Source organism: Cyrtonyx montezumae, unplaced genomic scaffold (genome assembly GCF_038088225.1).
Source record: "Cyrtonyx montezumae isolate F1298 unplaced genomic scaffold, pur_monq_1.0 scaffold_10, whole genome shotgun sequence".
NCBI lineage: Eukaryota > Metazoa > Chordata > Aves > Galliformes > Odontophoridae > Cyrtonyx > Cyrtonyx montezumae.
Window position 1 is genome coordinate 21,380,471 of NW_027071826.1, and position 286,971 is coordinate 21,667,441.

Consider the following 286,971-nt stretch of genomic DNA (forward strand, 5'->3'; position numbering starts at 1 on the left):
TAAAGACACCTTTTTGAAAAGGAGACCAAACAACTTACTCAAGTTAAGAAACATATATTTGCACCATTCTTATCTACAAAACCTGTTGACTTTTCACAATAGGAAATCAGAATGACTGGAAGAGAACTGATCCTTGAAAAATGCACACAGTTGACTGTTGAATTTTTCTTTGAAATAACTTAAGAAATAACTTAGCTGTTTATTTCAGAATTTTTATGGGAGTGATAATGAAGATGACAATTCCCACCACCTTTCTCTTTACTTTTTGAAGAGCAATGCCTTTTTGTTCCATTTTCATGCTGAAGGACAGTCACTAGTGATTCTGAGGCTGATGTAGCCAAATCTCTAAGTACCTAAAATGAAGCTCATTAAACCCAATAAATCTGAATACAGCTAACTCAACAGTATGACCTTTACCATATCCTTTCTTCATTATATGCCAGGATCTTGCCTCATTATCACTGTTATTAATTTCACTAATATTATGCTCTGTCAATAATTTTCACTACCTATTGAGACGTGATCCAATATTTTGCTTAGTCTTCCTCTTGCTCCTAATGAATTTACAGAATGATTTCTAGTTCTCTTTGATGATCCTGCTGCTTGCAAACTTATTTTATGCTTGGCCTTCCTGATTAAGTTCCTGCATGCCTCTGCTCTTCTATACTCATCTTTTTTGCACTTTACCTACTCTTTATTTTCTGCACCCTTCCTTGACCAGTGTGAAGAGATGGGGAAACTATGATTTAACCAGGCTAGTTTAAGATTATTGTTTCCTGCTGCCCCTCCTGGATGAACTGGGTGGCTCAGATTTACAATGCTGAGCTGTACAACCTTGTTCTCCTATGTTGTTCCAGTGTATGGAGAAGGTAAAGGGCAGACTGCAAGTTAGTATTTAGATTAGGAGATGGCAGAGGTACAGAAATGAAGGAGACCTCTTTTTTTCTACTGCTGTGTTGATTATCTAAGCAACTACTCAGAATGCTACTTAAGACTGTAACTGTAAAAGCTCTAATGAGATTCACCTATAAGCAGCATAGGCTTGTAGTTGGCAGTCTGAGATGCTAGCTTACTTCTCCAGCCTGTGTGAAGATGGTTGGTTTGAACTACAATCCCCTGACCAACAGTGCTTGAGCAGTGTGAGTCAAGGAGGGATTGGAGACTGTGATGTTGTGCAAGCAGACCCTGCACTGTAAGGCACCCAGGGAAATCACTGGGGACCCATCACCTCTCACTATGCTTCCAGCAAACCCTCCTGCATGCCTGTTCCTCCTGCATCCAACTTCAATGGAGCTGGGAGCAGAGCACACAGGCTGAAGGCAATGGCCAAAGCTGTCGTCTGGCTGTGTCTTCTCCAGCATCCCATCTCTGCTGTATTTGCCCCTTTAGATCCCACCTTCTGTCTTTACAATTGGCCCTCCTCTCCTCATCCTGGGGGTCTACACAGACAGCCCCCCCTCCACACGTTGCTCATTAACACCCCTCCAAACAGACAGACACAGACACCACCAGCAGCTCCTTTCCCCTCCAATCCCCTCCCCTTCCCTTCCATAATCTATCTACATATTAAAATGAGTTTGTCCCTGATTTACATGCGTAAGAAGGGATGTAATAATGAGGACGTAGATTAGAAGATTTAGCACAATCGTTTGTGTAGATTGTGTCCCATCAAAGGGCAGCTCTGACGAGCCGAGATTAAGGAGCAAACAGCTGCCGCTGGAATTCAGTCCATTTGTTTGTTTGCTGTTTTCTCTCTTGACTCCAGCAAACAGTCTCATTAACATGCAAGTGATTTGCCCCTTAAGCCTTTTCCTGTTTATTATTGGGGGAGTTGCTGACGAGGGCTTTGTAGAGTCCCTGGCCCAGTTCTGAGAGATAGACGTGCAAATCAAGATTAAAATGAGAAGTAATTAAAAACAAAGAAGGGGGCATGACACCTTAGTTCCATATTCTCTTTGAGAGGTTTCAAAGTTAGGGCATCAGAAGACACCTAGGGTGACAGCAAAAGGTGCGCTGCCCACCAGACAGCATGTCCTGGCGGGTCCCTCTCAGCCACAGTGCCAGGTTCTCCCTTTCTCCTGCTCTCCTCTGCTCCCCCTCTGCCTCCCCCCTCCTCAAAATGTCTGGCTGTCTACTAAACTCATTTGCAGCATTTGCTTTAACAGCCTTGTTTGGCAGCGCCTTCCATATGGCCCCTGCTCGCTCCCTACAATGGTCTCAAGATGCCAGGCCTATGTCCCAGACCACGGGTGGATGGAGCTCCTGAGCTCTTACCTCAGACAGACTGCACATGCATGGCCCCCAGCCTGAGGCTTACACACGCTCTGCTCTGTTGGTGTCAGTGTCCCTATCCAGCATTATGTCCCACTCTTTCTGGCAGGTGAGGGACTCAGCCACAGGGAGACCATGCAACAATCTTGCTCATGGGCATGACTGATGAGGTGACTCCTCCTGAGAGTCACACCTCACAAACAGGAGTGGCTCAGTCACTAGAGTGGCAGGGAACAAAGTGGGGTTTGCATTTCAGTGGCATATAACTCAGCTGGGCAGATATGGTCCAGGCTTGGGTGGGTCCAGGCTGACACCATCAGGGCCTTCAGCTGGTGCAACTGACATGCTGCAGCACTGACTGCTGCTCCCCATGCTGCTCTGCCCTTTTGAGTTTGGGGCTTTAGCTGCCAGGCTATGGATGGAGACTATCTGAAGGTGGCTTTCCTTTGCAGGGAAAGCAGTGGTGTCATTCCATGCTGCCCATCAACTTCCTGAGTCCAGCGTTCTGTATCTGCAGCCAGCCAGTGATACTGACTATGAGGAATGGCACAAAGGATGTCCTGGGCTGAGAAACTGCCACATAAATCCCCTGAAAATCAAGTAGCCCTTTCTCTTCATTTATCAGAGTGCCTACTGTATCCCCTGTAAGACAAGTAAAAATATAAAGAAGCCTAGAAACTTGCTCTGGGAGGCAGTAATTGTTATGAAGTGTGTGTGTACACAGACAAGCGTGGACAGATGTGGTTCACTCTGCCAGCTGCAACAGGAAGCTGTGCTGGTGCATCTCTACACCCAGCCCCAGGTCTATTGAAGGGGCTGCTCACTGGGTGAGCATGCACCAAACGGCTGTGGGATTCGAGGCCCTCTAACATCCTTTGTTGATTGATGGTGACAAGTTGCTGTGTGCTTCTGATGGTGCCTGTGACCAGCAGGAGTTGAGGACAGTTGGCCCCTACCAGAGGTGCTGGCCACTGTTTTCCACGAGGTTCCCCAATTATCAATGAAGTTATTTTCATGTATGAATGGGAATAGACTGCAGCAGTGCAGATACATGATTGCAGATTGCATTGTAATGAGGAGGCATCAGAGAATCAAGATGCCCATTAAAAGTGCTTTATTGCCTAAGTCCAGCAATAATGTCGCCTCTCCAAGCACAGCCTTTTGACCCATAACATCTCAGCCATGTTGCAATTGATTTTCAGTGGATCATTGAAAGCTGCTCCAACAGTCTCAATGTAATGGATTTGTAGTGCCTGCTTATGTTTGCTTTTGTTTCTGTTTTGTATTTATTTGTTTGTTTGATTGATTTTATTTCTAGAAAGATAGAGTTTGGGTTGATCATGGGATTTTGCTTCTGTGACTGGGACCCTTAACGCTCGTCATCATCACAGCCACTTTTCCATCAAACAGAGTAAAATCAAAGCAGCTACTCTCCTGTGGATGGAGATCAGATCCAGAGAACTTCACACTCACAGACTGAAAGAGTTATGTGTGATTAAGATGAGGGCTGATAACATAAATGCTTAGTCAACCTTGATGCAAGAGCTCTAGCTCTAAATGGAAATGAGCTGCTGAAATCAATGTGTGCCTTCAGCTTGCCTGTAAATAAACAGAGTTGTGTGAGAGCTCTACTTGTCTACAGCTTGGGTGATGCCATTGCAGAGCATGCCCCTGACCAGCTTCTCCTCAGAGGTGTCCTGATGGGTCCCAAAGAGCAGAGCCAGTGAAGGAAGAGACTGGCGGTGATGGAGAGGGGAGTCTGCAAGAAAACACTTGTAGAAAGTGGAAAGGTTGATGAAAGCGAGGGTTCTGTGGTAGTTGCTGATTCCCAGCACAGAGCAGTCCCACCAAGAGGGCAGGGGAAGGATCTATCCCGAAGGACAGTGCATGCTCTGGGAAGTGGCTTAGCCCAGGGGACAGAAGGGACGGGAGGTCCCCCCAGCATTTCATCAGCTTCAGCATCGCGTGTGCAGAGGGTGTCCCTGCCCAAGCCTCCTGCTGTGGTAATAAGCACTCAACTGAGAACAGGACAGGCAGAGAAAAAAAAACAAGAGGGCCTCATGGCCCTGGCTGCGGCCTGTGCCACCATGTGAGCTGGGAGGTGGGGGCACCTCTAATCCCCCGAGCTGGGCCAGCTGCCAGGTCGCGGCTCCTTCCCCAGCAGGGCAGCGCGCAGGCCCTCGCCCCATACCTCCCATCACTCCATGGCAGCCTCTGCAGGGTGAGGACTCTCACAGACCCATCCTCAGGGCTTGTGCTGCAGTCAGAAATAAGATTCAGTGCACACCTTTTCCAGAGGGCTTTTGGGAACTGCACAGACACCCAGCAGAACCAAGGGGCAGCTTGCAATCTCTGACTTCACCTTCTGGTCACTGGTTGTTACTCACACCTATTTTTTTCAGATCTGTGCTAAACTGTTGCTTTTCCATTCTATCAGAAATAAATCATCTCTCTGGACACAAGACAGTGATTTTTAATCAAAGCCCCTCAGAACAGGCAGCTCTTCTCTTCAGAGCCAGGAGATCTGACTCACTCTCCACCACATCCTTCTTCTGCTGAATATGATTATTGTTGCATTACCATTGCTATTATGTCACAAATTGACGTCTTGTGTTCCTGTTTGTTATCTGGGGATTCTGCTCTAATCTTGGAGATCACTAATGCAGCACAAATCCAGCACACTGGGTGATAATCTGGCCCCACAGAAAAAAAAAAAAAATAGACTTTCTAGGCGTAATCAAAACCTTTCACTTTAATATCACACACAATATTTTCATTGTGAAATTGCACTTCCCTCAGCCCTTCTCTCCCATGGCTCAGGGACTCCACGAGCTGTCTGCAGCTAAACAAGGCTACTCTCAGTGTGTGAGTGCCCAGGTCTAGCAGGCAGAACGCAGGACCTGGCCCAGCAGAGCACAGTTTGTGTCCTACACACTGCTAACATCTGAAAGTTGGCAGGAGCCCTGCTTCCCTCCAGCCCCGCAGGAAACTTATCCTGCCGCCAAACGCAGCTCCAGAGGAGTTTTTGTTGTGTTAATTCCACAGAAAAATAAATGCAATGTGACTCATTTTTTATCGGTAGTAACTAATACCTGTTGAAACTCCGTTTTCCATTTACGAAAATCTCCACGCCACAAGTAGGTGTGCTCAGAAACAGAGTACGCCTGGCTCCATGAGCGTGGAGTGCGTTTTATTCCCTCTTCTTGGAGAGGAATGAACAACAGGAGTGTGGGAAGCAAACGGATCAGCAACCAGACCGAGAAAACAGAGGGGTAACTTGGGCTGACCCAGCCATGGTTCCTCCTCACTGGCCATGCACACAAAGGACACAAGCGTTAAACGAGAACGGAAAAGGTCGCAAATAAATACAACAATCCCCGTGGGGTCCGCTGCCGCAGCACCCGCAGGCTGCCCTACTGCTGAGCCCTCTGGGCCGCCCCCAGCCCCTCTCAGCCCCACAGCGGCACGCAGGGCTGGGCGCCCGGGTGTCGGTGGCTCGGCGTCCGGGGATGCACTGCTGATCCTAACCAAGTTTGCCAGCCATGCTTTTCTCATGGCTCCCGCACAATGCCCCGTTTTCTGCCCACCTGCTGATGATGCTTAATTAGGCGAGGAGTTGATTAATTTGAGGTAATTGACAGCTAATTACAGGCCTGAGGGCTCATTAACTTGACGTCCTGTCTCCATGAATTGGCTGGAGGGGGTCAGGTGATGTGCAGCCCCCCCCCTGCCCCCACAACTCAGTTTGCCCTGACGCCACGTGGCCTAGGGCTGCTGAACTCACCTGGGCGGCCACAGCCAAGCCCAGGGCACTGCAGGGCAAGAGCAGGGCTGCCCTCTGGCAGCCACAAGCACCTATGAATGGCAAATACCCCTGGAGGGAACAGGGTGTGAGCAGGGCAGGAAGATGTCCATGCCAATAAAAGCATGGTCTGGTCTTGTGGCCCCTCGTCTCCAGGGGGTCAGAAGCTGCAGAGGAATGCTGACAGGGCTGGGATGTTCCTGGAAACGTTGAGGAGGCTTTTTATGAACTACAAATATATGTGTACATAAATATATATATCTATATATAACATACAGCCACTGCTTATTTTTGCTGGTCAAGATGTGGCTGAAGAGACAGACTCGAATGACTGAAGTTAGTGACAGCTTCCAGCTTCTTGTTGCTGTGGCAGTGATCATCACCATCAGACACTATCTTGTCTTTTGAAGGCCTTGCTCCTGACATGGAACATCCTGGGTATTGCAGTCATCGAGCTTGGTTCAGGATTCAATAGTAAGATAGTGGAGAAAGTGGCAGAGAGGCTGAATTAATAGTAAGCGATGCCAGTGAGCAGTGACTATAAGAAATAGTGACAGCTGGGCTGACCTAGTAGCCACAAGCTTCATAGTTAGGAACTACGCACTGCTGAAGGTGTGGATAACCGAGATGGAAAGAATTGGATCTCTTGGTAAAATTGCATGTGTTTCTATATCAGTGCCCATATGGAAATGTGGCGAAGAGTTAAAAAATAAAAATAAAAAATCATCATAAACTACAATCTTACCTGATTTACGCAGGGCTCTTCATCCGAAGGAAGCTGCATCACCACCTCAACTTTCCAGACGTTTTCCCATTGCCTGTTGGCATCATCATTCTTTCTTACCTTAGCTCTACAGCTGCATGTGTCTCCTATGAATGTGCTCATTCTTGGTGTGATCAGAAGGCATGAAAAATTGTTGGAGGTCTTATTTGCATATCGCTGACAATGGGTTTTAGAAGCCTGACTAAACAACTTGCTTCAATATCCCGCTATTGCATTCTGCAGCTAACTTATACACTGCCCTTTATCTCTTTGAAATGTACTGGGTTTTAATTTTCTAAGCTTTCTTGTTTAAATTTCAGGCAGTTGGGTAAACCTGACTGGTCTCTATGGCAATCATTATTTAATACCCTTCTTCCATTTGTTGTTGCTTCTTTCTAACCTGCCTATGCCTGGACTCAGTGATGATTCATTATATAGAAGCCAAATACGGCCCTATGTGACGAATAAATTTTGCTCACCAGCTGAGACCCTCTCCCGTGTCTGTCTCTTTCAGGAGAAGGTGTCCATAATTTAAGTTGTATGTGAGAGTAGAACATCCCAACAACGTTTATTATAGCATTTATCACTTAGAACCTGTGAGAGGAGTTATGTGGAGTAGCCCAGTCAGGTAGTTCCATCCTTTTCTCTCTAGATCCATTGTTGAAATTGGCCATTTCTCATCTTGACTATTACAAGGCTGTTGCCTTCTAGAGTAAATACAAAGACTATGTGTGGGTGCAACGATACTAAGCATTAGGTACAGTACAGGGCTAGATAGTAGTGGATTTCCTTCACATTTTATGTATTGATACCAATTCCATCAGTAGATTATCAAAGTCTCATAAACAGTGCTATGACTCACTGAACTGTTAAGACCTCTCTCCTTCTCTAGGAAGTTTGATCCACCAAGCACCATATGAATGCTGAACGTCTTTCTGAAGCAGGGACGCATCACTGAACCCATGACTCTCTTCCAAGGCTTTAGAACATCTTTGTTTCTGATAGCAAGTGTTTGATTGCTTTCTCAAGTCACCACTAGAATCCAGAAGTGCCATACAACTGAGTCAAGAGCTTGTTCTAACTGTAAGGCTATTGCTGAGTCTAGGCTTTGGGCTGGAAATGACCTTCAAGATCACCTAGTCCAACCATCCACCTACCACCATTTCTCCACTAAACCACGTCCAGTAGTACAACATCTAAATGTTTCTTGAACCCATATAAGACATAGCTCCCAGTTAGCAGCAAACCAACCTTTATTTTAAGGACACATGAGTTAGTGGGATCAAATTTCTACACTTCCAACCCAAATGCAGTACACCATTCACACTTGCTGATGTGTATGCCTAATGTGCCTGAGAAGCCTGCGAGTTAGCAGAAACTTGTACATAGGTGTACAGATTTTTTTTATAGAGTTCCAAACATATTTAATCTTGTGGAGCTTTTAAGTAACTATTTTCTATCAATATCCTGGTTTCAGAAGAGGAGCTGCTAATCGATCGCTGTGCTCAGGAGTAAGAGGGTTACTGTAATTATCTTGTTTGCAAGAAAAATAAGAACGTTTATCTCATTTTAAGATTAGCAGGTGAAATTACAATTGTGAAATTTATCATTATGCCAAATGTACTTTTATTTTGCTGATGAATAAATGTTGAATGTCCAGTGTTTGTGCTAGTATTTTCCCCATTACTTCTGTAGGGATTTCATACACATTTTCCCATAAAATGCTGGAATTTCTCACAAGAACAAAACATTCTTATATGTTCTGCATTTTAACATTGCAAAAGAAGAACCAAAAGCTTTCAGCTTCCATTCTGTGACAAATAAAGACTTGAACACTCGCACTAAGACTACTTAAACTCATGTGAAGTAGTGCATTCATTGCAAACCTGCTTGAATTAAACTAAAGGGTTCAAATGGAGAACACATATCTGATTGATGGTGCTGCAAGACAGTAAGTATGAACCACAAGGATCAAAAACAAAGAAACCTCTCTTTTAAGACAGGCAGTCCACCAGGAGAACTGATCTCATGGAATGTCCAAGAGAGGTTGTTTACCTTGGAAAGAATAAGCCACAAAGTAAGTTTCTTCTTCCTAGGATCCATCTCCTTAGCTTTGTGCTAAGTGTGAGACTGGCATAGGGATATCAAATGATCTGCTAACAGAGGTTGGGTGTAAGCAGCAAGAGTGGACTTGTCTAATGAGTATGTGCAGCACACGAAAGAGTTTATCTCTGGAGAAGTGAACTTGTGAGGAGATAGCTGGTTGAGAGCATCTAACCACCCCTTCTCACTAATAAAGGCCTTTTGAAGTTGCATAGGTGATCGACATTATTGAATATCAGATACCCACCCCTTCAAAGCATAGATTGTTTACTTTGGTAGAATTCCAAGCTTGGATTTATAACCAATTTAGCTCTTAGAATTTATAGAGGTTGATTATTTTGGCATTTATTTCATGGCTGATCTCCAGTCCAATGCTGAGACTAAATACATTTACTGATCCGATATATAGCTTTTTTTTTTTTGTAGACATTCTTCAATAGCACTTTAAGCTTATATATACATGAATATGTATGTAGCTTATTTGAATTATATTCTTATGTAATTTTGAAAACTTTTATGAACGTTATAAAAAATCATGTAAAAATATCCTTCTGATATATCTTCAGTAGGCAGTAACATTTGCCCAGACTAGATATTAGAAGGCAAAAAGCCTGACCAGATTCACTTAAGAAGTTAATGATTTCCACGAATTTGTTTCACTGACAGCACATTTGGCTCAAATATATAGTACTCTGCCTATACAGTCAGCATTCAGGACTGGGGCTTCTGATGAAGAGACATCTATTTACCTGCTTTAAAGAAAATGAGAAACACACTGTTTGTTCATCACAAACGATAGTTTTGAGTAAGTCATAAAAACTAGGAAGTTGCCTGGAAATTAGAGAAAAGGGATTGTTCCCTTGATTATTAAAAAAGGAAAATAGGCAAATTTAGAGTTCTCAAAAGTATTTACAGCTACTAAAATAATAGGAAGAAAAAAAATCTCAGTAGCCACCCAAGGATTCGTAAAACTGTTTTGAGTACCATTTATAAACAGCAAATTGTGCTGAAGAAACCCAATTGCTTTTCTTAATAGAATTATAAAATTAGTGGATGAAGGGTACATGATGGATTTGATACATTTGGATTTTAGTAAAGATTTGATACATAAATCCTACTCAAATTTAATTCAAATTGGCTTGGCTATGTTGCCACATGGAATGAAAATTTGGCTGTAGACCCAAAAACAGAGGATAATGATGCATAAAAGGTATTGTGTTGGAGAGAGAGGTCTTAGGAATGACAGACATCAGCACTGGGTTCCATCCTGTTTAACAGCTTCTGACCTTCTGTCTGACAATCAGGAAATCTAGTGGAGAAAATACAATGTAGAGGAACTAAGAGAAAATAAAATGAGATCTCAGTAAAAGTTCAATACTATTTAAAATTATTATCCAAACCAAGGTATCCAGTCATAGAGTGTCCCTAGAAAACACCAGATGAGAATCACAGTGGCAGAAACCAAAGAGACAGGCACTTACAGTGAAGAGCAGTTTAAAAAAAAATAGCCTGCATGTTTGAGTAACAGGGCTGCAATTCATCCCCATATAGAGAGACCATAAGGTCTTTGCAGGATCTGTGAAGTCCAGATATGGTCAGCAAGATCCTGGGCAGGTCTTGGTGGAGTATTCCACTCCAGTGATGACAAAATCAACACAGATGGGTAGGGGAAAAGCACCACGTTTACAATTTACTGATATGCTGAGTGATCCCTTGTGTAGCTAGAAGGGGAGGCTTCTGTTCACATGCTGGAGGCAATGCCCTTCCTGGTCTGTCAGCAAGCATTTGGACGGAGCAACTGCAGACTGTGGCACTTGGCACCCTCTTTGCATGAGCGTAAAAAGAAGGCTCAGGAAGATACAAACAAGCATTCCTACATCAATGAACATGTTACAGTTGCCATTAGGATTACTAATACTCATCTCTCTCCTAAACACATGTGTACAATGTATAGACAATAGCACTGTGAGAAAGATTAATTTTTGTGTTCTGTTTTAAAATTCTCAGTCTTTAATATAATATTAAAGTGACTTTTCAGAAAGTTTCATCATCTGAATAGTTCTTACAGGTCTTTAAAAAAAAGATTAATCTGACTAGGATCACAGCGAAATTCATTATTATTTAAATTACCAATGTAATTCAGTTGTTTAGGTGCCTGCATTTTTAATTTATTTATATTTTTAAAACATACCAATTTAATGAAACAACAAGGCAGATAGCAAGCAGCAGGAAGGCCACTGGACTGGGGCTAAGACTTCACAGGGTTTGGATTGTGTATGCTGGATGACCTCTACCAGTCTCTTTACATCCTGATGCCGCCTTTCCTCCTTCCAGTTTTCTATTGCTCATAAGTTCTTGAGGACAGAAACCCTCATCTAATATGTTTATATAATTCACAGCATAATTACAATTTTGATACTTGCTGATGTCACTGTACATTAAAAGATTACAATAACATGATTCAAAACTCCAACTAGAAAAAGACACATCCTCCAAACACTACTGCAGCCCACAGGTCACCTACTGTGCCATGAGTAAATGGCACATTAATGACAGAAGGTTTTAGTGAAGAAATCATTGCATCATTTTCCTCTACCTGCACTCTGTACATTTATCATCTGTCTTCACAATATTCTTGAGTGCTGCTTCTCTGCAAGAAGGGTGCTCTCCACCAGAATGTCTTTCCTGGGAGAATAAAAAATCAACAGTTTTTAAATTCAATTGATCTTTGTATGTATATAGAAGTCAGAAATGTTGCATGATATTATTTGTACAGCATCATGACAGGCCATGAGAAAGGTGCTGTAACAGCCAGGTTACTCAAACCTACCTAACAAAGAAACCAAGGAAAAGCAGGAAAAACAGCAGCATGTTCCTGCAGAATTTTCTCCTGTTGTCTGCCAGTGAAGCCTGACATAGAAAATGTCACAAAACCTTATTCACAGAGGTCACTCTACTCCTGACTTACAGAGCACAGAAATGGAGGCTACTGTGATGGTCTCCAGTTATCTGCCATTGATGTGGGGCTCCTCCTTGGACTGTGACTGAAGCATGTGGAAAATGAGGAAATGATCTGCACTTGGTGGCCATCTGAGTGGTTCAAAGTAACTCTAGCTGTTCCTTCTCAGAACTCTATTACAGATCCATTCTGGTGAGATACATGAAGGCAGTGGGGATGCAGGTTTCACTCAGCATCCACTGGAGAACCTTAGATCAGATGGAGTAATTACATTAAAATTTTCTCCACCTTTTCTATTTGTGAACCAACATAAAAGCTTCCAGCTCACTGGGATAAGGCAGGAGCCATAATGGTTTCCAGTTTCCTCTCTGGGCTCTAGTAAGAGGATTACATATCTCCTTCTTAGAGAATAAATCCCTTTGCAGAGAAGATACTGTTCCAAGTCTTCTTTGGAGATCAGTCGGGACATCAAGACTCCTAAGACTGAAGCCATTATGGCAGCCAGTCAAAAGGGAAAGGTTTCCACAGCTATGCAGGATTAGGACACAGCAACCACGCTGCCACAGACTGCTGGGAGCACAGCCATTGGAGACAGAAAATAAAGAGGTACAAGCAAACAAAAGAGCTCAAGCTTCATCCCAGATGACAGCAGACTTTTGGTGAAGCCTTGGAAAGACATTGCTGATCTTCTCACTGGAGCAGCTTCACCATGAAGGACAAATAACCCAAGGAAGTAAAGCAGGAATCTCTAGTAGCTTCTTTAAATTTGACAAAATATGTCTGAAAGTAGTCAAAGACAGATCCATGCTTGGAGCACATTGCTCTTCTGAAGAACTGCAGGGCAAAAAAAGAAGGAAGGACAATTATCCCCAATGAGTGCTTTTTGGGAGCAATAGCCAAGCACGTATTCAAGGGATTTATTCTTATCTTTTTGGAATGTGAAGAACCATCCAGATTCCTCCTGCATAAAAAGATGCTGATGTCCCCTCTTTCCCCCACTGGAAATGCAGCATGGTTAAAGAGAGCTATGGGTTATTCAAAACATGTTGAATGCTTCTACTTTTCCATGAATTCATCTTTAACCATCCCTTTTACCACTCTTCCCACAATTGATTTCTCTCCATGCTGCTCACTTTCCTTAGTCGAAGGCTGAACATAATTTTGGCAAGAGTTCAGAACTGGGTCATACAAATTCTGACTGGAGCCCCAGCAATTGCTCTCAAAATAAAAAGATACAGAGCAATTAAGAGAAAGTTGTAAAATGACCTTATTTAACAGGAAGGACGTTGTTTTCCAATGAGAGGAGTCAATGCTGTCATTTCTCCAGCATAAGGAGATGAAATTCCTTAAAACTCCACTGGCCTGCACGAGACAGAAGGGTTCAGCATCTGCTTTGAGAATCACCCACTAAACAGAGAAGAAAATGCTTCTTCCAGCCACATATCAACTTCCCAGAGAATTATCAGTGTTCTTCGAATAAAAATGGCTGAGAGAGGACAAAAATTTTGTTAAAACAGATAAAGCAAATCTAAAGTTTCAGGACAGTATCACATCTGCTTCACTGTACCTAGCTCAAAGACATTGATTTATTAAAGATCTTCAGGAGGACCATAATATCCAATTCAGGCTTAAGCACTAATACATTCCTACAACTTTCAAAACATCAACCAGCAATTATTTTGAGCGGGTTACTACGGTCCTTTACAAAAACACCTGTGTATTATTAAAAAGAAATTTGTATGACAAGTCAATAACTCTACTCTGTTCCACTGACCCTCATGCTCACTGTTCTTCCCTTCTGCTGAGAGACTGCACTTGTGATGACGCTACAAACCTTCCCACTTCCGCAGGGTAAAGAAGACACCTTGCACTTGTATACAAGTGAGTGTTGGTGGGAAAGGGATGTCTGGACTTACTGCTGCAGCAGCTTTACTCTCTGTCATTCTTTGTTCACCACTGTAATGACACTTTTGCCCTTTTGGATGGCTGATGGATGTCATAAGTAAAGCTGCTTCCCCTTGTATGCAGTTTGCCTTGCCTGCTCAAAGATGCTTGGGTTTTGGAAGCACCAGGTGCAGCTACTGGGACTTCTGGTTGGAGAAACATTTGCCTCCTGAGCCCGTTAATTAGCACAGTAACGGTAGCTGTGCTCCATTAGCCAACCCATGTGGTCGAGTCCCCTCCCCGTCCACCAACCTTGCCCTTAATGAGAGCTGGAAGGGGGACACTCACAAAACACTGCTCGAGAATAATATTCGGCTTTGTCCACGCCGGTAACAAGAGCTGACAGGATCACTACGTCCATTTCTCTTCTAATTAGCACACTTCCAGTTCGGCCTGAGCCAGCAGCCAGAGAAAAGCGATCGGACAACCGTACCGAATCACAAACACAAAGAGGCCCATTCCCCATAATTAGGTGAGACAATCCCTCAGTCTTTTCTCGGCTGGAGCTTGCCGGTAAGACTCTCGCTGTTTTGGTAAGTCCCAGCAACACAAGTTACACGTCTCCCCAGGACACTAATAAGCCCCTAATTGTCTTCCGCTTCACACGGCTTGTACCATAGGTCCGACTTGGGGGAATTCTAACAAGCGGCAGTCAGCGCTCCCTGCACCACAGACTGCATTGGGAGCTGCCTTGCAGGCACCGAGACGAGAAGGGGGACGTGGAGAAACGGGGAGGAAAGCAGCCACAGCACAGAGCCAGTGGCCATTCATTACTGGGGACTAAGGCTTTCTCCACCGTCACTCCAGCTCTCTATCGCAATTACCCACCTGTGCCCCTCCTGCTCCTGAACTACTACCTCCCCAGTGTCTGACTGAGATCCACCTTGCCACAAGAACAGCACCTGGCACGTGCTTCCCTCTGATGGGGCTGTACCGTGTCTCTACCTTGCAGTACAGATACAGGTCTACATACATATCATTGTCTTGGATCCCCAGAACGGAACACACACAAGTTTTCACAGGACAAGTTTCTAAAGATGGGCCCCAAATGATCTAGAATATGAACACTTCCAGAAGTTGTGAGGTGGGTAGGAGACCAGAGTTCAAACTCCCTGATCAAAACGAGGTAAAGGGAGGACACACACTCCCTCTTAACTTTTAACCCTACCCCTTCCTGAGAAACCAGCTTAAATATACTTCAGCAAAGCATTTTTTCCCTCAATCCAATGACAATTTTTGACAAAAAGCCCACATTGAGCAAAATACTTCAACTGATTTTAAGTAAAGATGCTCAGATTCTGCAGATCCCTTTTCCTTCAGGGGTTACACACTGATCACTCTTGCCAATCAGCATCTTACTAGAAGTGATTTGCCCCTCAGATTTATTGTGTTATGACTTTGACGAACTAAGCAGGGAAGAGAAACCCCAGTGGGCAGGAAGGCAGGGTAGATAAACAAATTCACATAGTGTCCAAGAGAATGTCAGGTAAAGGTGATTATCCTTCAAGGCAATTTAGGATAATCAATATACATATGTATAAATAAAACAGTGAAAATTAGCAGTAACTAATGAAAGTTATTTTAATACAGAGTGAGGAAAAGAAAATGAGGGTCACAGAATCAGGCAGCCTCAGCATCCATGCCCACTTGGGTCACTGTTGGATTTCTTGTTCCTTAACTTATGAGCTTCCTTCCTGAATTTTTGTACGTAACCTGCTTCATTTTGGGCTACTGTGGTAACTAGGAGATGTCAAACGGCAGACCTCTAATGCTTTAGAACTGGCTTTAAGATTCAGAGATTACAAGGGAAGCTGTTACAAGTGCCTGGAACTTTTTGGGAGGAGAAATCCTCCTTCATGCATCCACTTGCCTAAAAAACACAAAATTTAATTACCCTATATTATTGGACCTACTCATCAGTTGTCAGTCATAGAGACATCCTTTCAAGCGATACAGAATCGAGTCAAGTATTTTGCACCCTTCCAAGATCTGATCAATAAATAAGGTGCAAGGTCATTCTTACTACCCATTTTTCCTATTAGTAATTAAGTAACTGCTTTCAAGCTCACCCCTCTTCCTCTTTTCTGTTCCATACTGAGGTGTCTGTAGCAGAGACAGGCAGGGAGAGTTCTGGCTTCACTGGTCACTGATCGGTATTATAGGAATCAGCAGGCAGGCCAGAGGTCAACCACATAAGCCCAACAAGAAAACGCCTGTTCTGTGCATGCATCAGCTAGCAGAAGTCAGTCATCCTGCTCAAAGGAACACAGCAGAAAAGGTCAAGTCTAGGAACCTGCAGTGCCAGGGGATGACAGAGTCAAAATGTGAAGAGGTTCCTCCATGCTGAAAATCTAGCACAACCTAAACATGGCAATATTACACATTCTGTGCAGAATACAGATTACACAATTTCAGAAACTTATCAGTACGTACTTCTCTGACTACTTAAGCTTTTGAATATCTTCACACAGACTAGAAATGATTCACTTCACGTTTTGCATTTCACGTCCTCCTGAAAGAAATTAAAAGCACTGATTTAAGAGTAGATTTGCAGAGATAACAGTTCTAGAACCTCTGATTCCAAGAATCACAGCATAACATGAAACCAAGAGGATCCATCCTTCTTTCACCTTTCATTGCTTTCTCTCCTTTTTCTTGCCCTTTTAAAATATCAAGGTTCACCATTCATCAGTGTATATTTCTGCTCCTTGATAGGAATTTCACATTAACAACCAGAGGTCAGTGTTTTGCTGCTTCTATCTATGCTTTTCAGTGTGCAGCTACCCTTGAAAATGTAAGTGTATGGGACATGGGATGCTAATACATATCTCCTGGAACATAAATTTAAAACCTTTTTAAAAGTACGAGAATTCCTCACTTCCAGCACTGTGAGATGCTAGAAGAGTCAGTGTGAGGTCAACAGGTGTCTCTGTGGAGTTCTGGTTACAGAAGTGCTGAAATACTACACAATGCATATCCTCTACCTTAAGTGAAGCATCAGGGGAATGGCAGGTAACAAAACTGGCAACAATCCTTACAAAGGGTTTCTGTTCAAACTACACCAACTTTTAGCATCAGACTGTGTAAGCTGGGGAATGTCTGAGAAAGAACAGAAAAATGCAAGAATACATCACATATAACAGGGAAAAGTAAACAGATGTAGCAGAGGACACTTTTTCCACACAAGTATTATGCACTGTACAAGATGTTAACAAGCACATGAAGATGACTTTGTGATATAATTTTGAGTTTTATTAAAGCCTTCTTCTGGCTCTCGAAGAAACCAAGCTGTCATGAAATAATAGCCTACATCTTCCTGTAAATCAGTGAGAGATAGGATAGGAAATGAGCAGCAAGAATAAATAGTCATTTTTTGTAAAATAAGGAGGTTGGCAGCTTGTCCCACAGACATTTACAGGGCCTACATTAGTTGCTATCTTCATCAACAATCCAGTGGATAATGACATTTGTTAAAAAGTGTCAGTACAAGGTTAGGGTTATGAAATAGGCATACAAAACTAAGGTGCAGGGATTACTGTAGTATGATTTGCCTACCGTATGCAGCTAGCTCTCTTAGAGATACAACACACTTTTCCTTTCAGAGTGCCCTTGGTGCCTGGGATTCATCCTGAGAAGAACTCCAAAAAAATGTCAGAATATGTGGATGCCTCAGTTAAAATTATACCTATGGAATTCTGAGTGACTGCTGACTTTACTAACAGAGTAAAGTTGACACAGTCAGTGGATTTTCTGTATTCATAATTTACAAGCTGTCCTTTTCTTTTGATTATGAATGACTACAAACTCTTATTCGTTTCAAAGTATTACCAACAATGTTCATGCAATGCTACTGAAATTGCAGCAGGCCAAGTGACCAAGCTTTCAGACCGCAGCAAAGAGCTGCATTTTGCCTTTTTTTTTTTTTTTACATACCACAAAGGTTGATGACAGAATTACCTAGAATCACTTCCTCATCATTAAGTGTTTAGCACAACTGTCATCATGGCTGGGAAAAAAAGCACCGTTTACCTAAGACAAGCTACTGTGGGTGAAGATGAAGTGGATGAGATCAGATTTGCAGTCTCTGTGCACGCAGCTAAGTGATGACCCTTAGCCCATATCGATGGGGGAGAAAACAGCAGAGAAACAAAATGCAAGGTTGTAATTACTACTTACACACCTCCACAGCATGCCTCCACTCTGAACACTCTGCAGTTTTTATTAAGGCATCGCTGAAAGGATGTAACAGAAGACAGAAATAAACATGGAACAAAAATGCAACAGAAAAAAAATCACGAATAGAAGAGACAAGTTAAAAACCAAACCAAAAAACACCTGTTTCTGGCAATAAAAGAACTGAAAGGCTCAAAATCAAGTTTACATGTAAGCACATTTTAAACTAACAATAACATTAAAACAAAACCTTTTTCGTATACAGCTGAATGGTGGAATTCACTCTTATAGGGCATTTTAGAGGCCAGAAGTCAATTTTACTTACCTGTTATTTCTAAGCAACTGAGAAACTGCAGGCTGTAGAATTGTTCCAAATCTGTCAATTTCACAATGGCAAAACAGTAGGCTTAATGGAATATCACCCTCTTCTACGTAAAGTGCAATTGGACTTTTATTAAAACAATAGAACAAGAATTTACTCAGTTGGATTGAACAGTGAAGCATTAGATACTCCAAATATGAAGTGAACGCCCTTTATAACTATGCATTTAATAAACAATGGCACTCAAAAGTAACTAAAACCATAGGTTTTATTACCAAGAAACTGACAACAACGTTTAACATACCAATACATGAAAATACTTTATAGAGAACTGCACAAGCTCAAATAGCATTACTGAATTTTGATCTTACTACACTCTTCATACACATCATTTATCAAAATGTTTTTGTTTTAAAATATAGAAATTTACCAGCAATTCAAAGTTACCCATATGTTACTATAAAGATAGATGGGAAAGACATCACTGAAGAGGAAAAAAAACCCAACAGTGTTTAAAGAGGACATGAAAACTTCTAGTACCGTTTGGATATTACCAACTATTTACTTACTGATGGGAATTGAAGTAGTCACAGGTGGAAAACTGAAGTGGTGATGAGGAAAATGTGTCGTCTTATCAACTTAACAGCAAAGAGCCTAAGGAAGAGCACTGCCCAGGTGACTAAGCCAACAGCTTTTGCATCCCAGAGGACTCTTCTGGAAACTCAAGCTCCTGTTTGAGTTCTGCATTTGTTGTTGTTTTTTTTTTAATCAGATCACAGAGCATGGATTACAATTCTTCAGCTATCATGAAATACATATAAATATTACCAATAAAAATACAGAGCATTGACTGATCTCTACAGATGACAAAGTACAAAGCCAATAAATACCATTTCTAAGGCACGTATTATTTGCTACCCTACAGACAATAAGTACTGTGTGGTAAAGGTTTTTTGTTTGTTTTTAAAAGACACGTATGTTACCAGGAAATACTAAAAAGCTTGAAATTCCTTACCGGATATACTAGAAAAACATATACGCCCATGCCAGGCTTTGATATCTTCTCTTACACTCCTCCCCTTTTCAGTTCAACAAACCTGTATAAAATGCACAAATCTGTATTTCCCATTATGCCGTGCATGTATATATACTATATATAGTATACAAACTTACAACTACATTTAAAATGTATAATATCTAAAGCCACATTAACATTACATTAACTGCTTGTACCAGCAGTTTTTGTCTCTGAAACATCGCTCATAGCTCATTTAGATGTCTTATCTCTAATGTTCTCAAGGGATGAGGTCCTGCTAAACACAGCCCTACATAAACCAAAAAAGGGAAGTAAATCCCTTAAGTTTAAAACCACGCTCTCAAAATACCTAAATATTCAGAATCTGTGTATGGCCTTCCCAGGATGTGGGAGTTAACTAAATTTAAGCAGTTAAGTGGAGCTGTCCAAAACAAGCCTAGTTTTCACTGATGACAACCACGACCACAGACTGCAAACTAAAAGGCCACAGTCACCTCAACAAAAAACTCAGAAGTCTATTTGATTAAAAATCTCCTTTATCACACACGTAACTGAAAATAGTCTCTCTCTGCAAAGACAGATATTTGCAATGCTCTAAGGACAATCTATTAATGATGAGGCACAAGTACTATTTCCAAGACATTTCTCCTCTCACATGTGATTATCAGTCTGGGAAATGACAGACTTTGAAATGCAGATGCTAGAAGCAGCATTTCTAAATGGGGAAAAAAAATATTTATCTAATGTTTCAATACTATGTTTTACCTTAGACAAATCACAGTTACTAAATCTTCTAAGACTACTTCCTAGAGAAATTGGATAAAAAGAACAACTTCTTCTTGTAAACAAAATCCAAACATGCTCCTTAGCTTCTTAGGGCTGAACATGAAGAAGTGCATTAACAGAAAGAAAACGTATAAAACTGTAAGATGAATAAAGTTCAGAACTGTGTGCTAAGAAACTGGGTCACAGAAAATTCTCTCTTCAGAATTTCATTTTTGTAGGTGAAGGAAGCTTTGAGATCCCAGTTTTCCAAGTAATGAAAATACCAAGAATACTTTGTTAAGTGTGAACACTCCTTTTAAGCAGAGTACCCTGACAACAGGGCCCACGAGCCTGCCCATTCCTGGAATACTGAAGGCATTACTACTTTTCAACCTTATAACTCTACTGTGTTTCTAGCTCTGTAAGAAGCAAACTGAGAATTGCAGAGCGGGCTGACAAAGTTGGTTCTTTGTGTATAGGCTGAACTTGCTTTAACAACAGTTTCCTTCATGGTATAGTAACACTTCCTACTCCCTACAGTCTGTCAGTCTAGATTTCACTAGAAAACTGTAGCACTAAGTTCTTAGTACACACAATACTTGACACAAGCCATGGAAAGTGACCAATAGACGGAAGATCCTTCGTAGTACTGAGCATGTTTATCTGAAGGCAGTGAACAACTGGAATCTAATGCAGACTGCACTCAACTTCTACACTAAACGTAAACACTCCTGCAGAACCAATGCTATCAATCACAGTCCACACCCCAAACTGCTCTCCAGTCATTCAGCACAGAATTTGCATGCAGGAAATCAGTGCATGTACAAGAGACACAAGAGGGTCAATGCAACAGGATGCATTTGGCCAGCCTCATGAAGAGCTGCTGTGTACCTCATGCTGCTGCTGCCACTTGAGAACAATCCAGCAAGGTCGCCACGGGGGCACACTTTGAATAGCTGATTAAAAAAAAACAAAAAACCTATCAGGTGACTTCGTTTTTGCATGTCAGGGTCAAATCCTTCCATTTGAGTATCTTAAGGCAGGATGAAGCCTGAATTCCAATGCACCTAACCACAGTCCTTGTAACCTATGTACACAATATATCTCTCCTGCAAAGAAATGAGCTGTGGAAGTAAAAGAGGTGCTTGCTTCTGAAGGTCTGCAGCAAGAGCTTTGCACTTCTCCTTAGAAGTTTTGGGGTTCATCTGGATCCACAGTACATAATATGATCCAGTCAGAATACTTTACTGTCCCAGCTTCAGGTACTGCAGTTACTTCTTGGGTTTCTCTAAGATGTTCAGGAATTTCCCTCGAGTCATTTCTCTAGCTGAAATCACAAGGGAGGAAAAAAAAGATTAATACTGAAAGAAAGCCAAGAAACTCAAACAGTTGTGTATTTTTACAGTTTTTAAATAGAGGGAAAGAAATTCATTTAATTTGTGCTTCTACTAAGAGTAAACACTTTTTTTTTTATTTAAGTGAAAGGTAAATAAATCTGCATTACAGCCCAATTTCCTGACAATCTAGAAATGCAGGCAAGGCCTGGAACTCTCTAAACTCAGCAGTAATTCCCAAAGGCTTTCTTGTTACATAGAACCTCAGTTTTCTATTTCTACTTGCAGATTCCACTTCTCTGTCCTTGTAACCATCCACCTCCGAATGGTATAAGCCACATCTCCATCACTGTCTCAAAGCAATTGTTCCTGGATGTTATAATCCCATCAGAGATTATGGAACTCTCTCCATTTCAGGATTATTGGTCCCTGGATGCTACGACCAACAGAAATCAGACAGTATTCTCTCTCAGCAGTGTCAGTCCCTGGTTACAGTAATATAATGGGGTTTATACTCCCTCAACAGAGTTCATCTACGGACGGCGTAATAAAGCAAAGTTTATAGAGCTCTGGTCTTCTTGCTCTCTCTGCATTGTCATTCCTTTGATGTTTAATACTGCAAGGCAAGGCTTATACATCTCTCTCTCTCGGCACCATCAATCTCTGGTAGCTGTATTACACAGGGTTTACAAAGCCACTTTCCTGCATGAAACATTTCTGACTTGTAAACACATAAGCTCACAAACAGGCAAAGTAGCCCACATACCATCTTTGTCTCACAATACAATGCAATGCATTAAGGACAGCACAAATACTGACTGAGTCCTGGAGAGTGAGGATTTTCCCCACTGGAGTTTCCTGTCATTTCTTTTACATAAAGGTGTGAGCTTCGTGCTGGACTGACAGCCATCAAAACATGGAGGTTTTTATCCACAGGATTGATGAAAGCTTGCATGTCTCCCCACACCTACCCTACAGAGACTCTGAAAGGCAGAGATGGGAATTAATTTCCCATTTACTCCACTCAATTCCTGACCTCTTCTGAGGGGAACAGCAGCAATGACAATTAGCATTAAAAAACAACAACAACAACAAAAAAACAGAGGTGAGTTTCTTGCAGGTGTTGACCTTTTATTCAATATTACGGGTTATCTGAACAGAAGTGAAATATACTAAGTGTTTGTTTAGCCTAAAACACTAATACCATCAGGTAAAGACATTTTGTTACTCTAAGCTCTAAAGGTTAAAAATTGTGCCTTTAAGCCTACTCTTTAAATTATTACATTCTAACTAAGATAGTCTATGTCTTTCAGTGCTGCCAAAGAGACACATGAGTAGAAGGTGCTGAGAATGGCAGGAAACTGTTATTTTGTTGGGAATCAAGTTGTCTAGCACAAAGAATGTGATTAAATAAAAATGCGAGTTTCTGAACATTTCAGGTAGGAATAGGCTTTCCACTAACAGTTCTGTGGCACCTCCCTGCCTTGCACCATCAACAGTGCATGGTTTTGAAACACTTCTCACAGAGAAAGCACAAAACTGAACTACCGCTGATAAAGCAGAAAGTTTTCCTGAGTCCCATATAGGAGATATATGAATGTATGACAATTCTGCTCCCCCAAAGAGGCTGCACCCTATAAATCAGGCAGAGAGCATAGACTCCTTCTGTGCGCTGAGCAAAATTACTGTGGGTTGGGGGTTGCTCCAGAGCACGTGCCCTCCTGTTCACTTGTCATCTGAGATGTTAACATTTCTGATTAATTCACAGACCTCTCATTTTATTCTTCATTCCTTTATCCTTGCTATCCTGTTCTGCCGCAGCTTAAAGATTCTTACCGACCTGCTACAATAATCACCGCCCGCCTCCCCCCCCAACCTGGTGAAATTGTTTAGTGATGCCAACCGCGCTTTTAATTTGCAAGACATCAGACACAGAGGTAATTTATACCAACATCTGTTCATTTCTGACTTCTGAAACAAACTCGCACATGCTGCTACAAAATCCCATTAGGAGCAGGAGACAGCCTTCTGCTATTCTGTATTCCTCTTCTCCTCACATACTCAGGCTTGCAGCAGGGCTTTATTTTTAAAGATATGATGCCAAACAGAAAAAAAAAAAAAAAAAAAGGACCTTACATCTTTGTATATGTATGAAAACAGGCAGGAAATAACATCCTCATACCACAAACAAATCCCAGCCAAACTAAGGGCAAGTTTCCACAAACGCTGACAATCTTGTTTTCCCTGCTTCAGCTGCTTCTCTTGTCTGCCCAGGGATCACAGTTCAATGTATCCCTCATAAACACAGGCCAAATACATATTACACGGTGCTGCGTTCAAACGTCTTGGCTATTCCTTCCCCTTTGTTCCTCTCGGATCTGCACTGGAGTATGCCTTCCCTCAGCTTGGGTTTTGCACAGAAAAGCTTCAAATATTAAACTGACTCCACTGCTCAGCATTGCTTCTGATGAATGAATTCTTAGAAGCAGGAATATCATTTTCCAATTGGGCCTTTTGGAGCTTGCCAGAAAAAGAAAGAGCTTGTGAAAGAAGAAGCCATCACCCACATTCTAAATACACAGTCTGAGACAGCAAAACCCATCTTAAGCAACTATGCAAGGGACCAGAAGAAGCACGTTGTATGGCAGATAGAGGTGGACTTTTTAATTACAAGGTTGGACAGAACTGCAGTGAAAACCTCAGGGATTTATCGTGAAAACGGTCGCTTAAACTACAGACTTGTAGTGGAAAAGGGGCTTGAGCACAGGTTTCATTGCACCAGCAGACAGCCACTACAGAGGCTGTGCAGCATGAAGCAGAATCATGAATCTCCATGTCAAGAGAATTTACAGCCTTGCCTTAGCTGTGCATCTACTACAATAGAAAATCAACAATGGATATGATAGCAATAGCTTGGATACAAATTAATCTCACATAGAAGGGAGGAAGAGGAGGGCACTGAGGACCACAGAAAAAAACACTAGGATGTTATCAACACTGGTTACAATGGAAGTTGAGTGCTTGAATGACTCTCAGAAAGATAACTATTGTAAAATGTTTTCAAGCTGTTACAATTAATAGAGAATGCTACGCCCTATGAGTCAAGTTTGCTGCTGAGGAGAAGCAGATCTCAGGAACAGGTATTGGACAGTAAAGTCCGAGGCTGAAAGGAGAAGGAGAGATTTCTACTTGATAGGGGAACAGAATAAGGTTTAATATAATCTCTTCTTTAGAACTCCAATCCTTCAATCCCGCATTTAGCCTTGTTGCCTGGGGCTCCTTTTCTACTACAACTGTCCCCAAGCTGCTTCTTTGCAGTAAATTTTGTGGTTGCTGGTTGAAAAGATTCAGTAGTACAGATTGATTTCCTACAAGTGAGGAGATGAGGGATTACCAAAAGCAGTCTTGGTTAACAAGATTGGGTGCAGATCTCCTGCGAGAGCAGCCCACTCTGCCAGTGCTTTGCATCCTTTCACTATGACATATGGGTTTCATTACACAAAGATTTTCCTGATTTTAACTTGGAGGCGATTATATTGGAAACTCAGAGTTATCTTTACATCTGTAGCAATTTAAAGGTTAAGTAACTTTTAATCAAATGACAAGGACTCAGTGGTGTTTTTTTCCTACATTGAAAATGAAAACTGCTGTTCCATATATTCCTTCATGACAATTTAATTAGAAAAAAAACCACTGCACTGGAGACTGGGGTCCAGTCTGATTGCTCCCCATAAAAAGCCTTCTCATACATACAACAGCACAGGACAAACTGTGTCATAAGGTTTGGAGAGCCAAGAAATAATGGAAGGATTTACTGCTATAAGGTCAGCAACAGAAATAGTGACTTACATAAGAAACTCTCATCCAGGAGAATCCCTAAGCAACACACACATATATACACGTTCTTAAGATAGCATATATCTAAATACAGAAGTGTGGACTTGGTGACAAAATCTAAGCACAAGATGTGTGACAAACTTTATTTATGATACATTTATTATCATAATCTTACTTCCCACTGCTTCTGGGCATATCTCAAAACAAAGCCTGCGAGCATTTCCAAATCACACTCATTCTAAAACACGCAACTTGGGCAATTTTGACAGTGCTTCTCCTCCAACCTGAAAATGTATCCATGTTGATATCTCAGTGCCTTGACTACTGAAAAACTGGAAATACAATTAATGTCATGTGAACAGAACATGTTTTTAGCTCTTGATCACACTTTGAATGCTACATTCTTGACTACTCTATTTGGGGGCACTGTCATCATTTGTTAGATTTTCTGTTAAAATATTCCTCCTGTTCAGTCCCTTACAGCTGTACCTACAACAGCTAAGGGACTTGACTTTCAACATGGATTCCTCCAAAGTACCAGTCATGCATTTTCAAACTGCTGCGTCTTAGCACCACAGAGACAACAAAACTAAGAAGGTTTGTTTGTGAAGAGCTATCAGTGCAAACAACCAGTTCAGGGAAAAAGAACACAAATTGCAAAAAGACAGCAGAACACAACACTATACCCTTGTGGCAGAAAGGTTAACCTAAAGCTTCAGCAATTACTTCTTTTGTCCTTTGACAAAACGTTAGGAAAGGAGGACAATTATTTTTCCTAGTTGGCAGGATAGACAAAAAGGCACATAGAAAGATTCTGCCCAGGAGTTAGTGTGGGATTCTTGCTTGTGGGGCTTGTGAAAGCCAACATCAAAGCCAAACCTCTTGGCTACTTTCAACCTTTATTTCTCTTCCAAATGTAATAGAAGTCAGACACTAAGGTATAATGCAAAAGGGCATTCTAAAAACACAAAAAAAAATTAAAATCGACATTAGTATTAAACTAAGATAATCTTAGCATATATAGACTTTGTTAAGAGAATATTACTAGTCAGCTAACGGTCTGCACTTTCTCTGATGGCAGAGTTTATCCACACAGATCTCTATCCATACAGCTCCAAGTCTCAAGGCTCAATGCTCACATATACAGGAAAACCAGACTCCCAAAAATCTACCACCACCTAGATGCCTGCTGGCATTCATAAAAAGATATCCAATTACTTTGCCAACTTCATACTTCCTTAATGTAATTGCCAAATGAAATACTATTTGATGACTGCAGGCATCAAATCAGTGAATCCTGCACCAAACCCCATTTCACAAAGGTGGAATGGCCATCTTTGGTAGCAATGCTTATCACCTCCAATGAAGGTAGAACTGGCCCTTGCAGTTCTGCAAACCTGTGCTTCAGAAACCATTACATTTACACCGAATACCAGTGTAATAATCTAGAGCACCTGAAATATATTTTTCAGGAAAGATGTCAGAGAAGCAACATGAACTTCCAGGTGGAACAAGTTTGTGTTACCACGGCATCTCTCAGTAATCAGTATCAAAGCATTTGCAAAGTTTACCAAGGTTCATAATATTTCTGAGATATACGGTGATTTAATTCCCATCTCACAGATGGGGTCACAGTCTCAGCAGAAGCAAGGCACAGATGTACACAAAAGGTGTCAGCGACAGTACAAGAACTTGGGCCCTGAAAGATGAGTTCTGTCAAGACTTGCTACAGTATTTTGAAATACAAACATCATCCCTGGTACAAAGCATTACTTCCTTCCCTGGGTGAATGAATAAGATGGCAGAACCTACCCTCACTTCAGCTCCAGCTCGACCTGGTGTAGGGAACCTGCTTTGGCAGGGGGGTTGGACTCGATGATGTCTTGAGGTCCCTTCCAACCCCTATGGATTCTGTGATTCCAGCACAGTCTAGCATAACTTGTATGGAAATACCAAGGAAGGAGGGTTTGTACAAAGCCTGCTGTGAACAAAAATAGTTAGCACAGACTGCTTTTCCCAGTATGTAATAAAAACTGTCATCTCTGAAAGAGGTAAACAGCAGAGATTTGTAAAGTCCCAATCTGCTGAAACTGTTCAGTGAATATTTCCTACAGCACAGGTGTAGGAAATTTGGCTCATCTTTTGAAACCTTTTGGCTCATCTGGGCTGCATTGAGAGAAGAGGAATTGTCTTGGTTTGCATGTACATAGGTGGTTCTGGAAGTAATGCCTATTTTATTACCATGGAAACTACAACAGATACAAAGAGCACAATAATGTATTAAATACAGCAAATTCTCAGCTACAAAACTATTTTTCAGTTACCACCACTGTAAGCTGTGCATTCTTTCAAGTTATGAACATGAGCCTACACACAGCACCCTTTGAAGTCTGTACCAGCAGAGGCAACCCACTGGTGAAACACATCACCCACCACCTCACTGTGATCATGTGCCTTGTGTGGTCTCTGTAAACGTTACACCAATGCTGATGAATGGCAGTGGGTGCTGTTTTTACCCCCTGTGAGGAAGAATGCAGTGACACACGTTTGCTTCATACACACTCCTGCCATTCCATCAGACTGCCACTCTGCTGATACCCGTTGCACAGCAACAAAATGGAACAGGATTTTGGCAGAAAGGCTCAACCTCTACTGCTGTACCGCCAACATCTGCCTCTGACATCATGGGCCAACATAACAAAACAGAAGGAATTACTTCCAGAGCAGCAATCATAAAATATACAATATAGTTACTATGTAAGTAACATAACATTCTAATATACATATATTTATAGAAAACATTAAAAAAGTAACAAAATCATAATACTAGTGAGATACTTGCCTTTGCTTTTGTGAAAACAATGCATCAGCCTGGTTTGATGGCAGCAGCTGAAATTTTTTAGTGAGGTTTCAAAGGGTTCATTGGAAACTTGATAAAATTTTATTTTTTCCCTGTACTTCATCCTTGATAAATATTCACAAAATGTACGTATTGCCAAAAAGTGGTGACATGAATAAGACATGAAGTGAGGGATATTTCTCTCTGCTGAGATAGGTCTTATCAAAGTCTGGTAAAGAGACATGAACAAATTCTGGAGTTGAACACCTCAGTGTAACTCTACAAATTCCACTTGAAAATTAGCAGGTCATTTATTTTAACTGACTGAAAATGGAGTTGCAAATTATTTATTTTTTATTTGCAATATTGAAGAAGCCTGTTCTCAAATTTCTGTATCAAAACAGAAAAGTCTGCTACATACTTTTGCTGTTGATAGGACTGTGTTGAGGCAATGTACCAAAAGGCATACAATAATTTGCCCTCACTTGAGTTAGCACTGCACCGCACCTTCCCCATGCCCTGGTTTCAGCCCAGGCAGTGCCCATCATGCACTGGTGAGCATCTGTTGTGAGCAATGAGTGTGCACCTGAGGCTGGGCTGGGACATATGCAGCCCATGAGCTGAATGTGGACAGGCTGGAGCATTATGAACTGGACACCCAATGCTTTCCTGAATCACAAAATCCTGATGAGACCTCTGTCCATTTCATTGCTCTCCACCCACAGTCATGGCCTACACCTGGTGTGGGTGAAAGACTGCTGAGCTCCTTCAGGATTATCCTCTTGGGCAATAAGAAATTTATGGCAAACAGATTGAGATTTCCTCGAATACAATTTTATTGCTTACTGGTCCCAACAATAGCATACCTGAAAAAAAAAAATCCTTCTCTACAAAGTAATTGCCTTGTTTCCCTAATGAGACTTCCCCACCTTGCAGGGCAGCACCATTCTGTTTGCACTCAGTTGCAAACAATGATGTACAGAGAGCTTTGAATGCCAAAAACCACAGTGTTCATTCACATACCAATGGGCAAAGCCAGGCAATGAAAATATTTGAAGCAATGGGCAGTGACATCCCTGCTAATGTCCAAGGAGCTACTAAACTTACATTCCAGGTCACAAACATTGGGATGTGAAGATATTTTGTCCAAAGCAACCCACATATTAAGCAACGCTCCTACAGCACCTCCCACTTGCAGGAACTGACTGCAGTCAAAATCCTGTGAGGCCAAAGACCTGATCCCTTTGACCCCCAAAGCAGGGAAAGAGTTACATCTTCCCTCTGCGAAGCCAATAAAAACCTCTCTTGATTATAATTTAGATAAGAGCCACTGGATTGAATAATAATGTCTGAAACTCCCCTGGCTGTTTCACCTTGAGACGTCCATCACTGGGTTAAACATGATGCTAATTGCATTTGGATTGATTAATTTCTCTCACTCCTGTCTATTCGAATAATGCTTAACAAAATAATCACAGCACCCAGAGCCAAATCTTCTCCGTCAAAGGAATGAAGCCATCAGAACCAGCAGAGATGAAAGAAATGAAGATGACCCGTAATTACTGCTACGGTGATATCATTACCATATTATAGAAAATGAGAGTACGTGGGGGGAGAGGGGGCTGCGATTATTATTTATTTTTTAATGAAACCTCACATCCCAAGAATACAGATCTGACACAGTGGAGCATACGGAAATACAGAACTAAAAATATTATTGTGCATTAAATTGCAAAAAAAACAGCAAGCATTGTGGCTCTAGATGCATCAAGTGTCTTGTACTGTGGGTGTTTGTTCACTGTACTTTTCATTGCAATAATACTGTGCATATGAATAATGTGAACATTTAAGAGGCCTCTCTTCCCAAAAGGATGCTCAAGAATCTGCAACACAACTCACCCGTAACCCCTGTCCTTTAATAACACTGCAAGACATCTTTGAAGGCTGGTATTCAATTTTTTATACCACCACACCTAATTCTCTCTCTTAAAAGCCGATTCCTTTCTGAAAGCAGTTACAAACTCTGTCAACAGGCACTGTAGGTTATTTTCAACTATTCATTATGCTGGTTCTGTTCAGATACCAAATGCATCAAGTCTGAAAGAATTTAAGCTAGAAATCAAGACCAAAATAAAATAAGTAATATCCAAAAGGAAGGCCTTCCATTCCCTTTATTCTCCAAGATACACTCCCAGAGCCCCTCTCATTTGAGAAACAAATAGCTTGGCAATTGTATAAGATCTTCCGACACCTGTGCACAGCAATTCTGATTGTGGTTTATACAGTTCACTTCTCTTCATGCTGGTTATGTCTGCCCCCTAGTCTCAGACCGAAGACACAAAACCCCCACACAAGTAGCAGCTTTAGCTATTTATTCTGGAATAAAGCCAAAGTCAAATACACACACACAAAAAAATTCACATGCCAAAAGTGTCAAGACCTAAGACCAGGCACTGACTCATGAAGCTAATTACATGCTGAAAAAATGAAGTATTATATAACTTGAATTTATTCCTTTAAGCCTTATGTTCTAGTTAAAGACAGTATGAAAACTAATTGTACACAGAAGTAAAAGATACTGTCAAGAGTTCCTGAAGGAGACTTTACTAGCTACTACTTGAGCAGATTCAGCTCATGGAAGTTTTGACCATCAAGTCCCACAGATGTTAGGAGCAAACACTGGGATAGAAAAAGGGCATGTTATAACAGAAAGCACACTAATCAAAAGCTTTTTACCTGCTTGTATCAAAAAAGAAAATCTCTTCATGCCTTTCCCACCCTTGCAGAAGACCAAGAATGCCTGAGATTCAGGCAATCTCAAGAAGGAATCTTCATTAGCTAGTAACATGGAGAAATTAGATCAAATCAGTTTGCTCAGTAACTTTTGAGCATAAAACAAATGAAGAAATGAGGTGGAGAGGTTTGCATTGAATAGATGCATGCAGCTAGGCATGAGATGTTTTTAAAGGTGAATTGAGTACTTCTCAGAAGGCATGCAGGCTGAAGCAACATTTAAATTCCCATAAAACAGAGCACCATGATGCAGCTTCCCTTGCCTACAAAGGCAGCTGGTATTTAATGGCTGGGAGCAAAGCAGGTGAATCTTGAAAGTCACCATTTTTTCAAGTCTTATCAGTGACCAGGGCACGCAGGCCATGGAAATCTAAGCCCAGGAGCCAATAGAAACAAAGGGATTAAGAGTTATTAGGAGTAGAGAGAGAATTACATATTTACAGAACAGTTACTGAAAAATAATCGTGTAATGATTATGTAAGTCTCTATACTCCCTTTGGCTAATAATGCTGAGATACAAGCTGTAGGGTTATGCAAGTCAGGACAAATAAATCCACTCAGAAAATGACTAGGCATGCCTTACAGAGAGGCCCACAATCCTGTTTCAAGATGAGTACAGCTTCTTTTACTTCCAAAGGAAGAAATGGAACTGTCCGCAGATCATCCACATAACCAAGCACTGAAGCAAAACTGAACTGTTAAATTTAACTTCTGTCAACAATCCTCACAAGAGGTGTCTGAGAAAAGAAGCTTGTACCAGGATATTCTGTATTTCAGAGATGTCTTTACTTTAGGAAAAAAATTTAAGTGCTTTCTAATCCCAAGATTCCTTATTGAAACATTTTTCCATGTAGATGAGTGCTCCCCTTGATGTAACAATGAATTACCAACATTGAAGGCCTCCACAAGAAGATTCATGCCTTACGTCTGAGCAGTACTATTTGATTTACATAGTAAGTAAATTAATCTTAATTTTCTAATTGGTAAAACACAATGGAAGACTTCTGCAATTTCTAGAAATCCAAGTTAAAAGTCTATGTGAACAAATACAACTAAAATATTGCAATCTCTGTGTTTCACAGAAAAAAAAAATAACCTCAGTAAAGCAGAATTATGGAAAAGCAGCAATAGACTGTTGTAGGCTCTTGTAGCAGAAGAAAAGCTCTACAATTGCCTCTGTCATTTAATTCTTTTCTCCACATGAATCAAAGACATTTATTTTAATTACTTCTCTTATCCCTGTCTTCCTCTTTCAAAGTATTATTCACTGCTTGCTTCAGCCCAGCCACTTTTCAGTTATTCTACTGACTCAGCTCATGCTCTCTACTGGCCATAAGCCTCTTCCCCCTGGCAACAACAACCTGAGCTTGGGAATATTTGAAAGTCCAGAACAGGGTACAGGAAATTCAAAACCATCTTTACCAACTCCATGCTAGTCACAAGACATCTCAGGAAGTGAGCTGATTTAGAAATGTTATGCTTCTCACATCATTCAAATGCTACTAGACTAAAGCTCAAATCAATAGAGGAAAAAAAAGGCATGCATTTGGAAGAGTTAAAAAACACATGAAAAGCATTGTCATTCAGAGAAACCAACACTATGCTCAATTTGACTTAATAACTAAATTGCAATACTACTCAGGGCTGTTGGGAACAGAGAGATACAGATAAGCGGGCTCCGCTACAATTTCTGCGTTTTAGCTGTCAAGATGCTATAAGGTAACAAAGTGACACGCAGATGTAAAAACTACACCCAAAATCAAATCCTCACAGACCCATAAACAACTGGGAACACTCCACATGAAAATCCTCACTCCTAGTTCCCATGTTTTTTGTTTGTTTTTAAAAAAACCTTGAATTGGATTTGAATAAAAGATACAGAGGTATCATTCTCCTGATACATTTCAAATACAGGAGCCAGAGGAAACTTCAGTTTTCACTTTTCAGTTGAAAACATCTATTGAAAGCAGCAGAGTTAGATTTGGTACTCCTTGGCTTCCACTAACCCCTTCATGTTTATTCACAATTGATGCATGCCAGCATTCTGAGGCCACGTCTACCATTACTCTTACAAAAGCTGAATAACAGTGCCACAACAAACTAGTGTTTCTCAACCATTACTCAAAAGCAAATCCGAAGGTATTGCAGCAAAGTAACTGTGAAACCATCTAGAAGAAAGCTCAGAAAAGTAAAACAGAAGAAAGGTGGTGATGGCCACAAAGAGTCTCCATAATCTTACTGACTAGTGAGATCACTCTGATGACTGAGGGAAACTTTGAAAGCTGGGAGAACCCAGAAGGCTCCGTGACCCAGAGACAATGGGACTAGAAGACATATTTGAAGGCAGAAAAAGTTAAGTAAAAAAACGGAACTCACTTCAGCTCCCCAATGTTTTGGGCATACCAGAGCACAGAGGACACCACTAGATGTACTGCAAATTCAGTCCAACCTGGCTAGGGCTGTAAAAACAGATGCATATGCAACCTTAAATTTCTTTCCATAGCATTACCTACCTGCTACATTCTTGTTTGATACTGTTTCCTAACACTGAATCCCCAACACAGCCGCTGCTTTGCTTCAGGGAGGTCTGAGCACCAGTCAGAAATCCCAGAAAGATTGAAAGAATGGTTTCTTTTATCCAAGTTTTAAATACATATTAGCAGACAAATTGTAAGCATTGTTTAATTTTAAACATGCTTTTTCTTTTCAAGTCCACCAGGTACTTGTCATTAAAATGCTGGAGTAACCCAAAGAACTATTGGTTGAAAAGCAAACAGCACCTTGGCCTGCTACCCAGAAACATCCATCACCCAGCCCGTTTCTGTTGGGATTTGTGCTGACTGACGTCTTCTGCAAGTTAACAATTAGTTTTTAGCATAAAAGTCCTGCGTCATCATCATCATCTCCCCAGGAGAGAGAAACAGGCTGAATGATTTTTAGATTATATGCTCTGATAAGACACAGGCTCCTGACTCCCTGTGCACCAGTGCCATGCAGGCCACCTGCTCTATTGAGCTGCCACTGGGGACATCCTCAAAAAGGTTTAATAATAAAGTTCTCTCTAGAGATGCAACTCAAAGCATGCTCTGAATATACATACTGTATCACTGACTGAAATCTTGTAAATAAAATCCTATCAACAGATAAGATCTAAGATCAGTCTCTAGAAAAGTGTAATATGGTGTATTGTGAAAATTTTCCTATTAAACACAGATCTGTCATGTTGCAGTCACACAAAAAAAAAAGTAACAACTGATAGAGTAGGGCAGATCAGTGATCCTCCCAGTCAGATATCTTGTCTGACTGCACCCACGTTCAGAAGCATCACAGGAAAAAGGGAACACCATTATGAAAACAAACAGAATAATGGGCTCTGAAAGATTTCTCCTCTTCTCAAGTGCTTGTTTTGTATTCTGAGGCAGTTAATGTTTCATAGTTCATTTTATAGTTTATTCAGATATAACTAGATGTTATCCATTTAATTGCTCGATTGTTTTTCAATAGCTGTTCAGTACTTGATCCAAAAAGAGTCTCTGTATGGCAGATAGTTCCACATCAAATTACTCATTGTGCAAAAAAAAAAACAAAAACCCAACATTTCTCTTCACTTCTTTTCATATGACTGGTTTCCATTATTTTTTTCTGAATTCTACGCTTCTTATTCATTTCAGAGCTGGGAATCAATATGAATTTTCAATTTACCTTCTCAATTGCAGAGATGTAAACTGGTAACTTAAAAAAAATAGAGGTCCCTTTTTTTTTCCCCCTTCAACAGTCTCACAAGGAAACCTCTTGATTTCTAAGCAGCTCTCTAGGAATGGCATACTTCACACTCTCTTGAAATCGTTCCTGCTAAAATGCTGCCTGAAATGACCCAGAGTTATGTGAAGTTCTAGGAGCTAGAATAAGAATTTCTTCCTCCCTTGGAACAAATTATGAAGCCTTATTCAGAAACAAGAGATTGCAAACAGTTACTAATGTCCAGCAGAAGAGGTAGGAAAGAGCACAGAAATTTGAAGTGTCTCAAGCATGAAGCCACCTACCCAGCTCTACCATGCTGGGGACTGTGCTTACACTTGGCTGCTCCAGGCCATTCCAGGAGCTCAGGAGGCCTGACAGGTACATGCAAAACAAGTGTAAACATCACCACAACATTTACCAGCTGTACATAAACTCCAATTCCATCCTGTAACTAGCTCTCTGCCAAGTTTAGATAGATCTGCATGAAGATTCTGTTGAACAGCAAGTTCCTAGTTCAGAAGCATCAAGTCTTAATTAAGAATATCAGAAAAAATTGGCATACTATTTCTATCAGTTAAAGAGCTATCAAGTTATGCTGGCCCTCATACAGGTCACTGTGTCATCATCTATCCAACCCAACTTATGCTAACTATTCTGGAACTACTCTTTACAAATCTACCAGTGTGAGAAGCCTTTAGGGATAAAAGAAAAAGTAAAAAGCAAACAAAATTCCACACTAGTGTAGCCTGACAAAATCTTATGAATGCATATGAAGATCAACTATTAACTTTCTTCGAATTCCCTCACCAGAAGTAACAGCAAATTACAACTTCTTGAAAAAATAAAAATTTGCTGTTTACATAAGAGACAAAGAACTTGACAATACTGTGGTCAAGCAGCCTGTAACTTACACAGAAAACAGAGGTCCAGAGAACAAGTTTTACAATGCTGCCTCCCTTCCTTCCTTCATAATAGAAGCAAGGCTGCAACTAATTGTTGCCACACTTGGACTTCAAGTACTACTTCTGTTTCTGATTTAGTTCTGAATTTAGTTCCAGCTAGCTACATGTATGTACACCTTGAATTACTACTATAATGCCTGAAATACTACTGTAAGCACTTTTGATCAAGTTATTACCCTGCTACAGAGCATACAAACACTAGATAAGCAATTTCTGTCCTAAGGAACTTCGGAGAGATGCAGCATAAGTGCAGGCTGTATACATAAATGAGACTACACTGAACAGTACCTTATATCCAAGGGATCATCTTGCCAGTCATCAGGACTTCTATAAATATTGTACAACTCATGCAAGAAAAATAAATTAGCTCACTGGATGTTTACAAAGTATCCCTCTGAAGAATGCAGGGAAACCAATTTTTTAGAAAATAGCAGTAGTTCATAGTAATCTGCATTCTTGACTGATCAGAATTGGCTATTGTATTCCCATTACTGAACAGAGTATGTCCAATAAGGCACAGAAAACCCATGAAGAGGAAGAGCAGTTGGATAAAATAAAGATGTTTGAAGAAAACTGTCTAAAGAGCCTGATGATAATCAAAATGATCTCATCTTTGAGAGTAGAACAAGACTTATCAAGATTGGAGTAAAGAATCCTGGAAGAAGATATAAACTTCGGTAAGATTTCAGTGGATAGACAGGAAAGGTTTTATTTCATAAGTTGAACACAAATAACATTTCATAATATTGAACAGAAAATTGGAAGATTTAGATTATAACATGGATGTTTGGGCTTATTAAAGTGCCATTATACCTGGGACATGGGGCTAAATAAGGGACAGAACATCAGTGCTGTTCACAGTCACTAAGAAAGAGGTACCAATTTTTTCTCTAGAAAGGTAGCAATGTTAGCCATTAGCTCCTAGTGTCTAGATACTCTGAAATGGGTTTATATATTGTTCCATATCATGACTGTAAACAATATCAGGTGCACAAAGCTGTCTCATACAGTTGATGGTCATTCATAACTCCACATGATAATCACGTAGTATACAAACTATCATTTCTTGCAAGTTAATTGTCTGCTTAGGAATAGCCAAGCAGTTTATTTTGCATACATGTACAGTAACAATTGTACAGAAGTGAACTGAAACTGCAGTGATCCATATGCAAGAAACTAACCAACCCACATCATCAGCCTCAATTTATTCCTTGCTGAGATAGATGTCGCCATTGGCTTGAAAAAAACTGTATCCCCCCTGGAAATCCAGCAGCAGTTCTGAGCTAGTGTGTACTGTGAGAACATACAATAGGATGAGTGCTCACACTACCTTTGGTGCCAAGCTTATTGAAAGATCACTGCTTTTTCACACACAAGATAACAAACCAAGATAAATGCCAGACAAACAGATGGACGCACAATGTAAGTACGGAAAGAGAAGACTACTAAAAAGGCTTGTCCAAGTGCTAAACGTCTAAAGGAATACTTTGGAATCCTGAAAACAGACTTTGTTGCAGGGTACAGCATGCCAGCATTAAATTCCTTTCTCGTTAATCCATGGTTGCATTGGCTTTTGTTTTACCCACTAGGCAGGGGGCACTCAAAATCCTCATTAGGATGTGATCTGTAGCTATGCACCAGGGAACAGGGAAGAGTACATTCTGCAGGCTTTAAGATTTTTTAGTTAAGACACTGCTTTGAAAGAAGAGAGAGTAGCAGGTACATTTTCATTGCCATCTGCTGGATACAAAGGACAACACTAATGAACGTTAGAAAGCACTGTCTTTCACTTATCATCAACACATACTAACAGTTCTCTCCTCTCCATATACTACCTAAACAGATCAAAATTGAAGTTGTCCCAGTGAGCAGATTTTAACCCCACTGACCGTGTCCAGTGCACCCAAAAAAGCAAGCAAGCTTGAAAATATTTGAGTGAGTATACCTGTTACTACTGCTAAGAATCCAGGAGGATCTCACAGTGAACATGATTTTCTACTAGAATTCAAGAGAATTGGATATCTGGACTACAAAATGTTTCCACATCAGGCCTATGTTATCTCCCATTTTAGAATGCTTAATGTTACTTTTTGAAGAAAGCAGTTTAACAAAAAAGACAAAGCTTTTCCTCCCTCTTCCCTACAGGGTATTCATCCCATTTAAAATTATTAGGAATTACACAGATAAAGTAGCAGAAAAAAACCTGTTTGCGAGAATAAAATGAAACAGAACACTGAAGAGACAAATAATTTCTGTTGCAAGTCCAACACAGAAAATATCCTAGAATTTGAGGCTAGATATTTAGGTATTCACTAATACAGAATGAATTAAAGGTTGGCTTTATCTCTAAGATAAGCCAGCTTTCTGAATTCCATGAATTATCTATGCTCTGGTTGTTCAAACTGCAAAGCTTCATGAAATGTCTCAAAAGTTTGCAGAAACCACTGATGTTACAGGTATGCATAACTCTTCATAATAGACATCCTGACCTTTCCTCTTGTGATAAAATTCCTGGGGACTGATGATATGATCCTCTTGGTCTACTGAGTCTTTAGGTCAATCTACTGAATTACCTGTACACAGCAAAGGAACAGACATGAAAGCGGGTCAGGCATAAAACTGATATAATTGGTATAATAGATGCAACAACAGACCGTACTCCCATGTCCTCAAATACAAAAATCATAATTGCTGATGTGAAAAAAAACAATGGTTAATAAACAGATATTCTGCTCTTCAGTGCTCCATATGGCAGCCTGATGGATTAAACACCAGCAGAGTGTTGATCACCCTAAAAGCTCATATTGAGATGATCTGGGAAATCTATCTAAATTTACGAATTCTGGTTAATTTAATTAAAATGCTGCATCACTAAGTGCCTTAATATGTAGAAAGCCATAAGCTTACGAGGTTTCTGGCCTGCTTACAAAAGAAGCTACAGAACAAACCAGTCAGAATCCCCTTTTAAACTAGGGATGTACAGAGGAAGACTCCTGAACTAGAAAAAAATCAAAGTTTACACGCAATGAGAAGAGAGCAGAAAAAAATCCAAAATAGGCAAATACAGGGACAGGGGATAGAGGAAGACTAAGGATGCTTGTAGCATGACAGTAAAAAGCAGTCCAGGCACCAAGCACTTCTTTGAAAGGGATAAGCTATAGTTAAAGTAGGGATAAGAACGGTAAAGGAGTTATAAACAGACTGCATATTGATGAGTATGGAGAGAGGAGGGAGATTCAGGAGTAGAACTGCAAAATTCTTAAAATACATTATCTCATTCTACTGAATACTGCAGAAAGATGAAAAAGCAAAGGCTGTGAGAAACAGATGGATAAAGGCCTTTCTGGCCTACACCTCTTCCTCATACAGTTTAAAACATGACTAGATTCAAAACTATCTACAAGGTTCTTGTATGTTTGAAAAGAGCTATATTACATATTGCTCTCGGGTTTCCAGACTGCGAAGAATGGATTTCAGTGACTAACGTACGAAACAATGCATGTTTGTGAGGGGATGAAGGCCAGGAAGTCCCAAAAGAAAGAGAGCCCATGCTCAGCATGCTTGGCCAAAGGTAAACCTAATGCTGTAATCTATCTTTTCAAGGGAGCCTTGAGATCAGGCTTCTTCAACCAAGATGCACTGTATACACAGTTTAGTTCATCTAAGTGGTGGTAACCATTCATTTTCGACTGTGCTGCCAGCATCAAAGAGTGTGAAAGCTGGCTCAGTGTCAAGGATTCTCTTTTGCTTGAAGCATGGTTGGATAAAAGAACAAATTCCTATCCTAAAAACCCCTTACAAAACAAATCAACCCCAAAATAAATTTATAAAATGAAGTAATAGCAAGTTTCCTTGGGACCACAATAGTTTAGGTCCATCCCTTGTTAAAAATATTAAACAATTTTGGATTTTCTTTTGTTAATAATCCTCTATATTATTCTGTTTATTTAGAGAAACAGAAGCACTTGCTCCAGAATGACAATTTGTTCCCCACTTAGACCAAGGGATGGAGTTCTGCCTGAAAGACAAAGAATAGGGCATGTGAAGTTGTAAAGAATGTCTTGTGCTAAAAGTCTAGCACAGAATCATAAAGGAAGACAATCACCTGTTAAAGAACACCCCAGCTATGCTTCTGCAATGCACGTGACGAGAGAACACTGATACTTTACAAGGGTCACTCTTACACTAATATTTCCAATATTAAAAAACTTAGGGAACTTGATCTGGAGTAAATGAAAAAAAACCAATAGGCCTAGTGAAAAACAATCCATATTTTAAAACAGCTCAATCACATTTATATTGCAAACTCCAGTACCATCTCCACACTTCCTCTAGACTATCTCCATCTACTTCTTAGAATATCTGAGCATGATGGAACCTCTCTTCAGAAAGGAGAGTACCAAACTTCTATGCTAACACAAGCATTAGGTCCAAAAAAAGAAGCAACGAAGACTGGAAGGAAACATTGGAAAAAAAAAAACACCTTTCTTCCCCTAGCTTTCCCTTAAGTCTTCTCTGTTTCAGAGTGATCAAGTAAGCTGCTTTCAAAACAAAAGGAAGCGATATAACCAAACAAAAGCAGATCTGAAAGGTGAGCAAACCCCACAAGCTACACAGTCATTATTACAGTGCCGACAGTGCACTTGTTAAAAATGTATATTTTAATTTTCTGTATTGCTAAAGGTCCCAATTTGCCCAGGGATCTAGCTAAGCTGCCATTTTCTACCACGACAGAGTCTAATCTTTATTTAATGGATTTAGCATCTATCTTCACTGGAGTGGTCTCTAAGGGAAAGGGGAGGGGAGTATGAAGGGGGACAAGAGATGATCAGAGCCCCCCTCTCCTTCATCCATCCGGCACTCATGTTTGTGTTCAAAATTCAATTACCTCCTTATTGATACTTCACAGAGATATTTAAGCTGCAAACATGAAGCCCTGATTTCCCAGGGGGCCATGCCCCTCTCTATTTCACTGCTCTGCTTCCCCCAGGGTGAATTCCTAAGGCGTCCATATTAATAGGTAATCAGTCACAATTCATTTATTAAACAGCTAGCAAGGTTTATCAGCCTGCCCTGATTAGCCAGAAGAAGCTACTGAATTCCTAATTTATTTATGGAAATGTAAGTGTCTTTTCGAATTCCATTCATGAAAGAGCGGGGTGCTGAGGGTCTGGCATGCAGAATTCTAACAGGAAAGCAGCAGGAAACCTGGGATCCGGGAGCTCTGCAGCTTCAGCCTAGGAAACACATGACGGTGACCCCAGCTTGATAGATTAGGGACAGAACATGATGCAAACATTCACAAAATAGGTCTTCAGACAGCAGGCACTGCCACTCACTGCAACCACAGAAAGAGGTCCTTACATGGGGCAGGCTACATGGTTAAGCAGCACTGCGAATCTGTGATGAAGTAATGAACAAACAGAATATTAAAGAAAAGTATCATAAATAAAACATTCAGAGTAGTGCTGAAGACAACTGCCACGTAACACATAAAAGCTTACAAACAAATTCAGCTCCTTGAAATTTTCAGAACTTTTAGAATTACGATAACAAAAGTAAATGTAATTGAAATTAAAAAAAAAATGCAAGCACTGCCACTACATTTTCCATATAAGGCACAAAAGCTCCAGGACGCTGCAGTATTACCAGGACGTAAAAACAGCTAATAGGAAAAAAAAATAATTCTTCTCTACTGTTGAATGCTCAAGGCCATGGGCCACCAAGGCTAGAAACCACTTCCTTTTTCATAGAATCATTAGGGTTGGGAAAGATCACCTCATCCCTCAGTGCCACACTTACACCATTCTTGAACACCTCCAGGGACAGTGACTCCAGCATTTCACCATTCCAATGCATCAGCACTGAGAAGAAATGTTTCCTAATATCTAACCTGAACCTCCCCCAGTGCAGCTTAAAGCTATTACGTCTCCTCCTGTCACTAATTACCTGGAAAAAATGGCAATGATTCCTTTGAACTCTACAATCATTTCTGAAACTTGTATATATCTGAATTTTACTCACCACAACTACTTACATGTAAAACAGTTAGGAAGACTACACTAGATGTTTTTTCTTTCCTTACAAACCTGAGACAAGTTCCACTGTTTCCTCCCTGCCTGTAGTATCTTTTCTGAACAGTTCAATTGTCAAGTAAGAATAGGGTTTGTACTGCTAATCCCACACACAAGCAGGACATCCCTCAGACAGACGCGAGAGCCAAAAGGTTGTTTTCAGTTTTGTGATTTAGCTTACAAAACTGAAGAGGCTTAACATGAAATAGAAATATAGACAAAAGCATGTTTAAATAGATCAAGAGCATTTCTGTACTACTAATTCTGACATACTTAGCAGACATTTTGTTTGGTTACTTCAGAACTCTGATTATTAACTGACTGGAAAAGCATTCTAGTCATTCATAGCTACACCTACGTTAGCATACGTTAATAGCTACACCTCTGAATTTACATACACAAGGCTCAATTGTTAAACAAGGTTTTAATTAGCTTAAGAGTTCATTATGAAAAAAAATCACCAGTGTATTAAAACTTAAACATCCCTACTTCAACTACACTGGTGCAACACACGCTTGAAAATAAAGAGATACCATTTCCTCTCAAGTTACAGTGGTCAGATACGAAAAGATACAGCACATGCAATAAATACATTCAAAATGCTGGCAAGAATGAACACCTGAATTCTCCTAAAACCAGAAGTTGTATGTTACAAATGTTTAAAATCAGGAGTTGCATAGGGAAACAAATTCAGGAAGAATCATCTTTCACTACTCAAGAAGTAATCAAGTGATTCACTGTTATCAGTCTATGTTTTACACAGACAAGGGTAATTCAACACATTTTTCAAGATTTCCAAATACCTCTCCTCAATGATATAAAGAGGACTCAATTTTGGCACAAGTGGCAGATATCATGTGGTTTCACAGCAGGTCCTAACATCTAATCAGGATGTGGCTCCCAAAAGCCAGGTTGTCTGAGCCTCACTGCTTGGGAACAGCAAATGCTACCAGCAAAATAAAACAACCTGTTCCCCTCCTGAATTTAGCCATACTTCACCTTTTCTCCCATCAGCAGTAAATTCACAATAGCAATTTACTGTGGTCAGAGCTTGAAATAAGACCAAACTCACCATCAAGCATGTTAAGCAGCATACTTGTGCATGTTCTTACTGCAAAGTTCACTGAACTTCAAGCTCCACGTTATTTTCACTCCTTCAAAATATAGGTTCCTCATCATACAGAAAACAGCAGCACCATTTGGAACAGACATCCAGTGAATGCTGCCCAAATGTGTTGGAGAATGTAAGCTATAATTAATTTGCAGTTATTTTTAGTCTTCACAGATTGGAAGAAAGCATTCAAAGCACAATGAAGGAAAGCAATACAGCACTCTTCCTAAAATTGAAGTCAATTGCTCCAGGAGATGCAAACTGCCGTCACCACATCAGTAAACATTTCTTCCCTGCTTACATTTCGCATTTAAATTTTACACAATGCTGCTTCCACTCGTGCACACACCCAACCAACAGGCTTACCTGCACAGTTCCTTTAGTATTACAACAGAGAACACAGCATTATGATCTTAAACTGCTTGACCCAAAGTGATCATCAGGAAATCCATTTCAACATAACTGAATTTGATACAGAATGCCTAGTGGAACCCACTTTAACACTGCATATCCACTAAGCTCAAGACACAACTGGGATTCATGGCCCCACATAAAACCCAGAGGAAGAGTTTTGAAATTAAAAAGTGTTATATACATATCCCTTCCTTTCTAAATGCCTTTTGATAACAAGTGATGGTGAACACCTATTACTCTGCTCTAAGTTACTGTTCATTCTTTTGTCCTGTCTCATCTAGTCATCCATCTCAAACATTTATTTCTCACACTCCCATAACAAAGCTCATATACTTCTAAGGTTAGTGCAGTAATAAACCATATGGTTACAAATAAAGGATAATTATTTCCTGTCTTTCTTGCATAGACAGTTAATGCTGATACCACTATACTTGTAATGGCTTACATAAGGAACTCTGCAAACTGCATGTATAAAAATTACCTCCTACACTCCTTAAAAACTATAGTTTGTGTGACAGCAGTTTACATGCACAGCAGAAGACAGTTTAAGACAGAAGTGAGACTCTTTAATTGACCACATGAAGGAAATTAGTTTGTAGTTGCACGTTCTGTATTTTACTGATGAAAATGAGGTCACCATTTGAAAAAAAGTCTTATGAGATCTTTAATGACATCAGGTTATTAAGACCTTTGTCACAGACCGCACTAGAAATTTAACATTTCCAACAGCAGAGAGCCCCCTAGAGCTACTGCAGGAAAACAGTTCAGCAACCCAGTGCTGCTTATTACAGCTTTGGACTCATTTAAGCTCCCCTCCAACTACTGACCAAAACCAAATGTATCTGGTCCACCAGAACAGAGATTATAACCTCAAGTGAGAAAACAGAAAACAAATTTTAACTTGAAGTACAAAGCAATCTGTAATTCAATAAATCATAGGAAAGTAACTGAACTACGTCATTTAGTTTTACTGTCACAGCTTATAGCTGTGAAGAGTAGTAAACATCTTAAAACTTCTTTTCATTGTGAAGGAAAATTACAGTAAAATTTCAGAGTAAGGTCACCCATTATTTTCAGAACCAACCATCAACACACAGCATTTGGAGACAGAAAAGTGAAGCACAGTGCTCCATCCACAGGTCTGCTTCCATGTGCTGAGAGCCCAAGGTAATGCTGGCGATTATAAGTTTAACTTTCTGTGTGCTAATTCATCAGACTTACCACAACACCATGACACAGTTTGCTGTGTGCTCAGGGAACAACAAGCTCCTGGACACTTCAAAAAAAAAAAAAAAAATCCACAAGCAGCCTTCAAACATGCCTTCATGGGGAAGTATAAAGTAATGTTTTATTACCAAAATAAATTTCTAAGATCAAGCACTTCACTGGAAGGGGGAGGTGAGGAACAAACTTGCAATGAATATGATGAGAAGAGGTAGTATGTTTCCTCTGCTGGCATAGGCATTAAGCACCCTTTTTTGATCTCCAGCTAGAACTCAAAAAGCCACAACAAAACCTTCCAGTACAGTTGAAGACCATTCAAAATGTCTTAGAACCCAGACAAATTCACATTGGAATTAGTCATACTTTTAATATGGAAGTAGACATTAAGTAGTAGCTTGTTAAGAAGGTATGCAGTAAAATCTTCATCACTATTGTATTTCAGCAAGATGTGACATTTCTGCTCCTAGAAGACAGTTTTTATGCAAGGGAATTGAGACAATAAATTAATTCAAACCTTCCTACCAATGTGTTCAGAATAGTTTCATTTAACCTTCTAAAAATGTACTTCTTCCGCACAGTTCAAGCTGGGTTTCATTTTCAGGCTGCAGTTCTGAGAATGCCCTTTCTAGAACGTTCTTAAAGTCGAAGAGAAGTGCTGCCTTGAAATCAATCCTTTTTTTCAGAAGACTGCCCACAGACCTGAAACCAGAGATATCTACACCTAAAAAGTAACAGGCAAGCAAGAGAAACAAAACACTACTGGCATCACTTAATCCATAAAGTGGCTGGAATTAATTGGTATGACCTATTTTAACTTGTTCTGAATTTACAAAGGTTATTCACATTAACTTGGGCTAAAATGGTTCTTCTAAAAATAAATGCTAAAAAAGTTTTAGTACCAAGATGTTTGCTTCATTTCATTCTCCTCCTTGAAGATCCCTGTCCTATTGTCTGACTCTATATACCTGCTGCATAGCCTCAATCTTCTATCATTAAAAAAATGATAGAAACCCTTTTTTCCTTTGGAAGAACTGCTGTGAACTTATTTACTTTCTCTTCATATCTTGCAGGCTATTATCTGCTGCTTCATTCTCTGAAGTGACCTCTTAAAAGCCTCGTATCTAACCTAACACACGTAAACTCACAAAGAGACAGGAATTTTCTCACCTCTTGAATGAGAGCACAAATTCAGCAAGACCTGTCACACTGCCCAGAAGTAATATTCCAACTTCACTTTCATAGTAAAACATGAAAATATGATATGCTGGATTCATATCTGAATCACTAGCCCAGCAGCCATGAGCAAATACAACAGACAGTCTACTATAAACAACAGCCCAGCTGTCAGTTAGGATCTCTCAGTATTATGCAATTAACCATTTATCAGGCAGATATATACTTCCAAACACTCTTAAAAACTATAATGGAGAAAACATTTCCTATTTCATTCCTACAGAAAACATGAAAACAAGGCAGGGTCTTCTATTATTCCCTATGTCATTTTCAAGCTTCCCTCGTTGGTCGTTCAGCTCTGCGAGCAATTCCATTCTCTCTTCACAGCTTCCCCAAGTTGTAGCAATGTGAATTGCATTCTTCCTTTGTCTCAGCCTGCACTCAGAGGAAACCTGTTGTGACCTACTTCTTTTCCTAGTCTGTACTGTACTGTACCTGAGATTGCCTTTACACAACTGCAACACCTCACACCTGATCTTGTTAAACCTCATTAGATTCTCATGTGCCCACTTTTCAAGCACATCCAGGCCCCTCTGGATGGCAACTGTTATATAAACTGCATCACTCAGCTTACTGTCATCAGAAAACTTCTTCCTAAGGGAACACTCAATCCAAAAGTTTATCACTTATAAAGATGCTGAAGAGTACCAGTCCCAAGAACGACTGAGGGGACACCACTCAGGACTGGCCTCCACTTGGACATAGAGCCACTGACAACAACGTTCTGGTTATGACCATTCAACCAATTCTTTACCCACCTAGTAGTGCAGCCTTCAAATCCACCACTCTCCAATTTAGAGATAAGGATATGGCGTAGGACCATGTAGGCAGGAAGTTGCAACCTCTACTGCCATACCACCAACATCCACCCCTGACCTGGTGGGCCAACACCGTGAAATAAGAAACAGAGCAGCCCTCCTAATTTTACCTCAAATCCGTTGATATGTTCAATAATGAATTCCTAAAGGAGAATATGATCAGCATGTTTTCATGCTGTTCCACGTAGATCGGTCTGCTCTCTGTCCTATCTCCTAAAAACTCATGGCCAGATATGTATAGACATATGTAAGATATGTATAGCATGTTATTACAAGATTGCCTTTCTATCTTACATCCAGATTTCAGTGCCTAACGAAATACAATAACTATCATAATTTTGACACTTTGATCTTTGAAATAAAATCACTCTGTTTTGTTATAGCCAAATCAAACCCCCATACATGAAGGATTGGTATCACAGAAGCCAGGGCTTAGACATTAAAGAAAAGGTAAGATCAGGCACAATCAGCTGCACAGACACACAGGGCAGACTCATGCTGAGAATGGAGAAGAGGAAGAATACAGCCATTCTCAGTAGAAGCACATCACAGCAATAAACTCAAGGTGCTAAGTGAGAGTCAGAGCAGAGTCCTCCATTCCTTTCCCTTCCCCATAAAATGTATATTTCTGCAGGAAATATACGGGAACTAGTTATGAAAGTCAAGCAATTAAAAAGCATTTCAGGGGTATTCACAGGACTGAACCAGCCACAAGTGCCTGACAGTTCTACGCGTGTGCGGGTCCCTGGAGAGCCATCACACTTCAATTACTATCACTAACATTAGTCATTATCAGGCTGGCTGCAGTCCCTCGGGAAGGCAGCTTGTGATGACAATATCCAGCCCCTCCTTGTAAAATAATTCATTAGGCAAAGCGGAACAGCTGGGGCAGCCACGTGCAGGCCGGCCACCCGCCGGGCCCTGCAGCCCCCCCTTCTCCTTCAGCTGTAATGGCCCCTGGGGACACTCTGGGTTTAATCAGCACTCCTTATACTCAGGGGAAGCATTTGATTGCAAACTTAAACTAATGGCACTTGGAAGGTTACAACGACCATCAGATAAGAGGCTTTGGGGCATTTTTATCTTGTTCTAATGCTCACAAGCTAATGAGGCAATAAGAGACAGATACTATCAGACTTGGTCTAGCAACATCACACACAGGATGCTGCATTTGCTGGAAATGCAGGAGGTGACAAGTCCATTATAAATCCTGTGGAGGATTTCATACTCAGAACAGCTGAAATCACACAATTAAAATACTACAAGGCTGTTTACATTGCCTTGTACATGTTGCCACCTGATCTGAACCAGAGGAAACTAAACAGGGAATACAGCAATACCCCTCCAATGTCTGCTCAGACTGCTGGGCAAGTGCACTGTATTTCCTTTCTCAAAGCACAGACCAGTCCTTATGTATGGAGTAATAACCTCACTGCCTTCAAGCTAGAAGGCCAGATGTGCCACTTAACAGGTAAATAATCCCCGGTGTCAGCATAGATAAAAGCTAACAATTTTTAACCTTCATAAAGCTTGCAAATAGAAGTACTTCCATATATAGAAGGCAAAAGAATTTTAAGTAATAGACACAGATCAGTCGCAAAGGTTTGAAAGTCCCTGCCAAAGCATCTCCCAAGATTTGTATGGCATTTTTGTCTTTCTTAAACCATAATGGAAAAATGCACATAACCTTATGCTTGAGCAAACTTTTCCCCATCTTCATTTCCTCCACTGACAGTGGTCCACAAGTTATCCTGTCAGAATAAGAGTAGCAAAAAATAGGCTTCTGATAGTATAATGTAAGAACATTTTGTTTGTAGTCATGTTTCTTTCTGCATCAAGCATGTGGCAGGTAGAAATGCTTTAATGTGACATCCCATTCCCTTACTTTCATGGCTAAAAAGCTCTTCAGTCAAGCCCCATTTGACCCCCTGCTTGTCTACACAAGTGATAGAGCTTTCACTGTTCATTTGAGCTGAGACACACGAGAGCCTTTGTGTACAATTTGAATCTCTTACTCCACTTAAAGAATGATACTGAATGCACTGTATCTCCATACACAGAACAGGTTCCCTGGCCTCAGTTCAACAGATGTAATAAACTCTGAGCATGGAAATATTTGGAAAACCATTCCTCATCCCCTAAAAATGCGAAAGCATACACATCCATACAAAAATCCTTAAGTCTCTTGTTCCAAACAAGGCACAACTAGAGTCTCACCTGAGGACTCCTGCTCCAAGCTGATGAGCTGAACCAATTGCCTCACACTATTATGTTCAAGTGAGACTGGAGAAAACAAGCATTGAATTAACTTCTGGAACAGATCTTACATTGCAGAACCATCAGATCGCTGGATGACTTAAACCTTAATGGCTCAGGAGTTTTCCTACTCAAAAGAGTCAATTATAGGGTCATACTGCATCCTCAAAGTTTTATTCAGTCCAGCCTAGAAAACCTTCAAGAGTAGTGACTGCACAATCATCCTGGTAGCTGAACAACACGTCCAGCTGCTTGAATGACCGATGTTAATACTCCAGATGTCCTCACAAAGCATAAATTGCTGCTTTGATGAAAATACTAAAAATTCTTCAGGAAACTAATGTTGTCTGATTTGATGAATAATTCCAAAGTTCTTGCAAGCGTGTTAGTTCAGCTAGTTTCCACATTAATCAGATCTTTTCTTCCTCATTAACATTGAAAAGACTTCCCACTCTTAACTATTGAAATTATCTAGATCAACATTCACTCATATCAACAAACTCAACAACTCTTTTCTAGAAAGAATCAAACTAATTGCAGAATTTCTTCATACTATCAAAAACTACAGGAGAGCTTTCAGAGGAAATGTTCAGTTATTTAGAAAGGAATGCCAAGGTACAACTTGAAGTATTATTTATTTTTAAGGCAAACAGTATGAAATACCTTTCACATCTGCAAACTAGAAGTGGAGATGTAAATAAGGAGAGGAAAAGAATGAGGAAGAGAAAGCGGACATCTCAGTAAGATCAGAAATGTCCCTCTACTCGGTTTTTACTGAGAATTGCTGTTGCACTGGGCACCACTCATTAAGATCAACAGTAGTTTTAACATTATGGATATCTGCCAAGTGTTTGGCCACTTAGCATAAGATCCTTACACATAACTTTGGAAACCCAGTTACTAGACCTACTTAGATGTTGTCTAACACTTGAACAGCTCCCTCCTGCATTTCCAGCAATAAGCTTCAGAATTAACAAACAAGCAATGACAGATGTAAGTATTAGGAATGCTAAGATGTCATTTATGTACATTTAAAAATTACCTACTCAATTGCAGAGTTTATGTTGCTTATAACCTTCCTTACACAAAAGATGTCCAGACGACCTAGGAAAATCAGCTGCACCTGGGGCTTCTGATAGAAGTTTGACTTTCACAGTTACTTTAAATGTTTTAAAATATTTCTGAAAAAATGTTTTTAACATGAAAACATTGCAATAAATCACAGACATAATCCAACCTGAAATATATAATTAACAAAAGAAGATTCTGGATACGTAGCACGCAGAGTATATAGTGATAAAACAGGTATGGAACAGAAAATAACTGCAGAGAGAAACTGCAGAAGTTTGAACCTTTGACACGTTTAGGAGAGTTTCAGGAATTTTCCCCCTCTCCAAGCTCCAATAGTATATACCTTCTTCTGCAGCAAGCAGTCATCAATGCCTGAAGATTAGAATGCTACATTAGTACTCTCCACCAAAAGCTGCAACAGCACTCTCCTCTCAGAACAAGGGACAGAAAAGAAAGGTAAGATGCAAACATTTTGAAGCCTTGAGAAACACTGTTTCTACTTCACAAGCAGACAGATCTTGCACTTGAATACCTAAGGATCCACAGAGTATTTTCCCCCTTTTTTTTTTTTTAAAGGGCATGACAGTTACCTAGATGCAGCATTTGTATTATGCTGCAAACACAATTTATGTATATGGTTAATACACTTTATACTATCAGTAGACTAATTTTGTATTTAAAAACAGTTTGGACCAATTGTTTTTTCTGTGCAGAGTGCAACCACACACCCACTTATTTAAAATAAACAATAAGCAGCAGAGGTCCAGACCCAATTTCCATCCTCACCATTGCAACCTAATCTCCTAGCAAGTTAATGCAAATCAAAGTGAACATTTCTCTGACACTGGTAGCAAAGCGTGTTCTTCTCCCAAGAGAGACCTGTAAAACAGGACAGTCACTGACAGCAGTACAATTACTGACACAGATACAGACTTTATGGACATGTTTATCTCTGCTGTAAATCCACACTCTCTCTCCACTCCGATTCATGAGTCATAAAGAAATTGCAGATAATGAAAAAGTTGGAGAAATTTACAGCGTGTCGGAAACCTCAGACAGCCAGAAGAAATTAAAGAGCTGACTGAGGATAAATCACACAGATACAATTAAAACTTCCTATACCTTCTTCACTTCCAAACTGGGGTACAAGCCAATGGAGATGATGGAAAGTTGAGGTCATGACTCCTCCGACTCTAATCATTTCTTAACTACCTACATGTCAAAATTAGCCAATTCACAGATCATGTGTGAATGTCAATTTCAGGCTGGCATTCCACTACCTCACTCTTCCACCCAGAAGGAATCCTGTCAGTAAATAAACAACCTAGCAAGCAGTATAAGAGAAAGTGATTTCCTCATCCCTCTGTAGATGCAGAGTACACCTCCTACCATACAACTCTACCTTAAAATGAAGCAGATCTACAGCATGGGAGGGGAGAATAAAGAGAACGAGGAGAAAGGCCAAGGTTTCATGTGGAAATCATGGCAGCTTGGACATCATAGTGACAAGGGCTGTATAAATACCCTAACAAATCACAAGCATTCTTTTCACTTTTCTGAAACAACCAAATAATGGTCAAGAGTTACTATGAATGTAAATCAAAAATAGCATATGTTAACTTTGTATTTTTCCAGAAAGACCATAACAGGTAAGGAAAACAAAAGCAAACATTAGCATTTCAGTTGATTGTGCAGTTCCTGGAAAAACCTCTCGGATCATTTCCCAACCCACAAATGAACCATCCATAACATGAGGCATTTCCTGGGGGAAGTCTACTAATTCAGCAAAGTAAATCCTTATGCTAACTGCATATTAAAGAAATCCAGTGTCCAAAGAGCATAATTTTGTTGTTCAGCTATAAAACTCTGCCTTCAAGCTTTGAAGCACAGCGTATACTATTTCAAAAAGTCTTTGCAAACACAGTACTAAATAACAAAATAAGAGAGAAATATGCTTCCAGGCAAAGCTGAAATGCAATGAAAATTCATTCAGCGAGGCAGGACAACGTAAAGGAACAGAAAGAAAAACAGTTGCTACGAAGAAAAACTTGAACAGGGCAGAAATATGACATGGAGGCAAACTGAAACACATGCATCTCACTGTTTCCTACCTAGCCAGGATAGCCCACCTCACTATAGTGTATTTAATATAGTGTATATTAAGACCATAATGAGCATTAGACTTGGTATCAAATATTCTAAGTCCAACATATTTAGAACAATACAAATGATTCCAGAACACACTTTCTTCCTTCGTGTTTTAGATATAGACATGCTAGTGGTAGAAGCTCTACACTTCTAGAAGGCTGACTAGTAACAAAGAAGCAGCAAGCACCCTCCTTACACTTGTCAATTGTCAAGATGTTAAGAACACTGCAGTATGTTTCTAATCACAGGCACCAAGGCTCTTGTAGGATCCAGACTACAAACCACGTCATGCAAACCTCCTTCACTTCTTCTTTCTAGAATAGTTTTCTTCTCTACCTCCACCAATACTTTAAGTGATCTTATTTCTCCCAGGAAACAGTCACAGTCGGCAAGAGTCCTCTCTTCTAGATAGATCCCAAAAAACTCACTTTGGTTAACAAGAAACTGTGAAAAACCAGTTCCCTTAGCAAAGGTAAAGTCAAGCTTCTGAGCTTAAAAAAGCTTCTGTGTTAATTAAATCAGGACTAAATAAAGAGCAGTTATGGTCATTACCTTTTTTTTTTAAATCTGATCAATTACATCATTAACATTATAAGCCCACTTGGGTACACAGGCCACTAGCTTTGCTTGGAGCCTATAGGCAAAGTATACTGATACTACACATAGGCACTCCTAGGAAAAATAACAAACAAAAAGCTTCCTCCCACTCCACCATTTTATATCCAACAGGCCAAAGGTGAATGCATATAGAGAGCATAGTACCAGGGCAAGCACATGCCCAACCTTCCTAGTAATCTCTTCCAGCTTTTTGCATCTCCAAGACCTCCAAGCTACTGGTGACCTCTCTGTGGTCAGACATCCTAGAAGGATTAATCATCTAGTAATTTGTCTCATTTACTCAATGAGGTAATACTTGGTTAAGCATGTCTGGTAACAGTCTCATCACTCTTGAAGTACGAGGATTTGAGATTGGACAATGTAGTCATTATACATTCCTTTTTAAAGGAGGAAAAGCACAGAACAGCTTTAGCTTCATATATAAAAACAATGTAACCCAAAAGAGCAGACTAGCACTGCTGACGGGGAAATTATAAACGTATTCGTGTTCATGAGGTCAGTTATTCCAAGTTTCCTCGTAATGAAGACAGATTATGAACGCGAGCACCATTACCTTCCCAAAGGTATCAGACCTTAATAAGAATCAGGCTTTGTGGGAACTCTTGCTCTACTGATATCATCAGATCTAAAGTACAACAGCACAGCAAGCTCATAGTTACTTTGGCAACAGCAATCCTTCATGAATAGGCTGTATGTATGTACATCTGGGCCACACAAGATGCTCTTAGACACTGAAGACAGCTAGCACTGTGCTAGCATTTTAAAAGAAGTGGTAGAATAACCCAGATATTTAGGAGTATATCAGCCTCCCATTGAATTCAGGCAAATTACAAAGACAGTTCGTATGAATTTAAGAAGGCATATAATTAAGTAATTATTAATTTAATCACACAAATCTGAGCAATAGATTTGACAAAATGTAATTTTAAATACAGGAATAAAGCTTTTAAAGAGGTAGCCAGTCCCACACTTCCTTTAGCCCAATTAATTATAATACAAAATTAACACGAAGGGTGCTGTCAACTGGTTCAATAACAGATCTCACAACATAATTACAAAGCCACTAAATAGGCATATCTGTCATGGAGTGTTGCAGGAATCACCGTGGTCCAGAACAGCATTTTTTATCAGTAACTCAGACAAAAACTGAAGCCTTTGAAAATACGAAGGAACTGGAATATAGAAGAGGGCACTGGAAAGTAAATAAAATACTGACACAATGAAGCAGAATTGTTTCTCACAAAATACAAAGGAAACAAGAAAATATTGTCAAAAGGACAGCACAAATATGGAACACAAAAAGCACGAAAATAACTCAAGAAGAACTTTCAATCGTGACAAACTGTGCAATATCAAGACTGCTACCAGAAGCTTCATGCTGCCATCTAGAGGAGGGTGGCCATCAGGGTTTCTTAATGCTGTTTTTGATAAGCAGTTCTGATTATCAGCTATGTAAAATGTGGACTAATACATTTCAATACACAAAGACATAACCAAATTATATACCACTGAAACAAAACCACAAGCCCTTTAACTTTAATGAGCATATCTTTTGGATTTTTCCTCTTGTTCTCTTACTAACCTAAGTCTGCAAGAGAAAAAGACAGTACCAGAAGAAATAGTCCAGACAGCCCACGTTCAAATTCAGCATTTCATTTTACATGAAATATTTCCTAACATAAGCGTGTATGTTAGGACACACAAAGCATTCAACGTATTAGAAATTAAAGAGACTAAGATATAAGATATAAGAAGAGACAAACTTCAGTGAAAATAAATTGCAAAAATACAGAAAGAAAAACCCTAGAAATTTAAGATTTCAATTACTGCAGACTAACGAATATTACTCTCACACTTCAGACATTTTATCACTTGATCTTCTTTTCATATTTCTTTTTAGTAAAAAATAAATACAACAAAAATTACGCTTCTTCCACTTAACTTGTGTTCTGCTTAAACTCTGTTTTAGCATACCAAAGCTGTTTGACATGTAAGCCTACTGCTTAACTGAGAAAGACAAACATCAGCAAAACTTCTTATTTGATTAGGATTTCCATTGTTAAAGTATAACTTCTACTCTACTAAAAGCCTTATTCAATCCTTGTAGATATCAGCACTGAAAGTAAATTTCTATGTATGGATAGCATGTTCGAACAGGCTTAATGACCTACTGATAAGAAAGCATTAGGGCATTCCAGGCTTACAATCACGACACTTCAAAGTTCTACTGCTTTTTGTTACCCACTGAAATGAAGCTGAAAAATCTTTAAGTTTAAAAAATTTCAAAGCTTAATGTAAGGCCCAAGAGTTAACTGCAACTTAAGTCTACGACCAAGCAAAATAAAACAGAAAAAGTTAAACACATCAATATGCACAGGTTACATTTAAAGTAAGCACAATCCCTTTGCAATCTTCAAAGCTGGATCACCACGTTAACAATAAAATCTTAAATGTAATGATTTTCATCATTGCATTTTCAAAACAATTTTTCCCTCCATAAAAAAAAAGGCACTGACATCAATTGGTCAGTAAGCAGGACGAAGGTCAACTTTAGAATGCAGTGACAGCACCTCCTGCTATAGCTGACTGTGGAAAAAAATAACTGCAGAGGCCCAAAGTTGCAAGAGCAATAATGGCTAACAGAATCCTGCACACCAGTTAAAATTTCACTGCGTAGGCAGTGCACAAAGTTTCACAGAAGTACTAGCACAAATACTCTGAGTGTTAGCACTTAAGTGGGAAAGGAAGCAAAATGAGTGATTTACCAAAGCCAAATTTAAGTCAGAAATGTATAGGCCACTAGAAAATACCAGGTGGGCATGACATCTAGTAATTTATGCCAAGAAACTTTCCCTCAGCAGGTAGTCTTTAAGTCAGAGAGGAAAATGTTCTTCTGCTTTGTAGGTGCCCGCTGCCTGTTTCGGAAGGTCACAAATAACTGTCATTTATCTTATCACATAAACAGACCTTAACATTCAAAATAGAAAATAAAATCTAAAGTAATGAATTCTTTTAAACGTCCCCTCTTAGGCACCCATGACAGACTTGCTTAGAGCAGCACTCTTTTCTCTTCAGAAAACTTTGTAATGCACTGTCATAATTGTGGAATATTTCCCACATCTGCAAACATAGTTTTCTGGCTGTAAGTGCAACACTAACACACTTCAGTAGCAAGATTTATAATGCAGTGGTTGCATTTGTGCACAGAACTCACATTCATCCAGTCCCAGCTGATAAGCCAAGTTCTGCAGACCACGAACCTTCTCCATCAGGTTAGCTGTAGTGAGGCTTCCCAGCTCTAAGAAGGAGAAGCGTGATTTTTAACGCTGTCTGTAGACCTCTAGTGGCAGTTTATATGTTTACCATTCCACAGAGTAACCAAGTCATGTTATCAACAGAATCAGCTTACAGCATATGTTCTTTAACTCCCACAACTCATAACAATGAGGAAGACATCCTAAACATTCACATCCTAAACATTCCAAAGCAGGAATGGCAAGCAAAAAAAAAACCACCAAAAGCAATCATCATCACCAAAGAAAAAGCAAACAGTAAGGATTTACTAGTTCAAAAAGCAGTAACAAGGAGAACAACTATATTTGTAATCAAGATATACTCTTGGAGATGATGGAACTAAGTAAAGATGTAGGTAATGAACATGATAAAGGCAACTGAGTGAAACCGTTCAGCTGGAGAGTCTGCAGATGTAATGGCAAGAGGTCTGAGGGCTAAGGGACTTACTAACAGGAGCCTCTTGCCTTCAAAATTGAAGTAAATCAATAGCACAATAAAAAAAAGTAAAAACAGCATTTGGGCAACTGGGACAAAACCATGGAAGAAGCATTGAACAGAATGAAAAGAGCATCCCCCATTCCCCCACTTCCAGAAGGCAGCCTCTGAGCTCTAGTAGGCACAGAATTCCCACCCACAGACAACCTCACAGCCCATAGTGCCCATACTTACCCTTTAGCATATCAATATCATCATTTTCCAGTTCAGCCATCCATTTGGGAGGTGAGCTTGTTATAGGCTGGTTTGGGGGGAGAAAAAAGGAAAATAAAAGGAAAACAAACAGGCAAAGCATGCTCAAATACATTTTCAGCAGCATAAAAAGCCTGAGCTAGCATTTACAACCAGTTATGCTGACAGGATAAATGTGATAGCTTAAGGTACTCTACAGGGATACTCTAATGCCTACTCCCATTTTCTAGCTCTCTCTAGGCAAACAGGGTATCACAACAAGACACTAAAGGCAGCAGCAAGAGCAGCATTTCCCAGGGCTCAGAGCAGCGCCTTCCTCACGAATTTTGTCAAGCCGCGATCACAGTAAGAGCCACGCAGCACGGGCCTGGGACAGCTTACGTTTTTGAAGGAGGCGGCGAACTCGGCGACACCAGGCACTAGAAGAGAGAAGCGAACAGCACCGGGTGAACGCGGGGCCGGGCCCGCAGCCCCGCCATCACCCCGCTCGCACGGGCGCGCCGCACTCACGTTGCTCGGGCCACAGGTCCGGGGAGGCCCGGTCCAACTTCTCGAAGCTCAGTAGCGAGGCCTCCAGGTCGGCACCTACAGTACAGGGAGGGTGAGACAGAACCCAGCCAGAGGGTAAACGGCAACTACACCCGCGCGCCTTACCGTCGCCGGGAGCCGCCATTTTGCGCGCCTCACGTGACCTAGAGCCGCGGCCCGCGAGAATCCACGCATGTGACCACAGAGCCAAGCCAGAGCGCCTTAACCCTCGTGGCCAATCGCTGGCCAGGCTGGGGGGGCGGTGGCGAAAAGGAGGCGGGGAGAAGCCCCCCTCTGGCGGCGATTGGCTGGCGGCCGTCGAGGGCCCTCCGGAGGGGGCGTACAGCGGGCGAGGAGGGCCCTCGTCTGGCCAATGAGCGGGTGGGGGCGGGTCCTCGGGCGGGCGGGAGGCGGGGCGAGGGGCGCCGCTCGGGGTCCGCGGCGCTGCGACCCTCGGCTGGGATGGCGGCGGCGGCGGCGGTGCGCGGAGCTTGGGGCGGGCGGCGGCGCGTGGCGCTCAGGGTGAGGCCGCGGTCCCCGGACACAGCACGGCGAGCGGGGCCGCGCATGGCGCCCCGCGGGTGGGGAGTAGGGGTCTGCAGGCGGCGGGGAGCCCCGCGTAACCCGGCTGCTTTGTATCCCCTATCCAGCTGCCGCGGAGAGCCGGCGTTCCGTGGATCGCTTCGGCCGCCGCCTCCTCCTCCTCGTCCGTGGTGAGTGGGGGCACCGGGCTGCTCGCCGGGGCAGAAGTGCTGCTGGGCGAAGCGCTCCGGCGGGAGGGAGAGGGGCCCGCGGAGGGGCTGGGCGGCTGAAGCTCGTTACCAGGATTAGGTTGAACATCTCGCTTCAGCCTTACTCGCTCACAGTGCCCCAGCCCTTGCTGTTCTCTTTTTCACTCCTTCGCTTTTCACTGTCAAGACCCGTTCGAGTCAGCCCCGTTTCTTTTCCTGATTTGTCCTCTGATCCCTCTTCCACCATCACACCAGAGATAGCACCCCTGTCCTCATTGCCCCGAGCAGGTGACCCAACTGGTGGGTGAGGGAGAGGCTGTCAGTGAGTTCTGCCTAGATTTCAGCAAACCATTTGACACTGTCTCCCACAGTGTTCTCCTGCAGAAGCTGGCAGCCTGTAGCTTGGACAGGTACGTTATTCTTGGCTGGGTAAGGAACTGGCTGGTGGGCTGGGCCCAGACAGTGGTGGTGAATGGAGTTAAATCCAACTGGCGACTGGTCATAAGTGGTGTTCCTCAGGGGTCGGTACTGGGGCCCTGATTAATATTGTTATTGATGGTCTGGACGAGGGGATTTAGTGCACCCTCAGTAAGTCTGCAAATGACACCAAGCTGGGAGGAAGTGTCAATCTGCCTGAGGGTAGGAAGGCCCTACAAAGGGATCTGGACAGGCTGGATCAATGATCTGAGGCCATTTGTGTGAGCTTTAGCAAGACCAAGTGTTGGGTCCTGTGCTTTGATTACAACAGTCCCATGCAGTGCTACAGGCTTGGGATCAAGTAGCTGGAAGACTTAAAGAGGAAAAGGATCTGGGGGTGTTAGTTACTGACAGCCAGCTGAACATGAGCCAGCAGTGTGCTCAGGTAGCCAAGAAGGCCAATGGCATCTTGGCTTGTATCAGAAATAGTGCAGTCAGCAGGGAAGGGATCATCCTCCACTACTTGGTACCTCAAGTACTGTGTTTAGTTTTGGGCCCCTCACTACAAGAAAGACTTTGAGACCCTGGAGCATGTCTAGAGAAGGGCAACAAACCTGGTGAAGCGTCTAGAGCACAAGTCCTATGAGGAGCAGCTGAAGGAACTGGGGTTGTTTAATCTGCAGAACAGGAGGCTCAAGGGAGACATTGTTGCTCTCTACAACTGCCTGACAGGAGGTTGTGGTGAGGTGGGGGGTCAGACCCTTCTACCAGGTAACAGCAATAGGATGAGAGGGAATGGCCTCAGGTTGTACCAAGGGAGGCTCAGGTTGGGTATAGGAAATATTTATTGTCAGAAGGAGTGGTGAGGCACTGGAACAGGCTGCCAAGGGAGGTGGTGGAGTCGCCATCCCTGGAGGCTTTCAGGAAATGTATTGATGTGGCACTGAGGGCGATGGTTTAGTGGGCATAGTGGTGATGGGTTGATAGTTGGGCTAGATGATCTTAGAGATCTTTTCTAACCTTAATGGTTCTGTGATTGCTCTCTCATAACTCCTTGTCCCAATTCTCTTCACACAGCTTCCTGGTATGTTTGGTTTTATCCTCATTTCTGTGACTTGTATACCACCCCTGTTCTTCACAATGCAACTCTGTTCCCCCTTCCTCTTATCCATTCTCCCCAAGTCACTGTTCTGTGGCAGTATGAAATGTTTCTCTCTTTCTCCTGGTTTCCTCATTACTTCTCAGTATCAGTTCCTAGTTTCCAGTCTCTTCACTTATGCAGACCCAGTTGTTTTCCTGCATGCTACAGCACTAACTGCATCTTCTGCCCCTGCTTTTTCTTCTCCATACTTTCCTGAACTTAACCAAAACTTTCACTCTTCTCTGCACCTGAACTGGAAAGCTGTGCCCTCTGTGCTGCCTGCCAGGGCCATGGCTGTGAGGTTTCCTTCTCTTGGCTGCAGAGCCATTTGGGAAGCAGGGACAGGACAGCACTGTGCCTGCAGCTATGAGCTGGGAGATGAACCAGCTTAGTGGCTCAGTGGGAAGGAAACCAGCACAGTTTGCACTAAGTGGGTGGAATTCTTACAAAGTGAATTATTAACTGTTTTAACGTTTATTTAGCAGGGTTTTTATGACTTAGTAATTGTAGTGACTGAGTAGATTAAAATAGTTCTGAACATATCTTCTTTAATAGTTTTCAGACAAAATTTTAACAGTTTTAGTCTAAAATGAGGGAAAAAATGGGGCACAGCAGTAAACAAAAGCTTGCACATAGCAGGGCACATCGTTATGTGGGCACCTTCAGACAAAGATCACTCACTGTGCTTTCCTCCACAGCCAACAACCAAACTGTTCATCGATGGGAAGTTTATTGAGTCCAAAACCACAGAATGGATTGATATCCACAACCCAGTAAGTGAAATGGCTTCTGCTCATATACCAGCAATTGGTGCGCAACAAGATGCTGTGCTTTCCTTGAATCAGTTGGTGAAAGGGGAAGTATGTGTGCTTCTGGAGCAAGCTTAGAGTTGGAGTTTAAGATGGATTTAGCGCTGTACTTGCTTCGCAGTTTCCTCTTCATGTTCAGTATCAGTCTTAGGAAAATGATGACTTCTTTTATCTCCCTATGTAGTAAACCCCTGATCTCTGGAGAGAAAGCTGAAACCCTGCTTACACTATTTTTCACATAGAAAGGCTCTGTGAGTATGATGTTGAAACTTCAAAAGGCTTCCTTTCATCCTGCATATGTGCAACCTGATATGATGCTGAATATGAAGTCCTGATCAATGTTGCAAAATATATCAGAGAAGTTGCTGAAATTCCCATTTGGAAACCAGTACCGCATTTACAGTTCTCTGTGTGCCTGATTTGAGATGTGTAGACTGCAGATTTTCAGAGCTACAAAATATATAGAATTCCAGCTGAGGCTAAGGCCTCACAATGTGCACTAGGAGAGAAGCCTCTTTTCTGTTTCCCCCTGAGAAGTACAGCTCCTTTTAGAATAAAGGTATTAGGTGTTTGGTGTGCAAGGACTGTTGAATGGTTGGCAAAGGACAGCTGGAAAAAACTGAGTTTTGATACAGTCTGTTTCTCTCCATCAGGCCACAAATGAAGTGGTTGCTCGTGTACCAAAAGCTACCACTAGTGAAATGGAGGCAGCTGTAGCTTCTTGCAAAAAGGCTTTTTGGAACTGGTCAGAAACATCTGTTTTGAGTCGCCAGCAGATCTTCCTGCGTTACCAGCAGCTCATCAAAGACAATCTGGTGAGACACTGCAGCTGTGTGTGATAGCTGTTGCTGAATGCATCGTAACTGACTGAACTAAATTGAGAGACTCAGTCTTTAACTGAATTGTTGGTAAGGTGTTGTTGCCATAAGTGAGGAGCTGGCAGAGTCACCATCACTGTGAGGTATAGCAAAGCACTCCTCTGGCAAAGGCAGACGCAAAGGCAGTGCTTCTTAGGGAATATTATTCTGCATTTGTTGCTTTTACCAAAGTACCACAGGAGGAGCTTGGTGGAGAATGTGCCAGTTGACAAAAAGAGAAGTATGGTACTGTAGTGCTTTTGGATTCCCCAGGTCTTTCTCCATGTCTATGCTATGACACCTGAAAGCAATAGAATATAAGCCAGCTCAGAGTTGTTTATTGGTTTTGGTAGGGTTTTTTTTTTTTTCAGTATCCCATATGCAGCTTATTGACTTCTTGTCCACAAGAGCAAATCAGCCCATGTCAGCTTTCCCAGGATATACTCAGACTGTGATGTTCGGTAGATGTTAAACTTATCCCTGCGCCATTCTTCATGGGCAGGCATTTCCCTAGCATTCATAAACTCTGTGTTTTCCATTTTCAGAAAGAAATTTCAAAACTCATCACCTTTGAGCAAGGGAAGACCCTGGCTGATGCTGAGGGAGATGTGTTCCGAGGCCTCCGTAAGCTGCTGGCTCCACCTGTTACAAAAGGGGCTTTCAGAACCTATAGGAAGGGGGGAGGTCTCTTGAGCAAGTGTATGCTCTAGGAGTTTGTACGTGTAGCTCCCCTCATAGCTTCCTTCTGAAAGAAAAAGGGTAATTGTAACTCCAACCTGAAATGTTCCCGTAGGTGGAGTCCTGTAAGCAGGTTGTTAGATCTGCTGTTTTCCTAGGAGTGACTGCTGAATGCTGTAGAGGGAGTGGAACTTCTCACTTGCGCTGAAATGACTGAGGTTGAATCCCAGGTTGTACACTAAAACTACATCTGTACTACTTTTACTGGGGCTGTTGAATCTGTGCTTCTATCACAGTATAATGTACTCAGGAGAGAATCCATTCACAGTGCACTTACAGTGCTTGGGAGAGCAAAGGGATTTTCTGGAGCACAATGAGTTTTAAGTTGTGGCTGGAGGAAAGACTTGGGTCAAGGCAGTGGCAAGAAGGGAGTTTGGGTTGAGTTGACTGTTAACAGATCACCCAGTGGCATATTGCCCTTTCTGCTGCAGAGGTGGTTGAACATGCTTGCAGTGTGACATCTCTCATACTGGGAGAGACCATGCCCTCCATCACTAAAGACATGGACACTTGCACCTACCGTCTGCCTCTGGGTGTGTGTGCTGGCATTGCGCCGTTCAATTTCCCAGCGATGATTCCTCTTTGGATGTTTCCAATGGCTATGGTTTGTGGAAACACATTCTTGATGAAACCTTCTGAGCGTGTGCCAGGAGCACTCATGTTCCTTGCCAAGCTGTTTCAGGATGCTGGTGCCCCGGATGGGACCCTGAATATCATCCATGGACAGCATGAAGGTAATAATAGCTCTTCTTGGACTGGAGTATGTATGTGTTGTGGTGTGTGTTCAGAGCTCTCTTGCTGAGAAGTTAAGAGTGGAGAGATGCATGGACGGGCAGGAAGGGAACTCAAATGTAGGAAACAGATGCAAGAATTCAAATGAGAAGAAAGCTGTATAGATTAGCAGTATGGAGATGAGGACAAGGGGAAGCATTTTACGCCACAGCATACAATGTATTATTTCCTATTTGAAGCTGTGAACTTCATCTGTGACCATCCGGATATCAGAGCAATCAGCTTTGTGGGATCTAATCAGGCTGGCGAGTACATCTATGAAAGAGGATCCCGGAATGGCAAGAGAGTCCAAGCTAACATGGTAATGCCACTCGATGCAGCATACAGCCCCGCACAGACTGCCTCTGTCTGTGTGTGCTTAAACAGACCACGCTGTTCTGCAGCAGATACTGACTTTGCTACTAATAGTTACTTGATGAGGCTGACTTTCTTGCCAGCCTGTTGGCATCTAAGTCATAACTACCACATCACGTTATTACCAGAGAGCTAGAGAAGTGAGCAGGGTTGGTTAATGGAGTCCATATGTGTTTTGTATTTCAGGGAGCAAAGAACCATGGTGTGGTGATGCCGGATGCCAATAAAGAGAACACCTTGAATCAGCTGGTGGGAGCTGCCTTTGGAGCAGCTGGCCAACGTTGCATGGCCCTATCTACAGCAATTCTAGTGGGAGAAGCACAGAAATGGTTACCAGAGCTGGTGGAGAGAGCCAAAAATCTGCGTGTAAATGCAGGTACAAATTCTGATAATGTCTTTGTAGGTACTGTGCTTCTGTGCAACTGTGGCTTTTTAAGTGGGTGTATCTGCCATATTGCAGTGTGCCTCTTGGACCTGCTGGCTCTGCAGGTTTGGTCTGTAGGGATGGGAGCTAGCAGACTGTCTAGACAGGCACACAGAGCCCTAGACTTGCAGTTAGGAATATGTAGGAAAGATTGGCAGTACAACTGTGCTGCAAAATTTACAGATTTGGTTTTAACTGGAATTTTGAGATTATGTCCTATGTACAACACAAACCTACCATTTTATATAGCAGTCTCACTTATAGGTCATTCCAGTTTGTAGTAAGCATGCAGTAAGTGGGAAAAATGGAAACAAGTAGAGATTGACTGTAGAATTCTCCTGACTTTCACTTATTTTGAATAAAGCCTTGCACAGAGGAAAAGTTTTCTTCCTGAGAAGGATCTATGATCTGCCCAGTGATCTAAAACCATTCTTAATACTTCTCTTGAAAAATCTTTTCAGATTTTTTTTCCTGCTGATGTAGTTACCTTCATTATGCCTATTAAGAGGAATGTCTAAAAGCTTTGCCTCTCTGCTTCTTTACAGGGGACCAGCCTGGAGCAGATCTAGGGCCTCTAATCAGTCCCCAAGCAAAGGAAAGGGTTTGCCACCTGATTCAGAAAGGAGTAGAAGAAGGTGCCAGTCTTCTTCTGGATGGACGTAATATCAAAGTGAAGGGCTATGAAAATGGCAATTTTGTTGGACCAACGATCCTTGCCAATGTCAAGGTAACTTAACCAAAACTAGTGTTTGATGCTGTATGTTACAGGATCATTTGAAAAATGAGTCTGTCAAATTGGTCAGTAAAAAGATTCACCACATAGAAATCCCAGAAATAACTCAGTCTTCCCTTGCACAATTCCAATGAAGTGCTGATTGTAACACTGCTGTGGAAGTAATGAAATAATTCTTGGGAACAGAACAATATTAATAAAGTTATTAATGTGAATTAAGTTAATAATCCTAACTTATTTGGAATGCAGCCAGTTGGAAGAACATATGGACTGTTTGTACTGTGTCCAATTAAAATGTCCATTGAGCGTGCTTACTTCCCATAGTAATGGCCAGCAGCAGATGCCTGTAGAAGAGGGTGACTAACAGCCAGGCAAAACTTTCCTGTGTCCGTTATACATTCTTGCTATTTGCAATTTAAGTATTTATGGAAACAAAAGTTAAATGTTTGTGGCAGTCTTCTCAAGAATAATACAGGGCAAGTTACACAAGCTTAATGAACAGGTGAATAACAGTTTCAATGAGACAGCCTCTCAATATAATGCATAGTGTACAACAGACAGACACTACTGTGGGAGAATATTTTCTTACCAGGCATGTATCTCAAGTGGGTTTTTATATCTGAATTCTTCTTTTTAATGTTTATGCCCTTAGCTGGTATTAGTTAATTAGTATTTGATTCATTTTGGCCTCTCTGGTGAGTGATTCCAACTTTGCATACCAGTCTTGATAGTTCTGCTATTGTTCTTTGTGTTCTTTGGATTAAACGCTGCTTATGTATTTCCAGCTTTTAATCTGTCTCATATTTTTCTCGCATTGTTTTCATTAAGGATCTTAAAATGCTTCCTTTTCCTTTAATGCATTTTAAATAGTATTCAGAAGTAAAAGTTTCACTGAGTGCTTTTTATTCTTAGTTCTTTATATGGTAACATTCAGTAATAACCATGTAAAGCTTACCTGTCAGTTGCATATTTTGTAGTCTGTTATGTATGTTATTAGTGATTAAAGTACTCTGCAGCTGGTATTTCTGTGTTTATAGGATATTTTATATATCATATTCTATTTATTATATTCAATATCCAGTCTGCTTTTTCTGCTGTTTGTCTTGGCAGCCAAACATGACTTGTTACAAGGAGGAAATCTTTGGTCCTGTCTTAGTGGTTCTGGAAGCAGACACTTTGGATGATGCAATTGAGATGGTGAACAATAACCCCTATGGAAATGGAACTGCAATCTTCACCACCAATGGAGCCACAGCTCGGAAATATTCTCACTTAGTAGATGTGGGGCAGGTATGTTCAAGCTAGGATTATTGCTATTAACGCTCACCATTTGTGGTCAGCAGCCGTCCAGCTAGAGTGACTATTCACTGACTAGTCAGCCAACAGTACCTAGCTTCAGATCAAAAGATACAGAATAATGTCACTTTTGGAGAGTGCTCTGCAATCTGCTGTTTCTTTATCTTGTGGTTAATATGGTAGCTTTCCTTTGGTTTAGGTGGGTGTCAATGTTCCAATTCCAGTACCTCTGCCCATGTTCTCTTTCACCGGTTCTCGTGCTTCTTTCAGAGGAGATGCAAATTTCTATGGCAAACAGGTAACTTGCCAAATTTCACATTACTCTCTTGGTTGATCTGAGGCAAATCACATTAGCGGTGGCAATGGGAAGATGGTCATCAGATCTCACCTTACTGGGAGGAGATTTGAAAGGGAGCAAGAACTAAATAGCAAGCTTTCCCATAGGACCAGAATTTTGGGGGAACTGTTGGAAGGAATAAGTTGACAAGAACTGTTCCCATGTAGGAGAACTCAGTGCTCTGTAGATTTGGGAACAACTGCTTGATACACCTGTGGCACAGATATGAAGAATTTCTAAGACCAAACATCTGATCCTTGTGTCTCTTTCCCCCAGGGAGTGCAGTTCTACACACAACTGAAAACTATCATTTCTCAATGGAAAGAGGAAGATGCCACTGTTACCAAGCCTGCTGTGGTTATGCCAACTATGGGGAACTAAATCAGCCTTTAAAGATGCTGTCTCTGGTGCCCTTCTCTTTCCATGTTGCACTTTCCAGCTTTGTTCTGATTATCATGGTTTTGTTGGGAATTAATAGAAAACTCCATTTTCTAAGGGCCTCTTTTTCTATGTAGATCGGGCAAGTTTTCATGCAGTCTGGGTTTTCTGTTGCTGTCATTGTTTTTTTGTTTGTTTGTTTTTGAATAACTATCAAAAAGAAACTATCCTATCTAATTGAAAGGGAAAACAGATGGACTTGACTTTGTGTTTCTTTCTAGACCTTCTGAACTTGAACATTATTCTGCTTGCCACTTCAGTACCTCTAGCCTTAGTGACTCACTGCTGGCTACGTCTTGTAGCAGTTTTCTTTACCACTTTCTTACATGTTGAGATTTTGAGCTCACTGTGCTCAGATGAGTATTCACTTTGAGTGACATAACTGGGACACTTTGAATGTCTCACAGAAGTGACTTTTATATACAACAAGGACAGCAAGTTTTGGAGTTGAAAATGTCAGACTTTTATTTCCAAAACACCTGGGAAAGGTCTTTCTAAGGATTTTTTCAGGGAAGCATATTTGATTGCTAGCCTGAGGATTGAAAAAGATACCTGTATGGTATAGTGACCTTCACCATGCCTTTTACACTTGGAAACTGTACTTGTTGTGCATATGGCATGCATTCTTTGACTTGCTATCAGTTCCATTGTACCTACATTGTTGGTGCCTTTTTAATGTGCTAACAAAAATGTGCCTACAGGTCCTTTAAGATAATGGAACTGTGGAAGCAGAAACGTGTGCCTATGTCTGTCATCACAGGATCATGTCAGTCGGGTCGGTAGGAAGAAGCATGCGATGTAAGCACAAAGCAGCCAGGCCTGTTCTGTGTGTTTTCCTGAATATAAATGCATTTCTTTTGATGTTTGATTGACTCTTTGTCCTATTTTCTCAAACACAGTCAGGTTCTCTAGGGACTGCAGGTCCCACAATTAGAGAAGAGTAAATCTTGGTATACCCTGTTCTTACATGTGCATTTGGAACTGGAGAGCCTGTATTTTTATTCTTGCTTCCTGGAAGATGATGCAGCTGTGAGGGGGGATCTGCAGGGACTTCACTCATGGAAAATAATACTGTTCTAATGTTTGTAATCATTACTTGTTCTAATTAAACAATCTGAATGTGAAGACTTTGTATCCTGCCTTCTGATAAAGATGCAGTGTAACTCACAGTTATATATTAGAATAACTGCTGTTGATCCACTAATGTTTGTATCTTTTTTTTCTTCTCCTATACTCTAGAGGGAAAATTCTCACCTTGCAGTTTGATTATGAATTAAAAACTTACTGTGTTTCTGCAGAAAGTGACTGTTCATTGATAAGGTATCCTGTAGGTGTTATGTTGACTGTATTCCCCTCTTTGCAGAGGCTGATCTATCTTGCTTCTGTAACCTTCATACACATCCTTTTTTTTACAGCATTTCAAGGACTTCTGTAGTAATTTCCTCTTACAGCATGCCAAGGAATGCCTTGGTTCTATGTCCACATACCTATCACTTGATCACAAAAGCTCTTAAGCTCCATGCATTTGACTTTATTGCAAACTGAAAATGCATCTTAATCAAATTATACCTGTACAGGTGTAACCATCCTAGAGCTGCATATGGGGTTGTCCTAGTTCCTGCCTTTGGAAAGAATAAAATCTTCAATGTAAGGAGGAGGAAAATAATGACATTTCAGATGAATTCTAAACATGCAGTCAAAGCAGCAGCATAGCAGATAGGAAATGTAGAATTGCAGCTTTGCTCACAAGCTAACTCCCAAAATGAAAATCATAGATCAGTCTGTGGAAGTTCTTACTGATGCCAAGTGTAAGCCATCTTACTCTATCTGTAGTGTTAACATCTGAATACATGGTAGGATCACTGCAGAAGGTGATGACTCATAATTCAGCCTGCTCTGTAATGAATATCTGGTTGGAAGAAATATTTTCTGTGCTGAAAAGGTAAAATATTCTAGGTAAATCACTATTAACATTGGCACTCATTCATATATTTGGGAAAGGAACAGAAAGTAGTAGTCTACTACTGTCTACAGTCATTCACTTTCAAATCACTGATTTTCTTCCTAATTAGTATTGCTATTCTGACTTTTTTCTGTTCAAAGTACATAATCTCTTTCCTTTAGAAATTCTGAGATTCAGCTTTGGTAGCAAGATTAGTCTTTATTGCCAAGCTTGCCTGCTGGATGGAGATCTGCAAGGAATCTCACTGCACTTTCTCCACACTTCTGTTAATACTGTCCTTAATACCTGTGTGCAAATATATTTTCTGATCATCTGCATTTCCAACAGTGTTTTAAAATAAGATTCTTTTGAGTGTACAAAGAATACAAATTTTGTATCTGCTCTTTTAGTTTATGAAATGTCTGTTTAGATCAAGCTCCAGATACTCACTGATCATGATGTACATGCTTCATCTCACTGCTATTATGGCTCTTCACCCACCTGCTTATTATCTTTTTTATTTCAACATACACTATGCAAGCTAAAGAATATAACTTCTGTATTATACAAAAATATTATCTCAGTGTGAAGGACTTCAAATTTCTGTAGTCTATTAAAATATAGTTTTATAGTTAGCCCTCGGTCTTCTATTTATTTTTTTATTTTTTGCCTGAAGTACACTGCAGTCTAGATTCTCAAAACTATTCAACAGTGTAAGTCCTAAAAATTTACATTTCAATAGTTTAACCATCTTTGAGAACTGGACTCTGCAACTTCTGCTTCTGTTTCTCCTGTTCATAGGTTCATAAGGTTCATAGGTTCATAAGGTTGGAAAGGACCTACAAGATCATCTAGTCCAACCATCCTCCTATCACTATCCCTACCTATTCCCTATAAAAGTAATCTCAGGACACGTTCTTTTTGTTCCCATGTCAGCTCACTGATATCTACTTTTTCAAACTGGGTATTTTCCCTGAAAAACACAGAGATCAATGGATTAGGAAAAAATGTCAAAAGCATTTCTCTTGTAGATTCTGTATGTGTAGAAAGTGTTTTTAAATCAATCTATGCATTGCATTTGTTAACCTATTCATAGTCCTTTAATTCAAAAGATAAATTTGAGTACTGTCTATCTAACTTCTAAATCCATGGCTCTCTAAATATGTAGAATAGAAAACCTATTTCTGTTATACAGGTATTGATTATAAATACTGGGAGGGAGGAGGCTAGTACTGACATGTATTAATTTTGCATACATTGACCTTTCCTTACTTCTTCATTGTTCACACACAAGAGAGTTAACAAGTGTAACCAACTTTTATTCCCCTTCTCTTTCTTCTGAGGGAAAGCTTCCTTAAATCTCTGTAACTCTAAAACATTTGTTTTAAAATGTAATCCTGTCAATCAGTACTATACTGTATTGATCTTCATACTGATGTCATTCTATATTTCATGTAATGGCTTAATTTATAGATTATTGTGAAGCTTGAGGAAAACAAGCTTTGAAAGTACAGTGCAAAGCCCAGGGCCTCTGACAAATGAACAAGCAGTTGAACAAAGGCTACTTGCTATCTACTGGTTGCTTCAGTTAATACTATCAGCAGCATACTAAAGAGCTATAAAGATAGTAAAAAAAATTTAAATTAATTTTTAGGCTCCAGTGTTGATAGGTAACTGGAGTGAGTGAAAAGAGCATTGCCAGAATGATGCCTATACGACCCAAAAAGACCAGAGATGCAACAGTAATTACTAAAAAGAAACTGCAGAAACACATCTGTACTGAAAATTCAGTATTAACTTCCATGGAAGTTGGAAAGATAGACACTGTTTTTTTATGTCAAAGTACCAGTAGCATTTCTCTGCTTCTTCTAGGTCTCTGTACGCACTATTCGTGCTGTTCACATTGCTATTGAATGTTTTGATTTTGGGAAATTCTTTCATCCCTGTACACACCTCTATCATTTTTCTGTAATAGGCAGCTTGGGCCTTTTCCTTATAGAGTTTTCTACTGGCTATGATCACCCTCTTCACATGTTCCAGAGCACTGAGGAAGAACCTTTCCACTTCAGTCCTCTCATTTAAGATATTCCGAGCTAGTTTCTTCACTCGGTTCATCTCCTGATCTTTCATTTCTAGCAGGTGCTGCAATTTCTTGATCTCAACCATGCTAGCCTAGTTTTCTATCAGTGCCTGGTGCTGTGTTTTTTGAGTTTTTGTCTCAAATTCCTTAGTCTTGTGACACAAGGCCATCTCCAGTTTTTCCACTTTATGTTGCAGATCTCCAATCTGTGCTTTTTGCTGGTTGATCTGTAGGATCTTTTTTCTAATCAAACCCTCAGCAATTTCCTGAAAGACGAGAAGAAGAAATTACTCTGGCTTTCGTTTCATATCAAATTTGGAGGATTTTCTTTTTCCCCAGCAGTGACAATGTAGTCAAGATGCTGGCACCTTCATACTGGAGAGTGAATATTTCTCTGGGGTCAGCTTCTTGTTTGCAACAGAAGCCAGACGAAGGCATGGTGTATTTAATGTCTTAGTGTATGCTACAAAAAGACCTGTTCTTGGACTATTATAGGTAAGCATCCTTTCAATCTCCTCCATCATTAAGACAGAATCAGAGCTCTTCTTTCAGAGCACTGGCACAGCTGCACAGAGAGTGGTGGAGTCTCCTTCTCTGTTCAGGACCCGCCTGGACGCCTACCTGTGCAACCTGGGCTAGGGAGCTGCTTTGGCAGGGGGTTGGACTCCATGATCTCTAGAGATCCCTTCCAACCCCTACAATTCTGTGATTCTTCAGCCAACTCTGAATTCGTAGCTGCTGATAGGTCTGGCTGTGGAGAAGATATTCTCAGTACACTTACATCTATTTCCAGGACATCAAGGACCCCTTCCTGGAGGGGAATGAAACAGAACTAAAACCAGAGCAGAAACCTTTTCCTTTAACAGAAGAGTTTTATCCTCCTCTAACTTCTGTTTCATTTTCTGCAATTCCATTGCCTCCTTTAGGTGATAAGATGAAACACCATGAAGACGAATGTTCTCTTTAAAAACCTCTCTCTCAGTGCTGTTCAGCTGCCTTGACAAAGTGAAACAAAATCCATGAACTTTAATCACAAACTTTCATACCTTTTTTAATATTAAAATCATTACTTCAGCATCCTAATTTTCAAATTAAGCTTTACAGTTTAAATGCAAGTGTCAGCATCATCTTGACATTTAAAATAGAAAAAGTGGCCTCAGTCATCACTGATTTTGCCCTTCAAGGTCCATGCAGTAACATGGGCAAACAGTTCTTCAGAACACAGTTCTAAAATGGTTTAGTAAAGTAGAAAACAGAAAAGTCAAGTGTTTCTTACAAAACAGCTTCATGTTGAGCAGCCTCTCTTGTCATCATTAGCTTCTTCTCAGCATCTTCTTCTAGTCTTTTCTGAAAGATGAGGCCCTCGGAATTGAAGCTTAAAACTTGTCACAGTGTAAATTCTAAAATCTACACAATTTTCAGCTAGCACAACTTCTTACCAATAATAAGGAATGAACTGCCAAAGGCACTTAAGATTCTGATAGCAGTGGAGAATAATGCCTCTCTGGGACCATGACATCCTATGCCTTTCCTTTGAAAGCTACAACTACCCTTCAACTCAGTCATCATACCGAAACTGACGTGGGGAACTGTAAAATGCTGAGCAAAGAGCTATTAGAAATATAGAGTCCAGAATAGCCAGTGGGAGAAACCTTAATTCTAATACAAGTTCCTTTAATTGCCCATCAGCTTTTACCTTCTCTTCAAGAAACTTCCTCTCAAGTTGCACAAGCTCTTCGTGATGTCTCCTGTTTGAGATCTTGACAGTCTTTTTTAACTGTGATGAAAACATGAATTTCTGTAATAGCGGTGTTGTAATTTCAGCCTTATAATTAAAACTGCAGATGCAACTATTCAAGGAGGTATGTGGTACTATCCTGGCACTACCCACAGTCCTCATCAAATCTTCCCACGATCTCTAAAATTCATTTAAATCTGACTTCTATTGCTGTTTTGCTTATTCCTCATAGTTCACCTCTGCCTGTATTTTCATACCAGCCAGTCATTCACGCTCTGTGTAATGCTTAGTTTTAGGAATCTAGTTTACTTTGTCTGTTCACTCAGTCATCAAGACTGAAATAAAATGCCTCAAGCATCCTTTGAAAAATGCATGACTAACTGTATTTAATGTCTTAGTTTAAAAGCAGCAATATATTAATAAGCCAAATGCCACTGAGTAACTATTTTTCCCCATGGAAAGCATGTTGCTTTGTTTCCAAGACCTTTTTTATAGCTGGAAAAACATGAGGTGAGCTGAGTGAAGAAGACAAGTTGTTTGAGGTACCTGTTGGACCTCCTTAGTCAGCTGAGATGCTTGCCTCTCACCTGAATTTTTTTACAGTTAATAACATTACTTAATATGTGTAGAATCTATACTAAATCCTCTAGTCCATCCACATCTGTGTTAGTATGATTCCACATTGATTTTGTTAACAATAAAAATATAAAACAAACAAACATCCTACAGTGCTGGCCCATTGCGCATGCAAGTTCTGGCTGCAGAACTTGCCTTTTACAAACTTAGTGCTTTTCCTCAGACTCTTCACTCTAAACAGTACTGAAAGAAAACAGACCAGTAGCTTGGTAGCATCTGTTCTCCACACCCAAACTCCATTACCACGCAGCAAGAAAGGCTGCTTCTTATATTAAGTATTACAAACCCATCTTTATGACAAACTTACATCTTCCAGCTCTTTCTCCACAGCTGCTTTCTCCCTGTGGAATTCCTCTATTAATTTCAGTTCTAAATGAATTTGGCTGATTTCTCCATCCTTTTTCTGAAATTTCTCTTCCAGTTCTTTTATTTGTTGGGTATAATAGTCTTCCTGCAATTTGGAAATATTCAGTAAGAAGGAAGCAAAACGAGAGAAGCCAGCCATCAAATACTGTAACACAAAACACAGAGCACACTCTGAAATCACAATGAACTGCAGTGTTTTGAAAAATACAAGGAATTCATCATGAGCACAAATGCTGCTAACTCAGCAGAAGCTGCTGGCCCTCCAATGAAGTAAAAACCCTAGAAATGACTAGTAAGTGTAAAGCAATATTTGGAATGTCAGTTGTAGACTTTTTTTTGTCTTTATAATCTGAGGATGAGAGAAACGCTGTGGGGTCTTCTTCACAGCAGATGCTGTGTGGAAGAGGAGATGAGCCCAGTTCTGCATTTCTTATTGAAGCCGGGTTGTTAATAAACGATAATGTTCATAGCTCTTTTTATGAATTTTTGCTTCAATAGCAATGAATGAAGGAGAAATATAGAAGAATTCAAATTAATTGTTTGTTAACTCAGTAAGAATGTTTTTGCTGGTCTCTGGTTTCACCGTTACCAAGCTGGTCCTTAATACTATTTCAGATACTATAAAGTATTCCATTATCCAAAATAATAGAGGAGAGTCACAAGGTAATTCCCACATCACCATTTTTTTTTTCAAGTTCTTTTCTACTCAAGATTCTTGCAGAGTTTGCTGCAAGAATCTTATTCATCACACTAAAGTCAGAAGTACTACTGTTCAGCCCGGGTGGATCTCATTGTTCTGAGGACAAAAAGTTCTTTCACCAGTTTCCTGTTCTCTTCTTGTGCTCTCTGTTTCAAATCAATCATCTCCTTCTTCAGTTTCTCAGTCTGTGAATGTCTGAGCTGTTTTCTTCCAATTTAATTACAAGATAACAAAAGAGAAAGGTCCCTCACTTGTAGCCTTCAGGCATACTTAAAATGGGAAGTGAAAGAACTGCCCTTGGTTTGTGCTAAGCATGGGAAACAGTGCAAGAATGAACAATGAAAACCCACCTGCACTAGATGGAAAGAGACCTGTGAGCCTGCTGCAGAATTAAAACTACATGGATGGGTGGCTTTCTTCCTTATTTTTTGGGCAGTGGTGCAGTACTGAGAGAATCAGTTCTGAAAAGGGGGTAAAGCAGCTGGAAAAGGGATGAGTAAGGGCTTCCATGACAGCTACAAGAAAAAAGAAAAGGATGGGGCACGATTGAGAACACCTTCTCCTGTCTTTAAAACCCATCAGCGTTCTGGGACTGAAGATTTATGCCTTCTCATTCAATAAGCAGAATTTTAAAATCATCTACGACTTCTGCTCCAAAAGTAGTGCCTCCTGTTTTTTATGTTGTTGGCCCACGAGCTCAGAGGCGTCTGTCGGCTGTACGGCAGTAAAGGCGGAACCTTCCCCTCAGTATTCCGCTCCGTGCTGTTGCCGCGCGGCAGATGGCGGCAGAGGGGCGGTGTGACACAATGGTGTCCGGCACGGAAGTGCGGATGGAGCAAAGGCGTCAATTCCGCCATGTGGAAAAGCGGCACCCATTGATGCTGGCACTCATCGACGTTTGCTGAACGTTTATGGAGACCAAATAGTGTGTGGAAGCACAGCGGTACTTGGAGCGGTCGGGCCTGGGCTAATGGTGCCCAGCCTCGCGGTACTCGGCCGCGGCCGCTTCGGCTTCCGCCAGCCGGGCCTCCCACCCGCCCTCCATGCCGTGGCTTCCGTTACCGCCCGCTGCTGTGGAAACCGGGCGGCGACGTGCAAGCCCCGCGCCGGGCGGCGCGTTGCGTGACGCGCGGTACCGGCGGGATGTGGCGCCGGCGGCGCTCCGAGCGGCCGGTGAGCGCGGGGCGGCGGGGGGGAGGGGGCAGGGAACGGCGCCGCATCGCTATGGGGACCGCGTCCGGCTCCACCGGGGCGGCTCCGCGCTGCCCGCTGACGGCCCGCCGTACCCGCTGCCACGCCGCTACGGCGGGTCAGTGTTTGAGCGACGTCCAACTCGGTTAACTTTCAACTTCTCGAGTCCGTCCCCCGCGCCTATCCGAGCGCGTTTGGCGGCTAATGATAAACTCGAGCTCGGGCGAAGCGGTTCGACCGCACCCCCGGTGATCCGCCTGGCGCAGCGGAACGCCGCGACGGAGGGCAGCAGTGCGGCGGCAGCGACCTCGGCCCCGCCGGCGCTCCGCTGCAGGTGCGTGCCCCGAGCTCGGTAACCGCTCCGTGCCGTGCCGTGCCGTGCCGTGCCGTGCCGTGCCGTGCCGTGCCGTGCCGTGCCAGCCGGACCGCCCGCTCGCGTTGGTGAACGTGCGCTGCGATCGTATCTCTGTGCCCCCGCTTTCTCCCGCCCGTTCGTTCGTCGCTTTATCCGTCTTGCTGTGTTCCGTTGGCAGCGAGGATTTTAGCTCGGTGGATAGAAACTCTTGGAGATAGCAGTTTTCTTTCTCGGTAGCTGATCCCCTCCCTCTCTCCTACCTCTACCCTAAAATGTTCCCTCCATCCTTTCTTCTGACCCCCTTTCCACATTCCTCGTCCGCCGGCGTTTCTGTTACTCTGTGCCGTCTCCCCCTGCTGGCTCTGCCCTCGTGCTCTCCTTGCCTATCTCCGTGCTTCTGGCGTACGCCGGTGTGCACCTGGTTTTAGAAGGTCTGAACCCGTTCATCAGAGAGACTCCATGTGCTTTTCTCTTTCGAAGTGAGGGAGGAGATCCTGAGGTGTTGTGGGATTTCTTACGGGGGCAGAGAGGGGTCCTGAGGTGGAAAGGGGTGAAGTAGAGAATGAGAAGCACAAGATGGTGTTGAATGGCTGAGAAGGGCAACCAAAGAGACATTTCATACAGGAGCAGTTCATGGGAGGCCTGGGCTCATCAGCCAGGAGAGCTGGCAAGAAGAGCATGTGTTAATGGTGGCAGTTGGTCAGATATTTTCGGATCAACCGAGATCATGTGGCTTATGTAACTGTCACGTGTGCTGCCTGTAACAAGACTCTGGGGTTTATTATTATTTATAAGGCAGGTGCTCAGTTTTAGTTGTGGTTGTTTAGTAAACAACATACCTGTATTACACAACAACACCTCTCCTGAACAGCTTCACCTTCTGCTCTTGCTCTACTCAGCAATGCAGCTGCCTGGATTTTCAGCAGGGCCACTTGCTGTGGTGAAGCCAAGTGGGTAATTTCAGCTGCACCATAGAACAGATCCCTACCTGTGAAGCTGTCTGACTGCTCAGTGCTTTCCCTGAGCTGTGCTCAGCACAGCGGTTCAACTTTTTACAGACTAGAGCTAAGCTTTTTCTAATTTCCACATAAAATGTATATTATTTTTAGGAAGTCTGACAGTTTGAGTTGATCTGTCAGAGAGGGATGGCCAGGGCTGTTCTTTGCGGGATCATAAAATCACTTCTCAGAATGCGTTTGTAAGGCAGAGGGGATCCTGTGCAATCAAATAAAGGTCACAGAAGATAAGCAAGGTTCCCCTCACATGACAGCCTGAGCGCTCTGTTTGCTCTGGAGGGAGCTGAGCACTTGAGTGAGTGAGGAAGGCGCTCAAGGAATGACTCAGCGTGATGTGGTTAATGAGAATGGGTAAAAGTTAATCCCCTGCTTTAATTACAAAGGTTGAGATAATGGAAGGTGTATAAGGGCTGAATATGGGAGGGAAGGAGGAGTGAGTTCTGTGGGCATAGGTGAAAGGTATAAGGAAATAGAAGCTATGTCAAATTCACGTAGAAAGGCGAGGATAGTGGTTAGGGATCAGAATGGGTAAATATAGGACAGAGGTTGCAAATAAAGATTTAGAGAGACTGAGCATAGTGGGGCTGAACAGATCACTAGAACACAATTGAATGCTAGCACTAGAAGCAGATGAGGTCTTGAGCAGAGCAGATGAGCAGGCGTATGGGGCAGAATATTCAGCATTGGTAGCAAAAGAAGAAATGAGGGCAGAAAGGAGAAGTGTGAAAAATAGAGAAGAAAAGTAGAGAGGCAGAGCCCAGGTGCACATCACAGTTCAGTCCCTCTTGAGCAGCACAGAAGCCCTTGTGAGGCAGAATGCTACCTTCACTCAGTGCACTTATCTCTCCAGCAGCTGCTCAGAGCCTGAGATGAAATTCTATTTCTTTGAATAACATTTGTGTTTTGCCACAGCATCTCATGCGTATAAATATCAGAGCAAAGGAGCTCTGCCTTGAGCTCCCCTTTGATGCTTCTCTTCAGATAGTATTTGGACCTTCTGGAGTTTCTGGAAGCTGTAAAACTTGAGAACTTTAAAGCCAAAGCGGAAAAAAATAAGTAAAGTAAAAGCTAGAAATTCTGGGGAAAACATTGTACTTAAGTCTTCTGCATTTAGGAAATGGAGAAATCTTTACTGTGAAAGAACAAAACACTTAGATATAGTTGTAGCATCAAAATGCAGTAAATCCTTGTGGATGAGGTGCTGAAAAGCTATTTCCTATCCAAAGGGTAAAATATGTGTACAGGCAGAACTTTTTCCACAGACGTTATAAGGAGAGGGTTCTTAGTAACTTTCCTCCCTATTTGTTTTTCCCTACAGGATCTACACCAGCTCTATGACTGTTGACCCACGCTTGACTGCCTCAAGTGATTGTGGCAGGATGACATCTTCCAGACTCCCTGTCCTTCTAGCACTGGTGTTTTCTTCTTTGTCCCTTGTCCTTTCCCATTCAAACAAGGAGATGTGGTTTCAGGATCTCTTTCCACCTAACACGTGCCCTATAAATGCCAAGACCAACACTTTTTATGGCATAATGTTTGATGCAGGAAGTACTGGAACCCGGATCCACATTTATACGTTTGTGCAGAAGAGCCCAGGTAAGACCCTGCATCAGTTTGTGCAGCTGCCACTATGTTGACTCAGGTTCTGTTTTCACACGAGAGGGTATTGTTTGCATCAAAACAGAATTTGAGATCAACTGAAGATTTCTCCTGTATGTCCTTCAGATCATCCCCTGCGGGGTGATTGTTTGCCACTTATGGTGGTGTTTTGCTGTGAAAAGTTCTATCTTGCACATCTTGAGAAACTCAAAGGTTTCTTTCTGGGAACACTGAAGAGTTCTGAATTTCCAGCAATTTTCACCTCCACAACTGTTTAAAGAAATGTCCCATTGAAATGGGAAGAGGTTTGTACTGTCCCCTGTCAAGTTACCTATTACCTGGCATCATATCAACAAATATTTAAATTCTGTATGTGTAACATTTTAAAGCAAAATGAAATCAGTATGTTAAAGAGTTATAACCAGCTGGGCAGTTTCCAGAACTGTAAGCAGATGCAGCACACTGCAGAATATCTCTATCTAACATGGCATGGAGGTAGCCAGCTCAGCTACACATTACACAGGATTTGAGAGGCTGAACTAGCTTGTGTACTGTGAACCAGCAAATCTGCAAAGGCTAAAGGCTAATAAAGCCTTCAGAACCACATGTAGTACCTGTGTGGCTTCATATGATTACAGCATTCTTTGGGAAGGGCTGGTGCAATGTCCAACTCTGATGGACAGTATGCAATACTGAGAGATGGTAGAGCCAAGCTGCTCTGGGAGCAACGGTCACGTTTGTTTGGCTTTGCAGCCAAGTGCCTGGGGCCAGTCAGCTCTGTTCAGCACTCCCTGTGTTTGTGAGTAGGATGAATCACCTAAGAATAATCAGGAGCTGACTGTATTTGCATTAATATGAATTAATATTTCACACTTAGCTTGGGGGCAAAAAAAGGAAAGAAGTTTCATTAAGATCAGGCAACATGCTAAATTGCTACAACTTGTGGCTTACAAATGGATAATTAACAAACATCCTTCTAATTATAAATATGTTTGTAATAAATTGTTCATGAACCTGGAGGACACAAGGGCAATCTGTTAGTACTTTTCTGAAATGAAGGAGCAGTGTATTTCTGGGGATTTATTATTTGCAAGGGGAAGTCAAGGACAGTCCCTTCACTAGTGTTGCAGATAACCTTCTGGAAGCTGAAAAAGAAAGATTTGAACTGTTGACTGTTTCATGTAATGTCTCATTTGTGCAGAAATCCTTCCAGAGTTAGAAGGGGAAATATTTGAGTCTGTGAAGCCAGGTCTTTCTGCCTATGCTGATGAGCCTGAAAAGGTAAAGCTCTCCTTCATTCCCCATGAGTTGACCTTGCTTACTACAAATGCACTCTACCACGCAGTTCAAATATCACTAATTGCAATGCAGGGAGTCATGAAAAATGTAAAGGTTCTACTACTGGCTGTCTAAACCTGTTGCTCTACTTTTACGAGTTAATTTCAACATAGTAAAATGGAAGCTATTACTTCACGTATTTCATCACTGGAACAATGTCTTAATTGATTGCTTAAATGCAATATATAACTAGATTATATGCTTCTGAGAATGTCAAAGGCAAAGTGATTTTTGGTTCTAGCTACATCCAGATTCAACATTTATCTCCCCTGTAGCTACCCCAAATATAAATAAGCATATTCTTTAATTTACTAATCTTTTCTTTTGTGTGTGTGTGTGCTTATAATCAGATCTGCAAAAGTTAATTTTTCTTAATCAGTTATGGAGAAGAGGAAGAATCAAGATGCATTTAGTTGGTTAAATCAAGGCACAGTATTTTCCAAAGCCTCTTTTGTCAGACTACCAGTAATCTGTTTGCTCTGATTCTTCGCTGCTATCTTGGAAGACATTGCACAGGACATGTAGAACTCACTTCAGTCACAATCAGTTCAGATATCTGATCACAGTTTTAGCTGAGAAATGATTTTTGTATGGGCAACTACTCTTCTACTGACTCTTGACTTTTGCTTTTTTATTCATATATGGAGTTTTTCCAAAATAAATCCAGGCAGTTTCATAATCTACAATAATCTACAATAATCTACGATTGGATATATTAATTAGTACTTTATCAATTAATTTATACATTAGTAACTTAGAATTATAATAAGAAATTGAAGTTAGGTGCAGCCCTCTTTATTTTCAAATGCACATGGTTGTGAACTCATGCGCAGTGCACTTTCAGGCCACTCTGATCAGGAGTCAGAAATGATCAGCAGGGCAAAGCCAGCTAAAAGAATCCTGTTGATACACAGAGCCAGTCCTGAGCTCAGCTACCATTTTCCAGAGCCCCTCTGCTGACAGCAAGCTCATTCACAAGCTGAGGGAGGTGCCAGTGAAATGATAGATTAGATCCTGTGCCTGGCCTGCTTTAGCAGTCCTGGAGTTGGGGCTACCTTAGGGGGAGCTTCAGGTTTCTCAGTGTGCTCAACTGCATTCAGTGCTGCATAAATTTTAGTTTGAAACTCTGGGGAAGAGTAGATGGCTCTTTTCTAAAACTGTGGTGATATCTCTTGTGATTTCACTGAATTGTCTTATTTATTGGGTAGGAGAGGAGAAAAATCTTCACCAAGAGTCATTTCTAGAAATTTCACAGGAGAATGCTTATTGCTAATGCCAAACCATAATTGTTAGAGCAGTGCAAATAGTTGAGAGCCCAGCAGTGATGTCTGTGCCTCATGTGGTAACCACTCTACAGCTGGCATTGTAATTAGGCTACTTTATATGGACTCACTTGGAATTCTTATGTGCATTTACTGAAATCCACAGACGTCCCCCCCTGACCTTTGCAGTTGCAGTCAGTAACTGCACTGCTTAGTTTTATCATACTACAAAATGCCTAGGTTTGTCACTCGGTTCCCTTGCCTCCCTCCACCATTTACAAGAATATTTTCCACATACAATGAAATTTAATTCTGTCTCCGAAGATATAACTCTAAATGTAACTGACCTTCCAATGCAGATATCCTTTTAAGGTTTGTATGAGACACAGCACAGTTTTTACGCTTCTTTTGGGCGTGGGTTTTCTGCTATTGAATTCCAGTTTCACTAGTTTTGAGTTGGGAGGCACATATTCTGTAGGAAGAAAACTGTAACAAAAACAATTTCTTCCTTTAAGGGTGCTGAATCTGTCAAAAGATTGCTGGACATGGCCATAGATGCTGTGCCACCTCATCTCTGGAAGAAGACTCCAGTAGTGTTAAAAGCCACAGCTGGACTGCGCTTACTGTCAGAAGAGAAAGCTCAGGCTCTACTTTCAGAGGTAACACTAACATCTTTTGGATACAATACTGTTGTTCTGTTTCACCTTTCCTGACTCAGTTCTCCAATCTGTTGCCATGGGTGAATTTCAGCTGTGAAAAATAACTGTAATCTCATGATAGCATGAAAGTCACAGACTCCACAGATTTGTCCTGAAATCCTCTGTCCTTTTGTGGATAGCAGGCTCTGGGAGAGAGACTTGGGATACGTTTCTTTCTTTACTGGCTCTTAAAAGGAGAAGAATTTTGTCTATCATGCATTCTTGACTTCTTTTCTACTGCAGTGAAAAGAAGAGCTTTTCTATCATCATCAGAGCAGAGTAAGACTGTTCAGACCAAGGAACTGAATCATTTTCTCTTTCTTCAGGTGAAAGAAGTCTTTGAGGAGTCACCATTTCTTGTTCCAGAAGACAGTGTTAGCATCATGGACGGGTCTTATGAAGGTGTGTTTTAGAAGGAAGAAAAACTGAAAGCAAAGAGGAATGGGAGGGAAAACAGGAATGAGTGAACTTGAAGGGGAAATGGTCACCTAAACTGAGGGAAGAAAGAAACAGATTTCTAGCCTTGTTTGTAGCCTAAATAAGTAATGTAAAAATAGTTAAAAAAATCAGATTGGAAAAGTGCAGCTTGTTAAGTAACAAAGGAAGTAACCTAAAATACAAGAAAATATGTAGGCTTGGAGTTGTTAGTGACTATTTATAAATGATTCTGCAGTGCAGAACAAACCAATGATGCATTTTGGCTAGATATCCTTGGAGATCAGTCAGGTAATAATCCTGTATGGGTGTCTGATAAAAGCCGTCCATGATGTTACATTCAATTCTGAACATTTCATTATGGCAGATTTTTGGGAGTTGTTCAGGGAAAGCAGAAAGCAACCAATACATGGAAAAAAATAAAGGAGCAAGATCTACCCATATGGGCCAAGAGAAAAAAACAAATTCCACAAGTGTTTGATGAAGCACAGTGCAACACACAGTATGTCACCAGGGTTAACAGATGAAGAGTATAGCAAAGAGAAACGTGTTCTTAACAGGGAGCAGTACCAGCAAGGCATGGTACAATGCACAATGTAGGTCTGCCAAGTTGTTTTAAAGCCCACCTCTTCTGACACATTTGCCTGTGTTTGGGTGATAATCATGCCATCATCAAGCCAGCTGCTAGAGTCCAAGAGGAGTTGTTTGCATTTTAGTGGTCATTACTGTTTTTTGTGTGGTCACACAAACCAGAAGTTTAAAACACAGCAGTGTACGTGCAAATTTCAGATTAGGAATTGAAAGGCTGACAAGAAGAGTGCGGAAGGAAATCTGTATATTGTGTCAGCTCATTGCTTCTTTGTGTATCCTTCCAAAATTAGAAATGTCTTTTGAGTATGCTACAGTTGCATAGCTGCTACAAATGTTCTACCTATCCTACCTTGTGAGCTTTTAATACATCAATAATGCATAATATGAACTTCTTTGTAAGCTTGAATTAGTGTCTAAAATATTAGAGAGGTTGTGTTACATTACCAGGAAATAATTACTAAAAAAGTAATACGGAGTGGTGGTAAGAGTGGGCAGGAGGTCGTGAGAGTATTCAGTGGTGACTTTTTTTTTCTCTTTCATTCTTTACAGGAATTTTAGCCTGGATCACTGTGAACTTTTTGACAGGTAGCTAATTCTATTTAACTTCACTTAAAATTTGAACTTGATTTTCTTCTGCAGAGATGATCTCTCTGTGTGTTACTCTTCCTTGGTGCTGTACCTTCCTTTTCCTCCCCACTGTGGCAACAGTGCTAAATCAGCGGATTGACTTGAGCAGACTCTGTCCTAGAGGCAGAGTCCCACCTGTAGCAAGAAGAAAGCATCTTGACCCAGAAGGTGCCATGATTTACTCAGGACTGGGAGGCACTGGCAAGCTGGTTTCTGTAATGCATGTAGGGGCATGATACCACTAACCTGTCAGAAGGTGAAAAACAGGGTTTTATGGTATTCTTAATCCCCGTGAGAACTGTGCAATGAATGTGGTGCAGCAGCGTGTGTTAGCCCTACTGGCTCTAACAAATTCTGAGAGTGCAATCTAGCAAAGAGAAAAGAAAATCAGTATTCTAGTAGAAATGTGAGTAATCAAACAAACAAAAAAAGTAAAAAAGTAAAAATAAAAAAATAAAAAATAAAAAAGCCGTTCTGGGTGAAGATAAATGATAATAGTTCTGCTCTAACTATATATCCTTATTATCCTACTGCTCTTGTCCAGCCCTGTGGTAGTTACAGAATGTATGTACTCTCCCTGACCATCTTCCACAAGAGATCCTATGTCTTCTGCTTTCAGCTTTTGATGCATTCCTGAACATTTATCTGCTTTTGTCTCTTGGGATATGAAATTTGGGTCAGAGAAGAGATTTTCTTAATACCTTTGTTATGACCACGTATTCTTTGTGATGGCTTTTGTCTCTGAGGGCCCACTCTGCCTTCCTGTATTGCTATGATAATGTAGAAACTTGTTGGTTGCAGGAATGTGCATGCAGTATCCCCATTATAGCATTTTCCACTTCAGGCTGTTGTAAAAATTTTCTTCGCCCTGGTTTGCAGGGCAGCTGTCTGGCCAGAACCAGCACACTGTTGGGACCCTGGACTTGGGAGGAGCCTCAACCCAGATTACATTTCTGCCACGGTTTGAGGTGAGGAGTGGCTGTGAGCACATGAGTCAAGACCACAAGGCCAGTGGGAAGACCTGGGCACAGCTGGGCTCTGTGCTCCTTTTTTGGCAGCTCTGGCACAAGCAGAACATCTCTGATGTACTGAACATCTGCACAGCCTTTCCCTTTGACATCAGCAGTTAGCTGATAGGAGCTTGCAAAGGAGCCTGGATTGGTAGGAAGGAAAAAGAAAGAAAGCAAATGCGCAAAACCAAAGAGAATTAGCCTTTGTTTTCTAGACTCAGGATGCAAAATCTCTATGAATGCAGACAATTACTTTGCATTCAATAAATGTAGCATATTCCCAGGGAGTACTCTTACATAGTCAACAAATAAGGGTCTCTTATGAGTTATCAGTTTTTTCCATTCCAGTCTGATAGCAGATCCTCACTAAACAGTGCCAGGGTGGGGCTGCTGTCTAATGGAGCAAATGTTTTTTATGTCCAATAGCACAGCTACTCCCTCTTTGTTTACTTAATCTATTCCTTCTCATTTCATGAGAGAACTGATATCTTTGGGGGAATCTCCCCATCTCCACTAGATTTTTCAGAAATACTTTCTCTCTTTAGAAACAGTCCGAACAGGGACCCAAGTATGAAGACTGCATGGCAGAATTACATGGATTTTAAAACAGTGGAAGGATACTATAGCATTTGGCACCTCTATATTGCCAAGTTGTTTTTATCCCTCTTGCTATTTCTGAAGTAGTTTAACATATTTTGTTTACAAGAATGGAAATTCCCAAACAGGTGTTTGGGACCACTAAACACATTGTTTTCATATCAGAATACTTTAGTTCTGCCATGGTGGGTCATGTTGCAACCTGATGTGCAACCTTATCGTGTTCTGCAGAGCGTCAAGTACTCTGGGCTTGCCCTCTGTTTTGTGCTGATAACACCTGCTGAACCAGGCATTGGACCAACAGGAAAGGGTGTTATGTGTCAGGGTTTTAGAGACTGAATAGAGCTGTAAAGGAGGCTGGACTGCAGCTCAGGATTCAAATTTCTCCTTACAGCTTTGCAGGAAAAGGCCTTGAAGGTTTGCTACTGACGAGGACCAACAGTATGAATAGCTGAGCAGAGTGAAGTAAGGGTTAATGTATCCTGCTTGTATGCCATGCTTCTAACCTGTGTTATCAATTTCACACCAAAAAGCATATATATAGCCAGAATGCTTCTGAAGAATTTTGCCCAGCTGAGAGAATTTTGCCCTTTGATTTACAGAGGCTTTTTGCCTCCTATAACCTGAGGCAGTTGCATATTTACAAAAACAACACTGTAACACTAGGAGATTCATTAATGACATACAGCTCTGCAAGTAAATAGAAGATGTAGAATGGTAACTGTAAGGAGTTGTTTTAAGACTGCTATGCTTTTCACGATTTGGCTGTTGCCAAAGTTATAAGCAACTTGAGTTCAACCATAATAATTATGAAATTGCCTGTCTAGTGCCTGCCTCATCTGGGGAGTCTGTGAAGACTTCTACGTTTTTGTGAAAGCAAGGGATGGAAAAACAGTTGTTTCTTCCAATCAAAATTTTTTTCAGGACTCTCCTTTTTTTAAAGTTTTTGTGACGTAAGGTTTAGGAACAGAATTCAAAGCTGTGAATGTTCACTCCTTTGAGATTCTCCTGTTTGGCTGAGATCAGCAGAGTGTCTGATATAAAGGCATTGGGCCAAGAAGTGATGGATGGGAGGACAAGGTCAGAGGAAACAGAGAAAAGATGAAGGGATTAAGTCCTCAGGGGCTGGAAACAAAGGAACGGTCCAAAACAGGCTCAGATTTACAAGAACAAGTCAGTCTGTCAAGGAAGTAGAGACTGAGTACTGGTGGGGCAAAGGTGCACAGAGGGAACACTCAAAGAAAGAAGACTGGAAGTGGTGAGGTGAGAGCTGAAGGTAGATCCAAGCACTTAAACCAGGAGATAAAGAAGCCCAAAGACAGAGATTGAATGGTCACAGTGTTTTTTGACTATCAGGAAGTAATTTAACTTGGGAAAAATCTGGCTTATACTTTAATTTGCATTTTTAGATTCTTCTCTGTGCCTGAATTAAGATTTCTAGTCTGGCTTGGAAAAGTTCATAGTGCTTGTAGTGCAGCTGAGTTCAGTGGGGATTCTGTGTAAGCAAGCACAAAAGTACTCTGAAAAATTAAGGCTAAGTGAATTAAAAAGTATTTTCATCCTGATCTGTTTCACTTTCCTATTATACACTGCGGTAACACAAAGATGCACATAAATAAACAGTGTCAAGTACTGCAAATATTACAGCAACAGACACCACTGAAAAACTTTTGTTTTCAAAGGTTATATCTGTGATCAGTTATTAATTTGGGGTTGCAAAATTACAACTAAAAGTTTTCCTCTTTTTCTTAACTTTTAGGAAACCTTGAAGGAAAGCCCTAGGGATTTTCTTACCTCATTTGAAATGTTTAACAGCACCTACCAACTCTATACCCACAGGTGAGAAACAAAAATACTGCTGGCTCTAGTGGGAGAATCAATCTCTCTGCAGCCACTGAGACCAGATATGTTTGTTGTCCTATTGCCAGCTGTTGGGAGCATGATTTATTTACTAGATTTTTTTACCTGCTTGAAACATTAGTTGAACTAAAACATGACATTAGTAGGCTGGAAATACTCCAGCTTAGCATCACTGCAGAAGAATAACAGTGCATCAGATGAAGAGGAAGCATTATGAGTACTGTGTTTATAGAGAAGAATTTTTATTACTCAGTTTAAGCCAAATATTCTGGAACAAACAGAATGGTATATGTTGTGCCAGAGGGTAAGCATTAAAAGAATTAATTGAATTCCTAGTTCTCAATTCCAAATAGCCCATCTCTTCAGTAACTGGCAAAAAGTAGAACTTAGACTGATGTAAACCAACTAGACAGTCAATACACAACATGAAGCACAGATTCTTGAACCAGCTAGGCCTGAAAGAATGTAGTTGTGCTTACTGAAATAAGCAAAAAGGTATCTGAGATGTCTGCAGTGACACCGAGTTCCTCTGCACGATGTATATAGTCCAGCAAAGAACTCAACCGTGCATGATAGAGACTGTCTCAGCCCACAACTACTGGGGTGAAGAATATCATTTCAGTTAATTGCAGAATGTTTACTTAACAGTAAAGCTTGTTTAATAGTCCTCCTCTCCCACTACTTGTATTTATGAAAGTAACTGATTGCTGTATTTACCAAGTAAATTATATCACTTGAAATAACTGGGATTTAAAATAATCTCATAAAAATCAGAGAATCACAGAATTGTAGGGGCTGGAAGGTACCTCTAGAGATCACTGAGTTCAACCCCCTGCCAAAGCAGCTCCCTAGCCCAGGTTGCACAGGTAGGCGTCCAGGTGGGTCTTGAACGTCTCCAGAGAAGGAGACTCCACCACCTCTCTGTGCAGCTGTGCCACTGCTCGGTCACTGCACTGGGAAGTTCCCACACGTTTGTGTGGAACTTCCTATGCTTCAGTTTGTGGCCAAATGAGGAAGATAAGAGATTAATTTAACCCTGGTTATTATGTAAAAGCTAATATTAACATGGGGGATAGATAGCCAAAGAGTAATGGAAATGAAAAGCCAGCAGGTTTCTAATCTAGCTGCATTGTTAAAGACAGGATAATATAATGACGTGCTACTATGTGTTGCTCATAATCCTAGCTTGTAGTATAGTGGTATTCAGTAAAGTCAAACAGAGGTGAACTTCATAGGAAGGGATCTTCATTTTAGCGGGATATTCTGCAGTTTTGTTCTGTGAAGAGCACAGTCTTACACATGAGACACAGGAATGGCCATACTATTCCCCTGCACTTCTCACATACATTTATTTATCCCTTGTTTTTAAGACTAATGTATTTCTACTTTTCAACTAGCGTCTTGTAGAAATGTCACACCAACTCTTACCACTTTCTGCAGTTTTAGATTTATCCATCTTACAGCATAAAGCATCTTGGCATTTGTTCTTTTGGTACTTGGAGTTGTTCAGGCAAAGAAAACTCTCTATTCCCTTTGCACAGAAGAGTGGGAAACGAAGAGAGGAAATTCGATTTGAGTGTTCCAGGATTTAGGAAGAGGTAAAGCACATCAAAAGTGCAAGAATTAAAACTGTAACGTTTTCCTTTGTCGTTTGCAGTTATTTGGGTTTTGGATTAAAAGCTGCCAGACTAGCAACTCTTGGAGCTTTGAATATGGAAGGTATGTCCAGGTAACAAAATACAGAACATTCCTGCAGAGAGGAGTAGGCTTAGTCTTGTGTCAGTAACCCATTTCTGATGCCTTTACTGCTACATTTCACACTTTTCTGTTTCCCTAGTATAGATCTGTCCAGAAACTGAGCCTACTGCTTTTTTTTTAGGAGTGTATTCTGAGAAAGCTGCTTTTCCAATTTCAACTAGCAGCGAGACTGAGGGTAAATTCCAGAAATGCATGTGGACACACAGACAGCCTAGAGACACAGCCAGCCACCAATACACAGCTTTACCAGCATCCACATAAATGCAGACAGCATAAAGCAGGCTCCCTGAGTAGGTTGCACAGTTCAGATTTCCTTACTTTTGCTTGAAGACCTTAACAAAGGTCTTTCAGCCTTTTCTGTCTTCGCGCATTGATTGACAAATGCATTAAAATTTATCCTTTCTGGCTCTCTTATTTCCAGCTGCAGATGGACAAATGTTCCGCAGCTCTTGTTTGCCAAAGCAGCTGGAAGCAGAGTGGCACTTTGGGGGAGTGAAGTACCGGTATGGCGGCAACAAAAAAGGTAAAAAAATAAGGCAACTTTTTGCTTCTTGTAAGATAACTCTTCCCTGAAGCATCTGAATATTTCTTCTTGAGAAATATTCCATTGGTTATCTTGGACTATGAAGAATACCTCTCCAGTCATAGACATATGGAGTTTTGATAGAGACAAAGTAAAATCTGATGCTGTAAGAGCAGCTGTCCTGTACTTGCTGTATGCTGCCTTGATAGGAAATATTAGTTACTTGTACAAACAGGAGAGTTCTTTCTGAGGCTTGGAGCTGAGTGCTCTGGCTGTGTTAAAGTACAACTGCTAGAGTGAAGAATATCCACTTGTGGAGCTCTTTCTTAAAAATACTGTCCCTAATGCTGCAAGCAGAGCATGAAGCTGCTACCAGCAGTGACTAGAACAGCCCCCTTTGGTGACTGACACTGCTTTGCTTTACAGTAGGAAACATAGCTGAGCTTGATTTATTGCTTGTGGACTGGACCAATAAGTTACAATGCAATGGGGAAGGAAAGAAAAGTTTTACCTTGCAGGGGATAGCAGATATAAATGCGATTTCGCTGACCACAGAACATAACAATGGCAGCTTTGCCTGATGAGGGAGCATTTCAAGCAGCTACCCTCGTATGTTCAGCTCACCTTTCAGCTAGTGCCATGAACTGCTTTAACCAGTTCCACTTGATGATGGTGATCTTGAGTGCTTGCTACATGCAGGTACTATACTGTAGTATGGAGAGGCTATCTGAAGTCTTCTCACCTCTTCTGATTCTATAATCTCTGTTTCTTCCCACTTTCATACTGTTGCCATCAATTCCTCCATCTTCTAGATGTGCCTCTTTGGCTCATCCCATCTGTGTTTGTCCTGGCAGGAGAAACAGGATTCAAGCCTTGCTACCTGGAAGTACTGAAGGTTGTCAAAGGAAAACTGCACCAACCAGATGAGATTCGTGGAAGTTCCTTCTATGCTTTCTCCTATTACTATGATCGAGCTGCTGACACCAATCTAATTGGTAAATTACTGCATGTGAGCATGTCAACCCAGAAGGTAGAACCCTGGAGACAGGTGAAGCAGGGAAAAGGCACAGGATGTCCAAGGAGAAGGAAACACACAAAATGCCTTCATATACCCCTCATTTTTGGTATTCAGAATTTGACAGGAGAGACTAGTGCTCTGAATGCTAGTTATACTTGCAGTTCTGTTCTGTTACCAAGGACTTCACTCTTAGCCCTGAGTTGTACTCCAGAGTCCACTTAGATTCAGAACTCAACTGCGAGCAGGTTTTTGAAGATATTTTGTCACCTCTTTCCTTTTCAGATTATGAACAGGGAGGAGTTCTGGAAGTGAGAGATTTTGAAAGAAAAGCCAAAGAAGGTAACTGTCATCAAACATGGGAAACTATTGGGAAAAATAAACCACTAAAGATGAATGTTTACAAGGGAGCATTTAATGTGTTTGACTTGAAAAAAAGATTGTTTAGCCTCTATTTCACTTATACTCCCATTTCTTGCTACTTATCTTCTGTTATGCTATCCCTCTAACTGGTGTTGAATAAAGCACTGAAGAACAGTAACAAAAAGCAAAGTGGTAGCATCTTTGCAGTTCTGTTCAGGAAATAAGGGAAGTTAACGTCAGCACAAAACAATACATTTCCATCTAAAAGATGATGCTCGTTGTAAATCCACTTCCTAGTCATGGTAACCCTTGTCATGGAATCTTTGCTGCAGTATGAGTGGTTGTTTGGGCAACAGGCTCTTGGACACACAGATGAGAATTTCAAATTAAAAGCAGCTGCCAGCCTAGAAGGTGGAGTCTGTTACTGGACAGATTAAGGAAGATAAATATTACCCTGTTCTTAAAATAAGCAGTCTGCCAGGCAACTACCCTGGCAGCTATTGAATGAGCAGAGGTTCAGTCTTAAAAACAGCAGTGTGGACTAGACTATGTTGCTGTAGCAAAACATACACTTACAATAGTTAAGAGAAACTGGAATTGCTATATGGTTTGTTTTCTGACTTCATAGAACAGCTGTGTTGCATGTACCATGGTTATATATCTTCATTAATGGAAGTAGGTGACATGTTTTAGTAGGTTTTGGCTTAAGGTCAAGCGCCCCTTTATTATGCTGATTTTTTTTGTAATTATTTTTTCCTTCTCTAGTCTGTGATAACATGGAGAGGTTCAGCTCAGCCAGTCCTTTCCTCTGCATGGATCTCACTTACATCACTGCTTTATTAAAGGAAGGTTTTGGATTTAGAGACAACACACTCTTACAGGTGAGAATAAGTTCAATCCCAAAACCAGCTTCCCAATTTCTTTATCAATCTACGTGCACTGGCTCATTTTTCTGGCTAACTATCTGCCGAGTCTTTCTGTGGTTGTTATGTTTAGTTGCTGTCACGTGCAACTCTCAACATACTGAGAAGACTATAGCTAACAACTTCTTTTTCTTCCTTTTATAGTTGACAAAAAAAGTGAACAACATAGAGACAAGCTGGACTTTGGGTGCTACCTTTCACTTATTGCAGTCTCTGGGGATAACGTATTGAACTGTAACATTCCTATGGATTTCAGCATTTCTGAAAGTTTGAGAAAGCAAACTGAAATCTCCGGGTATGTTATCCAGCTGAAGTCAGTCACAGAGTGGAAAACGGACCAAAGCTATAAAACACATCTTCACCTGGGATTGGCATTGCACATAATGAAAGTTATCACAATATAATTGTGATTGTCATAAATAATCTAGAAGCTGCCTTCTGAAAGTCAAAAGGCCTAAACTCCCACAGAGTATCTGCAAGGGACTCACAGCCAGCTTTCACCAGCACATCTGTATAGCATCCCACTGCTAAAAGCACACCGTACTTGGGACATGGCGGTAAACTACAAATGTTATTTCTCCTCCTGCATTTACTTTAAGCATACAGTGCTGAAGTTTGCTTGCAAGACATTAAATACAGAAATTACAGATGACACCAACATTCAGAGAAGATTAAACAATAACTCTGGATGCTCCCAGTCTCATTGTTCCAAGTGCCCAGCTGTTAGCTAGTATATTGCAAGACATCAGTCTTTCTATAATTACTCTTCGGGTACAGTTTTCTTTAGGAAAGGTGTTGGTTGAAACCAATTGTACCACACCAAGCATTTCTTTCAGCAGTAGTTTCTTAAGCAACATGTGTGCCAAACAGTTTGTATGACTACCTTTGTGCTGCCCTTTAAAAGTCTGTACTGTATGGCTTCACATCTGGATATCAGGCCTTGATTTATTTTAGCATCTACAGCTGTGACACAGTTGTGCAGGAACAAAACTAGGCAGCAAGATATGTACACATGCCAGATATGTAAACTCCACTGCCAAAAGAAATGCTTGTCACATTGTACCACAATGAAATTAAGGAAGCAGTCAGATGAAGAGTTTGATTTAATAGTTCACTTTGCCTCGACTACCTTCTATTCCATGCGGAATATGGAACTTAAAGATGAATTTACCACAGTCTTAGGAACAGAGAGGTATTATCCTTACAACTAAAAGAAGCTTTCATTCACCCCTGCCTTATGATGAATACTTTGTTCCTTTCAGGCATTTGCAGTTACACATATGCTACAACACAACTTTTTCACTTTGGTAAAACCCAAGATTGCTCTCACACTACCTTCTCTGGAAACTGGATTTGAAAACAATTGCTAATGCTCAGTGCAAGGAGGAAGTACTGCACTCAGTTCCTAACTAATCTCACCAAGTAGGTTGGAGTTCTAGGAACTTGCCTTAGTATGAACATTAGTAATTTTCCTCTCATTAGCAGTGCAAGTTTGATGATGGCTGATTAAGTTATCCCATTTCCCTGCCTTAGGTTTTATGGCACTAGGATGCAAAGCATGCCTTTGATTTAGCAAGTTCAGTCAGCACCAGGAGTCCAAGGGGTGGGGATGGAGCAGCCTGTAACTGTCCCACTTTTGACACCTTGCTGAAAACTCCGACTGTTTCTTTGGAATATGAAATGAGCATCCTACTTGTGCTCCTTACCATAATCTATTAAGAGATTAATGTTGGGAAATGCATCAGTGCCAAATGTCTGTTCCTCTTCCACTATGAAAATCTGTTTAAGCATGAAGAAAGTACCATGGAGTCCAGCCTTGATGCTGGCTTCTTCTTAACAAGGAACCTTTCTTATTCCCATGCTTAGTGTTTGGCAAAACTTAGTGCATGGTCTGGTTTCAACCTCAAGTTGACAGCAAACATATTCATCTTCTCCTGAATGACCAATTTTCTTCACCTTTGTGTTCTCTGGAGAACACCTTTTTGTGTTTCTCTGGAGAGCACAAAGGTTACTAGCTAAGTGCATTACTCCTGAGAAGTGGTTAATGAACTAAATTGAAAGGCTTCCAGTCTGAGCCAGTGCTATGACAGATTCTCTTAGTAGATCTTGAGGCCAAGAGCCATAAACAGTGAGGCTGTACTTGAAACATGAAAGCAAAGTGGGGTATTACTTTTAAGGCACAAGCAGCAGTGTGTCTGCCAAGTGAATAAAGCCTAGCACTGAGGAGAATGCAAGGGTTTAGTTTTGTCCTGAGAGAGGACATCTAGAAGAAGACAAGTACCATGTGGAGTGAGTTTATTTTCTGTATTCTTTCCCTCAAATTCTAATACTACAAATCCTAGGCGGGAGCATCTGTTATCCTGTACCAAAGTTGCATTACATCTCAATGCTCAGGGCCTTCATTTGTCAGTGGCACAATTCATTAACCGAAACTCACCTGCTGCTCTCTATTATGGGCCTGATCCTGCAGTCACAAGAGAAACAAAAACTCAGCTCAAAGGTTTCTTTTACAAGAAATTGCAGTTCTGTGCCCCTGTTGTTTACATCTGAATTACTAAAAGTGGGTTGAGGATATAGGAAGCCAGTCATTTCCTCAAACCCTAGTGCAATGATACTATTTATTAGCTTAACTAAAGACTAAGCAGCCTTCTAAGGGAAGAGTTCTACTTGCACCACTGATTTTTACCTTCTCCTTTGTAAAGTCTCTTATCCTGACTACCAGGAACTGCCTAGTATGCGTGACTGAAGAAGCACAAGTAATGGCTTTCAGTCCAAAACTTATGTTTAATTATTTGTGATTTTAATTCCTGATACTGGTTACCTACAATTCTTGCCCGGTGGCAGTGCTTACTCAATGTTGTGAGCCTCAAATGCCTAATGCGGGAGGCTGGCATTTGGAACGTAAGACAGAATATCTTGATTTTCTATTTTAGTAATTAAAGCATTTTTAACGATATTTACAACTTTGTCCTGAAGTTTTCTTTCCTTGATGTTGCCTCACATCTCATTTTCATGGAACTGAAAAGCTCTTAAGACTAACCAGTTCCACAAGAAACCTCTATTAAATAAAAGCAACGTGGGCATGGCAAGGAAAAAGGTGAAGGAGAGAGATTTAGAACATTAAAACATACCTATCATTTGCCACTGGGAGCTGGTCTCTTCTGCTGAAAACTCACACTCCTTTCAGAGTCCAGGAAGTGGTTAAGAACCCAGAATTGACATAACAGTTCCAGAATCACACTATGAAAAACTGTAAGTAATTAAACAGCAAAATTTGTCGCTAGCAAAATGCAGCATGGTCCACTTCAGCCTACAATTCAAAAGGCCCAAAACTGAAAGCATATTTGTACAGATAGTTCGGTGGCTGAGAGATAATGATACTACAGAAAGAGACCTCAAACCCTGTTGAGAAGAACAGATGAGATATCATCTGCATAAACCAGAGAAGGTGTTAAGACACAGCTCAATACTTAAGTTTTATTGTTAAATTAAAATAACACAATTCAAAAACGTGTATCAGTCACAGTCCTTATAAAAGTAATACACTCACTGGCAAGCTGCTGTTCCAAACTGAAAACAGATCACTTACTGGCAAAAGCCATGATTTGCTCCTAAAAAGGAAGAAAGAAAAGTAATTTGTAAACTAGTGATAAGTAAACATTTCAGAAAGCATCTGTAATCTCCTTCCCCTTTCCATGTCAACAAGAATTCCTTGTCAGCCTTTTTAGTTAAGTGCAAAGCACCTGTCCCTGTATACAAGAAAATTAAAGAAGTTGCAGCATTCTTTTCCATCTTGAATAGCACAAAACAGGCATAACCAACGTATTCTGTGCTCAGAAAAGTGGCTTTCACTTGGCCTTCTGCTTTCAATAGAGAAACTGAAAAACCCCGAGCACTGAAGCAGCAGCAGACTGCTCTTTATAGTAAGACTAATAAAAACATCAATTCAGTCCTGTGTCTTACTGTGATGTAATGCATAGAAAATTGGCCATCTGTGTTTTAATAGGAAGCAGGTGACTTGATTTATACAACAGACAGTCAAATTCAGAAATGAAAAACCTAATTTGAAGGCATGTAGGAGCTTAGTGAGCAGGTGGCTCTACGAACATCATGAAAATCCACCAACTACATCGATGCTGTGCAAAATTCTGGCAGCTAGGCTGCAAACAGAGGTTCTGTGTTTAAGCCTGAGCTTCTTCAGGTAACTTCCATTGAAGGCCCGAACTTCAGCCAGGAGAGAAAATTTAACAGGGCAGAAAAGCACAGAAAAAGATACCCAAGTAATACCCCACATCTGTCAAGTCACCTGGTGTCTTACTCTTGAGGAATGTTTGTTTTCAGAGGGTTATTTTTTCACAGTGCATTTCTGGAATGCAGTTCAAAGTTCCATGTGTGCATTTCATAGCAAAATAAAGCCAAAAACAATTAGTGACTTTTAACCCACAATGGCTAATGCAGAGTGTAGATATCGAGATCTCTTATCCCTGTGCTGCAGAAGAAACCCATAACCACTGAGCCACAAGTTATTTAGGAAATTCTCAGGCTCATTCACAACACAAAACCTCAGTTTGAACAACTTAGCATTTTCCAACCAAAAAAAATAGCAAGAATTCTTCAGTGGACGGTGTACAAAGGACGAATCTTACTTTAACAGGAGGTAGGGCATTTGTTGCTTGCAATCCCCATGTCCTCAGCAACACCAAGGGAACCAGGCTTGTGGAGTAAAGCCTCTTCAGCAAATCAATAGCAGCTATCAAGGAGACATTGTGCCTCTGCCGTTCTGTCTCAAACCTTAAGAGATGTTTTAAGGAGCCTAGAAGAAATGATTGAATAATCACATTAGAAGTGACCTGCCACAAATAATTGTGCATCTTATCTATATAGAAGTCTCTGCAGATAACTGAAAACACAGAACAGACAAATGGTCCATCTTAATATAGGCTTTAGTCCATCAGTTAGTGGGTTTTGTCTCACCACCACTAACTGCCATCCTGCAGATCTTTGCTTTTTTAAAGCATTTTTTCAGGTTTTGAGAATGGAAATGGCATCTAAGTATTTTTAACTGCTCCACACCCAAAGAACAGAAGAACAGTTTTGCTTCAAGGACACTTGTTTCTTTTAAGCAAAAGGAGCAGTAAGCTTAACCTGCAGAGACACTGCTTTGTGCCAATGGTAGCAGCAGAGGCTTGTAAGGCTAAACATCTCACAGCCACCTCATCGTCTTGGATCCTTACCCAGATCTTGTCCATTGAAGGCTGCTGCACTGAGGTGATGAGCTAAACATGCAATATCACCAAAACCCAGGTTTACACCTTGTCCTGCAAGAGGGTGGACTCTGTGCGCTGCATCCCTAAAGCAAGAAAAGATAGAAGATTGTAACCCTTCTTGAAGAAGGCCAAATGGCTGACAAAGCCTTCAATTATTGCGATCTTACAGCAGCATATACACCTTTATCTGGTACTTTCTTGTGCTGCCTACATCTCTGAAGCAAGAAAAAGGGGTCTCAAAGTTAAAATTATAAAGAGGTGACTAGTTGAAGTCCAGTGTCAAACCACATGTGAAATCACTATTTTTCTAAGTGACACGAGAAACCATATCATTGACACATTTCATCAACACAAAAGCAGAGTGACATAGAATCACTCAGATTGGAAAAGACTTTAAAGATCGCCAAGTCCAAAAATGAATACAAGGTTGTGATGTATCACTGAAAAGAACCTGATTTTTTTATATTATGAGTAGCTTTATCTGCAAAGAACAAAGCTGAACACATAACCTGATGAAACTACATGAAATTTCAGTATGAAATGTAAGATCATGTACTTAAAACATTAATAAGATAAAAAAGCACAGAGTATTCATAGACACAAAGTGACTCAAGGTGGAAAGTATGTATCTGAAACTTAACATGGCACGAAGAATTACTAAAAACTACCGATGAATTGCAGCTGTAGGGGAAAATAATGTACATTCAGCCTTAGAATGTAAAAGATGAAGTACTTCCCTCTTTCTATAGATGACTGTTCAAAAGCCTATGACACCCTATCCAGAATTACCTGTAAGTTTTGTCATTTGTGTCAAGGCAAGTGAGCTAACACTCAAACTGATATGTGGAACGGCTGCTACGTCTGGTGAAGTACTGGTCCATCATGAGATACTGGACTGTTTCACTGAACTACACAAACAAAAAAAGGAAAACTGCCCAATTTACACAGAAAGCATATGCAACGGGCAGAGAGCTATTCATACAAAAGTCTTTTGTTGACACAAAAGCAAATTATACAAACGGCCTGGATAAAGTCTAGCTATAAATGCATTTCTAACCATCAATTTCTTAAGTTGTCACTTTGCTCACATCATTTCTAGCCACATACCACTCACTCACCCAGCAGATGCTCCAGAGACCTTACCCGATCAGAGCCACGCGGTGCCGGACGTACTGTGCCGCATGCCCCATCCCCAGGGGGAACACTGCTCTGCTCTCTGCTTCTACTTTCGCGACACTTGGGGGCAGCTGACGCATCGCAGTCCCTGAGGGTTTCAGAAGTGAAAGAACAGATCGAAACATGGCTCCAGCAGCATCAGTGAAGTCAGAATGGTTTACATTGCTCCACTGCAACAAGCAAACAAATAAACAGAAAGAAATCTTCAGATGCTAACCCAAACTGGACGTATAAAAGAACTCAAAAGAAAGAAAATCTCATCTAGTTCCAGATACTCTATTGACTACCTAGACAAAAATAGACAGCAGAAGAAACTATCTTCATCACTTTAGGACATGTTAAGTCTCAAACTGGGGTAAGCATATGCTTTCCATCTTTCAGAATTGAGATGAGATTCTAACACACCTTTCAGAACTAACAGTTTGCCAAGCGTCCTCTAACATCATCCCCACTAGAGGAAGAAGCTTCAGAATCCATCTTTCCCATTACTATCCTGTAAGCTTTAGGATTCCACTACTTATAATTGCAACAGCCAGCCTCATAACTGCTGTAAGGCTGATACTCACAAAGGCAGTGTTGATGCTATCCACAAAACTTTCCTTGTCCATAGTGAGAAGTTCCGAAGCATGTTCATGAGATGTAGACCAAACCAGAGAGCTGGCAGTGTCAGACAACTGGATAAGAAAATTTCAAGGGTAATTATCAAAAGAAATATAAACAAAAACCAAACTAAACAAAAGCACAACCAATGCAAAGCTTTCCTCACTCACTTCTCCTTACAACAATCCAACTGCATGTTATTTTCCCAGCCAAACATACTGGGAAATACCAAGGATAAAGTGCAAGAGAAACAACTGCAAAGGCAGAAGGACAAAACAGGCATAGCAAAGTACAGACAGAAGAAAAATTACTAAAAGAGCACACTAGAAAGTAAAAAACACAGAGACTGAGAAGTATCATACCGGAAGAAGTGCAATTGGCCCTGTGGGAAGGAACCTCTGCCATGCTACAGTATTGTCTGTGGCCTACAGTGGAAAGAAGTAGACAGTTAAGAACAAGTGACTTAACATCATCTGCTTAAGCAGAAGACAAGATGGTCTGTAGAATTTTACCTCAGACAAATGAAGAGTTGCCACCACAGCTGACTGGTCATACTGATGCTCAATGTTCTGAATTTCAGCTTCCTTCCGTACTATAGAGTTATGGCCATCAGCACCAATCTGTGGAACCAAGAAATGCAGAGCTGCCTCTTCATGAGCTCCCGAGAAAGCCAATATTCCAGTCTACAAACCTCCATTAGTGTGTACATATATTTCTGTTTATACTGAAGAAGAAAACACATATGTTCCTTCAGACAAGAAGAGGTAGTCCCTTCTACTCCTGTCCAGTTCAGCAGTTTTCTTGCATTAGGTACAGAAAAGGCTAGGCTATGTGTCTGTCCCTTAGCACCTCTGACAGAGTTGGTGACTCACCTCACTCAAGCCCACCACGTGGGTGGAGCGGCACACACAGAATCACAACCAAATCCAGTGGAAAGGACTTGGGCAAGAGATGATGCCTGATCAACAGAAATAAAAAGTTCTAGTTACCAGCAGTTTGGTCTGAAGTCTGCGTCCATCAGCTAACTCAATTTGGACCCAAGGGCTTGTGTCACAGCTGTGAGAGGGAAGGGGCCAGGTATACCCGACTGCTCTGCTCCCGTAGAAAACCTCCACCCGGTCTGATGGGAACACAAAGTACCATGGTCACTGCACGACACAGACATGAAAGAAAGGAAACATCACTACAGCAGCAAAGGGCCATGCGCACCTTTTAGTGGCACTCGAAGTATAGACCCCACAGTTTTCATAGCAAGAAAGAACAGTCACTGCAAAGCACCCTCCATATAGAAAACTACACATATTTTCATTAAGTCTTATTTCAGAGAAACTGTGTGCTGGTGAATAGCACATCCAACTGTCTTCACACTGCATAGCCTACAGGATAGATTTCTCCTTCCATTCCCCCCATTTCAAGAAGCTGCCCATCTCCCAGAGTCATTTGTTAGACAAATGATCTTTCTCCCTCTCATATCATTCAGGAAATAAGATATTAAAGAAGTTGTCCACTACCTGCTACTGATTCTAACTGTTTTGTGAGAGCAGACATAATGACATCATTCTCCACTATGTAACCCATGTCATCTAAGTCATCTTTCTCAAAGGTGATGATGGCTTCAGAACAAGCATCCCACACCTACAAAGAAAAAATATTATAAGAAGCTACAAAATAAACAAACAGGTACCACTCCTTTTGGAAAACACTGAAACATCCATCCTAATAGCAAAAAAACGTGTCAATCTAGCAGTGCAGAAGCAGAGGATGTATCCTGAATTACCATCCATTCTAAGCTACTAAAATACATCACATAATTCCTTTCAGGCAACCATCTAGATCAACCTCAAACACTAATTCTAAAAGCAGAAAGTTTTTTCCCCTTATTTTCCTGTTACATAAATACACCTAATGCTACCCTACCACCTTTACCTTTATTTCTGACTGGTATCCACACCATTATGTTTACAGCTTCCACTAGGAATCAGCCTTTCATCCGGTAACATCATGACTCTTAGAACAGTTATCTCCCCAGAGAAAAGTATGGCCCGCCCTTTACCAAAGAAGGAATAAACTTTGGATTACTAATGGAAGCATTTGTGAGAATTCAAAGTAGACAAACACAATACATTTGCAGCCCTGCCTACAGCACCTGCATGCGTCGGAATGGTTTGCATCTCAGGCTGCAGACATGATCCCAGGCACCAAAACCTAGAAGAGAAAGAGGACACAAATGCATAGGTTTACAAACGACACTGAGACCCAAACAAAGCTGAAGTTCATTTTGTGCTTTTCCCTGTCACTGACCATGTATAACTAACTACTATATAACTTCCTCGCTCTGTTTCCACCACCCCAAAGCAGGGCCGGCACTGCCTCACTCAGTGCTTCGCCAGCTCCAGCACTGCATTATTTTGCTGAGCCAGACAAAAACGAAGAAGGCTTCTCCATAAATGCTGTCACTTACACATCAACTTTCACTGGGCAATAGAACAGATACAAAAAGTCCCAGCCATCACTGTTTGTAATATTTCTTTCGCCATATGAAATCAAGGCTCAAATTTGCCTTCAAAATGAAAATTAATCACTACGGAGCACTAAACATGGGAGAATTATACACATTTTGTGAACAAAGCATCCTCAATACTACAGAAAGCACATCACAACCTTTTGCCAGTCCAGAATCAGAAACACAAATACGTAATGTAAACAAATGTACATGTATCTATACAAAAACATCAGACTGAGACATTAGAACGTGGAATCCCGTTACCAAGAGATGCCTGATCCAATCACTGCAAATAAACATTTAAAACACTGAAAGACAAAGCCAAACAACTCTGATGAAGACAGAACATGCTCAAAGGAGTTTTGTTTACACAGTGCAGGAAGTTCAAGCACACCATTAAAACACAAAGAATAAAAGTGACACGTACTGCTCAGGAGGGTTGCTGATCCGGGGGAGATGGAGCTGACCCTGTTGCTGTAACTCTCTGGTAGGTGATACTCCTTCCTGGGCCCAGCCTCCAGCAAGGCAATTTTCTTATCATGGAAATGGATATCGTGCCCTTAAATAAGCAGATAAAACACACTCTGCCACAACACTCCTGTCAGACGCCTGTTTCTTAATTTTGCATCTATAACTTCCACGCGTTTCTGTATTGAGACAGAGCGCATTCTAAAGCTCATACACTAACGCACCACAAGGCAGGCTCCGAGCAGTCAGCCGAGCCCTAGTATCTTTCAGCCTTATGACCGCGGCCCTCCGTGACCGACAACGCTCCTACACCTAATGCACGCATTATACTTTCTCTTTTAGCGTGAACTTTTCCTTTTTATTGCTTCCTGCCCCGGGCCGCCTGCGGAGAAGGTCCCGGCCTTACCCAGCGCGGCGGCCATAGCGCTGCCGACCATACCGCCGCCCGACACTACGACGTCGTAGAGCGGTGCTGCGGCGGTGAGGGAGCGGAGCGGGGCCCGTGGGCAGGCCCGCAGCCGCCCGCCAAGCGGAACCAGCAGTGCCCGACCGCACGCCGCCGCCATTGCTGCGGAAGTGACGTCACGCGCGTCGCCTGCGGGCGGAAGTCGCTAGAGGAAACCATGACAACGGTACCTCTTCCAGAGGGGAGAGCCCGACGAGAACAGCTCTTCCGGATCACCAATGAGTGAGCGGGAGGATGCGTCCACCTCGGAGCATAATTGGCTGCTTAGGCCGGGAGGCGGGCCTAGAGAGCCGTCTGCCTCGCTGATTGGCGGGGAGGGAGTTGGGGCGCGGTGCCGGTGTGAGGGGCCTGCAGGTGAGAGCAGCGTCCGCGCTCGGTGGGGCTGATCCGAACCGGGCGGGGAAAGCTGCGGTTAGCGATTGCCCCCTCCCCTCTCTGGAAGTCATCACCCCCGCAGCTCTCCTTGATTTTCTTCCCAGGTGACACGGGATAACGGGCCCCCCTCCATCATTAACGGGCGAACTGTGCCTTTCCCGTCTACCCACCGGCGCCAGGATGGAAGGCCATCGGACTCTGTTGGAATTGGGCCTGCTGTGCCAGGCAGCGTTAGGAAGCGACCTCAGCGCCTCCCAGGAGGATGAGGACCTCGGAGACTTCTCGCAGGAGGCCGCTGCGCTGCGGGCCAGGCTGTGCACGGTGCTCAGGTAGGACGGCACCCGTTAAGGACAGCAAAATCCACAGCACTGGAGGACGCTTGGGGAAATCCTGCTGCTTCTCCCCAGTTCCAAGCAGTAACACAGCACTGTGGATCCCACGATGAGCGCATGCGTGCACCCTGCCCACGTGTCTGTGGTACCAGCACACTGACCAAAACGTTCACCGGTGCAATGACGGGGCCCAGACACAGGGCCACACAAACAGCATTCACATAAAGCATGAAGCAGCACAAATGGCCCAATCCCCTTCCTGCTTGCTAATTGAAATTTGCTAGCAGATCACGTGTGCATATGTGCTTCTGTCCAGCATCCAATCTTAAGAGCAGTGGTCTCTCCAGCACCTGGTTTTCCAACACAGTACTCTGTTATTAGTCCAGCTTGAAGTTTGCTAGCAGATCACACCCTCATAAATGAGAAATAGAGCTGATAAAGAGCAAGATAGGACAGACTGCATGAAGCACCAGGCGACCACCTGTTTGACTGGCTGCTTCCCTTTCCTAGTGCCTCCCTGTTTTCCTGTGCTTAGTCCTCTGATCCACTTTGATCCTTCCCTTGGATTTGATCCTTCCTTGAAGGTCTCATAATAGTTCTAGTCTGTCCCATATTCACCCTTCAAACATCATATGTTAAGTTTTCTGTTCCTGTGAGACCCATGATTGTCTTGTGTTTATTTGTTTTTAATTATGAGTTATATTCTCTTCTTAACAGTTACAAACTTTCCAGCTGAACCTCTTGAAAGTTGAATTCAAGTGGTTCCCTGCAGACACCCTTCCATCTGTGTCTTAGGAGTTCTGGTGTTTGGTACTGTTTCCGTTATCTTCTTTTCATCAGAGTCTGTGTGCCTAATCTATTGCTTCTCCCAGTTTTGTATCTTATGTTGAATATCCTCGAAGCTAAAACATTCTGTTAACTTACAGCCTTCATAGCAACAACATACTAACAGCATAACAAACTGCATTAGGAATCTAGGTAGTCACAACTGCATTCTGTATATGGAAAACTGAAAACAAGCAAAGCTATGTTTATGAACTTAAGTAGCAAAGCAAAACTCAGAGCCTGAGAACAGTGAGGCCTAGGCCTGTCTTCTCACACAGACTACAGTGTCTTTCTCCCTAATCAACAGATCTCTCTTATTTTTAATGATTTCCCTTATTTCCCCTTCATAATGTTTCTGTCTTAGTCATACATCTGGTAACAAAAGGCAATCCTGTTCCCTGATTGACCTCACCTTGGACAGTACCTGGGATCAACAAAAACCTCACTTGTTTCCTAAACCCCGCTTGAGGCCAAAAAGTGCTTCATCTCCTTGGATTCCTTCCATCACCATCCCTCAGCCCTTCAGAATGACACTGCGGGAAGCTCACAAAAAATCCCAGTTGATGAAGTCAAACATGTTTCTTGACCTAGACAAACCGAGAGACAAAAGGCAAAGCCAGGATGAAGTTGAATGTCAGAAACAGTTCCGGGCACAGCCTGTACCTGCCCACGTGTTTCTGCCCCTTTATCATGAAATAATGGAACAGAATGAGGTTCGCAGGCAAATAGCAACACAGAAAAGAAAGGAGCTGCTGCTTTCTACTCAGAGGCCCTTCAGTTTCCTGGAAAAGGAGGAGAAAAAGAAAGAAGCTATCAGACAAAAGTTCCTAGCAGCAGCAACCCCAAATGAGAGCTCCAAACTGAAGAAGGTCAATAGAAAAGTTCCTACATCAAATAATGACACACTTCTTGGAGATAAACTCAAAGGTAAAGTGCCCGGGCTCTTCTGTAAAGAAAACCAAACACCTCCCTGACTTCCTCTCACCATCTCAGTGCTCAGTGATTGGATCATGGCCTCCATTACATCACTCCAAGTAAAAAGCCAACATTGTTATATCCTCTGGTATTGTCTAGGCTCCCCTATACTACTGGTCATTACATTTCATCTAGAGGCCCTTAGAATTGAGCGTCTCAAATTCTGTAGTCTTGTATTAGGGTCAGCAGTGGCAGTTCTGATACGTCATCATGCCTGAGAATGAGACACAACCATGGTTCTTTGTGTCTTTGATTTTCTTCTTGTTGGAGGCAGAGAAGGGGTGGAAAGTGGGGAAAGAGAATACATGATGCCTGTACACACTTATGTGAGTAGTTACCACTATACAAAAAAAAAAAAAAAAAGTTGTGCATTGTGCAGTGGAAATTTTGCAGCCTTTTACATCACTCGTATTATTCTCATTGCTGTTTTTAATTCACTAGAAGCTGAACTCTACAGAGAAATCCGCATTCAAATGAGAGCCAAGGATTTGCTTGAGAGCTCTGTAGCTCCGATAGATACTAGCAACTGTCGGAGGGATCCTCAGTCTCGAACTGCCACTAAAACTAAGCAGGAAAGACTTGGCTTCTTGCAGGACAGAAGCTTCAGCTTCAAGCCAAGAATTAATCCAACAGTACCAGATTTTGAAGAACTTTATTGGGAATTTCAGAGGGAAGCTATAAGAAGGCAAGAAATCAAAGAGGCAACTCGAATTAAGCCATTCAAATTACGAACCTCCAATCTCCGTTGCAGGCAGAGAGAAGCTAATGAAAAGATAAAGGTGAGATGACTAGATATTTCTGTGGTACTGTTCTCCCTAGTTAAGATGGGAATTTCTTAAATGCATAGCGTTTATTTATGAATAGTTTATGTCCTTTATGACCTATGACATCTGCACTTATCCCGGGAGTACTGCAGAATTCTAGGACAAATTGAATAACAAACTCTTCCATACTCCTAAGCAAGTCTCCTTCCAGCTCATCTCTCAGCCACTCCCCATGTAAATCCCTACTGATGGAAGAGAGGAGAACAAGTGCATTGCCCACATTCCTCCAACTGTTCTCATTACTAGACACAAAAAAAAAAAACAGAGTTGCTTCTGGGCTGTGAACAATTACATTGAATGAAGTTCCATTTCTTTCAGGATTCTCAGCAACTTACAAAGGTTTCCATGCAAAAAAGTCATTCCTTGGCTGCACTTTCCTCTCTCTCTTCCAATACCCTTCCAGTGCATATTACAGATGCAACAAGAAAAAGGGAATCTGCTATTAGGTAAGTAGAAGTTTCTGTACAAGACTGTACACCACCTAGTGACTGAAATTGAGAAAAAGGTTTATGTTCTCCCTCAGCACACTGACAATAATTTTCTTAATTGTTTATCTGTGTCTGGTCTTCTTTCCTCACTAATTCTTGTCTTGCCTCCCAGTGAATTTGGGAGCTACACACAAAATTTGTAATGTTCTATGGAGAACAGCAAAAAGTGAAATTGCCAACCAGCATGAAGTCTGCCACTCCAAAGTGAGCTCACTGCTTTCTTCTATACAGAAACTCCCTAGAGAGCAAAAAGGAAGGAGAGAAAGAAGGAATTTATTGGCTAGAGAAACAGAAAAAGAAATGTCAAGCTATTTGTAAGTCAGTGAACAGCCGAGCAAAAGCCCTGGATCCACATAAAAGTCTGGATGAAACACACAAGGAGAAGCTGAAACAGAACCGGTCAGTATCCCATTCCACACAGAAATAACTGTTTGCTTTGGTAATTGGGGACTATCAGGTAATTCTTTAGGAGGAGTTTAGTCTAAAAGGTTTCATTCCTAACCAACTTTTTTTTTAGCTGCCACACGCATCCCAAATCCATACAGATTTCTTCACAAATGCTTCTCTTTCCACACATAATAGTTTTCTTTACATGAACACTGGTAGAGACTAATGTGTACAACTGCAATGTCTCTCTTGGTAATGTACATAAAACACATAAGACAAGGTTTTGTAAAAATGTGAACTTCTCAGCTTACACTCTAAAAAAGTAAAGCTTGCTAATGGTGCATAGTGTTTTGCCCCTCATTTGGAATCTCACAGCTATTTAAAGGACTAAATGGTTATTGAGAATTCCTGTTTCCCCATCTGCTACAGGCAGAAGGGAGCCTGTTTTAGACACGGACATTTTTCATTTCAGGCAAAATATGAGAGAGAGAACAAAGGAGTACAGAAAAGAGCTGGAAGAAATGCAGCTGCGAGTCAACAACAGACCGTACCTCTTTGAACAGGTCACCAAGGTAATTTGTCAAAGGTCCAAGTGTCTGGTTGACAGGATACATTGTCTTTCATTTAGGACAGGTACTAAGAAATCTAGTCTTAAGTTAATCACAGTTAAAAAGGTTTGCTAATGCTTGTATAGTCTCTGGGCTACACACGGGACAGCCACGAGTGTTTATGTAAATTCCTTTCCATGACTTAAAAAAAAATGGGATGTACTTCTTGATTGTACAACTTTCCAATCTGTAGTATATATTGCAAATAAAATACATAGTCTGGTCAAAATTAAGTCATTTTCACACTGGAAATTATACACCAGAAATCCTCTCCAGTGAAGTCACGTCTGTCATCTGCAAGCTTGGCTGGCTGTTCAGCACATATCACCATCACACAAAACAGTCTCCAAATCCATACTGCACGTGAACAATAGTTAAATACTTTACTTTCTACAAAGTATATTTCCCAGGGTTTTCTCTTTCAGTTCTGTCTCCTTGCAGAGCTGACATTTAACTGCTTAGAGACCTATTGGTAGGTCCCCATATAGCTATATGCTGATACAAGATTTTTCAGTAGAAATATTCTCTTGGCTCAAACTTTCTGTTCAGGTGAGTGATTAATTGAGGCAGAGAACACATTTGTATGATAAAGTTTTGTAACATTTCTGCTTGTCACATTGGTGAGAACTGATCAGTACTGATAGCATTAACTCATTTGGAGACTATAATTTTATCCTACTGTATAGAACACTTTGATCTTTTAGAAACTGGCCACTACCTCTGGAAAGCCCCATTTCAGACTATGTTAATTTGTGAGGTTTGTGTGAAGGCAGTGAGAATATAAGATCCAGGATGCTTTGCTTCCAGCTCCTTGAATACAAACTGATCTGAAGCTATTTCATGAGTCTTGTTGATTGAAATCCATTGCAGTTAGCATTTACAAATTGTAGGCCAATGTGCTTCCAGAATTTTTCATAACCCTTTTAGCACATATTCTCAATCTGAGTGTCAGTCAGGATACAGACGCAAGTGTGCCACTGTATGCTGCAGAAGCAGAACAGAAGAGGGAAGTTAGGAAAAAAAAAAAAAAGAAAATAATAGATGCAGGAAGAGGTGAGCTCCAGCTTTGAGAAATGCTGAGAACATTCTCCCCATATTCAATTTTGATATTGTACTCTATGGTAGAAAAAAATTCTGGACAGGGGCTTCGCTGTTGTTCCCATTTGGAGTGTCAGCTCCAAACTTTAAAACAACTTAAGCTGGCTTACAGAGAAGCCCCTGTTCTACATGCTTACTGTTAAAGTTTCAATCTGATAGCATGATGCTCGTCAAGGAGCAGAGCGTCGCTACAGAAACACCCTCCAGCAGGTTGGGCTAAGTGAAGAATTTGTAAGGAAAAAAGGAAAAGATGCTGCTGACTTGCTGGAAGAAGAATCTGACATTCACAGGTAATAATGCAATACAGCTTTTATGTCTTTGACTAGAAATATTTTCATTTTTCATAAAGCAATTCTCGTTTGTACCATGTAATATATGTAAAATCCAATCAACTCCACTCCTCTTTAATAAAGCATCATATTTTATCTGTCTAAATCTCTACGACCACTAGGCAGTCCCTGTATTCTTATTTGTGGGCTAAAAAGCCAGTAAGTACTGCAAAGCATTTCCAGTATTAAATAATCACTATTTCTGCAGAGTGTCCAAGCTTCAGAGTGAAAAGGACAACTGTACTATACAGGAAGGAGAACCTCAAGAAGAACAGAAAGGAAAAGAAATGGCAACGCAAAGAAGAATCCATCAATCATCTCTTGATTTTTAATATGTCCCCACATTAATCCTCAGGAACTTTCTGTTTTAGGCTGACAATAATTGTTCTGGGGTAAGTGAGGTGTGAGAAAATAATAAAGGAGAAAAAGACTGACTGTTTTGGTCACATTTTGTTCAATTCTGCAAACACTGCAGCCACTTTTAGTCTTCTCAAGTGTTCCTCATGCGAGCCACTTCCCTTTCTTCAAAAAAACAAAAAAACAACCCACAAAAAAACCCAAGTTTAAAAGGTTGAAGCACTACCTCTGGATAAAAGTAGATATGAAAGACTGAAGAAATATATCCTCTAATGTCAGCTGCTTATGTTCATGTCAGAGAAGCACAGAAAGAGGAGATTTCCTCTCAATGTGCCAGACATTAGTTGGTAGATATATGTGGTAGAACAACTTTGCTTTAAGTTTTTATGCAAAATAGCATGACTTGACCTACCTTGGAAGAAGTTTCACAGGAAGGTTCTTTACTGGCCTCTTAACTCTTTGTTCACTCAATACCAGCTCTGCTTCTTCCTCTCATTAGGAAAAAGCAATAGTCCTTCTATATTAAGATATCTCATGTAAATCCGTTATTTGAAACTCAGTTTTAATTTCTTACCAATTCAGGTCATTAATTTGTTCTGAAAAACAACCAAAATTATTAAGGTTACAATTAAGCAACGCAGAACTTTGGACTGCTATTGTCCTAATTCTGCTGTTACTGTGATATCAAAGATGGACTTAAGTGGAAGCCAGATTAGGTATTAACCTGTCAATGTGTCACACACAAGTGCCTGGGGCATCTTAAATGGTACAGTTCACACATTAGTCATCTTCCTTTACTTGATAGTAATAAGCATCTCAAAAATATAAACCCTTACCACCTATTTTTTGAGAGCTGTGATGTCAAAGCACTTCGAGATTAAAAGATTTTATAATAGCTATCAGTGTTCCTGCATTGTCCAATTCCTTTATCAATCTCTTCCACATGTAAATGGAAGCTGTGTCTTCTTTCATCTTCTTTAGCTCAATCCATCTCTCCATAACAATTCCACTTTATCGTCAAATCAAAAATAAAGTACCTGTAACAGCTGGCATGTTAGATAGGCTTATAAAACTGAGTTTGTGGCACTTAAAATCATAACAATGTATTAGAACTTAGAATTTAGGGCCCTAGGGTTTTGGGTTGCTATGTAACCCTTTCAAAGAAATCAGTTCATGCTGACACACAGCTGAATACATTATGTTTCAGCAGTCTTTACTGATGCAAAGAATCTCTAGCAAATCTAAGCTTAGGCTTGTTTTTCATTGTTTTTTTCCTTCTTCTTTTTTGGTTGAGCATTCTACATAGTGCATCTGCTGAGTGCTGTCCCCTAGATTGAAATTCACCTTGCTTCTGCAAGAATCTCCAAATCGTGATACCTTTACCAACAGCAGCACTACATTTACATTAGCTGGGGAGCAATAAAAACTTGTCTTCACACAGGAGCTGTAACAATCACGGAGTATCTTAGCAAAATTCTGCTTCCTTAATAATGCTAATTCTGAAGAAAAAGACTTCAACTTAACAAAAATTCAAAATATCTACACAGTAATTTATAGAGCTTAATGTATCAAATAAATTTTCAGGGAAAGAGCAAGCGGGAAAGAACACAGCAGTTGTAATTAAATGATACCAATTAGTACATTTATTTCAGATATTAAGTCAGCTCCTGACAGAGAGATGTACTATAGTCTCTGAAAGTAAAGGATGAAAGGCCTGTTGCTCAAGATACTGAATGTTTGTACATTCAGTACAGTGCCTAGCACAATGAGATCCTGGTCCTTAACTGGAACTTCTAAGTGCTCCAGTAAAACAAGTGCTTTAGGCTTTAGGAGAATGGACTGCATGAACAGTTTTGAAATGGCGTTCCACAACATGGGCTAAATGACATGTAAGCAGCAGACCACCTTTCGAGCCCTGCGAGAGAGAAACTTGGTCCAGTAAGTCTTCTCCAGCTCCAGCTTTATCATTTGTTTGCCATCTACCCGACTCGCTCCGTGCACAGTTAAAGCAGTGTTTACTCATTCCACTCCAACAGGGTGAGTCTCTAGGAGGAACGATCAATCCCACTTCAGTCACTACAAATAAGAGGGCGGAAGAAAGAGCAGCTGGTCTCACCCTCCTCCACTCCAATAATAGACTCGGTATCTGGCAGGTGTAGAGACTCTACACCAAGGCTGGGCTGAGAGTTCACAGAGATGAGATTCTTACTATGCACTGTAGAGTCTTCCAGCAAACTACTGCCCATCAACGACTCTGGTGTGAAAAAGGGGTAAAACAAAATGATGTCACGATACTACAACATATGACACAATCCCTTCACCCCTCCAATTTGCATAGACTTCTTCATTAGTCTCCTGCTTTATCAGTTACCACTCTCTGAGCACCTGGATCTCCAATGGATGGTAACTCCTATATTTATTGGTTCTGTTTTGAACCACAGTATGTCAGGATCTCAGGCAGGTTTGGCTTTCTCTTGAAATAATTTACACAGCACTAAAAAAAGGCTTCCTAAAGCAAAAATATACAACAAATGTTGTATATTATATGTTGTATATTAATAATATGTTGTATATTAATAATATGTTGTATTGCACAACTTCAATGTTAAAAATAAAAAAAAGATATCAGATTCGTGTTAATTTTTGAAACAATAAAATTATCTGCCTCAACTACAATACAGAAATTACTTTGTCTTCTATCCCAGAAAAGGGGGGAGAGTGAGCAATCCATCCTCATCTCCAAGAGGAACAGTCTTTTATTCCTTACTGTCTTGTGGTCTCTCTCCCCTTCTCTTTGACCACCCACTACTTCCTTTGGGTATTTCTCTCTTCCTTACCTGGCTGTTCTTGCTCTCTGCCTCCAGCTGTTCCAATTCGGGAATGGTGTTTCCTCATATGCACGTTTCTGCTACCACTTTGGGAAAATGTCTTCCCACAAATTTGGCACTGGTGGGGCTTCACTCCTTGGAGAAGAAGCGGGAAAAATTACCCCAGGAGTTAACAAATTGGGAATAAAGGTCTCATCAAACAGTCAATACCACTGTTTTGAAATGGCTGTTGATATCCTTTGTGCTAAATATTTGTGGGGAAAAAAAAAGTGAGAAATACTATTGTTTCCAACAGAGCAATACGCTTCCAGAACCTATGAGTTTTAGACCACCAACATTGCTGGCCATGGAAAAACTCAGCTCTGAAGAGTAACATAGTATCTGATTTATAGGAGGATAAGTTACTGAATCTCTTACTCAGTATTTATAGGGAGAGCACAAACTGACCAAAAGCAAGGAATCAGGGGTGAGCCTCTGATCATACAACAGATTGCAGGATCTGGTTAGTAGGACTGAGTAGACACTGAATGATTATGTCACAGTAAAAGGATTTCCTCAGAGGATGGACAAAAGAGTCTACTGCTCCTTCCATCTACAGCCAACTATGACATCAATAAGAATGAGCTCAGTAGCTACAAAACAGGAAGACAGATGTCATAAAATGCACAGAAAACTAAGACAGTCCCAAAAGTTACAAGCCATATTTATATTGTTCTGAAGATATTTAAGATAGATCAATCAAAACAGAAAGCAGAAGCTTTGAAATATGCACAAAATGCCCATCTAATGCTTTGTAGCATTAGACTACAAGTATGTGGGTGTTAAAAAAAAAAAAACAAAACCCCTACCAATGGCAGAAATCCACTCGTGAGAGACTGAATAGTTTTGATGACTGTAAAGTGGTGCTAGATTCTCTCTTTTAAATAAGAAAACAGCAGCTATGAAAAAGCTATTCAACTTCATGACATCTTAGAAACACTCACTTTAAAAAATTAATATTGAAGATGAAGTTTGAATTCAGAAACATAACATCTAGAAAAAAAATAAACTGTTTGTGGTGCCTGTGGCCTGCACAAAGCTGTCAAAAAGCACAACCAGAAATTCCATAGAAAACAAAGCATTCTTCTTAAGGAAGTCAAATCAAAATCTGCCAATAAAGTTCTTTTCTCAGTTAAATCACAGCATATCAAATGAAGCTTCTTACCTGAGTGGACAACCAAATGTTTTCGAAGGCTGGAGTACTCGGCAAAGGAACGACCACATCCCTGTGCTTCACACAGAAAGGGTTTTTCCCCTGAAAGGGAAAAGTAAGTTTGGGATCACAACTTGATTTGATCGTCTAAGTCACCAAAAACTGCCTAAAGATCTCTACCTCATTCTCCTTTATGGCCATACACGTAACAAAGGGCAGCAGGAATAACACACATGCTTCTTAAGTCTTCTACAGCATTCTCATTATCAGCTTTCAAGAGGAAATATTCAAATTCTCAAATATTCTGAGATCATCATTAACAGACAAGAAAGGATGCTGTTTCTAAAGAGATCTTTCAAGTGCATAAATACCAAAAGATTAATACAACAGTGCCTGGAATATGATATAGCATTTATATGCAGGTCTTAACAACCATTTCTATGCTTCTGTCTCTCAGTGCCAAAAATCCCATTAGGTGTATTTCCCTTCATATCAGATTCTATACTTTATTTCAGATCAGGCTGACCTTGGCAAAAACCCGATAGAGACGTGTCAGTTATATTTATCCACAAAGGAACAGTAATTCAAGGTACAATTTGTTCTCATAGAAAGTTGTTATTTGTATGCATCTCCAGAGCTATTTTTGCATTTTTCTACGTGATGACAAACAAGAAGATGACTACACTAGTATGCACTGTAATGTAATTAATCTGCTCTAAACTCCTTTTTAATAATGCCTTAAATAAAACTAAAGCTAACTGTTGCCTGCAACATCCCATTAAAGATCTCATTATGCCATGCTTAATGGTACAATTTCAAGCCTTTTTTCTACATTACTGTGTCAGAGTAACAATTCCATAGGAGATTTATCAAGCTAATTCAGTTATTTTGATTGTCTAACAGGTACATAGCTCTTTCAGAGTAAATTTGTTTTTTAAGTTCTTTCTACTGTGATTTTGCCTTTAACAGTACTCTCCCTACAGTTCATTTCTCAGCTTCATATCTGCTGTAGCATTTAACAGATCAGTTGGTGTTACAGAACTGAAATAAGCAGCACGTTCCCAAACACTACTTGGAAATTCTCACTCGTTATAACCATTTAAAACTTGGAAAGAAAGGAATAAAAACTGCCATTGACAAAAACAACAGCACAAAATTCCACCGATAAGAAACACTAGATGTATTTATACATCTGCAGTTCATAACTCAGATCTGATCAAACTCTCAATCACACATTATCAAAATGCAGTTTTCTACTCCTCTGTAAGCTACTATTCTGTTGGTTGCAGAACACTACTGTGGAAGACTGAACATGAGTAACCTGGGCCTATTTACTTTGTTTATGCTTGGGATAGGAGCTTTAAGCACAAAAAATCCACCTGTACAAACATTTGGTTACTGTTACTGCACATTCAAATTTTTATTTTTGGCATGTATCACTTATAACTACATCCCAACATCTGCCCCTAAGCCATGTGTTCTAGTTAGACTGCAAATGCCTTTGAAAAAGCAACTTTTCCCCATGTGTATTTTAAAGTACCTAGCATACGGTAGTGTTTAAGGCAGAAAGCACACACAGCTGCTAGCAGCCCACATAATTTGGAATTTTTTTTTATGAGAGAGGCCCTTCTGCTCTAACAGTTTTCAAGTTTATTTTGAAATGTTAACCAGCTGTAATGCAACACTACCTTCTCAGGCCACCAGGGAATCTCCAAGAATGTCCTGAGAGGGCTGGACTGGGCCATTTATTTCAGTGGTGTGTTAACCCTGAGGCTTAAAAAACAAACAAGCAAAGCTCCCAGAATATTCACTAACAACTTTGCTAACTTAGAGTGAAATTGCTGATCATTTCAGAAGGAACTTCTGCAGCTCTTCAAACATCTTTATAAGATAAAAGCATGTATAGCACTCTATGCACTGTCAATACTTTGGCTGGCAAAACTTCTAAAAACACTGAAAAGGCAAAACTCTGCACATGAGACAGCATAACAAACCATGTATAAAATACAGCACTATGAAATAAAGGTTCTTCTTTTATTTAATATTAAAATTTGTGCATGAGTTAAGAGTACATAGGATCCAATAGATGGCAACATCCCGAATCAGCATTACTACAAACAGAGCAGTCTGCATGCTAAAATGCCTTCTTCTAACTAATGCCTTTTTCTATTAGGCTTTGATGATTTTTGATACTCATTCCACTGTACTTCTCACTTCCCTAGACCTCTCACAAATAGTCATTCTACAAGCAGTCTACCAGGACTCACACAGAATAAACATCTAAGCTACTGTGCTTCTCAGGAAATTAAAATAGCTTCTTTATGAAAATAATTACAGGAGTGGTGTTCACTTACTATTCATTTGAAAAGAAAAGGGACATTAATGAAGGCCAGAGGTATACAAGCATAATACTTTCAAGAGTTTGAGGATGGAGGAGGGAGTGCTTTATTCCTCAGTAAAGACCCCACTTCTGCAGACCACAAATAGGTGAAGTCTAAAACACACCAGTGTGAATTCGTAGGTGGTTCTTCAGATTTCCAGCTGTTGTGAATTGTTTCCCACAACCCAGCTCTGTACAAACAAAGGGTTTTTCACCATTGTGAGTTCTCATGTGCACCTTCAGCCTCTGCAAGACATAAAAGCTTTTTCCACAGCCTTCCGCTGGACAGGTGAAGGAGCGATCATTCCTGCAAAGCAACAGAACAGGTGTTTCATAACCACCTTCTTCAATGTATTTTTCATCAACATTCAAGTTTTTCTGTTGTTGAAATAAAAAGCAAACACATCTTCATCGAAGACATGTTAAAATAGAAATATTCTAAATTGAACTCTAATATGAAACTTTAAAAATAGCCTAAGTCTGGCCAAAATGTTGCAACATAAATGACAATCTAAAGTGAGCAGCAGGCCCAGAATTTCTAAGAGCTATACCAGGTTTCTACAGCTTGCTATCATCAAGAGGTGATACAGTTCCAACTACAGAGCACCCTTTTTCAAAGTCGTGACAACATATGGCTTTATTCAGCTCACCGATGTGTTTTCAGATGATATTTGAAGTGAGCTGGCCACACAAATGTCCGATCACAGCCTTCAACTGTGCATTTCAGCTTCCTTTCCACACGAGATAGGTGAGGAATGGGGCTAGAGTCTTTTGGTTGCCCATCTCCTGAGCAAAGATGAACATTTTCACCTGGAAGAAAAAGCCCACCAAAATCTTAAAAAGATACAGATGACTAAAATTTATCAAATCTAATAGATAAGACTAGCATAAAACATGAAACAGGATTGTAAAATAGATAAGTGGCTGGCTACTAATTGTTTACTATGCCCTACATGCTGCTACCCAGCCCATCAGAAGGACGTGACACAGACTTGCAATCCTCTTCAGGACCATAAACTACTGCCAGCAAACTATTTGTATCATACAACCAGCTACCAGATGAGGCTTAACACAAGAAGGACAGGAAGTCAATGCACCAAAACCTGTAAGAACGGTCTCTATTCCAATAACAGCCATCCAAATTTAAGTAGCAGTCTGGATAACTATATTTATAAACACCCTAGCTAAAAAGGGGGTATTGCATTTGTTTGCGATTATTAATTGAAATAATTGTCACAAAAATGTGTCTAAATCCAATTATGTGTTCCCCAGAGGGATCATTTCAAAACCTAGTGTAGATGAGAAGAAGAAAAAGCTTTGGTATGCATTAAAAATATTCTTGAAAGCGAAAATGAAAATTAAAAGAAAAACAGCCAGTCAGAAACATACTTTCTGCATGTACCAGAAAATACAGGGACTGCCATGGCACTGCTGGCCTCACTGAAGTTCATTCTCTGAGAAAAACTGAGAAGCCTATTTATATTACGGAAAAATTACACGACTGTTCTGTGTCTCCATTACTGATGATTTGAGGACACATAGAATAGCTTAGAAGTAAGAAAGAGTGAGAGAGAGAGAGGAAGAAACAAGATGAAACTAGGAGTCTTGTAAGGAACATACAACTTCTGAGGCAGAATCAGGAGATATCCTACCATTATTGCTTGCTTTGGCATTCTTAGCTAGCTGTGCTCGAGTTGCAGCAATTAAACTGTCATGGGCCAACTCTTGCACTCGCAGGAACCATGGAGTACTGCTGTCTGTGCTATCATGAGAGAGAAAGTCATTCCCAGAATCTTCTGCTTCATCTTGAACAAACACCAAGTGCTCTGCTGGAGAGCCCAGCCCTAGAAAAGAAGACAACTTAATCAAACAGAAGGATAACATAATAAACGGAAGAATGAAATGTATTTTGCTTCCCAGAGGCTAGCACTCATTGCACAGGTGTAATTGCTGCACTGAAAATGTTTCCACTGACCTCTGCGCCGTAGGAAGCTGTTGACGATTGAATCCTGCTGAAATATGCAATAATGGACAGCAAATTTCATGATCTTTCCCCTTCCTAAGCAGCAGGGACAGAGATGTACTTTGTATCTCCTGCATTCTGTCCTCCGAGACACATCCAGACAGATGGCAAACAGAAGGAGAATTACCTGCTCTTGTTAGGTTGAGAAGAATAAATGAAGTGCTATCACTGGGCTGGAGGTCTTGCAATAAACTGGAAGACTCTGGAGATGTCAGAAGTTCAGATGGTTTCTGTACACTCTGTGCCCTTGTCTCCTCTCCATCAGGGCCCACATTTACCTGGAGACTCCTTAACACAGCAGATGAAGAAACATCTTTGGAAGAATTATTGTGACTTGGAGAAGTGAGATCTCTTTCATCATCTGGTGCAGTAAATACAACAGAGAAAACAAAAAATACAAAAATATTATGAAGAAGACATCTATGAAGTTCTTTTCCTAGGAAAAACAAAAGCAAACAAAAAAAAAAAAAAACCTTGAGAGAACCTGGGAGGAAAGGCTATTTCTAACTAGTCAGACTTCACTGTTAAATGAGAAAAGTTTAAGTTCAGTTTCTGAACTTGTTCCTCCATCACTAGCATGCACTTTCTGCAAGAGGTGGCGATGATGAACCACAGTTGAGCAGTTAAAACAGCTTTATAAACAGCATGCTCACAAAGATCCACCGCATAGATTTTACCTGGTAACATGAGTCTGTTGCATTCTGAGGTCTCAGTAACAGGAAGGAGAGAAAGACAGGTGATGTCTTTTGGCTCCGCTTCCACCAGCCCTTGAGCTAGTGGAATAGAAGTATTCTGAACAAACTGAACCAGCAGCTGGAAAAATAAAGATTGAACATTAGGTGGAGAGCAGCACAAATCATTAAGAAAGGTATTATGCCTATTCCATTATCACTTAACTGTAGGAATCTCCCCTGTCTGTCTTTTGTAGGAGACAAAAAGATGGTTTATTACCATCAAAGTGACTATACACTCTTACAGCTTACATCAGTGTCAGAAGAATTTGTATTTGTCATTTCTGACATATCTACAGAAGTCTCATTTCTTTAACAAACAATAAACAAGTTAACAAGTTCTGGATCGCTGCAGAATATACCAAAGGTTAATTAGGCTATTTCATATTATATTTAATGTACCTTTTAGAACTTGATACTTTACTGCACTGTCATCTTCTAAGTGTTCTCCATAGTCAATCTTTGAAATAGTTGGGGTTCTTTATATATAATATTTAAGCACTTAGCATGTTGGCCTTTTAAAATAAAAAAGACAAGAAACCAGTTGCAGAATGCCTAGCGAATGTCTATTCAAAGTTGGCAGAGAGAGATCAGAGGAATAAGTTTGAGATGAAAAGGTGGAAGTCCACCCGGACAGTCTCATCTGTCCAAATCAGAGATGGAAGACAGGGGTGACAAAGCAACACCAAACTGGACTGAAAACTGAGCAAAAAACTAAGTTATGGGACTGCCGTTCAGCTGAAAGTTAGCCTTGACCTCTACTGTTCCACTATGAAGTGTGTATTTTTATGAACTCTTCTCTTTTTGTACAGATGGCCTTAAATAACATTTTTCCTCCTGCAATAGAAAAGTATTGTTTCAAAGCCTCCACTCCCACGCATCAACACTAAGCCACCAGGGAGAAGCAGAATGCAGCAGCCACAAAATAGATACCCAGAACAGAAAAGACTGATTTTCCTTGTAAAGTAATAGCAAATGAGTAAGGAGAATTAGGGTCCTAAAGAAGCAGAAGAAAATACAAAAATATAAATCACTCGCATTATTAAAATGAACAATTAAAAAAAACACCACAAAAACTTAAACAAAACTCCCAACTCTGTCAAATGATTAAGGGGAAACACACATTTTAATGTGATATTTGCCCCTTAACAGCTAGGTACTTTCAGAAACCTCCCTTGTTGTGACTACAGCAACTAGAATGTGAATGGGAAAAAAAATCATTACACACTATGTACTGCTTTCTTAAGTGTCTTTTAATTTGGTTTTACAGCTGAAAGCAAACAGGAAGCTACCAGATATCCTTACAATTGGCTATACAACATAAAAGACAAACAAGGAACAGAAGAGGTAATAAATCACATACATAGATACGCAGAATAACAAACTGTAGATGAGAGAATAACAAAGATCAGAACTCCTGGGACAATGATGGATGGGCTGAATGTGAACAATTTCAGCATGACCTTGGAGAAATTCAACCAAAAACTTTGTAAGAGGTAGGAAAGTATCAAGGGTTTCTAGAACAGGTCTTACAGAAAAGAATAAGCTTCTCATGGAATACAAGAGGAACCATAAAACTGAGCAAAATTTATTATTACAGTGTCCCAAGCAGTGCTGTGGGAATAGAGAAATATCATAAGGGGGTGGAGATCAAGGTAGATAGGGGAGAAATAACCATGGGAACAGGAATGGATGGGGATAAAAACGGGCTAACTAACTACCAGGCTATATCAATTGGTCAGGGCTGCGGCCCATCTTGTCTTCTCAAATGCTGTTTGCTCATAACAGTTTCCAAGTGTGTCCATCAAGTAAAATTCAAGTCAAACTAGCCTGTGAATTGGAGAAAAATCACAATCTGGAAACCTTAAAATCCTGGCCAGAGTCCAGAAAAAAAAATACACCAAAGGTTAGATACAGATGCCAGGAGGACTCAAGGTCTGACTAAGACTGGATAAATCCATGAACGTGTGAGTATGTGTTTCCATCAAGTTAGGTCACGTGTGAGAAGTTAGCAAATTTCAAGCCTGATTTCCTGGTGAATCAGTGATCTATCTTCCCATTCCACATGAATGCTGTTTGAGGGTGCCTGTAAAGGTATTGTCCTCCCACCTGTGTTAGTATTTATAGTCATACACATTTGTACTGTCTGTGTGCATGCATCGGGGGAATATTTGCAATTCCAGTTTAGCCTCACTTCTGGCTGGACTCAGAAACAGCCCAGGGGTCTCCTGTCTGAAGGTCCAGGAGGGGCGGAATCTCCAGGGTGCTACAGTTCATCAGATCTTGTAACTCTGTAGTATCATCACAAACTGAATACAGATGGGTTCTGAGTACTCCTGAGGTGGTGTCTATAAAATGCCAATGAAAAGAAGGGGACTGATCACTCTGTAAATATATCCAGAGAGCTGGTCTGGAAGCAAAGCCACAGAGCATATTAAGACATGAGTGTAGAGAATATTACCAAGTCATAAAAGGAAAAAGAAAGAGGTGCAAAGTAGCTTTAATCTATAGCCAAGACCCATGCAAGAAAATGTCACTTGGAATTTAATATAAATTTTGGTATTTACCACAAAAAGACATCCTAAACTCTGAGATTCAAGGTTAAGGACCACATATGATCTGTACAGAGAGAATCTATGAGAACTAGAGGGAGATAGGATGAGCAAAGTTCAATTACAGCTTCCTATGAATCATTTTTTTTGTCTCTGCTTCACTATCTTCTTAAATACACTCTCCCTTCCCTGAAAATCCTTTATGTACACAGTGTAGGTTCTAAAAACATAAAATACTTATTGGCTCTTGTCACTTAAATAATCATCATCCCTGCTATTCAATGAGAAATAGCAGGACAGGATGACCTCAGTATCTCATCACCCCAAGCAGTGCAGAATGCTTGTATTACCAAGAAGACTTGGGTAATGTCCTTGACCCAAAAGAAAAAAAAAAAGGATCTATTTACAGAAGTGGGAACCTCTTCTAGACATTGCTGAAAAAAGCACATGCATTAAAGAAACAAATGGCTATCTGGTATAGATCAGGTTGAAGTTTGTGTCCTATAAACAGACCCCTTTTATCAGATGATTCAGATGCCAAGAAATGGCAGACACAGCTGCTTTGTTTGGGGTGGTGAGTGGCAGGGAGGAAAAGGAGAGAAAGGTTGTTCCAGTGAAGTGTCCCAAACTGCCCTCCCACTGCAGGGCTAGACTAGACTCCCAGAGCAGCACAGACCACGTTTTAATCGATACTGCTTCTGTTCTAAATTTAACCAGTGAACTGCTACAAAATCAAAAGGTCAAAATAACATTTACTAGAGGGGGAAGGGTGGCAAGTAAAAGTGGGGTGAACAGCAGGAGGCTAATCAGCTAGAAACTAAGATACTTTTCTACCATAAAATGTCCTCATAAGAATCTCTCCTTGTGAGGTGCTGAGGAGAGAAAGATTCAACCCTAACCACATCAGCTTACAGACCAGAGCTGCAGTTCACTTGATTAACTGTGGTAAAGCTTCACAGGCAGCAGAAAGCACTCTGTAGTGGACCAATGTGGTAGAGGTGGCTGGAAATATTTGTAATTTTAATGATTTGCTCTGAAGGTTTAGAAAATGCAAAATGCAGATCTCATCAGTTTCCTGAGGAATGCAAGGAATGCAAGTAATATAGCTTTGGGAGCAGGGAATCCAGAAGAAAAGGTAGATGCATTTACCATTATAAACTCTCCAAGCAGCTCTGCGATTGCTTACCAAGGGAGGATCTGCCACTACTCAAGTATTACATGCTTGCTTCCTTAGAGATAGAAAAACTGCAACAGTGAAGCTTATGCAATCCACCTGTAGCGTCTTGATGAATACTTATACAATGTTATTTGTGAACAGTTAACTCTTAATTAATACCTTTCTCACATGGTAAGAGTATATGAAAGAATATCTGTGGATATATCTATGAGAATTATGGTGCCATGGCTCACCAGTAAATGTAAAATCATGATGGATTTCGGAGGTACTGGAACTGCTATTTCTGACAGGTGAAAATACTGTATGTACTTGCTCTAATTTGAAGAACAAAAAATGGAACTAACTTAATACACAGGTTTCTCAATCGGAATCAGAAAGAGGGTGTGTATAGGATTTGGTAATACACATAACAAACAAATCCCAATTCGTAATATAAAATAGCCTTGATCAAGATTGAGGAACATGGCTTAAAAGATACAGAAAGTACAGAAAAAAAAATTCTGTAGAAAAATGTGCTTTACAACCACAATATATTTCATTCAAGGAGAATGGCTTACTATGTTCTGTGTTTACTGAGAAGAAAGTACAACCCTGCCATGGGAAAATAGGACTATTATGCAAACATGCCTAATTTACAAATACTTAAGTCAGGAAAATATGAGGCCCACTCACAGTTCATTTGAGCAATAAGGGAACACACATTCCAAGTATCCTGGCCCTTATTTGTCAGAAATAATCTATGGGAATCCTCCCCCTCAAAGAACTGAGGTCACAAAACCCTCTTTACCTTACCATTCAGAATGTAGAGAAAAATCATACACACTTTATGTAAAATCAAAAGACAAGGGGGATGAACTCGCAGCCCAAGCTGAGACTACTCAAGAGTTCCTGTGAGCATGCAGCTACTCTTCCTGAATGGTGCCATTGGAAGGGCTTTGATAAACAGTAAATACCTTACCACATTACCATGGCTATGATGAGTTACCAGCATATAATCATAATTTCCTTTAAAATACTGGTTTAAAATATCTGCTACAGTGCAAGCAGACTGGAAAAAAAAAAAGACAAAAAGGAGTCTATTTACACCTGTGTAAAACTTATTATGCAACATTTTGGGGGAAGATGAATGGGGAAATGAAGACAGGTGAACAGAAGAACCATAGGGAAGGGGGAGAGAGATTAGAGTCCCCGGTCATAGAATAACCACCCAGATTCCTTTCTATCTACTGAACAAGCACTCATCTTGAACATTTCTCCTGCAAGTAAGCATTCTGCTTGTCAGCAGACATGAATAGGAAAAAAAGTAATCTGGAAAGTCCAAAGCTTGTAGCTGGAAATGGGCTAAAAAACTATGGGTCTGGTACAGCTACCAGAAGGGCTTTAGGTCTAGTAAAGACTAAAGCCATGTGTGAATGCATGTGTCCAAAATGACTGCGGATATAAACACGCCCTGTTTAAAAACTGCAAGAAACAACACAGCCTTTTGAATCATTCATGCTGTTTGTGTTTATCTCTTAAAGATATCTTAGATGTCTTAGATGTGTGTGTATTAATCTGTGGTCAGCCGTGTGTGTACAGCACATAGACATTATTGCCTGGGGACAGTCATGGAGCATGCTGAGCAACCAGGATCCCCTGGGTGCAACCATCTGGTCAGCTTCTTACGGGAAATGTGAGCCCTTTTAAAACACAACTGGCTCACATAAAAAAAATAATCCAAACTCCTTAAAGCCAAGTAAAGTCAACTTGGTTTGAGGAAAAAAGGTAGTCAGTAGAGCAGTGTATTTTATTCTTTTAACAGAAAGGACATTATAATACTGAAAGAAAAAATATGTAACCTGAGAACAGGCAAGAGTATTGGCTTAAAGCTGAGAAGAAAAGCCTACAGTATTCTTTAATCTTGTATCATTCACATAAAAAACATGACAGTGACACTGAAGGAAAAAAAAAGAGGAGTATCTAAGCAGCAAACTGAGTAATCTCTGAACTGTTCCTACGTGCTGCCTGCAAACTTCTCTGTGAACCAAACTGGCTTTATAACTGCTCACCTCTGGTTTGGATTCTAACTCATCCGATAACATTGATTCAAGCGTTCGATTCCTACAGCTGTCCTCAGCAAGGCACAGGTATATACTTTTAATTCAGGGAGAACAACACTCTGCTTATTCTCATATTTTCTGAGGTACAAAACAAAGTGATGGTCCGTCCACACAGAATTGTGTTGCGCAAATATTCAATTTAACCTAAAAACAATAGAAAAGGGAACATAAAGAGATGGAAATACATGAACAAACAAAAAACATAAGCAAGTTAAGGTTAGCAGATATACTTTGAAGTATATGAGAAAGCTCACACAGGTTCCTGCATTTCAGCTGTACTTGAACTAGCCGAATAACACCTTAACACATGAAACTGATTTTCAGTAGCTATTTTCCATGCTTTCCTTGCAATGTGTAATTTTCATTGTGAATCTTAATTGTTTACCTGGAAACATATGGAACTGAGTGAAAACCACATGCGCCAGCATGCAAGAGAGAAAGGCTGAATCCCTTGTGGAGATGACAGGCAACACATGCACTCCATAACTAGGAAACCTCTGCTTTTCCTGTAACACGTCCAACTGGTCATAAATTTCTTGTTGGACACATATGAGTATAGGGATCTGTGAGGTAACTTTTCTTTGGACAGTATTTCACACTTATACAATGTTCCTTCTTTGGACTGTAAAGTAAAACAGGAACGTACCATTCTTAACTACCAAGGAAGGGCTTTAACTCTACTGAGGGGCAAACAAACAGGTTCCTGCCACTCCTCCCCTTTATCACAATTACAAAACCAATGAATGTATTTCAAAACCAACGAGGTCACCTAACAGAGAACCTAAAGCCTCCCTGCGGTGCTCGGAGTCCCGACCTGCAGCACAGGGTCAGGACAGCAGCGACAGAAGTGAGAGCAGAGCAGAGCAGAGCGGGGCGTCCGGCCCCGCCCCACAGCCCTTACCACCGCGCTTCGCCACCTCTCAGCCCGCCCCGGGATAGTGGGCCCGGGAGAGCGGTGGGCGCGGCCCGGGGCGGGCGCGGCGCCGTCCCCCTGCGGCAGCACCCCGGTGGGGCAAACACCCTAACCCTCTCCTCCCACCACCCCGGAGGCCGCCCGAGCCCCGCGACTGACGGCGAGTCCCGGCGGAGCGCCCAGCCCCCAGCAGCCTTACCGGCACCTCCGCCGCCCGGAAGTGACGCGCGCCTCCCGGAAATGCCGGCGCCGAGGAGGGCGCCGCCTGCAGGTCTATGGTAGGCGCCGGGAGGAGGGGCGCCGCCATCCCCGGGACCTCCCGGCGGTGCCGCTAGCTCTGCCTGAGCTCCTGTTGCCGCCCCGCTGCGGCTCAGTGAGGTATTTGTGTGTGGGCAGCTGCACGGAGAGCCCGTAATGCCAGACACACGCGCCTCAGCGGCTTGTCTAACAGCCGCGGGGCTGAAGATCTGAAAAGCCCTTCGCGTTTCTCGTTTATCGGCCTCATCTCTGAGGGTTAGCGGGACGGAGAGCGTGTATGGCCGGTGCCTGTGGCCCCGACACCGCTGAGACGGTGACCGCGGTCCCGCGCAGTTTTCACTCGGAGACGGCGCACCCGGGGGCCCACGCGGCACTTTCTCCCCGCGTGACTTCCGTAAGCACAGGGCGCCGAGCTGCTAACGCTGTTACATTGAGACGCCCAGTGACCTCGGAAGCCCTTTGACTCGCCAGGCGGACCGGTTGAGCGGGCATTACAATAAGGAGACACATAGACGCGAGGGAGCGGGACTGCCCCCCTCCCCCCAAGGCAGCCTTCCGGGCCTCAGGGGTTCGGTTGCTCCGGCCCGACCGCCCGGGGAAGTCCGACGGGGCCGCTCGGATGGGACCCGCACCCACCGCCCCAGGAAACACCACGTTTCCTCACACACCCACCGGCGAATATCGACGGGTTTCAAGGCACCCACCGCCCCAGCGGGCAGGAAGGGGTTAACTCCCCACCCCCCTCCCCCGACCCGCGGGGGCCGCAGGGCAAGTGCCCGCCCGCCGTTCGAACTGCGGCGCGTTCCATTCCCCCCGCGGGGTGCCTATCGACCCTGCGCCGCGCAGCGCCCCGCCCGCTCTCCCCGCACGCCCGCGACGCGGCGCCTCCGCTACCCTCCCCCCACCATCGCGAACGACGCGGTCGGGCTCGGGCGGCGGCGTCGGGACCGGGCCCGCTTCCCCCCGTCACCCCCGCGCGGCGCGGGGCGGTGGTAGCGCCCGCTCCTCCCCCCGGCGGTGGCGCGGGTGGTGCGTCCCGGCGACGGCCGCGTCCCGGCCGGCGCCCGCCCCCTCGCCTTGTCATTGATGTTGTTGTTTTTGTCGCAGGAGCCGCAGGCGAGGCCGGGGCTGCCGCCGCCTGTGGCCGCCGCAGCAGCAGCGGGGCTCGGGCCGGCGCCAGGCATGTCGGTGTGCGGGGAGGCGGTGGGCGCCGGCTCCCTGCCCAGCGAGCTGGTGGTGCACATCTTCTCCTTCCTGGCGGGCCCCGACCGGCTGCGGGCCTCGGCCGCCTGCTCGCACTGGCGGGAGTGCCTCTTCTACCCGGCCCTATGGCCGCGCCTCCGCCTCAGCCTCCGCGTCTCGCCGGCCGAGCGCCCGCGCCTCGAGTTCCTGATGCGCAAGTGCGGCTGGTTCGTGCGCGAGCTGCGCGTCCAGTTCGCCGCCGACAACTACCCGAGCGGCGGGGCGGCGGCGGCCGAGGGCGCGGCGGTGGCGGTGGGCGACGGGGAGGCGGCCCCGCTGTGCCCGCGCTGGCTCGAGCTGCTCAGGACGTACCTGGAGCTGGTGATGTGCGTGCTCAGCAGCGTCCGCAACAACAGGTACCGAGCGCGCCGCCGCAGGGCGACACAAAGGCCGCGAGGGCGCCTCGGCCTCCGTGGGGGACGGAGTGGGCGGGCGGCGGGGCTCCCACGGGCTGCGGGGGGTTAATAGAGGGGTTGCTGGCGTAGCGTTGGAGAGAGGCTTCTTTTCTCCCTCCCTAAAGCCGCCAGAAGGCCCCGGCTCGGAGCTCCCCTGTGACCTGGGGCTGAGGCCTGGCCTCAGCAGGAGGAGGTACTGCTGATTGCTGTGCGATCCCTCGAGCCCTGGGCTTACAATGTGCGCAGATCCCGCTTGTTCGCGCTGACTTTGGGCAGCTCTGAGACTTAATTTCCTCAGGTTGGACTTCTCTGAAATGAAGATACTTGCTTTCTCTTCGCTTATCTCGATAACGCTCCCACGCGGTATCTTTTAAAATCTCCGAGGTCATAACGTTAGCATCGGCCTCCAGTCGGAAAACGCAGCGGAGTCACGGTGCGTTGGGAAGCAGTGCAGGCTGAGGATTGTGAGTGGTTATGTGCTTTTTTGTCTGTGTGCGTGACGGTGTGCATCACCTACTGGGGGCAAAGCAACCAACGCTAAATGTTTAAAGCATTTCTGTAGATGGCTGTTGGAAAACCGTTGACAGCTGCATCACGGTACGGCCACCAGCCCTGACCCTGAAGCAGTTAAGGACCAGTGTGAGGCCTTCACTTCTGTGGTTTGAGTGGTGACAGGGGAGCTTCAGCTCCTGGTTGGTGTTAGAGGAACACAAGCACAGCGTGCAAAGTATCACTTTCGGTTCCTTGGCCCCATGGTACCCGCAGGTACTTCCCGAGAACCGCAGCAAGTGTGCTTCTGGGCACTGCCTGTGGATCACAGCTCATCTTCATCTTGATTTGTTTCTTGCCCTGTGAATCCTCAGTGTGCATGTTTGGCTGCCCTGGTCGATCTTCTTTTACTTTTCAGGAGGAGCTTTTGCTTTGCTCTTGAATCTTGGAGAAATCCAACATATATCATAAATGAAAAAGTTCAAGTGGCATCAGGCAGTGATTGTCAGATCTGATACAAATACTGCTGCTAGACGGTCTTCAACGTTTTAAATGGACAGTTAGAAGCTGCAGGAGGTATTGCATGAAAAATTGAATGAAAAATGTATGACCCGGGAATGCATAGGCTTTTTTCAGTGAGCAACTGAAACATGCGAGGAGGATTTACATGAAACAGATGTATATTCAGAATTACTTCTGGAATGAGCTTTTTTCCCCCCTCATAAACAAGGTTTGGGGTTTATTTTGACACTTCTTGTGTTCTTGAGAAGTAACTATTTGCAAGCAGTTCGTTTGCATGTTGAATGTCTTCCTTTAGCTTTTAAAGTGAACCTTTAAGATAGAAATGAGATGGAAAAGAACAATAAGGTGAGCTAAGTTGCTGCTTGTTTTTGCATCTTAGCTTATCTCGACCATTGTCACCTGCTCAGTGCTTCCTTTTATCCGCAAAAGGACTGCAGTCAGTCGCTTTGTTTCTCTGCTTCTATTTGCTCATTTGTAGCACAAGAGTGATTAATAATTTCTTGTTGTGTTTGCAGAGTGTTCCCGTACGCGTGATAGCTCTTGCAATTTCCAAAATAAAGGAAACAGCAGTGTTTTTAAATTCTCCAGCAACTAAACCGCAGCAAATGCATTCCTTTTGGAGCAGGGCTTGAAACAGGATGATTCTTTCATAGCTCCTGTCAGCCCTGCTGATAGCTTTTTGGCAGAGAAATCCTAAGGACTTCCATCTTATACTTCAGAGCTAGAGAGGGAGAAATCCGCTTTTCTGAAATGCTGTGCTGTTTCTTAACTATGTAATCTTGTTGTAGGCTTTTAAATCTGTTGTTAAACAATACAGTAACAACTCCCTCCTTTCAGGAAAAAAAAAAAGTTATTTAAATGTCTGTAGAATTCCTTGAGGATTTATAATACCGCAGGACCTAAGAAAAGACTAAAGGAAGGGCTAAAAGTAATGCGAGTTGTGGGTGTCCTCTTGGCTACGGGAGGATGATGGTGTACTTCCATGCAAATAAAATATTTTCTGTTAAGTCCCTGGAAGAGTATTGTGGAGCAACCTTTGCTAATGCTGATAGGATTAAGGAGATTGCAGATGCATAACTAGAAACAACTGATAGTGCCCCGATAGGTAGTGCTGCTATTGGTCTGCATCCACAAAGGTATGTTCAAGGTCTGTTTTGTGTTTGAAGTAGAACTCAGATCAACACAGCTCTCTGTGATTGACAGCATGTTACTCCAAAATACTGCTTTCTTGCCACTGGAACCAAGAAGATGAGTTCTGAAACTCTAATTTCTTAAAACAAAAAAACAAAAAAAAACAAAAAACGGACTGAAGTGATGTTTGTAGCGATTTGTAACTTTTCCAGTTGTTTGACAGCAAATGAAATGGACTAGTATTTAAACTGTTGATGTGTCCTACTTCGTATTTAAAAACAAAATGTAAAGAGTGGCACCATGTGACAGTATCAGGAGGGGCGAGTTGTTTCCTAGGGATTCTTAAGGAATCTTCACCATCTGTGCCATCACACACTGCTCTTTGAAAACATGAGGTTGGGGGGGCAAGCAGGAGGGTGATGCTCTGTCAGTCTTTTTTGGTATGTACAGGAGCTAATAAGCAGTCCTTGTTCAATCTTTGCTGTGAAACAGAAATGCAGATTATAGTAAACTAGGGTGTCTCAGTGAAGGTGTCTACTTTGGAGTTGCCAAACATTTGTGAGTCATTCAAAGAAGCAGACTGTCTGTATTTGAGGCTTTCTAAGAACTCTCTTCTGTCACCCAGAGCGAGCAGCAGGCAGTGAAAAAATAAACCCCAAACTACCAAAAAACCAGAGGGTCCAGTAGGACAGACAGACAGGACCACTTTGTTCCTGCTTAATGTAAGCAAGAAGCAAGGCCATTGATGTTTTTATTATTATTTTGTTGTTGTTTGCATCGCAGGGTGGAGATGGATGTTCAAAAAGAGACACTAAAACTAACAATAGAGCATAGCAAGAAGCATATTACTTTTAATATACACTTTCTGAGCTAGTGGAGTATAAATAGGTATTAAATGACAAAGAAATACCCAATCCAGAAGAGAATGTTTTTTCCCCAGCTGTGTGCATTTGTGGTATACTTAGTATTAAGATGCCATCATGACTTTCATCTTAAGAGGACAGCTAACTCCTACATTATTTATTTAAATGGCAATGGCTTTACTAATCCAACGGAATAAAGGTGAGAGGTGAGCTAGGTGCTATGGAGATTATATGGTACCAGAGTAGTGACAGAAATCTAATATTGAATTGAACTGTGATCAAATTTGTTGATGGTGGTAACTGTGCTGTGAAGAATAATTGGATGTTTTTGTTGCTTAAGCTTTGAGGTGGAAAGCTTAAACTCTGTCTCTGTAGTGCATCGAATGGCAGTGAAACAAATGTAGATAAAACGGTGTGGGGTTCTGGTAAGTGGTGTTTTGTTTGTCTTGTTGCTTAGGGGCTCTGAAATTAACACATCGGTAGCATTCACTGGGGTCTGAGTAGCACTGAATGAGACCTGTGTGTGCTGTGAATATGCTGGTGAATCAGAATTGTTCTGAAGATTGCATTTTGTCTTAGCTCTCTGAGTTAAGTCACTGAGATCAGAAGATCTGATTAATCGTATAATTAGAATATTGGCTGTGAATACTGCCTCTAACACCTGGTGGATGTTTCTGCTGATTTCCCTGTTGTACCAGGCTTTCCTCAACTACTGTGGGAGATAGAAGAGCACAGAATGCTCGGCAGTATCTTAAGATTGCCCTGCCAAACTTACTCCTCAGTATGATCAGGCACTGACTTAGGTTTGTAGAATATTGAGCATGTGAGTTACATTTAAATATCGTCAGTACAGAAGTCCTGTATTTCTAATAATTTCATGTGTTTTAATTTTGGAAATGGTTGTAAAATCTAGGTGCTTTGCTTCGATATTTGACTTGATATGGAGCTTACAGAGCTCGTGGACATTGCTTTTTAGTCATTCAGTCACCCATACGAGAAAAGTAGGAGGTGTGACAGTGGATAGATTTCAGCAAGCTAGTCTGTGCTTATTTAATGCAGGAACTTTAAAATGGATCCATGATTATTTACGGTGGATACCTATTAGGTTCAGACTTACAGAGCTAAAACATTGACTCCTTCTCCTCATCCTGTGGAGACTGGCACCAGAGTTTCCCTGGGCTTTGAGCTATGTTACTGTGCTGTGTTTCCTAAAAGCTGATCTGCAGTATTAGTGTATGACTGGTAAGCCAGCAGAAGTAAGGATGTCTGCAACTTTCTGAGTTGTCAGCTGCCAGTTAATTGGCATCTGCTGTTGAAGGTGAATTTAACTGTTGCAGCCACTTGTGATTTTGCTGTTTTAATTTCCAAGTGCAAACTATGAACCTTAAATGTTTAGAAGTAAATCTAACTTACTGCGTGTATAAATAAGTTTAAAAGCAAACAAAAAAAATCATTAGTCAGTTAGAATAAAGCAACAACACCCTAAAAAGAAATGCTGCAATCAGCTGCTCTAAAACTGTTACAGTTTTCATAACTTCTGCTCGATCTTTTTCAGGGCATAGAAAAGATGCAAGTCAAAGAAGTGAACTGTGGTGGGAAACTGTCTAGCACATGGAGACAAGTCCAGCATAGAATTAGAGGGTGGTCTTTCACTAATGTTACTTCTAAAAATTCGAATACGATGGACAAATAATCCTCTTCTGTTGACCAATGGGGAATGTCAGAACAGCTTCTACTACTTCAGTATAGCAGAAATCAAACACTGAATGGGGTGTGGGGAGCTTTTGCTCAGCTTCTGTCTGTGCTGCCTCAGCTGCTGCAGGTTTGGGCCCCCATTTGTAGCACGGCTGCAGTATGGGAGTGATCTGGAAAGGCTTTTTGCCGTTGTGTTCTGCTTGCACTTTGAACACAGCATTACATTTGAAAAGGAATAGGTATTTGATGTGTTTACCTGTGATGTTAAGTGCCCGCCTTCCAAGAATTAAAGAGAATGTGTAAGTACTGCTGGAAGTTTGCTTGGTGGTGGTGGCCTCCGTGGTCAGTAAAAGCTGCTTTACAGCTGGGGTCACCAGTTTGTACATCCCTCCTCCCTTTTATGCTTTGGTCTCACTCTGTTTAGCTCCAGATGGACCTGTACTGCAGGACAGTAGGATGCTTCCCAGAATAGTTTACACGTTCCATGTAATTATGTGTTCTTACTGCCTGTTTTTGTCTTATCCAGAGTGATTCCTTACAGCATTTTTTTGTATACAGATCCCTTTTTTTTTCTTTTTCATTTCAGGAACCTCCAGAAGTTATGTCTGTTTGGGGATATAAGCATTCTGCAGCAACATGGAAGTATATCAAATACATACCTCGGCAAGGTTGATCCTGATGGCAAAAAGATTAAGCAGTAAGTTATATTTTGTAAACTGTCAGATATGTTAAAACAATACTTAATGGTTTTTCGTACCTGAAATAGGTGACTGAGAAAACAAGTGTGTTTTTTTTAATAGGATGACAATTTAGATTCTTACGTTGAATTTTTTATTTTTAGTATTTGAATGAAATACTCTGGTTTTGTGGTCTTCTTTTAGATGAGAATCCTTTCTTTTGTTTTTCATTGTGTTCTAGAAACAATTTCGTGTTAAAACAAGAGGAGGGACAGTAATCTTTTACCAGTACCTTTAGTATTGCTGTACATGGGAAAAAAAATACAAGGAAGTAATTTGATGTATTTACTAGCTGCATGTCCTCAATTCTTAAAATAAGTTCTTGGTGCTTATGTCCTCTTTTAAATTTAAGTTATATCTCAAAATTGGGTTAGGTATTTGTAGAATTCCTGTAAGATCTTAGCTCACAGTGTGCTTGTTTAGTCTCAGAGGTTTATTTTAGTTTGCCATAATTACACTGCTGTGCAGTCTTTGAATGCTTATAATCAAAATACCTGGTTTGTGCTCTTTGGAAATGGTGAAATACAAATTTAAAAGCTACTGACTAAAAGCTAAAACTTTCCATGCAGATAAAACTTTAATGCCATAATTTTAATTTATGTCAGTGTAAATATCTTCCAGGTAGCTTGAGAGTAGAATAAGTGCAGCTATTCAAGATCTTTACTGTTTATTTTAAATGGTTTTAGAACTAGTCTGAATATATTTTCAGATCAGTGTATGAACGAGAGCACAACTGTCAAAGTGAATGCTTCTGAACGCTTGGTCCTGACTGAAGTTGCACATCAGTGCACATACAGATGTGCATTTTTGTTACCCTGTTATGCTTAGAATGCAGAAGTCAGAGTAGTTTGAGCTCCTGTTCAACGTATGTACTGTCTGCAGGTGAAAAGCTTTTTTTCTTATCCTTTCTGAAGACAAATACATAAAGGAATGATTGTCCTGAAGCACAAAGAGAGTCATCTAAGCAGGTGTTTACTCAGCTGAGCATACAATTAAATATTTCTTTAAACAATAACAAAAATGGGTATGCATACTTCACAGCCATAAACAGTTCAAAATTAATTTATTATCTAAAGTGAAGTCTTTCATGTGGGTATTGACCTTTGCATGTTTTGGAATGAGGAAATAAATGCTACCTTTTTTTTTTTTATGAACTAAAGTGGTGTGTTTGGGATCTGCTAGTTTCTTTGATGAAGGTTGGCAGTGGATCATCTGCACTAACAATGTATACTTCAGGAAGTAAATCTTTGTCTTTGTAGTCTTGCCTTTTGCGTGCATTTGGATGTTTGTATCAGTTAAGTTACAAAACATGGATGCAAATAGCCAACACTGAAATATATTGAGCAACCTATGGAGACAGCGTTAATGGCAGCTGAGGATTTTGGAACCTGTGTGGTGGTAAATGGTGCTGTCTCTTTTGGGAACTTCCTACAATTCAGTCAGTTAGAGAAGAAAACATGACACTTCCTCTAGTCCATAGCATTCAACTGAGTGTAATAGAGCTTGGGTGGAATCTCAGCCAGCACAGAGCCATTATTAGGAAGTTATCCAGTAAAGACTAATGGTTGCTCTGTGGGAAGACAAAGCCTTGGGTTACATTGGTTGCTCTGTGGGAAGAGAAAGCCTTGGGTTACATTTCCAAAATCCTTCTCCTGCAGTGGTCAGCACGTACAGTCAATGGGTTTATAATGCTTGTTCTTTTTCTTTCATGCCTGTGTGTCCCTGGATGCTTTCTAAAATTCACTTTAGAGCTCAGTTCATCACTGTGTGAAAGCTCATTGCAAAGAATGCATTTGTCTTGAGCAGAGTAAAGTGCAGCTTAAGATTTTTGCTTTCTGAAATCTGCTTTCCATGATTGATCCATGTGTTTCAGATAGTTTTGTCTCTAAAAGAACCACTTTAGCCTTTTGTATTAAACAGAATACGTTGACTGATACAGTTTTTAAATAAATGGGCCCTGTGCAGATCTTGCTGGCAAGTTTACTTCCTGCCATGGGGCATCTGTGTGTTTCTGTACCAGTGGGACTTCTTGGGGCTAAAGCAGTTAGCTTTTGCTCAGTCTTACGCCTGAAACTGACATTTCTGACACTGTAATAGCAATTTATTTGGAGGGTTTTGTTGGTTTTTTTTCTAAAATAGTATTGTCATTTGTAGGGGAATGTTCCACTGCTTTTCACAAGGAGCAAAACTAAGTATGTCTGTTGGGACGTCACTGTGCTAAATCACTTTCTTCCGTATGCTGAGCTTTTATTATGTTTTGTGTTTGTGTAAGGAACTATGCTTACACTTACGTGTTATAAATGAGCTTTAAGATAGTCGTGTGTGTAAGGATGAGTTCTGTACAACATAGTAGGCAGTTAAAGTAAAACATGGCTGTAAAATAGGTGTTAATTTTCAAGAATTCACTTAAGGTGCTCTAGAAGTTAGACACAATTCAAACTGTTTTTACAAACTCCAATTAGGTGCAGTCTGCTTATGATGAATAGGATGCACATACGAATTTGCAGGGGAGGAATAAACCCTTATTGGGGCGTTTGAAAGATGCATTTGAAATCTGTTAAACTAAGAGCCTGCAGTTTTTATTGTTCTTCCTGTCTGTCCTCATATAAAGCAGGCATTTAAAGCAAGCCAGAAGCGGTCATTGCTAAATGTGTATTGTGGTGTTTGATCTCCTTTTTGTTATTAAGTTGGCAAAGAACTGGAAGAAAGTGACTGGGAAGTTTTCTTAGGGAGTATGAATCCACAACCCATCCGCATGAGTCTAAACACATGTATAAGTACCTAAACACAAAGTTACATAGCATTAAATCAGTATCACTGCACAGTTCTGTGAGCACTGTAACAGTACTCTTGTTAGGCCTAGATGCTTAAATCATATCCGAAGCATGACGTAAAGAAAACTTCAGTGTAGTGAGGTATAGATAGTGGTATTTGACAGAGCATGTCAAAGTTGATTTGTCATCTTGTCAATTGTTGTTACAAGCACTAGTATTGCTTGGACTGTTACAGAGCAAAGGCTACCACTGCTGCGAGTGTTACAGCATCTTTCCTTTCCTAGGTACTGTGATGACAGTGGGCAGGAAAGCACATACAGACAGGGAGGAGGATGAATGAGGATTGGTCTGTTAATTTTCTTAAACACCAAGGACTTTAGGGTGTTAAAGGTGACAGGGTAAGAGGAAGGAAGAAAAGGGGGATAGCACTGCACGGTGTTACAGTTGCAAAACATTGGCGCTTTGCTGGCAGTGAGGTCCCTGAGAGTTACTACAGACTGAAAGCCATCTCTGGCTCAAGAGATGAGAGCTGGAGCTTTTTGGAAAGGAGAAAATCTGAGAAGTGTGACTGTGTTTCCCTTCATTTTAAGATGTTAGTATTTTTCTGCTGTTGGTCAGGATACGGAGCCTTTAGTTTTGCCTGGACATGATCTTGATTGTAGATAAAGAGATAAGAATAAAAAGTTTGTAACATTGTTTTCAGCTTAGATGTTGAATGTTTGTATATGTTGTACAACAGCGAAGAAAAAGGTGTTCTCTGGAAAACATTGCTGATTTGAGGCACAAAGATTCCTGCTAGGTTCCTTATGGAGGGATTTACCTTATTTCTTCAAATCTCACAGACCTGTCATAGCCTGGATCAGTTGCTTCCCTTAAATGCTGATTTTTCCTTTGAGCTGACCGAGGTTTGAGGTTAGACTCATCTATATCAAATCTTACCTTAAAATACCATTTTGGATTACATAGCTAACTTAAAGAACTTGCATTTAAAATAACCTGGTGATCTGGGATTGAAATGTCACCGGGTCCAAGTTTCTCCTGTAATTTGTCAAGCTGTTGACACTTGAAAATCCGTTCAGCTGTGTATTCCGAATTGTTTCAAAAACATTAAGTGTTTGTTCTTTATCCTTCAGTGGGGAAAATCAAGCAATAGGCTTCAGATTATTCTGATGTGCTTAAAAGTCAAGCTTCTCCAACTCTTCCATGAAAATGACTTTTTTTTTCCCATTTTAATTTGCAGCTCTAGACAGGCTGGCTAACAAATATGAAAAGCTGTTTTTAAAAACACAGTTATTGCTTTTAAAAACATTACAGGTTTTCTTATTTGCATAACCTTAATGTGTTTGTGGGAGGGTGCTGGTATGTGTGAGGAGGAAGTGCTGAGAAGCAGGACATGGAGATTCGTAGTGCAGCACTGCTACTGGAAGACAAAGTGCATTGTTGTTTTCGTAGGGTTTTTTTGTCAGGATAGTTCGCAGTTCTAACATTTGAAGTCCAGTGAAGGTTAAAGCACTGTGGGAAGTCGGCAGCATGTTGTGTTCCTTTATGTTGTGTACCTTTATGGCTCCCAAAAACTGATGGTAGCACCTTCTGTCGGATAAGGCCATAAATAAAAAGAAGACCACCTCTTCAGTGGGGGGAAAAAATAGACTGGTACACACTTGGTAACACTAAACCATGTTTAACAGCATTGTTATCTGTTTTGTTTACTTACAGAATTCAACAGCTGTTTGAAGAGATACTAGGCAATAGCAGGCAATTGAAATGGCTGTCCTGTGGGTTTATGCTGCAAATAGTAACTCCCACATCGTTGTCCTCCTTATCAAACCCCATAGCCAACACCATGGAACATCTGAGCTTATTGGACAACCACATCCCTGGTAATACCACTCTCATCACTGCAGTTGAGTTGGAGCGCTTTGTGAATCTGCGTTCGCTTGCTTTGGATTTCTGTGATTTTACGGCCGAAATGGCAAGAGTCCTGGCTGACAGCAACCATGTGCCTTTGCATCGACTGTCTCTCCTGGTCCACAGTGTTTCCATAATGCACAAGTCATTGGACAGTATGCCAGAAGATGAGAATTGGAAGGCGCTGATGCGCAACAGCACGAATCTTCGGGTCTATATAATGGCTTTTGATGTAAAGAGTGATGATATGTTAAGGATTCTTAAGCCCAGTATACCCCTAGAGAGGATTCACTTTGACAGCTACATCACTTGTGTTTCCGGAGCTGTTGTTGACCTCATATCCAGGCAGTATGATAAGTTCCTCACTCATTTTATACTGATGAATGATGTGATAGATATGTCTGGCTTCCCAGATCTTAGTGACAACCGGAACGAAGATCCACTTGTCTTATTAGCCTGGAGGTGCACGAGGCTCTCTCTCCTAGCTGTTCATGGTAGGTAATATGTTGCATGAGCACGGTGAGTGACTGAAATACTTACAACATTTTGCCCTTTCTGATTGTAATGAGTTTCAGTAAGAGTCATGTTCAAGAGTCCGCTGCGTGGTCACTGCACGAGCTGTTGTACTTTGTACAGGGATTTTCATAGGAAGATTTGCTTGTTTATCCATCTTAAATGTTCTTGTAGTTTACTAAACTTCTATGGGAGGTCAGCTAGGATTTTATTAGGCTGCTCACAGAATTGAGCACTAAGAATTGAGCGAGTGTTCCAGGAGGCACAGTGCAGGTTCCTCGGTGTGGCTGGGTGTGTGGATGTGAATGCTGCAGATGCTTGCTGTGTGTGCCATGAACTCATAGGCTGTTAAGATTAGATGGTTGTACTTCCTCTTTGTGCAGCTAACACAGGTTAAGTCCCTCGTGACTGAGGGGAAGGAAGTCTGTTACCAGCTCGGTAAGATTTTGGCAGCAGAGGAAGGTGGTGAGCAGAATTTGAGACCTCTCTACTTGAAGAGTGGGGGAGAAAAATACATTGTCTACTGGTTTCACTGGTAATACCAAAATTAGGTTTTTCTCATATGTTTGCTGTATAATTGCACATCAAAAAGAAGTGCACAGTTGCATTCAGCTCTATTAGAAGTGAGAATCATTTGGCATGTTTTTAAGACACCTGAAACTGAAACAATGCAGAGTGGTTGTTTTGGTTTGTGCTGGAAGTGGCTTACAGAGAGCAAGCCTGCTGATGCATGAAGGAGTTAAGACAGGACTCTGTTCTGTTACGTAAGAATGAATGCCCATTTCCTCAGGCAGCTTGCAGGAATAAATCTCCTGTTACTCAGCACAAACAGGAGACATCTTCAGCAGCAAAAGTGGTACGTTCCCATCTCAGCTGAAGTCAGAAAGTCCCCCTCATATCTCCGCCCTTATATCACAGATTGGCAAATGACCATACCTCTCTGTAAGTGTGGATTTTGGCAGTTTCTCTAACACTGAATTAGTTTCAAGGCCTTTTAGAATAAATAAAAAAATCCACTTACTTTTCTACAACAGGAAAATCTCTTATTATATTATGTAAGTTCAAAAAGATAATATATAATCTTATATTCAGGTATTTTAAGTAACACCTGCTATCAGTGCAGAATGTGTTACTCTGTGCAGTGCTGGGAAGGCAAACCACATCTTACTGTTCTTTGTCACTGCTGCTTCTCTGGGGCTTTTAGTATACTTGGGAGAGAGAATGGCCAAACATCAACCACACTGTGATGCTGAAATTCAGATTCCTTTCCCTTTCTATTCTCTCTTCTTTCTAGACAAAGTTAGCTAAGCTGCTTATGAGCGACTACTAATTTTCTTAATTTTTATTTTTACTTTTTTGAGAGCATGACTTCTGTGCTACTGTAGTATAAGCATCTTTCTTCTTAAGTAGTGATAGTGAGAACATGGCTAGGAGGAAGGCTCTAGAATGCTGTGGTGCTTCACTCAGTATGGCATCTTATTCTCACGTTTGCATTTGTCAAGATTTGCCTAATAATGGTTTCTGGTGCTACTTGTTACATTTCTTGTGATGCTATCAAGCTTCCTCTGGGAAAGAAAACTTGGAGGAGTGGGGGGGGGAAGCTGTATTTGTTAGAGGAGACGTAATTGGCTCAGATTGTAAATACACAGGTTTTTCCCTTGCTGTTAGTTGAGAAGCAGTTTCTAATGTTTTTTTAGAGGTTTTTCATCTTTTGCCTTTAGTTGAAAAAGCAGTTTTAGCTGACAGCTTCATCTTTTGCTGTTTTGCCTGTGAGTAAAGCCTCAGCAGATGAGAATTGCAGGGATTCATACATTCTTTGTGGTTGACGTCCTAGAAATTGAGCCAGAGATATGTTTATGGGGCTCCTCGTTCAAAAAATGTCTTGAGCAAAACATTTGTAGGAGATGTTATAGACAAAAAGCAGGGAAAGAAATACATGAAAATTTCTCCTTTAATCTATTAGTTCAGTTTTCCTCATTCTTTAGTCATCTGTCTTGCTAGATTGCGATGTAGGACATGCTGCATTGCCTTGCTGAAGAGCAGAGCGCAGCTGGCTGTTGTTCTTCAGCAGCATGCTTTCCCAGTTCTGATGCTGCGCACATGGCAGCTTTGTGTAGAGTCTGAGTGTGCATTTCCCCAGGAGGTACAGCACCTGTGAGAATGATGATGGAGGCAGAACTGAGCCTTGTCATTTTGCAGTGGAAGTGCTGACTTGCTGAGCTTCCGAAAAGGGAAGTTCCCAAATACTCTGTTTTGCACCTGGATGAGGAAGAACTTAGCATATGCCTTAGCCAAGGTACAGAAAACTAGCAGGTAACTGCAGAGTAAGTGTTTTGAAAGAGGAATGCTAATATACGGTAATTGGAAGAGAGAGAAGCTTCGTAATTACGTTTAATCTCAGGTAGAAAAACGAGATAGATATGGATTTTTTTTTTCTTTACAGCAGTGGGACCTGTTTCCTGGAGAGGCTTCTGTTTTGCTTATTTTCCACTAAGTCTACTCCTAAGGCAATAACAGCTGACTTCAGGTTTATTTTCCTGGCAAAAACACAGTTTTAAAGTGGTTCCTTTATACATCCACTTTAAATAGCCGATTAGTCACTTTGATGTGATTCATTTGTAAGTAGTTGACAGAAGGTTTGATACTGTAGTTACAACTTAACTTGCACTAAAGAAATTGATACAAATGGTGGAAAAATTCAGTATAGAAAAAGCTTTGTTGAACTAACTGAAATTATTTTGGTACTTCCTTACTCAAGATATAAAATTGAACTTTCCTATTTGCAACCAAAACAGAAATTCTGCCAGACACAAGATGACAAAGTAAGTTGGGAAGGATTTTAAGATGGTCCGACATTAAATACTTCCGTAAGAAGTGCCTTGCTGCAAAATTACAGAGCTTTTTTTTTCTTCTTCTTTTTTTTCCCCATAGGTTACACAGTTTGGGCTCACAATCTCATTGCAATCGCTCGTCTTCGTGGCTCTGATCTGAAAGTGCTGGAAGTCACAGAGGAAAGCATTGATTTTGACCAAGGAGAACTGGCTGACCAGGATGTGGATCCAGTGCATAATCTCATTGAGCAGGTATCTCTCGGATTGGGTCGACCTTGGCACGCAGTCATGGACATAGAGCTGCTCAGCGTCTTCACTGAGCCAACTCGTCATTTTTACAGAGAGATGCAAAGCTTCAGTGAAGGCATTTAGCTCCTTATTTACAGTTCCTGTGGCTACATATGCAAGTAGGGTCCTATTATGTTTTTTTGTTTGTTCTTTTTTTCAGTAGCGTGAATTAACCCCTTTTGTGCTGTGTTTAATCAGTATTAGCTATATAGAATTACATATGTGTATTCTACTTCTTGATCAAAGAACGTAGTCGGGTATTGGTTTAGAAGCTGAAAGTGGCAGTGTTTAGGGTTTTCACGGTTAATGGACTTGTCTAGCAGACCTTACAGGGATGCAGCCAAAGGCTGTCTGAGGTTGCCAGCTAACTTTATTTTTATGGAGTAACTGCATTCTCAATTATTTTTGCTATTCTATCGGAGTTCTGTGCTCAGGAGCCAGCTGTTTTTGATGTCCATATCCATAGCCCAGTGGATTTCTGTGTCGTCATTGTTTGCTTCGTCTGGTAGCATGCTACTTAATAGGCTTAAAAGGGAGAGAGGTCTGCCCGGGGCTGTTGGTTTGTTAGACTCTCACCTTGCTTCGTTTCACATTCTGCTTCTGAAGCGTGCCCTGCTGCCGGTCCCAGTTCTCCTTGGCTGTCAGGCAGTGCTGTGGAGGAGCACTAGCTTTTCAGGCAGCCGTGCTCGCAGCTTCACTCCGTGCTCCGTGGCATTTCGGGTTCTCTGTGTAAACTCCTCCTAGTTTATACTCATCTCCTGTCATCTTCCTCAGAAGTTAGCTTTGGGCCAAAGTTTAAGAGGAAAAAAACAAGGAAGCGCACTCCGATGAGGTAAAAACGTAACAGTAAGGCTTCAGCATAAAGGTATACACCTGCAAACAAACATTAGTCGTGAAATCCCTAGCAACCGAGTCACTGGATTTTCTCTGTCAGCGCCTGTGTCAGCTGCCAAAGAATAGATTAAAAACGAAGAAGTGCCCACATGCTGGCAGGGGCAGGCCAGCTTCTGGCCAGCCAGATACTGCTAGATTGTAATATATAAGGTCGAATTTCGACCTGTGGTACACAGCTGTGCTGTGGCTCAGTCAGCAACCTCAGAACTCTTAACAAACATGCACCTGTTTCACTGTGAATAGTGAATGTAAAGGAAGGAAAGGAAACAAATACAAAGCTTGTTCTATCACAGGTATGAGCTGCTACGATGCATGAAGAACATTCCATGAAGTATGTTTTAAAATCTTGTTATATCTGAGAGGCTTTAAAAGCCGATTTAACTGTTTCAGGGCAACCGCGGTACAGACGTGGTCTCTGTGAGACTTCCACCTGACCCCAGTTTTAAGTGGTACGAATGTTGTGCATTTAATGTTTAAAGGACAGTCTGCAATAATAAAGTAAGTGGCCAACGTGGGTGCCCAGCAGTGCTGAGACCTGGCTGCTATATTGTAAGCTTTGGAAAACACAATTTATGCAACAGATGTCCAGATATGATTCTATTTATGGAAAAAGTTTATATGTGTTTTACAAATGGTTTTACCATCTTATATTAAAATGACCTTTTGACAGGTGTGCGCTGTTTTGTCTCCAGTGAGCACATACCATGCGGATTTTATATGTACATCAGTAGAGTGAATCCACTGGCACAGTGTGTGTATATGCCAGATGTGGTGAGATTTTACCTTATAAATGTGATCAGATTAAAAAATAAACTCCTGACAGAAAATGTAAGGAAACCAGCTGAATGTTTGAATCGATGACTGATGTTGTATGGTTTATGTTAAATGTATATTCTTTTAATCAATAAATGAAGCGTTAAAAATGGATCACTGTATAAAATATTTTATTGTATCAGCATGAGAATTTCTAGACTTAAGATGCAACCATCATTCCTAAGCTGTGTGTAACTGGTAGCTCCCGTTGTGTTTAGGTCAGTGGAAGAGTCTGAACTGAAATGTCGTACGGCGGTTTCTTTGACTTGGCTGAATTCTGTCGATGTTTTTGGAGGGAGGGGAGGGGGAGGATGCTCTGCTGAAGCTCAGGCTACCAGCCCAGTTAGCACAAACCGTATATCACGATATGACTTATTAGACCGATATCGGTAAACTGTGGATTGTAGAATATAAAAGATTATTTTGAGAAATTCCTGCATCCGTTGCAATTGCTTAAATCAAAACCTAATGTGATCTAGAAAAAAAATGTGTAGTAGTCTTCTTGGTGTCCCACTATTAAATAGATTATGAATACCCACAATGCTTCGGTTGACATTTTATCCGTACTCAGAGTACGTAGCTGTGTATTCTGAATGAAAACTGCAGATGTCTGATAAGCTGTCGCAGAGCTGTCGTGCCCTGCAGCAGCTGACTGTGCTGTGAGAATTGGAGTGGCTGTGCAGTGTGTGCGTGCCAAGCACGGGTTTGCTTTGAGCTTCTCAACTCTGTTTTGCGGCAGCCCAAACCCCACTAGCAGGCACGAGGACTGTCCTGCATCTGGTAGATCTGGTGAGCAACTTGCTGGAGAATGAAGTAGATTTTGCCGTGGCTGTGAAGTGATGGAAGGTTTTCTCACGGCTTCCACGCAAAATGCTGAAGAGGTCGTGTCCTCTGCTTTAAACAGAGTTGCGGGAACTTAATTCTTCCTCTGCACACTACAGGGTTTCTGTGCACTGCTGCATTATTTACTGCAGTTGGGACTTCATTACCTAAATGTTTGTTTTCGTAGTCTAACCTGTTTTCTGATTTGTTTTTAATTAGTGTAATCTTAAAAGGAAACATGAAGGGCAGCAGAGACTGGCCACTTGTCCATGGTACAGAGGTGTGCGGTCCTCACGCTACGCTGAAAGAGGGCCATCTCTGGGGAGTGCTGTCAGTCCTCCAGATGTGTGATTCCTCCTCAGCTTGAAGTCTAATGCCTCCACATGGTTTGTGTTCCAGGTGTGAATTCGGTGTGCATATGCTGCAGTGAACCTTTGCTCTTCAAGTGTAGGGAGCCCTGCAAGGCGAGTGTGGCTGGAGACACGCAGACCTTGAGCAGTTGGAGAGATACACCTCTGCTTGTTCTGTTTCCTTAGGAACAAGTAACAGTCGCTCTTGTTGGGCAGTTGTGTGTTTAACAGTAGTCTGAATTAGTGGTACCAGGATGAAGGGGTGCAGACTAAAGCAGCTGTAAATCAAGTGATGGGGAAGAGGTCCTAATGTGGAGAGGGGCCAGAGGAGCTACGTGAAATTGTTTGCAAAATCCCAACCAGGATTGAATTTTTTTCTCTTTGTTTCTCCTAAAAACACGGGGGTGTCAAGTCAGTTCTTGTTGCATTCTGGATTTAGCAGCAGGAACTTGGAACACAAGGCCTTCATTGTTACAGCCACTGCTCCTGCCTGGCGGGGGGAGCAGGGCCTTCCCTGCACACGCACTCGTGTGATCCTGCTCAGGCAAGCTTATGTAACCCATTTCATGGACTACTCTGTCCTACTTCCTACTGCATAAATAGAGCTTGTTTTCATTGCTTGCCTGCAAATACAACTTCAAGCTACTGCTGGGAAAAAAAAAACCCACAAAACAGAAGGTTCTGTTCTGTCTGCAGGATGCTCCAGTCCATGCCTGTCCTGCGTTACTGTTGTCCCCTTAATTCATGTTTTGCCTGCAGCTCCCTGCCACTGTGGGCACAGAGTGAACTGTTTTGCTGGAGGAACAATTGTATTTTGAAGACAGTTGAACACTAGAAAAAATATTTAGCTCACACTGTGCTGTGTCAAAATACTGTGTCTGTTCACACAGTGGAACTACACTTGTCAGTCCTTTTCAAACCCTAAAGTAGTTTGGGATTAAAAATCAGAATTTTGTTCTGTTGGTGGTATTAACAACATTAAGGACCTCTGTGCCTTCAGCTGTTTCCTACACGTAGAGTCAAGCTGATAGTTGGCAGTTCTGGTTGTTCTAAGGGCTGATGCAAAGGTGGATGTACAAACCAAACAGCTGCTTTTTGGGTCCCTATTTAGGCCAACTTAGAACCTCTGGAAAGCAAATCACGGCTAAAAGTGATGCAATAGCTGAACTAAGCTAAACAGCAGTTAAGGGTTTCAACATACATGAACCTTCAGAATGTCTGTTGCCAGAATTCATTGGCCAGTGGCTTAAGTACAGTGCTTATCTAAAAGCCTTCGACTAAATTAGAAGGAATAAAGAAATAGCAAGGAGGAGCCGGGGGGAGTTCAGCTGAAATAAGCCTATGGGGAAGTAAGGTTAAGAGCCAGGAGTATTGCAGAAAGAAAAGCTCACTTGGCAGACTTATCTAAGCAAGCAGTAACAAAAAAAAGCATGCTGGAGCTTTTAGGAAACTTCTAGTTATGGGGTGTGGTTGCTTGTGAGAGTAGAGCAAATGCACAGACTTGGCTTACATTAAAAACTTGTGTGTGTGTGTGTGTGTGTGTGTGTGCACGTGGAGAATGGGGCAGTGGCAGCTTGCTGCCCACTGCTGCTGCTCTAAGTGGAACCTTGGCTAAAAACAGTTCTTCTGTTTTTTGAAGGGTTCCTTACCAGATGACTGCACTGTAATTACACGGTTTTCAAGGTTAAGGGTGCTGGCCTTAACACCACCAACTGACAAGAACCAGCAGCTTCTAGCAGAAGCCTTTAGTCTGTAGGGCAGCAGGTGAGCACGGAGCGAGGCTCTGTCCTGCTGCAGCCTGCTGCCTTAACAGGGCTCTGTGCCACGGCTGCAGGAAGGCTGCAGTGGCTGCTCAAATGTCTGTCTTAACAGCACATTCTTAACAACTTTTGTTGCTTCCTTTTTGCTAAGTATGTTGGTTAGACTGGCTTCGGTACTTTCCAGGCAAGAAAGGAATTCAATCTTTCTTTGGTCTTTCAATTATCTGTAACATTACATGGCTACAGAAGTCTCCTACCATGCTGCCTGGCTACCTTGGTTATCACCAAGGTATATAAATGCTGTTGGCTCTCCAGCCTTGCACAGTTGAAAGAATGAAGACTGTAAGCTTAGGAAGTACTTTTGTTTTGCAGTGTTGCTTGCCAGTGTTTAATTCTGAACGCCATTAAACTGAATTCATGATGGGACAGTAAAAAAGCAAACCAAAAATACTACCTAGAACTTCAGCTGCTGTTTACTGTGGCCGTGCACCTCCAATAGCAATTGTCTGGAGATGCTGAAGCATCACATACAGCTCTAAGATGGTAATCCCTTCCTTTCATAGCATCTTGCCTTAAATAAAAAACCAAAACAGAACACCAAACAGACCTGCAATAGAACAGTTACCTTAATGCTGGCAGTTTTCAGCAGTGCTAAGAGAGTTGCTCTGCATTTCTTTGCTTTGTGCCACAGTGTTAAGCTGTTGGCAGCTGCCACTCTGCGAAGCTTTTTCAGCTGAAAGATTAATAGAGTATGTGTTAGTTGGGTTCCTCTTCCCTTCCTTGAAACTTCCCTGTTAATGTACCATAGAAGTAGTTATTTCATTTTATCATGTTTACTTTTTATTTATTTGATTTTTTTAACATTCTATTCATAGAGTAAGCATCACTTCCAGCATGCACAGCTTCCCTGTACAGCTAAACGAGGACAAAGCAGCTGCACTTCTAAAATGATTCACATTATTTAATTTTATATACCTCTGAAGAGATCACCCAAATTAAAAATACTTAATTTAAAGTGACAACTGTACAATGGAAATCGCTTATTCACAACATTTGTGGTTGTATTTTGTTCTCTATTTACAAAATACTATCCTGAGAATTTTCTATTAAGCTTCAATTTGAGCAAAGTAGTTTATTTATACCTAAGTAACAGCAGTTACTTAACACAACATAAAGGGAGAATGCCATTAGAAGAGTACAGAATGGTTTGGCGTGGTGCTCAAACAGCTCTGTCAAGTCTCTTGCTGTGGTTCTGGTTGTTCTGTGGCCAATGTGTTTGACTGAGGTGACTCAATTCTGTTTTCAGGAGGTGCAGGTGGAGGCAAGAATTCGGGTCGCTGAGGTGGATAGTGAGGAAAAGATCTCATGGGAAATGGATTTCTCACTGTGAGGCAATGAGAGCAGTCCAGTTAATATCCATGAATCAGCAAACCCACCCGTGCTCATTCTACCCCATGCACCTTACTGCTCACCACATCCTACCTAATTAGAAGTCGCAAGGCAGAACTGTCTTAGATGATGATGTGCTCAAATGAGACAAGTACAGTAGGAAAGGGAAGGACAGTGCACCCACTTTTCTCAATAGTGATCACTACTTAGTGTCTGCTGACTGGCTGCTGCTGCCACCACTACCTTCAAGTTTGGTGTGCAATCCTGGGCTGTCAGACTGTACAGATACTTTGGAAGACAGAGATTTCTTCCTCAGAGCTTAATCAGAGAACAGCAAGAGGCAGAAAGAAGCCCTTCAGTCTGATACCTGCATCCTGTTCCAAAAATGGGAACTACAAGGTGAACAACGTGACAGTTATGTCACAAATGCATAGCTCACTGCTAAAGAATGATGAAGCTCTATGATTGATGCATCCTCAACAACAACTTGCTTTTCCACCTGAGAAAAGGAACCTTCCAGCTGCTGAACACCGTATGCTATTTTCCAAAGGTAATATTAGTAAAAACCCACTAGCACTGTGAGCAGCTGTGAAGAAGTAAATACATACTACCACTTTAACCAGACGGTAAAAGCACAATACTTCAGTGAATCACTCGCATTCATTAGGCTGAAGCAAATGCTAACAGGAGCTACTTACGTGGCAGAGGAGGGCGTGGAAGCCCCAAGTCCCGCACTGGAAAACATTCACGTGGTCCATACATGCCAGCGGGGGGAGGGGGGGGAAAAGGGGGTCGCCTCATGAAGGGCCCTCGGGGATCCATAGGCATCATGGGAGGTCTGACTGGAGGGAAAGGTGGAGGAGCAAACCCCGAGCTGACTGCTTCGCTTTCAGATGCCAGCATCTGATCAGGGAGGGAGTTCTGTAACACAGTGAAAACAGGGAAGACAGCTTAGGGAAAAGGAAAGAAAATCTTCGATCCAGTCAGGTCTGCTTTGACCTTTGACACAAGCCATAAACAGGCTCCAGGTGGCATCATCCTGAGCAAGGCTACTTTGGTGCACTGGCCATCATTTCTCCTTGCAGGTTTCGGTTCATTTTCAGCAGGAATTATGTTAGAAACATCTCAAAATTAACTCAAAAGGACAGCAAATACCGTGATAAAAGTCTACAATTTTATAACTTGGACTGCACAGTGCACTGTGTTACCAAGTATTACAGACACTTCTTTTCTATGTACTTTGTAATATGTTTTAAATCAAGTTTCTGTTCAGCTACTTACGCTAAGATTAGAATGCTCTTTCATCTCATTTCCACTTGGCTCTGTTAGCGGGCTATTTTCTGAAGATGTCTGCCCATCTGTATGCAGAAGTTGAACAAGTTACTCAGTGCTGACCTCCAGCAGCAGTTTTTCTTAAATCAGAAGATACAGGCAAGAAAATTAAATGTACTGATGTTTTTTTGAGATCAGATGACGATGGGTGCATTTTTACAAATGCCTAAGCCTGGTGAAATTACGTGGCTGTAAAAAGTAACGTTCACAAGCTTAACCACCTGCTAGATGGTGGCAGCAACCTTATCCAAACGTCATGCACTGTTTTCTTTAAGTAGGCTACAAACTGCTGAAGAACTACGTGCTCAGAAGAGACTTCGTTCTGATCCCTCCCGTGGCTTCATACAGTCACCCTACACTGAGGTCCTCCAGTTGATTGTACCATAGAAGCCAGGTAAAGCAGTTCCCACCTGTCTTATCAAAGGACTGCATATTGTAAGTCCGCAGCTCTGCTGGTCCAGAAAGTCTTCCAGTACTTGGAGGATTAGGGAAAAATCTTTCTTGCCTTCGAGGAGGAAAAACTGAATCGGCATAAGGCTCGCCTACCATGGGAAAAAAAAACAACAGCAAAATATCACCAATCAGGTCAGTGTTTCACACGATTATACACCAGCAAAAACCTCTGGTTACTTACGCTCTTGCAAATAGTCAAAGTGACTGTTAATCAGGGTGGGAAAACAATCTTAGATTCAGTAGCAACGAAGGCCAATATGAAAATAATTCCCTGCCTATTTCAAACTGCACTAAGAGTGATGTTTCCCTTTACACTTCACAGTGCTCTAACACTTTTCCATTTTACTTGCACTGAATCTAGCTATTATGCAGCTACGAGGAAAACTGAAGCAGTGAGATTCAGAGCAAGGGTGGGTAAGAATACAGTTCTGGACAAGAAAACAGGACTATCTCTGCAGTACCTGTTAGTAGCTGAGATCTGGCAAATGGGAAAGTTCATCCTGAATGAACTCTGAGTTTCATGATCAGGCTGATATGCAGATGATGCAACTGTAATATATAGCTTACAGTCCTAGATGCAACTATAGTAATATCTTGCTGCAACCAACAATTCTTGTATACCTGTTCAGTTTTCTTAATGTACATTTTTTAAATTGTAGTATCTTTGTTTCTTTATTACAAGCAAAACACAGTTAAATATATACACCGCAAGACAGTAATTCCATTCTTGCAGTAGCTCAGCAGATGTCTGTACCTGATGGAGGCAGAATTATCCTGCGTTCTCTGTCCCAAGGAGGAGACAGGGATCCAGTATCTGATGGTGGTCTGTGGGGATCAGTTAATCTATCAGAACTCATGTCTCCTCGTTCATTACTGGCTTCATACATGACAGCAGATCCTGGTCCTCTAGATCCTGATTGAAGAAATCACACAGCTATTTACTCAGGTTTTTAAACCCTCCATCATTAAGTCTGAAAACAATGGAATGTATCATGAAATGCCAACACTTTCAATACGAGAGGAGCAAGGGTCCACAGGAATCTCCAGCTGTTTGCTGATGATGATTTATAAGAAGCCTTTAAAGGTTTGTTTGGAAGGAAAAAATCTTAGTTCAAGAGAAGTGTAATCTACAGTACCTGATTTTTTTAAAATCATTTTTAAGAGTTCCTGTTAATTCAATTAGAAGAAACTACTGCCTTCATGGTAAATGTGAGTTTTAGCACAAAATAACTGTCACTAACAAGACCTCATCAATTTAAAAATGATCACTCAAAGTTAATGTCCTCATTAAAAATATTTATGTATATTATATTCAACTCTATTCTAATTTTATTAAAAGAAAAAAAAAAAAGCCCAGGTCAAAATGTAAGTAAGTGGAAGAGAAACTGTGATAATGAGTGACTTGAGGTTTAAAGTTTTCTTTCAGGTAAGACGTAGTCTGAAGACTGACACAAATACAGGATTCTGGTATCCTCCTCTATTCCAAAATTCAGCCTACAATTCAAAGCCATTTTCTATCTCGCACAGAGTGAGATGAGCACTGTAATTACTCTGCAGTTACATCAACTGCACACATCATTTGTTTCATCTGTACAAGTGATATTAGTGCTCTATTGCAAAATGAACCCCAGTTATGTCTCTGCATTGAGCTACGATTTAAAGATTCATGTGACATCTAAACTTCATTACTTACTGCCTCTATTCAAGTTGTCCAATATGTTATTTTTCTTGTTTGTCACGTAACTATGGTTGAGCATTCCTTAGCATTTTTTCCTCTCACATTCAGATTCACACTGGAATGTGAATCTGCCTTCAGGTGCAACCAGGTATATTATTTATGAAGAATTAAAGTACATAAATAGACAATACTAGCTTTTAAAAACCACTGCTGATTACTGAAATCCTTGCAGATATTTTGACATACTTCCCACTAAGTACAGTTGCCAACAGGTCTCACAGCAGCATTAAGATATGTAGTAGCTTCTTCATTACCTGTAACAGGTGCTGAACTCCATGCTAGAATTCACCTACACCATTTCCATTAAAAGAATAAACATGAAGGAGTCACGTTTCCTTCCCTTATGACCTAAGACACCATGGCCTTCTTTTACTTACTTCTCAACCTCTACATTCTATTCCTTATACAGTCTTCCCGTTCTCTTTTCAGCACTAGGGATAAGACTATCCCCATGTACAGTGACTGCCTCCAACTCAGAAACTAAAGGGAGAGAAGCATTTCACCGAATCAGTAGCTTCCTACAGAATCATTTTTCATGACTCTCAATAAAATGCTTTTGACAATGTAGGTACCTCCATCTTCTTCCTCTGTCTTTAAACAAATGAGATGGAGGTGTCTACTTTTTCTTCAGCAGTCTAACTGACTCGTTTAACTTCAAATCAGAATTTACTTCAGCAGAACTGCATTTGTCCAAGAAATAAGGCCAAGTTCGGCTCTTTTCTCAATTTGTGCTTCTAAAGTGAATCCACTGACAAACCCAAACCAACGAAGTTTTCCATTTGTACATTATACAAATTTAGAAGCACGTTGAAAAACAGGGAGAGTTTGGTTATACCGAATTGGTTGGTTTAATGCTTTTGTCACCAGTAAGAGGAAAAGGTGTGACAGATTTATAGATGAGGAGAGAGAAATCCAGAACAGACAGGTTTTCAAGTTTAAGAATTGTACCTCTTCCTCCTCCTGCACCTGGAAGCATAGGTGAAAGCCTTAAAGGACCCTCCAATAAAGTTGGAGGGGAAAGAAAAGCTCTTGTTTCAGATGAAGGCCGGCCCATTGGTGAGGGTCCATATGGGGAATGCTCTGGAATAGTTAAAACAAAATACTCAAGTTCACAATACTCAGTTTAGCAAACTGTGTTAAGTAATTAACTTCTCAGGTGAAGCTTAAAACTAAATTCAATAAGTGACATGAGAACTGTGTTCCAATTACCATATATTCCCAGTATACTCTCATCAGTGCTGCCAACACTCTCAGTTTGGACATTGCCTAGAGTGACTTACGACTTCTTTTTAACATGACTTAACTTGTACATATGTGTGGCTGAGACAAGCTTCAAACAATTACACGTGTGTGGTCCTGGGAAACAAAACCAGAATCCAGAACAATTCAGGTCTATTTTACAATTCAGTACTGTACCTCTAAATGGTCTAACTGGGACATCAAGAGCATACGGATCTTTTTCTAAAAGGTCAAGTTTAAATTCTGCTTCAGTTAACCTGCAAATAAGAAAGGAAGTACAAAAATTTTATTGGACTGCACTGCTTACTAGTAACATTTCTACTCTAAGTGCTGAACAGACAGATGTATTTCATTCCCTAAAAAAAGACAAAAAATACAAGGGATGTCACAGAACTCTGAACTTAGGATTTCCTCATGTTTCTTTATGCTACTGTATTTACTGTAATAATGTAAGCATATACTGGAATTAAGAAGTTGAATAGTGTGTTAGATATCACAAGTCCCAGCACACCAATGCTCTCATGAGCATGCCAAGATACACTGCAGATGTTTAGCTGTATATCTGGAAGTTCCCTCCCAACACCTGAGTAATTAGGTTAATATGAACTTTTGAGTTAAGCTGCAAGATCATGACTTCTGGTTAATTCATATATATTGGAAAAATAGTATCATCAAAACCTTAGATTTCTAGTGCTACACTCTGCCTCTTTCATGAAGTAATTCAACACCTCACATAGTTTGTATTTTCTTGCACAGTATTGCTAAAGGAGTCCTCAACTATCCCTCTCTCTTTTCTCTTTCAGAGCTAGAATGGAATACCATGCACACTCTGCCCTGTCACAATTACCACTGGTTAACACAGGTCTAGAAAACACTGAATTGCAAAATCCAAAACATACCCACAAATATAAACTGTATTTGTCTAGAATCAAGTCAGGACTGCACTTACTTTTGTCTGTTGTGTGCATTTTCTTTTCTTATATCATTGAGTTGTCTTTCAGCTGCTCGAGCTGTGAGCTTTCAAGAGGGACAAAAATCAGATGCTTAGATATTTGTTTTTTAATTAAATCCTTCATAAACATGACAGCTCCTAGATCAGAGACATTTTTCTATCTGAAGCGTGTAGATTTATTTTCATTGTATATTTCTCATGTATAAAGCACATGAAGCAGCCTCAGGTGCATCACCAAATGATGCTAGCAGTTCTACCAGCTGAAGTTTTGGAAACAAGATCCTTAGAACTGTAGGAATGGAATTCTTAAGCGATAGCTGCTTTGAAGCATCTACAGAATACACACCAGATATACAGTCTCCAATTTGTTATACAAAAATTTTGTATTACAATAATATAAGATTATGTACATTGAGATATTTTAAGATTTTCTGCTCAGAAGGTAAAAATGGAATTTGTAGCACCATTTTTAGGAGGCTGTCAATGGAACACACTGTTCTCACAAGACATGATGTCTTCTATTAGTAGATAAAGAGTGGAGTACATCCAGGAAAAATACTAAAATGGCACTGAAGCAAGGCCAAATTGCTTCTGTTATTACCAGAATATCGCACACTTATTAAACGACAGCATGTTCTTTAAGCAGATTTAGTGCTATAGCAAATAACACTGCAGTACTGCACTGAACTGAGCTCATAAAGCAAGCTATTCAAATCACTGAAAAGAGAGACAGTAGTTGACACAGAATTAAGAAAATTTAGTGTTTTGAACTTACCCAATTATCATGAGCTTTCTTCTCATGGGAAGTAATCTGTGAAAAAAACATTTGTTAGCTTGCACTGAAGTAGAAAAGTTAATATCTAGTAAAGGCTCTCATTCATAACTTTAATGTGCGTAAACTATGACAAAAACTGAAGTTCCTTTTTCATAAAGTTACACGGTGATCTCTGCTAAGAAACGAGTCAAACAAATCAGGTGGCATAAGAGAGGTTAAAATAGAACAAAACAAAAGCCAGATAAAGTACCACAGCGTAAGCAGAGTGGTGTTTCAGTCACAGCCTCCATCCCACGCGGCACAGAGGCCGAGGAGCACAGAGCACACACCTGATTCTGGTAAGAGCGGACGGTTCGTTCCAGCTCTTCTTCCAGATCTTTTGCTCGCTGTCTGTAACAAAAATAGTATTTATGGCACTGTAAGAAAATGTTGAGGAAAAATAGTTTCAAATATAAAAAACACAGTCCTAGTACTTAAGATTTGGTATCTAGAAGAAAGCATTGTTACTCAGGCTTAGGATTAACATCGCTAACATCATTTCTGTGTATCCTGCAGTCCTATAGTACAAACAGGATGCTAAAAAAACCAACAAAGCCAAAACCATTAACATTCCTCCCAACTCTTCAGTGGTCTGTGATACGTTTCCAATACAAAGGATATCCCTCTACATAACGCCCTAACGACCAGCTTTACCCAAAGCAGCAAGTGTTGCGTGGCTGGAACCTTACACCATTTCAGGCTACCACTCTGTTCTTAGGGATAATTACTTGCACCAAGGTTATTTCCAGAGCACAGAAAGCATGAAGCTGCCTTGTTGCCAGCTGTCCTGTGCACAGCCTCTGCAGGTGGGCCAAAGACCCATGGTGAGGATGCTCAAGAGTGAATTCTGTATTCCTGTAAGAATACTGAAGGATGCCAACAGTTATCTTCAATGTTCCAAAGAAAAAAAATAATGTAATTAACTCTGCAGAAAGCACTGCTGATCAGTATTGTTTACTTTGAATCAGTGCTCCCTTAAGCATTGAATGTACACAGGAACTTTACGTTACAGATCAAAGAATTACACTATAGTTTGAGAAACTGCAGAACAGCAGGTGTAACACAAAACAGAGAAGCCCAGTTAAAAAATTACAGAAAATATTCCTGCATTGGAATATTTGAGAAAAGAATTTCTAAACAGTAATACTGTTTTAAAAGTTAGACATGCAGAAATAGAATACTAAAACTACACAATGAATATGTTCCGAATGATGGGAAAAGTGAACGTTACATTCATTTCACAGTATTCTCTCTTTAACTTCAGATTTTGATGCCTGTTCAGCTGACATTTCATTATGAATAACATTCCAGTGGAAAAGCTCTCAGTGGTCTTCTGTTCTCCATTATGTATTTAATGCTGCACACAAGCAAGCACACACACACACTCAAAAACACAACAGTCTGGAAGAAAATACATTGACTTCTGGCATTCTCTATTGCCTTTTGTTCAGTTTTGAACGAGTAAAATTTGTAATTACCTGTAGCTGTTTAGTTCTTCAGCAGCATGAGTGATTTTCTCATCTACTTTAGAAAGCTTTTCTTCTTTTTGAAGGCGTTCTCTCTCTTCTACTGTCAGTTTTCTTCAAGAAAATGTACAAACTAAGGTTAATTCTGTTTTTAAGTCAACAATTCCATAGTCAGAGTATCGAGAAAAAATCTCTAATTACTTGGCTGAAACGTATAATGCTTATCTAGATAAAGGATTTTACAGACAACAAATTAAGTGGCAGAAACAGGACTAGATTTTATTCATATTAATTTATTCAGTTCATTAGTTTTGTTTCATGAGGCATTATCACAATTTTTAAAAGCGTTTTGAAAGACAATTTAAGCTCCCAAATGCTAAACTTCTCATTTTGCAAAATATTTTCTCTCTAGGGAGTAAGTATTTCTATTTAAAACAAATTAAAAAGTACGCAACACCCTCCCCCCCCTCCCCCCAAAAAAAACAAAAAAAACCAAACACAACCAAAAAAACCCCAACTACACAGACCTGCAGTATCTTTCAGTGTTATTTCAGCAGCTATTTAGAAGACACCCTGTTAGTACTAATGGCCTCAAACAGCATTCAATTCATTTTAGCTATTCTTGTCTTTGACAAGCAGAATAGGTTTATGACCTCCAGCACTGTATCTTTAATTGTTAATTGATAATTGTTAATAGGTTTCTTTCTTTTCCCCCCATCTCTTTTAAAATCAAATGTTATTACTGCAGTGGATTTTAGGGTTTTGCTACACCTACAAGGATGCCAATTACTCACGTGTTACATATGAACTGCAGAGCAGTTTAGCGTTGAAAGAAACACTTAAAACAGGTCCTGCATGCTGCTCAGTACACAATGAAGATTTGCGTTGCTTCTCTCGCTGCCTTCAGAATTATGTTTGCTCCCTGAACAAGTGATGTTTGGCTAGCAGAACTGTAAATTCCCACCCTATAATGATTCTCCCCTGCCCCCACAGACACACACACTTCTGAAGGCTTTACATGTTCCATCCCATCTCTACCAGCTGGATTTCCAATCCTTTCCGTATTTTATTTCAGTCAGTAAGTCACAAATCCTACCACCACTCTTCCTGGGAGGCAGATGGTACAGCCTTTGTATTGACTCTTTGTTGGTAAGGAAAGCCTAACTCTCAGAGATAAATGCTTACTGATAACAGCTAGCTTGTCTATGTTTCAACTCCTAGCTTAGTTTTACACTTAGCACCAGTCTTCCACAGACATTACTAGCTCCCCATTACTATATTAAACGTAACTCTGTGGAGTAGTCTTCAGCCGGGGCTAAAGAAGTTACTGATTGCATTTCTCTAAGATAGATGACTTAGATCATATCTTCATTTGAAAGTCAAGCTTTCTGACTTCAGCTAACTCACTTCATAGATTAAAAGATGAGTTACTTCCTGTGATCCTTTTTTCTGTACTTAATTGTGGAAAAGTCCTAACATAATATACTACTACTTCTGCGGAGACAACGTAAAACTACTTTGACCACAAATGTACAGAAAGGTGTAACATAACAGCATTTCCTTACATTGGAGTACTTCATAAAATAGTATTCAAATTTTCAATCATTTTCAGCCCCCCAGAGCAGTGTGTGAATGTCAAGCAGTAAGAATTTAGTATGAGTCACCTGTGTAGTTTCATTTCATTTTCTTGATAAAGCTCAGTCATAACTTTAAGTTTCTGCTGAAGCTTCTGAACTTCACTTTCCAAATGTTCATTTTCAGACTGTAAGGAAACCTGTTCACTTTGGAGGTTTTCTATACGCTCTGTCAAATTTAGAGATGATTATACTTGGAATTAGACACAGTTGACAAAAAAAATAAGATCTTTGAAATATTTTTGGACTGTAAAAAGCCTGTAAAAACTTCTGATACTCTGTTAACAAAGCATGCAATAACATGTAATAATACATCTCAGTAAATTATACAAACTGAGGAACAGTATTGGCCCTTTGATGGGAAGCCAGTCATTATATTCTCTGCCTGCCACAAAGCACATCTCTGAGTGAATGAAACTCCAAATGGTAGAGCTTCTCTAGACAATGCAGTTTTGTAACTTGCAATGTAGATTTTCAGTTACTGCTTTCATTATCGTAATTACTTTAGCAAAAGAGTAAAATCTCTGTCGTCATATATTCTTGTAGATTACCCACACCAAGTGTTGCTAAGATGCCCAAAGGGATCATTCTGGCTTGAATTTGTAAGATTTGTCTACCTACTTTATCCAGACTAATATCAGTCACGTCTCTATTTACTATTCCTAAGCCTGAAGAAAGAGCTTAAAGTAAGTTTAAGTACCTTTATGAGACAGAGTAAAAATCCATTTGAAAAACGCATCAGCCTAAGAAGTCAGTGTAAATGACCACTGAGCACTGAAAAATTACAGTTTTACAGAGCATATCATCATTCAAAGCCCAGAGTGTGACAGCTATCCTGCTTGCTTTCATCAATAAAAGCAATAGCTAGTTACAGAATTTTCAGACTGCATTGGCAATATTTTCATAAAATTTAATGTCGTATGACCTATACAACAAAGGAAAAAGTATGGATACTTAAAACTTCAATGCTCTAAGTTCAGTACTTCAGATTTTAATAAGGATTCCACTTACCCACAACTAAACTATCAATTCTAATAGATGTTTTAGTCTAAAATCTTAAAACCTACATTGTTTCACATCCAATACTTAGGTAAAGATATTTTGTATTGACTAACATGGCTTATCCCAGATATTTTAAGATTCTTTAACTTCCATACTCCAAAAGAGTACAATAGAATTTAGAAATGGTGCTTTAGCACATATTAGTAAACTTTGGTTCCTTCACCAACAAAATAAAATATTTAAAATAGCTAAGCAACTCAAACAGCCATTTTAAACATCAAGTAGATTTTCTGATACAAAGTTAATTCAGTTATTAGTGGAAACAATAGGTACGGTCATTTCATTACCTGTAAGTTCTCCCTTAGCTTTACTTTCATCAGACAGTTTTGAATACATTTGATCTCTTTCTGCTTCCATGGTCTTTAAACAAGCATTTAACTACGATCAAAATGAAAAAACCAATAGCTTAAAATTATTAGAAACTGCATGCAAAAATATTTCAACAGAACTGCACAGCTTTGTGATACCACTAGGTATCTATTTACAATTAAACTTAACGTTAAAGGAAATCACTTGCACTGTATTTAGATTCCTCCCCCCCTTCTACCCACAGATTTCTTAGAGTCACGTACCTTTGCAGCATAGATCAGTTTCTTTATGGTTCGTTTTTGCTGATCATCTGATTGACAGAACAGAATGCGTCACACATAAAGCACAGAAAGGTTTGTGACACAGCTTACTACTCTGGTATCAGTTTATTTTTATTAAAAAAATGCCACAACAGGCAAAGCATATTTTAAAACAGAAAACAGGCGTTTCTCCCTCCCTATGAGGCTCAGAATGCACTGCCAGCACGGGTGAAACAGAATCCACACGTGAATCAGGAAGAGGTAGGGCTCTTCTGTGCTGCTTTTTTGAGGAGATCCACATCTTCATCCCCTGTGCTGTCACACTGTTGGCAACAACAGCTGCATCATGACAAGGAAGTAGAAATGAAGCTCTAGGGACCTGAAGCACTACTGCTTGGAGGAATTTTAGGAAGAAATTACAGAAAGTTCCCACCTATACACGTCTGAAAATCACTGCCTAATACTAAGATAAGCTAAATCACTCTGTAAGAGACCAGGCACCAAGTCTTCTCATTTCTCTGTAACAACTAATACACTTGTATCTACACACAACCATTACTTTATTGTAACACAAACTACCATTACTCCAGAAGTTTCTAAGCATCAGATAACTTGTCTGACATGAATAACATTGAGTGAGTTTTGGAAATCCAACTTTTAAGAAGTTAATCTTTCTGCTTTCATGGAAGTTTGTTGGTTCGCTTTTTTTAAAAAATATCTATTGAAATATTTTGAGTATCATACCTAAATGTTCTCCGTTTTCTGTTTCACCCTTTATGTCAGTGTCCCAGTGGTTATCTTCAGCATCATCATCATCTCTGATTGCTGAACTCCAGTCTTTCATCTTCAACAAGTACTGTGTCAGTGACTGAGAAAAACCCCACACAAAACAAGAACAGTAAAATAAATACAAACAACAATATCATGGTTACCATTTCCAATTAATTTTCCATTTTTTTAAAACTTTATATAGTTCCCCTAGTAAATTAAGTAAGCTTTCTGTATAGGACTCTAAATGTTGAGCATTATACTCTTCCCATTAAAACAAACACCACACATTAACAGCAAAGGCTGTTCACACACACAAATAAATAGGCTTTTTGCAGGGCTTGTGTGTACAAATAAGGCCCTAAGCCCCGTGCTACAAATTATATATATATATAATTATATATACATATAAAAATTATAAATTATATTTCTATCAAAATTATATATATATATATATATATATACACACACATATATATACACACCTAGCTATAAGAATCAAAAGCGTTTCTCCTTTTTAAATCCTGCTGACTTTCAAGGCTGTCATACTGCTCTACTGTGCTGCTAAGCAACTTTATTTGCTTAGCAGAAAAGGAGACACTAAAGGATGGACACAGAAAACAAAACTCCCCAAACAGCTTAATGAATATTAAGACTGGGACAATATGTTCGATTTTCTTGAAACTTAATGGTTAGCATCAGCTTAATTAAATTCAATGCTAGCTGTCATAATTTACCTTGACTTGACTCTCTTTATCTTTCAGCACTTCTTCTATATCTGCTTTAGATGATTCAAACATCTTAGTTTGTTCATTTAGTTCACTAAATCGTTCATTCCATCCTTCAGCTTCCTGCAAAAGCTAAGAAGGGAAATGCTAGGTTAGAGTGATTATCTCTTAGAACCAAGAATAAGGATGAACATCAGTTGGGGTGTTACACGTACTACCTTTTCAAAAGCAGAATGTTAACTTCTCATCTAGCAACGTGAATTAAACAGAGACTACAAGACAGTTGAATTCTCAAGATTCAAAAATAAATTCTCTACTATTTCCCCACTGCTTTTGCTACAATAGCTTGGCTACTAGCACACAACTGCATCTTTCACGCAATAAAAGCCACTTATGAATTTGTAGCATCCTGCAAACTGGGTGTTACCAACAAAGCACTCTTTTTGTTAATACAGAAGACACACACACACAACTGTGTTTATCATTAAACATCATCCCTGAAAGGGGAACTAAACTTTGAGTCCTTCTGCATAAAGCCAAAGAGAAAATAAACTGATCTGGCTTTATGTACCTGTAAGAATAATGGTGAAGAAAAAAAAGCAACATTTTGCAGTGAACTAAAGCAGCATATATTCCATATGTAGTGTTCCTGGAGAAAAACACAAAGGCCACTCGATCCACAGAACAACATTCAAAACAAAAAAATAGGAATTTGGAGTTCATTAGCAGTGCCTTTGTTCAAACTAAAAGGCCCAGTCCTCTCTCTGACACATCATAAATCTGAGAGAGCACATCTGTTACAGTGTTTAAACTAGGATGTGCCAGAAGATGATGACCCATTAGTGCAAACAGAGGAAAAAAGTACTCTAATTTCTGTGAACAAATAACATCTTTGTTACTTATGCTCATAAGTGAAATTCCATCTTAAAAAAAAAAAAAGAACAAAAAATAAAGGCATATAGATCTTCTAGTACAGTGAACTAGTTCACATGCTTACAACAACCTTATGAAAGAAAACACAAACAAACAAAGCAGATACTTAGTCTTCTTCTCTTACTGGATTCAATAAACTATTTCCAGGTTCTTTATCCACTAAAAACCACAGCAAAATGCAACATACACAGATGTTCTGAAATTACTAAAAACTGTGGCATGGCTCAGTTAAAGACAAACTGCAGTATCGCATTCAAAATAACATGGTTAACAAATGACTATGCCCAGGTTATTTTATCCGGAAGGAATTAAAAATATATATCTATTTAAGAGCCTGACAAATGGATTACATCCTACGGGCTGTTTTTCTGAATTTCTCCTGGGTTTGCCTGACATAAATTTACTGTCTATAAAACAGAATAATTCTCAGCACTCGCTTTAAGTTGTATTTTTAAGAGGAAGAAAGAAAAAGAGCGCTCTCTTCCTCAAAAAGAAAGAAATAGAAAATCTGTCTGAAACCAAGAAGCTACTAACAGAAAACCCCACTGAAACTTTTAATTGGGTACAGCTGTGCAAAATGTCACAGAAATGTGCTGCTGCACTGGAAATAAAACACTGAGATGGGACACTGTCCTCACAGAAAGTTACATAAAGCTCTGATGAAAAAGGACACCTGAAAGAAAATAATTCTCACACAACTTTATCTTGCAGCAATCAGACCAGCATCTGCTGTTTGCTCACAGCGTCCAGCACAACTCTCCTCACCCCTTCCCCCCATTTTTTATTGTTGTAGTCAAACATATAAACCTGCTAAAAGTAAGAAAAACTTAAATTTTGCTGATAATAGAGCTGTGCATATCCGGAATGTTGCTTTAAAAAAAACATACTATTTCCAGTAACTTCCCTCACAAACGAGCAAGTTTGATATCAAAGGTGCTTTAAAAAAATTAACAGGCCTGTACATCTAGCTCTGCAAGGTACCTGCCAGGATTCATTTCAGACAAGGAGATGAGTCAGGCAGGAAAGCAAGCACATATCCAAAAAAAGGAAATACTTCATGTAGCGTTCAGAAGTATGAAATTCTTGTTAGAAATCACAGTTTCACTGTACAATTAGGCACTGCACCGAATGACGACTGCATATGCAGTAACATATAACACTTTAGAGTAACCACCATTCTTTGAGATCTGGCTATAACAAGGAAGAAAATAAACAGCTAAACCTGGAAAGCAACAGTCCTTTCTGTATTTCCACATTACTGATCTGACTCACACAAATTCATCCATTGCAGCACCACATTAAGTTCCCTACCTGCCTTTTGCACAGCCTGCCATTTCCTCATGTGTTTGGATTTCTTTGTCAAATAAAAGCATTTGTTCTCTGCTACTGAAAAGAATCCAAGCTGCAGACTTGTTTATACCTGTTTTCCTCAGCAAAAATCCTATTAGTGTCACATTAGTACATGCCCTCTTCCTCTCTGATCTGTATACATTTCTTCTATTTTTTGTTGTTTCTTTTTTAATAATATGCAACTACTTCAGACAAAATGTTTCAGTCATTTTAAAGGCATGCCCTCTCTTCCTAATTCCATTTACTAGAACATTAACAAGGTACTAACAGACCCGTGGAGGAGGAGTGCCTTGGAAAAGTCACATTTCTGTAGCACTGTACAAAAGCAGTTTCTGAGGAATTTAACTCGTAGGAACCTACTTGTTTCTCACTCTCCTGAAGCTGACAGTTTTCATCCATTGCATCTTGAAGAGATGTCTTGAGTCTCTCTGTATTGATCTGATACACTTTGAGGGTGGACTTGGCCTACGTTTAAAGGAAAGAAGTGTGTTGTTTCACCAGTATATGTGAAGATGTAACAAGCAGAGCCACCACAAACTCATTCTTAATTTCTCTAAGTACGTTATATTTGTATTCTCATATTTTCCCCACTATTTCAAGAGCCTTTGCAACAGTGCATACCACTGTAGAGTAAGAGGGCAGAGAAAAGATGAGGGAACTGTATTTCCCAGTTAAGTGACAATCACTATATGAAAGTTTATTAAATCAAGACACACTGAAATACTAAAGCCTTTGCAAGTCTTCTCACTTACATACTGTATTACTTCTGCCTCTTACTCATCAAAATTGTAAAGAAGTAACTACACTAAGAGAAATTACAAAGATCTGAAAACAGGAATTACAAAAGAAGACATACCTCAGCAACTTGTGACTGGATAGATTTTGCTTCTTTCTCTAAAGACTCCAATTTCTCCTCAATTGCAGCCACCTGAAAATAATTATATTTCATACAGCTTCTTCAACAGATTTGACTGGAAAAATCTAAACAATTACTAAAGTTATATTAACCTTCAAACTGTGAAGGTTGCCACTGCCAAATCACAGAAAGTTGTTTTTCTTCTGAGAACGTTAAAACGAGTACCAACACAGAAAAGATGATTTTTATTCTTACCAAGTTATCATTTTCTGATTGCTTGGATTTTTCTTCTTCCAGTTCCTTTTCCAGGTTCTCTATTTCCTGGTTGAGTTCCAAGTTTGATTTGTTCAGTTTTTCATGTGTTTCCTAAATTAAGCCATTTTGACAATTAACACAGCACATTAGCTACATAATTATGTTTTAAGTATCATTTTAATACAAAAAGACAAAGTATTTGTCTTCACCATATCAAGTGTAAATCTCAGAGCACTCTAGACTCCTGCATGCTAACAAAACCTTTAATAACTAGCCCTCCAGTGTATGAGGTGCAGAACAAAATAAATCTATTTGCTTTTTTGTTACATAAATTTTATGCAAGTTCATTCAATTTTTTTAAAATCTTTTACAAATATATACTAAATCCTGGGGATATAAATGCTGAATTTAATCTTATTTTGCTATTGTGCAAATATGAAGCTACTCTGTACATATGTTTGTTATTCCTTCAAAAGTACTGGTGATGTTAAATTGCTCCAGTAGGATACAGAATGTATTTAAGTAAGTAGAGCATGAAAACATACTTCCTGCAGTACCCCATCTCTCCTATTTAACCAATTAATTATTGCCCAATATGCCATTTGCTCTAGTATCAATCATTTTAAATAATCCATTCCGATTTTAATAAAATTGCTGCAAAAACCCTTCCTATTTGTCTCACTTCTATGTTATTTTTAGCAGCCCACGATCAGAAAAACAATGCTCACAATTAAAACAATTTTTTAAATGTGCAGCATTTTTTGAAATTCTGCCTTAAATTGCACAAACGATAATTTCCATTCATCTTTTTCCCCTTTTTGTTTTTTTACCTCAAAAAGAGATGCATCTGTTGATTCTTTCCTAATGCTGTCGTCCTTTAGAGATGATTGCAAATCTTCCAACTGAAAAAAAGATTATTTAAGAATGTATATTAAAAATGCCTAAATAACAGAATAAATACATTCTAGTCAAACACAAGTTTTGATTACAGTGTGAGATATCAATAAGGCACTGAATTGGAAGGTTGTTAGGTTACCTCTTTTTTGCTAAGGCTGAGTTTCTCGAGAATTTTGCATTTCTCTTCAACTAGTTCAGCAATTTTATTGGCAAGCTGTTTTTCCCTTCCTAAAATAAACAGACAGCTACATGTTGCAACGTTCACGTAATAAAAAGTAGCAAAAAAGAAGTTTGTGAAAGCTATGCTTCAAACTATGGAAAATAAGCTTACCCACATAAAGTCGACTTCTAACCTGAAACAAAAAGAAAAAAAAAACACCATGAAAACATCTGATTAATTACTCTTACATAGTACCTGAAAACTATTATTTTCTGTGGTTACATGAGCAGGTCACCCAGTGAACTGAAGAAAGGAACATAAATAAAGGCTGCTGTCACGTAACATGTATTGCCAGCACAAAGTGGAAGTGGATGTGAATGGCCAGAAGAAAAGAGGAGGGGCAGGGGATAGTTACTCAATGTGCCAGCTCAGACTTAACCTCCTATGAGAGAGCAAGAAACCACATGCTGTAACACACAACAGAGCTGCAGTAAGGGCACTACTTGATGGGCATTCTGCCCATTTCCCCCTGTGGGAAGAAATTAGAGGCTGCCACGTGAAGTCTAGTTCTAGTGACCTAGAATTGAAATCAAACAAACAGCAGAGTAACAGCCTGGGCAAGAGATGAAGAGGTTGGCTGAGCCCACCAAACTATTATAACGTGATATTTCTCTCATGGATGGACCTGGAACATGTTTCTGACATCTAAGGAGAATGAATTCCTCTCTGAATTTCCCTGTAACCTTCTTACATTCCAAGTCAAGCAGTCTAAGCAAGAAAAGCAGAACAAAGTCATAAGCATACCTATCATCTCAATCCCTAAAATGGACACGTACGAGAGGAAAGCGGTACTAAAGTTGCTATCTGACTCAGGTTTAAGTTGAAACTTATGTTTCATATCCATTGACAAGGATGGAATACAGTAAAAAAAAAAGAAAAAGAAAAAAGGAAAAAAAAGAACAACCACTAAAGGAGTTACAAAAATTAGACACATTAACTTCTACAAATATGGACCTCTCTTCCAGACAACCTGAACTGCTGCTGTGAAATAGATGATATTTTTCCAGATCTAATGAGATCTAAGAACCTTTAAAATAAATGCAATTGCTCTTATCTGAAAAAAAGATGCCACACAGCCTATCTTCAAAGACAAGTGTCATTACACTGAGCACCAAAAAAAAAAAAAAAAAATCACACTGACTACTGAACTACACAAACAAAACTTAAGGAACACTGGATTAGGAATAATAAATTCATTTCTTTAGTAGGGGGATCTTGGTAGGCAGATTTGAGTGAGTGAGGGTCTGAGTAATAAGAACAGAAGACAACCCAAACCCCATAAATATCATCTGATGTTTGTGTTAAGAGGTTTCAGTACTATGTTTCTCCAGTGTACTGCGCACAAACAGCTCAAGGTAAAATCATTTCAGTACTCTGTCACATAGCATCAAGGTCACCAGTCAAAGTTTTTTAAAATGTGCCCCTCGGTGGGAATCCATCCATATTGTTTTTACTTAGTTGCTTTAGAAAAACACTTCCTGCTTGACAAAACAAGCTACTTTCCAGTTTTTCTTTTTTTTTTCTAATGAGAGTCTCAATTCAGAGTTTTAAACCCGCTGTGACTGAAGCATTAGGTACCTTGAAGAGTAGCAATTAAAACTGTTAGAAGCTGTCAGCGCAGTCTATATATCTGCACCCGAATTTAACACTTACTGACTGATAACTTCTGTATAGGATCAGGAAAATTGTAAAGGCTCCAACAATGCCAGCACCAATCACCAGTTCCCAAGGAAAACCGTAGAGATCAGGGCCAGGTCTCATATCTTCGGGCAGTGATGCCACAGCCTGAAAAATGAAATTGGAAGATTGAACTGAGGTTAATATTTTCAACAGAAACTGATGTAAGTAATGTAAGCCAATGTGTAAAGCAGGAGGTGCAGGCCTGCACATCTAGCTTTTCCAAGACTCCAAAATGGTGGTTTACAGGAGCTTGAGTTTTGCATTACACATTTAACAAACAGAAGGAAAAAAAAAAAAAAGAGATCCGATGAGGACCAGACAAAGCTCAGAGAACTGCTCCTTCTGAGCCAGACTGTCACGGTAAACTCAACGTGTACGGCAAACGCAACGTGTGCTTAATAACCTGTTGTCTTACAGCACACCTCGATCTATGTCTTTAATAAAGCCGTCAAACCACCGCTAGCTCAGCAGTGCACAAACGAGGGCGGGCTCTCCGCCCGGCTCCGGTTTTTCGGGACCCCTCCCACCCTGAAGGAGCCGGCAGTGCGTACCGGTCCCTCCGCACGGCTCGGCGGGCAGCCGGGCCCCGCCGCTCCCGGGCAGCTGCTCCCCTGCGGTGCCCTGAGCCGCCGCTCCTTTCCTCAGACCCCACTTCCCTCCGCGAGCCCCGCGGTTTTCGTTGGGTGTCCCGCACTCACCGTGCGGGCCGCCTGGGCCGCCCACCGGCAGCAGCGCCGCGCCGCGTCCCGCAGCACCAGCCAGAGGCCGGCGGAGCCCGACGCATCCCCGCGGCCGCCGGCAGCCATCTTGCCGCGGCACCGGCGCGGCCACGCGCGGCCCCCTTCCGGCCCCTGCTCGGGCGGCGGGCCGTACCACTGAGACGCGAATGGGGGGCGCCGCCGCGGAGGGGACTGCGGGACGGCGGCAGCGTGCTGCGGTCCTCGGTGTGCGGCCCGGCCGGCTGCGGGGAGGCGGCTGGGGGAGCCCGGCAGGCCGCCGCAGCGAACAGCCGGCGTCAGGAGGAGCAGCTCCTCCGCCGTTGACGCGCGCTCGCCGGCTACAAAACTACTTCTGCCCTCGTTGCGCTCCGCGGGGAGACTTACCTCCGCCACTTCCATTTGCTCTCGCGTCACGGCAGCGCTGTACGCGAACGCAAGCGCCGGCGGCCGGGCTGGCTCTTGGGACAGACCTTGCCCCGCCGAAGAGGCGTGCCTGCCGTCACACTTGTGACTTGTGCCCGGGAACAGGTGGCAGCTCTGCCGCGGCCCGGCCCCGGGGAGGCGCGCGGGGCCGCGGAGTTGGGCGGCAGCGCACCTGTGGTTATGGTGAAAGCCCGTCGCACCGGGGCTGCCATTATTCATTCTATAGAGGCAGCTGCTGCTGTGCTGCCACAGAGCCAGGGGTTGTTGAGAAAAGAGCTCTAAGATCTTCTAGCCCAGCCACCAGCCCATCACCACCTACTAACCGTGTCCCTCAGTTCCACATCAACACTTGAACACCTCCAGGGATGGTGACTCCACTGCCTTCCTCAGCAGCCAGTTCCAGTGCCAGACCGACCTCCTTCTGGAGATTTTCCTAGTATCCAACGTGAGCGTCCCCTAGCACAGCTTGAGGCCGCGTGCTCTCATCTTACCACTGTTCCTCGGGAGAAGAGGCCGACCCCCACCTCCATCACAACTTTCAGGCAATTGTAGAGAGCTGTAAGGCCTCCTCCAGGTTAAACAGTTCCAGTTCTTTCAACTGCTCCTCAACAGCTTCATTGTCCTTCTCTAGACACACTCAGCGTCTTTCTTGTGAGGGGCCCAAAACTGAACACAGCACTCAGTGCTCAGCTCAGAGCTGAGTACAAGGGGATAGTCATGTCCCTGGTCCTGTGATCTGCACTATTTCTGATACAGGACAGGATGCCATTGGCCTTCTTGGCTAACTGTGCACACTGCTGGCTCATGTTCAGCTGGCTGTCAACTAACACCCCCAGATCCTTTTCCTCTGCATAGCTTTCCAGTTGCTCTGCCGCAGGCCTGTAGTGCTGTATGAGGATGTTGTGACCAAAGCACTAGACCCAGCACTTGGTCTTGTCAAAGCACACACAGTTGGCCTCAGCCCAGTCTGTTCAGTTCCTCTGAAAGGCCTTCCTCCCCTCAGGCAAATCAACACTTCCTCCCAGCTTGGTGTCATCTGCAAATTTACCAAGGCTGAACTCAATCCCCTTGTCCAGACCATCAATACTGGCCCCTGGCGAGCAGCACTAGTGACCGGTCGCTAGTATCTTAGTAATAGATACCCGTGGAAGCAAAGAGCAACTCTTACCTCTTTGATAACACTTGTAATTGCTGAAAAAACAGACTTCACCAGTTCCCCAATCTCAAGAGCACTCAGACACAGAAGTATCTGATTTAGCCAGCCTTCATCTGGTTTACACGGGAAAAAGAAAAGAAAAACTATGTTACTATGGCATACTTTATATATATATATATATATACATATACTTTTTTTTTTTTGCTGTTTCAAATTAAGAAATTTTACACGTACCATTATCTGAAATGTAGTTCTGAATATGGAAAACGTCCTCTGAGAAAGGCTTTTCACCATTATGTTGAAAATCAGATACTGAGGTTGGCATTTTTTCCTCAGAATTTACTGAAGGAATCACTATTTCTTCTGAATGTCGCTCACTGTCAATAGGTGCATCCATTTCATATTTATCCTCTGGCTTGTCTTCCAGCAGCCTTCTTTTACTGCCCACTCCTGTAGATAATTGTGAAAGGAAATGGTGTTTATTTTCAGAGGATACAACAACTCACACACTTTTTTTTTTGTTACAAGACATGAACCTCTATCTGAGGTTTTGATTTAATTTTTTCGCTTCTCCTCAACAATTAAAGAGGTAGAAAAACATTCAATCTACAACAAAAATATTTTTTAATTCTAAGCTTCAGGGACATGTACAACCAAAGATCCCCATCATTATAATTAGCATTACAATCCACATTATAATTAGCAAAGCTATTACAGATATTTTCATACCAACCTGGCTGTCCATAGTTCCTTTCTGACTCCAGATCTCTCTCTTTATCTTCAGTGTTTTTTATCAGTTGACTTTCTGATACCAAGACTTGTTCTGAAATGGAGGGGTCAACTGGATCCTCTTTGTCATCAACTAGTTCATCAAAAGATAATCCTGTGCTGCTTGAGATGTTTTTGGTGCCATTACGAGTATCCACACTTGCTGGTATCTCCCCAACATTTGGCATGTTACTGTTTGAATCTGTTATTTCTTGCACGTGACTCTTATCTGCTTCATCTACCTCTTCTTTGATTGTCTCCTTTGATTCTTTGTCCCTGTGTGATTCTTTCTGGTTTAAAGTCTGCATTTCTTTATTATTACTTGCTTCATTTTCTCTTTCTTTGCTTTCATGAACTTCCATTGCAATTGTATTTTTCTCAGCATGTCCAAAATTTAGAACATCACTTAAACCCAAACTAAACCAATTTGATGTGGATTCTTGACTCTCACTATTTTGTTCTTTTTCTGTCAATAACTCTGCATCTGCTGTTTCACGTTCATTATAGGAGTGAACATCCACACTAGAAACATCATGAATTTTTACATCGTTTTCTGATACTGAACCAGCATTCACATTTTCTTTACCAAAATACAGGAAATCCTTCAGTCCACCTTGAAGCCAACCAGACGATATGGGCTCTTGTTCCTCCTGATCATTTGGCTCCTCTACATCATTGTCAGCTGTTACTGCTATTTTTCTCCCTTGATAACTATTTTCTTCTGAAAATTCAGTAATGGCTTTTAAGGTCTCTTCATTGTTTTCACTTCCCTTGGTGAACCATCCTGCAATATCAGAAACCACCCAACTAGACTGCGTTGGGATGGGCTCCAATGGGAGACAGTTTTGGAGTTCAGGCTGTTCAGCATCTTCATTTCTGTTCTCATTTTCACTAACCAAGTTTTTGCCTGCAGACTCCTGACTCTGAGATTCTTTGGAACCATTTTCAAAAATAGATTCAATTGTTGCTTCATTTTGGATGGAGTCTCCTGTCTGATTAAAGAGTTCATTTTCTTGCAGCTCTGATTCTGCATCAGATGATGAATATTCACTTTCTTTGTTCTGATAACGTAATATGCTATCTTCATTTTCAAAACCATACTCATATCCATCAAGACAAAGGAAATCAGTTTCCTAAAAGAACAATATTCACTTTTAAAACACTTCCATATGTAATTTTCTACAGCATTGTGTAACACAGCAGCGTATCCTTGTTCTCTTCCACTGTGTGTGTTATGACTTTATACAAAGGACTGTAAGTAACTGAATTATTCCTAGTGGTTCTATATTATTTATCTTATAAAAATTATCTTAAAATACAATGAACACACAAATAGAGCAATAACAGAAGAGCCCTGACTTGAATTATGTGAAATAAAATACACATTGAAATGTGAATTTCTAACTTGTTTTTAGATTTTTTATTTTGGTGTAAACAACACTGGTGAATCTGGTGATTCTGGTTTACCTTAGTGAGCACTTCAACTTCTTCTGAAATTAAAACTTGCTCAACCTTCACAGCATCTTTTGGAAAATATCCAAAATCTTTTCCTTTCTGTAAGAAATATTAAGAGAGTGAGAGCATTTAAACTTCAGCAATGATTATGCTGGGTACTTGCATATATGCTAGAAAAGTGCGAACAAATAAACAGGGAGGACTGCCCCTCACTCCCTTCATTTTGTTCGGTTTAAAGAAAAAAAAAAGTTTATTTTTTATTTTTCCTTCTCATAATTATTCCATTTGCCACTTCAGGAAGCAAGAAGTATATATCATGGCATGATAGTGATAGGACAAGGGGAAGAGTTTTAAACTAAAAGAAGAGAGATTTAGATTAGATGTTAAGGGGGAATTCCATACTCAGAAGGCGGTGAGGTGCTTCTGCTGCCCAGAAGCTGTGGGTGCCCCATCCCTGCAGGCGCTGAAGGCCAGGCTGGATAGGGCCCTGGGCAGCCTGAGCTGGTGGGGAGCAGCCCTGCGCATGGCAGGGGCTGGGTCTGGGTAGGCTTTAAGCTCCCTTCTAACTCAGTTTTACTAGCAGTTTGAATCATATCTATGCCTCCATTTCTTTTTACCTGTAACTTAAATAATGGCAGCTCTAACTACATTGTCACTTGTTCCAAACCATTAAATATATGTGACAGCTTCTCTGGGAACTTCCCTGAGCACTGAACTGTAAAGCCAGTCCCCAGCACTGGACTGTCCACTGGGTAACCGTACAAACTCATTACCGTCAGGTGGGTAGGTGAACAGCTGACCCGACAGAACAGAAAGTTCTTAAGGGAACAGGATGTAATCATTGCAACCAATTAGATGAAGAAGTCAGAAAAGTTGGATTCTGATCCGGGCTTTCTTTCTCAGTGCAGAACTGATAGCCAGATTTAATTTTTCCTTCAACAGAAGGATAACAACAACAACCCGTCTCACAAACACATGAGTAGTTAACATTACATAAGAGACAGAAAATCCCTAGAAGGAAGCAGACTGCTGTTATTATTATAGTATCTAAGTTATTTACGTGGGAAGTCTATCAAATTCAAACACTTACACTTCCTGTCCACAAATTCTCATTTTTCCTGGAAAGTTTGGAGTATACAATTATCTCCTCCCCACTTTTGAAGCTCAGGTACCGGCAGTCAGGCCCCATGTAGTCTGTAGTGGCTTGAACTCTGCACATTGCCGCTGGAACAATATGTAGGAAGAAAGGAGCATGTGAGTATGGTAGCCCCTTCATCTGAAGTTGGATAAGGTTACTGAAAATCCCTGATATATAATAATAGATTAAATGTTATGATGCGATGATACCACTCCATCATCAAGTGGTAAGTCACAAGAAATACAGAATGGAAAGAACCCCTACTCTGTTTTTTCTGCTACTTAGTACAGACACCAAGGTGAAAAGCTCCTGCTCAACTTGAGCTTTGATTTTAGTGCTTATCATCCAAATCTTCCAGGCTGAAATGCACGTGGAGAATTAGCTAATTCAACTACTAAACACGAATCTAAGCAGCTAAAAATATTCCCAAGAACAATAATAATTTTATATTTTTTAAATTGTAAGTTACATCTAGCAGTTATTGTATGGGTCTTGTCTGCTATTTTGGATATATTAATGTCATAAAGAAAATTGGTAAGCTGAAGGAGTAAAACCTTAAAGACATTATCATAAGGAAATAATTCAATTCAAATTGAATGACTTTGCTTTCTCTGTGTCTCCACTTCATATATCCTCACAGAAACCACTGCTTCTGTGCTCTGGTCAGCTTAGAGCCCATTCCCTAAGCAGAGAGACATCTCTGAGCACCCAGACTCTTGGGAAGTCAGAATGGCCCCCCAGGAAAATAAGTCTATCAGCAGAGAAGGTCTAAGCATTTAGTATGAAAATGCTTGCACATTTCTTATTGCTGTCCACTGGTGATTCAGTGGCTGCCTGACTGCAGAGCTATATAATCCCCAGGAACTCCATTACCAGTTGCAGCTCTTACTTTATCTTAAAGAAATAAAGGATGCATTAACTGTGCACTGCATAGAAAGGATTATAAAACAAACACACAAACAAGAAACTCTGAACAGTTTGCTTAGAATAGAAAAACATAGTATTGCAGAACAGGCTATGAAACAGAGATGCACTCTCTTGGTATAAAGCCTACCCTTTTATTTTCTTTTTATTAATACACATATATATACACACCTATAGGGAACAGGTTAAAAATATTTTAAAGTTGCTTTATACTGGCTGTCTAGAGGAAACCTGAGAAAAAATGAGCTATTCAAGAACTTTGTTTTGTTTTGACTGAACTTCGATTTTCGTATTCTTACACAACCACTCCGGTCAATAGATTTTTCAGGAATATTCCTCTTTTTTGTTTGAATTTTTTAAGCTGATTAAAACTTAGCACACTGGCAACAAAGATTTTCTATGGCTACTCATTTTCATTTAGTGCTCCCCCTTAATTTCAACACAATGGCTTTAAATAGCTAAATATACACCAACACCTTTAAAAAAAAAAGGAATTACTTACTCTCACATTCCCAATCGCCACATTTCTTCCATTCTGAAAGTACCTTTGTACTCCGTAGGCTTGTTAAAAATGAAACTACTAGCAGGAAAATCCTCTGATCCAATATGCTTAACATTTTTTAGTAAATCTAGAAACTATGGATGCACCAATGTGCAGAGCACAAGTGTATTCTACATTATTTTTCTCACCCTAACAAAAAGTAGCAAGTAAATCCCATTTCCCTTCTCTCATCTGCTTAAGTACAGAAGTACACTATACTGAATCTGCAAAGTCAGGTGTCCTGATTACACGCACACGTTTAATAATTAACCAAATCCCAGTAGCTAGCCTGATGTTTTGAATACAAAGAAACTGTGGTTCTGCTCACATTGCCTATCACCCTATCACATAGTTTTTTGTACGTTTGTTTTCAGGATTATGGACAAATTTGTAGCACATCATGACCATAAGATTTGGACTATAAACTTCATGCATCATTACCACATCACTTATCACAGAAAAATGCATAAAATCTAAGCAGATGGTATGTCCTGCTTTTTAAGAAATACCTTCTGTTTCTTAGCAACCTATCCCCCAGTGGAGTTATTAATGTTTTCTCAAATACACATCATACTTGAATCATAGTTATGCAGGGAACTGCACACAGGTTATATAGGTATGAAGTTGAGCTGTAAATATGATCCTAGAGCGATTTACTTTAGAAGTAAATTTTGCTTCACATGCTTCAGAGCATTGTCATGAACTTCCGAGTAGGCCCAACCCCTCCTTCAGTCCTGAGCATGACTTGCACATGATTTGTTTTGCTTTTTCTTTCTGGGAGCCTAAGCTGTGTTTTACCTGCAGCATAGTTCCCCTTTCTCCTGCTCCCCAACCCAAAACTGCCAGACTCTGGTGCTTAGCCTGACCAATGAGCTAGAAAACATCTACAGGAGGCTGGGAAGTAGAGCACAAAGTGCACTGCAACCAGAGCTGTGTTAACCAGCAATGTCCTGCAAACAAAGAAATCACAGTAGCTGATGTCCTCCAGTTGCAATCTAACACTTTGCCCCTCTCTTTTGCTATGTGACCTGATAGTCAGACAGCCCCTCCTATGACCTGACACACCAGCTGCCTCTGCTGTGAGTTCTCTGGTAGATTACCTGCTTCATCCACCCACTGGGATGAACACACACTAGGTTCTCCCTGCAGTGCTCTCCTCCCAGTAGCACCAATTGATGGTGCCCCAGCCCTAGCCCCAATATTCTCTCTCCTCTGCTCTAATGCTTAGAGTGCCAATGACTGGGGACCTTGCCTGGGATCCTTGTGGGTTTAACCATGGGAGGGGTGAGGGCGGAGAAAATAGAATAGCAGGCAGCTGAAACATCACAAGATCATAGCAGACTAGGGAAGAAAAAAGATGCACAAGTTTTTCATTCCCAAATTGCCACACATTAGGAGAGACTGATGAGAATGAATAGACAAAGAAATGTGTACTGGGGAAAGAGAAGGACTACGGAAGACATTAGAATTAGATAGTACCCTGATATAAAGCGCTGTACAAAAATCAGGACAGAATTTTTATACTAACAAGACTAAAAGCTGATCAGAAGAGTCAGAATGCTGCTTACCAACCATGGAACATAAGACAAACACTTCCTGTGGGTTTGGAAAGACTAGCAGCATCTTTTTGACCCTGATAAGATGAAGCTGGATTACCTAAAAATGGAAAAGCCAAATACGCTGACACTTAAAATTACATAGGTCAGCAAGTTTGCACTGGAGAGAAAACTAAGACACCCACACCTTGAGATCTACACAATATTATTGTATTTGTCAAAGGATCTCCCAAAATGGCTCTGACTTTTAATATGGACAAACTGATTCTAAGGTCTTTCTATGGAGAAGCTAAAATTGTTGCAGCTCATCCTAGCTGTTCTGTTTAATCTACAATTTTCAAGTTACTGTGGGGGCTGCTCATTGTGTAGCTTAGTCTCATCAATCACTCTTCTAGGTTTCAAGCTGGTAAAAGGCTGCTTAGCAGTGCTCTGATCTTTGTAATGTGTTACTTGCACCTTTAACATAACTTCAATAACAAAACACCTATCAAATGCTTTCTGGCATGTAAATCCCACACTTGCAGACATTATACAAACATAGCTTCTAGTCACCTTTGAACTTAAATCAAAGATAAAGGTTAATGGAGTTTATCATAGCTGACTTCCAAAGGACAAAGTTGAAAACTTCATAGCAGATTGTGTGAGACTTCACTTTCTTTCTTTGGCAAGTAAAAGTCAGACACCCCTCTGCAGAACTGAAGCCTCAAATGTGAGTATTATCATTTATGCAAAGACAAACAACACTAACATAAAAAAGTAAATTATATTTCCAACAGCTTTTACAGGATGAAACTATTGTATATCTTTGGGAATTATGTTTTAGTAACTTTAACTACTGAACTACAAATACATAATGTTGTATTTAAGTACATCAAAAAATATGATAACACTATATACAGTTTTGATTACATTTTTATGATAGCATCAAAATGTTCCATACAGAATGTAAGGCTTCACTGTGTAGAGTACTGTACAAATAGGTGGAAGAATATTAAAGCATAATTCCCTTGTTGTAGGATGTTTGGATAAAAGTGCAGATCAAGGTTTTTTTTGTGTGTGCGCATGTGTGTGTAAAACAGGTTTTCTATATAACTGAGATTAGGAAAAAAAAGTCAAAGGAGCAAAACTGTATCTGCTAAAACACAGATATCTGTATATGAAATATATATATCACTGCCACAGCACTCGACAGCATCAAAAACATGTGTGAACAGGGAAACCCATTTCAAAGATCTGGACACGTGAAATGAACAAGTTTGTCTTGTACTACAGTAGTTGTTACAAAATCAGCAGCTAAATCTGGATCTCAGAATCATACCTGGGGCTTAACCAGAAGAACTTTACTTTCCTTATGAACAAATGATGCTGGAAAAATCTGTTTGCATATTTTACTGGTCTGGGATATTAATTTTACTGGAGCATTTTTTTAGCCAATACTCTCTTTCTTCAGAAAAGAATTACTTTCAAGTTTCCTCTGAATACTTACCACAAAGCTGTTCTAAGCACAGAGACATCCAGCCAAGTAAAGAAGCACAAATTTAAAGAAGTTTACGTTCTATGCAAAGTCATGTTTCAGCTTGCCACTCACCAGCAATCCACGTAAAATCTGCTCTGACAAGGACTCTAGGTAGAACACCATGGAAAACAACACGTTCCTGGAGACGTACAGCTTATCTCTCCATCAAGACTGAAGAAAATGGAAACATGTAAATGGTATAAAGTCAGCGCACATAGTACAAAAACACTGTAAAATAATGTGTGTGTGTATATATATATATATATATATATAGCATATATACTCTAAATTCCTTTTAAAATCTATGGTGAGCCACTTCATGCAAGCACTACACAGAGTTTACTGCCCACTCATATAAACCATCTCAACTTTATGAGTTTTTGCACTTCTTGATTGCTCATTTTCCCACATTACTCAAGTGAAATGAGAACAGGGTATTTGTTTTTTCATCTCCACTCATCACTACTGGGAAGGGAAAGAAAACATTTTAGTCATTTCCTACTCACATGTTATCAGCACTTAATTTCCAGAACCCCAAAAATGTTTCACCAAATTCAGTCTTTAAATATTTAAGGAATATTGAAATATATATTCAATTTCCACTAATTGAAATAGTAGACTTGGAAAAGAAGAAGGAAATAGCACCCACAGTCTCAGTCATATCCACAGCTCTGAAATAGTTTCCAGCTAACAGAATACATAGTTCTATCCTCAGTTGTAAAAATGTAAGAGGGCAGAACTTTGAAGTGTAACTAAATTAAAAACTTTTTTTTTTTAATGACAAGGGTCCTTCTGTAATACTGTGTTGATAGTATGCTATTACGTTATGCTACAAGTAGTAGAAGATTGGTTAGAAAATCTAGCTTTTAGAAAACTTCATTCTTATAAATGTATCAGATACCAACATCTTTAGACCGATGCTGCACTGAGCTGCTTAGGCTTAGCAAAATCATTTCCAGCACAGTTTAGTGGCAGTTGTTTCTTGAAATGAGCACTGAACTACCAAGCACATCACCAGCTTTGCAATTCAGCAATAGAATAGCTGTATTCTCACCTTGTCAAAAAATATATTGCAGCCTAAATAGTAACCTGAAACACAAAGTATGTACTCAACCCACTCCCTACTTTACATACCCGGTCTCCCTACTTCTTACACATGCTGTTCATGTGGCTTTTGAGAAGCACTCTACTTCTGCAGCTTTGTGTAACTGCAGCCCCTTCAATGAAACTACAAAATCTATTAGTCAACGCTGGATCACTCAATAGGACAGACCTTCAAAACATGTGAGGTTAGACATTTCAACAACAAAATTAAAATGGCTACAGCTAACTTCTCATTTCCAATTGCCTGTAGAGATGTGCAAGGCAATAACACATGCTCAGCTGCTCAGTATAAAGATTTGTTCCTTGTGGTAAACTACTATGTTTAACACCTTAAGATACTTGAATGTTTTACTTAAAATAATAATAAAAAAAACCAAACCACACTAATCACTTTCCTTTGGAGATAAGGGCAGGCTTCTGAGAAGTAAAAAAGGAATCTTGTTTGTTGAGCAGCAGAGTAGATAGGATACTGAAATAGTGAGCAAATGAATAATCTGAGTAACACACCGAGAAAAGAAACCTGAGTTTTTCCAGTGTTTAAATCCCTCCTGGAAGAAATTCAACTTCATCCCTTGCCATACATGTTTCTGTAAGCCATGAGGATCAGTACTTCAAACGTCTCACTACTCTGAGTACAGAAGCATCCAAAAATTAACACCCTCCCAAACAGGAACTATGCATAAGTATATCGTGTTCCAGAAGAGCACGTGCATAGTATTTGATGAGTTAGAACCAACTTAATGCTCACTTCCATTCGGAAGTATCTCCAGGATTCCCCAGGGTCTGATTCACCACAAGATGAATTCTCTTCCTGACCAGACAATCCAGACTACAGTGGTGTTTCACATTCAGTTATTAGACATTAATTAAAACCTGTACAAATGATTTTGGATACAGAGCTGAGATACAATCACCTGCAATTATCATACATGCATTAAGCATACAAAGGCAGTACACTTGTCTTACAGAAAAAGACACAGGCATTGAGAATAGTCTACAAAGCCACATTTATTTGCACATGTACAGAACACAGCAACAGATGTTATTGTTATTCATACAAAATTATATAAAACAGAGTTCATTTTCATAGATAACATACCACTTTCTGTTGTATTAAATACATTCAGGAAACAGTCTTGCACGCACACAAGGTCAGCATTAGGTAGTCCCAAGCTCCAACACTGCAACGTTATTATTCCTAGTGGTATGAAGGGATCAAAGACAGGACTGCAACTAAAACAGACTCTTGGTTGAGAAGCGAGCTGAAGTCTTTCTGCCACTGTCCATCAAAGCAAGGAGCATTACTAAACGTATCAACTACCTCAAAACATAAACATACGCTACCGAAGTACCTGCAGAAAGCAGGTCAGAGCGGTATTTCAGACTGACTTGGGCTATCTCGGTCAGCTTTAAGTGTTCACATTTAATCACTGCTTTTCTACAGGTAGGAAAAAGTTTCATAGAAGTGGAATATAGGATTGACTATCAATTTGTGATTACAGAAGAAAACAAAAAAAGCATAGATTCAAAGCAACTACTTTCCCTTCCTAGCTAGCACTGGAGAAATTAGAGAGTCTTAAGTTTCCCATTCTTGCAAGGAATAGAGGGGGAAAAACAAAGTTGTACGTTTCCTGCGATACTGCCTCCTTACATATGATCTAAAAGGGGAATTTAAGTGTCAACAAGACATCTCAATTTATTTAAAACACATTTATTTCTACAAAAAACGTTTATGATACAGAAAAAGTGATCACACCAACTTAAAGATTTACCTATTAAAATATACAGAGGATTTTAATGAATACAGAATATTGAAAAAAAAAAGAGATGCAAAGAAGTGTTAATCTTTTATTTTTACATTTTCAGGAACTTCACATAATTTTGGTAGGTAACCTTTTACAAAATTATGTAAAAAGTACAAGAATGCCTGGTAAACAGTCTGCATTTTTCCAAAAGATTTTTTACAGCATGCAATTCTTAAGGCAGCCTTCTCTTCCTCCTTACAAGGAATCCTTTCACTCAAATAATCTTCTGCTGCAAAGATTAGGCTAAGGAAGCTTGGTCTCTTCTGTTAACGCCTTTTGTCTTTCCTGTCTGATTTACGGTCTCTTTCACTCCGTGAAGTTCTCCTGCCTGATCGACTACTTTCTGATATAGATCTCTTTCGGTCAGATCTTGAACTTTTATCCTTTGAACTTTTTGCATCTCTACTCCCACCTTTTGAAGACTTGTGACTTCTATCTACTCCTGAAGCATCCCTTCGCTTCCTTTCTGCACTCCTTCTGCGTTTTCTGTTTCTGTTATGACCTCTTCCTCTGCTCCGACTTCTACTTTCACTACTGGTAGAGCTACTACTGCTACTATCCCTGCTAGTACTTCCACTTGTGCTGCTGCTGCTGGAACTACTGCGACTGCTAGTGCTGCCAGTGCTGGAACTACTTCCACTACTAGTGCTGCTTGAAGTACTACTGCTACTACTGCTGCTGCTGCTACGACTATGACTCTTAGCAGCTTTGTTCCCTGCCCTACCCCTGCTTCGACTTCTAGTCTTATTTTTTATTTCTGCACTCAGTGTCTGATTCTGCTCTGCCTGTGCCTCAACCTTTATAGTCACCACAGCATTTTCATCTTTGTCTGCCTGGGGCTCTGCATCCTGAACAGACTGAGATAACTGAGGTGACTGTGGTGGTGGCACAGACTGTGGCTGACACGAGGCCTCAGCCACGGGTTCTGGTTGAGCTTCAGGCGCTCGCTCCTGTTTTTCTTCAGGTTCAGCTTCAATTTCTGTTTTGATAACTTTCTCCTTTTCAGGAGAAGAAATATCACATGCTTTTTCTGGCTGAGCATCACATTCCATTTCTGGTTCCACTTCTTTGCCATTCTCATTATCTACAGGTTCTACACTATCTGCCTCATTCATTTCAGCCATATCCTGCTCATTATCCACAGGCTGAATATTTTCATTTTCCTCTTTTACAACTGTGAACTCTTCATGCTGACCATCCTGTTGTTTGTCATTCTCCTTCACCTCAGCAGCCTCTTCTACTTTAATCTCCATTTCATGTTTCTGTTCTTCCTCTTCCTGTTCCTTCTCTGCATCACTATGCCCTGAACCTACTTTTCCCTTTTCCACCCCTACCTCTTCCATTTCTACATCATTATGCTGATTACCTGTCTCCAACTCTTCCACCTGCTGAACCACCTTACCCTCTTCCTGCTCCTTGTTCTGTTCTTCCTTCTTTTCTTCATTCTGCACCTCCTGCTGTTCTTTTTCCTTCACAGATTGTCTTCTGGGCCTGGCCTCCATTTTGTTAATCTGCTCTGCAAATTCATTGCGCCTGCTTTCAAAGATTGCTAGGGAATAAATGCATAAACAACAGCTTCAGACCGGTAGCTACAGAAACCGAAGTATTTTCTCCCTAACTATAAGCTAATAAGTGATCAAATTGTTTTAAGGACTTCATCTTTATTCATTCTGAAGTAGTGAGCCATTCACACAACGAAAGGATCACAGGTTAACTTAAAGCAAGTGGGATAATCAGCTCTGCTGAGTGTCAGAACAGTAAAGACGTAGATCTAAGCTAGGAGTATTTTTGACTTCATTAAAATCAATCCAACCACCAGTGTATCAGAACAGTACCTAAATTTCTTGGTATTTAGGAATAATTACTGTATTTTTATATAAGGCAAACAAAGGACACTAGAAGTCGACAGAAATCAGATTAGGTATTAATACAAGTTTTTAATAATGTCAGCTATTCAGACTGGTGATTTAGCTTCTATTATCCCCCACACCAGTCAGCGATGAAAACTTAAGGAAAAGATAAATAAATTCAGCATAATCAAATGAACAGCAGGACTACTATCACCTGCTGTATTTTAAATTGCTTTCCAAAAGAAAATGTAGTCATCCTGTGAAATGGATAAATGAACACACATGGGGGGGGTAGGGGGGAAGCATAGCACTATAAATGTGACTAAGGAAGAGCTTCACAACTCCTAAAAATAAACAGATAAAAGAAAACCCTTTGTTTCCAGTCCGTAGAATGGGCCTTCCTGAAAATGAAGTTGCTGCATCAGCATACATCTGGGCACTAAAGTTAACACAAAGAGCATTTAAAACACATGCTTCTGAGCTTACACGTACACTCTTACAAGAGAATCGGAAGCACAAACAACAAATCTAAATCACTGAAGGACTGATGCAGTTACATATGATGAACACCCATGCAAGAACATCATTTGTTCTAACCAAGAAATTAATGCATCTAAACAGAAAGAGTTAAAATAAATTTGTACAACAGACACCAAGGGGAGGCAAGAACAAAAGCAGAAACGTATCATAGCAACACTTACCATTCATCTTTTTCTGTGATTCGTCCATCAACTTTTGTGTAGCAGGACACATTCTGCCAGGTATGTAGAATAAGTGAGGTTTTGTCTTTGTTCTTATGTATTTAATTATTTTTGCATTATGTTCATTCCATTCTTCTTGCTGAGAATTGAAAAAAAAACAAAACAACCCCTAAGATACAGAAGAAATATATATATTTTAAAATAGAAAGGTTTGAGGGCAGAACTAAAACTTACCAACTGAGCAAGTTCAACCTTTTGCTCCAGTAACCGCAGCTCCGTTTGCTTAGCACGCCTTTCTTCAAACAATTCTCGCCTTTCATTTTCAACTTGTTTCCTTTCTTCCTCTGCTTGTACCTCAAGTTTTTGTTCAATTTCTTGTCGTCTCTTTTGCTAAGATAAAGAAATGTTCATCTTAATATTTTTTTCTTCAATCAAGAAAGCATCCTAGTTTGGTACAACTAGGATAAATTATTTATTTTTTAAAGGCATTCCTACAGAACAAATTATCTCCTTAATCTACTAAATTAAAGGTAATGGAAAAAATTATGTGCTTGCTAGCACATAATTTTCTGAGAGTTAACTATAAAACCATGCATCCTTATGGCTTTTAACCCATTTTCTGCCATTCAATTTGGATTTGAATTTTCAATATAAGCTACAGCTTTTTAATTTAGATATGTCATTGTAATCTAAGAGTGCTCTATGCACATGCCCTTATACAGCCATATGTTCAGACTGCAAAATAGTTGTCTGGGAAGATACACATACACACATTTTTTCTCCAAGCTCTACACTATATCTGCGTCCTAACTCCTAAGGTTTCTAACTTAACTTAGAGTTAAGATTTTACGTATGAAATAGCAGCCTATTCTCAAAAAATATGTTGCAATGAATAGGAACCCCTCTGTGTTTCTTACAAAAACACTGCAAGACCATCTCTTGTAATAGTTTCCTAGAACTTTTTGCTCAATACTATTAAGATAAAATGATAGGATATCCAAATACTGAATCTCAAAGTAATGAGTATCAACATGGCAAGCCAGGTATGCTAAAGCCACACAGAAGAGGTTTTAAATTTAAATAATCTGTATCTGCTTCCAGCTAGCAGTAGAATTCCCCATTAACATCTACACACTGTTCATAATCAACAAGTAACTATTATTCTTAACTCTATAATCCATCCCGGACAACAGCAAGAAGAACTATAGCCTCCACTATTTGAAAGGGCATACAAAGAAAGAAAAGCTACCACCATGCTACCTAGATGCAAAATATTGAAGTTACCACTAAGCTATGCAAAAATCTTTAATTCAGTATAATCACACACTCGTTTATCAAAACCAGGAGCGCTCATTCTCTACTAAGGGCAAAGAGCCGCTTGTATTTAAACAGAAGGCATAATTAAGCTGCATGTCTCTGTATAATTCTGTTTAAATTTCAGGTATTTTGAAACAGAAATATCAAAAAGAGGGAATCTTTTGAATTGTATGTTTTAAAGGTGAACTGAAATTAAAAACCACACAGAAATCACTGCCTCATCACTTCTGCAATGGTCAAAAACGTTGCAGGGTCATTAAATCACTAGAGTCTCTTTCCTGCTTCCCCACCCCATTTCCACTAAATCAAAGCAAACAAAAATCCATTTGTACTCTTACCAATTTGCTACATCTGTAACCCACACCATTAAAATCTTCATTGCTATTTAAAAGTTAAATCACACAATTCAGTTTTATTATTTACAACCAAAGATTTTATAGAACTAAAAGTAAGTACCCTCTCAGTAGCAACTGTGGACTCCTGCTTAAATTTTTGAAGAGTGCCCATCAACAAGCCAAATATACGTCGATTCCTGAGTAAAAACAAAAAGAAGTTTGAGATTCAGTTCAAGCACCAAGATTTTTGTTTGTGTAAACAGTCAGATAAACTTTTCCACCTCAGAGATGGTTATTTTTAAAGGCTCAGTACCACACAAGGCCACTAGCAACAGAACACAAACCGACTGCCAACAGCCAAGGATATATCTTACACTAAGATATCATGTTTTGACTAAGAGTAAGACACAGTACCTATCTGCAACACAGCACAGTTGGCACTGGGAGAATTAAGAGCCTGCACATCTGAAAATAACGACACTAATATAAAAAAAATCAAAATGGAGACCATACAAGAAAAGGCTGAGTACATCAGTGTGAGATTTCAATAAGACACTCAATTGGAAGGTTGTTAAGCACATCCCCACCTGACTGAGGGGATAAAGAAGAAACAAAGCCACAGAGGAGTGAAAGACTACCTGCCACAATCTAGCAATATCTTGCTGTATAAGACACTGCACACCAGAATTCTTCTCATCCAATTAAGGGCACTTAAGGAATTTTGTTTACATAAATTTCTTCAAAGAATTCTCTTCTTCTGAACTAACTTCCTGAATTTCAGCTTATCTTTCTTTCCATTTAATTCCAAATTAAACCTCTTCAGCAAGAAGCCAACTTTCTTACTTGCCTTGAACTTTCACCTAGTTAAAAGAAAGAAGACTACCCTTCTCACTTAGTACCACAAAGCTCAAATCCAGTGGCACGAGCCTGGCATGGAGAGGTAAAAGTACTTGCTCATAAAACAGCAAAAATAGCAACTAGAAAAGAACTGAACGCTAGGGATTACCTGACCAAGAGTATCTGTATATGAATGGCAAAGCAGAAGACCCTGAGCAAAACCAGAGCTGAATGGATGCTGTCTTCCTGAAGGGCCTCTTTCCAATGAGTCACACACACATCAACACTGTTTCTCGTCTCCCCAGAATAAAACTCAAATGCAAAATGCTAAAACAATAATTCCAAACAGACAAACTTCTTGTGCCAGAAGCCCTGTAAAGTCCACTATCAATTCCAAAAATCCTTCTGTGGGGAATCAAAAGCTCATGATGGAAGCAACAGCAATGTTAGTGATCTTGCAACTGCAAAAGAAGATCAAGCAAAGTGTCTTTTTGTGCTAACTGATCTCTGTTCCTCATCAAATTAGCTCCAGTTAGTTCACTACTCCAGCTCTGATGCTACTCGAGGCATAAGTAATAATGACACCAGGTAGGCTGCTGACTGGAGAGTCCAAGAGACTGGATACTGTTGCAAATTTGCTCTTCTAACACTTCATCCCAAAAGAACCACATCTTAACAATAACTTTAGCGAGCTACTCAAACACACATGACACAGAAAAGGAGATATAAACAGTAAGAATCTAAAGAGAGGCAAAAGGAAGGTCAAATTGTATGCAAAACAAGCCTGAAAGCAGTAAGAATAAAGAGACCCATTTTGGAGCTACTCTGCAAAAAAGAAAACTGAACACCCAAAACCTTTATTCAGCCAACAAAGTAAGTGATGGTACTAAGGAGCACCTCTACTGTCTTTTGACAATTGCTCTTACAAGATGTATCTTCAATAGCTATAAAGGTTTTTCAGGAAGAACTCGTTACTTCCAAGGTACACCGACACAACCTTCTACATCACAAAGCACAAGAGTGTGTATTTCTAGATTCGCATTCTGGGTTTATTTCCTGTTGTAACTGTCCAAAGTGTTAAGTAACCAACAAAGTTGTTGCCCTACTCAAAGGCAATCTCTTACAATAACAACCTTATTGTTGCAGATGGCTTGAGAAGCAGAATCCCTGTCAACTACGTGACACGAATGATGTGCTGATACTGATGTAAATATTGTGACAGAACATTAATCTAAATCAAATTTGGTAAATAAAGTGGTACACCTTCAAAACCATCTTTGATACATAACAGCATCTGCATAATGCCTTTTAAAATCTAAAGCTACTTTCTAGGCTAGGACTCTGAAATATCACATAAATGCTTGAAAAGAATCCTGCATACCTTTGTTTTCCCTTCTCATCCATATTTTGATCTTGTATAAGGTCTCGACGTGTTCGCTCTTTGGAGGTAGCAACAACAGAAGATGGTAGTGCTGGCTACAACAGAGAAATACAAATTACTTAGCTAACACAATGTCTTTTTTCCTCTTGCACAGCTCCCTTTGTCAGGCATTACCTTTTTAATATCATCATCTTCTCCATCACTTTCTTGGCGTGATTCTCTTCTCGTCCGACGCTCTCCACCCAGCCTAAGGAATAAAAAGCGTTACTGGCCATTGGAGAGCATTTATCAATGACAGCATCTATTCTAACCCAAGAAAAATACAAGTCAGCATGTACAGACAGCTGAAACAACAATTCCACTAAAACTGTTGATCAGAACAGTGGGGAGAGATGAACAGCGTTTTTAAAGACAGTATTGTCTGTTAAAAATTTTTTTAAAAAGTTGAAAGTGAGAGGTGAGAAAAAGTATTTAAATTTAAATATGAATTTTGTAGTAGTGTAAAAACAAAGAACCTGTGTCACTGCAGTTTAACTTTTTAACACAGCCTTGGATTTTGTGTCTTATTCCAGAAAAAGAAAAGCCTGAAAATATTTATTTGTATAAGGGAAACAGGAGATGGATTTAATTGCATCAAGATATAGAGGGCAGTACAATAGTCTCAAATTCAAGATGTTACTGAGGTTACCTAGACGAACACCTAGAAAATAGTTAAAAGCAGATAAAGCATTAAGCTGGGACCTGAGCCCTTGGATAAACTGAAATTTACAACAAAGAACAGCTAGGCAATGTATTAAATGAAAGCTATTTTCAGCTTTTACTCTCAGCTTGGTGGCATAGCAGTTTACCACCTGTGAAGACATTTCACAGTCCTCATTTTGTATAACCCAAAAATTCAGAATCAAACGTTGCTTTTGTCAACATTTACCACTGCATGTAAGCACTCAGAAAATGCAGCTTGCTATAACCAAAGCCACATCAGATGGATCTCCATCCAGTTGTGAAAGCCTGAAACCTCTGTATATGCTGTCACACAGTAGGCATTATTAAGTATAATGAAAGGGAAACTTCAGTCACAATTTGTGTCTACTGTTAAACAGGTCCAGGCTAACATACAAAATTTAATATAGCAGACTGAAACAGATTCTCTGCTTTACTTAGTGTGAGTTTTTAATCGAGCTTTTAGGATTTGGCACCTAACACTGTAACTATAGTCAGAGAAACTGTCCAGTACACTACAGCCTGTGACAAAAAGGCCCAGAAAGTTAAAGGAGTTATCTGCAGGATGGTCAAGGAACATGAAACACCCTTCCACTACACAGGAGCAAGTACAAAAATGAAGTGTTCTTCATCACAGGGAGTGATTTCAACACCTTTGAGTTTTCTACCGGTCATAAATACACAAAGTTGTTTAATTCCCTATACAATTCTCTGCCCAGTTATTCCAGATGCAACATTAGCCTTTGAATCCAGCAGAGAAAGAACTATACATTTATCTCAATCATGCAAGAACCTTAGTAATGACTTTATATTACTGCTAAAATCTTTATATTACTCTAATAATCTTTAAACTACTATATGATTTAGAAAAAAGATTTCAACACAATTAACTCCAAAAACAATTCTTACAAGTGATGAATGAATCTCTGAAGAAGATAGAGAAAGTAATCACCTATTAAGTTACTGCATCTAAGTACTTTGAACGTATTGTTATAAACTCTCATTCTGAAAAAGCAAGATCTCTGCATCCATTTTTGCACCCACCTACTGGATGCGCCTTCAAGATCCCTCTGTTTGGCTGGGGGTCCTCCTCCACTATCCGAGAATCCACGCCTGAAAGGAAACCACTTGTGATTTCAGAACAAGGCATACGTTTTACTCAGTTCTGTAATCATTTGACTGTTACTATAGTAATCAAGTATTTAGATGCACTGTTTGTTAACCAATGAACTTAAACTTAGATGAGTTGCTACACTCAAGCCATTAGGTTCAGAAAGTTTTTTGCAAACGTTTTTCAAGTGTTAAGGCCTCAGCAACAATTTGATATGGAGATTTAAGAAAAAAAATCTATGTACTCAGTTAAGATGAAATCACTGAGAACAAGTCTGTCCTTGATTCCGTCTCTACCACAGAGATGGGAAATAAAAGAGGGTAGAAGAGGTAAATTCACAAAGGAAGCATGAGTTTCTGAAGTCTTCCATTTTTTCTACTCCCCCTAGAAGCGCTACCAGTTTTTTAAATACCAAGACACAGATTTCGCACCGCATCAAAGAAAGGCGGTCCGTGACACCACAGGACACCTCCCTTAATTGGGAAGGTCCTCCTTAACTCCAAGGCTAGCGGCTGGAAGCGTTAAAGAAAGCCCCCGATACCAAAGTGGGCACCTCAGGCAGTGCTATACGAACCCCGGGTGCCCTTTGCGGGCCTCCCGCTCCACTGCGCCGTTACAGCAACGGCTCCCGAGCCCTCCCAGGGAGCACAGAACGCGCAAAGACAGCAACCCACTGCCACGAGAGAAAAGCAGACCCGCGGTTCCTTACCTCAGCAATAAGCTCCCTCGCCCCCTACCTCCACCAGGGCCTGAGAGGGCTAGCAGTCTGTTCTGAGGGGGCCTGCGGAAGACAGCACAGCGCTCAGCGGCACCGCCCGGGCCTGATGCAGCGTTCCCGCCACGCTCCCTCAAGCGCAAGGCCCGCAGCCATCGCTGCCCCCCCGCACCCCGCTCCCCGCGGGGCCGCCACCAACCAGCCCAGGGCCGCGCCGGAGGTGCGGGGGCGGCCCCCTCGAGGCGGGCCCGCTAAGCCGCCCCTCACCTCACATCGTTGGGGTCCCGGCCCGTGAGCTTGCGGATGTTCTCATCCACGTGCTTCAGGCTTTCCTTGGCCTTCTCCAGCTGCTCCTGCAGCGCACGCACCGCCACCGCCATTCCGCCCACCGTGCGGCCTAGCCGGGGCCCGGCGCAAGGCACCGCTGGGTAACGGCGGGAGAAGCTCCGCCCGGCGGCCGCCGCTCGACTCCGCGAGGACGGGACGGAGTAGCCAATGGCCCCTCGGCGGGCACGGCGGCCTGCCAATAGGCGGGCTTCAAGCGATTGGGTACCGCCCCACTGGCCGGTTTCTCCGCACCTATCCGCCAATCACGAAGCTCAGAGGCAGACTGACATCCTTCTCAACCAATGACTGAGAGCCGCTGTCTGCCAGCTCTGCGAATCATGAAGCGGGAGGGCCGGAGCAACGTCCCATTGATGACGAAAAGTCCTTTCGTTGCTTTCCCGTGGTGGGAGCCAATCACTTTCACGCTATTACAGCCCGTGTGCCGGACGAGCCAATTAGCAGGGGCGTTACTGCGGGCTGCCGCGTGGTACGCTCCCGCGCGGCGCCCCGTGCGGTTCTCTAGTATCCCCGGCGACCGCCGTTACAACGTTCAATGGAACGCGAGCGCTGCTTGTGCTGCACGGCGGCAGGAAAGGGGATGAATAGAGAGTGACGTAAAAACACGCACAAAAGCGATCTTTCCCGTCTCATGCGCTCCCCGGGACGAGCCGGCTCGGCATCGCCCCCTCCCAGCGCTCCGCTCCGCCTCGCCCAGCCTCGGCGCAGCAGCACGGAGCCCGGAGCCCTCCCGCTCCCGGAAGGGGCGGTGCGGCGGCTCCCGGCGTCGCCGTTGCCGTTGCCGTGAGGGCAGCGGGGCGGACATGGCGGACGAAGCGCTGTTCCTGCTCCTGCACAACGAGATGGTGGCGGGGCTGTACCGCGCCGCAGAGCAGGGAGAAGGGGTGAGTGGGGCCGCTGCCCACCCCGAGGCCGTCCCGGGGCGGCCGGGCCCGAGGCTGAGGGCTGCCATTGTGTCTTACAGGAGAACGGCCGCTGCACTACCAAGCTGGAGAGCATGGGCTTCCGCGTTGGGCAGGGGCTGATCGAGAGGTGGGCCTGAAGTGTACTTTTATAATTGACTGCTGCACGATTTCCCCTTCTGAAGGGCCTGTCCGCCCCTGCCCCCAATATTTTCAATATCTGAATGAGCCCTTCCAAACAGTAGTATATGTGAGAGCTTTATGTTAAGGTATCTTTATGTATTCGAGCTGTCTTTAATGATTATATAGTTCAAACTCATTTATTCTTGCCATAGTGCTGCAGATCTATGCTACTCTTAGGTTATAATACATGGTGAATCTGAGTGATGCTAGCTTGAAATACAACAGCTGGAACATTTATCTCTGTAACATTCGCAAAAGTAATGTAGTATAGTACAATTTGTTTTGGCATGATTTTGTATTTTTCGGATTTATCAGTCATGCTGTTGCACATACATTCATTACTGACGTATTTTTCACATCTTTTAGGTTTACAAAAGATACAGCCAGGTTCAAGGATGAACTAGATATTATGAAGTTCATTTGCAAAGATTTTTGGACAACTGTATTCAAAAAACAAATAGACAACCTGAGGACTAATCATCAGGTACTAATGTTCTAGAATATGATTTAAGTTACAAAATCAGTAATGCTATCTGGTGCGATAGATGGATTTTCTGTTTGTCTTGGTCTAGGATTAAATTACTTGGGAAGAAACACAGAATGTTCTTACGTTTTGTTCAAAAAACGTACTTTTTTAAAGTCCACATTGGTGCATATTTTGAGAATACAATTTAGTAATTGCTTATTATGTATTTCCTGCCACCGTGTTTGCAAAGCTGAAATGCTTTCTATTTCATACACAGTGTTGTGGAATTACAAACTGGCATGACAGTTTTTTAAGACTTATACAAGAACTTTTTCATGAATCTCACAGTATGTTTTAATAGTAAACTAGTGTGAGAAAATTATATTGCTGCCTTAAAACTCATTTAAATAGAATGGCTGTCTTGAAGTCATTTTTGATTTGGAAAAATATTTACAGTTTTCAGCAGTTTGAGACCCTTAGTTGCACTCTATGGAACAGAACTCAATACAAAACAGCTGAAAAACTTTCCAAAGTTAGCATGTTTGTGACAGTGATTGGTAGAATTCTGATTACATGTTAGAAACTCAATTACAACTTTTTTTTTTTTTTTAAACAGGGTATTTATGTTCTTCAAGACAACAAATTTCGACTCTTGACACAAATGTCTGCAGGAAAGCAGTATTTAGAACATGCACCAAAGGTACCCTTCTTGGAATCTATGATTTTGATTTTAATCATCTTAGTCTGTTAATAATAACTTGAAATTTAATAGTTGAATGGACACAAACCCACCAAAAGGGAAGCTAAAATCTAGTCTCCAAAAACTGTTTTTCAGAGATGTGCCTTATTTGAGAACAGTTTATTTGATCCATGTTTCAAGAAACAATCATAGTGATTTTGAAATGTTGTTACGTTTGAGTTGCTTGATGGTGGGAGCTGTTCTAACCTCAGGTGGAAAATCATTGAGCTGATGTTTGTATTTTGTGTACAGTTCAGGAAGAAAGTTCTGCCTTTGTACACTGATGAACAATAACAAAACCTCCAGTTTTATATTGTCAAAGCGATAAGTCTTCAGTTCTTCAATATTTACCAACAAGCTTCAACCTTGAAACTTCTTTAAAATGTAACTTTATGTTTAGTATTTAGCATTTACCTGTGGACTAATCAGAGGAGGCCTATCGAATTTGGGAATAAAGAGTATTGTAACAGCTGAAGTTTCCTCAATGCCTGCCTGTAAGTACTTCTCAGGGTACTCGGTTATTAGCTCATTTGATAACTTTAGTTACCAACTTCACTGTGCTTTACTGTTAAAAAGTACTGACAGTGAACCTCCATGACACATTAAAAACTTATATTTACATTTGGAGGCATCGGATGCAAAAGGACATACAGCCAGAACTCAACTGCAGTAATTGAAGATAAAAACAATTATTTATGCACTCATATATAGAAGTCAGTAAGAAAGGTAGGAAGTGAAATCTGTTCTAACTATGCAAGCTGATTACTGGTTAGATATCTCACAATTAAACCATAAGATTGAAATGTTCCTTACTAATGTTTTAACAAAACCATTAAAAGAAGGTAACTACTTGGAACAATGAATCTAAAGTTCATGCTTTGGTCTGACTTTGCATTCTCTTTGCAGGTAAATTCCAGGTGATGATACAGAAAATGTAGAGCGCGTTCAGATCTGGGTATCTACCTTAAAAAGCCTTTGTCTATAGTTTTGGTATCTTGGTTCAGCTTTGTATGTAGCATGTAAATTATAGCACTGTGCAGCACAATTCCAAAGTATATAATGTTTGTTAAAATAATACTGTTTTTGTATATTGGTTTGAAATTAATTATGTACCAAGGTATTAACAAATGTGTTTTGTGTCACGTAGCAAATGCCAAACCGCTGCCTTTCTGTACTCACTCCTAACTGTGAGGCAGCAACTTTCTATTATTCTGAGGAAGCAATTATTGCATAAATCAAGTCTTCATTAACAGCGTTCAGTGGAGTATAGGAATGATATGAACAGATAACTTATTTCTACAAAAATAAAGGAATGTCCTATGCCCCTAAAATGAAATGGCTGGTCTTTTTTTGTTTGGTTGGTTTTTTGGACTAGAAAATAGTGTAGCTAAGGACATCTACAACCAGCAAAGGCAATTTGTTTTAGCTTATTGTGCATAAATATTAACCTTTTTTTTTTTTGCTAGCTACAACTTACTTCTGTAATGAGTGTGTGCAGGAAGATGATTAGGCCAGCAGAAGCTAAAACGACATCACCAAGACCCTAGAGGAGACTGGGGGTTGCTTGATACTACTTGTTACAAGATTTGTGTAACAATATGTAGCTTTGTGCGGGTAAGCATGAAAACATCTTGTTTAAATTCATAACAAAATTTTTCTATAAGACTGTTCTGTTGGCAGGGTCAGGCTTTCAGAAATGTGAGAATGTCCTGTGATAGTGATTCGGTTTCTACTTTGAGACCAGCAAATAGGCTAGATATAAAAAATAATGCACTAGAACACTTCTGTCCATTTCAGTCATCTTCTGTGTTGGAATAAACGTATGCTGTCCAATTTCATGGTTGGGCAGGAACAATGGAAGTTGTTCTTAAGCTCTAATGATGTCATGAAGTTTGTAATGGATCAAGCCTTTCCTAGATAGTTGCCTTTTCTAGTCTATGAATCTATGCTGGCAAGCTGTAGACTACAGACATGATAATCAGAGGCTTATTATAGAGCTTAAGCTGTGAACAAATTAATATCTTTTCAGGTACAGTGAATACTAGCTTAGATTAGTTGTAACTGGGTAACTTGATAGTTCTAGGAAACATCTAAAGTGCTAGCAGAATGCCATGACACTGTTCAGAGACCTAGCAAAGATAAAAGTAACCATGGTGATTGGTACTCTATAGGGATCAGCTATGTGACTGAATATACTGAGCACTTACACTGGTTTACAGGAAGGCTGTGGTTGTTGTCCACCTGTATGACTCAGACTTTGGAATTGTAAGGTCAGAGAATTAGCTAACTATTATTCCTCTTAAGTGCATTTTATGGGTTTGTCAGTTGCCAACTCATCCTGTTTTTAAATGCTGTTATTAAGGGGACTGACTTGTGCTGTGTAACAGATGTACACTTCAGTGACACCTGTTAGGCCCACACAACTTGGTAGGCACTCGGTATCAACATACAGAATCATTTTGTAATTTGCTTCTCTAGAATTAAAACTGTGGTAGTGATTTTCATTTTCACTTGACACTCAAGATTACTGTTCCACATGAAGAAGTGCTAATAATTCTAAGTTACAGTAAGGGCTTAACCAGTTACTTGCGCTTCATGACCTGTCTTTTTAAATAGTGAGGGATTGACATCTGCTTCCTGTATGGTGTGAAAAGCAATACTATGTATCAGTCTGCTGTTACCAGCAGAAATCAGAGTTCCTCTAATCTGCATTTTCAATTGTTGAAGATAATGAGATCCCAACAGAATCATGTACGTACAAAGCAGACACCAGTATTCTTGGCAAAGCACTCCCTGTACAATATGTTAAGTCAAATAGGTGAGCAAATGTATTTGTCAAGATACCACACAGAAAATAAATTTGTCCATTTTGTTGAATAAATGCTTCTGTTGAAGAGTACTGAATACAGCTGTGCCTTTTTCCCTGGTTTCTGCCACTGTTTACTATGAAGTTCAATATTATTACTCAGGAAATCTATGTACTACCTCCTTTTATGTTTTGGTAACATAACTGTTTCAGTAATTCACTGGCTATAGTTGTACTTCTTTGCAGTATTTAAGCTCAGGAACTATTTCTAGAAAAAACACACTGGATCCTAGCTGTGTAGGCTTCCTGAAGAAAGGCATTGTTAAGTACAGTGAAGAATGAAAAAAGCCACAGTGTCTAAGAACGCTTCAAAGTATGTTTTTGTTTTATTAAAAAAGACCCCCAAGGATTGTGTATTAGATAAAGAACAGTCATCTGTGATGTAAGATCTCTTTAAGCTTAGAAGTCTTTACCTAATGGCAGCATCCACAGGATTAACTCAGATGGTAAAAATATATAATGAAGAATCTACTGTACTAAGACAATTGCTTGAGAGAGAATGACAGATAAGTGATGGACCATTTTATAATGAGGATACTGGAGACTAGTACCCTTGTGCTAAAGATCAGCTTAAGTTATTCATAGCTGTCCCAAATGTACTGTTATGTTGAAGGTGCTCTGAAGAAGCTGTATTGTACTTCACAGAAAGACATTGTACATTTCAGACCTGTGTGCTGATGCTGTTTGTACTATGGCAACACAAAATGTTTTTCTCAATAAACTCTAGGAGGGCTCATCAGCTAAATCACGTTGATCAAAGTACCTAGTGGAGAAAAGTGAAAGATAGCAAGGAAACTCTAACATAACACATTCCTTACTTTGCTCTGAGTTGTTAGACCATTTGCTTTCTAGGTTTTAAATTAGTATTTCTATCACATTTATAGCTTTGTGGTTGAGGGAGCTCACCTAAGAAAACCAATGCATTTCCTCTACTTTACTCTTAGGTTTGTCCTAAGTCCTTGCAACTATGTTTGCTATATACAGCCAAAGTACTTGGATTGACTTCAAAGGAATCTAGGTTAGCACGAGGATAATCACACTTACTCTGGACATAGTCTGCTATTTTGTATCTGTAGTTTGTATTACCTGCTAACTAAGCAGATTAACAGGTTCAGAGCTGATACTTGCTCTTCACTCTTGTTCTCCTGAAAGAGAAACAAATACTAGAAAAAGTTACCTGTGGTGTTATATGTTGTAGTCTTCCTTTCATTCTCAAGACTTCAAAAGTGAAAATTACTTACCAAGAATTCAAGACCTGAAAATTATTTCTGATAATTTGTGAAGTTGAAACAGTCCTTTCCACGATGTTAAATTAAATCTTACCTCTAGTACTCTCACTTCTGAGCACTGCCTTGCCAGCTGTCGGATAAGGGAGTGAGCTTCAGGTAGCAAAGGTTTTTCAAGGCATGCCAACAGTGCATAAAACCATCTACCCTGTGTGGATTTAAATAGTGAGTTTTTAATTATGGGCATTTCCTTGACGTTTTGCACAGGTTTTGAGCACTGGTCTCTAAACAAAATTTCATTTTAGTGCTACTGCCAGAATTGAAAAATTTTAAGGGCCAGATTAGACACTGCATAGCAGAATTCTGTGCCTGTAGCTAAGCCTCTCGTGAGGAGTGTGCTCCTGGATTTCCTGTTTATTTTTTCCTTTTTTTGAATTAGATGTAAATACAGCTTCCACTATTAATCTCAGGGAAGCACTATTTTAGTAATATCTAAAGAATATTACATAACTGTTATTTTTTAACTTCACGAACTGTGGAAAATCATTCTAAAGAATGTACGTATTCAGTCAGATCTTTGTGGAATTAATGCTGTTACATCAGCCTTATGATTTACCCCACTGCAAAAACATGTCCTTTGCTTTTTACTTTACTGAATATTGTAATATTATAAACATCACTTTTGCTACCAGTCTAACTTCTTAAATTAATTCCAGTGTCTAGTGCCTTTCATGATGGGATTAAGCTAAGAAGCGCTGTGCACAGCGTCTGCAGCATACTGGGTCAGTAAGAAAAAGTCAGAACCAAAAAGGCCATTAAGTAACTCAAAAATCAAAAAGCTGTATTTAGTATTGTGGAAGTGAGTTATCATTACTCATTTATTTTGTGGTACATAGCTAGTTAATCTAGTTGTGGCCAAACTTCATGCTAATTAACTCCATCAGTCTGAATTCTTTATCAGATTGGATCTGTTTCCACACAGATGAGCTTTTTGGTCAGTGATGCACGTGAAAAGATTAAATGTATCTCTTTCAGCAGAATACCATGCATCTCCAAACTAAAACAGACGTTGGCAAATACAACACGCAGCTCACTGACACCTTAAACTGGTCTGAATCAAAGCCTCTGTACTCTGGGCCTCTTCTCTCCCCAGCACTTTTCCAACCTTGCAGATTAAGTTATTATGGGTAAAGTAGTTAGAAAAAATTAAAAATTACCAGTTCAGGAGTAAATTTTTTCTCTGCAAACCAGCTTATCAGGTATTCTAAGACACTGGTTACTGTGGCCTTCAAGAGAGGAGCATAAAGAGACAACGTGATACCTGCAAAGTTTTATTTATCTTAAAAGAATTATATTATATAAAAAGCAAATGTGATTTTTGTCTTTGAATATAGATATATGTTTCCACTCATATGTTTCCATATTCTATATGGCATTCAGTTCAGGTTGAGATTCTAAGTAAGGGTAAAGTAAATGTTAAAGCACCATGGAAAAAAAGCGTTTTAAAAAATAAAGAGCTTTTTATAAAGCAATGCTCTGCGTTAATAAGATGTTATAAATAGGTAACAAAAGAGGCATCATACTATTTCTATATAAGAGTGACTAGTGAGAAATGTAGTACATGTGTTTTTTTTAGTCTTGCAATGCATTTAAGAGTTCACAATCAAGTTGAAGGACTGTACTTAAAAGATGAAAGGAGATAACTTATGGTAAGCCCCTAAAAGAGGGGCTCAAATGTTAGAATGTTACATAAAGAAATTACAAGGAGAAAATATCTTCCATCTAGTTATGGTAAACATCTGCTGCTTTAATTGTTTCTAGGTAAAGGTGAGATAATATTATTTTCCACGTACGTTAAATAGCAGTTGGAATAAACAATAACCTTAGCACAGAAAAATAGGTAAGTCTTATGCAACTGCTGGAACATGGGAAGCACTAACTTTTGCAACATGCTACTGTTCTAAGAGGTGGACTTAAGATGCAGGCTTACCTGATTCATTCTGCTTACAATACTTAGCAAAGGAGGAAAGCCCACCTGAAAAAAGTCAAGTTGGAAAATACAGAAACGTTATTATAAACACTTATTTTTCTAAGTTAGACCTTACTAACATTTGAGTGCTATGATCAGAAATTTGTAGTTATTCTGAACTCTGTTCTGAGCTTTGACATTAAAAAACAAAAACCGAAAAACAATCTTCAAGCAACTTCAACATAAAATCTAGCCACATTTGGTATCAAAAAGCATGCTTTTGCTATTACTTGTAAAACAAGGCTGTGATACATTTATTATTTTTTTTAAAGATGGAGTGAAGGGCATATTTACATAGTAGCATGCACAAGGACAGGAAGCACATTCACAAAGCACTAAACCAGACTATGGATAAAGCTTTCCATTCAGTTCAGCTAGCAGTGAATTTAGTGTGTTTTAGCTGGGAACAGATGAGGGAACTTTCCCAACTTTTTGACTGAAGTAATAGATTAGTTCTCTGTTCTCTGCTTCACTCAGTTTCACTTTAAAAGGCAATGAGAAATGAGTCTTACTGGGCTCACCAGACAGCTTGCTTTCTATTTAGAACAAAGTGGTAATGAGCAGTAGCATTGTTTCTGGTAGCCATCTGTGAAAATAACAGTTGAAAATGCGTCCCCTTATACTCACCTTTATGTAATCAATTCCTAGATTTTCATCTTCAGGTTCTGCATCTATTTCTGAGTATACTCTTTCACCCAGGCAGAACTTCTTCCAGCCTTCCTCATCCTCTAGTTTTGGCTGAGTTAAATAAAAATAAATGAACACACTGAAATATAGCTATCTTCAAGACACCAAAGAACAGACATGATAATACTCCACAGCTGTTGAATTAGACTTACAGCAAGGATAACCACAAATTTAATTAGTATAGAAAAAACACAGAACTGTTATGAATTCTACTCACCATGTTGACATTGCTGTCCAAATCCTGTGACCGCCAGTGATTTCTGTGCTTGTTCAGGCTCTGAGTAATTAAAGTCATATCCGTTTAGCTTTACAGTTATTGGATCCTAGCCACAATCTTATTTTCATAAAATAAAAAAAAAAAGTAATTTTTGTAATCAGTGAAGGCATTACTGAGTAGATTCCTCAAGCCTCCAAATGTAAATGTTACTTATATGGGATTTTTGGAAATAATGTTAAAGCCAAAGGAATTTTGAAGTCTACTGCTTTAAATTTATGTAATAAGCTTTACTAGTCTTAAAGACCATTCTTATGCTTGCTAGCATCAGAAAAATTCCCTATATTAAAGTATAAGCTTTTATAATGGAAATATTTTTCCCTCATCCAATTTTTACTCTTACAGTAGAAGTGACCACTAAAAAAAATGCTGCCATTAACACTAGCTGATGCATAACACATGAACAAGTGACTTTTGATGCTCTTGTCCCTTAACTATCTCCACTTTCACTGCTTTACCTTCCACAAAAAGATAGAGTAAATGAGCTCAGACTAAGCTCAATGCCATGGCAACTTCAGTGCAATTGATTATACTCAGTTAATACAAGTGTTTCTACCATGCAGTATCAATGCATTACAAACATGCCTTCAGCAGCACTGTAGCTGTAAAATATCTTTATATACACCATTTTGAACAGCACATAGGGAGAGACTGCTTAGTTCTTCAGGCATAAATCTGGTAGAAAAGTCTGTGCTAACACTACAACCACACAAATCCATTTCAGTAAGTCAGTATTTCTCTCCATAATGGCTCCAACTAATGTCCAAAGGACCCTAAATGGACTGTGTTCTACATATAGGAATCTCATGTGGGTTCAAATTCACTTGTTCTTCAGTTCTACAGTAGAACATCGTTGGTTTTAGTGTCACTGTGTAATATCACAGTGATTTTTGTCCTTCCCCAAACAATTATTCAATGTAAACACTGCTATATATTTTTGTTTTATTTAAAATGACCCTCAGGAAGGAGTTTCATCAGATGTATAAAAGCCTCACAGTATATTCCCATTTTATTTTTTTATTTTTTAAGAAAACAGTTGGCTAGCAACATCTGATCAAAATGTTATGACTTTATGGTAGGAAAGGTAAAAGGTTGTCCCCCCTAAAGCACGAATATGCAAGTAAAAAAATATCACCCCCACTCTCCATAATATACAGAATTTTGTACCTGACGAACAGATGAAAAATTGGCCACTTGCTGCTGCTGCCACTCGAGTGTTGGAGAGTATCCTTCAGGAGCAGGCTGACATCCAGAAATCTAAGGAAACACTGGCAACAATTATAATGTATAAAAAGATTTATAAAAAAAATCCTTAAAGAACAAGAGAATTAGTAAATAACTACCAGCAGTTAAAAACAGAAGTACTCACTTTGAGAAAAGGTAATTTCCTGACAACAATTTGGCTAGACAAAACTTTTCCTGCTTGATGGTGCATATATGCAAAAAAGGAAAATTAAACACGCAAAATGTGCTGTTGAAGAATCATTGAAGTTCATTTTTTTTAGCACCTGTTCTGCCTTGATTTCCCTGTTAATAAAAAGGAGAGTGTTCTTTCCTTATCTTGGATGCTATTGATAGTATGAGTTCTTGTTAGGTACTGAGTTGGGCAAGACAGTAAGTAAAAAAAACAAACAAAATGACAATTAAGTAGATAGAACCTCTTTAGAGATTAGCACGAAAGAATTACAGTACAGAAAAATCTATCTACAAATGTTTAACAAAAATGCCATTATGAAGAGGTGAGTCAAATGAATAGAACAGTCAAGGTAGATGGTTCTAATACTCATGTCAGTATTAGAAAAGTAAGTATAGCAATCTTATAGGCAGGTTATGCGGTCTTCATTAAAGAAAGATGAAATTGGTCACTTGAAATATTTGGAAGTAGATTTAAAAAAAAGCAATGTGACAACAGTAATATCTACTTATAAGGGGAAATTCCAATAAGAGATTCTATCAATAAGTGAAGAAATGGTGCTAAGATTTCATCTTATGTTAGCTGTACTTACTGCTCTTACTGCCTTACACAGGATATATTTTTGAATTTAAATATACATACTCCTTTCTTCTAAAGCTTATGTAGGTTTTATGATACATTTGTAAAATTCAGCACAATGTTTGATTCCTAGAGGCAGTAAAAGTCTGCTGTGTGTCAGCTAGCAGGGGCATTACTGATTAAAACTGATCAGTTACAGAGACTGCTGTTGCCCAGAAATTCAACAGGTATTTCTTCAAACCCTGAAGTTCCATTTATTTCATTAGGTGCTTTAAGATCCAGTAAAGCTGCTGTTTTAGTTATGCTCACACCTCCCCACATCTTTCCTGCTGCTCGCTTCTTAAAACAAGGCAAAAGCCATAAAGCAGCCCAAACTTACTGCAATGTTTACTGTCTGCTTCTTCCTTAGCTTCTTGGGGTCTATCTGTGCCACGACCACATCTGGGCATCGCGCTGCTTCGATCCTACAACATAAGATCAAGCTGCCGTACTGCAGTAGGCTGAATGTCTCTGAAATACGGCACCTGCAGAAGTCTTACGCAAAAAACAACCGACTCTCCCCGCGTTTCTTACAGAAGGTCTGACTTCAGAATTACAAAGCATTCCCTCGTTATACACAATGCACTGGCGTCCTTGAAGCTTGCGCGCTCCTAAGTTTCCTGGGGTGCTACTATCACACGGAGCCAGAACGCGGCCCGCCGCCTTCCCGGGAAGCACAGAGCTCCAGCACTCCGCGCGGGGCTCGCCGCGGAATAACGGGCTCCTCCTCGCGCACCCGCCGCGAGAAACACACCGCCCCGACGAAACCCAACCGGCCCGCCGCCATCCCCCGCCCCGCCACTCACTGGACGCGCCTCAGGTACTCTTGTGGCGTCCTGGGCGGCACGGTGGGGTCGAAGTCATCGGGCAGGTCGCAGTCTCCCACGGGCAGCAGCCGCGGCATCAGCTCCTCCACGGCCGACTCCATCGCCCCGCTTCTCCCCGCCGGCCCGGCTGCTCTCGCGAGAGGTGCGGCCTCGCGCAGGCGGAGCGCCGCCGCCGTGCATGGGGGTTACGGCCCTCGGGAGCGCCGCGGGCTGTTCCGCCTGGCGGGGTATAGCGGGGGGACGCTGCCCCCGGAGCGATAACCCCGTTTCTGAGCCGGACTGGATCCCTGATAACCCCGTTTAGGCCCTACGTCATCTCACGTACCTTCTCTTTTGCAAATGGTTCTTCGCAACTCACCCACTGATAATGCTGCCTATTCTGCCTGTGGATGGGCAGTAGTAATGAGATCTGTGGTTAAAATTAGTTGCCTAAAAGGTAACTGCTGTAAATTCAGATGTAGTTCTGGAAGTATTTAGCTGAGATTTAATTTTGCTGCTGTATGGGTTTATTTAAATACTAGTGGACTGGATTCCACATCAAAGTAGCATTAGCACTGAGGTGTGTTACTCCTCGGATAAAAAAACCAGAAGGATGATGCTGTAACTGTTGAAATAATGTAAACACACTCTTATCAAACTCCTTCTATGCAAAATTTCAATCTATATTTTTGTTACTTCATATTTCTTAACAGCATGCTAAACCAGTATGCTAAATGCAGCCCATACAGCAGAACAATGTAGCTCTAAAATGTTCTCAATTTTGTTCTTCCCTTGATTTTTCTGTAAGGCTGTATTTTAGCAGTTCCAAACAATCATCAGCCCTAACTCCTCCTCTCTGCTGACCTTTGTTTGCTTTAAGGTGTTTCCAAATCCACCTACGTGTAACAGGGAGTCCGGATCTCACATCCTGGTTGAGTGTGACAGCTGCAGTCATCACTTGAAATCAATCCTGCCAGCCCGAAGCCACAGCAATGCCCCTGGGAAGGCTGACCAACAGACAGGGAGAAAATGTTGGTGAGTAAAACTGTGAAAAGTTCTCTTCTGAAACTCCGGTAATATTCAGAAGTTATTTCTGTCTATTTGTCATGGAGTCGAGAACTACAAACGGAAAGAGATTCCAGAAATAAAAATGTTTTTAAAATATATTTTCTGTATGGAGGCACATTTTTGTCGAACTTTTGAATGACACTGCTTAAGTAAAGTAACTTTTTAAACTTACTGCAGGTACTCCAACAAAATTGTCAGAAATTTTGCCAGTGATGTCACTGCAACAGCTGGTCAGTGTGATTCAATGGAAGAAGATGAAGAAGAATCTGGAACAGAGTATCATACCTGTTTCTCAGATGCACAGCCATTGCAGAAGAGTACTTTTCCAAAGAAGAGGTAAGCTGCTGCCTGTGGGCATGCACTGCTGCCTGAGAAAGTCTGACACGTCAGCTGAAAATTATTTGTTAAGAGAAGTAAAATAGTATTACTGTACAACCTAACAATGGAAGGTGATGGTATATTTTCCCTTAGTGTGTAAATATGGTGTTATTACCTGATCTTTCGTTCAGTGTTAAATTGCCTCTTTACTTCTCTTGGTTTGTCCCTTGGTAGCAGCTGCGAGACTTTTCTTGAAGCTTAGAACACTGGATTGTCTTCATGTAATGAAATTTAACTGTGCAAAACACTCCTTAGAAATACCGTGTACCTTTTACGTGTAAACTTTCCAGTTCTTCCTCCCTTTTAAGCTTCTTTAAATGTTTCAGCAGCCTCTTTTCTTGTCATCGACAGAGACATTCTGGCTTTGGCACATGCCTCTTTTCATTGTGGCTTTCTGAGAACATCCAACAGCATATTTGATTACTTCTGAAAATACAACATTGAATTACTTTCTGTGCATCTGTTTGCAGTTCACCCCAAGGTTTTAATTTTTTATGACGGAGGTTCCATGTCCTTGGCATTCTCCAGCTGTACACTCCTGCAGCTGCCAGTGGGATTCAAGGGCAGTGAAGATTGCAATCCTCCCTTTAAGATGTGTTTTTGTTTACCTGCTCATGTTTCTAGACTAAAGAAAGCTGGCAGACAATACTGGAGATAGTAATGGTATAGAACCGAGAAAAACAACAACAAAAAAGGACAAAACCCAAACTGCATAATCAGGGCTACATAAAAGTTTCAATGAATCTATTAGATAGATATAAATTATACGTTTAAGTATTTATAAATATGAGATAAAATATCGTCTCAGGCTGGAAACCACCACAAAAGTGATATCAATCTATTTTTTTTCCTCAGAAAGTCTGAGACGACACGTACACACGAGGAGGCGAAGCTCCCTCTGGTGGTTGCAGCCCGTCGTTGTCCAAACACTCCTGGGAGGGAGATCAGCCTTGTTAGAAAGCCGAAAGGGAAAAGGCAGGCAAGCAAACGTGAAGACGGTAAGGCAGAGCGCGGCTGTACGGGCTGGCTCACGCCGGGAGCTAAGCGGAGAGTCAGCCCGCGTGCGGCGCGTCCCTGCCCGCGCACAGCGAGGCTCCCCCGGCGCGGGGGGAAGGCGTGGAGCGGCGGCTCACTGCCCGCCCCCAGCCCCGGCCCGTCGCTCTCTGCCCCTTGACGTGGCGGGGACTCTCCCATCAGCCATGTTGACTGCGTCGGCAGCGCTGGGGCGGCTGCGTGCGGCAGGGGAGAGCGAGCGAGGGGCAGGCGGCGGCCGGGACGCGGGGTGAGCGGTGCCCGGGGAGCGGCGGCGGGGAGAAAAGGCGTTCGGCGGCGCCGAGCGCTCCTGCGTGGGGCTGGGGACGCACGGCTCTGCCGGAGCGCGGACGGGGGCTGCCCGTCTCCGTCCATACGGGAGAGCCGGGGGACCCCCGGAGCCGAGAGGGATTTCTCAGCGCTCCGCACGGCCTGCAGCTCGCGGCCCTGCCAGCAGCCTCCCGGGGCCGGTCCCCGGTAACGTGCGGCTCGGTTCTGCTGGCGCGAGTCGCGTCGAGACGGCGGGGCCCTGCGGTACGCTTCGCTTGGAGCTGTGCGAGCGCTGTGTTAGGGAGGTCCTGGTGCGTGTGGGTTTGTTTGCTTGCTCGTTTGTTTGTTTTTTACGCTAAGGTGTGTTCTTACATACCCATGTCGCTTCTTTTTGAAAGTCCTTAACGAAACTGGGAAAGCAGGTTTGAAGGATGGCCGCGTATGCGTAAATAATTGAAACTTCAGATTCTTTCATTATCCGTTTGACAGCTTGTGGTTGTGTGTGCATCCCAAGGCTTTCTCCTCATACAGACCTCCTGGAACTGCAGTAGATTGACACCTGACATGCTAATGACTGTAGAGATATAGTGGTATTTTTTGTTTGTGTGTGTGTGTGCTTCCAACGTTTAATGAATATTATTTTATTGGCATTTATGAGTGCTGTGTAAAGGTGCTGAGTTGAACAAGGAGCTCTGCCAATGGTCTGTTTTGGAGACACTGCATCATTACTGCTTGCAGTTAGTTCTACATCATCTATTGAAAGCAGTGTAACTTCAAAGCAATGTATTTTAAAGCTGTCCGTTTGGGTAGAGGGTAGCTTTCTGCATGGTAATTTGTGTGCTGGTTAGAAAGGCCTAACTGTACTCTTACACCCAGTTGTAATAATTGCCTCAGTACTACTGTTTTCCTCACACCTGTCCAGTCAGCTTGTTACTCTTCTTGCAATTCAGGTGTGGTTTATTTGAGTGTGATACAGCATGAAATTGCCACTGTGCAGGGATGGGAGGGAAGCTCAGCCTCAGCAGTAGGAGGAAGCAAGCCTGAAAGGGCTGTTGGACTCTTGTGGGTGTCTGTCCTGCAGCATGGCATGTGTCACTCCAACTCAGAGCTGTTGCCATTCAGCTGCTCTGAAATAACTTCCGTGGTTTGCTGTGGTTGGTGGTATGTATTTTGTGGCTCTCAGGCAGGTGATGTTTTTAGTGTGTAGCCTGTAGATCAGGAGGATTTGTTCTTCTACTCTTACATTACACAGCTCTGTACCTGTCCCAGAGAATCTGCATGGATAGCTATGAAAATGTTACCAGAACTGACTGACTTGTCAGATGGTGAGATTCACATCTGTTATAAATTGAAATACGTAAGCATTATTTACTTTTGATGGGAAGTTTGAGTGATGGAATCATAGAATATCCTGAATTGGAAAGGAACCCACGAGGTTCACCAAATCCAAACCCTAGCTCCACAGAGGACCACCCATAATCTAAACTCAATGTGTAAGAGCTGTGTCCAAGTGTCCCATGAGCTCTTTCAGCTTGTGGCTGTGCCCATTGCCCTGGGGAGTGTGTTCCATGCCCAGCACTTATTGGTGAAGAGCCTTTTCCTAACATCTGCCCGACCCTTCCCTGTTGCAGCTCTATGTCGTTCTGTCTATTATTAATAATCCCCTTGATTTTTAGCAGGTTCTATCTTCTGAATAGGAATTATCTACTGGAAAGTAACAGCATTTGACTCACTAAATCCACTTAATCTTTTTTGTATATGCATGTGCTTTATAAGTCTCTGCACGCTGATGTTTGTACATTGCCCTCTGTGGAGCAATAAGTGATAAGTTAAAGTAGTGTCCATATCAAGCCATTTCAGATGTGTCTGGGTTTACATGGAGGAAAGACTTTGAACCCAATGCAGAAAGTAGGAATTGACATTGCAGTGTGTGGATGTGGAGCTCGTGGACTTCATAGAAGGTTCTTGTGGAATGGCTAAAGGGGCTTCTGTTGCAATGTCAGTCTTCTTAGGAGATAAGTTTAAAAGGAGGGATTCTTTCAGTTTGTGCTGTGACTGTTTCCTCACACATATTATTGTATCACTACTCCATTTCTCAGGGTCAGTTTTCCTTTGCCTTTTACACAGAGCAATGATGAATTAATCGTGATGTATTAGAAAATCAAACTTACTGTGTTCTGTATTCTTTTTAGATCCTAGGCTATCCTTTCTTCCCTCAGTGGAATTATTTTCTATCCCTGATCTCTCTGTACTAATTCTAGCTTCTGAGTATTTCTTCCTCCTTGTATTTTTGTCCTATGCCTGATGGCCTTGCAGCTTGAGTAGAAGCAGCAGTGGAAATGTTCCTGTGTGCAGAGTTCTGTGTGGTTTCCTGTGTTGCAATTACTGTGATGCATGAATCTGTTCCTGGTATCTGTGAGATACTCATGAAAGTGTTGACAGACTGTTCTCCATACTGTAGCACAAACACTATGCTATTAGTGATAGCAGCTGTGGAAAACTGCAGGAAGAGATATTTTAAGTTTGTATGTTAGTCTTTGTTTTATAGGAGCAATTTGAGGGTGCTTTTTGTAGTTTTTATCACACACTGGCGGTTGATAATTTCCTAATTATATTAACCGTGAAATGTAGAATTTGTTTCGTGGATTATGTTAATCTGCTTTGTTGGAAGTTATCTTTAGAATCAAGCTATTAAGGTAAACTGCAATCTAGAAAACTTCAGAAGTTTTTAACTGTCACATAAATCAAAGATTTGTGTTTTGAAACACTTGTATTTCCACATTCTACTAACAATTACGTATTTATTTTAGTGATACACAGAGGAGGTGATCATGACAACCTTCCTGGAATTTATCCAGCAGAATGAGGACAGAGATGGAGTTAGATTCAGCTGGAATGTTTGGCCTTCAAGCCGTCTGGAGGCCACAAGAATGGTTGTCCCAGTGGCTGCCCTCTTCACACCACTGAAAGAACGGCCAGACTTGCCTCCGATTCAGTATGAACCAGTTCTGTGCAGTAGGACCACATGTCGAGCTGTTCTGAACCCCTTATGGTAAGTCTAATATATTCATTTTTATTATATCAATTTTATTTTTCTTACAAAGCAGTATCTAGAATAGTGCCAATTAAAGTGTGCAAGAGATGAAGTGTGTTTAGGTATTCCTCACATGAATATCCAGCTCAAAATTTTAGATAAGGAAATCTATGTATATAGGCTTTTAAGGTGTAACATGCATGATTAAAACATGACTTTAATTCAGCTAGTTTTTTTCAATGTACTTCAGGCATGTTATTTTTCTTGGAACTACACATCTTGTGAGTTAGCATTTCACCTATAGAAAATCTGCTCAAAGTAAAAAGTTATGCTGTTTATTTGTAACTTTTGGGCCCTGATATAGTTTAATTTCTAAGTAAAATAAACTATTACTATCTTTAATCTGTTTGTAGACCAAAACATTACATGGCTTAACTTGGAAAAACAAGAAAAAAGATCTGACATAAATAAATATACTAGTGGTGGGCATGAGAGAGGGTAAAATCATGTTTAAGCTGAAGAATGGTAATGGCACGATCATAAATAATTGTAGAAGGTTGGAAGCAGAATAAGCATTTCATATGTCATTCCAAACACTAAAGTATGAACAAGAAGCTGAACAATTTCCAAGGCAGAATTTGATAAGCTCGTGAAGGGTACTGGATGATAGTGGGAGACTAGACATGATGTAAAATATCCTGTTAAAATATTTAACTTGGTAGATTTTTTTAAAAGTTAGAAGGAACATATTCTAGAGACACTGGAGGAAAACATTTTTTTCATACAATATAAACTTTTCTTGCTGTATTTTTGTAGCCAAGTGGATTATCGAGCAAAGCTCTGGGCTTGTAACTTCTGTTATCAGAGAAATCAGGTAAGAAATGAAGTATTCAGTACACTTAAAAATAATCTTTGTAAGGTGAGAATGAAAAATTCTCATTTATCAAATCAGAGTTGTGAGCTGAAATTGACATCAAGAACATAATTATACCTTCAGAGATTGCATTGGGATTTTTTTCATTATAGCAATAGTGAACATTTGCTGTAGAAAAAAAGTAATTCATACGTGTGTTTTTGTTTTTGTTGGAGTGGTAATATTTTGTTTGTACTTAGTGTTTATGTTTTTATTTGCAGTTTCCTCCGACGTATGCCGGCATATCTGAAATGAATCAGCCAGCTGAGCTTCTGCCTCAGTTTTCTAGCATTGAATATGTAGTACAGGTAAAATCATTAAATAAGATATTTAACATTATCTATAAGCTAACTGTGTACAAAAATAATTTTAATTAATAACTACATTTTAATGACTGAGTCCATATGTGCATGTTAGTAGATTGAAGGCTTGTCATCAACTGGAAATGGAATAACCTAACTTTTTTGTAAGAACACAGGGATGACTAATAACACTGCTGTTCAATAAACACCAAACCCCTAAACAGAATGAGGTTTCTTTTAAATACAGCACTTTTCTTAGGTGTATTTCTTTAAGTTTGTGCTGGGGGTTTCTTTGCTGTTGCTGGTTGCTCAAATGGTTTTGACTCAAATTGTTGATTTATATCTCATTAGTCATTTAAATTTAAGTTTGTAATTGAATAATCATGAGTTGGTACTGGTTTAGAGAAAACAGCTAACATTGGTTATGATTGAAAGGAGTTGAAAGGACTGGGAATAATAAATGAATGTACAACCTCAAAGTGCAAACTTGTGATCTCAGAATGCTACTTTTGAGGTTTACAATTTCAGACTTCATTGAGGTATTCAGGTTATGGAAAAAAGCTGAACAGAATCTCTATGGTGCCAACTCTTTTAACGGAAAGTTAAGGAAATATTTGTTCATAGTGAAGCAAAATTTGTTTAGAAGGAGCTGTTGATTTCTAGGAAAAATCCTACTGAATGTTACCTGAGTCAAATCTTTTTCACTGTTTATTAAATGATTTATAACATTGGAACATGCTTTAAAATTATGTTGGCGTTCTAGTAAGATTTTTTTTTTATATAGAGTTCATTATGATAAAGATTTCCCCTTCAGCCTTAGATACCAATTATTACTTGAGATGGAGGAAGGAGATAGTTTAGATTGGACATTAATGTTATCAGTATGATTAAAATACCAAGATTTACTCAACATGTATTTTACTTGTTCATTTTTGATCCTGTAAGGATTGCAAGATTTATTTCTCATGTGATGATGTTTGTATTTCCTAAAGCGTGGTCCTCAGATGCCCTTGATATTTCTGTATGTTGTGGACACGTGCATGGAAGATGAAGACTTGCAAGCTCTGAAGGAATCAATGCAGATGTCACTTAGTCTCCTACCACCAACTGCGTTAGTAGGTCTCATTACCTTTGGGCGAATGGTGCAGGTTCATGAGCTTGGCTGCGAAGGAATTTCCAAAAGTTATGTCTTCCGTGGAACAAAGGACCTGTCTGCAAAGCAGCTACAGGTAAGATGCAAAAGCAATAAGAAGTGGTAAGATGCAAAAACAAAAAAAAGTCATCCAGATGATGCAAACACTCAGTAAATACATTTTGTGCTTGTGCATTTCACTACAGGAAATGCTAGGACTTACAAAAGTAGCTGTTTCACAAGTTGGTCGGGGTCCTCAAGTGCAGCAGCCACCACCTTCTAACAGGTAATGTGCTTAAAACATTTAAAAACTCATCTTGACTATACAAGTTTACTGGAAAACTTATGTTGTGTGCTAATGAAAAAATCAACCAAGAGTTGAGCCTTCTGGTAGGCGGCAAGCTACTTGGAAACTAGTGTTCTGTTTCCTTCCTGACAGTTTGTACTGCAAAGAAAGGGCGTAATGTGTTTTAGTAAAATCATCTGGATGATGCTTTTGGAATGTCCTGAGAGAATGTTGAACAGGCATAATGTGGATATGGAAATAACTTTCTGTTGATTTGTGCAGTGGTAGGTGGTAATGCCTTAGTACCTCACTTCTGTCAGTGTCAGGTTTTGTTTGTTCTGTGTCTTACACACCTCTTTACTTCCCTTTTGTTTCTCATTTGGAAACTGTCTGATGTTTGATTCTCCTGTGTATCCAATGAGACATAAAATAAATTGATAACATAATAATAATAAAAATATCTTAGCCTTCCTGTAGGTGCATTTGGAGGTGCAATTGTAGACGTTGTAGTAGAGGAAACAAGTGTTTGTGTTAATGTTTTTTCTGATTGGCTTTTTTTTTTTCCACTGAAGTAGTGAGACTTGTTTATTCTTAGGATTATCTGCTCTGTTTTAGGGTTATCTGCTGTGTTCTTTTGACTAGATATAGTTCTTTCTGGACAGTGGCTATACTTCAAAATCAGCAAGCTTTTATTTGCTGTCTATAATAGTACTGTTGAACTACGTTGTCTTGGTGAGGCAGAAGCATTGCTCTAGATCTAGAATGGTGTCTGATATTGATAATGTGTGTCTGCTTTGTTGACCAACTAGTATAATTGTTATTGAAAAATTACAATCTAAATTAATTCCATCTTTTTGTTTCCAGATTTTTGCAACCAGTGCAGAAGATTGATATGAATCTTACTGATCTTTTGGGTGAGCTGCAGCGAGATCCTTGGCCTGTTCCACAAGGGAAAAGACCTTTACGTTCCTCCGGAGTGGCTCTCTCTATAGCTGTAGGACTTCTTGAGGTAAGAGCTTTAACTACACTTGTGCTACTGTGTAACTAGATTTTTGTTGCAGAAAAGCTGACATAACCAATATATAAAAATGTTAATAATGGATGTATGTTAGCTATGTATGACAGTTTTGATTAATATCATATTATACATGCATAGAGTAACTGTGTGTTTAAATATGCATGTTAGTAAGGCAAATTGGAGATTTTGAACTAGGAAGGATTAAAAAGTACAGTTACTGTTAAAATTATTGTTAAAACCTTATCAGCATGAAAAATGCCTACATTCTTCTGTAGCAAAAAAATTTGTCTTTTATTTCCTGCAGTGCACTTTTCCTAATACTGGTGCACGTATAATGATGTTCATTGGTGGACCAGCTACACAAGGACCTGGGATGGTTGTAGGGGATGAGCTGAAGTTACCTATAAGATCATGGCATGACATTGAGAAAGACAACGCTAAATATGTTAAAAAGGGCACTAAGGTAAGAGATGAAGTTTTAGGCAGTTACCTGTAAGTAAGTATTTACAGTACTTGGCAATGTGAAATACTGTTAGTAGAGGTAGTGAACATATGAAGAGGTGGGAATTTTCTGTTTTTCAGTAACTATCTCTGAATAATTGTATATCCTCATGGATTTTTCCAGAAATTTCAGCATATTGACTTTGGACTTTGTCCAGCTCTCATTAAAATTCTTCAGAGTGTTTCCCTGGTTTAACTTGGAGCAGATCATGTTGCTTAATGGTATAGCTGGAGTAAGACTGTCTACTTCTGCAAAAGCTGTTTAAAACTGTTTCTTTAGTTGGAGGGAGGATTAGATGGTAGTATTTAGGCACAGTTCATTTCATCCTAAATGCACACTTGTGGAGGTGAACTGCATCCAGAACCTTTTTGAATCCATCTTAGATGATTATAATGGGAGCTAAATTATTAGCTCAGTCACAGGCACCTGTCATTGTAGACACTTGAGATTAGAGAAGTAAATTAAATTCTGTGAGTTGGATCTACTCCTTAATGCACAGTTGGAAAAGAAAAAATCAAGGTCATTTTCTAGATGAAGTAGGAACTACTAGTCTGACTGGTGTGTGATGGAGTTCTCAGCTGGTCAGAAAATGAAACACAGATGTGGAAAATTTCGGTTTAAAATTAACATCAGGAAAAAGTATTATTCTATCTCATATTAGAATATGGTATGAATAAAGTCTGTTAATGTTTTATGGAAATTTTGTGAGTTGAGGATTCGATGTGGAGTTGACAGTTCATGTCATAAATCGCTATAAATTGTATTTTCATCTCTCATTTAGCATTTTGAAGCCTTGGCTAATCGTGCTGCAACAAATGGTCATGTTGTTGACATATATGCATGTGCATTGGATCAGACTGGTCTTCTGGAGATGAAGTGCTGTCCCAATTACACTGGGTATGTGCTCATTCAGTTTTAAGTAATTTATGAAGATGCAGTTTTTTATTTTTTGAATTATTTCACAGGAAGCATTTAGCAAAAACGTTCTGGAGTTTTTGGTTTTGTTTTTTTTGCTTTGTTTTGTCTTGTGTTCTTGTATTCCTCCTGTGTCTTACCATCAAATAATTTTAATCTGCTAAAAATCTTTCTTATGATCCACTCCTATATGTTGTTTCATTGATAATGACACCTTCACCCTTCCTGTTAGGCAGATTTACAACCTGGCATAGTGTTTTCCCAGTAAAAGATTTTGTTATATATTATAATCACAATTACTTTAACAAACTGATTGGGCAAAACTTCACTTAAAAAATTAATCCCTAACATTTAGGAGAATGTTAACCTAATGATAGTCAAGAAGACAAAAATGTGTCTCACTATAAACTGTCGTTCATTTTTATCTTTAATAAAAACAACTACTTAAATCCTTTATGCTTAATAGTTGCATATTAATTATCTATTTCAACTTCAGATTTTTCTTTTTTTTTTTTTGTGTCTAGTGGTTACATGGTAATGGGAGACTCTTTCAATACATCTTTATTCAAACAGACCTTTCAGAGAGTATTCACAAAGGATATGCAAGGACAATTTAAAATGGGGTTTGGTGGCACATTAGAAATAAAGGTAAGAAGAAAAATGCAGTGAGTTAGTGAAACACTACCATGGGATTGCTGTTAAATGTAGCATTTCTGCCCTTTAAGGAATTCTTAGGAACCTGCTATAGTGATGGATCAGGATTTGCTTGGACACAGCTATTACTGACTAGTTACCTTTTTGCAGTTTTGCAATTCTCTGAATGTTAGTTAGGTATAATGTTAATTCCTTGCATTCAGTGACAGCTGAATACAGGGAACTGTACTAAAATTAGTGTGTTAGAAATTAAAAAATACTATTATGCTTATATCTTTGGCGTCAGTAGTGAGTGTTTCTTGGATTTAGGTCCAAGCTGTCTATATAGTGCAGCAGATATTTCATCTTCCATTTTTATCAGAATCCATTTTGGCACTTCAGCAGTGCTTATTTGTATCTCTTGTCTTTTGAGAAACTTAGAGCTGAATGTGTTCTAGGTTCAGGTATATCAGGTTCAAGCCTTAATTCATCTTTCGTGGAAAGTATTACAACATTGTCTTGTATGTGGCTATTTTCTTGTTCAGCAAAATTCTGTTTAGATTTTTACTCCCAGGGCAAATAACAGAACCTTCTTTTTCCAAACAAATGTTACTGTGAATTTTGTTGGGAGAGCCTGGAAAGGAAATAAGAGAGGTTCAGCTATAGAGGAGTGCACAAATCACTTATGACAGCAAAATTACATTACAAGAGTGTAAATGACTGGATTTTTCTTTCTGATAAGTTTAGAAGATAGAGTCAATTCACTGGGAGATATATACAGACTTATCCTACAAGTATTCAGTTTTAATCTAATGTTTTGAATATTACAATGATTTTGCTGGAAAATAGACACGCAGTATGTTTCCTAGATTCTCAGATTTATGAATAACTGCACTTTTCCTCTATGTTTTGATTTACATTCATACTGATATTTCAGATGTACTTATTCTTAAAGCAAATATACCTAATATAGTGTAGGATGTGATCACCTGAAAAGTTTGTCCAAGTGTATCAAGCATTATTATATATATAACCTTTTCTAAAGGTATGGACTGATATACATTAAATTTTTCATTATTAGTGTGAAGTAGGGCTGAGTTCTTAGTGTGGCTTGTCAATGTGTTTTTCTTTTAAATACAAAGAGTTCAAGAGAAGTAAAGATTTCTGGAGCTATTGGACCCTGCGTATCTCTAAACTCTAAAGGACCTTGTGTCTCAGAAAATGTAAGTAAAATTTTATGAAAATGAAGCTGATGTTCCATTATGGAAAAGTAGGATTTAGGACTTCTGGATCTGAGGAGGGTGAGAGGATGGATTAAGATTTTCTATAAATTGTGTTCAGTTCTTGCAGTTTTAAATTAAATACACTTGAGGGCTGTTCTTTGGATAAGCTCATGTTCACTGCTAGATTAGATTTGTGTTGTATTAGACCTTGCAGGTCCATTGTTACTTGATTACAGTTGTTCACTGGGTGGTTGCTTTAGAATTACTATGGTGAAGTTATATGCTGGTGTAACAGAAAACAAGTAGAAAGTGAGTTAACATGCTTTATTGTTAAAAATGAATCTATATACTTATCTATATCTCATCCAAAAAGAGAGCCATGAAAATATTTTCTGTAGAAAGAGAGAATTTGAGAGATTGGGAACAGCCCTCTTCCCATTTGTATTCCCATTAGCTGTTTTACCAAATATGCATTTAGTAATCATTTGAAGTATCCAGGTATTACAGGTTTCTATTGCCAGTATAATTCTCCTCAAATATTTTGCTTGGTTTCGCTTGTTCCATAATGAATGAAGCTCATTTTAATTTAATTTTTTTTTTAACATGGGTGTTGTTTTGTTGACAAAACTGAGATACCACTTCAAATATGTCACCATCTGTATACAGATACTTGTTAGTTACTAGTGACTAGGTACTATTTATTATAGGAAGTACCAACCATAAGTTTTAATGGCATATGTGAGAAGTGGCATCCCACTTGAGCGTGTTTTTCATAATTGTTTTAATTTAAAATGATTCATTAGATGAAAGTGTTATCTTTCCAATTATGTACCAAAGGAACAAAGTTTTTCCTTAAGCTTAGTGCAGTGGAAGGATGGAGTTGGAACAGTAACAATTGGAACAAGAAATCATAATCCCGTGCGAGATGTCATCCATGCTTGTACAGCTGCTTTTCTAATGCCTAATTCCCAGCAAAAGCTCTCTGCAATTTTCTTGCTTCTGATGATTGTAGATCTTTTTTATTTTATTTTATTTTTATCTTTCCTTGTCCTTTAAAAAATATTTTTATCTGAGGAAACCGTTAGTAACAGGAGAGTAATAGTAGGGAAGTCAATAAAAATAGTTGTAGTAGAGGAAACAGTCTACATCTGGTTCATTTGTCTTTCCTCAGTTAAAGAAATACGTTTGACTTTCCTCAGTCTAAAGTTCCTCCTCTTGCTCCTAAGCTAAAAATTGAGGTGTCAGCATTTGATTTGTTACTTCTTATGTGAAGTTTCTTCAATATGCAGTGCTCCTTTAATGAATGAAGGACATATACACTGCCTCATTGCTACAGTAATGAATTTACACAATGACAAAATAGGAATGGCTCCAGAGGTCAGAAGCTTACCTTAACCACCTTGGGTTAATGTTGTGTTCTTTTTTGACTTGCTTTTTCAGTTATTCTGATTCCATCTTCTTACCTTTCTAATATTTTAAATTTTTTCAGATCATTATCTTTTTTTTTTTTAAATTATTGTGTGTGTTTTTTTATAATTCTTGCATTCAATACAGAGTTGTATTGCAAGTCGTGTTTTTTTTGTCTGGGATGATGACTGAGTGAGCAGGGAGAAAACTTTAAACAGAATAATTGTGACATGTTATCTGCGATAGATAGATGCTCTGTTGCAAATATTATTATATTTCTGTTTTGTAAAGTTGTTATGTGAATCTGTTTACAGGAGATTGGAACGGGGGGTACTTGTCAGTGGAAGATCTGTGGGCTTAATCCTACTACAACTCTTGCACTCTACTTTGAAGTGGTCAACCAGGTGATACATGTTTGTCTACTTGTCTGTTAATTTGATTTTATGTGATTGCTGAAGCCTGTGTGGTCTTTTTTTCTTTCTATTTTTTTTTTTTGGTCAAGCTCAGTTGTAGGTATACAAATTATGTTACTGTTCTGTAGCATCAAAGTTAAGGAGACAGACATTAACAGATTAATGATGAGTTGATCTCCTTGGATAATGAGTGAGATTCGAAGTGCCTTAGAACTTTTGGTTAAGGTTCATAATCTAAGTCCAAATATGTATTTTCAGAACATTACTTAGTGAAATATAATTTTCTTGCAATACGCGAAGATGCTACAATCTATTTATTTAGAAGTACTTTTTAATATATTTTTTTAGTTACAAAGTAATTACTCCGTAATGTTACATCTTAATTTTGGTTTTGGGGATGTTTGTAAGTAAAGTAAATAAAGACTGATTATATGCCCCTAAACAGATTAGGGGCATATAGTCTGTTCCCCTCTCTTGCACAGAGGGATTTCAGGGAAGAGCATAGAAACAAGGCAAGCAAATACACTGTTTTCTTCTAGTATGTTTCCTTCTTTCAAATGTTTGGTGCTCAGGAAAGCAGCGAGCTGTGTATTCTCTGTATTTAGTATGCCACATTGCATACCTTATTGCAAAGGCATAGATTGTAAAACTTCAGCTTAACTTAACTGTTTTTATTTTGCTTTTTGAATATGTATTTTAATCTTATGTTTGAGAGCCAGAAATAACTGGTCTGGTCATGGCCTGTCACAGTCAGTTTCAGTTGTCCTTTTCTTGTTAAATTACTTACCTTGTTGACAGTATTGGAAACCTGTATTTCTAACTTTTCAGAGTTTTGAAAGTTCCATTTATTTGTTAATTTTCAAATTACACTGCAAGATCTTGGGAGCCTCCTTTATTTATTTATTTTTTCTCCCATGCTTAGCACAATGCTCCAATTCCTCAAGGAGGATGTGGTGCAATCCAGTTTGTGACTCAGTACCAGCATTCCAGTGGACAGAGACGTATCAGAGTGACCACAGTTGCCAGAAAGTATGTGGTTTTTCTTTTTTTTCTTTTTTTTTTTTTCCTGTGTCTAATTGTATTTGAAGAACAAAATACATATTTGCCTTTCAGTCTTCAGATTTTTATAACTAATCCACTGTTCTGGGTTATTTAGTGCCACATATGGTGAAGGCAACTCCTAAGACAGTTGTTTCTGTTATATTCTTTGGTCTGTTTCCTCTTCAAGAGATTGCATTAGCTGTATAATAATGTTTTGGGAGTGCTTTGAAGTAACCCAAATGATTTTAGATGAACAGGAAACACTGAGTGAAATTCTGTGGCTAAAACTGAAGAGATGATGAGGCTTAGGGAATGATAAAAGTCACCTTATGCCATAATTCTTAGGTGTTTGTTGCAGTTCAGAGTCTTGCATATGCCTGTTCTTCTGTGTATAATGTTTACCTGAAGCTTCCCTGGTTCAGTTTACTTCTCAGTTTTGGAAAGTGATGTTTAATATTAGCAAGATATTTTCCAATGTCAAATGATGTCCCCTTTAAAACGAAGATTTTTTGATTGGTTGATTTGATGGAACATTCAGAGTATTAAAAAAAAAAAAAAAAAAAAGCATTGCCATTTCTGCTAATGAATATCGTGTTAACATTTGTTGTGTTAGTGAAATCATCAAAATCATCTTGATGAGTAATAAAAGAACAGAATAGTAGTACACCTTATAAATTGGGAATGAGCAATTAGATCCCAGAGCAAGTACACAAGAAAACTGTAAAGATGTGTGACAGTGTTTTTCATAACTTAACTTTTCAGTTTGTCATCTTTTTAATATAACTGACTGTTTTATATGGGTATGTGGCGTTTCTGTAAAGGACATTTCTAATTAACTTTTTTTTCATTTTTTTTTCTGAGAGACTGCTCATTTACACCTAGTAGATTTTTGAAGCTTCAGCATGAGATTGTCTCTTAAACTGCTAAGACTGTTTTCTTTTCTTTAGTTTTGATGATGTGTATTTAGAAGATGGGATCCTTTCTTTGTGATGCAAATATGTGTATTTTTCTTGTGCAGCTGGGCAGATGCGCAGACACAGATTCAGAACATTGCAGCATCTTTTGACCAGGAAGCTGCAGCAATTCTCATGGCTAGATTGGCAGTGTATAGAGCAGAGACAGAAGAGGGACCTGATGTACTTAGGTGGCTGGACAGACAACTTATAAGACTGGTAAGAAGAACTAATTAAGAATTAAATTGTTTTCTTGTATTAAGACAATATAATTCACTAGTATTCAGTGCTTCTTTCTTAAAAGCGGGATGAGGGGGGGAATATTTCCACAAGTAGGTATGCAGAATTATAAGAGAATTTTTATTTTGAATGGTGAATGTTTTTCTTTGTTTTATTAGTATCTCCTCAGTCCTCAGCACTTGGCACTGCCAGCAACAGAGAAAATCTAACATGATGCTAGCAGTTATTGGAATTTTGTAGATTAATTAATTTAAGCAAAAAAAAAAGTCAAAATTTTCTTTATTTTCCAAACCATTTCTTTATTTAAAAAAAATCAGTTTTCTTTTTTGTTTGTTTTGTGTTATTATTCCTTTTGCCTAAGTACCTTTAAATTAAATTATTAATAATCGTGTTCTTTGGGGATGTTTAATCATTTAACTCTGCTTGGTGACTTAAATGAAAAACAAAAAGCCATTAAAGCCTTATATGAATCACTACATGTTAAGAATTGATGTCAGGTTTTTAGGTTTTTTTTTTTTGCTAGGTTTCTGTTTGCTTACAAAGGTGTAGGCACCTCAAATTGTATGTTTATTAAAACTGAACAAGCTTACAGTAATGGCGTGATGAATCTTCCATGTTTCTGAACTTAGATACAATTTTATTTCAATCCAGTGTCAGAAATTTGGAGAATATCACAAGGATGATCCAAGCTCTTTCAGATTTTCAGAAACCTTTTCACTTTACCCACAGGTGAGTAGAAGGGAGTTTTGTTTATATTAGAGTGAAAAGACCTGTTGTGTTTTAGCACTGGTAAATAGCAGGATGGGGGGTTAAGAGAATTGGAAGTACGAAAATGAGAACTTTGGGGTTCAGATGAAGGCCCTTTAAAAAGAAAGAGAAGAAAAATAAAAAAGGAAACAGTAGTATTATCAAAGAGGGAAAAAAAGAAAGGTGATGCAAAACATAGCAATAGGACCCAGCCAGTCCCTGAGCAATGGCAGCCTCCTGGCCAGCTGCCTCCAGTGTAATTGGTGAGCATGATGTCCTAATAGTATATAATGTCCTGTGGTCTGTTTGGGTTTGCTGATGTGGCTGTACCCTTTCCAAGCTTCTTGAGCAACCCTGGCTTATTAATTGCAAGGATGTTTGAGGTCCATTCCAAACTTCACCATTACGTGTTTCTATGATTCTGAAACTTCAAATTTGCTGTGGTGTTGGTTCTTGTACCTTGTTTTCCTTAAAAATATTTCTCATTTTGAATGTGTATTTTGTGGAAGTTCAAATGAATGGTTTTTGTTTTGCAGTTCATGTTTCACTTGAGAAGATCTCCTTTCTTGCAAGTTTTTAACAACAGTCCAGATGAGAGCTCATACTATCGCCACCATTTTATGCGTCAAGACCTAACACAGTCACTTATCATGGTTCAGCCAATTCTCTATGCTTACTCCTTCAATGGACCTCCAGAGGTATCATTACATGTTACCTAATTGTAGATTAAAGGATGCTATTCTCAGGGAGAAACGTTGTCCTCATTGTCATACATATTTTAATGTCGTTTTAAAATGTTTTAAGTGAGAAACTATTCTTTTTGTATAGAACAAAGAACAGTGTATCTCAGAATTCTAACATGAGAGTCTTCAGAGAAAATCTTACTTTGTTGAAAGACTTTATTTTAAACTTTTTTGTTACATTTTGAGAGCAGTAGCACTGTTTTTTTTAGTGGTGGAATGTAAGCATAAAAAAAAATTCAAAATGTATTTTTTCAATATACTTTTCAAAGTAAACAGCTGTTCTTTAAGATGTACAAAACTCCCTCTACCTCAGTACCCTAATCCAAACCTTCTAATTTTGGTGTGGTTACCATATTTGGTACTGAATCTCAGGCTGTATAATGACATATACTGTATAAACCTAAAATAAAAAAAAAAGATCTTCTGAAAAGCATACAAAATATGAGTTAGATAGGAAGCCACAAAAGTAGTCAGGAAAGAAAGAGCGAGGAAACTGTGACACAGTAAAAATGAACATAGTAGGCAAGGATCTTGGCAGCTAGAACCTAAATTCTGTTAGGATTTTTTAATACTGTGTCATAAAGATAAAGACTTCTAACTGTGGAATTTAATTTAAATTAGCTCCTTAGAAACTACCTCATTACTCAGAATTGTGAGGTTGTTCTTCCATGTATAAAGAAAAGTTACTCACGAGGCTAATGCAAAACAGAAGCATGATCAAACTCCCACTTGATCAGAGTGTGAGCTGGCACTTCATTGTAGAATGAGTAATAACTTTTTTTTTTCCCTCCTTGAAATAATAAATATTTTTGCTGTTTCTAATGTAGCTGATCCAACTAAATCAGATGGTGCTAAATCAGTGAAATCATATAAAACTAACATAGTAACACTGCCCTTAAGAAGGTGAATTAAAAATTTCAAATCCAAAATTAGATTTCATAAATAATCAGTATTTACTATATATAGGTTTGGAATATATATATGGTACTAACAGATGCAAGGACAAGACCAAAAACAACCCAACCCAACCCTATAACCCCCAAAACCCATACTTGAATAACCAGTGAGTCTTTATAAACTGAAATACCACTGAAGCATTGGAAATACCACTTAATAGCATTGACTGAGGAAAGCTGGAGGTATTTAGACTAGAAAAGTGCATAGTTTTGAAACAACTTACGAGTTCTGTTATCACTACTTTCATGAAGTTACATATTCAGAATCAAGATGGATACCTTTACAATGAGATGGTGTAACATGGAAACAAAAAATAACGGAGTTTTATTAAGATATAGAAGAAGTTCTGAAGATACAATGACTTACTCAAAGAGCTTGTAATGCCCGTGGCTACTCAATTCTACATTAGTTGGAAACTTTCTTATTTATTTCTAAATCTTAGCCTGTTCTTCTGGATAGCAGCAGCATTTTACCAGATCGCATTCTTCTTATGGACACCTTTTTCCAGATCCTTATATATCATGGAGAGGTAAGATGAGTAATTTCTTACATAAATATTCCTTTTTCTGTAGGAGTCCTACATTGTGAAAGTCAAGGCCCATTTATAAAGCATTTCAGTGCCTGATGTCATGTGTATGGCCAATACCAGACTCCTCATACATATTTGTAGTCTGGTAGTCTAACTTGCCTATATATGCTGACTGGCCTTACTTGCTATTTCAGTCCAGTCCTATTTCTTTGGACAAGTTTAGGAGTAATTGACTTCAGTATGCACTTTATTTATTTTAGATGAATATTTTTCCAGCTTTTGAGAGTAGCATTTCTACCTCTTCCTGTTCTTCACTCATTTATTTTAGAGCTCTGAATATTCTGGGGTAAGAAGCCAGAATACAGTGTTTTAAAATCATCCTTTGTCTGCACTGCTGTAGAGGAATGAAACTGTTCCTGGCAGTTGGCTAGATGGATATTCCCTACTATTATTGAACCCAGCTGTTGCTTTTACTGTTTTGCAACTGTGTAACTGTTTCTCACCTGAGAGTTTGGGAAACACTGTTCTGGATCATGTCCTCATAGCTGCGCTTTTAAAAATAATTATAAACTATAACACTTAAAAGTTCTCTGTGTTTTTATAACACACTATCAGGAAGTAAATGGGATGGTCTGTTCCCTGAGGGACGGGTAACGGAGCAGAGCATGATAAGTCAGGCTGAGGCCTCATGGAGAACCTGAGCACGACAAGCAGAGCAGTTTGCAGACAGCAGCAATTCAGCCACCACTCCAGATCATTAGACAAGCTGGTCCGAGTTAAGGCCAGAAAATCAAGTTCCTGGGCACAGGTCCAGATAAATAGGGTACCTGGCCAGGTGTAGAGGCATGTCTGCAGTGTGTTTTTAAAAAGGTAACTTAAATGGCACATTTTCATTTAAGAAAGATTGATAAATCAGTTCTAAACTTTTCTTCTTCCTTTTCCCAGACCATAGCTCAGTGGCGTAAATCAGGTTACCAAGATATGCCAGAATATGAAAACTTCCATCACTTGCTTCAAGCTCCTGTAGATGATGCCCAAGAAATTCTTCATTCAAGATTTCCAATGCCCAGATACATTGATACAGAGCATGGAGGAAGCCAGGTATAGCAAAGAATATTTTTATCATCTAGGAAGTGATGTGTTGTAATGTCTTGAGAATTTTTTTATATTGTAAATACGCTTTTTTTCTACTAAAACATGTGTAAATAGCAAGTGAATATCTGGAATTTTAACACTTCTGCAGAGACAGATATTTAGGAATACCTTTTAGCCTAATTTGTTAATCCTGTTGTGTTTTTTTTTTGTTTTTGTTTTTAAACTTTACTGGCTTAAACTCTGTTTCCTTGAGATGTATAGGAAAAAAAGACAGTGCTTGTAAGAGTCTTTGGACCAATATGAAAGGTATCATTTGTGGGGTTTTTGTTTGTTTTGTAAACTTTAAATTAGTACTTTATAGATATTCACAATTTATTTGCTACTGTTTAAAAAGGAAAAATTGCTTCCTGCTTCTTTGCTAAGCTGTTAGCAATTCTGCATTATAGCTATGGAATCCAGGGGGTGGCTTTTGTTGAGAGGCTACTCATTCTTCTAAATAGACATCTGTGGTTGTTTTTATCCACAGGTAATAGAACTGGTATATTTCATTCATGGGTATTCTTTTTTGAGTAAATAAATTCTGCCTGAGAAGATTAATTTGTTACATGTGCTTTATTTTTTAAAGGCACGTTTCCTGCTTTCGAAAGTAAATCCCTCTCAGACTCATAACAATATGTATGCATGGGGACAGGTAAGCATGAATACGACAATTAAGCTTGCATGTATAATTTAATATTTGTTTTTTTCCCCCCTATTTCAGAAATCATGTAAGATGTTGCATACATAAAAGTAGTAATGTCAAATTTTGAAACTGAATAAAGCAGTTTTGTCCTGATGCCCCCAGAACTTTGAAAATGAAGAAAAAAAAATCCATTTCTTTAGACAAAAATGATCTACTTTTCTATATTAAGCTTCTGTTAGGATGTTTTCATGTCTAGCCAACTTTCCTAGCTATATTCAAATTCCTTAGAATGAGGGCAGCTAACACACATAAAGACCAGTGGACTTTTTTTTCAGTAGAGAAAACTAATTTTGAAATTATTTTTAAGGAAGAACTAAATTGAAGCTTGATTTTTGGTCTTTTCAGATTTTCTCTGTGAAAAAAGTAATATATAAACTCAAAAGTGAAACATTCTGCAGCTGCTTATTTTGTTGAAGGTTGCATCCCAGTTGCACGTCATCCTTCCAAATTCAACTTTTATATTGGGAAGAGAAACATTGCAGTGGATGAATATTAGTACAGTGTAATTTTCTCATGAAAATGTGATGGCATCAGACAGATCTTCATATTAGCTGTACTTGTATTTTGGTAAAAGGCATTTGGTTTTCAAGTCATGAATGAGTGAGCTGTGTAGCAATTTTATGTTGGTTATTTTTGTCAGATAAGTTTTATCAGGATATGTTTCCATAGAGATATACTACTGGTTCTAAGGAAAGTTCTGGTGGGATAAAGCACTGAGATCCAGAATGGAAATGCTTCAAGAGCTTGTACTGAATTAGAGAGGGGGCACCATTTTAAACTGTTTCTCTTGCCTTCAAATTTGCAAGTTTTCCTCCAACTTCCATGAAATACCTCATGAACTCTGTGGTTTCAGTGTGTTTTGTGTCTACGTTACCTGGAAATTATTGGAGTTTTGATATTACTCATTGTATCAGACAACAGCTTTCTTACTTCACATGTAAATGCAAATACAACTACTGAACTGATCTCTAAGAAAACTGTTTATGCTGGAGAAGTCCCAGTAAGACTTTTTGATACATATTAGAAAAGGCAACTTTCCCTTGTATGTTGGAAATATTTAATGTTACCCTAAACCAAATTAAAAAAAACTAAGTGTGCTAATCTCCTCAGTGTCACTGTAATGTGTGTCCTCTCATAATATCCTGCTGGTTTTGTTAATTTTTTTTTTTGTGAGGAAAGCTGGATCAAGTAAAAATTATGAAACTAGAAATGCTGAAAGGAAATACTGAACAGAGCTGGTTTTGATCTTATTTTTGTCCTGAGCTTTTTGAACTGCTTCATGTCTATTTGTGTATTTTGTGCAAAATTGAGTCTACAGAAAAAAATTTAGTTCACATTGACCTGAAGAGGGCACCCACACACCACTGAGACCATGTTTCAGGAGGTGATGTATTGACTTTGTTTTTAACATTGTAAGTAAAGATTTTTAAAAACTTTAGCAGATAAGTACCTTATTTGGAATGTAAAACATTTCCAGAAGATAGTGGAAAACTAATTTCATACAGCTCGATTCTGTTTGCTCTGAAAGTGCACGTTGATTACTCTTTTAAGATGCAGTTGGAAGTTTTCAGAATATATTGGATATGGTGCTTACTTGTGGCACTCTTGAGGAGGCACAGAGCTGTAGGTCCAACTCACTTTGGAAAAGCTAATTGACCCTCAGTTAGCCACTGAGGTCTTGATCTGATACTTTTTTCCTTCCTTTCTCCATTTTGGTGTGTCTGGGCTTCAGTAGTGTCTGATACTGACGTAGCAGGTATTGTACTGGTGCATTTCTGCTTGTCACCTTTGCTCCACTGAGATAGGAATGGTACTGAGATTGTGACGTGGAAGTTTTTTGTTATAAAAATTTGAAAGTTGGAATTTGGCATCTGTCAAAAACGCTGAGTCCTTTTATTGGTGCAAATATCTTGCTGCACTGTAACTCATGTATTACTACAGGAAAGAGGGTGGTCATAGAATCATAACGTACAGTCACATTTAGGTTGGAAAAAACCCTTCAGATAAAGTTGAACTTTCACCTGACACTACCAGATCTATTAGAAAACTTTGTCTGTAAGCACTGTGTCCACACATCTCCTGAATATGTCCAGGAACAGCTGCTCCACCAGCCTATTTCAGTGCCTAACCACTCTTCCCATGAAAAAGTCTTCCTGATGTGTAATCTAAACATCCCCTGCAGCAATCTGAGGCTGTTTCCTCATGTCCTGCTTGTGATTTATACCTGAATTCATGTAAACATATGAAAATGTGTCAACTGTTTTTTTTCTTTTTGTCAGAGGATATCAGCAATTGTATGTTTTTAAGATCATTCCAAACTTCAGTTTAGAGAGATGTTTGTTAATGAAACATACATACCTTAAAATGCTTTTTCTTCACAATAACTGATCTATTCTCTTCGTTTTCTTTTATAGGAATCTGGAGCACCCATTCTTACTGATGATGTCAGCTTGCAAGTATTTATGGATCATCTGAAGAAACTTGCTGTCTCTAGTGCTGCATGAGATTGTGTAGTGCATTATAGATGCAGATAAGCTGTAGCCATATTTCAGCTTTTTCTCTTTTTGCCTTTTTCTGTGTCTCACTAGACAGAATGCTCTGATGTGCACAAGCTGCCTGACAAGATGTAAAGCAGTGTTGTTTTCAAAGAAAAACTTTTGTTATCAGCAAATGTTTTAATGTGAACTGCAGTTTGTAAAAATGACAAGTAGTAGATTAAGTTATAATTAGAGGAAAGAGAACAGTCATTTTGATTACTGCAATAGTATAATTACTTTTAGATTGTTTTCAACAACTTTGAAACGTTTTCTCTTTCTTTCTCGAGTGGTTGAAGTTGATCATGCTGCGCACTACAATGCCACATTGAACAGTAAAAGATATCTTTGGTGATGTCATGTTTTCCAGACTGACACACGACTACTTTTGTTTATTCAAATTGAGCACAAAATGAACAAAAAAGGAACAAAAAAGGTTACAAAAGTAGTATTAACTCAATCTTTTGACTTAAGTTGTTGAACTCTTCTGCAGTGATGTTATTGTTCATGTGTTGGTTATTTTTTTAGAAGTATTTAACTTCAGATATTTCCTGTTTGCATGTACCTTCGTTGATTCTTTGGGAACAGAGTTTTTCTTACTTTACATGTGAAGAATTTGGATTGAAAAAGAAAAAATAAATAATAAAGAAATCTGACATTGCACAAAATGAAAAGCTTGAGCTAGCAAGAAATCCTACACTACATAAATGAGCTGGCAGAGCACGGCCTTGATTTTGTCTTGGCAAGTACACTTTAGAATAAAGAAGTATATTACCTTTTTTATTATTGCCTTATTATTACACTAATGAATGACGCTGCACATCAGCTTTTTCTGTACCTTTTCTGTTAGAAATTCAATAGGCTATAGTTCTTGTTGAAACAGTGTTACAGAGAATATGCTGTAATTAATTTGACATTTAGTTAACACTTAATTTTTGGGGGTCATAGGGAATAAATTAGTAGGTTTTCCCATTCTTTTTGAAGTTTACACATAAAACAGATGTTTACATAGGTAATATGACATTTTGACAAATGATGTGCTGGGCAATAAAAATGGTGCCAAGTCTGGAGGAAGAGAGTTTTGACATAGGAAATTCAATCATGTACTGGTGTGATAAGTGTGAGTATTTTTATTTTTGTCTGTAAATTCTCAAAAACATTTGCTCTCCTTTTATCTCCTTAGCTCATCTAAGTGAGATAAGCTCCTTTTGCCTCAGTACAAATAAAACATTTTTCTCTCACTTTTTGTGTTTATTGTGCTGATTTTTCTGTCTGTGCTTGAAAGGAATTGTGGAAATAAAGCTGATAATGATAAAATTGAGAATAATCTCACATCTTTTCCAATTACTGATATAAAAGTTATTTAACTAATAGCAATACTGAACTGCCCACATTACTTGCAGTTCAAGGTAAAGATCCAAAAGCCCTCTTCTTGTTTTAGCTAAGAAACAAGTTGTTAAAAAAAATTCTCCCGACACGACGTACATCTGATTACCTCACCATCATGTTATGATAATGGACTTTTGTTTCTTAGGTGGCTAGTAAGTTCCTGTGCTTCTTTCCTGCCCTTTAACCACTTTTTAATCTGCAGTGAGTTCTTCTACCCAGTACCTTTGCAACTTCATAAAATCATAGAATTGCTCAGGTTGGAAAAGACCTTCAAGATCATCAAGTCCAACTGCAATCAAACCCTACTACCCTAACTCTAACAACCTACTTCTAAACAATGTCCCTGAGCACTACATCCAGACGGTTTTTAACCACGTGCAGGGATAGTGACTCAACAACCTCCCTGGGGAGCCTATTCCAGTGCTCAACTTCCTTCTGTATAGAAGTTTTTCCTGATAACCAGCCTCAACCTCCCCTGGTGCAATCTGAGGCCATTTCTCCTTGTCCTGTCACCTGACACCAGTGAGAAGAGACAAACCTCGCTCTCACTGCAATTACCTTTCAGGTATTAGAGGAGAGCAATAAGGTCTCCCCTCAGCCTTCTCTTCCCCAGGCTAATTAAAGTAGACCAGGCCTGATTAGTTGTAATTAGTAATTACAGGCCTGGCTGCTGTAGGTAAAACCTTTTGCACATCACCTTGTTCTTCCTCCATTTGGAAATGGATTGTAAAGATATCTTTTTGGGGACTGAGTTGAAGCTGTCCAGCAGTTAGTTCCTCAGATACTCCTATGGACCCTTCTTAAAGATAATTGTAGCATTAACCCTTTCCTGCAGACCATCACAACGTTCTGATGATGTAACTTCATAATCACATCACCCATCTTTTCACCTTCTTTGGGCAGATCCTATTGATCCTATCCTCACAATATACGAACACTCCATAACTCTTCTGCCTAAGCTTGGCCTCCTTTCCCAAACTGTGCAGATAAATGCAGAAGTCTGGGAGCTTTTCTGAAGAACAAAAAAAAGTCATAAATAATATTTCAACCTTTGCTATATCATCTGCCACCACGTTGTTTTCTCCATTCAACAACAGCTTCACATTTCCTTTAAACTTGGGTTTGCTATTAGTGTACTTATAAAATTGTTTTCTTTTTAGCTTTTATACTCCTCAGCAAGTTGAGCTCCCACTGAGCTCTCTATTTCCTGATAACATCCCTAATTACCCAAGCACTGCTTTTATATTCCTCCTTTGTCACCTGTTCTCATTTATATTTCTTCTATGCTGCCTTTTTGCATTTTAATTCATTAACAGCTCCTTGTTTTGCTGATGGTGTCTTTTGCAAAAATTTCTGATTGTGTACAGAATTACTGCAGCCTTCAATAAGAATGAGAGGATATTTTGTCAGTGGATCTATCTTTTCATTATTTTTAGAATAAATTCTGACATTAGCCAAATTTAAGATCTTGCGACACAGTTTTTATGGTAATTCTGCCCACTAGAAACCCTTTAAATCTGATTGCCCTCTGTTTCTTCTTTCAGCAACTAATTTGCAGTTTTGTCTTAATGCAATGCAGATGTAGTTAAGATGACGCTTCTAACCTTTGCAAGAAGTGAATGTAGCTTGGATACAGCTGACCTATTTTTGTTCAGATCAGTAAAGCATATTTGCAATACTTCTAAGTCTGTAATATCATACATCATGGAATGTGTTTACATACGTAAGAACATGAATTTTGGTGGACTCATCTTTTGATTAAATAGTGTTTTTCTCTTCAAATATGATATTAGATGTATACTAATAAGAAAACAAAGTACTTGTCCCACACATCCCTATGCCTGTTGCCAGCCTTAAACATTCAGGTCACTAGGATTTCATTCATTTTCACAGGAGGTTTTATATCTCTGAAGAGTTTAGAGACCTTCTAAACTTCTTTCCATGTCGAACAGAATAAGATGAAGAATTTGGAGGAAAAGGAGGCACTGATAACTCTAATACAGGCAGGATTCAATTTCAGTTCCCAAACAGCTATTGCATACAGAGGTTTGTTTGTGGAAGATGCTGTAGCCATGAAGCAGAAGTTCTTACTGTGCAATTGAACTTGCTCATTTTATAAACTGTTTATGCATGTGCAATAGCTTAAGCTTGACTTACAGCATGAAACATCCGTTAGAGGGAGTTGGGAGCTATGGGAACAGGCTTTGTGTAATACACAGCTTCTGTTCGTTGTATTGAATCAAGACCTCGGTTAGAAATAAAGCTGTTCGTATATCGTACATGTTGATGCCAAAGGAGGAAAGTCTCCTGGAAATTTATGGTAAATAGTATGGACAGAAATTTGGAGACTATTACAAGAACTTTTCTTCAACAAGTACGGGCAGTTTCAACGACAGACAACTGGAGACTTGGTGTGTATTAAAAAACAAAAGAAAAAGAAAGTTGTGATTTTTAGAAGCTCTGCTATTTGCTTGCAGCCCGCCTGCCAGCTACCGCTGTGCCATGGCTGCCATCTGGCAGGGGTAGCAGCAGGGAGATGGGACCCAGGGTTATACCTTCTTGCAGCGCCAATCTGCTGTAAGCTGAGGCACAAGAGGGAGAGTTCCAGAGAAGACAGGGGCCTCATGAAATGCACTAAGGATTTCAGACTGCAGAGTTAGACAGGGGAGCACCATGACACCACAGAGGCTGAGGGGGCATAGAACTTGGGTAGAGCCCAGGGTGAGAGCAGCGCAGGCCCAGCTGCTCTAGTTTCTGTGTCAGGGGAAGAGGCATTTATTGGTGCTTCCCAGCAGAAATGAAGATACTTGGCTTTTTCACTTTTCCACAAAATGAAGGAAATCCCAGCCTCCCAATACATAGTGGATACATTCAACTCCTTCCACAGCTCTGTGGCAGAATCATCGCTTGCACTGTGGATACCACAACCACAAAAGTGTCCTAGTTTACAAGCGACTGTATTGCCACCTGAGGGGCAGAGCCAGGCTCACTCTTCAAAGAAAATGTCTCCAGAGACAGGTTTCTGGTCTATGAGGTGCTGGCATAGCCATTTCTTCCACAGCTCACAGTCACTGAAGGAAGGCTTTGCCTGGCCTCAGGCAGAGGTGACACAATGAATCCCAAGCGCATTATGAAACACAAGATGGTCTCACTTCCATGTGCTGGGCCCGAGAGAAGGGATTATTTAACACTGCCTTGTGATTTTACAGTGAGGGTGAGGTTAGAAAGCACATTTTGAGAGGTTTGGGTGCAGAACCATTCCCATGTCAATACTGCCATCATTTGCTTCAGAACTGTGTAGAAAGTGGACCTGCCCTTTTCAGTGATTTTTTAAAAATGTGATTCAGTAGGGTGCCACAAAATTTGGACAAGAGCACTCAATTTAACATTTGATGGACATAAGGGCAGGTTTGGACATTATCCTATAGCTAAAGAAAGAAGTATTTTGGAGAGAACTTCACGCTTCCTAAAGTTTAATAAATCTGTAGTTTCTGTACTCTAAAATTCCTCACATCTATGGCCTAAAGCAGTGTAGCATTGTTCCACACTCATCCTTCAGTTTAACTCCCTTACTTAGTGTGACTGCACTCCCCCAGATAGCATTAGACAACTGTAGCAGAAATGCTAAGTCATGGCCTAAACCAGTGATTGAGCACCTGGTGGGAAGACAGGGCCAACCCAGGGGAGCTCAGGTGCATGCAATGCATGTGAGTGACCAGCTCCACCCCTTCCCAGACCTCATTTAAGAGTTGGCAGTAGAAGCAAGGAGATTTTGTTGGAGATTTTTGACTACCTGGAATCTTTCAAAGGGTAAGCAGCCTCTTTCCTTTGTTTTTGTAGGTGCTGTATTTGGGTTTATACTCAGTTGCTTTAGTCTTGGACTTTGCTACTTTACTATTGCTTTCCACTGCACTATAGTATTACAATGACTGTGCTCAAAGTGCAGCGCTGATTAATATCCAAGCCACCTATTTTGTTGTATCTTAGACATATGGCATGATTTAAAAATAAATTGGACAATCCAGTTGCTCTGAAAGTATAGAGCAAGATGTCTGCCTACTTAGAACTGCTGCTCTAGGCAGGCTACCAGCTGGACACAGGTGGTCAGAGAGAAATAGAGGTACAAGATGTTATTTTATTACTGTACTCTTCTGTGCTGGACAATAGAAGTAACTGAAAACTTCAGTGGGCTCACATACAGAAAGGTAAGGGTACCAGAAGCTTGCTTTTTGCTAACCTTTCTTCTGTTAATCAGTTAAATGGGAGCCACATGGTCCACTCAGTGATGCATTATTCCCTCTGCTTTTCCAGGTGTGCTAAACCTAGAGGCAGTTGAATCTTGTAAGCTCCTGGAGATACTGTTGGTTTTACTAGGCAGCAGCATGAGGGTAAGTTTAAATCTTATTTCCTAAGAGTTTAAGGTTGTTGTTTTTTAAGTCATCTTGATCCCTGAATTTTTGTTGCTGGGCATTGTAGTAGTTTGGTGTTGAAGTCTCTAGGTCTAGTGTGGATTTTTAATTGTTGTGATAGTATAGCGCTTTACTGAAATGGTGGAAGGATTGCAGCTCTGTGTCAGTTTTTTGAATGCATTGGTAGGAAAAATTTCCAGAGAAAATGCCAGTAAATATTCTTTGAAGGAGAAACTTTGAGTGCACTTTGTTTTAGGTTTTGATGCTAACCTTATAATTAACAGTAGCTGAAAAATCAAGGATACTACATCCTAGCTGGAGGTCTGTTAATACTCTAGAGACCCAGTTTTTGCTTTTGTAAGTGGTAAAATCTAACTTCAAAAGGTATATTCTTGTATTGATTTTCTTTATGTGCATGGAGTTTTCTGCCCAGAAATGCTTCTGAATGTTGTAAAGCACTTTCACACTGGAAAAACTGCTCAAATGTATATGTATGTTTGTTTTTCTTCAGCTTTGCTAGTATGAGTTGAAGGTTTTGAGATCTTTACAGTTTGCCTTATGTGTTTATGGAATCAATTCTTCTACAGGCTAGCAGATAGAAAGTTTTATGTGCTTACACAGGAGATTACCAGAGCTTTCAACATTGCTATGTGCTTTTTTGTCTTTTAACTCATGTATGTTCTATCACATACTTTCTTAAGTGTATCACTGTGGTTGCAGTTTTTTTCCTTTGTAATGAAAACTATTGCAGAAGGAAAAAAAAAAGAAATTTGATTAGTACAAAAGTTGTTTGTATTGAGTCTTAACTTGCATCTCACTTTCCAAATAAGCTGTGCAAAATGGTGATAGCCCAGTAATTTTTGTAATGTAGCTATTCTGTGCTTGGCCAGCAAAAACCATTAACACATGTGAAACTATAATAAAATCATGGAAGAGTAGAGCTATTGAGAAAAGTTATTTTCTACTGCTTTCTGTCTAGGTGAGTGTTTACAGACAAGTTTTTTCTAAGAGACCAAGTGCTAGGTAGTTGGCAGCATCATTGTTTTTTTGCCTGAGAAACTGTTAATTGAAGTTATGAGATAATAAGATTAGTGAAAGCTCTAGGAGAATAAACACTTGAAACAGCAGATTAGATGCTGTTATATTTCAGTAATTTGTATTTGCTGTTTTGTTTCCACTTGAAATAGCGTGTAGTTACTGAGTCTTTGGGAAATTCTTTGTCACCAAGGCACACAATGAAGGAGGAGACTCCTAAGCTGTTTCACTGGTTCAGTAATCAGCTGAAAGGATTTGTTGTTACAATTTCTTGGTTTGATTTGGTTGAATATTAAATAAAAATAGTGGAAAGTCAACATTTGAAAGTATTACAAACACTTGGGTATGTGGTGGAACTTCTAACTCTATAAAGTGTTACTCTTTTATATGTAGTGATACTGAGAAATTAATGAACTTGTTGAAGGATCCACGTTAAGTCTCAGCATTGCTGGTGAATGTTATTCTGGCACCTTAAGCGAACTGTCCCATTTGCACATTTCTGTGATGTAGTAGAAAGGTTGCAAGTAATCCAACTCATTTTATTCCTTTCATCTCCTCTGTTAGTAATGACTTGTTTTTAATTTATTCAGTCTGTTGACTGTGTATACTAACCTAAAAGGAGGTGGATTAGATGGTTTTCCATTGAGACATAGAATAATAAACTGTGAAAGCTGCTGCAAATTATATGTAAGAAACCAAGGTGGAAGCTATGCAAATAAGCTGTCTTTCATAATATTTTGTAAGTGATATTGAATGAACACTGATAAAACATTCTCACCATTATAATTTTGAATGGGTATGTTTTCTTCAGCCTGTATTTTTTTTTCCCCAAGGGTGTTCAAATGATAGACTGTAATACAGACAGTGATACTTCTTTTTGGTGACTTGAATAACATAGTTATTAGCATTAGCAAATCTAACAATAAGATCTTCATGTCAGATAGGGGAGCAAGTTTAAATAAATGACCCGTTCATACAAACTAGATAAAAGGGTTCATAATCTATTTACATAAAGAAAGCTTTTGAAGTGCTTTCTGGAAAAGGATACCTATAGTAATAGGTGTGATTGTAAAAATAGACAACAAAAAGGTATGATGAAAAGGGCAAAAATACCTGCTGGCACTTTCAGTAATATAATAACCTGAAATCCTCTCACTTTTAAGTCAGATTGGAGATAAGTCAGATTTGCCTTTCTTGTGACTGAGTATTTCTAGAATATGGAAAGCCCTAACTCCAGTGGCTTCTCATTACATCTCTGGACAAAGGATCTGAAGAATAAAGCAGGTATCTCTGTTAAGAGCATGCTTTCAACTGCTGTAGTCAGCAGCCTTGCTACATATCTGCTCAGACTTGGTCTGACTGCTCAAGAACATTTATCATTTTTAAGGATCTCAGTTTTAGGCTCCCTGAGGGTATCTTATTAACTACTAAAGGTAAAAGAAAACACCTCTTTAATCTTCTCTCCATTTAAAACGCATAGAGGGCCACATAGCAAAATGTTATAAGGAGCTTCAAGCTACCATCTTGCATGAGGGAACTGGGAAGGAGAGACAGACTGTTAAATAGAGAACTCTGAATAATAATAGTTATGGTGGTGTATAGGGTTCTTTGGACTCTTTTGGAAGCACACCAAGAGGTCTCCTTAGAGAATTAATAAAGTGCTGTAAATCACACTGGATTTGGGAGAGTCTGTCAGCAGCCAGAGTTCACCCAGAGTGTAGAGATTAGACTGTGGAAGCTTGAATATACCAAATCAGTAGATGTAAGGTCTTCTATTTTCAAATTCTTTCCCATTGGTTATTCTCAGATTGCAGATGTTATTATTGCTATTTGCAAACTGACATGTTTTTAGTTGCATATGCATTTGAAAAAGCACAACTGAGTACAGCTTGAAGTGCATATGGCCTGTTTACACTGAGTCTGAACTTTTCACGTGTTGCTGAAGAATGTTACTGGCAAAATGAGAATGTACTGAGTCTCTGGTTTTATGGTTGCTGCAGTGTGTATCTTAGCTGTGCTTCAAGTACTGTTGTTCCTAATCCACTTAATTTGTAACTACATCTGACCAAGTCTACCCTAAATCCTACCCTGATATGGTGATAGTTTTTATGCTATGCAGTGCTACAGAAAGTCTTTTGTAAAGCTGCAGCTCAGGTAGGAGATCTAGGCTTGTGATAACTTGCTGCTGTACATAAATATCGTTATTTATTTTGCTGCTGAGAGTTCCAGTAGACAAACTACCAAGCAGAGCCAGTGCATAATCATGCTGAAGGATAACAAATGCAAATAGTGGAGGAATTGCTGATTAGCTTTTTTAACTCTGTTATTAATGGTCCATCTTGACAATCTGAACCCCCTGTTGTAGCATATATTGCAGCTGAAACCAATATGAGAGCTAAGGATGAATACAGATACTGATTGCTGTAGATGAGGAATGCCCTATTTGAAGCGCTGGTGTTCTGAAGACTGATGGTGCAAAATGACTGCTTTCCTTGGTAAAAAGCAAAATAGATCTTAATTTATTACTCAGTTTTTCACTGAAAACTTATCTGAGAAACTGTACAAGATCTTGCTGAGGCTGGCTTTTCTACTTGGCAAAGCCAGTCTTTCTTATGTAAAGTGAGGGTTTTGGTGAGCCAGAGAAACTAGTCAAGTGAGAGAACTAGTTAAAAAAAAAAACAACTTGGTTGTAAATCTGTGTGCTGACAGAAGGCACTACTCAAACCCCTTTCTGGCTATAACATAAAAATATTTGAAGAGCAGGTCATTTTCAAATGTCTTGAACAAGATAATTGTGAAATATCTTTAATTTTCAAGTAGGTTTATCAGCCTTAGTGTCTACTGAAAATTAACTAGGTCAATCCTCCAAGTCTTTGACCAAAACTGTTGTTTTAGTTAATCCCTGATTTATCATTGCCTTAAGCCTAATCTCCTAAAGCAGGAAAACTGGCAGAGCTGAGAATATTAGTTTGTCCTCAGCAAGGATGTCTTTATTCTGGATCCTCTTATCCAGGCATTTAACTCCAAGCATTGTATTTATGTTGCCAACAAAAAGAGGGAATATGAAAAAGCTGTTCCTAAATCTGTTCTGTTAATTTCCTCTGACTTCTCATGGAAATTAACAAAGGTAGTGGACTTGATCCAGTCCTCTAAGACCCAGCATTCTTGATGAAGGCAAGAACTAAGAATGTTTTGCAATAATGAATTCTGGGTCTGAAAGCCTTAAGGATGTTGTCTCTTGGATCTAACTGCATGCATATGTGGTCAAAGATTGTATATTTCAATGTAGAAAATGATTTGTGTTCTTCAGGCTGGCAGGACACACACATATCAGAATGGAAACTGTCTTAAAAGGTCTTGAATGATAGAATCTATTTTCTTAGTAACTTCCAAAGTTCCTTACAGTTTGATGCTCCTCAATGGCCAGAAGGGCTATGATTTTAGTGTTGTTTAAATGCCCAGGCTTATGGTTACTCTGCTGGTCTTGAGTTTGCAGGTGTGCATGTGAATGTGGGAAGTGGCCCAAACGTGAAACATACACACGTAGCACTGTGAGTTTAGGGCAAGAAGAGATACTAAGTACCCCTGAACGTGGCAGAAAAGATTATCTGGGCAGAGAACTCTTAAACTGGTGCTTTTTCTGCTCATGTCAGTGTGTGGCCTACAGTTAGTGCTGGTGAGGTTTTTCAACTATTTGCACTTAAAGCAAACTTCTCAGACAACAGGCTGGAACACCATGTGATTCCTCTCAGACAGAAATCTCTCTAGCAACCTAGGTCATCTTGCACTTTCTTGTTCTCTCCAGTCTTCTTTTGTTTTCTGCTCTAAAGTTTGAGAGTTTTATCCTAGCTGAAATCTTCCAGCAGGATTTAAACAGCCTTAAGTTGTCAGTTGTATTGACTTCTTTAGAATACATTGTGCATGTTTCCTCTCACAGTAGTTTTGTGTACAGCTTACACTGTGGATTTCATTTGTATTACTTTAAAAATCACAGATTGAGAAAGACAGCTGAGAGCTTTTGAGTCCTAATTGATTGGGGAAGGAAGTACCTCCCTTCTTTAAAGAGGAAGCTAAGAAGTAATGCTTAATAAAGAAGGTTGTTTGGTGTTATGGAGATCCTCTGTGAAAGGTCTGCTTCCTTTTTCTGGTATTTTATGAGCATACTCGTGTAATAGTTTCTGTTTCTCCAGGCTATTCTTGATTCAGTGTGATCTGTGCCTTGAAAAATGCCTTCAGCTCCCACAGAAAAATCAAATCAAGCTTCAGCATTGAACTAAGGAACAAAAGATCTACTACTGGAAAAGGACGTTTTTCTCTCCAAAATTTTTAATCCTGTTAACTTTTTTGAATGCCTGTGTTTGATGCTACTTAATTCACTTTTTTTTCCTTTTCTGAGGAGCAGTGAGCATTACCAGGGATATGGATACGATCTGAACAACAGATTCTGAGATATGGTTTTTTTTTTTGTGTTATCAAGGTCTTTGTTTTGTGTTCTGTTGTTAGTTTTTACAATAGAACTTCCATATGTACCTTTCTGGTGATGTAAATTGGTCTATCTTGGGTTTGTTTTTGCATACTGAAGACAATATAGCTGCATTTTCCTTAGAGATTTTAAATAAGCTCAGTTGGTTCCAGGTATTAATCTGCATGCTCCTGACTGCATTGTTGATTCCATTTGGATCTGTTGACATTTACCAGATAGTCCCCTCAAATGGGCACAGGTTCTCATTCCAAATAATGTTGGCTCAAGTTTACTTAAGACTTTCAGGTGTTTAACTGGACTGTCCTTGGAATTTCCTACACTCAAGTGAGCACTCCACTTTCCAGGGACTGCCAAATCTTGTGTGGTTTACCTGAAAAGGTGTCAGAAAAATGCTCAGTTTCCTTCTCTACCATAGACACACATTGTAAAGACAGTAGGATAGTACCGTAATCTGACTCCTCAGCTTATAAAACATGTAGATTCAACCAGTTTTACTGGGAATAGGCTTTGACAGGGGTGCTCAAGAATATTCTTCATGTCTGAGTTGTTTCTATGCGAAAATTCTATATCAAATATGAACTCAACTCTGAAATAAAATACTTTGGAAAGGCATCTTTCTGCAGAAGACTGCAGATGGCAGTAAATTATCTCCCTTCTGGCAGTTGTTATATTTTGAACATGCTTTTCAAAAGTGAGAGTAAATCTCCATGCCACCTACTTATATTCTTGGAGGCTCACTTTAACCCCATGAGCATGTGGAATCACAATCACACAGAAAACAGTGCTTCAAAACATCTCATTGTTTCATAAGGATTGCTGCTGGCAAGCAGAGATCCCTCTGGTATATTCTTCAGGTCCGAGTATTCGGAATATGCTTCAGAGATCAGCTCCTATTACAGATGTGATAAATACATCTCGGTGCTTCTACTGGGACTCCTGTGGCAGATTTATAGGTTGGTCACAGCTGTTGGGAATCTTGAGATTAAAAAAGACCTCTGGGAGTTCATGGAGCATTGTGTATGTCTGGAGTATCCTTGAAGGTGTTTAGGAAGAGGGCAACTAAAGTGATCAGGTGGCATGGAACAGAAACGACCTTGCTTGTCAGCTACGGAATGATCTATGAAATGATAGATGCCCTTAATGTCCACAAAAACAAAAATAGCTTAATGTAGTGCACTATAGCTTCCTGTTATGGAAACTTACTGTAGTGATAATCTTTATTTAATGAAGTCATTATCTTAGCTGCAGATTTGAAATCCATCATGTGCTTTGTTCCAGTTCCCTCCACCTTGGTCATGCTGACCAGTCCTTGGGAAATTCCTCTGTGTGTGGTTTTATGAAGCAGTCTAGAGGAAGAGTTTTGCCTATGTTGCTGCAGGTATTCTCCAATTTGAGGAAAGAATAGTGGGATAGTGGTGAGAGAAGCTGGGAGAAATTGGTTGATTGTCTAAAAAATGTACTAATTGGCACTTGCTCCTGAATAATCTTCCTTGTATTACTTCAATGTTCTGGCCTGAAAAGTATGGTAATGTAGTAATGTTTTTCAAATGTACGAAAAGTAAATTTGAATGCCTTTCTTTGTAGCAATTCTCTAAATGCAATGCTCTTGGAGAGTAGTTACTGACATAACATTTGTTATTTGAGTCTTTGAGAATGGATTAAATGCCATCATTGCTTGAAACAGTATAGTCCAGTCTATAGCCTCTGTGGCTGGGGATCTACCTTAACTGATGTCATGGGATTAAATCTGGAGTGAGTGTATGTTATTAGTTCACCTGTTTACAGCTTGCTTCTGGGCTATAAGCAGCCCTGTAGCCTAGCCAATCTGGTTTGTCCAGGTGCTAGGAATAGGTTTTGTAACAATAATTAATCCATATCAGGCCTCAAGTTTTAAACTCACTTAGATTTTCTTCTTCCTTTTGGCTGTCTGTAAAATTTTTTAAAGAAACTGTACATCTAAATGCAGTTCTCTATTTAACCAGGCAACTACTGTCCCAACTCTAGTAGCAAATTTACCCAGTGTGTCTGTTGACTTGACAGTGATTTCAATGAACTGCCTGTAAGCTTAATTATGCAGTGATTGTTTAAATTTGTTAGTTGTTTTTCCATACATAGAATGTTTAAAATTGTCTTGTTTTTTAATGGTGGACATAGGTGGAATTTCAAATGCATCTTAGATCCCAAAAATATCCCGTGGTACCTGCATGGTCCTTGCTGTTAAAGGAAAAAAATGAAGTTCTGTAGGGATTTTCCTTTGTCAACACTTAGGGTAAACCTTGATCAGAAACTGGATGGGGAATAAAAATGGCTTCCAGAACACAGTGTCATAAACAAGATTCCTTTCTTTAGAAAGCATAACCAGAAATACAGTTGTATGCTAGCATTTTCAGTAGACTTGAAACAGCTTTTCAAAGGTGAGGGATTTAAATTACCTCTATGAAAGTTCATAGACAAATATATATTTTTATCTTCATCATGCTAATTTCATCTTTCAGGTGACATGACGTTTCCAGGGTGTTGCTAGAATGCCCAAGTTTGCTAGAATACACTGTGGGCAAAGTTCCTGATCTGGAATTCCTGGTGGTGTAGTTAAAGCAATTTTTCGAGTTCTTTTAGCCTGTGGAGGAAGACAGCTTACATTGTCCCTTTTCTTGACTGTCAGATATTTTAAGGTTGGGTAAAATAGTCACGTATACACAGTGTTGAAAAACTTCCATTGTAAGTCTTTATTTAGAGCTAGAACAACATTGTTATAATGAATAATGGGAAATTTGTGCTTGTAACTCTTTCAACCTTCAGCAAAGCATGTGTAAAAGTTGCTCTTTCTTTTGGCTTATGCAGGGCAGTTTTTTTGACTATCTTGGTAGCCTGAAGTGATTATTTTCTGGAGTAGTTACCTGTGTGTGAGCTCCCGCAGGAGAAAAAGGCAGCAATTTCCTGTGTTGATCAAAGAACAAGATCTAATAGATTAAATCTTAATTGGTTTCTTCGATATAGTAAGTTTCAATAACATTTTTATTTTCCCTCTTACCACGTCTTCTTTGTATCCTTAAAAATGAATGCATGCTTGTTGGGAAAAAGTACATAGATTCAGAGATGTCTGTAGTATGCTTTTGAATGGGACCTTCTGTGTTTGACTGGGAGTCAGTTAATATGGTTAGGAGACTTCTCAGTGGCAGACCAAGAGCTAGAGGACTTATTTTGTAAAATAGACCAATGCTGTAAGCGTTGGTATATCTTTGTTAATTTACAAGAGATGGATGTTAGAATAAACTGCATTCTGGTCATTGGAAGGATTTTAATTCTCTGATTTGTTGTTAGCCAAAAGGAAATTGTGTTTTGTCTGGTGTTCATAATGAATTAAGTAAAAGATTAGCCTTATTCTTGGGAGTGTCCTGTGACACTTACACATATTGAGTTTTATTTTAGCAAACCTATTTTCAGATATAATATAGCAGTGTATCAAGCTAAATACTAAAAATGGTACATTAATTTTCCATCTGTTTTCAGTGAATATTACACAGCTCTTTAAAGAACAAGCCTTGTGCTGTGGTATTTTTTACTCTAACTGGTATGTTTATGTTTTGGCTGTTGACTGCTGCTCTTCAGGAGGTTTCTGGACAGGCACCTATGGACTGACTCAAAAGCAGGAAGGCTTCCATGTGGTGAGGTCAGACATGGCACTTCATGTACCTTCAACTTACTTCTAGATATTGTGTTGTTCACCTTAGGTTTTTAGATTTTTTTCATCTGCATCACAAAAGGTCAGTTTGCCCTGCATGACTCGCTTTACTTTTTTTTTTAGTTCTAGTAATGTTTTTTTATGAAATACTCTTCTATTAGTTAATTCTCAACATCTCAGAATTAATGTTACTATTAAATGTACACTTATGAAGTGATAACCATACTTTCCATAGTGATTAGGGATCAGTTACCTGAAATACTTCTCTATACCTGTGTATTTTACTGTTTTGTGAGCTCTTTTAAGAGCAATGGAATCATGAATTCCACATTTGTTTTGCAGTTTTGAGTTGAAAGATGGAATCCGTTTATTTCACTTGCATAATCATGCCAAGTATAAGTGGATTACTTACAGTTCAACAATCTTCAGGGTAGTTACAGATTGTTTCCTGTCAGGATGGAAGATGATTGCAATTTGCTATGAAAAATGATATCAGTATTTTTGTGAGGAGGGAATAGTGAAGGAGAAGTGGAAAGAGTGAAAATCTCCTTGTGCAGGTGAAACTTCATATCTTTTAAGGTAGCTTGTACAAGGTGAGGGGAACAAATTGAAGAGGGTGAAGGAAGTCTTATGTTTGCTATTCGTTCATATTCATGTTTTGGTACTAAATTAGCTGTATTTTAACTTTTTTAAAATCTATTTTTTTACTGTAAACTCTGAGATTGACTTTCAAGAAACTACCTTGAATCAATGCAATGTGTTCATATGGTTATGGAGAGGTGAAGATGTGCTTGGTCTTAATATAAAATTCCTTCTTCCCTCGAAATATTTTCCAGCATACTGGATAGAATAGCACATCTGTTCCCTACCTCACAGAGTCCAATATGGTACTTGATAGCAGAGGAATCTCTGTGGGTGAGAGACTTTTCTCTAATAGGCAACTGAGAGCAAAGTAAATGGTATACAGAAGGACGGGGGGGAATAGTCCTTAAACATTTGAGGGCCACAGAAGAAAGCATAGTAAGAAACATTAGGAAAACTAGCGAATAAAAATGGATTGTGTTTAGTAAGCCATCTGTCCCATCTTTGACACAGATGATGTTGGGATGAAAAAAGCAGTTGAATATTATAAGGCTTACTTGTCAAATGGAGCTGTCTTCTGTGTGCTGGCTAGCAGGCTCTTAATCCTCTCACTGCTGAATTAATACATCCCTCTACAGAAAAGATCATTTAATAGATCAACTTAAGCCAACTGTTCAAGTGTATTGAGCTTCTTGGCTTTCATAGTGATGTGGTTGCTTTCTTATTTGCTTTACATATTTATCATCATTATAGTTTTGTCTGTATCACCACCAGAATTTTTGACATCTCATCTAAGTATAAGACATTGTCTCTGTACTTAAGGTTTTGGGTTAGATTTCTTAAGAAAGAAGAGATACACAGCTTAGGAGCTGTGTCCCTAGTTCTTTTGATTTTTTTTTTTGCCAGTGTCTTATGTAGTCTTTTGGAGTAGTGAGCTTTGTGCTTTGGCATCTGTACCAAGTCACTTTCTTGAAACGTTTGACACATAGTAGTGACTGAAAATATGGAGCACCTGAACAACACTTGCTTTCAATATAATAATCCACATATAGGAGCCAGACCTTTTGAATCGTCTCCTGTTCACTCTAATGGTCTTTTCATCAGATGTGCCTGTCCAAATTCCTTGATACTTAGTGGAATCCAGATGCACAGTAAGGCAGGGAAATTGATCAAGTCTACTCATCCAAACCTTTTGGACTACAGCAATTGTCACAGCACTTTATGGAAAGGCGAGGGACAAAATAGTAGCTTAAAAATATTTAATTCCTCAGGGCTGTACGGGCCTGTGGAGAATCTCAACCTTGGGTCTGAGGGAAGAAAACAAGCCTGAAGTCTCTTCCCCATCACCAGTAAAAATAAAACTCAGCACCTTTGGTGTGTGATTCAAAGGCTTTGTTGCTGTTGTTGACAGATTGCAAAGGCAGAATGATGTTCCCACTTGTGCCAGGTTGGATTGCAATTTAACATTAAAATGGGATTGTCTGTCTATAAATCTATTCGTGGCTATTTCTGAACTTCCCTTGACAAAAGCAGGGAAAAGTGATCTATAAATCATTGTGTTACAAATGTCTTATGTTTTCCCGGTTGGTTTTAGGAATAGAAAAGGTATATTTGTTTCTTCATTTTCCCCACACTTATCCTTAAAATGCAGCTTTGGTTTTATCTTTGTTAAACAGAAATGACCTTTCTGTCAGTAGCTAGGCTGATAATGCTGTGCAAGCCTTTGGCGATGACTGCGCACAAGGTGGATTGTGTTGGATAGGGGCAGATCCATCCTTTTAAAACATTGAGTAGAAACATAAATGCACATTTCTGTGGTACTGTGTAAGATTAGGTGAGCTTGCTTTTACCTGGACTACCTGCTGCAGCACTGACTGATTGCTGCTTGTGGGGGGGAGGCTCAGCATTGGTGTTTCAGAGGAGCAAGGCAGGACTGGTGTTTGCCTCCCTTTCCAGCTGCTCACCTCCGCTTTCAGTGCGATGGGTTGTGCTGTGCTTTCTGTGCATCCTTATTTTTCTCTTCAGGGAACTTTGTAACATGTAATTCTTCCTGCTTTGTACAGTGATCTTTGTTGAAAACAATCTGTATTATTATGGCATAGTTTTCTAAAACTGCTTACTTTGGAAAGCAGAACTGTGTATTTGACAGAACCGAAGGAAACAAGACTGAGTGAAGCTGTGAAAAATAGAATGAAATCAATATTCATTTGTTTACTTTCACTGAATACACGGGAAATGCAAAGCTGTGGTGGTTACAGTTAAATGTGCTAGGAGAGATGGAGAGAGCTTAGCATCTTTTCTCCTTCTGCCATGGCCATCAGGGAGCTGACTGAAGCCAGGAATCCTTACACTGTAGTTGGAAATAGGTGGAGGAGAACTGCACAGAAGCATTTTTTTAAGCCAACACCAATGAGATTGTCAGCTAAACATATGCTCTCCAAAAGCTTTTGCATTTAATTCCAGGCTGTAGTTATGGTTTGGAAAAGAGGTTGAGGTTTTCTTTTACCAGGTTTTCTTCTGTATGAATATTTTTTTTCTTCAGTAATTTTTCAGGTATTGATGGAAGGGAGAAGGAAACCATTTCAATTTAAAACTCCTGATAAATGCAGGAGGCACTAAATTCTGCACATGCTTTTCATGCTGGCATGTTAATGTGTTTTCTGGCCAGTGGCAGTTCTTAGTCTTAGTAGAAGCTCAAAAATGGAGTTTACTTTTCTTTTTCTGGGGTGCATAAATTTTCTGTTTTGGCAATGTTATTTCCTCTTCTGCAAGTGGTAATTCCATTTTCTCCCAGCATTATGCAGGATTATGTGTACTGAGATTGTGCCCTAAAGCTTCTATTATATTAATTCATTCTGAGCTATGTGGTTTTAGGAGTTCCTCAGTGGCCCAAAATCAAAACCATGCAAAAGGACAAAATAACACATGCTTATTCCTCTGAGGGAAAAATGTTGATTTTATGACTATGGTAAATGCAGTTGCATTGATCAGTACAGCAGTTCACATGAGGCCTGGCGAAGACAGAAATGACTAGGTGCAGCAGGAGAAAATGAGTGACCATGTGATGTGTTCTTTCCCCTCCTTTTCACACATTGAGAATGCTGATGAAAACTGATGTGAGGAAATGCAGGGAGCACATCAGAAAGAGGGGCAAATCTAAGTGACTTGGGTTATGTAGTACCTGCCATAAATCTGCATGCTCCGTTCAGGAAATCTATGGCACTGATGCACAATTCTGGGTGGAAGTTTAAAGTTTCTGAAATAACCAGTCACTAGCATGAAAACCTGTCTTGGCACAAGGTCATGCAGGTTCACTTTAGGGTGCAGCGGTGGCTGGAATAACCTTTAGGGGGCAGGAGGGAACCAGGAGTCAGTGTGATCAGGCTGCACTGGCTTTGGGGATGCATCCCAGTGTGGATATGCATCTTGAAGTGATGCTTTTTCGTTAGGCTGGGGAACAGCCAGAACTGTGCCTGGCTAGCAGCAAGGCACAAAGATCAAGCTGCAGTCTTGTAGAATAGCTGGTCCTATGGTCTGATCTTCTACAGGACTCAATTTCTCTGCTGCTCACTCAGATTTGCAGAACAATTTATGAGATCATGCCATCAGAAATTGTCCACAACTCCTGAGGCTTTTATTCTATGAAGTATCAAGCAGCTCTCTACAGTGCAGAAAGACAGGTTGCACGTTTGTTGAAAAATAACCCTGTGTTGAATAACAGACTTTGACCAGCATTTGGGAAGTGCTGCTTGTATATTTTTTCTGTATAGAAATAAACACTTGACATTGTTAGAAGGGAATTCATACATCAGTAAAAACATAGTGGCAGGGATAGGAAAGATTTGTTTGTCAGTGGGCAGGTCATCTCACAGGTGTGATCTGCTTCTTGCTCTGTAAAAATCAGGTTAGAGATAGCACAAGATATATAGCACAGTCTGTACAGAAATGGGTTCTCTTGAATGTTATTGCCTTGAAGTTTTTTAGACTTCTGTGAATTTGCAGAGTTTCTTCTCAATTTGTTCAGTGAGAAATCTCATGATATTTTTTTAATCAGTGTTCCATGTTGCTTAGTTTGCTGTTCGTATATATGATTTCTAGACACAGCTGCATCTTGGCAATACTGCCTTGTACTATAAACAGAAGTGTAGTGAAGCAGAAACAATTCAGTGAAGTACTGTGAGAGTTTCAGCTTACAACAGATGTTAAAAGGACTTACTGGTGCATGAGAAATGTTTTAATAAGCTAGTAGGTTCCTATGGGGTCTCATATGTCCTTCTTGGGAACAAGGGAATTTGATTTTGACAATTTCCACAAAGACTTTACAATTCTGAAAAAGCTTCCTAGATGGAATTTCAAATAGATAACAAACATTTGTTACTGAGACAATGTAAGGCGGAGGTGTTCTAAGCATGGCATGGAGGTGTCTGTTTTCTATCCTGACTCCCAAAAATCGGACTTTTTACTTAGCTAGTCACTATCCCACTTGGTTTTCCTATCTTTTTCTCTGAGTTAGTGCTTTTAGCATGTGTGTGCTTTGGTGCTGTGAAATATACTTCAGCTATGTGCAGCCAGACCTCCCCAGTATGATGAATAGAAGAGAGTATATAGTCCAGTCCATGAGATCAAACCTTAAATTCATAGCATAAGCTTCCATTGCCTAGAGGCCTGTGAAAAATGTGAAAATTGTTCTGAATACATCACAGACTGAGGAACTGGGGACTTATTTCTGTGGTCTAAATTCCCTGCCATTTTCTTGCATCCATTTCTTTCTCTCTCCAGGCTCTGAATGCCTGTATCTTCAATTAAATTTCTTTCACTTGGAGAAGTAATTTAAGAAAACCCTGTATAGATATGAAAGGAGGAAAAAAACTTGATGGCCTCTAAATATGAGATTGCATGTTTGCACATTGGCACAGGGAGTCCTATGATGAAAATATGTGCTGGGCCAGATGCATTTACAATAAATTGCATAAAATTGAAATGATAACAGCAAGCAACAGAACTTCTGAAATTGGATCTTATCTATGGTACTTGGTATTCTAGGGCAGTTTTGATATATTACTTTGCCTCTAGATTTTTCTTTGTCTTGTTGCTTCTCTAACTCCAAAAAGATTGGCAAACTCATGACTTGTTCTACTTCATTCTTATGACATGTTGATTAAACTGTAAAATAGCTGGCACTGTCATGCTATTCTCATTGCTTTTAGGAAAGAATTAGTTTGCAAGGTTAAACTATTGTAGGATACGCTAATTAGTATCATTCTATTCTCAGGTCTCCTTGAAATATGGTAAGATTTTCTTCCAAAAGCTTGACAACTGAGAGCCTAGGAGATAAATGGATTTAACATTTTATCATTGAAATAGGATATTTTGTGTTAGTATTGGATCAGTCTGATTCTTTTTCAGGAACTCATTGAGACTGCATTTAAGCTATTTTTTTCCTTAAATGCAGTTTTGCTAAAACAGAACTTAAATATGTTCTTCTGATGGAAAGAGTGCTTGCTGAAATAGCTTAAGGGTTAATTTGCTGCTATGTTTTTTCTGTTAACTCAAGGCCAGATGCTGAAAGCATTTGATCTTATGCTCTCAGGACCTAATGTTTGGATGGGGGAGGACTAGGGTATCCTGGTTGGCGCTGGTAACAGTAAAGACCTGTAGTTTAAAAACTGGCAAGTTTTGACTCACGTTTCAATGAGCAACACATCCACTACTACTCTTGAGCTGATGAAAGTTTATCTGTTTTGCTAATTATTGTAATAATACAGGAAATCATAAACATTTGAAATATTTTGCTGAAAGAATCTTTAAATGATACAAGCTGGACTTAATCCCAGATTTGCAGTTAAGTAAAAATGAAACCCAAGCCAAGATCAAAAAGCCAACAAGAGGTGTGAAGCCAAGACCCAGGAGTGGGTTGCAGAATTGTGGCTGTGAGCAGTTCATTCTGCATCCCCTCTGGCACTTTAACTGTGTCAAAACATCTGAACCTGTGGAGTCTTAGTGGAGGTCTGCAGTCCCAAATCAAATTGCTAAGAAATAAATGTGGCTAACTTAATTTGAACAGATAATACTAAGACAGTGTCATGCAGCATGTTCTGGAAGATGAACTTGTTCTCCCTGCCCTTCAAGGTCTCTAAAAGTTGCAGGACTGCATAACAAGAGACTTGTGGCTGATCTAATAAACCCTGTTGGGAGTACATTAGGCCAAAGGACAAAGATGATCTATGTGCTGACCCGATATGTAATAGCAAGTTCTACATTTTGAATATTACTTCTAAAATGAAGATATTTATTTTTATAATCTGCCTTTCCTTTTGCTTTTCATTAATATAACAACTAGCGCAGAAGGAGTGGAAGTAATCACACCTGTAAGAAGTTGAGGGTTATCTCATTTATATGTGTGTTCTTGAAGTGTCATGAAGAGTCATTTTAGGCCCAAACTCTGCTTTTCCTTCTCAACAGCTATGAATTCATAGAATCAGCATTGTGGATTTATATTCAGTAGAAGCTGTTTGCCCTGTTTCATGTAAAGTCTAAAGATCTTTGATAGAAATCTAATGTAAAAGTTAGTTTTTTACCTTGTGTTGTTCTAGGCAGCATAAGAAAATGCTGTTTTTTTGCCTGGTTGAATTATTTCTTGTCCCTTGGTGATGGTATGGCCAGACCTTTCAGAAATTGGGACTGCAGGAGGTACCTTGCTCTAGAGGTGTATGAGTAAGTGGGTAATGGGATCAGATGGAATAACACAGGAAAGGATACAATTTACTGCCTAACTGTAGAATTCACAACCTCTGAGATAAATTTTCAGATTAAATGTAGAGGATTAAGTATTTACAGATCAGGAAGTTGCTGAAGATGTGAGCAATGATATTTTGTTTCCTTCTGATTTGTTCAGTACTGTAGGTTAAAATAATTCTGTATATTCCTTGTAAATAAAGATATCAGACTCCATTATGAATGCTTTGTGAAATGAAGCCCTGTATCTGTTTCTTTTGTCAACCACTCAGATCAGATTTGTGGATATTTGCTTAGAAAAGCTCACTTACATACAGCTGTACTACTTCAGTGTCTCCATATTGTTCTGAAAGGCATAAGCAGTAACTGACTTGTAGCAGATCTGTCACATAATTATCTTCACATGAAATGAGCAGTGATATTCACTGAGACAAATCTAAACAAATCTTACCCCAAATTAAGCCAACTGCATTGTGAAATAGAGATAAATGAGTTATCTCAAAGTGAATGTTTCTAGTTTGCAGCTATATTAAAAACAAAAAGTGGATTAGGACAAAGTGGTAACTGCTGCTGTATCCAGGAATTTGTTTTGTGGTGAGGTTCTTATATAGAATAGGGATGTGCAGTTGCTACCTGGATGAAGTTAAAATCAGTTAATTGCAGAAACGCTTTATGACATAGTGGAAGAGATGGCTATGTGAAGGGGACCCTAGGATGACAGAATATATAAAGGCTGGAGAGAAGCAAATATCCCTGAACAAGAAACACAGCATGTACAAATTATACTGCAACAAACTATTGAATGGTCCTTTGAGTGTATGTGCTGAAAGATGAAAGCCATAAAAGCAGCTGGTTAGATGGCTGACAGCACAGCTTCCTGCTTGTGTGAAGTTTGTCCTTAGGTATCCACTGCCTTATGCAGGTACAAGACATTGTTTGCAAAACTGGAGAATTATGTTGTTGTTTTTCAGGGGCTGTCAAAAGATACTCTTCATATTTAAATCTTTTAACTTATTTTTCTTCAAAAATGGTCATTTTCGGTCCCTACTACTACTGTAAGGGAAGTTTACCTTTTTGAAGAATGGCTTAGGTTAGAAGAGTTTAGAGAGTAAAAAATGTTACTGCTGTACAATAAGGCCTGCTAAATAAACTTGTCTGTATGCTCACGCTAGATTATAAATATGCTGCCCTGTAGTAAGCTTTTTAAAATAAACTGTAGATTTTTGTATGTGAACTTGGAACTAAAAGCTCAGTTTCTAAAAATGTTTTTGTCTGTATTATCAGCTAATTGAAATATCTGCTCAGTGTTTATATATAAATGCACTTGGTTTTCTTACTTACACTTTATAAAACTATATTGAATGGCTATGTCACATTTCCCTTCAGATCTGAAAATCCTTGGCTGAGAAAGCAAGTACCGCTCTGTAAAGCTGCAAGTGCACAGAGTGTTGGCTTGAGTTGGTGTTTGTGATTGCCTGCCCTGTCCCAGCACATCATGTCATTCTTCCAGGGTAAGCACAGGGCTGAGGGCAGAAGATCTGGCTTCTGCTTTGAACCCTTCAAGCACCAGTAATGCTGGACCTGTGACTAAGAACATGCCACTGTGATAATCAACGTAGGTTCTGTCCAGCTTCAGGGTTTGAGCATGAGAAATTGTTGTCCCTGCTGCAGCCTGTATGTTGTTAAAATATATGAAAGGAAGCAATCTGTTCAGCTAACCGAAGGAAGAAGCTTCAATTGCCATGTTGTTTCTTTCATAGGATGCTACAATGGTAGTGTATTAATGCTACAGTAGTTTGCATTACAGAAAGCTCAAAGGTAAGGGCTTTATCTCCTGTCTTTTCCAAGTATCATTCTTGGAGATGCTGGCAAATAAATCAGGTTATTCTTCTGGAATGCTTCTGCAAGATTATGCCTTTATGCAGACCATGCAGGTATACATTTTATAATGGATGCCCTCCTCCTGACACCCATAATGCTGAGTAGTGTACAACCTTGAGTGTGTGCCTTAGATCATGTGTTTTGAATAAATTTTTTACTCTGATGGTAGTTAGGTGCTGGGACAGGCTGCCTAGAGAAGCTGTGGCTGCCCCATCCCTGGAGGCACTCAAGACCAGGCTGTATGGGGCCATATGCACCCTGACCTGGAGAGAAAGGTGGGCTGTAAAGCTCCTTCCAATGAATTGATGATTCTGGAGGAAGCCCTAGGGCAGGGGCATATAGTGTAAACACGTGGACAAAGGCTTTCTGGACAGGTAACAGGAAGCAAAATCAGAGGTATTCATAGGAAATTCAGTGACACTCAGCTTCAAATGAGTTTATTGCAAGACGCTCCTTGTGTAGTTTGGAATGTCTCTCATTTTCCTTTAAGCACCTCAATTCTTGTTTTTCCTTGGTTGGTAGCTTTGGCTTGAAAGTTTTATTTCCTGCTATGCTCTCTATCCCTGTAGAGTTAAAAAAAAAAAAAAACAAAAAACATCTCAGTGTACTTTTTAATCAGTTAGTACGTCTTCATTTAATGATTGTCAACTGAACTGTACAGCTGTCATAAAGACAGTGCCTTTGTGAAAGTGAATTTTTTCTGTTCATTCAGTTTATGGAATGATCTGGAGTGGCAGGTGTATTTTTAGATCAGTCAGCAAGTAAAATTGAACTTGAGTAATTCTTTCATATAACATAAAGGTAGTTGGATCGAATAAATCTGCAGCAAGCAGCTTCACCAAGCTGTCATTTTTGTTTTTCGAAACTTAAAAGAAAAAAAGTTAATCTAGTGTAAAGAAAACAAAGTAACACCTACATCTCACTGGGAGCCCATGGCTTGCAATCTTTAGGCTTCAAAAGCTTGCTTTACATTATGTATGGATATATAAAGTACGATTTTCAGGACACCTGTGTTCAGAAAGTATTCTTAAAGGTAGAAGCTAACATTCATAAGTATTTAATTCTGCTATAAATAAGATCAGTTTAGCTTTGGTCTTAGGCTGTGTGGTAACTAATTACCATCAGAGTTGTATTTTAATATCATAGCATTTGTGTAGAACCTTAGAAATTCCTATAATATGCAAAAAATGTCATTTTAAATGCTGTTTCATGCCTTTGCCCACACAGATGCTGGGGGTAGAGTGGACTGCTCTCCAAAATACAGCATGTGAGATCTTGACATTGAAGCTGCAGAGAAAACTTAATTCCTTATATACCCTTTAAAAGATGCAATTTGCTGCCGTTCTGCTGCTGCCTGGAGAGTAGTTGCATTTTATTATGATATTTCTCTTACTCATCCATGGCCCTCTCTGGCTGTGAGAGGGAGGGATGGATGATACTTCTCATTCTGAATATCATCACTCATCTACCACCAATCTGGTTTAGGCCATTTACATCGTAGCACATAAATTAGGCAACTAGAGGTAGTGAAAGGCTTTGTCTTCCATCAGTTTCAGTACTGATGCTTCTCACAACCAGGACTGGCGGGATGGGAAAAAGATGGGTGGTTTTTGGGGAAGAGGCAGTCTCATACTGGGAGGGATACATCTGCAACCTGTTCTAGGTCCTGTCTAACCCCTACAGTTCTGTGATTGTGTTTTTCACTTCTGCCACCTAAGATAGCTGTCAGTGCAGAGAAGGCTGTTGTGTCAGAGCCCAACAGAGATTTGGACCTGTCTGAGCTCTACACAGTTTGTGCAAAATCTCATGTAAAAGGTACTATGAATTATTGCTTCTTAGCAAATCATATAAAATCATTTACTTGAAAAGTCACTGTAACTGTGATAAATGGGGTTCTGATAGCAAACTTCGGATCCATTTGCTAGAAAACCTGATTTAACTCCATCTGTTGAATGCAGTGGTAATATTTACACTGAACAGTAACTGTAGATGCATCAAGGCCAACTGTGAAACTGCAGCCTAAACTCTTCTCAAAGTCTTCCCTACCCCAGAAAGTAAAGAACTCTTGAGCAAAACCAGGAGGCATACCTGCTCTGTGCCCATGTGAATTTTCTATTGAAATGGTTCATTTATAATATTCACTTTGCATTTGATTTCAGTTGTAACAGCTTCTCTTCAAACTTGCATGCTCTGATTTACTTCTGTGGATGTCAAACACAAGATAATGCCATTTCTCTTTTCTGTAGTCGTTAGCTATGTCCTTCAACAGCTTTTTAACAATAACAAAACACAAAATATTTCAGCAGTTTGTTTAGAAAAAGATTCAGTCATGTCTACATCCTTCTGAGGTCAATAGCTTCTCAGTGCTTTTTCATTCATGTCTTCCCATGATTTCCTTTCACATAACCAGAGTGTACCTGCTGTAAGTGAAAGCAAATATTAACACTAGGGTGGTAGTTTTCTTTAAAAATAGCAAACACTCAAACACCCTTTTGTCTGTGACCTTTTCCTTAGCCTTCAGTAGATTCCAACACTTTCACAGAGTAACCAGGATAAAGAAATAATGTGACATACATGGAATTATTAATATAATAAGGAAAAAGCCTTTTTATCAAACTGGCTGACAGAATGATAACATGAGAGGCAGAAGTCTCTTGGAAGCGGGTTTGTTTAAATGAACTTATTACTGTATACTTTCTGCCTGTCAGATTAAGTGAGGATGGTAATGTGTGACCTGAAGAACTTAGCATTAATGAAGACTTAATTGCATATCATTAGCTATCTTTCAGCACGCTTTGCTTGTAAAATCCATCCTAAATCCAACACAATTTCCTTTATCAGCTGTTGGACTGAGCCCTCTGCCTTATTGACCTTCCCCCAACCCTGGTTTGAAACACATTACTGTGGTTCTTTCATGATTTTAGTCCATTCTTTGGATATTTCCTTCTGGAAAGAACCAGAGTAAATCCTTCAAGGGAAGAAGGGAGAGTGAATCTAGTGAGGAAATGAAATGACAGAATTAACTGCTCTTCCAGATTAGCATACACAAAATTCATCTTTCCTCCATGCAGGGAAATACATTCCTTCTCCACGTAGAAGAACCTTTTCTTGCTGGGCCTGTCTGTTGTCCTTGGAGAGGGAGCTTCCTCAGACTGCAAACCACTTGTCATTCCTTGTGCCTTGTTTTCCTGTATTCAGAGTTTTTTAGGCTGGCTGTGATGGTTCTTACATTCTTGAACAGGAAGGGACAGTTTTCAGTTTTTGTGTAGGTTGATGTATTTGCTTATATAAAGCTCCCTGTTGATAAACAGAAGAATGCAATGTGTGAAATTGGGCAATAAGACTGAAACTGAAACTAAGGATGATGCATTGTGATCAAGGCTTGAATCTAAGCATAGTAACTGCTACATTCCTATTGCTGTCTTTTAGCATAGGTTGTGCTTTTGTCAAAACTTTCAAAAGTAAGCAAAGCAATCATTATTCCAGATTTGATTTGATGTGTTTGTATAGCTCCTGTAGAACTACTTTTGATTCTCAATTTCTCTTTTTTGCAAGGATTTTAATGCAATGGTTGGTTTTGATAGTCTTCAGTCTAGTTAAATATGCAGGAAAATGTTAAGATCAGGAAAGATTTTAAAGGTAGATCTTTCAGCATCACAAAGATGTTCAATTTTTTGAGACTGTGAATATCTGCTTATTATGGTAAATGGAGTTACAAATCTATCATTAAATTCTTACCCTTCTATTTAGAAGGCTTTCTGGGGGGTAGAATAACACAAAAATGAGGAAAAAACAAACCACCTGACCAATACAATTATATTAGTCATTGTATCCTTAGTATGCTCAGTGCATCTCATTTTCCTGGCTTATTTGTGTTCTGTCTATCACGAAAGTCTACGGTGTTCTTGCATTGATAATAAATGACCTGTAGTGCCTCCTAAGTGCAACTGCACTGGAGCAGCAGCTGTTTGCCAAGGTATCCCCAGAGAAACTCTGAAAACACCCAACACAGAAATTCCAAGACTGCTTTAATTATGTATTCAGGGCCTTCCAACACTTATGACTGTTTTGATATGTTCTAGTTGGATATTCTTGACTGCTACAAATTATCCTTTTTTCTATATTCCTCTTTGTTATGAAGCAGAGATTTAATATTAGTGTGCTGCAGAAGATGTTTCTTTTGGCTGTTTTAGGGATTTCCACTGTGAGTGGAACACACTGTGAACTACTTACTGTACTCTGGTGATTCTTAAGATCACTGATGGAGCAAAATATAATAGGTTAGCTGGGGATAGGCAAATATTTAATGTAAAAATAAAAGGAAATGTTACTCCTATTAATGCTATTATATACTCATTGTTATGAAAAATACTGTACTGACTAACAGTGTCCCAAGTCTGTACCTGTGAAGAAGGGCAACAGGTATCATTTAGTCTTTATTCTGTTAAAGTGGCTGATAATGGAAATACAAAGGCAATGGCTGCTGTGCATTTCAGGAGGGAAGAGTGGAAAATCAGCAAACGGGAAGAAAATGGGGAATTAACAGAGGAGGCATTTAAAGGGACCCAGAGGGTGAAAGAAAGGAAGCATAGCAGGCTTTGGTGGGCTGCAGCATGTGGGAATGCTTTTGAGAGGGGTGTCCAGCTGAGTAAGCCAGCATTTGAACACCCAACATGCATGCATACATCCAGGTAGTTGCAGCAGAAGCTCCAGCCATACTGCTAGAGCTGTACTGCTTTTTCTGTTTTTTATCTATCTTTTCATCTGTGAGAAGACTTTGCCTTGTTCTATAGTATCTACAATTCTTTGAAAGCCTTATAAGAAGAAATTTAACAAGAAAAATGGAGAAATATATATTTTGAAGTAATGTAGGGGGAGAATACTAGTAGTGCCAAGAGAGATGTGAGCATGGACACGATTTCTTCATCGTGCTCCCAGCCTGGGAGCTGGGAAGGGATGTAGCAAAGTTTACCAATAACAATTTTCAGGGCAATCAGATGAAAGCTAACTATCATAAGTCTCAAAGGCTGTTACTATCACTCCCTGTGGATGGGTGATGCTAACTTTCAGCCAACTTCTGCTACTCAGAAAAGATCTTGGTTCAATATTGTTTGCTTTATTAAGAGTCACTTCAAGGCTTCATGGTAAGAAAATAATTATTACAGAATAGTTGGAAAGAATTAAACAGAAGGTCATATGTTATTATACTGCTTTCAAGAAGTGGATTTAATCCAGTTTGAGTCTCTTTTTCTCATGAGAAATGTTTAAATAATGTAGAGGTCTTCATTGCTGAAGACAGAAGGTAAATGCCAGTAAAAGATACAGAATTCGGGATGCCATGAAGGTATATAAGCAATAATTATCTACTGCTCACCAAAGTACAGGAACTATCCAGCAAACGTACATTAATGTGTGAAGTGGAATTTTTGCATACAAGGTCTCAGCAAGATATTCTGCAGGACACCACAAATGGAGACAAGTAATTGTGCAAATTAACATTAGAAAGACTTCCCAAATACTATTAAATGCAGTACTGCAACTTCTGATTCAGAAACAGAGAACATATCACCCATTTTACTCTATTCAAATAGAATCCCTCCTGAGAGATAACGGACAGTCATTGCTCTTAGTAATTGCTAATTGATTAATTGATTGATGTGGAAGAAAATGAAGATCGAGTAACTGTCCTGGCTGATTGATTTAGTTATAGTTCTGAATATTGCTGTCAGGTGCTGTTGTATCTCCCAGATGGGGTTGAACAAAGTAGGATGTTGTCCCTAGAAAATACTCCACCTAGAGATTTATATTCTTGTATGCTTTGTTCTGTATGGAAACAGCTGAAGTTTGCAAACCCCATCTGCATGTACATTTCTGTCAGTCAAACGCTTCCTGAAACTCAAGGTCATTAACTAAGAAATATGCGCATTCAAAGAAATCCAGGTAGCCTGTGTTTCATGTGTGCTACCTTTTGTCCTTAAAAACTCAAATATGCCTCATATCCTCGATGTTTGAGCCCAAATCAATGAGGAAACTTGCACTTCAAATAAGCCTGAGGCTGGGAGAGAAAAAAAACCTGTCTCCTTTAGCTTGAAACTGCTGTGTCCACTACATGCAGTGCAGACTGGCTGGATAGGACACATCCATCTGGTCTCTTTTTTTTTTTTTGCAGAACAGTTAGGGGAACATCTCTTGAATGCAAATAACTGAATGGGGGTAAGAGGGCAAGCTGCAGAAAGTGAGGTGAGAGGGAAGGACGGGTCTGAAGTGAACACGCATCACAATTCAGAAGTAACATGGCTGGATCTCAGGCGTGTTGTTTGGCTGTTTCTGTACCAGGATCTTTGTCTGTGCTTCCTAAAGGTGAATAACAGCTGCCTCATGCCCTAGGCTAGGAATCTGAGTGATTATGAATGCAGAAGGTGAGCAAAGGCTTTGCTCATCTCCATGCAAAGAACTCCTTCCTGACCTTTTTTTTTAATCAGTGACTTTCTGCACAGTCACCAAAATCTGTTTATGGAGGAAGGGACTTGATGATTGCAGCAAGTTAGCTAACTATTTGTATTTTTATGAAAAACAATAGACTTGGAAGTAATAAAATCCTTTAGCATTCACAGAGGAGGAAAGGACATGGAAAAATAGAAATGTAACATTTTCATCAGAATCCAAATTGAGACTCATATTGTATGAATATGCTTAGTTTCTCATTGTCTTGTTTGCTTTGTATGCCATTTGATGCATAGCAGAGAAATAAGCTGATGGTGCATTAGGTAGTATGGAGAAGTTTCTCCTGGGTGAAACCCTATAGTGCTTCATCATGGCTGTTCATGTGTTTTCTCTAATGTTTCTGCTTTCTCAACTGCGATTAACTAGAGGGACTTGAATTCAGTTCCTGGATTCTGTAGGAGGGACAGCGGCTGAACTGTTGAAGTCTTCTGCATAGTCATAGGGAGCCTTTTTTTTTCCTCTTTATTTTCTATTTCAGTCTACTGAGGCATGCAGAAACTTGTCTGACCCCTAGGCTGTGGTCAGGGCCATATTTCTGAGCTGCCAGTTACCTTTGCTCTGTGCTGGTCAGTGGCCTTTCTCTGGCAGCCATCCAGCTTCAGCTGCAACCCTTTCAGCAGTGTTTTCATTCCTCTTACCTATGGGCATTTTAGGCAGGTTCAAGGGACAAATGTGAATAGAGAGAAGAATACTGAGCTGATAAGTTTATGTTGACATGGAGCCGCCTTTGAGCAGGAAATTTTCACTGCATTTTGTGTGTATGGCTGATATAGGATGCTGATAGTGATAGTCTCTGTCAAAAAAAAAAAAAGCTTAGATTTGGTTCAGAGCATATGTGGATAATATTTGTCAGTAATTTAATGTTTGTGCTATGTATTATGAGTGAATTTATAGATAGTCTATTTTGTAACAGTTTCAAGGAGGAAATGCTGAACTTGGTTTCTTACTATTTCACTGGAAGAAATAATTAAACATTAATTTAAATTATTCATAGTTGTAGTTTCTAGGGAATTACTTTGGGCAGTATTTAACCTTTTGAAGTGTGTAATGTTTTCTGCTTTATTTGGCATGAGATTCAAGTATTACTATAAAACAATGAGTAATGAGTTTTCCTTATGTGATCTCCTTTAAAGAATCTATTTGAAACTAGTTTTGCTTAGTGTTACAGCAATGAATAGTTATAGTACTACATGGAAATTGCACAACACTCTATCAGATCTATATATTTGATATTTTTAATGTTTAGCTAAACTTCAATGGTATTTAAAAGTCAACATAGATACAATAAAATTTCTGTATCTGGCATAAACATAAAATTCAGTAGATTCTCAACAATAGAGCATATTTCTTTATCTTCAGGTATGGCTACTTAGCCATGCAGAACTAGTGTGAAGAGCCTGGTACAGTGTTGATGTGCAGTCATTCAGAACCAGGTGAATCTATTTGGCTGGATTATGAGGGAGCAATTCAGTGGATAGATTGCTGGTGGTGATCTGCAGATAGAGCTTACCAACAATACAATTTGTTATCTAAATGACTTTGAACACTTAGTATGACAGAAGTGGAAATCCCTTCTTCTCACTGCACACATCTGAAAACTGAAACAGGGCTAAAGTGGGTTGTATACCAGACATCACAGAAAGTAAACAGATCTGCTAGTCCTCTGGAAGCTATTTTATCCAAGAACTTCTTAAGAACAGTCTTCTCTGTTTGTGAGGATAAGTGCTAATTGCATTGCCAATTAGTTATAGCTCTGTCAAATAATTTATTTTTCTCCATTCCAAATGCTTCACATTTTTTTGTGGAATTTCCTACTTTATTATGCTTGAATTGACAGGAGCTTTTTAAAGTCTGCCAGAAGTTTCTCTTTTGAAAGTAGAGCTTATGAATATTTCAAAACTTCCTGAACTTTCAGAATTATTATTAGTATCTCATGGCATCTTTGGAGATTAACACAGTGTATTTTTAACGATTTGACTGCAGCCCCTTCCCTATTCTCCCCCTTCTAACTAACAAAGCATCTAAAAATCAAGTGCTTTATTCATCATTTTTGCTATATTGAGTAGTAGTAATTTATAATTGAACACATCAGGCTGTACATCTGTGATACTTTCCAGTGTTTGGTTTTTCCCAGGAATCGTTTCATTTGTGTTCAAATGAGTGTCCTTTTATTAATAAGTTTTTGATGCTCTTAGAGACAGTGAATTACAGGGGTCAAACTAAGACTGTTAAAAAGGTTACCAGATACGAAGAGAAATAGAGCTGTTCTATAAATGGATTTCAGTGGGAGGAAAAAATCAATATCATCTTCATCCATAAGTTTTGTAGGGGCAGTTAAAGATAATAAAATACTTAAGAACATAGCATATATTACAATCTTTAGGCATTTTAACCTCTTGTCCTTTCTCACTCTATTTTTAGACATTCTGTGATTTAATTGACAATTGGCCCATTATCAGATTCTTTTGTATTTTATACTATATTATCAATTTGAAGCTTAACACTTAAGTGAAAATGGCAATAAAATACAGATCTTACAACCCTTCTTCCCATTTTTCTTAAGGACTGGTAACGGAATAGGGCTGATGGGTAAAATGAAATATAAATTTTGCATTGTTTCTTTGGTCTTATATTCCTAAAGATGGTGAAATGCACTCATATCTTGAATGGGATAGTAATGGGTAACATATCAGATTTAATATCTTAAAAAAAAACCAACAAAAATGTTTGTCTTTCAAAGAAAACTTCTTTGACTGCCTCAAATACTCTTTTTCTACTGCTTACTTTTTTTCCAAATCTTGTTGAACTTTACCTGTAATGAGGCTTGTATACATGAGCAGCTTTAATTGGTATCCTCAGCCATATAGTGTCTGCATGCATTTTCCCCTTAAATATCTCATTTGAAAGAATTCCTTTGTTAAATATTAACTTAGAGTATCATCACACTATAAGTCTTGGATATATTTGTCTGTGTTGTGGGATCAAAGTGTTTTTTTTCCACTCTAGTACTGATTTTGGAGACTCTTCTTCTTTACTTAATAGCTCTTCAATACCATATATCTTCACTTTTTAGTCTATATTGGGATGAATAAATAAGTAGAGACCATAAAATAGAGTTGGACTGTAGGGACAGACAAGATCAATGGAATACTTTCCAGCATTATAATATAAACTGAATCTTCTTAAATGGAGAACCTTAACTCTTGATCCTCACTCTGTGAGAAGAACAGCTAGATTGTATGTCATACAGTACTCCTTTTGTTTGTATTGCTGGCAATGAGAGGGGAAGAGGGAGATTTAGACTGCAGTTCCTAGGAGCAGCTAGTTTTATTTTGGCAAAACCGGTTGTTGCACGCACTCATGCACACACAAACTACTCCAAAATGAATTCTTGCAGACTGACTTCCAGAAGCACAGCATACTTAGTGTACTTTGTGAGCTCCTCTGGAGCAAAAGGACTGGTGGACTAGCTGATAGTTCAGCAGCATACTTATTCAAATTTAATTTCAAAATCCTCTTTTGTATTCTTGTTACTACTTGTATAAATAAATTACCATCTTTCTTATCTGTGATCTTTTAAATGTAGGCTGTATGGTAATATGAAATATTGGTAATATGTTGGTAATATGAAATTCTTATGATAAATTTAAATACATAGATAAACATTTTAACATTATCATTCTAACTGTTCAATGTTATAAGCATGACCTATCTATTCCTATTGGGGGGGGGAAAAAGTGCTTATATCTAAGACAGGGAAAAATACAAAATAATTTATAGAGCTGAGTTTTGCTTCACAGAGATCACTTTCAACAGGCACTGGTTAAATGGAAGCAGACTTCACTTTAATGATTTCCTGAGCTGGGAAGAGTAGAAATATTTCTATTTGCAAATTAATGTGAAATGTTTGAACTGTACTTCATGTTTTCTTCTACCAAATAATCACTGCTCCAATCTTGAAAACCAATATATAGAAATCTGTCTAACTCAAAAATAGAAATTGAATTTTGTATTAATGGGAAAAACAACATTAATAATGCTTGAAACTTTTTGCTAGTATAGACTCAGATAAAATTTGTTTTCTTCACTGTCTGTTTTAAAATTCAAGTTTGTGAGCTAGTCTATTGTAAAGCTTAAACCTGTTAAAAGACAGTAGAACAGACATATATTGAGAGGTTCTTCTGCCCAAGTGTTTGGATAGGTCAATATTGAAAAAAAGAAATTGAGCTGTCTCTCATCTCAGTAATGATGTGCTGTTGTCCTTTATTTCTCAAGTATTTCCATGAGGGCTCTTGTTCTGAGCACATAACTATAGAAAAACATGGACAGACATCTCTTAGAAATCTCAAACTGTAGTCTGAGTACCCGGGAAAAGTTATGTGAGTCATGACTAATGAACAGAAACATAGTAGCTGGCACAGACTTTGTGATTTCTTCATCTTTTCACTTTTCACTTTTCACTTCATGAGCATGGGCAGGTTCACATCAGGGAGAATTTTTACAGAGAGATTAGTAGATATTTACCTCTGTCCCCTGTACTCTTCCTCATGCCTTTGCCATGAATGAGTAATATGAGTTGTTCTGTTCTACTTATTGTCTTTGGACAGGTTGTATTCTGTGATTTTTCTGTTGCTTGTTCTCTTCCTGAAAGAATTCTCAGATTCCCACCCAATCCTTTCCTTTCTGTTTGAGAAGTGTGAGCTTATAGCAGGACTACTCAAAGCAAACTAGATCTTCTATAGACAAACTATAATATGAGGTGAAATTAATAGTTTTCTAGTTATTTTGTGTACTTATGCAGGAGGTATATCTCAAAGTGTAATACTACTTCGTAGAATCAAAGTTTGATCCTTTTTACAATTCATTATTTCAGTATTTCTTAGGTAAGATTGCTTAACCTGTGAATATTTGCTTTTTTTCCCCGACTTAAATATTATTTACTTGAGTGAACTACTGAGATTTTCAATGGAATACTGCAGAAGTGAAATCTTACTGAAGTTAACATTAAGATGTTTTTTTTAGAATACGTATTTCCTTTTCTCTAGTTAAATCTGTACATCTTGAGCAGATCAATGGGTTACATCCATATTTCCATGTTAATTCTCAAATGACACAGCCATATAGGTTGTAAGTCTCTCTTCTGTAAAATTCCTGCTAACCATAACGAATGCTGAGACTGTTCAGAGCAGGACAATCAGCCAGCAGTTACCTTACATCAGGTAAGAAAAAGCTGATTTGTCAGTTTTGCAACCACACATGAGGTGTTGCTTCAAATGCTTTAAGCATTTTTTGAAAATGAAACCTGGTAACTTGAGTAATGTAATAGTTAAGTGTCTTAAGATCAACTTAATACTCTCAAATAACATGTCAATTTTACCTCCAGAGGGCACTATTTTTCTAGATTAAAACTAAACTATTGCATGATTTTACATCTTAGGAGCTTTAGTAATTTAAGAAAGGATTTCTGGTAATAGTGGTTTTCTTTTTCTTTTTTTTTAAAAAACATCCTACTTAGATATTTATTTTAATGTTCTGTCCATCACTGCACTGAATTCCTTTTTGAAGTATCATGAATGTGATGATTTTCAACAAAAGACAAAAATGTGCCTTGTTCCTCACAAATTGACTGCTTGGAAGTGTCAAATCTTTTTTCAAAGTTGTGATTGTCAGCAGAGATGAGGGAGTGCACATGCAGCGATGTTATTTGTTGCTTTTCTTTCACTGCTTTGTGGAATTCTGGGTAGTGACAATAAACACAGCAAAAATAAGGCACTCCAACTGCTTTTGTTCCAACCCTCTCTGTGGACTGCATGTTTGGAAGGAGTGCTTGGTATTGAGGGAAGTTCCAGGTGCCACTTGTGTGTCGTTTGCCTTGCTTTCCAGTCCTGTTATGTTTATTCTTAAACTGGATATTGTTGGCTTCAAAAGAGATTTGAAAGGAAAACTAACTTGTTGGAGCTTTCTGTTATTGCTTGAGTTAGAAACAATAAGAAAACTTTGAGGTTGACTAGAAATCTAGTCCTTCATTAAAGGGCAAAAGAATCACATGTACTGTGGAAGGGAACTCTCTTAAGAAATAATCTGAAAGGAAAATCCTGCATGAAAGGAGAAGATTAGAAAAAGTGAAATGTAATTAACCTCTGCTGCCCCATGAAGGTTCCCATGGTGTTCACGGGTATGTTTCAGTAAAGTAGTGATGCATCTAATACTTGTCCACTGTATTGTTACCCTTTTCCATAGGAGTGAAACCTCTGAAGTCTAGTTATAGTAGCATAATGGCTTTTCTGTTTAAAACAAATAACCAAAACAAATGGAAAAAAAAGAAAAATGTTCCCATAGTTAAAAAATAAAACAACAAAACACCTTACTTGCATTTCAGATCATAGAACTAATTTTGATCTCTTTCCTGAATATTTCCTGTCTGCACCAGTCCCATTTTCATGTGGTTTTCAGTGACCAGTCATCTTTTTCTTGGTCTGCTTAGTCTCTTTTTGACCAGTCAAAGCAATCACTTTGAATCCCTGCTGCAAGAGCTGCAGTAAATGGTCACTTACAGTCTCAGGGAAATGTGAACACCAAGAAACATGTTTTTCCATAGAAGTTTTGCAAGAAAAGACGACTAAAATAACAAATCATTAGACATGCACTCTTATCAAAGTTTGGCTATTTTTTGCAAGCTTAGGTAGGTCATTGCTGCCCAGTCACAGTCTGCTTCTCTGCAGTCTCTTTTTTGCGATGCTGTGGCTTTTCAACTGTTTCCAAGTTCCATTTGGGAGTCCCTGTTGAGGGGTTTTTCCTCTGAGTCTTTAATCTCCTTGAAGGAAAAGCTGAAGGAAAGCTTCAAAGAGCATAACCTATTTGCTGCATGATGATGATCCCTCTTCATCCAGTGGCTTTTTTTTCCTGCTCTCCAAAGTTAACTCAAGCTGATGCAAGATCTCATTATTACATTCACTAAACCAGTGAAGATATGTTTATTGGAAAAAAAAACAACCCACTTTCTTACTGTATTGAACAGCAAAAGCAGGAGGTTGTTTTTGTGTCATTCAAGATAGAGTGTAATGGAGTCACTGTGAGAACTCTTAACATAAATGGTCAGCATCAACTGTTAATGTTATGGTAAATTTTTAGTTGAAGCAAAGCTCTAATGAGTTCTGTAGAGGCTCAATATCTACTGTGAATAAAGTCACTGTTATGGATTTGCTCAAATTTGCTCTCTCCAAGTGACAAATTATATTTTTTGAGAATTCCACTGAGTTTTTGAAAGCTTTCTCAATAACAGATCCAAATATTACTCTACCTTGTATAGTTACCTTACGTTAATTACTGTCCACAAAGCTTAGCAGCATCTGTGTAAGGATAACAGTCTTCTGAAAAATCTTCTAGTTGACAGTGTTAGAAAAGATATCCTTTCTAATATATAGGAAACTTTCTAATACATAGGAAAACTTGCAAGATCTTAAATACCCAAGGAGAAAAAAAAAGCAATAAAAACCCACCAGTTTCCAAATGCAATATGGTAAGGCTGCATTATTGAAAAGGCATTTCATGAATGTCCTTTTATTGTTTAGAAGTAACGCCAAATTGAGCAAACTTTAGAAATGCTGTTCAGTCCTCAAAGACAAAGTAAATTATTTAAGTAGAATCCATGTCTTTCCTAAGAGGACAGAGGTGTTGTGTTGAAGTTTGCTTTCAGTTTTGATGGTTAGCAACTGCTTAATGTTTAATACCTCAACAAAAAAAATTCTGTTCACAGCATGAGAGCTCTTTGACCTGGCTTGAGTATGCCATGAAACTGCTAAACATGTGTATTTAACAATGGAAGCTCTCTTCCTTTCTTTGTTTTCCTGTTGCAATTAGGGATTATTGATGTATAATGCATTCAAGAAAAAAAAAATCTGTGCAGCTTTCAGCATTGTTCATTAATTCTCACTCTAGCTTTAAATGAGGTAACCTGGGTATTTCTAGAGATCTTACTGCAGTAGCACAAAGCTTACCATGACTTATTTATTCTTCTGACCAAGGCCATAGCTAAACAGGTACTCACACTCAGGCTTCCTCTGTTCAAACTTGCTCACATCCCTCCAACAGATTATCTGTAGCATAGCTACAGTCCTGACTTGCATTTTTATTGGAACAAAAACTGAGTACTTGAAGTTTTGAGTGACAATCAAAAAACAGAACTATCGAACACAGGGTTATTGGTAGTGGCTAGATGCTGGAGGAAGCGTCTCTGGTTTTACAGAGCGACTGTTCTCTCTCTCATGGACTTCTACTTGGAATAGTTACTGTGTACACAAGGCAAAGAAAAATGTAAAAAAGGCTAAAATCTTGCTGTCCTTTTTCATCTAGTTGGCAATTCACTCTATACAACTTCAGGGGAAGATGTCTTGGGTCAGAACTGCATCTTGAAGTAAATAACTAATGATATGGAAGCTGAAAAAGATGAAAATATTGTGAAATATTGCATGCTGCTGTTAATGTGGGATTCTAATGTGGAATGTTGCATAAACAGCTGAATTGTATTTGTCCCACTACTTAAGAGGTTCCTCTGCAAATTTTCATGCTGTTACTATATCCAGTGGTCTCAGCAGTTACTGTATGATGTTCTTGTGTTTAGGGCAGTTTTGTTTAAAAGATAAACACTGCAAGGGGTGATTTGAGGTCTGAAGTGGACATTCTGGTGTTCTTGACAGAATGTGCTTTTGTGATAGATGTGGGCCAACAGAGTATTCTTTACTGCTTCCTTAACAGCTTTCACAAATGAGAAAACAGACACCAACTTTTCAGAACATTATGGTTCTTAAATTTTACAATGGGACATCAGTAATCACATGATTTTCACCTTTCGTGGAATAAAATCTTGAAATGGCTCTTGAAAGCACAAGCAGTTCTGATCATCCTTCTGCACCCCCAAAAAGATCCCCAAAGGATTGAGAGTTGAGATGTGAGGCAATTTCCTGAAATCCAGGTACCTGAAAAATGTGGTGGGGATGCTAATGCTGCTAATAGAAATGGTGAACAGGATCATGACCATTATGGTATGATAATGGTAGTGGTATGGTATGCTTATGGTAGTGTCTTGGAAATCATGGATTGTGAAGCAGTCTTCCCAGAAAGTTAGACACCTAGGGGAGCTGAAATAGTTAAAAATTTGCAGATTAAGTAGTATAGTTATTGCACAAGCCTCTAGTAATTGAAAATTTCCACTCTGACACTGCTAGTTTTCATGATAAAGACAGGGCTTTATCATAATAATAGGTTAACTTGTGGCTTTAGATTAAGGATATCTGATAGTTATGAGCCAATCAGCACCTTAACTACTTGCCTAAGTCCTAGTCCTGCAAGGCTGCTAGCAGCCTGGCAGAGACCAGTAATTCAGACTTATTATAAATCAGTGATTTATAAAATCAGTGATTAACTATCAGCTCACTTCCTGAAGCCCGAGGCACATTATATCACTCCAATGTGTACTAGGCACAACACCTTTCTTGTTGGGTTCTCCCCTCCTTTTCAGCAAGTCTCACCTGGCCGTACAGTGTATTAAGGAGCTCTGCAAGAGCTAGTAAAAGGAAATCTTACAATAGAAATATTTGTTGAGGTCTCATTATTCTATAATGCTGTCATAAAATGTGGTACATAATGTATTTTACTCAAACAGGAAATTAATTTGAATAAGCAGTACAAGTCCACCCACCCTCTTCTTCCTGATATCCTAGGGTCCAACAATAACAAAACTTCAAGTAGGAAAACTGCACTTTGCACAGTGTTAATATGACACTAATGCGTTATCTTAAATATACTGGGTACTCACTGGCAAAACAGCATCTACTGACCAGAAATCTGTGTTAAAGAATGAATTAGACCTGAGGAAACATTTTTTCTCTGAAAGAGTGGTCAGGCACTGGAATGGCCTGCCTAGGGAAGGTGGTTGAGGCACCATCCCTAGCGCTGTTCAAGAAGCGTTTAGATGAGGTGCTAAGGGATTTGATTTAGTAGTTGGGTAGGGATAGTGATAGGAGGATGGTTGGACTAGATGATTTTATAGGTCCTTTCCAACCTTATGAACTTATGAGTTTCTTAGGTTCATGATGGGCTCAGTCTGTTCTCAGCTTTTAAAGAGTAGAGTGCTTTCCTCTTCACATTAGAGAAACTGGCTTATCTTCCAGAGTATCAGCAAGGAATGTTTCAGTGACTCAAGCCATTGACCTCAGTCTTGCTCATTTACTAGTGGGAGTTGCATGCAGCTTTTATTCTTACTGTTCTTGGGTCTTAACCTGTCACAGATGACTTGCATGTTCACTTTGATCTTGTAGGTGGTTGCTTCCTTAAGTTTGTGATCTGAGGACCCTGGTCAGGGATGTGCTCTTTAAAGTTAATGGATCTGACGCAATTAGTTACTAGTTTTCCTCTCTTCGGCATCTATGTCACTCTCAATAGTACAGTCAATAAATATCTTGGCCATGTACTCTTTACAACTGTGGTAATAGACCCATTAAATTGAAATAGATTTTAAAAGAATACACATTCAACATGCCCCATGTTCAGGTGATGGCTACCTAACCTACTAATGTAAGAGATAGAAAATTTCTTACAGTGAACACTAGGAAGCCTGAGTATTCAAAGAAACTGCCCCATTTCAGTTTAAAATGTGACATTTTCTGACACAAAAGAAGGCATTCAGTGAGCTTCTCAAGTGCTACATAGCTCAAGGTACAAGATGGTTTATTACAGCTGCCTGAGATAGATGGAGAGAGGGAATATATTTTTTTTCCCCTAATAGGGAGAGGAGGAGTAATTCCCAGTGGCAGTGGCATCACTTGAGGTGGTGGGGAGTATGAAGGTAAATGCTGAAGATGATAAACAGGCAGAATATACTGCTAGAAAATGTATTCTGGGGAGTGAAAGTGAGCTTCTATTTAGATATGGCTGCAAGAAAGCATCCCATTCTGAACCCTAAAGCTCCTTAAACAGAACCTTGGATTTTTTTGTACAATATGTATTTCCTAACATCAAATCAAGACGTAGCCTTATACATAGTGCCTCATGCAACTTTGCATAGGTAAGCTATATTAACACAGTTGGTTTACAGATGACCCTACTTCTGACTCTTGGAATTGTAGGGGTTGGAAGGGACCTCTAGAGATCATTGAACATAACCCCCTTACCAAAGCAGCTCCCTAGCCCAGGTTGCACAGGTTAGGTGTCCAGGTGGGTCCTGAATGCCTTCAAAGAAGACGACTCCACCACCGCTCTGGGCTGCCTGTTCCAGTGCAGTTCCCATGCACATTTTTGTGGAACTTCCTATGCTTCAGTATGTGGCCACTTCCCCTTGTCCTGTCACCACACACCACAGAGAAGAGTCCAGCCTCATCCCTTTGCCTCCTGCTCCTTAGATATTTGTAGACATGGATCAGATTTCCTTTGAGTCTTCTTTTTTCAAGGCTGAACAGACTCAGGTCTCTCAGCCTTTCCTCATAACAGAGGTATTCCAAGCCCTTTATCATCTTTGTAGCCCTCTGCTGGACTCTTTCCAGGAGATCCCTGTCTTTTTTGTACTGGTGAGCCCAGAACTGGATGCAGTACTCCAGACTTATTTGAGACTCAGTACTCAAGACTCAGTTCCCAATCTGGTGAAACCTTTAGCTACAAACTTCACTGAAAACACTGTGAACCTCATTGCAGTGGATAAATGACAAAGGTCATTTGGAAAGCCTGGGATTTGGCACCATAAACACCAGGACTCCCAAGTCTTATTTTCCTGTTGTACTGGTTGTTCTCTGAGTCTCTTTACAGTGCCCTAAGGAGATTTGTAGGATTAAGGCATGTATGTGGTCAAGGTGCTGAAAGGATTCTTGGATGGCACAGAAACTGTCTCACACCTTAACTGGGCCTTGAAGCATAATTTTTTTATTTTTCATTACTTTTAATGTTCTGATAAATCTGAGATTTCCTACTGACTTGGAGGCATGAGCTTGGGAGATGCAGCAAGTCATGAGCAGCTGGACTGTACTGTAGATGTCTGGATAAATACAAGCTTTATATGCCCTTGCCTCCCTGTGTGAAAAGCAGAATGAGGTCTACTGGACTCTATGAAACTCATGCCTGGCACTGATGATGTTGTCATCTCTGGACTGACTTAGATTGGAGGCCTTATGTTTGAACTACACTGAGGAAAGCACTGCATAACCTTTTCCATCTGAACTATTACAAATGTTGTTTTTTTCCAGCCTAGGGGAAAACTGTTGCTTTTTTGATAATGAGGCCATTTAATAAATGGGTTAACAGTTAATGAGTTCTGACTTGCGTTAGATGAGAAGTAAGGACTGCAAACAAAGCATAAACTCCACCAATTTCACAGCTGTTATTAAAACTCTATAATCAATAAATTGTATTACAAATAATAAACAATATTTTTCCTGGTTATTTATAATTTTTGTATTGACCGAACAATTTTTTTATCAACTTAGACAAACATCAGATGACAATAAAGCATTAATTCAGGGTTTAATTTAAACATGGCAGAATATATATACAGACTTAGTGATCAAAGAAGCCCAAGGGAGTGACAGATCAATTAGCTTGCTGTTACGATAACATTTATTTTCAAGACTGACATATACTATACATAGTGGTCGCAGGGACTGTGCAAACACCACTGAATGGCACAATCAACAGCTGAGAAAGGGACTGGACCTGAAATTTGTTGAAAACTGTTCCTTAGCTATGTGAGTTATGATTTTGAAAATACAAACAAGGCTAAAATTAAGTCATATAGTAATATTTCTAATGGCAAGGTTTTATTTGTTGTTCCCCTTCTTATTATTTTTGTTTTAATTAAAATTTAAAGTGCTTGTTAAGAAACAAAGGTTATTTTTTTCACGATTTTATCCCTTCTGGACTTGATGTTCTAGTCTTGTAATACTACAGCCCTGATGCTCAATGAAAAAGGATAAGAAACCAAGTGTAGTCGTTCTAGTTTTCCCTTGTGCTGCCCAAGGACAATTGACTTAGTATGTCTTAATGAGAATGATTGACTTCTACTTTATAATAAAGGACTTTTGACCTCTGTTTTACTTTTGTGTCCAGATACTATAAGGTTGTCTTTCAAGGTGCACAGGCTTTACTGTCAGTCAGTGATGAGACACAATGATACTGACTAGTTTTATCATGTGAGTTATGAGTGTGTAACACAACTGGGAAATAACTGGCATATCTGTGCGCAAGCCCCATTAATGTAAAATAATCTTTGATTTCTTTCTAAAACAAAATAGCAGGAAGCCCAGCTAGTGTGAGGCATGTTCTGTCTTTGACTGTTTTTTTTCCTTGGTGAATGCTGTGCTTATTTGCAAGTTGGAATGCACATGGCACTGAATAAAATGTGCCTATACTAGAACACTTGCATCTGGTTCACCCAGCGTAATTCAAAGAAAATGGATTTGTGGATTTGTTATCTATTATTATGGTGAATTCTTATTTTCCTTACTGATATCTCTGTATCCTTCATAGGGTAGGATGGCAGTGCTGTAGGGGGGATGGGCAAGCCAAGCCATGAATGCTGAGCCTGTTTGTTTGGTGAGATGCTTTGCTTGTGATGAGTTACATCATCTCTTATGAGATGAGCTGTTCTGCTGCTGCTCTTTTTATAGCATCCTTCACTCACTTGCATAACTCCATCTGCCTAATAATGATTATATTCCAAAGAGGGCTTCTGTGAATTTTCCTATTTCCTTTTCAGTATAAAATTATGATGGAGCAGGAGTTGGACTATAGGCTTTTTCCTGAGCATCCACCCACCTTCTTGAAATGTAGTCATGCAGTTTTTAAAAGGAATACAACCACAGGGTGTAAAACTACTCCCAAGACTGTTCCTTATCTTTTCAGCTAGACCTGAAAATTAAAAAAAAAAAACAAACCAAAAAACAAACCCACAAAAACAAGCATGAAAAACCCTCAAAACTCATCCCTTTCTCTTGTGATTTATACTCAGCTCTAGCTAGCAGTTGTGAGGAACAATCTTGAAATTCAAAGTAGAAATGTATAAGTAAATAGTTCACTCTTGCCCATCCCTTGTGTAGTTCTTAACTAAATAAAAGGAAAATGAACTCTGAAGCCAGCATTTGATGTATTCTTATGTCAGATGCAAGCCACTACACTAGATGCCTCTAAAGATGTATTGGCAGATGCTCAAGTGAGTCATATAACTAGATTAGTAAAGAATAATAACCAAATGAAACTGGAAATAGCAACTCCAACAGTAAGGTACACTTAAACAATCTTAATTAGAATGGGTAAGATCTGAGAGAAACCATACTGTCTGTCTGCCATGGAGAAGCATCTTAATTGTACAACACCAGAAATCTGCATTTCTAGTGGATGAGGGTTAACACTGCATTTTTTTCCTAGTTTCTTACCTACTTTGACAGCTGCATCTTTGTCTCATGGTAATGCTTCCTCAAATTGTTCATGTTTTAGAACCTATATGCTTATGTATGTAAAAGTATAGTCAGGTAGGTATCAAAGTAGAGTAGGATCTTTCTGGTTCTATCTCACCTTTTCCCCAGTAAAAGAAATGCTAGAACACAAAAGTAATTGTGTTAAAGAGTGGCTAGAAGTGCACACTAATCCTGCTAAGGGAGCTCATGCAGAGAAGCTGAAATGCAGCAAAGGATACCAGTGTCACATTTAATGAGGACCAGGCTGTATGGCTGGGACAAGACTTCCTGCTCAGGATGGAGCATGCCACTCCCTGCCTTGTCTCCAAGAAGTCTGAGTTTTAGGGAAAACACTGTAGGTGGTTTAAACAGATCTCTTTGCTTTGAGTCTTGTGTTGCAGTCTGTGAATTCCAAGTGTTTTTAGCAAGCTGCTCTTCACTGTTTTTCGACAGCAGCACAATACCTGATTATAACAGAGTTTACAGATTCAGCACATACTAATGTATCAAATGTTGATGTAAAATTGCTGGTTTGGGAGTTATGCCATGGAAGAACTTAAATTATACAGACAGCAAAATTATATAGCTGTTACAGATATGCCTGTAAAGCACAGTTTAAAACAGAGGTTTCAAACGTCTTCTGAATGAAAAGCAGCTTGGGCTAATCTCATAGTTTTAAATGTTGGAAAGTACTTCTCTTTTATTTGTCTGTTTCTGTGGCTTGTGTGCTTACTCATTTAACCAGTTTCAGTGGAAAGGGGTTATCCAGATTGGCAAATGAAATATTTATTAGAGTATATTACCACATCATCATGAACAGGGGCCTTGGTGAAAAGCTGTAAATGTTAAGTACCAGTTTGTAGTATGTCTTATGCCTGTACTTCCTTTCTGATGCACGTTGCCTGTAGTTATAGAAGTCTTAAATGGTAGTATTAGGCAGTGATAATCTGACTTTTTAGAAACAAATAATGCTGGGCTATTTTGATTTAAACTCTTGTAAGTGAAGGAAATTTTCCACTAACTATAAGAGTAGTGTGGCTTCTTTCATTTTTAAGTCTGGCTATGAAAAACCATTCAGCTGTGAGTCTGCTACTTCTTCCATGCAGGATAATAGAAAAACACTCTTTTCCAGTACATCTTAAACTTCTAGAAAGGTGTGTGATAGGCATGTTATTGTAGTAAGTGGACCATGTGTCATATGAAGTATGTAACAAGGAATGTGCTTGAGGAGTAGTGAAATGGACTATGCTCCTAATACTATAGGAATATTTCTAGAATTCCAGTTGCTCCTTTAAAAAATATTGATCCCACTAATTTAACTGTAATTATTTGCAATAGTGTATATGTATATAAGTGAAAACATTAGGTTTCTCAAGTTTTATTTCTTCACTCTCCTGGCTAAAGCATCTGAGAGCAACCAACACTGGATCAGACTGCCTATGAGAACGTAGTGCTTAATCATTATGCTGAAGGGAAAAATGCAGTAAGAACACACAATTAGATAGAATGAGGCTGAAATTCTAGCAGAGGAACTCAGATATTCTTTGCTTCATATAAAGATTCCAGCTGCCATTAATTTAGTTTTTCTTTTGCAGATATTTAGGAATTGGTTTTCTAAATTACAGAGAATAAAGCCATTTCTACTAGAGAAAAATGACTGTTATTGTAAGAAATATAATTGATATTGTAATAAGTCTTTGATTCTATGTTGCTTCTGAAGTGGAAATGCTTAGGAATAGGTGATAGAGTTGAATGAGTTCTGTCTGATGATGTACTGATACTCAGTTGTGAGCTGCCCATCAAATGTGTTGCTACCACTTGTGATAACTAGTTAACACTGTGGAAAGCTATGATAGGACAGTTTGGTTAATGCATGCAGCTCCTGACTGTTTTATAAATTGTTCTTGCAAAAAGATCAAAGCCTATAAAAGAACAGTGTGACCATGCATAACTTTATGATAGCTTTTTCTGTCTCTTAGTTATTGGCAAAGTGACCTTCAGCAGTGGTAAAATGCCTGATGGGTTTAAACTCCTTTGGTTTGCTCTTTTGCTTAAATACATGATCTCAATAAATAACAAAATCTAAGTCTACACTTGCAAGGTATTATTAAAAATAACAAAACAACCCATTTACAAATGGTAAACACCAGTGCTAAGCGGGATAAGTCTTCACAAAGCTCCTGTGGGTTGGAGCTCATTTGTTCTGCTTCAGGGTACATAGGCTGTAGCTGGTACTGACTGAACTAGCTTATTTAGGACTGGCTTGGGGATCTTGAACTATACACTAGTGTGCAATATAGATAAACTATTAGTTTAAGGTTAATACTGATTATTCTATTGCTTTGTTTAAATTAAAAAGATGTAGATCTGCAAAATATAGATGATTCATTTGCTGATGTGTTCATTGCTCATATTTCTAGAACAGGTGGAAATATACTGTCTGCTATGCATTTCTCATCCCAGAACCTATGTGGAGAAATAGGTGTTTGAGAGTGAAGCCTTAAGGAAAGAGTAGTATTTCTGCACGTAGGGTTGCATTCTGCTATCAGTTTGAGCAAGATGGGTTTGTAATCAGACACAGAAGTTTCATCTTGATGGTTTACCCCTGGCAAAAGGAAGTGCTGAGAAACAGGACTCATGTGACATCGTCTTCACATGGTGTGTACTCTGCTCTGGAGGCATGTGATGCCATGCTGACATAGCTCAGCAAAGGAATACCCAGAGATTTCTGAAGAACAAAAGCTGAGAAGAGCTAATCTTCCTCTTTGAACCTTACTAGCTGTAAACTGAAAGAGCAACAGTACCAAGGGAAGCTATACCTGTTTGGATCATAAGTGATAAAGAAAAATATTTGCTCAGTACACTACAGAGAGGGAATCTAAACCTGTTCAGAGCCTATAATGCTTCATACAGAGCTTCAGAGCTTGTTTTAGTTTTCCTGAAATTCCTTGTATGGGAAGTATAACTTTTATAGGTAACTTTGAATTAACTTTGTTATCTCTTCCTTGCTGAGTTGCATAGACAAAGTCTACGTTTTCCCTTTTCCTATTTTTTTTAACTTCTACAGTTCTCTAAGAGCCCTCTGGTGATATCAACTTCTGAAAAGCCTGTATTTACGTAATCATTTTCTGCCTTTTTTACCCCTCCTTCCCAAGTCAAAGAAGTCTTGAAAGAATGTGGTGAAAATAAAGAAATGCACTTCATTTTGTTTGATGGGGAATAACCAATCTGACCTCTGGAAAAAGAAAATTCTCCATTTCTAATACTGAATCATTATGAAAGGTTGAATTTTAAGTACATTGAATGATGTACATTAATTAGTTTTCCTATAGTTAATAGGAAGATAGTAAATTAAACATTTTCCTGGGGGGAAGAATGAGATTGAAATAAAATATCCTTATTTCATCAGCTCAAACCTTTAAAGAGCATTCCTTTGAGATCTTGGTTCTGCTTTTCTCCTTCAGTGTCATGTTGAGGTTCTACGAGGTTATTGATACATTGATAGAGCATTTGTCTCTTGGATTACCTAATTGAAATAATGAAGAAATAAAACCCATGATGGTACCTGGTGGTGTCTTTGTTTAGCACAAAGCTTTCAGTAAAATCTACAGTGAGAGTACTGATGTCAGCAATCTCCCATGCCAACTCAGCTAAGAACTTATTATGAAAAGTAGAATGCTTTTATGCATTTCAATCTCAGTTTTCCTCTTATTTCTCTTTGAGATGCTCACTGCTGTTGTGCTTCTGCCTGCTTCATGCAAGGTTTTACCAAACCAGAATTAAACAAAATCCATAATAGGCGATATGGGAATAATGAGCTACTGCTCGGGCAAATATGGGCTAGAACTTAAGCAACTGAAAAAGATCACATTTTGTTCTCAGCAGAACAGATACCTTACGTTTCATTATAGAAGGAGAATAACTTCTTGCTCCATGTGAAAATACGTGTGCACGTTAAATCTAGTTTCAAGGCTAAATGTAAATTTCAAGTGCATTAAAGTTCAAAAGTTCGAAGTGTATGTTTTCTAATGATTAATTTATAACATTTAGTACTGTATTATTTGAAGCTTTTATTTCTGTATTATTGTATTTTGCTGTTCAATCTTTCCTATCACATTTGTGACAAAATTAAAGCAATTGGTTATTGATGTCATTAAAGAAAACCCTTAGTGAACACATCTAGTTATTTGGAGTTGCATAAAATGACAGCCATAATACTATATGTTCCTTGAGGCAAACAATACACTTTGTGTTAAATAGGACTTCTACAATTTTGCTGTTCGTTCAGCAGAAGGATCAACTGCATGAGATACCAGAGGAAAAATTTAATAAATGGTTTTGCATTAGCTTGCTATAGTTATCCTAGCCTTAAGTGAACATTTTATTTGGAGAATGTTCCTCTGCTAATTTAGAATCTGTAATTCTATGGTTATTTGCTGATTTTCCTCATGTTGTTGCTCCTGTTTTAGGACATGATTTTATGAACACTTGAACATAATATTGAATTTGGAGGTACAAAACTGCTACCTTGGAAGAAGTTATCCATGTGTTGAGATTAGTGTTGATAGTAGTTTCTTCAGTAACTTCAAGATAGCTAATCCTAGCAAAACTGGAAGGGAACCTACTAGTGACTTCATCATGTACTATATTTTTTGAAAAAGTGTCTTATAGATGCAGAAACTTCATGCTGATTATTATGTAGAATTGGCATGGTTTGCCTTGAAATGGGTATGAATATATTTTTTTTGTGGTTGAGTGTGACCAGGTCTCCCATAGACCTGGGAAGTTGTGGAAATGAAATGATTTCTTTGGTTATTTACTCATAACTTCATCTATAATGGTTAATGCAGATTAGTTGTTCAAGCAGTCTCTTCTTACATTTTGTGGGATAGTCTAGGGGTAGACCATGATTTTATATGGAAACTCCGTGCTTCAAATTTGGGGGTAGAAATAAACTCCTTTGAGAGGAATTCAGGTAAAGTCAGTAGTTATGAACAGATCTTAAGCGTTCTCAGGAAAATTGAGAGTTTGCTGGATACTGAGCACTGTGCCTGCAAATATCTCTCTTGGTTGCAGAGTGCTCTGCAGGTTCAAATCTTTTAAGGATTCTGGTGGAACATGAGAAAAGGGAAAGGCAAGGAACAAAGAATATTTGTTGATGAGACTTGGAGAAAAGTGAGGAAAATGAGGTAACAACATATAACTATGTTAGTAAAGATGGGGGTAAAAACATGCAGAATAATTGAGCCTTGCCAGCACTAGGAAATAGAAAAGATTGTATATCTCCTCACAGACACTTCTGCAGAGGGGCTGGCTTTCCTCTTCCTTAGTGCTCTTTATGCTGGCATGGTACAAGAGCAGTAGGTTTCCTCAAGTGCAGAGACTTGGCAAACCTGGCCCAGCACATGGGAGGATTTGAGCACGCAATCAGAAGAGGAACTTAGCAGCTTTATGGTGGGAGAACGAAGCAAAAACTTGTTCCTTCTGGAACTCCGTTTATTGATGGCAGAGAGAAAATGGGAAAAAATGTACTATTTCTCCCATCGTATATACCTGTGCATCTCTCTTCTTTTCCTTATAGTGATTGAGTGATATAGTTAGTCCTTTCATCACTCACAGGCTGGAAGTTGTATGCAGACTGTTATAACTGCACTTCCCGGGTGATTCCTTTTGAAATTTCAACATTTTCATAAGCATTATTTCTGTAGCGATAAGTTTTTATTGTTTGAGCTGCCTGAGTTATAAACAATCACTTCAAATTATTTTCTTAGTCAGCATGTAGAAGTGTGGTTTTAAAATCTCAGTGAGACAGTTTTATTACTGATATGTATATAGCTGGAAAATGTGTGATATTCTTTGTAACCTGACAGCTTGGTAACTAAAATGCCCACACAAGCTAGCTGCTTGGCTCAAGAAACTGCCCATACAACTGGCTAATTTACTTGCCACTCTAATTTCATTTTTTTTCCAAGAGGCTGTATTTTCATCATTTATTTTATTTTAGACCTTTGATTATATCACATATCAACAATTTTCAATTTTATGACCAAATTCTACATGTAACAGGATAAAAAACAGGGTATAGACTGACTTATATAGATTTACCATAGACTTAAGATCTTGGTCCTAAATCTATATTACCAATTACAGTAGAAGACCATATGAGTATATGAAGCTCTACAGTCTGTTCTCGCAGTCTCATTTCCAGGGGAAAGATAGTAATAACATATTTGCTCTCTATGTTTCTGTAGGTTAATTCTCCATGTCTTTTAAAGTGACCCATTTATTTGCATTACCTGACTAGAGCCTATTCTGTGCTCTCACAATGAGAGTTGAGGTGGGGAATGAGAAGGGGGGGGAAGTTCAATTGGGAGTTTGTATAACTACAAAAGTTGAAGAGCTTGCCCAGAATAAAAGGGCTGCATAGTTACCTTTGTAAGAAGGAATTCAAATTAAACCCTCTTGGAAAGACAAGCTCCCTTTGTATCAGTCTAATTTTAGTCTCATTTAAGATTTTTAAATTGGTGAAATTAGAATTAATCTTCTCTTCCGTTTTCTGAACATGCCAAAGCTGAACATAATTTTAGGGCACAGAGCAGCCAGGTTTCTAAGTAAAATCTCTAAATTGAATGAAATGAAATTAGGCCTAGGGGTTAAATAAGGAATGCGAGGACAGTTTTGTTTCCAGTACATTGGTGCATCCTTTAAATTCTTTCACAATCGATTGAGTTTATAGACTTATTCATCACTGCACTTAGGAGCATGCTTCTTGTCCTCTATTATGCTGTGCAGATTGCGACATTGAGCTCTGATGTTGCACAGCCTCATAAGCAAAACCAACTGTTTTCAAGAATTGTTCTGGGATAATGGTTGGGGAGCTAAGCAATGCAGTGCAACAGTGATGCAGATGTGCAGATTTGCAGAGATGAAAAGGTTCTACAGGGAAACAAGTTTAAAACGTCAACAACTTAGCCTGTTCAGGGAAAATTCTATTATCTTGTGGTATTACTATGCCTTCAGTAAGGCACTGCCTAAACTAGCACTGTTCAGGTATGTGATGAGTCTCCTCACTGTATCTATTTACTTCACTTGCTCTCTCTTATTAGCATTGTTCTCACGTTAAAAGCCATCCGTAGATGGTTATTTCTGAATTGGACTCTGACTCTTCAGCAGTCAGTCTGAAGATATGCTGACCAACTGCAGTTCCCTTGATTCAACTGGGGGATCAGAATGTCAGTATTGCAATAGATTTTCTGTGTCAAGAAGAGTTTAGTAATTTCAGAGGGCAGATATCTTAAACTTTTTCTCTTTTCGAACTTCACTCAGTAGTAAATGGTTCTGTTTTGCCACTTTATGCTGAAAATCTTATAAACTCACTATGTGGCTGTAAGATATCTATGTGAACGCTACCACAGGCACTGACAGAATACAATTATTATGCTTACTTAACTTCTTTAATTTGCAGTCTGACATTTCTCAGACATGCTTAGAGCCAAGATTTGTTCACTGTCTTAAAATACATTTATATATGTTTTTGAGTGATGAGATTTAATGGAGTGCCTTAAGGTTTTACAGACTTTTTAAAAAATTAAAACCAAGAAATCATTTATAAAAGCAGATTTACTATTAAATTTTTTCACTTGAGGGAAGAAATATCAGAATTTAAATATCTGCTATGTTTGCTCTAACCTTTGGATTGCCTTTTATACTGTTTTTCTTAATTTTTTTCCCCTCTATAAGTGGTGAAAAATCTCCTAGTACTTTATTTGGCACAAGCAAAACCTCTTTATGCAGTCTCTCAAACCCATTCTTAAAACTCAGAGACTTAAATAGGTCTATGCCATCTGTTCCTCTTCACTTTGGCAGCTCTGGCTTGACATCTGGTAGTTATAGAACTAAGTGTGAGCTTGTAATGGGAACTTTGGGGATCATGACAGAGATCTCTTACTCCTTGTTTAAACAATCTCCCTGTGCTATATGAGATTGCAGAGGTGCTCTTTGAATACTGGTCTATCCAACACACTTGTGTTTTTGATGACTCGTCTACAGTATACAGAAAGAAGAAATTTCATGATGATATTTATTTCTTTGGGCAGTGAAGAGGACATATTTTAATGCTGACACCAGTATTTTGTAGCCTTTTTTTTCTTTCCTGTAGTTTTTTCTCTGGATAAAAATAGGCCATGTATCATCTTTCACTGGAAGAGTTCAGCTGAAGGATGGCAGGATTAATCCCTGATGAGGTACTGTGTTCGCTGGTAGTACATAACATCTCTTGTTAAGAAGAGAGTATAGAGAAAAATAAGGACAGAAATTGATTTGAAGATGAAATTGGCCAGTAGAAGAAGAAAGGAGACAACATTTAAAAGACTAGAGAATCAATTAAGGAGTTGTGCTTCATTTCTTCTCCTTTTTTTTTTTCATAGAGGTATACTGTTCCTCTTTCATTTGCCCTTATTTTTCTTTGCTTCATCACTGGAAATCATCTGGGGAGTAATATCTTTACTTCCATGAAGAGACAGCAATTTGGCTTTTTGCTTCAGTCAGCAGCTTGAGCTCAGTTCTGCAGGGGATCCTGAGAGTGATCTTGAGCCTCTGAATTTTACCAAAAATTCAGATAATTATGCTTCTGCTGCCATTTAAGCTCATGAAATTTAAGGTAGTTAAGAATTTCTCAGAAATTCTCCCTGCCTACGAAATCCTCAGTCTTCATGTCCCCACATTCCTGTGCAGTCACTGAAGCTGAACTGAGTTGCCCTCTCATGGGCAAGGTAGAATATGCTATTTGTAGAATGATTATTTTCCCCTAATTTGTCATTATGCTACTTTTGTAAAAATGGTGCACTTTCTTTTTGTAGCAGCTTTTCATTGAATTCAGGCTTGGAATTATTTATATCTACTAGAGCCTGTTTCCCTGTATGCTTCTTATGCAGCCTGAAACTTGAAAAAGAGCCATTATCTTGACATTTTATTTGGGCTGGATTTTGAATAAATGCAATTAGGCTTTGTCACGCTTCTGTTAGACAGTCAACATAGTTATTTCTTTTCTCTTTGATATAAAAAGCTCTTTTAAAATGTTTCCCTTTTAATTACTCCAGAATATTTGACTAAGTCTGTAAATGTCAAGTCTTGATGAGTCAGACTTAAATCATTAGAAAGCAAACTATCTTCTAATGTATTAGGCACTAGAGTGAGAACTTGTGAAGTGCCAAGAAGTTCCTTTTAGGTACTGAGCACTTTTTTCCAGCATCAAAGACAGGGGGACTTGAAATGTCTTCCCTCTTCACAGCACAGTCACATCGAACAGCTTGAATTTACTTCTAATTTGTCTGATCTCCAACTGAAGGAAGCTATGATACTTTTCTGGTAAATATTGTCTTAGAACTGAAGGCAGAGCCAAAGCCATGCTGCTTTTCACTTGTCAATCCCATGTTACTGGCTATTTGGAAATATGTATGTATTGCTGAGTTAATAATTGTTAGGCAAATCTCTGCATGGAAAAGTTGGTGTGATGCATGTGGAAAAAGAGCTATAGAGCCATGAAGATGTCCCTAACACGTGTAGCTATGCTAGCTCTTTTCAATATTTTCTGCTGCCTTTCTTCTTCCGTTAGCTTGAACAATTTTGCAGATTGCTTTTCCATGGAAAAAAGGCATGAGTCTTACAAACTGCTGGTGCAGTTTTCTTTTTGCTCTTAATTGAGTTTTTCCCCTTGGATTGACAGGAGGACTAGGAAGGTGGGGTTAAGATAGGGTTTCTGATGGAGGAAGTAGTCTTTTATTCTGCCTGCACCTGTCCTTGTTGTCCCTGATATGTTTCACAGCTGCCTGGTAAATTCAGAAGGTTAAGCTGATGCAAGATCACTGCAATGTGAAATAGAAAAACTCAGGTAGGTGTGAACCCAACTAGTTTTGTAGTTACAAGACTGTTTGTGGTAGAGTTTAGAACTCAGCTATAGCTTTCTCTCATTTTTTGTGTCAGCCACACATTCTCTGTGTGTTTAGCGTGCTGAGAAGTATGGCTGGGATTATCTCAGTTCTCTGGGCCTTTGCGTGTGTTCTCATAAACTTGTCATATACAGTCTCTATTGATTTTCATTCAGAGGCCTTCTTAATGTCCCTGTGCCAGCATTTTTGGTTTGGTTGTGTGCCAGCTATGAGAAGTTTTTATGGACAGTACTTTTAGTGTTGCAGTGGGTGGTAAGTCTCTGGGTTTAACAGATTGGCAGTGTTCATACCATTCCCATGCCCATAGTGAAAGAATAAAATGTTTGCCTTCTCTGTGTTTCCTGTGCAGCTGTGTGTGTCTTTTGTATTAGCATGTTACAGTGCCAACACAAGCTCAGCATTCAGCTCACACTAACTCTTGCCAGACAGTCGTTTTCCAGGTGACATCCATTTGACATCTTTGTGTCAGCTGTAGCTCTTACAGTTGTTCTTACATCCCCTCCATGGTCTTTCATCATATTCCAAATTCTCTTTATTACTTTACTCCTCAGAGCATTTGCAGCTGAAGCCATTAAACGATCTTTTCTAGCAGACCTGTGATTGTGACTGGCAGACTTTCTGTTCCATATGTTTCATTTAGTTAATCAACATTAGTAAATTAAAAGTTTTCCCAGAGCCAAAGCTACCCTCCCACCACTTTAATACAAATGCTCAGTATCCATTTACTACTTATCCATTTTGTTAGTGCTTCAGACTCTGCCTATTGTCAAATTTTTTAGAACTTTTTTTTGTGATGTGTCCACACAATTCACTAAAACTGAAGCGTATGTCATGCCTTGTCTTTCAACTGTTGTAGTTTAAAAAAAATAATCTGGGTTGAAATATATCTCTTTCAAGTGTTTATATAGCAGGAGAAATAAAGTATTCTCATATTAAAAATAGTCATTTGCTGGAGAGATCAGAGATCTGTTGATTTATCTAGAAAGGCTCACACTATAAAATAAACTGTTTAGGGGATTTTTTTTAGAAGAAATCTGATGACAGCTGTGTGAAGGGAGAGGCAGGATGTTGTTCATAGTATAAATATTGTACAGAATGAAGTTTGCTGCTTTGTATTGCAATGCTTGGTTTTAAAAGAAAGAAGAAAATCTAACCTATCTTTAAAAGGTAACAAACCTGATTTGGGTTGAGAATTGTAAAGACAAATTTCCAAAAGAATTGTCAGCATTCTTTTACACAGACCTGAAAAACTCACAATGAAGTGGTTGTGGGATTTAGAGTTCAGATTGTTAAACTATTTGAGTACTCTGACATGGTAGATGTAGACAAATTCCAAGAAGTCCTAGGATAATGAGTGGGATAGCACTAACATTCAACAGAGCAGAGAGAATAAAAAAAAAGTTTGTTGTCTAGAACTTTGATAAAAACTCATCCGTAATTTAAAATCCAGGGGAGTATAAACCTTCTCTCTGAGATGCTTCATGTTTTTTTCTTGGTTTGGCTTTTTAATTTTTATATAAAAATGTTACATTAGGGTCTTCCCCTGGCAGTCAGTCCTCACCCCTTGCAGTTTTAAGTCTCACATGAGTCTTCACCTCCCTTTCCAGATAGTATATGAATTAATAGAAAAGAATAGACTCAGTACACATCCCAGTGAGAATTCAATGATTTCTTTCATTAGAAAAACTTGACTATTTGTCTTGTTTCTGAATAAGATTTTACTTATTTATTTTTATTTATTTTTAACCCAAGTGAGAGAACATCTATTTGATAGCTGCTTTGGGATTGTATGGAGAGGGTGACCTTCTATAGATTTTTCAATCCCAAACATTTGCACAGCCCTTTCAAATGTTGATTTGTTTTGTTCATCTGTGGGACAGTTTTCATATTACATTGTGCTCTCTGAACCATTGCTTTGAAGAAACAAAAACTAAGTGTGAATCTCTGGACAGATATGTCTTTGTGTAAAATCTCCCTGTGGTTCTCTGAACCAGATCTCTGTCCTTGTTATTTAACTTGGCTGGAGGTTAGGGCTTAACATTACTCAGTCATCTCAGATATAACATCCATCAAAAACTCTGAAGGCATCACTAAACCTTTGGTGTGTACATGGTTCAATTCAAAGACTGAACAAAAATATTTCTGCCATAGAATATTGCTGCTGGTCTGAATAGCCTTGTGTGTATACATGTGTAAGTACATAACACAGCAAAGAGGAATAATAATGATTGCATTTTAGGACCTATTTATTCTCAGACAAAATGAGATACAGTGAATACTGGAGTGCTGGGTTAGAGTAGCTCTATAGAGCAAGATCAGGTGTGGATTTATCAGTGTGACTACTCAGACCTTTTCCCTCAGGCTCACATGGCACTGAATCTAACAACACAAACCATCTGCTGCTTCAGCAATGCTAGTTTGGGATGGTTCTGGTGTTAGCTTAGGCCCTCCAAGGTTGGGGTTCTCTGTAGTATACCACTTTGTGGTGTATACATAAGCAAGGAGTCCTGGAACAGCTTCCGAAGAGTAGTGTGTAACACTGTATCTGGGATACCATGAATCAAAAAAAACCCAAAACAAACAAAAAACAAACAAACTAAAAAAACCCCAAAACAACAACAGCAACAACAAAAAAAAACCAACAAACAAAACCCCCATAACTTGCTTTCAGAGAATAACTTGTTCTTTTGTATGTCTTTGCAGTGTAGAAACTGTGCCTACACAGACGTTCATACAGATGTGATGCTAAACTTCATCTGTGTCATACAGAATGCTTGACATGAATCTCACTGTCATGACAGATTTTATTGTTCTAATAACCATCTATTGCAGTACTGCATGATTATTCATCTGTGCTGTGTCTTTGTGTCAGTGTTTCTTGTGACGTACTCTAAAAGAATAATTCTTGTAACCATTAGTATTATTTAAGAATTTATTCTTAATGTTTTTAATATGCTTAGATAAAATGCATAGAATTATATAAACAGTTCAGCCACTTGAGGATCTTCTTGCAGTACCTCGTCATTTTTCTGTCCATTCTACGTTAATTTCCATGCCGGTATAATGAAGATGAAAGATAAGGTGATTTTCTTCTGACAGAGACCTTATAAATCTATTCATAGAGGAAGGTCTTCAGAGCAAGTTAATACACACGTTTTGGGGTCAACTTTTAGTAGGTCTGTAAAAATTAGGCAATTGATATTGAGATGTAAATGCAGAATGACAGAACTCTGAAAATATCTTAAAGCAAAAGTGGAAGTCTAGATTATTTATACAATAGAAAAAGATATGTTGGAATAACCAATTTGCTAGTGCTGGATTTCTAGATCTGACCTTGACAGGAACTAAGCATAATCTCAAGTTTCTCTTCCTAAACATCTTTTACATATTTAAAAAGGAGAGCCAGAACTCTGGTCAATATAGTAATCCAGGTATTCCTGACAGGCAAGAAATCTTGTTCTGGAATTCAAATTTTACACATGATGAGATAAGCTTTGTGTGCAGATACATCCAAGGTGAAAGCATTTGTAGTTTTCCTAGTAAAACTCTGGTGGAATCCATGGTGAGGGGGAAGATTTTGCAGTACTGAAGGAGGATGAATCCTGCACAACTACATAGAGACAAATTTTTAACACAAGGATGTGCTGGGAGGAACTGATTCTTACAAAGATTGTCACTTTGTGCAGATTTGTGCAGTTGCTTATCCAAAAGGAATTACACCGATTAAAAAAAACTTGTCAACAAAGATTTCATTTCATATTCAAAGTTGCCTTGATTTATTACTACACCATATGTTTCTTACTGGAAAACATTTTCAGCATTTTACCGTTCGTAGTTTATTTGTTCAGCATCCTGTTCTGGAATTATGGGCACAAGAAATGCCACTCTATGTACTTCACTAGTGCTGGACCCCAACAGAGAACCATTTTACTGCTTTTTATCCTGCTATTTGTGAGAGTGGGATATCCACATTAGAAATTTGTACTGAAGTGTTCCTGACCTGTTTTTTGAAAAAACAAAACAAATAAACAAAACCAAACAAACAAAAAAAAACACACAAAAGCCAACAATAAACCAAAACAAAGCAACAACAGAAATCTTCACAAAAAGAAGTCAGTATCATTTTTATTCTGAGAGAAATTGCCATTTCTATGAAATTGAGACATAAACATGATTCCTAAACTTGTCACTGTTTTCTATTTTTGTTTTGCAAGAGTTTGAACGATAAGAAAGTGTGATGATGGTGTATATTATTGTTATTCAGTGATTTAACAAACACTGGAGTATCTACAATTCTGTCAAAAGTAACTGTCTATCTACTTTGGAATCTTAATTATTGTGCTGAATATCATCAAGGCTGAAAGTGAGCCCGAAGAAAGCTACTAACTGCAAAAGTAGCTACTTCGTTATTTCTAACTACTGAACAATTTCCAGTTTATTTAACATATGAAGGATTGATCTCCTTCAGTGGTCTTTTTAAAATTATGCCATTGGCAGTTAGTGGAGGTTCAAATACTATTCCAAGTTGTTTTGACTATCTAGCTCTCTTTACTACTCTCTTAACTACTCTCTTTACTACTAATCTCATAAATAATTTGTTAGCTTGTTTGAGGAGAACTATCTTCTGTAACTTGTGTTGGCTGGCATAAAATCATACTCTGGTCATGTTGATATGAAAATTAATAAACAGAGGAGGTGCAATCTGAAAAAATGGTGTCTGACATGGAAGTGCAGATGAAGGAAAGGTGTGCCACTAAATTCTTCATGTGGAAAATATGGCACCCACTGGCATTCACTGATGCTTTCTGAACTTTTATGGAGACGTAACAGTGGATGTGAGCACGGTGAGGCAGTGGACTGCGCCTTTCAGCAGAGGCAACAGTGAAGTGAAAAAAGACAAGCCATGTTCTGGATGGTCATACACAAATATTTCCATGGAAGTAAATAGGAGGCATTACTTTCAGAGTAACCAGTGCGTGTGTATTAAAATTCCAAATATTTAGGCAATTCCTGCTTTTAGTGAGTTACTCTTTTAAGCAAATATCTATTAGATCACATCTTTATTTTTCCCTTCAAAGTGGTCTTCAGATTTAGAAAACTGTTTCTGTTGAAGAACGTCAATTCTATTTTTTGTTATGAAATTTAAATCATGTTGTGATTACTGATTCTTTGATAACGATAAGATTTCAGTTCAACATTTATTTCATCTACACATACTATATGATTCTGATAAAGATTGCATCATGCCTGGTGCAATACCATTCACATCAGGAAATCATCATCAGCATTATTTATTATTTATTTATTATTTATTTATTATTTATTTATTATTTATTTATTATTTATTTATTATTTATTTATTTATTTATTATTTATTTATTATTTATTTATTATTATCTTGTAGCTATTACAGAAACATGGTGGGACCTCTCCCATGACTGGAATACTGGGATTGATGGCTACAAGCTCTTCAGAAGGGATAGACAGGGAAGAAAGGGTGGTGGCATAGCTCTCTATATCAAAGAGTGTTTTGATGTTGAAGAACTAGTGGTTGGAAATGACAAAGTAGAGTGTCTATGGATTAGGATCAGGGGGATAGTCCTTAGGAGTGACATCGTGGTGGGGGTCTGTTACAGACCACCTAGTCAGGATGAAGAAATAGATGAGATGTTCTATAAACAACTCGTAGATGTTGCACGATGGCCAGCACTCGTTCTCATGGGGGACTTCAACTTCCCTGATATATGCTGGAAATACAATACTGCGCAGAGGAAGCAGTCCTTGAGATTTCTAGAATGTGTGGATGATTGCTTCCTGACTCAGCTGGTGCAAGAGCCTACCAGGGGAGATGCCTTGCTTGACCTACTTTTCACTAACAGGGAAGGACTAGTAGGGGATGTGAAGGTTGGAGATTGTCTTGGCCAGAGTGACCATGAAATGGTGGAGTTTGCTATTCTGGGTGCCGTCAAGAGGGTGACTAGCAAAACTATTACCTTGGACTTCCAGAGGGCAGACTTTGACCTGTTCAGGACACTTGTTGCAAGGGTCCCTTGGGACTCGCTCCTGAAGGGTAAAGGGGTCCAGGAAGCCTGGATGCTCTTCAAGATGGAAATCTTAAAGGCACAGGAGCAGGCAGTCCCGGAGTCCTGTAAGTCAAGCCGGAGGAGCAAAAGACCAGTGTGGATGAACCGGGATCTTTTGTTGAGACTCCGAGAGAAAAGGAGAGTCTATGTCCTCTGGAAGATGGGTCAGGCTACTTGGGGTGACTACAGAGAACTGGCCAAGAGCTGCAGGCAGAAAATTAGAAATGCTAAAGCCCAGCTTGAAATTAGGCTGGCTACTGCTGTAAAGGAGAACAGGAAACCCTTTTACAAATATATTAACAGCAGGAGAAAAACTAAGGAAAATTTCCCTCCTTTACTCAACGAGGCAGGCAATATAACCACAGATGATAAGGAAAAGGCTGAGGTTCTCAATGCCTTCTTCACATCTGTCTTTAATAAACAGGACAGTTATCCAAATGGTACTTGCCCTGACCTGGAAGTCTGGGACGGGGTGCATAATGCACCCCCTGTGATTCAAGCAGAGACGGTCAGAGATCTTCTCCTCCATCTGAACTGCCACAAGTCCATGGGGCCAGATGGGATCCACCCAAGGGTGCTGAGGGAGCTAGCAGAGGTGATTGCCGAGCCACTTTCTGCCATCTATCAGCATTCCTGGTTATCTGGAGAGGTCCCACAAGATTGGAGGCTTGCCGATGTGACTCCCATCTTCAAGAAAGGCCGTAAGGAAGACCCGGGGAACTACAGGCCTGTCAGCCTGACCTCGGTATCAGGGAAAGTTATGGAACAGATGTTATTGAGGGAGATCACACGACACGTGCATGGCAATAAAGGGATCAGACCCAGCCAGCACGGGTTCACCAGGGGCAGGTCGTGCTTGTCCAACCTCATCTCCTTCTATGACTGGGTGACCAGACAGGTAGATGAGGGAAAGGCTGTTGATGTAGTCTACCTGGACTTCAGCAAGGCCTTTGACACGGTCTCCCACAGTATTCTCCTAAGGAAACTGGCAGCCCGTGGTGTGGACAGGTTCACTCTTCTCTGGGTGGAGAACTGGCTGGAGGGCCGTGCCCAGAGGGTAGTGGTTAATGGAGTTAAGTCCAGCTGGCGTCCTGTTACGAGTGGTGTCCCCCAAGGGTCAGTTTTGGGGCCCATCTTGTTTAATATCTTTATTGATGACCTAGACGAGGGAATTGAGTGTACCCTCAGTAAGTTTGCAGATGACACAAAGCTGGGAGGATGTGTCAAACTGCCTGAGGGTAGGGAGGCCCTTCAGAGGGATTTGGATAGGCTGAACAGCTGGGCTGAGCAAAATGGGATGAGGTTCAATAAGACCAAGTGCCGGGTCCTGCACTTTGGCCACAATAACCCCATGCAATGCTATAGGCTTGGGGCAGAATGGCTTGAAGAATGTAGAGAGGAAAAGGACCTGGGGGTGTTGGTTGATGCTCGGCTCAACATGAGCCGGCAGTGTGCCCAGGTGGCCAAGAAGGCCAACAGCATCCTGGCCTGTATTAGAAATAGTGTAGCCAGCAGGAGCAGGGAGGTGATCATCCCCCTGTACTCAGCTCTAGTACGGCCGCACCTCGAGTACTGTGTTCAGTTTTGGGCCCCTCACTACAAGAAGGACATTGAGGCCCTGGAGCGTGTTCAGAGAAGGGCAACAAAACTGGTGAGGGGCCTGGAGCACAAGTCTTATGAGGAGTGGCTGAGGGAGCTGGGATTGTTTAGTCTGGAGAAGAGGAGGCTCAGAGGAGACCTTATTGCACTCTACCACTTCCTGAAGGGGGGTTGTGGTGAGGAGGGGGTAGGCCTCTTCTCCCTGATAAGTAATGACAGGACGAGAGGGAATGGCCACAAGTTGCGCCAGGGAAGATTTAGATTAGACCTCAGGAAGCATTTCTTTTCTGAAAGAGTGGTCAGGCACTGGAATGGCCTGCCTAGGGAGGTGGTTGAGGCACCATCCCTAGCGCTGTTCAAGAAGCGTTTAGATGAGGTGCTAAAGGACTTAATTTAGTAGTTGGGTAGAGATAGTGATAGGAGGATGGTTGGACTAGATGATCTTATAGGTCCTTTCCAACCTTATGAACTTATGAACTTATTATGAACTTATTTACATAGAACCATTCAACATTCTGGACTTCATTATTGAACACGCTTAAATTAAATGCAGAACTGTTTTAGATAGGGGAAAAAACACAGGTGGGAGGTTTGAACCAGGTTTAGTTGCAAATTAGGATTCTATCCCATAAATTCTCTTTGAGTTGGTAACAAAGAATGTAATTTTTGCTTATGTTGAGAAGTGTCTGAACTCCACAGATCCGCCATTTCATTGGGTTTTCAATATTATTTATTTTGCGTGCTCAACTGTCTTCAATTAAAATTATGTGAAAGCAGTTGTATCTGCTCTTGGCAGTTGAAGGCTGCCCTTGACAGCTGACTGAGAATGAAATATGCCATAGGAGTAATGTAAAAATACATTAAAATTAAAGTTTTATATGTTATATTAGAATAATTGATTTGGTTGCTCTTTTTTATCATATAATCCAGATAAGTGTCTGGGATTTTTGAATTCATTTGGAATGGATGAGATAATTAGGTTCTGAGCCTGTGAAACCAAGTAAGGTGAGCACAAATAAGGTAGCTGTCAAAATGCTGAAAGCTGCTTCTGGCATGGAGTAAAGATGACA

The 286,971-nt window shown here is 39.8% G+C and overlaps 13 protein-coding genes across 22 annotated transcripts; 6 read left to right on the forward strand and 7 right to left on the reverse strand.

Moving 5' to 3' along the window:
- Positions 1-19,568: 19,568 nt before the first annotated feature.
- On the reverse strand, positions 19,569-57,328 carry LIN52 (lin-52 DREAM MuvB core complex component). Its single transcript, XM_065752635.1, has 6 exons — positions 57,247-57,328; positions 57,103-57,177; positions 56,974-57,011; positions 56,575-56,641; positions 55,826-55,909; positions 19,569-21,465 (listed from the first exon to the last, which is right to left on the reverse strand). Exons 1-6 carry the CDS (start codon positions 57,263-57,265, stop codon positions 21,410-21,412), a joined length of 339 nt encoding a protein of 112 aa, XP_065608707.1. The 5' UTR covers positions 57,266-57,328; the 3' UTR covers positions 19,569-21,409.
- A 218-nt stretch (positions 57,329-57,546) lies between these two features.
- Positions 57,547-66,649, forward strand: ALDH6A1 (aldehyde dehydrogenase 6 family member A1). The gene is made up of 12 exons (XM_065752646.1): positions 57,547-57,642; positions 57,771-57,833; positions 60,108-60,182; positions 60,872-61,033; positions 61,621-61,699; positions 62,245-62,547; positions 62,785-62,906; positions 63,146-63,335; positions 63,929-64,110; positions 65,227-65,406; positions 65,612-65,710; positions 66,026-66,649. The coding sequence occupies exons 1-12, from the start codon at positions 57,583-57,585 to the stop codon at positions 66,128-66,130; spliced, it is 1,620 nt and encodes a 539-aa protein (XP_065608718.1). The 5' UTR covers positions 57,547-57,582; the 3' UTR covers positions 66,131-66,649.
- Positions 66,650-69,020: 2,371 nt separating this feature from the next.
- BBOF1 (basal body orientation factor 1) lies at positions 69,021-94,061 on the reverse strand. The gene is given in 8 exon segments (XM_065747208.1): positions 69,021-69,102; positions 69,976-70,475; positions 71,061-71,205; positions 71,486-71,556; positions 71,906-71,986; positions 72,891-73,034; positions 73,769-73,834; positions 93,942-94,061. Coding segments are annotated over 7 exon segments (1,068 nt in total). The 5' UTR covers positions 73,814-73,834; positions 93,942-94,061.
- Positions 74,737-92,497, forward strand: ENTPD5 (ectonucleoside triphosphate diphosphohydrolase 5 (inactive)). 5 transcript variants are annotated; one of them, XM_065753141.1, is made up of 14 exons: positions 74,737-74,822; positions 77,530-77,807; positions 79,012-79,091; positions 80,926-81,069; positions 81,435-81,510; positions 82,684-82,719; positions 83,641-83,729; positions 86,128-86,207; positions 87,886-87,947; positions 88,408-88,509; positions 89,364-89,504; positions 89,810-89,866; positions 90,653-90,768; positions 90,955-92,497. In XM_065753141.1, the coding sequence occupies exons 2-14, from the start codon at positions 77,546-77,548 to the stop codon at positions 91,039-91,041; spliced, it is 1,332 nt and encodes a 443-aa protein (XP_065609213.1). In that variant the 5' UTR covers positions 74,737-74,822; positions 77,530-77,545; the 3' UTR covers positions 91,042-92,497. The 5 variants fall into 5 exon arrangements, with proteins under 5 accessions (XP_065609213.1, XP_065609220.1, XP_065609196.1 ...); XM_065753148.1 differs by lacking the exon at positions 74,737-74,822 and adding an exon at positions 74,997-75,163 and having other exon boundaries at positions 77,528-77,807; XM_065753124.1 differs by lacking the exon at positions 74,737-74,822 and adding an exon at positions 75,762-75,933.
- Positions 94,062-94,273: 212 nt separating the features above from the next.
- On the reverse strand, positions 94,274-101,390 carry COQ6 (coenzyme Q6, monooxygenase). The gene is made up of 12 exons (XM_065753170.1): positions 101,231-101,390; positions 100,784-100,915; positions 100,000-100,058; positions 99,365-99,488; positions 98,843-98,973; positions 98,366-98,473; positions 98,216-98,278; positions 97,820-97,927; positions 97,221-97,423; positions 96,045-96,160; positions 95,457-95,623; positions 94,274-94,421 (listed from the first exon to the last, which is right to left on the reverse strand). Exons 1-12 carry the CDS (start codon positions 101,388-101,390, stop codon positions 94,392-94,394), a joined length of 1,401 nt encoding a protein of 466 aa, XP_065609242.1. The 3' UTR covers positions 94,274-94,391.
- A 290-nt stretch (positions 101,391-101,680) lies between these two features.
- On the forward strand, positions 101,681-107,960 carry FAM161B (FAM161 centrosomal protein B). The gene is made up of 8 exons (XM_065753081.1): positions 101,681-101,994; positions 103,187-103,749; positions 104,239-104,576; positions 104,940-105,067; positions 105,341-105,508; positions 105,969-106,068; positions 107,362-107,492; positions 107,740-107,960. Exons 1-8 carry the CDS (start codon positions 101,846-101,848, stop codon positions 107,861-107,863), a joined length of 1,701 nt encoding a protein of 566 aa, XP_065609153.1. The 5' UTR covers positions 101,681-101,845; the 3' UTR covers positions 107,864-107,960.
- A 1,448-nt stretch (positions 107,961-109,408) lies between these two features.
- ZNF410 (zinc finger protein 410) lies at positions 109,409-124,011 on the reverse strand. The gene is made up of 10 exons (XM_065753182.1): positions 123,983-124,011; positions 122,820-123,014; positions 116,989-117,124; positions 116,439-116,672; positions 115,941-116,132; positions 114,939-115,098; positions 114,414-114,595; positions 111,921-112,010; positions 110,726-110,851; positions 109,409-110,142 (listed from the first exon to the last, which is right to left on the reverse strand). The coding sequence occupies exons 2-10, from the start codon at positions 122,850-122,852 to the stop codon at positions 109,958-109,960; spliced, it is 1,338 nt and encodes a 445-aa protein (XP_065609254.1). The 5' UTR covers positions 122,853-123,014; positions 123,983-124,011; the 3' UTR covers positions 109,409-109,957.
- A 1,116-nt stretch (positions 124,012-125,127) lies between these two features.
- Positions 125,128-141,678, forward strand: FBXO33 (F-box protein 33). The gene is made up of 4 exons (XM_065752658.1): positions 125,128-125,639; positions 130,965-131,075; positions 135,606-136,291; positions 139,242-141,678. Exons 1-4 carry the CDS (start codon positions 125,128-125,130, stop codon positions 139,511-139,513), a joined length of 1,581 nt encoding a protein of 526 aa, XP_065608730.1. The 3' UTR covers positions 139,514-141,678.
- Positions 141,679-144,836: 3,158 nt separating this feature from the next.
- MIA2 (MIA SH3 domain ER export factor 2) lies at positions 144,837-174,740 on the reverse strand. Of its 4 annotated transcripts, none has more exons than XM_065752912.1 (29): positions 174,672-174,740; positions 170,015-170,148; positions 168,937-169,023; positions 167,435-168,602; positions 166,936-167,151; positions 166,714-166,814; positions 164,377-164,508; positions 162,835-162,856; positions 162,643-162,731; positions 162,437-162,508; positions 161,607-161,717; positions 161,352-161,423; positions 160,856-160,960; positions 158,222-158,344; positions 157,461-157,584; positions 156,720-156,766; positions 156,435-156,525; positions 155,116-155,254; positions 153,464-153,565; positions 152,276-152,336; positions 151,947-151,982; positions 151,169-151,236; positions 150,397-150,476; positions 149,929-150,060; positions 147,997-148,155; positions 147,200-147,331; positions 146,739-146,815; positions 146,156-146,378; positions 144,837-145,452 (listed from the first exon to the last, which is right to left on the reverse strand). In XM_065752912.1, the coding sequence occupies exons 2-29, from the start codon at positions 170,141-170,143 to the stop codon at positions 145,301-145,303; spliced, it is 4,050 nt and encodes a 1,349-aa protein (XP_065608984.1). In that variant the 5' UTR covers positions 170,144-170,148; positions 174,672-174,740; the 3' UTR covers positions 144,837-145,300. The 4 variants fall into 4 exon arrangements, with proteins under 4 accessions (XP_065608984.1, XP_065608975.1, XP_065609002.1 ...); XM_065752903.1 differs by lacking the exon at positions 174,672-174,740 and adding an exon at positions 171,489-171,745; XM_065752930.1 differs by lacking the exons at positions 166,714-166,814; positions 166,936-167,151; positions 167,435-168,602; ... (1 more) ...; positions 170,015-170,148; positions 174,672-174,740 and adding an exon at positions 165,507-165,569 and having other exon boundaries at positions 144,845-145,452.
- A 2,798-nt stretch (positions 174,741-177,538) lies between these two features.
- PNN (pinin, desmosome associated protein) lies at positions 177,539-186,946 on the reverse strand. Its single transcript, XM_065752668.1, has 9 exons — positions 186,743-186,946; positions 186,470-186,541; positions 185,694-185,762; positions 184,104-184,176; positions 183,930-184,024; positions 181,833-181,908; positions 180,294-180,449; positions 180,060-180,198; positions 177,539-179,057 (listed from the first exon to the last, which is right to left on the reverse strand). Exons 1-9 carry the CDS (start codon positions 186,853-186,855, stop codon positions 177,775-177,777), a joined length of 2,076 nt encoding a protein of 691 aa, XP_065608740.1. The 5' UTR covers positions 186,856-186,946; the 3' UTR covers positions 177,539-177,774.
- Positions 186,947-187,541: 595 nt separating this feature from the next.
- TRAPPC6B (trafficking protein particle complex subunit 6B) lies at positions 187,542-190,352 on the forward strand. Its single transcript, XM_065752678.1, has 6 exons — positions 187,542-187,704; positions 187,785-187,852; positions 188,272-188,389; positions 188,988-189,071; positions 189,511-189,604; positions 190,017-190,352. Exons 1-6 carry the CDS (start codon positions 187,624-187,626, stop codon positions 190,046-190,048), a joined length of 477 nt encoding a protein of 158 aa, XP_065608750.1. The 5' UTR covers positions 187,542-187,623; the 3' UTR covers positions 190,049-190,352.
- A 1,920-nt stretch (positions 190,353-192,272) lies between these two features.
- On the reverse strand, positions 192,273-199,184 carry GEMIN2 (gem nuclear organelle associated protein 2). The gene is made up of 10 exons (XM_065752687.1): positions 199,031-199,184; positions 198,565-198,649; positions 197,360-197,449; positions 196,136-196,195; positions 195,859-195,969; positions 195,193-195,237; positions 194,420-194,488; positions 193,300-193,410; positions 193,063-193,121; positions 192,273-192,739 (listed from the first exon to the last, which is right to left on the reverse strand). Exons 1-10 carry the CDS (start codon positions 199,150-199,152, stop codon positions 192,700-192,702), a joined length of 792 nt encoding a protein of 263 aa, XP_065608759.1. The 5' UTR covers positions 199,153-199,184; the 3' UTR covers positions 192,273-192,699.
- Positions 199,185-201,350: 2,166 nt separating this feature from the next.
- On the forward strand, positions 201,351-223,448 carry SEC23A (SEC23 homolog A, COPII coat complex component). 3 transcript variants are annotated; one of them, XM_065752697.1, is made up of 20 exons: positions 201,351-201,474; positions 204,589-204,830; positions 205,629-205,686; positions 205,947-206,033; positions 207,020-207,256; positions 207,366-207,445; positions 208,310-208,454; positions 208,768-208,926; positions 209,747-209,862; positions 210,405-210,528; positions 211,656-211,736; positions 213,458-213,547; positions 214,479-214,585; positions 215,616-215,769; positions 216,442-216,519; positions 217,074-217,235; positions 218,680-218,766; positions 219,712-219,867; positions 220,487-220,552; positions 223,018-223,448. In XM_065752697.1, the coding sequence occupies exons 2-20, from the start codon at positions 204,610-204,612 to the stop codon at positions 223,105-223,107; spliced, it is 2,298 nt and encodes a 765-aa protein (XP_065608769.1). In that variant the 5' UTR covers positions 201,351-201,474; positions 204,589-204,609; the 3' UTR covers positions 223,108-223,448. The 3 variants fall into 3 exon arrangements, with proteins under 3 accessions (XP_065608769.1, XP_065608788.1, XP_065608779.1); XM_065752707.1 differs by lacking the exon at positions 201,351-201,474 and adding an exon at positions 201,735-201,758; XM_065752716.1 differs by lacking the exon at positions 211,656-211,736.
- The last annotated feature ends 63,523 nt before the right edge of the window (positions 223,449-286,971 follow it).

Bases quoted from the DNA above. Each gene is read 5' to 3' on its own strand.
- ZNF410 (XM_065753182.1), bottom strand. From the start codon at position 122,852: ATGTTATCGGATGAGTTAGAATCCAAACCAGAG. The intron at 115,099-115,940 runs GTAGGATATCTC...TTTTTCTTCCAG, and splicing joins TGCCAAAGCAAGCAATAATG to GTGAAAATGTTCATCTTTGC. The intron at 112,011-114,413 runs GTGTGTTTTAGA...TTTCCCTTTCAG, and splicing joins CCACCTACGAATTCACACTG to GGGAAAAACCCTTTCTGTGT.
- PNN (XM_065752668.1), bottom strand. From the start codon at position 186,855: ATGGCGGTGGCGGTGCGTGCGCTGCAGGAGCAGCTGGAGAAGGCCAAG. The intron at 184,177-185,693 runs GTGGGTGCAAAA...TTTATTCCTTAG, and splicing joins CTTGAAGGCGCATCCAGTAG to GCTGGGTGGAGAGCGTCGGA. The intron at 184,025-184,103 runs GTAATGCCTGAC...TCTCTGTTGTAG, and splicing joins AAGATGATGATATTAAAAAG to CCAGCACTACCATCTTCTGT.
- SEC23A (XM_065752697.1), top strand. From the start codon at position 204,610: ATGACAACCTTCCTGGAATTTATCCAGCAGAATGAGGACAGAGATGGA. The intron at 207,446-208,309 runs GTAATGTGCTTA...TTTTGTTTCCAG, and splicing joins CAGCCACCACCTTCTAACAG to ATTTTTGCAACCAGTGCAGA. The intron at 208,927-209,746 runs GTAAGAGATGAA...TCTCTCATTTAG, and splicing joins ATGTTAAAAAGGGCACTAAG to CATTTTGAAGCCTTGGCTAA.
- TRAPPC6B (XM_065752678.1), top strand. From the start codon at position 187,624: ATGGCGGACGAAGCGCTGTTCCTGCTCCTGCACAACGAGATGGTGGCG. The intron at 187,705-187,784 runs GTGAGTGGGGCC...TGTGTCTTACAG, and splicing joins CCGCAGAGCAGGGAGAAGGG to GAGAACGGCCGCTGCACTAC. The intron at 189,072-189,510 runs GTACCCTTCTTG...CTTTATGTTTAG, and splicing joins ATTTAGAACATGCACCAAAG to TATTTAGCATTTACCTGTGG.
- LIN52 (XM_065752635.1), bottom strand. The intron at 57,012-57,102 runs GTGAGTGCGGCG...TCTCTCTTCTAG, and splicing joins GGACCTGTGGCCCGAGCAAC to TGCCTGGTGTCGCCGAGTTC. The intron at 21,466-55,825 runs GTGAGTTCTGTG...TTGTGATTTCAG, and splicing joins TCAGCTGGGACTGGATGAAT to CTAGAGAAATGACTCGAGGG.
- FAM161B (XM_065753081.1), top strand. From the start codon at position 101,846: ATGGAAGGCCATCGGACTCTGTTGGAATTGGGCCTGCTGTGCCAGGCA. The intron at 104,577-104,939 runs GTGAGATGACTA...CATTTCTTTCAG, and splicing joins AAGCTAATGAAAAGATAAAG to GATTCTCAGCAACTTACAAA. The intron at 105,068-105,340 runs GTAAGTAGAAGT...TCTTCTATACAG, and splicing joins AAAAGGGAATCTGCTATTAG to AAACTCCCTAGAGAGCAAAA.
- COQ6 (XM_065753170.1), bottom strand. From the start codon at position 101,390: ATGGCGGCGGCGTGCGGTCGGGCACTGCTGGTTCCGCTTGGCGGGCGG. The intron at 100,059-100,783 runs GTACGTGTCACT...TTTCTCTTCTAG, and splicing joins ATCAGCAACCCTCCTGAGCA to GTTTTGGTGCCTGGGATCAT. The intron at 99,489-99,999 runs GTGCTGTAGGCA...TTTTCTTTGTAG, and splicing joins AACCATTCCGACGCATGCAG to GTGTGGGATGCTTGTTCTGA.
- ALDH6A1 (XM_065752646.1), top strand. From the start codon at position 57,583: ATGGCGGCGGCGGCGGCGGTGCGCGGAGCTTGGGGCGGGCGGCGGCGC. The intron at 60,183-60,871 runs GTAAGTGAAATG...TCTCTCCATCAG, and splicing joins GGATTGATATCCACAACCCA to GCCACAAATGAAGTGGTTGC. The intron at 62,907-63,145 runs GTAATGCCACTC...TTTGTATTTCAG, and splicing joins AGAGAGTCCAAGCTAACATG to GGAGCAAAGAACCATGGTGT.
- FBXO33 (XM_065752658.1), top strand. From the start codon at position 125,128: ATGTTGTTGTTTTTGTCGCAGGAGCCGCAGGCGAGGCCGGGGCTGCCG. The intron at 131,076-135,605 runs GTAAGTTATATT...GTTTACTTACAG, and splicing joins GATGGCAAAAAGATTAAGCA to AATTCAACAGCTGTTTGAAG. The intron at 136,292-139,241 runs GTAGGTAATATG...TTTTCCCCATAG, and splicing joins CTCTCTCCTAGCTGTTCATG to GTTACACAGTTTGGGCTCAC.
- ENTPD5 (XM_065753124.1), top strand. From the start codon at position 75,782: ATGGCTGAGAAGGGCAACCAAAGAGACATTTCATACAGGAGCAGTTCA. The intron at 75,934-77,529 runs GTAACTGTCACG...TTTTCCCTACAG, and splicing joins ACCGAGATCATGTGGCTTAT to GATCTACACCAGCTCTATGA. The intron at 77,808-79,011 runs GTAAGACCCTGC...TCATTTGTGCAG, and splicing joins GTTTGTGCAGAAGAGCCCAG to AAATCCTTCCAGAGTTAGAA.
- MIA2 (XM_065752903.1), bottom strand. From the start codon at position 171,603: ATGTTAAGCATATTGGATCAGAGGATTTTCCTGCTAGTAGTTTCATTT. The intron at 168,603-168,936 runs GTAAACCAGAAT...TTGTTCTTTTAG, and splicing joins AAGTTGAAGTGCTCACTAAG to GAAACTGATTTCCTTTGTCT. The intron at 161,424-161,606 runs GTAAGAATAAAA...AATTATTTTCAG, and splicing joins AATCAGAAAATGATAACTTG to GTGGCTGCAATTGAGGAGAA.
- GEMIN2 (XM_065752687.1), bottom strand. From the start codon at position 199,152: ATGGAGTCGGCCGTGGAGGAGCTGATGCCGCGGCTGCTGCCCGTGGGA. The intron at 194,489-195,192 runs GTAAGCCTGCAT...CCTCTCTTGAAG, and splicing joins TTGTAAGCAGAATGAATCAG to GCCACAGTAACCAGTGTCTT. The intron at 193,411-194,419 runs GTAATTTTTAAT...AAATCCACACAG, and splicing joins AAAAATTTACTCCTGAACTG to GGTAGATGGTTTTATGCACT.